The sequence below is a fragment of the Lygodium microphyllum genome, chromosome 6 (genome assembly GCF_053477565.2).
Source record: "Lygodium microphyllum isolate KBCC chromosome 6, Lygodium_microphyllum_v1.1.10, whole genome shotgun sequence".
In the NCBI taxonomy this organism is placed as follows: domain Eukaryota; kingdom Viridiplantae; phylum Streptophyta; class Polypodiopsida; order Schizaeales; family Lygodiaceae; genus Lygodium; species Lygodium microphyllum.
The window spans coordinates 31,055,839-31,344,196 of record NC_141140.1 but is presented as its reverse complement, the minus strand read 5'-3'; the positions used below and the strand labels follow the sequence as shown (position 1 = coordinate 31,344,196).

At 39.7% G+C, this 288,358-nt stretch overlaps 2 protein-coding genes across 2 annotated transcripts; both read left to right on the top strand.

Annotated features, from left to right (window-relative positions):
* The first annotated feature begins 34,982 nt into the window (after window positions 1–34,982).
* On the top strand, window positions 34,983–36,139 carry LOC148034432 (peroxidase 15-like). The gene is made up of 2 exons (XM_087680518.1): window positions 34,983–35,311; window positions 35,412–36,139. Exons 1-2 carry the CDS (start codon window positions 35,081–35,083, stop codon window positions 36,000–36,002), a joined length of 822 nt encoding a protein of 273 aa, XP_087536644.1. The 5' UTR covers window positions 34,983–35,080; the 3' UTR covers window positions 36,003–36,139.
* Window positions 36,140–244,248: 208,109 nt separating this feature from the next.
* Window positions 244,249–245,405, top strand: LOC148034431 (peroxidase 15-like). The gene is made up of 2 exons (XM_087680517.1): window positions 244,249–244,577; window positions 244,678–245,405. Exons 1-2 carry the CDS (start codon window positions 244,347–244,349, stop codon window positions 245,266–245,268), a joined length of 822 nt encoding a protein of 273 aa, XP_087536643.1. The 5' UTR covers window positions 244,249–244,346; the 3' UTR covers window positions 245,269–245,405.
* Window positions 245,406–288,358: the final 42,953 nt, after the last annotated feature.

Sequence of the window (288,358 nt, the reverse complement as noted above, 5' to 3'; positions counted from 1 at the left end):
GAATTGATGCCAGGAGACATATTCCAAGATGGATTCCTTAAGGTTTTTTAATTCCACGGTGGATTCTGTGAGGTTTTACAGTGGATTCTGTAAAAATATATTTATTTGCCAGGGCTCACACACAAGGTGGATTCCTTGTGCGAGAAGTTGACGGGGATGCTATCAAAGAGTTTACTGTCCATGATATAAATCATGGGATTCTTATAAACACAAAAGATTTTCACTTGAAGATTATATGAGATATTTTCATACAAAATTCAGGCATTATTATCCAATATCTACCTTAGTTATACAAGTTCTTTGGTATTTAGCATATAATTTGCTGATATACCATGCACATTTATGAAAAATAAGTCTATGCGAACCTAAAACTTGGACATCTGGAAGTAATTGACATTCTACTGGATAAATCACATTAATTTAGGTACAAAAATATGGACAAAACCCAAAAATGTTGCCAAAAAACTGTCAAAAGTCCACTAGGTCCACACGGGACCAAAAGTAACAAACTAAGGTGACCAGCAGGTGACCTAGGCTGGTCAAAAAGTAACCATGGGAAACTGGAGAAAGCTGGAGCTGAGATGCATGGAATGGAGCATGTAAACTGAAGATTAACAGACCAACAACTGAAGATGTTAACTTGGTGAGAGCTCCACTTCTCTACCTCTTTGGTTTGATGAAAATGCATACTGAAACTGTCTATAAAAGAGGGGAAATCTGAGAGAAGAGGATTGAGCCTGCTCTTATGCACGACTTCTCTCATCTTCTCTACCTTATTCTTGGTCCAATGAAGCCCGACTTGTGCCCAAGTACTTGACTGACTTTGGGGCAAGCAAAGGGTGAGGATATTGAAGACTTATGGACTGTTATGGGCTGGAATAACCAGTCATAAACAGGGCAGCCCACTATTTTGATCCATTTTTATGAGCAAACATGGGTTTTTTATGGTTGTAATAGAGGAAAATGACCTCTTTTCTTCAGGACATTGTTCATAGATGATCAAAAGTGCCTCTTCTTAAGTTTATGCACTCATTTTGAATTTGTTTATGGGCTGGAATTTTCTGTTTTAAAACAGGGCTGAAGCTAGAAATATTCTTTTTCAATCCATTTCATGCATCTTTGGCCCAAATCTTGGATGTATTTGATTCTAGCATCAATATACTTGACCCAAATGACTGAAATCCATCTTTGTAATAAATGCCATTAGAGCTTGCATTTGACATTCATAAATGAATTGAAAATCTGAAAATATCCTTTATGAAATGATGTATGTATCCTGAAGCATTTGATGTATTCAAGTTAGTCTTAATCCTTCTGATCATGTATGGTAAGCACAAAGTGAGAAGGCTTGAATTCCCCTTCCGTACCTAAATCATTTCTAAAGCCCGAATCTTATTAAAACCCAATCCATTTTTCCTTTCTGAATCTTGAATCCTAAACTCTTGTTTTGCACTAAAAGCCCCGGTGGTAGACCTTCAACTCTTAACACGACGACAATGCCTATGCTTTTCGGGCGTCATTTAAATTTAATGTGCACATGGGTGATTTCGTAAAAGACATATTAAATTAATGGAATTTTATGAGTTTAGAGTGCACTCATATTAAATTAAGGTTAGGACAAAGTTCCAACCTATTTATTGATTTTGTAATTGAAGACTACTAGGTATTCACTTTTTTCAGTCTAATAAAAGTGACCACAATAATTTCCAACTAATGGTAACTTTGGTACAAAGCATATCAATTCTAACTTTCAAAGATTCAATCAAAATTGCTTTGTTCCTTCTTATTTTCGTAAACCCTGAACTCTGACCTCCTGCTTTACCATTAAACACAAATTCAAACCCTAAGCCTTCTCTCCAGCCAAACTCAACGTACCTAAATTTCCATCCCTTACCAAGAACGTTTCCAAAGCAAAGTCTATAGTTTGCTACAAATATCAATGACTTGGATACTTAGCAGTAAACTATCAATCCAAGAAGCCAGCTATTCAAATAAACTACTTAGGAGCGACTAAAGACGAAGATCATGAAGATATGCAAGATTTTACTAAAGATGATGATGATATTAGTGATGCTTAAGATACTTTACCAAGTATGTCAAATCCTCATTCATTATTAACCATGAAATGTCTTGTGCATGGTCATGAAAATATTATTTTACATGATGATGGGAGCATACATTATTTTTTTCTACCAAGTTAGTGAAAGAATTGAACTTACCTACTGTTCCAACTCATTATCACATAAAGGCTGCATTCTTAGGTACTAGATACAATGATACACAAGAAGTTCATGATTTAGAAATTAAAATTGGTGATTATGTTGAGTGCAAAAATCTCTTGGTTGTGCCTTTGCAAGCTAGTGATATTATTTTAGGAATGCCTTGGTATCACAAATATAATCATGACATAGATTTTTTCACACATTCCATGAAAATTCATATTTACGGAAAACAAATTACATTACATGGAACGCACATCTTTGATAATTTTCCATTTCTTAGTCACACACATGCTAAATGTAGATTGAGAAAATGCAGCAAATCATACTTAGTATGGGTGAATGAAATTGAAGCTAAGGAAAATCAGATGCATCCTAGGCATGCACAGTTTCTTTCACAATTTAAAGATTGTTTTACTACTGATTTATCCCCTGATTTACTACCTACACGTCTTGAAGACCATAAAATAGACTTAATTGCAAGTTCTCAACCACCATGTAAAGCACCTTATAGACACAATCAGATTGAACGGAAAGAGATCCTAGCACAAGTTGAAGAATTGTTAACCGGAGGACTCATTAAGCCCAGTAGTTCTCCTTTTTGTGCACCTCTCCTATTAATCAATAAGAAAAATAATACCTATAGGATGTGCATTGAATATCGTGCCTTAAACAAGATCACTGTTAAGAATAGATATCTGATCTCTAGGGTAGAGGACCTCATGGACAAACTAGAAGGAACCACTATTTTTAGTAAGATAAATCTCAAATTTGGATATCATCAAGTACGATTGGATACATCTGACATTTTTAAGACTGCATTTAGAACTCAATTTGGTCATTATGGATTCGATTTGATGGTTTTTGGTTTGATTAATGCACTAGCTACATTCAATCATATGATGAATCGTATATTTTTGAAGTGTCAGCATTGTGTAATTGTTTTCTTTTATGACATATTGGTTTTCAGTAAGAATGAGAATGAGCATTATACACATTTGTCTTTGGTTTTCAAATTACTGAAAGATAATTAATTATATGCTAACCCTGACAAGAATAAATTTTTCAAACCCACATTGAATACTTAGACCAAAGTTATAAGAAATTTTGAATTGGCCAATCCCCAAAAATGTGCATGAGTAATGTTCTTTCTTAGGTCTTGCCAGCTTTTATAGAAAATTTATAAGAAATTTTTCATTGCTTGCATTACCTTTGATTAAATTATTAAAGAAAGGTGTTATATATCATTGGTCTGATAACCAACAAAATTCTTTTGATTTATTGAAACATACTTTAACACATGCACCTGTTTTACAATTACTTGATTTTAATCGATCATTCTTAGTCATTGATGCTAGCGGATCAGGAATAGGAGTTGTCCTCATGCAAGACTCACATCCCATAGCCTATTCTAGTTGCAAACTTAAACCCTTTGAACTAAAGTATTCTACCTATGATAAGGAATTGTTAGTTATAATACAAGCCTTACGTCAATGGAAACACTATATTGAGCTACTTTAAACCATTTCTTCAATTTGCACAAATGTAGCAATACTTTTGGGCTTTCTTTTACTAGTTTTTAATATCACAATACCACTTTTTGTAGAGCTTTACTTAAACTTAATCTCTCTACCCTTAGAACATGAAAAGGGTAACATATCAACACTTTCTAGTAGCAATGATTTTGTCATTTTCAATACAATGCAACACTACTTCGTAATTGAGAGAGAGAGGGAGAGAGAACTATACAAGATTGGATTTTTCTTCTTAGGAAAGTGATGAGAGAAGAATTTGGAAAATTGCCCTTGGTTTGGACCCCATTCTATGAAAAATGTAACTCTTTCTATGGTAGTATTAGGATACGTAGTGTAGAATGACTCATGGGCTTTCATTTTAAGAGCATTAAACATTTGCATATCTGCCGATTTGGTTTTGTAAAACAAGAGAGGCATCATAACCCTTTCCACTAACTTCAGTTGGGTAGGTAATAACATATTGCATCAACACATCATTATTTTGGAGTTAGAGCTTGATGATCTCAAGATCTCCATAATGGTTCTCCAATACCCTATTTTCTTGCATGTAATTGCCAAGAAAGAATATGCAAGTCTTGATAGAATGCATCACAAGATGTGTCACGAGGCCTATACTTGAAACTTGAACATTGGTCAACGTAATGGAAACAATTACTAGTGTACATTGTTACTTTGTGTATCTAAGGATCTTGACGGTTTAGGAAATGAACAACCGATAGGTTGATATTTCTCATTTTCTATTGAGGAGTGCTCACTAAAATCGAACCAATCTAACTTAATTCATGTTTTTGCAACAGTTAATCACATCTATGTATTTGTGAACATACATGTCCGTTTGGAAAGAAGTTGTTTCCTCACTTGTGTTTCTCTAGGGAGCTAAACTCAAAGAGATAACTTAATTAGATCACTGGGAGAAGAACAAGAAATATTTGGATGTATATAAGGGATTGGCTCCTTTAGAATGTGGGAGAACCTGGCTAGCTAGAATTGGGTTGACCGCGGTTGAGGCGAATCTGACCTGGTTTACCACCTACACCTCTTGGAGACCATAAAATAGACTTTATCGCAAGTTATCAACCACAATGTAAACAACCTTATAGACACAATCAAATTGCATAGAAAGAAATCCAAGCACAAGTTGAAGAATTGTTAACCTGAGGACTCATTCAGCCCAATAGTTCTCCTTTTGGTGCACTTGTTCTATTAGTCAAGAAGAAAAATAATACCTACAGGATGTGCATTGACTATCATTTCTTAAACAAGATCACTATTAAGAATAGATATCCGATTCCTAGGGTAGACGACCTCATGGACAAACTAGAAGGAGCCACTATTTTTAGTAAGATAGATCTCAAATTTGGATATCATCAAGTACAATTGGATACACTGACATTTTCAAGACTGCATTTAGAACTCAATTCAAGTACGATTGGATACACTTGACATTTTCAAGACTGCATTTAGAACTCAATTTAGTCATTATGAATTTATTGTTATGCCTTTCAGTTTGACTAATGCACCAGCTACATTCAATTGTATGATGAATCGTATATTTTTGAAATATCAACATTGTGTAATTGTTTTCTTTAATGCCATATTGGTTTTCAATATGAATGAGAATGAGCATTATGCACATTTATCTTTGGTTTTCAAATTTTTGAAAGAGAATCAATTATATGCTAACCCAGATAAGAGTGAATTTTTCCAAATCCACATTGAATACTTAGGTCACATTGTTTCTTCTTATCGTATTCAAGTTAATCCTAAAAAGATATAACGAATTTTGATTTGACCAATCCCTAAAAATGTACATGAGTTACGTTTTTTCTTAGGTCTTGCCAGCTTTTACAGAAAATTTGTAAGAATTTTTTCATTCCTTACATTACCTTTAACGAAATCATTAAAGAAAGATGTTGTATATCATTGGTATGATAACCAACAAAAGTCTTTTGATTTATTGAAACATGCTTTAATACATATACTTGTTTTATAATTACCTGATTTTAATCGACCATTCTTTCTAGGAGTCACTGATGCTAGCGGATCATGAATAGGAGCCCTCCTCATGCAAGACTCACATCCCATAGTATATTCTAGTTGTAAACTTAAACCCTCTGAACTGAAGTATAATACCTATGATAAGGAATTGTTAGCTGTAGTACAAGCCTTACATCAGTGGAAACACTATCTAATGGGATCCAAATTTATGATCAAAACTGACAAACAAAGTATCAAACATCTTCTTAGTCAGCCAAAAATTTCTGACCGTTATATCAAATGGGCTATTTTCATTCAAAGTTTTCTAGTTATCCAATATCAATCCAAAAGAGAGAATGTTGTTGCCGATACATTGAGTAGAAGACCAAGTATCCATAATATATACGTTATATATTTTGATTCCCTTATCCTTATGGAAGGATACCTATGACCATGACCCTAGTTCTCAAGCTGATTGGAATAAATTAGTTACTAATAACTGGATTCCAATTTATTCATTATCTTATTCTAATGAATTTATATTTTATGAGAAAATATTGTGTGTCACTATTCCATTTAGATTATTTATTTTGCACAAAATTCATTGTCCCCCATATCAAGGCCATAAAGGTATTATTTATACTTTAAGAACATTGGTTGAAGATTGTTACTGGCAACAAATGGAATTTGATGTCTCTAACTCTGTGTCTAAGTATTTAATTTGTCAAAGAGTCAAGCGACACCATGGTAAGTAATATGGTTTGTTAATGCCTTTACCAATTCGTGAACATCCATGGGAACATATTTCAATGGATTTTATAACTGGTTTTCCTAACACACAAGCTAATCATGATATGATTTGAGCTATAGTAGATCACTTTAGTAAACAAGAATATTTTCTACCATCCAAGAAAACATTAACTGCATCTCAAGCTACACAGTTGTTTTTTAAGACTATTTTCACTAACCATGGTTTGCCAAAGGTTATTATTTCTGGTCCCGTTTCTAGACTCTGTAACAATTTTTGCACTACTTTGTTTGCTAATTTAGGTACTATGATTGATTTCTCATCTTCATTTCATCTTGAAGAAACCAATGGGCAAACATAAGCTACTAAGAGTACAATTCTAGGTCTTTTGCATGCATACACAATTTCAAAACCACAAACATGGGATACACAGCTGCATCTACTTCAATTGGCATACAATAATACACCACATACAACTACACATAAAGCACATTTTAAAATCATTTATGGACATAGATTGCCTACACCTGTCACATCGTTGTCGAACATAGTTAAAGCTGCTGATGATATTGCCAGTACGTATGCTACTATTTTTGCTGAAGTTAAAGACATGATTGTGAAAGCCCAGCAATCATACACTAAACAAGCTAATAGAAAAAACAAGCCATGCGTTTCAATGTTGATGATTATGTTTGGTTACGTATTGAAAAGAGAAGATTTTCGTGTTAAAAAAATTCTAGAGTGTGGCTTCCTTTTAGATTTAGAGAGCCAATGCCACTTTATTAGTGTCCATGGTTCAAAATATTAGATTTTTTTGGACAAGTTTTAAGTCAATTTTTTATATTCTAGATATTTTCTCTTGTAAAAATCCATAAAACTATAGATAACTTTTAGATTAGAAGGACATGTAAAAGAAAGCATGTAGCTTTTAGCCAATTTGAGAGGATTTTATGTAAAAAAAAGATATTAGCAAAATCGTGCGATGTACGATCGTTGTTTTCAGGTAATGAATAGCACTCCAAAAGTGGGAGATGAAGAAGGAGTGATCTGGTAGGATTTTGGTCAAGTTTCCTGGTATTTAACCCCCCTTTCGGAGCCATTGGAAGCATCAGATTGGCAATCTGAACAACATAGAGGAAGGCATTATTTTGTATAAATTTTTATCTATTAGAGTTATATTTTCTCATAATGCTAAAAGAAATTGACAGGCTTAATCTCTATTAGTATTCTTCTATATTTTCTAATTCTTTTTTAGAATATTCTTCTACATCTTCAATCTCTTTAAACCCCTTCTCTTCCGTCTACTCCTCTCCTTGAATCTACTACACCCTGTTGTCTCTTATCTTCAAGAACTTGGCTTGAAACCTTCAACCCTTCTCTTATCTCTACCATCTCCGAAGTCTAAGCTCGTGAATCCCCATACATTCTTCTCTTGCCAAACCCCTATGGTGACCTTCAACCCTATGCCTTGCGACATTGGTGAACCCGACGTGATGAAGGTCAGTGTAAGAGAACTCTAAGATTCTTCAGGAGATACTCTACAACAATTGGTGCACATATTGCAACAGATTCAACAACAACAAATCCAAAAGTTACAACAATAACAACAAAGGCAAGATGAAGAGAAGATTGATTCCACAGCTATCAAGGCCTTAGAGGAAGTTGGGCGTGAATTAAAACAATTTAATGGTCAAAATGTCTCTGTTTTCATTCGCTTATATGTTGAAAAAATGCTCTTCTTTGGTATACCACAACATGCATGGAGCCGTTATTTTGCCAGACTAGCTAAGCATGGTCTTCAAGAAAGAATCCATGGTCTTTTTCAACAAGATGCAGATTTGGCTGCAATCAAAAAAGCCCTACGCGAAGAATTCTTCTTAGAAGACTCTAGCCTAATGACGAAGAAAAGTTTCACTGAATGGGTTGAAAAACCTAACAAAGGTTTGGTTGCAATAGCTCTATACCATGAGTTTGAAAGTAAATTTGGACAACTTGATGCTAAATACCAACAAAGTATGGAAGGTCAGAAGATTGAATTATTCCTTAAGGCTGTAGATCCCATTCTGCAAGAGAAGCTTGCCGATGGCCTAGAAGATGCTACCTCCAAATCAGGAGTCAAGACTGCATGGACAGATGTTACTGATACAGTTAACATGATTGCTTGAAGAGAGCGGATGCGCCTCTACTTCAACTTCAACAACTCCATTGATGGAGCTTGTTCAACCTTCAAAATTCCCTATTCCTTTGACTAATCAACTAACTCTTTCTTCTTCTGTTCCTTCTAAAAACGATGTAATGGATGAACTCATTAAAAGCATGTGTGACCTTCATCTAAATCTTACAGAAATTAGTTCCAAAGTAGAGAAGCTGGATGTCAAAGTCAAAGAGCGAGGACAAGCATCAACTCAAAGACCCACAAGAGAAGGCTTTATGGTGTGACAGCCAACAACATGACAAGAGGGAGTGTTCTGTCTTTCCTGAGGCTGAAGCATAGAAGCTGGTCTTTTGGAAAGACGAAAAAATTCATGCGGCTGAAACTGGTCTTCCACTGGAGCCAAATTTTGGCAATGGTGGAATGAAGACAAGATTAGAAGATTTTGCTATAAAGAATGCCAATGCAACAATTGATGTAGCTACCTATGGGCTCCAAATTGAGCCAATTAAATCAAGTTTGAAAGCATGTAAAGCTAATGTTGGTGCACAGATCGGATGCTGTACGCTTGCATAGTGAATGCCGGAAGGTCCCCAAGAACAATAGAACTCTACTTTTTGCACAAAATTCAATGTAAAAAGCATGAACGACATGAACAAGAGACCAGTTGGGTGCAATCTCCCCCCATGCCTTGTGTGAGCGCTCCACTAAGCATGTATTTTATGTATTAATCATCTTCAAGCTCAAATAATAGCCCAAATTACAAAATAGCAAGCTTTTAGCTTTTGAGTTTGCTTTAACCCAAAATAGGAATAAAGCTAGTGGGCGGTGCCCAAAGAGTCTAGCATGTCCATTACAATGTCCAAGTAGAAATAACATAATCGTGCGCCCATGCGCATACAAAATAATAATAAATATCCAACGCCTCAATAAATAAGCACAACAAAATATAGGCGTCATGCCTAAGGTATGCGCACATCAAAATATAAATGATAAATCGAATACTCGTTATCCTCCAATGCTTTCCTCCGCCACTGCTGCTATCTCTACACATCAACTGAAGCATTCACAATCGTTAGTAAAATAATACAATTAAATCGACAAAAGTGAATACCTAGCAGTCTTCAGCTACATAAATAAATCAACTGGTTAGAAATCAATCCTAACCTTAATTTATTACAAGTGCGCACTCTAAACTCATAAACGTTTATTAATTTAATATGCATTTTGCGAAATCACCCGCTATGGAATCACCCATGTACACACTAAATTAATGAAACGCCCGAAAAGGACAGGCATCCCCATCAACTTCTCGCACAAAGAATCCACTTTGTGTATGAGCCCCGGTCATCAAAGTTTACGGAATCCACCGTAAAACCTCACGGAATCCACCGTGAAATATGCCTCCTGGCATCAAATGTGCAATCTAAAGTATGGATGCAGGCACTAGATCAAATGGAATGTGGTAAAGCAGCCAAAGAAGATTTGGCTAACGCCAGTCAGTATATTCGAGGAATAACTGGTTGGAAAGAACCGATAGATTCTTTTTCTGCCTTTGCACATTTGGCTGACGTCAATCATAAAGAAGTCTTAATTGAAGAAAAGAGAAGAAGAAAAGATGAACCAGGGCCGTTAATTGGAATTATAGAGAAGAAGAGCTAGTTAATTGGAATTATAGAGCTTCATAAGCTTTATAATAAAGCTTAACTCTCCAAATTCTAGCATCGACTGTGAAAGGACGTACGACATCATCAAACACATGCCACCATCCTGTGGCCAGAAAAGCAATTGCCTTAAGCTTTTTGTCTAAATCTTAAGATTTTGAATTTTTTCTAAGGCTTAAAATTTTCAAGCTTAAATCTCTTCCTTAGGGGACATTCACACCGAGCTTACCCCGACTACCTCTAACAGAGCCAATTTCTAGTAAGCAAATTGTTATACACAGTCTACAGGGACAAAGTATTCGTTGGAAGAAGACCTTCATCAATTACCATACCCGCAAAAGAAAAAAGATTGTAAAAAGCCATATATCTATTTTTAAAGTAAACCTTGTAAACCCAAAACTTGAGCTTCACTCATCCCTCTAACAATATTTCGAGTGTGTGAGAATTGTTTGAGATTTTGCAGGATGTCCGATCAAACAATGGAAGATTTTATCGGCGAAAGTGATTTAGCGGAACCAACGATGGAGCAAAAATTGGACCTAATTATGATGCAACTTCAAGAGGAATGAAGAGCACATCAAACTTTACAAGCTTAACTAGCTACTCTTCAACGATACACCGTCGATCAAGATGGACCGCAACCCGAAGATGTTATATGACGTACGATTGATGCGACACTCGAAGCACAATCTATCAGGAAAGAAGCCAAGATAAGTAAAAGAAATTTCAAATTCTGTACTTTTAATGGGCTACGTGATGGAAAAATGTTCTCACTTTTATTAGTCAGTTTGATGATTACTTTCGTAAAGAACAATATGCCGAAAAAGATGAACTCAAATGTATTACTAACCATTTAGTTGATAGAGCATCGTTATGGTGGATTGTTGTCAATAGCAAGAGTATTGATTGTCCTACTACTTGGGAGGCCATTCAAAATAAATTTTTGCAGAATTTTATTCCACCTCAATTCCATGAAAAAGCAATCAAACAGTGGGATCTTCTGCAACAAAGAGATTGTGAGCCTATTCCTCAATAACTGAGCATTTCTAGAATGCCTTATTGCAACTTCGAATGCTTGAAGATGTACCTAAGGCGATCCACAAGTACAAGTATATGTTTGGTTTGATTGGTCACTTCTATGTGGAGGTGAACATGTTCAAGTCAACAACTATGGAGGATGCGATTTCTTTAGCCCATGATGATGAAGACAAAATTCATGGACGAGAGACAATTTCCAACAACGGTAACTTTGGCATAAAGCAATTCAATTCTAACTTTCAAAGATTCAATCAAAATCACTTTGTTCCTTTTTCTTTCTGTAAATCCTAGGCACAACCTCCTCCTTTACCATCAAACACAAATTCAAACCCTAAGCCTAACCAATAATGTTTTCAAAGCCAAGCCTATAGTTTGCTACAAGTGTCAACGACCTGGACACTTAGCAGTAAACTGTCAATCCAAGAAGCGGACGGTTCAAATCAACTACTTGTGAGTGACTAAAGATGAAGACCATGAAAGTATGCCCGATTTTACTAAAGATGATGATGATATCGATGATGCTTCAGATATTTTACCAGATATGTCGAATCCTCATTCATTCTTAACGATGAAATGTCTTGTGTATGGTAAAAAAAAATAAATTTGCATGATGATGGGAACACATATGATTTTATTTCTGTAAAATTGGTTAAAGAATTGAATTTACATACAGTTCCAACTCATTATTGCATAAAAGCTGCATTCTTAGGCACTAGATAGAACACTAGATACAATGCTACATAATAAGTTCATGATTTAGAAATTAAAATTGGTGATCTTGTTGAGCGTAGAAATTTCTTGGTTGTACCTTTGCAAGCTAGTATCATAATTTTAGGAATGCCTTGGCATCACAAATATAATCCCGATATAGATTATTCCACATATTCATTAAAAATTCATTCTAACGAAAAACAAATTACATACTATGGTACACACCTTTGATAATTTTTCATTGCTTAGTCACACACAGGCTAAACATGCATTAAGAAAAGGCAGCAAATCATACTTAGTATGGGTGAATGAAATTGAAGCTAAGGAAAATCATATGCATCCTAGGTACACACAATTTCTTTCACAATTTAAAGATTGTTTTGCTACTGATTTACCACTTGGTTTACCACCTACACGTCCTGAAGATTATAAAATAGATTTAATTCATAGTTCTCGACCACCATGTAAAGCACCCTGTAGACACAATCAAATTGAACAGAAAGAAATTCAAGCTCAAGTTGAAGAATTGCTAACCCAAGGACTCATTAGGCTCAATAGTTCTCCTTTTGGTGTACTTGTTCTATTAGTTAAGAAGAAAAATAATACCTATAGGATGTTTATTAACTATCGTGCCCTAAACAAGATCACTATTAAGAATAGATATCCGATCCCTAGGGTAGATGTCCTCATGGATAAACTACAAGATGCCACTATTTTTAGTAAAATAGATCTCAAATCTACATCTCATCAAGTACGATTGGATACATCTGACATTTTCAAAACTGCATTTAGAACTCAATTTGGTCATTATGAATTCCTTGTTATACCTTTTGGTTTGACTAATGCACCAGCCACATTCAGTTGTATGATACATCGTATATCTTTGAAGTATCAGCATTGTGTAATTGTTTTCTTTGATGATATATTCGTTTTCAATAAGAATGAAAATAAGCATTATGAACATTTATCTTTCACTACAAGATATAGACCTTATACCGACGTCTAAAGCGACGAAAATACAAACAACAAAATTTGCCCCCGTCGTCGCAAAAAGCATTGTTATTGATGACGCCATAGAAACGTCGCAATATGCGTCGCTACATAGATAGCGACGCATATAGCGACGCCGACGCAACCAATAAATTTGCGACGCTCATAACGAGGCCAATAGCGATGCGAGCAGTAAATTTGCGACGCAAATAGCGACGGTAACAAGGAAAAAAAAAATTGTGGCAGGGCAGTATAGCACTGTGTGCTGTATGAGAGCCATAAAAAATAGTTTCTGCACTACTGCATACAAAGCGCTTGCAAACAAAAAGAATGTATACTGAAATCATAAAACTGATACATGAAATAAATACATGATCGCATAAAATGCGATTGGTACAATCATGAAAGGATATCACTAATACATAGAAACTGTCTACATAGATCAGGCGACTAAAAACTAAAGGTGTGTGAGCTCCAAGGATCCAAGGGCGAGCTACAAATCCTCGTCCCCCGAAAGCTCATCCCGCCGCAAAGGAGCATCGAACGGATTCTGCAGAAAAAGAAACAACATATCAATCCACCATACAATAATGCATTCAAATATCTCATGGTAACTACGGACAAGACAGATGAGTGACTTACAGGGCCGTCGCGTCTATACAATCGGTCAATCAATGCATTGAGACCGTGCCTCTCTGCATATCGAGTCTCAAGGCCTTGCGGATCGCGATTTGTAATGGAGTGCTGCAAAGAAAACAAAATGCTAACTGTTAGAAACATGATTGTCAGTACAAAGAATATTTCAAAAAAACAAATAAGCAAAACAAAAGAGAAACTTACAAACTCCTCCAAATATGTCCTGTGGCCGCCACTCCCAAGATGATGCACAAACTCCGGCCTCGAGTCGTGCCCTCGCCGCCTCCCGCTCTGCTGACTCCAACGTCCTGGCGAATCTGTAGCCTCCTCCCTCAATCGGCGTCAATCATCTGCATCTAACCACTCGGGCTTTGCAGCCCCACTCTTGATTGCCTTGCGTGTGTCGGATCATCTATGTGACATGTATGCATGCATGCAATCCATCATCCAGCCCTTAGAGAATCTATCTACTACGGCTGGCACAGGAAACTCCTCATGCAAGGATGCTACTATCTAGTCCTTGCTCCCCTTCGGTATGTTCTTCCAATGATCCAGGACGTTGTGCCGAAAAACTTGTTGGCACAACTTCCTCATGCGAGCCATCACCCTCCTCCCCTCATCATTCATGATAACCGCTCCTAACCTACTATCAACTAGGTATCCATAACCTCTAGGAGTCTGCCTAAGATGGGTCCTCTCCCATCTCCATCCACGCTCCTGGGCATATCCAGGAGACCCCTGTACATCCGATGTACCGACGGGGGTACCCTCTCTCGGAGTGCCACTCAAAGGGGTGCCACCAAAGGGGGTGCCACCTGGCTGACGGTTACGCAAAAGCCAGAGTAACTGGAGTAGACGTCCCCACAGGTGTGACAAATCGTGGAGGTGACGCAGCTCCAGCTGAACGACGAGACGGAGACACAATGTTCGTGTCTCCACAGCAGCACCCCCCTGATCCCGATGCAGTCCCTCCCTCTGGCCCAAGTCGTGAGCGTCGAGATCGTCTGCTCGAAGCTGAAGCATCTGATCGTGCTGAAGCAGATCTAGCAGAGCGCCCTGACGAAGAACGAGACAGCTCCTGGTCTGCCATCTCTCTGAATCTCACGAGTTGATCTGGAGACATGCGTGCCATCATGTCCTGAATCTCCTCATCGCTCATCCCTCGACTCATCCTGAAAATGTCACCTGCACAGATAAAAAATGGTGTTAGAATAATCAATTTAAACTATACAAAGCACAGTAATATAAATCATTTTTTTAAAATCCCTCTTAAAATGCATATCTTATGTATCTTTATGGAAGATCTAAACAACGAATTGAGGAATACAATTCTCCAAGAATGAAATATTCTATGGTCCCATATTAATCTCCTGATACAACTCTGCATACACTAGAAGGTCGATAGACATGTCACCACAAAAGAACGAGTCTGCCTCGTTCTCAAAAAATTCTTGGACTTCTGTATTTCCATCATTGTTAGCCGATGCGGGCTCCAAACTTGCGGTGGCCTCCACCCCTTGTAATATTGACCCCTCTATTTGCGTATTTTCTTCATCTATGCCAAGAACATCGCTTTGATCATATACTCTCGCACTTCGAGGAGTTGAAGGTATAACATACCACCATCGAGGTTGTTGGGGGTTTGGATAGAAGATTACCTGTTCACAAACACATACAAAGCGAGTTCAAACCATTGTGACATAAACCATGTCATATTACAATTAGCAAGCAAATGACTCTTTGCACCTGTTCACAATGGGCCAGCAACACAAAGGTGTCGCGCAAATCTGTCCATTTTTTTTCAGAATCTATTTCGAGAAATCCAGATGGACCTCGTCGAACTGTTGCTCCAACTCCTCCAAGTACCACTTTGAACCACTGCACATCAAATAGTATCATGGAGAAGCTACGGTAATCCACCGTAATAATACTTTGCAAGTTCCGAAAATACTCCATCTCATCCACAACGTGTTCGGATCTGTTGCTTGTCGCCGGTTCTCTTGCTCAAACCTTGCCATGACACCACAGTCCATTGTGGAGCGCATTTTGTCAATATGCTCCACGCGAAACTGTCGTCCGCGCGACCACACTGCACTATATATTTTGTATTGCACATTTGAAACACTCAAATTAGATGTAGCAAGCAAATTTAGATACGACACATTCTAAACCCCTCATCACCTTTGGACTCCATCTCCTTGAGAACTCACACTTCTCCATTGAGACCTCTGTCCCTTCGCTGGATGCTGCGGTCAAGGCTCCATGCAACCATCGTGTTGATATAAACCGCGGCATCTCCTCCATGCCTTCGGGATATCGAATCGGTCGGTGATGCATACTGCGTTGAAATTCAGCTCGCGCTTCCTCTCAATCTTGCCTTGCAATCTGGTACTTGGCGAGCCACGTCTCCATGGAGGCATGGTGCAACATATAAAAGCGATTCACCTTCTCTTCCATTGAGGCATCCATTCTTTTTTCTACCCCATTTCCAACCACCACATCTCCAGTCAGTCTATCATCGTCCTTCAGCGTCCATAGCATTTCATTATCTGGTTCCACCGTTGGTAGCCATTTTGAGATATGCACTAACGCCTCTAACACCAACCAACCTTCCACCATGCTACCTTCTGGATGAGCTTGTTGTCACACAAAGCCTTTCAGGGTTTTCATGAAGTGCTCCAGGAAGAACATCCATCGTGTATGGACAGGTCCAACAATCTCCACTTCGTCCACAAGATGCACAAGAAGGTGAACTTGTATCGTGAGCATGCTAGTGGGCAGGTATTTCTCAAAGAGATAGACCATCTCAACTACTCCCTGCCTTGCGGATTCAATAGAGGACGTCTTAATCTCTTTCTGTGAGATCCATTGCACCAAAGTCGACAACTTGTAAATGGCCCCGCGAATTTCTGGAGTAAGGCATCCTACGATCGCGATCGGTAGGACAAACTGCCACAAATGAGAAAGCATTATGAATAATGGCCACTTTTCAAATTGCAAAATGCCCATGCTAATTACAATCCATTCTGTTCGCAAACCTGACATATCTTATGCCAGTCATGGGATTTTAGCCCAGACAATTGGTCATCTTTAGAAAATGGGGACCTAAGAGAACGCATCATACCCGTCGGAGTGCGAGTAGACTTGATTACTTGCTTCACAATGCACTCTTATTTGGTAGACAAAACCCAGGGAGCGCGAGGAAGCTACACTCCCCCTTCAGCACTCGACTACGGCCAAAGCGCCTCCATCTTACCTACCTCCTTCAAATCCATTCGTGACCCTATAGTGTCTCTCTTTCCTGTGATGACGTCCCATAGCAAGCTGCCCACATTCTTGAAAATATGCATGGGATCCAACAAGTGGTTGACCTGTAAGTGGGTCCAATATAGCAACTCGTAGAAAACTGAGAACCATCGCATTCCATTTGGATGCGATTCCGGGTTTACCATTTTCAGCTCATACCAGCTTGCAGCGTTCATACATGCTGAAGGTCGTCCAAGAAAACCTTCCCTGAGTTCATGATCCTCCGGCAAGAAAGCGGCGTGTCCTTGATATACCATCTTCTTCATGGTTTGTGACCTTTGGGAGTCTAACTGTGGCCCACACAATGGACATGCATGATAACCTGAGGTAACCAGACCTGTAAGGCGAGCCACAACCTAGTGAATACTTGATTGAATGAAATAAAATATAGATATTACCAGCGAGAACGGAGGTCTGCTCACCTGAGCACTCTCCCAATCCCGAAAAGTCATGCATCGTCCACATGAGAATGGCTCGAATGTTGGCTGATTACCGACTATCGCGCCTGCTCATATCTTGCACAGTGAACCCCTCCTCCCACAAAATATTAAGCTCATCGACTAATGGACAAAGATACACGTCTATATTTTTTACTTTGTAGCAGCCCGGGACGAGCAAGCTAAGGATGAGATGTCCTTTCTTTGTAGAAAGCCATGGAGGGATGTTGTAGTTGACAAGCACTATAGGCCACACACTGTAAGAAGTCGAGCGCAGACCGAATGGGTTCACACCATCCATGGCGAGACCAAGCCGAAGATTCCTTGGCTCTTGTGCAAAGCCTGGGAAGGTAGAGTCAATGTGGCTCCATGCGCGTGAATCCGCTAATATTCATTGAACTCCATCTGTGGACTTATTCTGCACATGCCACGTTGTCAAGCTTGCCATGCCAGACATGCGAAACATGTGGTTTATGCGGGGGATGAGCGGAAAGTGTCTGAGAACTTTTTGAGGGATGGTTTTCCCTTGCAAGTCCTACGATACTTGTGAGCACCACACTTTGGACATGTCTCCATAGTCTCGTATTCATCTCGAAACAGTATACAGTTGTTGATACATGCATGGATGTTATTGTAGTCCATGCCAAGCTTCCGTAAAACATGTCGTGCATCATCACGAGACTCAGGCATGGTATTTGCAGGTGGTAATATATGATATTTTAATAACCTGAAAAAAATCATAAAACACCTTGAAAAAGCACAAATGTTTGCAATAATACTGTAAAAAAAAAAATCAATGAAGTCTATGTGCAAGGTACTTGAATAACTCAGTCACACTCATATCGCTCCAACAGTATTTTGCTTGCACACTTAAGAGTGTAAGCAATGTCTTCAACCAAGATACTTGGCACCCATCATATAATGGTATGGATGTTTCCTCTCTAAGCGGGTCAGATGTCTCAACATCCATGGGAATCAATGCATGGATCATTGCCTCCATCTCAGGCTCCAAGATTGTAGGTAGATCGGGAAGGTTGTCTATCTCCTCTGGCATTGACGGTATAGATGGGCCTTGCGAGTGGTGGATTGGCTCCTGCAATCCATCCATCGCACGTCCACAAACTTTTCTAATTGGCCGCAAAGGGTGCACTCCCCCTTGGGTCGAGACATCACCCCCCGGATAGAAAATTTGCCAACAAGACCCAATCTTATTGTGTATGGTTTTCAATTAGCTTGCGAGTACAATGCATGATTAATATTAACTTCAAATTACCGTTTGCTGAAAATCTGCAATCGCCTGATCAATGATCTCAGATTGAAACTCGCCAAATCGTCGTACGTGTTCTATAGACAATCGACGTTTTCGTCTAATTGCCAACTTGCATTGAGAGCAAGGACATGGGACACGCTGATTAAGATACGTCACACGGTCTTGAACAATAAGACCTTCTTCATTTTCCATCTTATCTACATTACAGCAAACGAGGCTTAAATGGATAACTTTATGGAGATGTACGTCAAGTTGCAAGTTAACCATAAATCTTGCATTGTAAGTCAAGTTACATAGTAATTGAGAGATTTATGGAGATGTACGTCAAGTTGACCATAGCTTTATGGAGATGTACGTCAAGTTACATAGTAGTTGAGAGATTTTCCGATGTTATATCTTGGCCTTGTATCATACTCAAGGATTTGCTTGTCCCGGTAGATAATTATTCGTTATTGTAAAAAACTGCACTAGAGGGCTTTGAGTATAAGTAATCCATTTTGAGCATCATTGAGGATCTCTTAGACTAATAATAAATCAGTCTCAACAAAAAGCATCTTAGAAATGTGGTTTGTTTGTCCTAGGATCGCGTATTAAAATTAATGCCATCTATGAAATTTATCAACTATAGTAATAAAATTTATTTCAATCAATTCTACTCATAGTCATAAGACCTGAGAGAAAATAAACTATACTCAATTTAAGGGATTCTTCTTCTATAACAATACTTTTGGGTTCATTTTGATGAAGTACCGTAATGACCATTAGCTAGGGTATCATTTTCTTTTAGTCCTTCCGTTGACTAGTTGGCATGATTTCTAATTTGTTATGCCTATAAAGTTAATACAAAAACAATGAATTATGCATATCAAAATTAGATCCCCTACTTGGACATTATGAAGGACATGACCAATTTTAAGCCATCTTAAAGAGTCACCAATGTACGTGGCCCATGGCAAAGCACATTGCATACCATTATCGATAAGTCTATTATCTTAAATTTCCTTCCCCTCCCTCTCCCTCTCTTTCTCTCCCTCTCTCTCCCTCTCCCTCTCTTTCTCTCTTTCCCTCTTTCTCTCTCATTTCCTCTCCTAAACAAGCAAAAAAGAAAGTGATTCAAACATTAAGCAAGCAAGAGGGAGAGTGAGAGAGAGAATGCACTCTCCCTCCCTCTCCCTCTCCCTCTCCCTCTCTTTCTCTTTCTGTCCCTCTCTCATTTCCTTCCCCTCCCTCTCCCTCTCCCTCTCTTTCTCTCCCTCTCTATCTCTCTTTCTCTCTCATTTCCTAAACAAGCATAAAAATAAAGTGATTTAAACATTAAACAAGCAAAAGGGAGAGGGAGAGAGAGACAATGCACTCTCCCTCTCTTTCTCTTTCTCTCCCTCTCTCATTTCCTTCCCCTCCCTCTCCCTCTCCCTCTCTCTCTCTCTCTCTCTCTCTCTCTCATTTCCTCTCTTAAACAAGCAAAAATAAAGTGATTTAAACATTAAACAAGCAAAAGGGAGAGGGAGAGAGAGAATGCACTCTCCCTCCCTCTCCCTCTCTTTCTCTTTCTCTCCCTCTCTCATTTCTTCCCCCTCCCTCTCCCTCTCCCTCTCTTTCTCTTTCTCTCTCTCCCTCTCCCTCTCCCTCTCCCTCTCCCTCTCCCTCTCCCTCTCCCTCTCCCTCTCCCTCTCCCTCTCTTTCTCTCTTACTCTCTCGTTTCCTCTCCTAAACAAGCAAAAAAGAAAGTGATTTAAACATTAAACAAGCAAAAGGGAGAGGGAAAGAGAGAATGCACTCTCCCTCTCCCTCCCTCTCCCTCTCTTTCTCTTTCTCTCCCTCTCTCTCCCTCTCCCTCTCTTTCTCTTTCATTTCCTCTCCTAAACAAGCAAAAAGAGTGATTTAAACCTTGAACAAGCAAAAAAAAGAGAGAGGGAGACTCACCGATGAGATATGGCGAGCGTGGGGTGCCTCCTCTTTGCGATGAAGACTCCTTCGCGAACAACGGCGGCAGTGGCGGCGGCAAGTCTTCTTCCTCTCCTTCTCTCACGACGGTCGCTCTCTCCCTCGCTCTCGCTCTCAAAACTCACAATGGAGCAAACACAAAATGAAAACCGCGCTCGGTTTCGGCCGCATTTTTTCCCTACGGCTCGTTGCTATTTGCGTCGCAAATAGCGACGCCGCTATCCGCCATCGCTAATCGGCATCACTACTAGCTCAAATCCTTGTAGTGTTTGGCTTTCAAATTATTGAAAGAGAATCAATTGTATGTTAACCTTGAAAAGAGTGAAATTTTTCAAACCCACATTGAATACCACTACAAGATATAGACCTTATAGCGACGTTTAAAGCGACGAAAATACAAACAACAAAATTTGCCCCCGTCGTCGCAAAAAGCGTCGTTATTGACGACGCCATGGAATCGTCGCTATTTGCGTCGCTATATGCGACGCATATAGCGACGCAAATAGCGACGCATATAGCGACGATTACAGAGAATTTGCGACGCTGATAGCGACGACAATAGCGACACCTGCAGTAAATTTGCGACGCAAATAGCGACGGTAACAGAGGAAAAAAAAATTTTGTGGCAGGGCAGCAAGCTGCCCTGCCACATATAGCACTGTGTGCTGTATGAGAGCCATACAAAATAGTTTCTGCACTGCTGCATACAAAGCGTTTGCAAACAAAAAGAATCTATACTGAAATCATAAAACTGATAGATGAAATAAATACATGATATCGCATAAAATGCGATTGGTACAATCATAAAACAATATCACTAATACATAGAAAATGTCTACATAGATCGGGCGACTAAAAACTAAAGGTATGTGAGCGCTAAGGATCCGAGGGCGAGCTACAAATCGTCGTCCCCCGAAAGCTCGTCCCTCTGCAAAGGAGCATCAAACGGATTCTGCAGAAAAAGAAACAACATATCAATCCACCATACAATAATGCATTCAAATATCTCATGGTAACTACGGACATGAAAGATGAGAGACTTACTGGGCCGCCGCGTCTGTACAATCGGTCGATCAATGATCTGAGACCGTGCCTCTCTACATATTGAGTCTCAAGGCCTTGCGGATCACGATTTGTAATGGAGTGCTGCAAAGAAAACAAAATGCTAACTGTTAGAAATATGATTGTCAGTACAAATAATATCTCAAAAAAACAAATAAGCAAAACAAAAGAGAAACTTACAAAGTCCTCCAAATATGTCCTGTGGCCGCCACTCCCAAGATGATGTACCGATCCGGCCTCGATTCGTGCCCTCGCCGCCTCCCGCTGCTGACTCCAACGTCCTGGCGAATTTGTAGCCTCCTCCCTCAGTCGGCGCCAGTCCTCTACATCTAACCACTCGGGCTTTGGAGCCCCACTCTTGATTGCCTTGCGTGCGTCGGATCGTCTATGTGACATGTATGCACGCATGCAATCCATCATCCAGCCCGTAGAGAATCTATCCACTGCGGCTGGCACCGGGAACTCCTCATGCAAGGATGCTACTATGTACTCCTTGCTCCCCTCCGGTATGTTCCTCCAATGATCCAGGACGTTGTGCCGAAAAACTTGTTGGCACAACTCCCTCATGCGAGCTATCACCCTCCTCCCCTCATCATTCATGATGATAGCTCCTGACCTGCCATCCACTAGGTATCCATAATCCCTAGGAGTGTGCCTCGTATGGGCCCTCTCCCATCTCCGTCCACGCTCCTGGGCATATCCAGGAGACCCCTGAACATCCGGTGTACCGACGGGGGTACCCTCTCCCGGAGTGCCACTGAAAGGGGTGCCACCAGAGGGGGTGCCACCAAAAGGAGTGCCACCAGAGGGGGTGCCACCAAAAGGAGTGCCACCAAAAGGCGTGACATCTGCCGACGGCTGCGCAAAAGCCGGAGTAACTGGAGTGGACGTCCCCACAGGTGTGACAAATCCTGGAGGTGACCGAGCTCTAGCTGAACGACGAGACGGAGACACCGCGTCCGTGTCTCCACAGCAGCACCCCCCTGATCCTCCTGCAGTCGCAGTCCCTCCCTCTGGCCCAAGTCGCGAGCGTCGAGATCGTCTGCTCGAAGCTGAAGCATCTGATCGCACTGAAGCTGATCTAGCAGAGCGCCCTGACGAAGAACGAGACAGCTCCTGATCTGCTATCTCTCTGAATCTCGCGAGCTGATCTGGAGACATACGTGCCATCATCTCCTGAAACTCCTCATCGCTCATCCCTCGACTCATCCTGAAAATAAAGATACCTGCAGAGATAAAAAATAATGTTAGAATAATCAATTGAAACTATACAAAGCGCATTAATATAAATCATTTTTGAAAAATCCATCTTAAAATGCATATCTTATCTACCTTTATGGAAGATCTAAACAACGAATTGAGTAATACAATTCTCCAAGAATGAAGTATTCTATGGTCCCATGTTAATCTCCTGACATAACTCTGCATACACTAGAAGGTCGATAGACATGTCACCACAAAAGAACGAGTCTGCCTCGTTCTCAAAAAATTCTACGACTTCTGTATTTCCATCATTGTTAGCCGATGCGGGCTCCAAGCTTGCGGTGGCCTCCACCCCTTGTAATTTCGATCCCTCTATTTGCATATATTCTTCATCTATGCCTGGAACATCGCTTTGATCGTATACTCTCGCACCTCTAGGAGTTGAAGGTATAACATACCACCATCGAGGTTGTCGGGGATTTGGATAGAAGATTACCTGTTCACAAACACTTACAAACCGTCTTCAAATCATTGTGACATAAAGCATGTCGTATTACAATTAGCAAGCAAATGACTAGAAGATTACCTATTCACAATGTGCCGGCAACACAAAGGTGTCGCGCAAATCCATCCATTTTTTTTCGGAATCTATTTCGAGAAATCCAGATGGACCTCGTCGAACCGTTGCGCCAGCTCCTCCAAGTACCACTTTGAACCACTGCACATCGAATATTATCATGGAGAAGCTACGGTAATCCACCGTAATAATACTTTGCAAATTCCCAAAATACTCCATCTCATCCACAACCGTGTTCGGATCCATTGCTCGTCGCCGGCTCTCTTGCTCAAACCTTGCCATGATACCACAGTCCATTGTGGAGCGCATTTTGTCAATACGCTCCACCCGAAAATGCCGTCCGCGCGACCACGCTGCACTATATATTTTGTACTGCACATTGAAACACTCAAATTAGATGTAGCAAACAAATTCAGATACGACACATTCTAAACCCCTCATTACCTTTGGACTACATCCCCTTGAGAACTCCCACTCCTCCATTGAGACCTCTACCCCTTCGCTGGATGCTGCGATCAAGGCTCCATGCAACCATCGTGTTGACATAAACCGAGGCATCTCCTCCATGCCTTCGGGATATCGAATCGGTCGGTGACGCGTACTGCGTCGGAATTCAGCTCGCGCTTCCTCTCGATCTTGCCTTGCAATCTGGTACTTGGCGAGCCACGTCTCCATGGAGGCATGGTGCAACATACAAAAGCGATTCACTTTCTCTTCCATTGAGGCATCCATTCTTTTTTCTACCCCATTTCCAACCACCACATCTCCAGTCAGCCTGTCATCGTCCTTGAGCGTCCATAGCATTTCATTGTCTGGTTCCACCGTTGGTAGCCATTGTGAGATATGCACTAATGCCTCTGACACCAACCAACCCTCCGCCATGCTACCTTCCGGACGAGCTCGTTGTCGCACAAAGCCTTTCAGGGTTTTCATGAAGCGCTCCAGGAAGAACATCCATCGCGTATGGACAGGTCCGGCAATCTCCACTTCGTCCACAAGATGCACAAGAAGGTGAACTTGTATCGTGAGCATGCTAGTGGGCAGGTATTTCTCAAAGAGACAGACCGTCTCAACTGCTCCCCGCCTTGCGGATTCAATAGAGGACATCTTAATCTCTTTCTATGAGATCCATTGCACCAAAGTCGACAGCTTGTAAATGGCCCCGCGAATTTCTGGAGTTAGGCATCCCGCGATCGCGATCGGTAGGACAAACTGCCACAAATGAGAAAGCATTAAGAATAATGGTCACTTTTCAAATTTCAAAATGTCCACGCTTATTAAAATCCATTCTGTTCACAAACCTGACATATCTTATGCCAATCATGGGATTTTAGCCCAGACATTTGGTCATCTTTAGAAAATGCGGACCTGAGAGAACGCATCATACCTGTCGGAGTGCGGATAGACTTGATTACTTGCTTCACAATGCGCTCTTCTTTGGTAGACAAAACCCAGGGAGCGCGAGGAAGCTGCACTCCCCCTTCAGCACTCGACTGCGGCCAAAGCGCCTCCATCTTACCTACCTCCTTTAAATCCATTCGTGACCCTATAGTGTCTCTCTTTCCTGTGATGTGGTCCCATAGCAAGCTGCCCACATTTTTGAAAATATGCATGGGATCCAACAAGTGGTTGACCTGTAAGTGGGTCCAATATGGCAACTCGTAGAAAACTGAGAACCGTCGCATTCCATTTGGATGTGATTCCGGGTTTACCATTTTCAGCTCGTACCAGCTTGCAGCGTTCATACGTGCTGGAGGTCGTCCAAGAAAACCTTCCCTGAGTTCATGATCCTCCGGCAAGAAAGTGGCGTGTCCTTGATATACCATCTTCTTCATGGTTCGTGACCTTCGGGAGTCTAACTGTGGCCCACACAATGGACATGCATGATAACCTGAGGTAACGAGACCTGCAAGGCGATCCACGACCTAGTGAATACTTGATTGAATGAAATAAAATATAGATATTACCGGCGTGAACAAAGGTCTGCTCACCTGAGCACTCTCCCAATCCCGGAAAGTCATGCATCGTCCACATGAGAATGGCTCGAATGTTGGCTGACCGCCGACCATCGCGCCTGCTCATATCTTGCACCGTGACCCCCTCCTCCCACAAAATCTTAAGCTCATCGACTAATGGACGAAGATACACGTCCATATTTTTTACTTTGTAGCGGCCCGGGACGAGCAAGCTAAGGATGAGATGTCCTTTCTTCGTAGAAAGCCATGGAGGAATGTTGTAGTTGACAAGCACTATAGGCCACACACTGTAAGAAGTCGAGCGCAGACCGAATGGGTTCACACCATCCATGGCGAGACCGAGCCGAAGATTCCTTGGCTCTCGCGCAAAGCCTGGGAAGGTAGAGTCAATGTGGCTCCATGCGCGCGAATCTGCTGATATTCGTTGCACTCCATCCGTAGACCTATTCTGCACATGCCACGTTGTCAAGCTTGCCATGGCAGACGTGCGAAACATGTGGTTTATGCGGGGGATGAGCGGAAAGTGTCTGAGGACTTTTTGAGGGATGGTCTGCCCTTGCAAGTCCTGTCGATACCTGTGAGCACCACACTTTGGACATGTCTCCATAGTCTCGTATTCATCTCGAAACAATATGCAGTCGTTGATACATGCATGGATGTTATTGTAGTCCATGCCAAGCTTCCGTAAAACATGTCGTGCATCATCACGAGACTCAGGCATGGTGTTTGCAGGTGGCAATATATGATATTTCAATAACCTGAAAACATCATAAAACACCTTGAAAAATCCATCCATATTTACAATAATACTGTTTAAAAAAAAAACAATGAAGTCTGTATGCAAGGTACCTGAATAACTCAGTCACACTCGTATCGCTCCAACCGTATTTCGCTTGCACACTTAAGAGTGCAAGCAATGTCTTCAACCGAGATACTCGGCACCCATCATATAATGGTATGGATGCTTCCTCTCTAAGCGGGTCAGATGTCTCAACATCCATGGGAATCAATGCATCGATCATTGCCTCCATCTCAGGCTCCAAGATTGTAGGCAAGTCGGGAAGGTTGTCTGTCTCCTCTGGCATTGACGATATAGATGGGCCTTGCGAGTGGTCTATTGGCTCCTGCCATCCATCCATCTCACGTCCACGAACTCTTCTAATTGGCCGCAAAGGGTGCACTCCCCCTTGGGTCGAGACATCACCCCCCTGGACACAAAATTTGCCAACAAGACCCAATCTTATTGTGTATGGTTTTCAATTAGCTTGAGAGTACAATGCATGAAAAATGCTAACTTGAAAATACCGTTTGCTGAAAATCTGCAATCGCCTGATCAATAATCTCAGGTTGAAACTCGCCAAATCGTCGTACGTGTTCTATAGACAATCGGCGTTTTCGTCTAATTGCCAACTTGCATTGAGAGCAAGGACATGGGACACGCTGATTAAGATACGACTCGCGGTCTTGAACAATAGGACCTTCTTCGTTTGCCATCTTATCTACGTTACAGCAAACGAGGCTTAAATGGATAGCTTTTTGGAGATGTACGTCAACTTGCAAGTTGACCATAAACCTTGCATTGTATATAGTAGTCGAGAGATTTTCCGATGTTATATCTCGGCCTTGTATCATGCTCAACGATTTGTTTGTCCCGGTAGATAATTTTTTGTTATATCTCGGCTTTGAGTATAAGTAATCCATTTTAAAATTAATGCGCGCCATCTATGAAATTTTACAACTATAGTAATAAAATTTATTTCAATCAATTCTACTCATAGTCATAAGACCTGAGAGAAATTATCCTATACTCAATTTAAGGGATCTCCACTTCTATAACAATAATTTTGGGTTAATTTTGATGAAGTACGTGGCCGTATGCAAAGCACATTGCATACCATTATCGATACGTATATTATCTTAAATTTCATTCCCTTCCCTCTCCCTCTCCCTCTCCCTCACCCTCTCCCTCTCTTTCTCTCACCCTCACCCTCACCCTCTCGTTCTCTTTCTCTCCCTCTCTCATTTCCTCCCTCCTCCTCCCTCTCCCTCTTTCTCCCTCTTTCTCCCTCTCCCTCTCCCTCACTCCCTCGCTCCCTCTCCCTCCCCCTCCCTCTTTCTCTCCCTCTCTCATTTCCTTCCCCTCCCCCTCCCTCTCCCTCTCCCTCTCCCTCTCCCTCTCCCTCTCCCTCTCTATCTCTCTTTCTCTCTCATTTCCTAAACAAGCAAAAAATAAAGTGATTTAAACATCCTCCAAGCAAAAGGGAGAGGGAGAGATACAATGTACTCTCCCTCTCTTTCTCTTTCTATCCCTCTCTCATTTCCTTCCCCTTCCTATCCCTCTCACTCTCTTTCTCTCTCATTTCCTCTCCTAAACAAGAAAAAAATAAAGTGATTCAAACATTAAACAAGCAAAAGGGAGAGGGAGGGAGAGAGAGAATGCACTCTCCCTCCTTCTCCCTCTCTTTTTCTTTCTCTCCCTCTCCTATTTCCTCCCCCTCCCTCTCCCTCTCCCTCTATTTCTCTTTCTCTTTCTTTCCCTTTCCCTCTCCCTCTCCCTCTCTTTCTCTCTTACTCTCTCGTTTCCTCTCCTAAACAAGCAAAGAAGAAAGTAATTTAAACATTAAACAAGCAAAAGGGAGAGAGAGAGAGAGAGAATGCACTCTCACTCTCTTTCTCTCCCTCTCCCTCTCTTTCTCTCCCTCTCTCTCCCTCTCCCTCTCCTTCTCTTTCTTTTCCTATCCTAAATAAACAAAAGAGAACGATTTAAACCTTCAACAAGTAAAAGAAAGAGAGAGGGAGACTCACCAATGAGATATGGCGAGCGTGGGCGGCTTCTCTTTGCAACGAGGGCTCCTCCTCTCCTTCGCGAACAACGACGGTGGCGGTGGCGGTGGCGGCGGCGGCGGCGGCGGCAACAAGTCTCTTCCTCCTCTTCTTTCACAAAGCCTTGGCTCTCTCCCTCGCTCTCGCTCTCAAAAGGCGAAGAAAACAAAATGAAAACGGCGCTCTGGTTTCGGCCGCGCTTTTTTTCCCTGCGGCGTCGCTATATGCGTCGCTATTTGCGTCGCAAATGCGACGCAAATAGCGACGCATATAGCGACGCAAATAGCGACGCATATAGCGACGCCGATAAACGCCGTCGCTAATCGGCGTCGCTATTGCCCCAGTCCCTTGTAGTGATATTATTTCTACTTTATGTACATTGGTTGAATATTTTTAGTGGCCTTAAATGGAATCTGATGTTTCTAACTTTGTATCTGAGTGTTTAATTTGTCAAAGAGTCAAGTGACACAATGGTAAGAAATATGGTTTATTAATGCCTTTACCAATTCCTGAATGACAATGGGAACATATTTCAAGGGATCTTATAACTAGTTTGCCTAACACCCAAGCTGATCATGATATGATTTGGACTATTGTAGATCGATTTAGCAAATTTCATTCCATGCAAGAAAACATTAACTACATCTCAAGCTACACAATTGTTTTTAAAAACACTTTTCACTAACCATGGTTTGCCAAAAGTTTTATTTTAGATCGTGATTCTAGATTCTATAATAATTTTTGGACTACTTTGTTTACTAATTTAGATACCAAGATTGATTTCTCATCTGTATTTCATCCTCAAACCAATGGGCAAACAGAAGTTACTAACAATACAATATTAGATCTTTTGCGTGCATACACAATTTTAAAACCACAAACATGGGATACATACTTGCATTTACTTCAGTTTGCATACAATAATACACCACATATAGCTACACATAAAGCACCCTTTAAAATCATTTATGGACATAGATTGCCTTCATATGTTACATCATTGTCAAACAAAGCTAAAGCTGCTAATGATATTGCCAATATGCATGCTACTATTTTTGCTGAAGTTAAAGACATGATTGCGAAAGCCCAGCAATCATTTACTAAACAAGCTAATAAGAAAAGAAAAGCAATAAGTTTCAATGTTGATGAATATGTTCGGTTACGCATTACAAAGAGAAGATCGCAAAGTGTTGAGAGACACCTTGTTGTTAAGTTAGCCCGTAGATTTTAAGGACCTTTCAAAATCATTCAGACAATGCATTCAAATTAGAACTACCCCCATATTGGAAAATCCACAATACGTTTTCTATCAATTTGCCACAACCTTTTAGAGGCCAACTACCTGTCAATTCTGTCTATGAAAACCCTCCTTTGTTAGAAGAAGAAATTGAAATCCTTGAACTTGAAACTATTCTAGATACTAACTTTATGACCACTAGAAGTGGCCGTAGATACTCTGAATATTGAGCCCAATGGATGCATGCTCGCGACCTTAGTCCTTTCCCCTCACTGCTTGTTCCATATTGAGCTAATAGTAATTGAGGACAATTACTATCCCACCCCGGGGGTATGATGCCAGGAGGCATATTCCACGGTGGATTCAGTAAAACATATTTATTTGTTGGGGCCTGTATACAAGGTGGATTCCTTGTGTGAGAAGTTGACAGGGACGACTGCCCTTTTCGGGCATCATATTAATTTAATATGCACGTCAGTGATTTCGCAAAATACATATTTAAATTAATGGACATTTATGAGTTTAGATTGCACACATATTACATTAAGGTTAGGAAAAAGTTCCAATCTATTTATTTATTTTATAGCTGAAGACTACAAGGTATTCACTTTTGTCGATTTAATTTTATTATTTTTTAACAATTATGAATGCTTCAGTTAATGTATAGAGCAGGCAATGGTGACATTGGGAAGTAGTGGGCGATAGCATGTATTCAGATTAATTAAAAGAAATTATCATTTTTTATGGATGCATGCCTTATCATTAAAGGCGTGGTGATAATATTAAATTAGGCACGCTTATTTATTGAAGTGTTTGACAAATATTTATTATTTTGTATATGTGCGGGCACTCGGTTTAAATATTTCATGCAAGCATTGATCGAGACAAGCCTCTCTTACAACCCAATAAACGAGATGTTAAGGAGTATCGGTTAGGATGAACAACACGATCAAGTACAATATCACATAAACTTTGTGCAATTGTTCCAAAAACAAACACAAACTTTGAAGACAAAACCAATTGTACGATAATATCATACAAACTTTGAAGACAAAACCAATTGTATGATACACTTGAAGACAAAACCAATTGTACGATAATATCATACCTTGAAATAAGATTGGGTCAAGACTTCGACTTTACAACATCCGTGTTTTTTATCAATTTGATTAGCACGTCAAGTTTCCACTTGGACATGTGTGACCCTCCACTCTCCTCACAAGATATAAGTTTATACAAGAAGTAGGGTAGGGCCCCTAGCACCTTCTTCTCCACCTTTATATAGTTTTTCCTCACATAACTTGCTCTTGTGTTTTTTGAAAGCTTTTGGAATTTATTCATTTATAAAGCTGTAAAAGCTTTAAATGTTTTGAAAAAATCATAAGGTTTAAGTTTTTTAAGCCTTAAAAGCTTTTCATCAAGCCTTTTTGCTTTGAATTCATCCATGTCGCCACCTTCCACAAAAAATGCAGCCCTGTCTATGATTGAAACAGTTGCCCTCTTTGAATTTCGTTTGATATTTTGAAGCTATTAGCCATGATCTTCAATGCCAAAAGATTAAGCTGTGAAACATAACACCTCATGTTATCCTTAAATGACCCTCTAATATATAGCCTTGTGCAATAATCCAATGCATTTTCTAACCAATTTAATTTCCCAGTTAAACATAAAATTTTATTGGAAGACCTTTGCATTTTATAAGGGGTGCATGTGCCTTGTGTGTATGGTATGGATGGTATCTTGGTTTTTCATCTTGTCCTATTCAATCTTGATAGAGAGGTATGGATGGAGGTGATATATATATATATATATATATATATACCCATTGAGAAAAAGTATAAATCGAGAGGGGGAGGGAGGGGAATTTGTACTTATTGAGAATGTGTGAGGTGCCTTCTCCAACAGATCTGGAGGAGTCCTCTAGTAGTTGACTGAAAATCATATCCATGCACATCACCATCCCGTCTCCCCATGGGAAACCTTGGACTTAGTTCAACATGGGAATCTTAGTTCTACTTCACAGGGGGAGCATGGACAAGTCACCCCTAACAGCAATCTAATGCCCACTTAAGAAAGACCACTTTGTAATCAATTAAAGGCAAGAGTGAGGTTAACCTTGCACTTGGTTCAAAGAGAGCGAGAGATGGGGGAGAGTGTAACTCGATCCCTCTACCCATAAGGTAAAATCTCAGCTTCGTTCTCCAAAAATAGTGTTAAACCTGGTAACTAATCCTACCGGTATTGGGAGGGTCATGATTTAATCAGCTCTATCTAGTGTTGCCTGACTTATCGGGTCCACCTAGCCACAAGCATCCAATTGTTAGGATTGAAGTCTCCCACTTTTCTTGATGGATTTTCTTAGTTTTCTAGTTAGCAAAGCATACTACCATACTATCTAGAACATATAAAATCAACTTCCTTTTATTACCCCATTAAAGTGGGTTCGCTAAACTCGATCTTTAGCACATAACAAACAATTCGAAAATCAAATACTTTATTTCACCGTCACTTGGCAGAGTAATACAGAATTGTCTTTTCGCAGAAAGACATTGTCCAGCCTAGGACAGGACCTTCCAATCCCTCGGGATTGGGCTGTATGTGATCACATGCTATCCACGGTCAACAAGGAATACTAGCTCATAGCCCCTCTAAGCTTCCCTAAGCCTCTGGAGCCATCCTACATAAGAGGGAAACCTAACACTCGGTCCTTTGCCCTGTCAGGTGCTCGAGTGATCAAAAACCAAAAACGCCTACCTCCCTCGGGAGTGTAGAACCCCCACCTGCACGTGAGTTTTTCCACACTTCGCAAAGTGTTAGGGAGCATTGGGTTGGGGATCCCAATGTCCCGAACCACCACCATCCACAATTCGTCCAGCTATGCAAGCCCGGAATCATAAGAGCCATAACTCATCTTTCACAAATTCAAAAGCAATCATAACCATAAAACATTTTTAACACAGTTGTCAATGCAATGCATAGAATCTATCCCCTTCGTCAATTTCTGTGTTCCTTCCTAAAAAGCAATTGATAATACTAATATATTTTCCTAAGTTTAAGTACATTCTAACTTATTGTAATCTATATAACGGAATAACTTATCCCTCATTAGAAAATTTTAGAATTAATAGCTTAAAAAGTAATCATTTTCTTAATGCATTAAACATGATTATCTTCATTTAGCCATCCATCGGATTATGGATTATGGCCGCAACCTCGATTTGTTGTGGGATGGATGGTTCTTCAGTTTGAATGGGTTCAGGGTTAATTTCCGCTTATGCTTCACCATCGTCTTGAGTTCCCTCAGTAGAGCAGCGATGACTTCCTCGCGTTAGGGAGCTCTCTAAGCGTGATCTTGCTCAGCATCTCGACGTCTCTTAGGAGCCATGGAAGAAGCTTGATGGGTTCGGGCAATGCTTCCACGTAAGAGTGGGGAGAGAGAGAGAGAGAGAGAGAGAGAGAGAGAGAGAGAGAGAGGCTAATTGCAGCAAAGCTTCGTTGCATCAATAGCAACAGAGAGACTTCTGCATGGATCATTGTGTATCTTTGACGTGATGCTCTACCCCTGTTTATATAGTAATGAGGGAGGGGAGATAGGGGGTAAAGAGAGGGCACTTGCCTTTGAGCATTTTTGATGATGTCATCGATGTCAAAGAGAACGCTTTCTTTTAGCATTTTTTACGACGTCATTGATGATGTCAGAGAGGGGTTCAATTTTTGTAGCGTGAAGATAAAAATTGATGAATATGTGGGCAAGGATGCACTGCGCACCGCGATGGTTTCACTACAAGGCGGTGACCAAGGCAACAACCGAGGTATCTTGGCCTTGGCATACTTGGCAACGGGCTATGAGGGCTTCGTTGGCTGCATGTGAGAAGCTTCCACTAGCTTGTAGGAAAATCTTCCTGGGAGGCCACCCATCTCGGCAATGTCGTCACCCAACTGCACTTAATTGCCAAGTGACTATCCACCAGGCTAGTTCTTTTTGTTGCTTTATACTACAAACATAGTTTTAATAAGCTAATCTTGGGAGGGTTTCCCAAGTCTTTCTTCCATGAACTAGCATATAATATCTCATTAATAATAATAATTATCTTCTTAAGTAGAGTCAGTTTCATTTAAAAAATGTGCAACATAAATCAATTTTCTTTGGAATGTATACGTACATTGTTTATTAAAATAAACTAAGTAATGGGGACATTACAGAATGAACTTAAATTTTCTCTAATCTAGCTGCAATACCATGTAGAACAAGGATCTAAAAGACATTTGGATATATAATGTAAAGAGCAATAAGATGGAAGATAGGTTTTCTTTGAAGAAAATTTTGAAATGGAGACTATGAAGTTTGATGATGGAATATTTGTTTCCTTTTTCAAAGTTTTATCAAAGGCCATCCTTGACACACATAATCGCATTATGTTGCCCATTAAGCTCATTCCTATATTGGTCTTGCTATACATATTAAATCTCATGTTTACTCATTGAGGTTCATCACACCCTTCTATCAAAGATCAAAGGCCAATTATACAATTTCACAATGTCCTTTAATAACAAATTTTACATGTGGAATATAAAAGGCCCTTCTATAAATGAATTTATACATTTTAAAATATTTTATTATGTGAACATACATTTATAAGGTTATTTTTTTATATCCCATGTGACTTATTTTTATACATAGTGACGTCCCTAGGGGTGCGAGGAAGGGGCAAGGAGGGGGAGGGAGGAGGGCAAGGGAGAGAGGGGGTGAAACTAGGATAGTGATGGAGGGGAAGGGGGGGAAAGGCAAAGAGGGTGTAAGAGGAGTAGGGACCGAGGATACTCCTACTAGGGAGGAGGTTGCTATTACGAAGGTTGCACTAAGGAATGGCCCCTCCAACTCACTCGAACAACATTGTCCTCTTTCTAGTAACCAGGTCAAAGTTCTAGACAAAGTGCACACGTAAAAAGCTACATAATTGGCTATGGGGTGCACCGGTCCGTCAAACATCTTTCGCTGTCGATTCGAGGCACTCTTCTTCCTTGTAGGGCCGTCGACCACGTCGTTCGCATGACGGAGCTTAGCGACCGAGTCGCCAATCATCCCTATTTCACACTTGCATGCGGGGAGGCCGGCACTCGGCTATAAAATCCTGGAGACGACCTTGTTCAGCTTCACCTCGACGTCTCACAGATCACTGAGAGATAAACACAGAGAGAGAGAGAGAGAGAGAGAGAGAGAGAAGCATTACGAAAAAAAAAAAAAGAGAGAGAAGCAAACTTTAGTGTGAGCTAGGGAGACAAATCCTGCAATATTATCTAGCTGCAGCTTGAATTAGCGAGAATTATGGCCTGTTCTTATAACAAGGCTGCGCCTGCGATCAGGCGGCCGCATGTTTATGACCAGCGTAAGGCACTAGCTGTAGTGCAGGTGCTGCTATCATCAGCTGCAAACTGCTTCAGCTTCCTGCTTCTCTCTAGTTGCAAACAACCTGCCTCAGGCCAGCTCACGTCCGATTTCTATGCGCAGTCGTGCCCGGATGTTGAGCGCGTGGTGCAATCGGCTGTGCAGACGGCGGTGAACGCCGACAAAGGCATGGCGGCTTCCCTGCTGAGGCTGCACTTCCACGACTACTTAGTGCAGGGCTGTGATGCATCGCTGCTCCTCGACGGAGCTTCGGGGGAGCAGTTCGCGCGCCCCAACAACAACTCGCTGCGCGGTTTCGACGTAGTGGACAACATCAAGGCGGCGGTGGAGGGCGCATGTGCGGCCACGGTGTCGTGCGCTGACATTCTGGCGCTGGCAGCGCGGGACTCCGTTGTTCTGGTAAGAGAAGCATCTGTCCATACATATATACATTATTTAGCGATAGTAATCAAGATCTGACGTCGCAAATATATTCTAACGCTAGTGCTTTACTAAGCAGGCGGGCGGGCCCTCGTGGACGGTGCTGCTGGGACGAAGAGACAGTGGCAGCGCAGCCAGCCAAAGCGCAGTGACGGCAGCCCTACCGGCACCAAGCGACTCACTGTCCACAATCATCAGCAAGTTCGCGACGGTGGGGCTAAACGAGCAGGACGTAGCAGCGCTGTCAGGAGCCCACACCTTCGGGCGCGCCCGCTGCGTCAACTTCGTGGGCCGCCTCTACAACTTCAGCGGCACCGGCCAGCCCGACCCCACGCTGGACCCCACCTATCTCCAGTCACTCCAGGCCACGTGCCCTGAGGGCGGAAATGCGAATGTGGCGGCCCCGCTGGATCCGATGACACAGAACGCCTTCGACAACCAGTACTACCTGAACCTGCAGGGCAACCAGGGGCTGCTGCAGTCGGACCAGGAGCTGCTTTCCACCTCCGGCCAGGCCACCATCCAGAGCTACGTCAACAGCTTCGCCTCCGACCAGTCCGCCTTCTTCACCAGCTTCATGGCCTCTATGGTCAACATGGGCAACATCAGCCCCCTCACCGGTTCGGATGGGCAGATTCGCCTCAACTGCGGCCAGCCCAATTCAAGCTAGGCTGGAATAATCTCCATTAATTACATTCATACCGAAAGAAACCTTCACCTTCTATACAGGCATCATTTTTGGAATTGAAACCTGTGTGGCCGCCAATGCCCCATTGATATGAACATTGAAATCGTATGGCGCTAAGGAAAAACGCGGTGCAAAAACCAAAAAATTTGGACTTACTAACTCCTTTTACAACGAGAAAGATTCGATGAACACATATTCGCCACTATCTAAATATGTGACATAGAAAGTGCCACAAACATTAATGGTTGATCTATCATGTTTTTAGATAGTAGCCATATATTATTTGATAGTAACGTTCACAAGCCTTGAATTCTATAGCAAATGGAAAAACATTAATGGTTGATCTATCATGTGCTATGTGAAACATATGGAGTGGAACAAGTTGGGATGCTTTGGTGGATTTCTTTATAGCATTAGCACACTTGGCTAAAGTGTAGAATATTGATGTTATTATGAAGGAAAAGAGGAAAATAGATGATGAGGCTATAGGTACTTTGAAATGAATGACACAAAGTAAATCAAAACAACAAAAGGATTTTGAAAAAGCTAGTCCCGAGCGTTTCATGGAAGATGTAGTGTAGGAAAAGAGGCAAGATGAGAAAAAGAAAGGCAAATAGCCAATTAACTACAATTTGACATAGAAAGTGCCACAAACATAAAGAAAGTTCTTCAAGATAGAATCTTAAATAGCAGGGTTGAGTTTATAGGATGAATTTCTTGGAATTGGCATGTGTGAATTCCATGATGAAATAATAGACATCATTAAGACAAAAATACACTTTATTGGGGAAACCACTCAGGCTTTGTTGCAAGTTGATGTGAATTTGGATTTTGTAGAGAGCTCATGTTGAGTCTGCTAACAATCCCATTATTGTTTACAAGCAGGCTAAAGCTACAAATGGGATGATAATGGGTAAAAAAGAGGAAATATTGGCTGAAAATATCTTAATAAATTGCATTGCTCAAAGATAGGTTATGCAACACCAAACACATGATAATGATGACACTTGCTTTATTTCTAACATCCATTATTCTTATACACACAAGGCAAGGGCTATGATGGACACTATAGTAAATATTGGCAAGCAGAAAATGCCATGTGTTGCATTATTGGACCATGGTTTTGAGATTAATGTCATGTCATGAAGCTTCTATGTGGTTGGCCAATTGATGTTGATCCTAGATGGAGAATCTCATTTGGGCATTCATATGCTGCGTGCTCAAATGTTCAAGATAGCATAGGGGATGTCCAAGATTATCAACATTTCTTTGTGTAGGATACTGGTAGTTATCCAATGATTCTAGGGTAGCCATAGAATGTGAAAACTCGGATGGAAACAAAAGTACTTGATGATGGCTCATCATATGCGCGTGTAAGAAGTAGAGATGGAGGAAATGCAATTTAGTTTTTCTGACAATGAGTGCAATTGGTATATTCTTAGAGATCATCCTCCACCATCAAATGTCACAGAGTTCAAGGAGTTTTAGATGGCACTACCATAAGAGGACAATACGACACTACTACTTGTAGAAAGCTCTTGCCTCCTAATAAAGGGAAAATTGTTTCTATTGTTGTCTTTTATGTTTAGACAACAAGTATTTTTAGGCTATTTATAAGAGAATCGACAACATGAATAGGGCTAAAAAGAAATATGTGAAGAGGACTGAAAAAAAGCTAAAAAGGCATGAGGTTTTGGCTACTAGAGATAAGTGTATTACGACTTTTTTTGAGGGGCTAAATTTTATTGATAGCATGGCTAAAATTTCAACATCTATACATGTTGAAAATGAGGCTAAAAGCAAGGTGCTTATAGTATTTTCTTTGGAGATGTATGAGGGCATAACACTATTTTTTTAAAGCTTGAAGGGTTACAAGTAAACGAATGGACTAATGGGATTGTAGAAACAAATTTATAAGATAGTTGATAAGAAAGTTAAGCTAGTTGCTTTTCCATTGCCACATTGAGTACTGAGAGTATGCATGGGCAGGTGTCAAGGGCAGCTAAGTTTGCATGACTCAAAGAATAGGGGGCTTACATTTACAATTCAAATATTGAAGGAATTGAAAGTTGGTGAAGAGGCATTTCTCTTGCTTGTTGAAAGGGAATGCTTCATGCATATGTTCGCTAAACATGGGAAATGTTGTCTCTCCAATGGTGATTTTCACAGTGCTACATGTACCATAGAATTTGAGGCCCATTTCGGTACCTAAAGATTATTTGCCTAAGTTGATGGAACTCTTGAAAGAGAAGATACACATGAAGATATTGGAACCATCTTCAACTCCATACTCTAATTATTGGTTTACTGTATCCAACAAAAATGGAGCATTGAGGTTCATTCAAGATATACAACCTGTCAATAAAGTGACAATAAGAAATGTGGGTACAAGTCCTGTAGTAGATAAATTTTCAGAGACTTTTGTAGGTAGAGCAGTTTATTCTTTGGGTGACTTATACTCTAGCTATGATTAGTTCCAACTACCTATTGAAAGTAGGGACATCATGATAATGAAGACACCATTAGGATTGTTATGGATGTGTACTCTTCCATAGGGCACAATTGAGGCAAATGATGAACATAATGAACAAGGTTCATGGGGATTTTATTTCTAGCTTACTATGCCCTTCTTGGATGGTGTTTTGATAAAGAGATGTTTGGTGGATGAGATGAATCATGAGTTGAATCCTCAAGGGTGTAGATAGTTTGTTGCAAACCATATTAGTGATTATGAAAATATCTTGGCTCGTTCGGAAGAGTTACACTTAACTCTTTTAGGCCAAAAGTGAGTTTTTAGAGTTGAGGAGGTTTTGATTGTGGGCCATATGTGTGAGCCTTATGGGAGAAAACCATTGCCTTCTAAGATAATTAAGATTGGCAGAATGCAGAATGTGTGCATTAGTGTGTTAGAAGTTTGAAGGTTCTTGAGATCATGTGTATTCTACCTAATATGGATTCCTTATTTAGCACATATAGATGGTGCTCTTTATCAGTTATTGAGGAAAGGTTAGAGGGGCTATTGGGAGAAAAAACACACAAAGGCTATGAAAAAATTGAAGAGGCTCCTAAAATCTACACACCAACTTTAAGAAAAGTTGATTACTCAAAAGGAAAACCAATTATCATCACAATGGGTACAAGCCCAATTGGAATTAGATGGGAAATTGGGCATGATGATGACAACGGAAAGAGATGTGCTATTATGTTTGATGCTAAAGTGTTGAATGAATGGCAACCACGATATCCTCAAGTGAAAAGAGAGCTTTGGGGGGTTATTAACAGCCCTTAAATATGATAATGAATATTTTATGAGTGCTGATCATGTGGTCATTGAAACTGATTGCTTGCCAATATTGGGTATGATTTCTAACTATGCCACATTGGACATTGCCATATTATGGCAAATTTGCAGACATAAAATCATTAAACACTAAATTTCAATAATTTTTATGGAGAAATGATCTAGTGGTGGTGGCAGACATGTTGTAAAGAGCACATTATGAAGTCTATGAAAATGGCATGATGGATGAGAAAGGGGAAGATGAGTTTCTTGTTGAAAATGATAAAATTACTGCTAAAGTTGAATTGGCAACTACTGTAATTATGGGCACAACTATCATTAATGTAGGGAAAACATTAAATACAATAAGTATAATTGCTAAGCTAGGTGGAAAAATTGATGTAATAGTAAATTTAGTAGTGCATAATGTTGCTACAATAATGAATTTATCTTGGACAACAAAGAGGAGGCATTTTGGATGATTTGTAAGTACTGTAGAGATGTTTTTTTAAGACTCATATACAAGTAACTTGCTGAAAATTGGGCAATATCTCAGCAATCTAACAAAGATGGAAGAATGGATAGAAGATAAATTTAAGAGAGTAAAGAGGAAGGCACATGCTTTTTTCTTGAAAGGTGCTTATTTATGGAAACATGCTAAGAAGAAGCAAGGGTCTCCACAGTGGATTCTTGTGACAGAGCTACACAAATACATGTTATTTGGGAATTTCATGAAAGCTTATGAGTTGATCATAGGAGTGTGTGGGGTACATTTTAAAATATCAAAGAGAGATATTAGTGCTAGGGGATGTATAAGAGCATTGCTTACTTTGTGGAATCTTATACTACCTATCAAATGTATTCAGTTATGAGGCATCGACATGGATTATAGCCAACTTACCCATTGTCTCTTCACTTTAAATGGGTGGTAAACTTAGATACTATGCATGCATGTCTTTGGAAGATGAGGTACCTTATTCTAGCATGAGAGGATTTGATGAATCAAGTAGAAGCAAGAGATTTATGGACAAAGACTTCATAGGTAGTGTGTACGTTTCTCTTGAAAGAGATATTTTGTTGGTATGATTGTTTGGGAAAAACCACAATAGATAGAGAAGAGCTAGATGTTGATGAAGCTTGAGAGTTATTCTCTTGATTGGGGATTAAGTTTGCTCTAGTTTTAGCTTACAATTTGGAGGGAAATGGTAAAAGTGAGAGAAGTCAGTTGCCTATTATTAAGGCATTGGCAAAGTCATGTGGGGAAAAGTTAAAAGAGTGGCCAGGGTTGCTACCCTAGCTTTATGGGATAATGTTGTAACAAGTTACATGCTAGATGATTTAGTGTATGGTCAAAAGCCCATTATGCCCATAGAGGAGGTGGTAGCTACATGGAGTGTATTACTATGGAAAGAAGAGTTAAGTAGAGAAGAATTATTAGCATTGTATATCAAATATTTAGAAAGAATACCAAAGGACATTGAGGTAGCAATGGCAAAGGTGAGGGTAGCAAGTCTTAAGAATAAGAAAAGGTTTGACACGAGACATAGACTCAGACCAAGAGTCATACATGAGGGAGATTTGGTGCTAATTTATAATAGTAGTATGTAACGTGTCCACTAGCATCATCCAAGACACGTCTTAGCAGTCCATCGAAAAGGATGTCTAGAAAGCTCTGCCCGGCACTCCCATGGAATGTTACGGGATTTGCGATCTAGGGCTTCCCGCGTCTGCCATGTAGCGGAAGTATTCTGGCCGTTCCCACTTAGGATCGACCGGAATTAGGGTTTTCCTGATTGGTAATTACCTAACAGCAACTAGCGTCGGACCCAAGCGAGATACTTTACGTAGAAACGCCAGGTCCGAAGCAAATTCACACTGCACTTGGTTCAAGGAGAATGGAAAACGAGAGGGATGCAAAGCTCAACCTCTCTACCATAAGGCATAGTCCCATTCCGTTCCCCTAAAACAGCGTAAATTGAGTAAGACGTAACTCTAGATCATCGCTTTCATTGTTCATGTCCTTTGACGATCATCCCGCTGTTCTTCGAGATTTGAGAAAAGTTCCCGGCCAATCGGGACCACCTAATCGTAGGACAGACCCATGGCCCATCCTCCGCACTTTCCTCAATTTGTTTTAGTTAGGTAACTATCTAACACATTAATTGGACATGTAACAATTAGCTTATTTAATTAATCCATTAAGGCACTGGTTCCTTCACGTACTCTTATCACGTGATATAGAAAAACAATATCAAACAAGTTCTTTACTAACATATCATCATATTTATCTTTGAAATACAAGGAGTTCCGCCCGTCAGCTTGTCCATAATCCGCCTGAAGGCTATCCAGTAATCCACAGGGATCACTATTTCAAGCTTCCACCCGTAGACTAGTATGCGGGCCTCAAGATCCAATCCCGAGTCAGGTTAGCCTCTTGTGCAGGACCCGAAAGGCGAGGGATTTACAGCCAGAGCCCCCCCTGGCACCCAAGCGTCCTCTTGCTCCAAGTAGAGCTCAACGGAGAGACCTCTTGCGGCGGGTTTGGTCCACGTTCCCGGCGCAGTCAAGAACCCCCTTGGTTAGGGTCAGGCAGGCAGTCGGGGGTAACTGAAGCTGCCTCTCCCTTCAAGCCTTCAACCTGAAGTATAGATTATTCATTTAATTTGTAATTCATAAATCAAACAGTGCTTTAAAATCTCTAGCAAGCACAAACATTTCCATTAATCGACCTTGTTGCTGGCAAACTGCTAAGGAAGGAGTCTTTCCTTTTGAATGCATTCAGCATTCGACCCGGGGTACCTTGCAACTTGGCAAGATCTCTATATTCTGGGTTAGGGCGTACCCTATTAACCCAACTTTGTTGACCCTAAAGTTCATTGGATACTTTAGTTTCCGGTTTTTAACCTTCCTTACTTAGAAGGATATCAAAGAATACATCTTTTTGCAAGATAACTTGCGTAAGAATCCGCCATCCTTGTTGAGGGTATTTAACCTTTCTTCTTGTGAATCAATCACAAGACCATATGACTTCGTACTTGCTGCGCAAGTCCTGCATCGTACTATACGATGAAACAATCCATTTCAGTTTCTTTAAGTTGACGTTTGTTAGAACTAGGGTCTCCTTTTATTATTTTCTTTAAGAACTTCAGGGACAAACCCTAGTTCTTTTACATTATTGACCCTACAATCATGGAAGGTGGGCAAGTATTTAAGGTATAAACGTTTCTTGGATTTTAAATCATTCCCAATGCATATTTCGCGGCATAGGTATTTCTAAGTTTATTTTAATTCAGTTAACTTTTAGAAGGTAATATCGAGATCACCTCGGCACGATTTGTGATCTATGTGACAATTGATTTTTCAGTCTTAAACTTTATTGCTTTGAAGTTAGGTAAATTCAGTTAATCTTCCTTTTTTCCTTGCGAACAAAACTCATCCCAAATAAGCAATCTTTCCCTTGCTAAGATATGCAGTTAGCAAAGATAACTTCCTAGAGTTTAAGCTTGAATGTAAGAAACCTTTCATGAATTTCATCTTCTATGATGATTTGTTGTAAAAAAAATAGGGGTTAATGGTGCAAGATGTAGTTTTTATACCTTCAAGATTTAGCCAAAATATACTACTTTAGTGGGTAAATAATCTTGCTCATAATTCGTTTCAATGCATGATACTATTTGAAGGAAAACTATGTTTTATACATTATCCATTTTGCATGTTCAATTAAACTAAATTCCTTCTTCGTAAATAACTAGGAAAAAATATATCTTATCCCTAACAATTCATCTTGCATGATTGAATTAAAGCCGATATAAAACCAAGAAGGAAAAACCTAGTTTTGGGGTGAGATATCCACATGGATACCGGGAGATGACCCTCCCGCAGCTACTCCTTGGACTTTCTTAGGCGGCGTCGTAGTTGTAATCCTTCGAACATGAAGGCAGCTTTTACTCTCCTTTTCGGAATTCCACCGTCTCTCTTTCGAGGCAAGGAGTCGTTAAAGGATTGACCACGAGAAGGGGGGTAATAAGACCTTTAAGGTCTTAGCTTCTTCGGGAGGGAAAGGTTTACAAAGCCTAAAAAGGCCCTATAGGGCATATACACGGCAAAAAGGTTGTGTGTGAGTGTGGCTTCGCAACCATATGAACCTTGGGAGATCTTTGGGTACGGGAGTGAAAGGACTTAGGGGTTTTCAAACCCAGGGGGGAAATTTGAAGGTAACACAAGGGTTTATAGCACGGGGGAAAAAGGTGTGTAAGGAAAAAAAAGGGACACGGGGGTTTAAAAAAAGGGGCTTGGGGGGGTGTGATAAAAAGGAGTATGAGGGGGTGCAACACGGGGTTTCAAGGAAAACACAAGAAGGGACTTATAAATTTAAGCATGGGGGGGAAAATTTGTGGTTTATGAGGCCAATGAGAGTGGGGGTTTAATGGTCCCACGGAAAGGGTTAAGGGTTTAAGACCGGGAGGGGGGGTAAAAGGATTCTAAGGGGATAAAATCGGGAGGGGGGGTGAAAGGATTTATGAAAGTATGGGAAGGGGGGCTTAAGGAGCTCCCCCCCTTAGAAGCTTCAAGAAGTTTCTTGAAGCTTCTGTGGGTTTAAAGGCCCACGTGGGGAGAGGGAGTGGAGTCGCTTCACGACGGTAGATGTTTGATGGTGACAACGGCAGCAGCTGGTGGCAGGGCGGCTCCTCCTCAGCAGTTGCGGCGTTTTGGCATCAAGCGGTGTCCTCCTCGTCTTTTGTCCTTCCTCCTACAGCTCGCCAGCAACACGAGCAGGGCGATGGCTTCGTCCTCTTCTCTCACGGCCTACTCTCCCCACACCCTATAGCTAGCAGTGTCGTCCTGGGCTTAAATAGGAGGGGAGGGGAAAATCCTCTCTCTCATACTTGGCAGCACGCATGGCCCCAACACCTACATGGGTGCCAGCGTGCTGTATTCCGTGTCCTCCTTCCCCTCCAGCGCGACGTCGGCTGGGGGAAGAAGGAGGGGGGAAATTTTTTTTACTTTTATCTTATTTGATATATTACATTCTTTCCCCCTTAGAGGAATCGAGATGTCCTCATCTCGAGATAAACTGGGGATATTGATGGTTGAGTGTGCCTTCATCTATCCAAGTGGCATCCTCTTCGGGATAGTCTTTCCACTGGACGAGGTATTCTCTCAAGGTTCTAGATCTTAATTGTCTCTCCCTAACATCTAAGATCCTGTCAGGCCTTAGTTCAAGGACTCCTTGACTAGGCATTACAACTTGTTGGTCATCAAGTACATGGTTAGGGTTGGGTACATATTTTTTCAATAGGCTGATATGGAATACATTGTGAACCCTTAGGTTCTCAGGGAGTTGCAATCTATAAGCATTAGGTCCTAGGCATTTGAGGATTTTGTATGGCCCACAATACCTTGGACTTAGCTTCTTGCAATCGCCTAAGGATAGAGAACTCTTTTTAGGGCGTATGCGAATGAAGACCATGTCTCCTTCTTCGAAGACCATTTCATGACGCTTCAAATCTGCGTATGCCTTCTGTCTATCCTTGGCCGCTTGTATGTCCTTTCTTATTGACTTTATTTGATCATCCATGTCTTCCAACATTTGTCTTCAAGCTTCAACCCTTAAGGTTGGATCAGAAAAATTTAGGGAACTTCGACAGTCATGACCATACAATGCTTGGAAAGGGGTCATCTGAATGCTTTGTTGGTAAGAAGCATTGTAGGCAAATTCAACCAATGGCAAGTATTGAATCCACCTCTTCGGCTCTTGACAGCAGTATGCCCTAACCATATCCTCGATGGCTTGATCTACTCCCTCTGTTTGGCCATCCGTTTGGGGATGGTAGGCGGTGCTAAAACAGACTTGAGTCCCAATAGCTTCAAAGGTAGCTCTCCAAAAGTGTGATGTGAAGACAAAATCTCGGTCACTAATGATTCTTTTGGGTAACCCATGTAGCTTGAATATCTCTTTGATAAACAATCTTGCAATGTTAGAGGCTTTATAGTTTGTCTTTACTGGAATCAAGTGTGCAACCTTGGTAAGCATGTCAACCACAACCATGATGGAGTTGTATCCTCCCTGGACTTGGGGTAAGCCTACAACAAAATCCATACTGATGAATTCCCATTTCATTTGGGGGATGTCAAGTGGTTGCAGTTTCCCTGGCATCATGACATGTTCAACTTTCATACGTTGGCAAGACAAACACTCAGTGACATATTTGAGAACATCACCTTTGAGCCTCTCCCAATGGTAGCTCTTCCTAACTGCATTAAGAGTCTTAGCATAGCCAGGATGTCCTGCGAAAGGGGAATCATGAGCTTCCCACATTATCTTCTGCTTAAGTGACTGGCTTGCTGGTATACACAGCCTTGTTCTATAGTAGACAAGTCCATTATCAATGGAAAATTCCTGATACTTAGCTTGCAACTTTTGATTCTGCTCCTTGGTAGAGATCTCCTTTAGCATTGTTTGGTAGGCCAAATCATGGCATGCTTCCTCTCTAACTATCTCAAGTATAGGGTTGTTTGGCATAGATACTTTTGTAGCTAGAGATCTGGCCATTGATGGATTCTGCAAGATTAGGGAATTTAGAAATGCCCTGCGACTAAGTGCATCGGCAACTACATTCTCTTTCCCTGGTCGGTACTTGATTTCAAAGTCATATTCCTCCAACACTTCAATCCACCGGCGTTGCCTCATGTTGAGCTTGTTCTGCGTAAAGATAGATTTGAGGCTCTTATGGTCGGTAACTAGAGTAAACTTGTTACCCAATAGGTAGTGTCTCCAAAGCTTTAGAGCATGGATGATAGCTAGTAATTCCAGATCATACGTAGCATAATTCTTTTCATGGTTCTTCAGTTTCCTTGAAGAGTATGCTACTGGATGACCTTCCTGCATAAGTACACACCCCAAGGAAATAATGTTAGCATCAGTTACTACCTCGAATTCCTTATTGAGGTCTGGAAGTTTTAGAATAGGTGCTAATACCAAACTTTGCTTCAATCTATCGAAGCTATTTTGTTCGGGAGTTGACCATGTAATGGAAGTGTGCTTCTTTAGTAAATCCGTCAGAGGTGCTGCAATCAAAGCATAGTTTTTTATGAAGACCCTATACCATCCTGTCAATCCAAGAAAATTGCATATTTCTTTGACAGATACTGGTGTTGGCCATTCAAGTACATCTCTGACCTTAGGTGGGTCCACTGATATTCCTTCTGATGATACTATGAATCCCAGATATTCAATCTGACACTTGAAGAATGCACACTTCTTCATTTTTGCATATAGCTTATGTGACCTCATTGTCTCCAAGACAATCCGAAGTTGAGGTTCATGATCTTCTTCTTGTTTAGAATAGACTAAAGTGTCATCGAAGAAGACAAGCACGAAATCATCAAGATATGGCCTAAAGATATCCTGCATTAATCTATTGAAGGTGGCAGGTGCATTCGTAAGCTCGAATGACATAACCAAGAACTCAAAGTACCCATATCTTGTATTGAAGGCTGTCTTTGGGATATCTTCTTCCTTGATCCTAATCTGATAGTAACCTGACGTGAGATCAATCTTGGAGAAGTTATTTGCACCCTGAAGAAGATCAAGAAGCTCATCTATTCTAGGAATAGGATACTTGTTCTTGATTGTTGATTGATTCAACCCTCGGTAATCAATACATAGTCGAAGTGTCCCATCTTTCTTTTTCTGGAATAGTACTGGAGCTCCCCAGGGTGAATTGCTAGGCCGGATGTAACCCTGATCTAACAATTACTTGAGTTGTTCCTTCAGCTCAATTGCTTCTGGTATGGACATTTTATAAGGTCTCTTTGCAATTGGTGCAGCTCCAGGTACTAACCTAATCTCATGATCTACTTCTCTTTGAGGCGGAAGTTCGGTCAACTCTTCAGGGAATACGTCCGCGTATTCCTTTAGCCAAGAAGGTCCTTCATGAGACTCTTACTTTTGATCTAACTTGTTGAGTTTGATCAAGTAAACATGTAATCCTTTTCTCACTCCTTTTATGATCCGAGATACTTTGGCCAATTGGATTCTTGGCACTCCTGCCTCACCTTGAGTTGTGACTAATTCCCTTTCAGAGTTTCAAAAGGAACCTTGACCCTTTCCACAGTGAATGTGGGCGTCGTTGGGCTTAAGCCAATCCATTCCGAGCCCCCTTCCTATACCTTTTATTAACCTTCCCCCCCTCCCAGTTCTAATCCTTTTTAGGGCCTTTCACCCTCCCTCGTGTCCCCTTTTTACACACCCTTTCCCCCCCGTGCTATAAGCCCCTTTCACCCTTCACCTTTCTCCTTTTTTCCCTTTCACCCCCGGGTTTTTTCTTAAATCCTCCTAAGGCCCTTTCACCCCCCTTGTGTTACCCTTCATCTTTCCCCCCCTGGGTTTTAAACCCCTAAGCCTTTTTCACCCCGTGTCCACACACCCCACCCCCCCCCCCCCACCCCCCGTGTCCTAAAACCCCTCCAAGACCCCCTTCCTCTACCTTTCACTCGCGTGCCCAAAAATTTTCCAAGACCTCTTCTTATGCCTTTTGGAACCACACATACACACACCCTTTTTCCCGTGTATATACCCCTATAGGGCCTTTTCTTTAGGCTTTGTAAACCTTTCCCTCCCAAAGAAACTAAGACCTTAAAGGTCTTATTACGCCTTCTCGTGGATAAACCCTTAACTGTTCTGTTCCTTTCCAAAATACCCTTGGAACTTGGTTTTTTTTTCCCTACTTGAAAAAGAGAAGAAGAGTATTGACGTGCAAGGGAGTGACACTGAATTCCAAAAAAGAGTTTAAAGCTGCTTCCACATTTGAAGGACTACAATTGCAATGCCTCCTAAGAAAGTCCAAGGAGTAGCTGCGGGAGGGTCATCTCCCGATATCCATGTGGATATCTCACCCCAGACCCAGGTTTTTCCTTGTTAATTTTATATTGGTTTTAATTCAATCGTGCAAGATGAATTGTTAGGAATAAGATATACTTTATCCTAGTTATTTACGACGAAGGAATATAGTTTAATTGAACATGCAAAATAAATAAAGTATAAACATAGTTTTCCTTCAAATGGCATTATGCATTGAAACGAATTATGAGCAAGATTATTTACTCACTAAAGTAGTATACTTCGGTTAAGCCTAGAAGGTATAAAACTACATCTTGCACTATTAACCCCTATTCTTTTTACAATGAATCATCATGGAAGGTGTGAATCATGAAAGGTTTCTTACGATGCTTAAACTCTAGGAAGTTATCATTGCTAACTGCATAACTTAGCAAGGGAAAGATTGCTTACTTGGCATGAGTTTTGTTCGCAAGGAAAAAGGAAGATTAATTGAAATTTACCTAACCTCAAATCAATAAAGTTTAGGATTGAAAAATCAATTGACACATAGATAACAAATCGTGAGGAGATGATCTCGATATTACCTTCTAAAAGTTAACCAAATTAATAGAAATACCTATGCTGCGAAATATTCATTGGGAATGAATTCAAATCCAAGAAACGTTTATACCTTAAATACTTTCCCACATTCCCTGATTGTAGGGTCAGTAAATTGTAAACATAAAAGAAATTAGGGTTTGTCCCTGAGTTTCTTAAAAGAAAATAATAAAGCTAGGAAACCCTAGGTCTGATAAACGTCACCTTAAAGAAACTGAAAACGGATTGTTTCGTAACTCCATTATTGCATAGTACGATGCAGGGCTTGCGCGGCAAGTACGAAGTCATATGGTCTTGTGATTGATTCACAAGAAGAAAGGCTAAATTCTCGCAACAAGGATGGCGGATCCTTACGCAAGTTATCTTGCAAGAGGATGTATACTTTGATATCCTTCTAAGTAAGGAAGGTTTAAAAAAAACCAGAAACTGAAGTATCCAATGAACTTTAGGGTTTGACCAAGTTGGGTTAATAGGGTATGCCCTAACCCAGAATATAAGGGAACTTGCCAAGTTGCAAGACACCCCGGATCGAGGGCTGAATGCATTCAAAAGGAAGATTCCTTCCTTAGCAGTTTGCCAACAATAAAATCGATCAATGGAAATGTTGGTGCTTGCTACAGATTTTAGAGCACTGTTTGACTTGTTTGACCAATGAACTACACAATAAATAAGTATCTATACTTTAGGTTGAAGGCCTGAAGGGAGTGGCAGCTTCAGTTACCCCCGACTGCCTGCCTGACCCTAACCAAGGGGGTTGTTGACCGCGCCGGGAACGCGGACCGAACCCGCCGCGAAAGGTCTCTCCGTTGGGAACTACTTGGAGCAAGAGGACGCTTGGGTGCCAGGGGGGCTCTGGTCGTAAATCCCTTTCCTTCCAGGTCCTGCACAAGAGGCTAACGTGACTCGGGATTGGATCTCGAGGCTCGCATACTAGTCTACGGGCGGAAACTTGGAATAGTGATCCATGTGGATTGCTGGATAGCCTTTGGGCGGATTGTGGACAAGCCTACAGGCGGAACTCCTTGTATTTCAAAGATAAATATGATGATATGTTAATAAAGAACTTGTCTGATATTGTTTTTCTATGTCAAGTGATAAGATTCGGTGAAGGAACTAGTGCTTAATGGGTTAATTAAAGAAGCTGATTGTTACATGTCCAACTAATGTGTTAGTTAATTACATAATTAAAACAACTCGAGGAAAGTGCAAAGGATGGGCCATGGGTCTGTCCTACGGATGGGTGGTCCCGCTTGGCCGAGAAATTTTCTCAAATCACGAGGAACAGCAGGATGGTCGTCAAAAGACACGAATAACAAAAGCGTTGACCTAGAGTTATGTCTAACCCGATTTACGTTGTTTTAGGGGAATGGAATGAGATTATGCCTTATGGCAGAGAGGTTGAGCTTTGCATCCCTCTCGTTTCCCATTCTCCTTGAACCAAGTGCAGCGTGAATCCGCTTCGGACCTAGCGTTTCTGCGTAAAGTAGTTCGCTTGGGTCCGACGCTAGTTGCTGCTTGGAAATGACCAATTAGGAAAACCCTAATTTCGGTCGATCCTAAGTGGTAACGGCCAGAATACTTCCACTACATGGCAGACATGGAAAGCCCTAGATCGTCAATCCCATAACATTCCATGGGAGTGCAGGGCGGAGCTTTCTAGACATCCTTTCCGATGGACTGCTAAGACGTGTCCTGGATGATACTAGTGGACACGTTACAGTTGGTATCAGAGCAGACCAACAACAGAATTGTTTTTATGAAATTATAATAAAATGAAGCAAAGCAAATGCTGCTGTCTAAACATTTCTTTACCTTCAATGCTGTCTTGCAGAATTACAAAGCGTGGAACAAGTTCTTGGTATTTTGAGTCATGTTTATGACTGCAATGCATTCTCCGCTTTATAGACAAAGAATTGGGATGATGAACATCCTGGAGCAGATCTATAATCCATCACCTTTGTATATGGAACGAAGATGGATGGGTGCTTCAGGAATCTACTATACAACCGCCCACCGGTTTGCTTATCTACAGACCAACCTAAAGAGGATCAAGTGGTTGGAAGACCCGAAAGTCGTAAAGATGTTCATTTTTGTGGAAGCTCACGTAAATTTGACTTTACATATTCAAGGTCGGAGGGTTGAGATGAACTCATATGTATATGACGAAGTAACCCGTGTAATTCCTGCTGACAGGATTAAAGTGTTGGGCCGCCATGAGAAGTATGGATTCCAACGGAAAGGATATCCTGAACTTCCAATGACTTATCGATTCCTGAAGATCCATGACCCCCCTTACTATTACACAGTTCCTATAGATAAATGCAATACAACGTTGTTCTCCCCAAACTAAATGGAACAATTGGCTTATCATCGCATGAAACATTGTATTCGAAAGGGCTATGCCTATATAAATAAAAATAAAGACTTCTTTTTATCAATGTCTGGCTGTGTATAAGAGTTGATAAAAAGTTAAGTAGCTACATTGTTTACGAGATAGCTAAATTAAAGATGTAATATAAGCTAATGTCGATTATCGTATAATAACGTTAAGAAAACCTTTATTCAGGCACAACCCCAGGTACAGGTTCCTAATTCGCCTCCTACATCAAGTACTGTTGTAATCCAGAAGAATAAGTTTCTTCTTAAGCAGATTAAGCCACCCGAGTTTGACGGGAGAGGCAGATTCGTCCAAGCTGATGCTGAAATTTGGATTGAATCCATGGAGGATTACTTCAAAGCAGCCGGTACTGCACCCGCCAATCAAGCTATGCTCACCAAGTTAAAACTCACCAGCGAAGCCATACTTTGGTGGAAGCAATGGTGCAGGGATCAAGGGATCGCAGAGGGATCCGTTACCTGGGAGAAGCTGAAGAAAGCCATGCAGGGAAGATACTTACCACTTGCATATCGCACGCAGAAAATGAACAAGTTCTACGAGCTAAAACAGCTAGGACTCACTCTTGACGCATACTACTCTAAATTTGTCTCACTTTTAAAGTATGCGCCACAGATGGACATGACACAGCAGGTGTCCAAATTTTGTGCGGGTTTAAATCCACCAGTAAATACCCGTCTCGAATCTATGCGTCCATCAGATCTTCAGGATGCACTCATTCGAGTGGCACCTATAACTCAGGAGGTGCAAGCTAGACCAAGGGGTAACAAAACTTGGTCTTATAATGACCTGAACAGAGGAGCATTCAGACCTCAAATGAAGAGAGTTCAAGGTCATAATTAGGGACAAAGAAAGAAAGCAAGGACGAATAATGTCAATAACTTTGTTCCTACTCAAAGTAATGGCCGAAATCTCCGTTGTTTCCACTGCAACGAACCCATCACTTCAAGAGGCAATGCCCCAAGCTTAGTGGAGGACATCGCCAAGCGCCTTTTCAAGGAACAGGCCCTGGTCAAGGAGCCGCTACCCGAGGAAGAGGAAGAATCGCTTGCATTGCCAATAGGAAAATGTGCGAAGAAGGAGAAGAACAAGATCCGACCATGAAAGCAGAATTCGAAAGAGCGATAGTTCATGCCGCTTTACATAAAAAAGGGCCGAATCGCCAGTTCTCGGTGATTCAAACACCGTCGAACTATCAAGGTAAAAGTTTCAAGACCTTGATTGATTGTGGCAGTGCACATTCCTTTATCTCACCAGAATGTGCAAAAAGATTAGAAATAACCACAGTAGAAGCACCTACCCTGCTTGTGGAATTGGCAAATGGTCATGAGGTTACTTGCACTAGGCAAACTGCTAAGGTGAAATTCTTTCTGGGAGGAAAGAAGACTTCGGTTAAATTTAGAGTCATGAATCTAGGTATCCATGAGTGTCTACTCGGAATGGATTGGCTTAAGGCTTGGCTTAAGGCTAACGACGCCCACATTCACCGTGGAAAGGGTCAAGTTTCCTTTCGAAACTCTGAAAGGGAATTAGTCACAACTCAAGGTGAGGCAGGAGTGCCAAGAATCCAATTGGCCAAAGCATCTCGGATCATAAAAGGAGCCAGAAAAGGATTACCTGCTTACTTGATCAAACTCAACAAATTAGATCAAAATCAAGAGTCTCATGAAGGACCTTCTTGGCTAAAGGAATACGCGGATGTATTCCTTGAAGAGTTGACTAAACTTCCGCCTCAAAGAGAAGTGGATCATGAGATTAGGTTAGTACCTGGAGCTGCCCCAATTGCAAAGAGACCTTATAGAATGTCCATACCAGAAGCAATTGAGCTAAAGGAACAACTCAAGCAACTGTTAGATCAGGGCTACATCTGGCCTAGCAATTCACCGTGGGGAGCTCCAGTACTATTCGAGAAAAAGAAAGATGGGACACTTCGACTATGTATTGATTACCGAGGGTTGAATCAATCAACATTCAAGAACAAGTATCCTATTCCTAGAATAGATGAGCTTCTTGATCGTCTTCAAGGTGCGAAGATCTTCTCCAAGATTGATCTCAGGTCAGGTTACTATCAGATAAGGATCAAGGAAGAAGATATCCCAAAGACGGCCTTCAATACAAGATATGGGCACTTTGAGTTCCTGGTTATGTCATTCGGGCTTACGAATGCACCTGCCACCTTCAATAGGTTAATGTATTATATCTTTAGGCCATATATTGATGATTTCGTGCTTGTCTTCTTCGATGACACTTTAGTCTATTCTAAACAGGAAGAAGATCATGAACCTCAACTTCGGATTGTCCTTGAGACAATGAGGTCACATAAGCTATATGCAAAAATGAAGAAGTGTGCATTCTTCAAGCGTCAGATTGAATATCTGGGATTCATAGTATCATCAGAAGGAATATCAGTGGACCCAGCCAAGGTCAGAGATGTGCTTGAGTGGCCAACACCAGTATCCGTCAAAGAGATACGTAGCTTTCTTGGATTGACAGGATGGTATAGGGTCTTCATCAAAAACTATGCTTTGATTGCAGCACCTCTGACGGATTTACTGAAGAAGCAGACTTCCATTGCATGGTCAACTCACGAACAAAATAGCTTCGACAGATTGAAGCAAAGTTTGGTATCAGCATCTATTCTAAAACTTCTAGACCTCAATAAGGAGTTCGAGGTAGTAACAAATGCTAGCATTCTTGCCCTGGGGAGTGTACTTATGCAGGAAGGTCATCCAGTAGCATACTCTTCAAGGAAATTGAAGAGTCATGAAAGGAATTATGCTACGCATGATTTGGAATTGCTAGCTGTCATCCATGCTCTAAAGCTTTGGAGACACTACCTGTTGGGTAACAAGTTTACTCTAGTAACCGACCATAAGAGTCTCAAATGGATCTTTACCCAGAACGAGCTCGACATGAGGCAACGTCGGTGGATTGAAGTGTTGGAGGAATATGACTTTGAAATCAAGTACTGACGAGGGAAAGAGAATGTAGTTGCCGATGCACTTAGTCGCAAGGCATTCCTAAATTCCCTAATCTTGCAGAATCCATCAACGACCAGATATCTAGATACAAAAGTATCTATGCCAAGCAACCCTATACTTGAGTTAGCTAGAGAGGAAGCATGCCATGATTTGACCTACCAATCAATGCTAAAGGAGATCTCTATCAAGGATCAGAATGAAAAGTTGTAGGCTAAGTATCAGGAATTTTCCATTAATGGTGGATTTTTCTACTATAGAACAAGGCTGTGTATTCCAGCAAGCAAGTAACTTAAGCAGAAGATATTGTGGGAAGCCCATGATTCTCCTTTTGCAGGACATTCTGGCTATACTAAGACTCTTAATGCAGTTAGGAAGAGCTACCATTGGGAGAGGCTCAAAGGTGACGTTCTCAAATATATCACTGAGTGTTTTTCTTGCCAACGTATCAAAGCTGAACATGTCAAGATGCCAGGAAACTGCAACCGCTTGACATCCCCCAAATGAAATGGGAATTCATCAATATGGATTTTGTTATAGGCCTACCCAAAGTCCAGGGAGGATACAACTCCATCATGGTTGTGGTTGACATGCTTACTAAGGTTGTACACCTTATTCCAGTAAAGACAAACTATAAAGCCTCAGACATTGCAAGATTGTTTATCAAGGAGATATTCAAGCTACATGGTTTACCCAGAAGAATCATTAGTGACCGAGATTCTCTCTTCACATCACACTTCTGGAGAGCTATCTTTGAAGCTATTGGGACTCAACTCTGTTTTAGCATCGCCTACCATCCCCAAATGGATGGCCAAATAGAGTGAGTAAATCAAGTCATTGAGGATATGCTTAGGGCATACTGCTGTCGAGAGCCAAAGAGGTGGATTCAATACCTGCCTTTGGTTGAATTTGCATACAATGCTTCTTACCAGCAAAGTATTCAAATGACCCCTTTCCAAGCATTGTATGGTTATGACTGTCGAAGTCCCCTAAACTTTTCTAATCCAACCTTAAGGGTTGAAGCTTCAAGACAGATGTTGGAAGACATGGATGATTAAATGAAGTCAATAAGACAGGACATACAAGCTGCCAAGGATAGACAAAAGGCATACACGGATTTGAAGCGTCAAGATAGAATCTTCGAAGAAGGAGACATGGTCTTCATTCGCGTACGCCCTAAAAAGAGTTCTCTATCCTTAGGAGATTGCAAGAAGCTAATTCCAAGGTATTGTGGGCCATACAAGATCCTCAAATGCCTAGGACCTAATGCTTATAAATTGCAACTTCTTGAGAACCTAAAGGTTCACAATGTATTCCACATTAGCCTATTGAAAAAGTATGTACCTAATCCTAACCATGTACTTGATGATCAACAAATTGTAATGCCTAGTCAAGGAGTCCTTGAACTAAGGCCTGATAGGATCTTGGATGTTAGGGAGAGAAAATTAAGATCCAGAAACCTGAGAGAATGCCTCATCCAATGGAAGGATTATCCTGAAGAGGATGCCACTTGGATAGATGAAGGCACACTCAATCGTCAATATTCCCAGTTTATCTCGAGATGAGGACATCTCGATTCCTCTAAGGAGGAGAGAATGTAATATTTCTGCTAAAGATATATTACGAAGCCATGAGAATTCCTGGGCAAAAGACAAAGCTGGCATTGGGTCACAGATGGTGCGAATTTAAAACACGATGTATCATAATCTCCATTTGTAGAACCAAAACTATGGTTTATTGTAACCGCATATTTCCGTGTGGACCTCCTCTTGGGAGGAGGTCAAGAGGAAATTGAGAGAATTTATGGAAAAAAATTTCTTTTAATCTTTTTATTCCTCCCCAACTGAAGGTTGTGCTGGAGGAGGGAGAGTAAAGCATGGCCACGTAAGCTTGTGAAGGAGGTCATGGATGAGTGAATGTGGTTGATTTAGCATCACGTTGGATGCCAAGGAGGAAGGTGAATGCCATTCAAATGGCGCGTGGAGGGAGGGAGGTACCTCTCCCTATCCCTATAAAACCCTTCACCATGGGAGCTGGAAGGGGAGAGCCATGAGCCATGAGGCCGCCAGTTTCAGGGAGAAATCAGACACCGCCAGGATTAAATGAGAGAGGGGGTGGAGTCGACGCTGAACGCCGTCTACCAAAAGGGAGGGAGAGCTCGACGACCTCACACACCCACATGGCCGCTGCCTGCAGTTGTTGCTGGTTGAGGAAGGAGCGCCGCCAAGACCCATCACGGCCACCAAATTGGCCCTGCCCACCAGCAAGCCGCCATCAAAAACATCCTCTTTCTCCTCCACGTGTTATAAACCCACTTACAGAAGCTTCCAGGAAGCTTCTTGGAAGCTTCTAAGGGGAGGGATCGAAGCCCGCCTTCCTATACCTTTTATTAACCTCCCCGCCTCCCAGTTTTTATCCTTTTTAGGGCCTTTCACCCTCCCTCGTGTCCCCTTTTTACACCCCCTTCCCCCCCCCCCCCCCCCATGCTATAAGCCCCTTTCACCCTTCACCTTTCCCCTTTTTTCCCTTTCACCCCCGGGTTTTTTCTTAAATCATCCTAAGGCCTTTTCACCCCCCCCTTGTGTTACCCTTCATCTTTCCCCCCCTGGGTTTTAAACCCCTAAGCCTTTTTCACCCTGTTTCCACACACCCCACCCCCCCACCCCCATGTCCTAAAACCCCTCCAAGACCCCCTTCCTATACCTTTCACTTCCGTGCCCAAAAATCTCCCAAGACCTCTTCTTATGCCTTTTGGAACCACACACACACACCCTTTTTCCCGTGTATATACCCCTATAGGGCCTTTTCTTTAGGCTTTGTAAACCTTTCCCTCCCAAAGAAACTAAGACCTTAAAGGTCTTATTAACCCCTCCTCGTGGATAAACCCTTAACTGTTCCGTGCCTTTCCAAAATACCCTTGGAACTTGGTTTTTTTTTTTCCCTACTCGAAAAACAGAAGAAGAGTATTGACGTGCAAGGGAGTGACGCTGAATTCCGAAAAAGAGTGTAAAGCTACTTCCACATTTGAAGGACTACAATCGCGATGCCTCCTAAGAAAGTCCAAGGAGTAGCTGCGGGAGGGTCATCTCCCGGTATCCATGTGGATATCTCACCCCAGACCCAGGTTTTTCCTTCTTAATTTTATATCGGTTTTAATTCAATCGTGCAAGATGAATTGTTAGGAATAAGATATACTTTATCCTAGTTATTTACGACGAAGGAATATAGTTTAATTGAACATGCAAAATAAATAAAGTATAAACATAGTTTTCCTTCAAATGGCATTATGCATTGAAACAAATTATGAGCAAGATTATTTACTCACTAAAGTAGTATACTTCGATTAAGCCTAGAAGGTATAAAACTACATCTTGCACTATTAACCCCTATTCTTTTTACAACAAATCATCATGGAAGGTGCGAATCATGAAAGGTTTCTTACGATGCTTAAACTCTAGGAAGTTATCATTGCTAACTGCATAACTTAGCAAGGGAAAGATTGCTTACTTGGCATGAGTTTTGTTCGCAAGGAAAAAGGAAGATTAATTGAATTTACCTAACCTCAAATCAATAAAGTTTAGGATTGAAAAATCAATTGACACATAGATAACAAATCGTGCGGAGGTGATCTCAATATTACCTTCTAAAAGTTAACCAAATTAATAGAAATACCTACGCTGCGAAATATTCATTGCGAATGAATTAAAATCCAAGAAACGTTTATACCTTAAATACTTGCCCACATTCCCCGATTGTAGGATCAGTAAATTGTAACCGTAAAAGAAATTAGGGTTTGTCCCTGAGTTTCTTAAAAGAAAATAATAAAGCTAGGAAACCCTAGGTCTGACAAACGTCAGCTTAAAGAAACTGAAAACGGATTGTTTCGTAACTCCATTATCGCATAGTATGATGCAGGGCTTGTGCGGCAAGTACGAAGTCATATGGTCTTGTGATTGATTCACAAGAAGAAAGGCTAAATTCTCGCAACAAGGATGGCGGATCCTTACGCAAGTTATCTTGCAAGAGGATGTATACTTTGATATCCTTCTAAGTAAGGAAGGTTAAAAAAAAACCGAAAACTGAAGTATCCAATGAACTTTAGGGTTTGACCAAGTTGGGTTAATAGGGTACGCCCTAACCCAGAATATAAGGGATCTTGCCAAGTTGCAAGACACCCCGGATCGAGGGCTAGATGCATTCAAAAGGAAGATTCCTTCCTTAGCAGTTTGCCAACAACAAAATCGATCAATGGAAATGTTTGTGCTTGCTAGAGATTTTAAAGCACTGTTTGACTTGTTTGACCAATGAACTACAAAATAAATAAGTATCTATACGTCAGGTTGAAGGCCTGAAGGGAGTGGGAGCTTCAGTTACCCCCGACTGCCTGCCTGACCCTAACCAAGGGGGTTGTTGACCGCACCGGGAACGTGGACCGAACCCGCCGCAAGAGGTCTATCCGTTGGGCACTACTTGGAGCAGGAGGATGCTTGGGTGCCAGGGGGGGCTCTGGTCGTAAATCCCTCACCTTCTGGGTCCTGCACAAGAGGCTAATGTGACTTGGGATTGGATCTCGAGGCCCGCATACTAGTCTGCGGGCGAAAACTTGGAATAGTGATCCCTGTGGATTGCTGGATAGCCTTCGGGCGGATTGTGGACAAGTCTAAGGGCAGAACTCCTTGTATTTCAAAGATAAATATGATGATATGTTAATAAAGAACTTGTTTGATATTATTTTTCTATGTCAAGTGATAAGATTACATGAAGAAACCAGTGCTTAACGGGTTAATTAAAGAAGCTGATTGTTACATGTCCAACTAATGTGTTAGTTAATTACATAATTAAAACAACTGGAGGAAAGTGCAGAGGATGGGCCATGGGTCCATCCTACAGATGGGTGGTCCCGGTTGGCCGAGAACTTTTCTCAAATCACGAGGAACAACAGGATGGTTGTCAAAAGACACGAATAACAAAAGCGTTGACCTAGAGTTATGTCTTACTCGATTTACGTTGTTTTAGGGGAACGGAATGGGACTATGCCTTATGGCAGAGAGGTTGAGCTTTGCATCCCTCTCGTTTCCCATTCTCCTTGAACCAAGTGCAGCATGAATCTGCTTCGGACCTGGCGTTTCTGCGTAAAGTAGTTCGCTTGGGTCCGACGCTAGTTGCTATTAGGAAATGACCAATCAGGAAAACCCTAATTCAGGTCGATCCTAAGTGGGAACGGCTAGAATACTTCCACTACGTAGCAGACACGGAAAGCCCTAGATCGCCAATTCTGTAACATTCCATGGGAGTGCCAGGCGGAGCTTTCTAGACATCCTTTCTGATGGACTGCTGAGACGTGTCCTGGATGATACTAGTGGATACGCTACATTTTTGAAGGTGAGGAGTGTTATAGATGCTTTAACAACATCGATTGATGCAATGTTTGATGATAATGATTTAGTTTCATCTACTTTGGGTGGCCCTAATAATGAGAAGGCTTGAAAATCATTTGTCACTTCTATATATGTATGGAATCCATTTCCAAATTTTGATGAGTTAGTCTATCTCATGATTACCGAAGAGATCAATATGTAGGGTGACTCATTTGAAAAAAATGGTAAATAGATCCAAGCATTTTACTCAAGTTCAAGAAGGAGAAATGGTAGATCCTCTTCAAGTGGCTATGGTATGGAATGTACTGGTGATAACCAACAAAACAAGTTAAATAAGTAAATTAGTGAAATGTAGATTTCAAAAGGTTGTGGAAACTTTAGAGATAAGGGTATCTCTAGAGAAAGAGATGGATGGCAAAATAGAGGTTCTAGAAATTCTACTATTTTTTGTCATTGTTGTGGCAAAACAAGTCATATTGTAGCCCATTGTTATGCTAAGAATGATGATATTCGTAGTGGTAAATTGCAGCAAGGAAACTATGCATCATCTTCACAACAGAATCAAGACAAAAATACGAATTTCTTTGTTATGCAGCATATGATGAATGATGTTATAGAAAAGGGGACACATGATGATGTATGGTATGTCAATTCAAATGAATCTAATTATATGACCAATCATGTTAAATGGTTTGGAGAGATGTAAGGCTTACATAATATAGATTATATATAGATGGGTGATGATTCATACCACCTAATTTCACACATTGAAAAACTCCCCTTATCCTTCCATGATGGCCAGATGAAGAGTTTGACAAATGTATTACGCGTGCCATCAATCACTTAGAATTTAGTATTTGTTAGCCAAATGGTAGAGCAAGGGTTATAGGTTTAATTTAATGTAAAAGATTATTTCGTAGAAGACTTTAATGATAAGTGTAAGTTGGTCGCAAAAGGAAGTAGATTTGGCCACATGTTCACTTTAGATACTAAAATTCCCACACTAAATGTTAATATATGTATGCTAAAGAAAAAGAAGTGGTTGTAGATATTGAAATATGGCATAAATGTATTGAACATGAAAATGTGCAAAGGCTGAAATTAATGCAATCCAAAGGATTGGTTACAGGTTTGGCTACCTTTTTTCATGTGACAGAGATGTGAGCAGAAATATACTTGATGTTGTACATACAGATGTTTGGGGGCCTAGACAGAATGTATCTCTTGGTGGCAGCAAATACTTTATCATGTTTATTGATGATTGTCCAAAGAAGCTATGGATATACTTTATGAAGGAAAAGAGTGATGTATTTGAGCACTTCAAATCTTTCAAGGAGGTGGATGTATTTGAGCACTTCAAAGAAGATATGGATATACTTTATGCAAGAAAAGAATGATGTATTTGAGCACTTCAAATCTTTCAAGGAGGTGGATGTTGAAATAGGAACAAGCTTGAAAGTTACATTCTTGAGATCAGATGGAGGGGAAGAGTATATCTCTAATGAGTTTAGTCACTTCTTAAGGTCTTATGGGATAAAGAGACAATTTACTTGATATTCCACATCAAAATGGGGTTTCTAAAAGAAAAAATATGCATATTGCAGAATTTGCACAGGCATTGATGGCTAAAAAGAATATGCCAAAACATTTTTGGTCTGAAGCTGTTCATACTGCTACCTATATTATGAACCAAACTCCCAGCATCTACCTATATTCATGGGATAACCCCTTGAAGAATTCTTTATAGGTAAGAAGCCTGATGTGTCACACTAAAAAATGTTTGGTTGTATTGCATATGTTCATATGTCAGATGAGCTATGAGAGAAGCTTGGTTCAAAGGCTAAAAAAATGTATTTTTATTGGAAACTCCTTAGAGTAAAAAGTGTATCATTGTTATGACCCTATCATAAGTGAGTTTAGAGTGAGCAGATACATTGTTTTTAATGAGACGTGCAGTTGGAATGCATCTACTAGTGATGCAATAAATGATGATAATGATCATGATAGCTATGTGCAAAAAGAAAAGCAAGAATCACAGAGCCTTAGTAGACCACAAACATCATCTGGTACTACATCTATAGTTAGCCCTTGGTCTGCGAGACTAAGGAGTAGCCCCATGTCTTCAAGTGGATTTACAAGTGTTGCACGTAAAGATAGAGGAAAGAAAAAAGTGTTGGATGGTAATAATGCATCTACTAGTCATTTGGGATTTGATGGAGATTCTACTGGTTCAAAGAGTTTAGATGATGAGCTTGCCATTCCTTCAGTCAGGGCACCAGGTTTACAGAGAGTACATAGTAACGTCTAGTAGGGTCAGATGCCCTATTAAAAGATTTGGTTTTGAAGGCTATGTAGCTTAGCATTATGCTTATATGGTGAAGAAAGTTGAGAATTTTGAGGCCACTTATTTTGAGGATATTGTTGGTCATGCTCATTGGGATGCAGCAATGGATGAGAAGATGCTTGCATTAGAAGCCAATAAGACTTGGGATTTTATACACTTGCCTAAGTGCAAGAAAGACATGGGCTATAAGTGGATTTACAAAATCAAGCATAATGGAGATGGTTCAATTCGTAGGTATAAGACTAGGCTGGTTATAAAAGACTATGCTCAAACATATGGCATAGATTATGAAGAGATATTTAGTCTAATTGCTAGGATGGCAACTGTTAGATGCGTGATTGCTTTGGAAGTAGCCAAAGGTTAGATTTTACAACAAATGGATGTTAAGAATGCCTTGTTGCATGGTGAATTGCAAGAAGAGGTGTATATGGAGCAACCATAGGTTATGAGGATTCAGAGCATCCCACATATGTGTGCAAGTTTAAAAAAGGCACTTTATGGGGCGAAGCAAGTATTAAGAGGATGGTATGACAAGATCGGAGAGTATCTTGTCAATATTGGCTCGGTGGTCAACACAGTACTCTATGTGGATGGTTTGATTATTACAAGTGATAGTGACAATGGGATTGTTAAAGTTAAGGTCTTTTTTATCAAGAAGTTTGAGATGAAGGATTTGGGTGAGCTGAGATACTTTCTTAGTATTGAGGTGATGAGATGTGGTGATGGTATATGGCTATCCCAATGACAATATACTTGGATATGTTATCCAAGTATGATTTAACAACATGTGAGTCTCTCTCAGTACCATTGGAGCAAAATGTAAAGTTGAGTGTTGACATTGGGAATGAGATAGAAGATCCTACTATGTTCATGAGAATAGTAGGGAATTTGATTTACATGACTATCACAAGGCCAAATTTGAGCTCTATTGTTGGCCTTATGAGTCAATTTATGCAGATGTATAGAATGCCTCATTTGGATGTAGCTAGACGCATATTGAGATATGTGAAATCCACTTTTGCATTATGGACTTTTTTATGAGGCACATAAGGATCTACAGGTATTTTGATACATAGATGCATATTGGGCTAGTAGCATATCAAATAGAAGATCTACCAGTGGATTAATGTTTTCCCACGGAATTAAGTATTTAGATCAAGTGAAAGACGATGATAGATGTGTAATTTGATGATTTTATTTAATGTATGGTCTAGTAGTACAAGTCAATACAACTAAATAAGATGCCCAGATCCTATGCATGGAAATATACTTTGGACGATTGCTCAACACAATTTGAGACTATAGCTGAAAAAACCTCTAACATGCATCAAGATCTCTATTGTATGTAGACCAAAATCAAAGATAGGCACCTCATATATCCATACATATAACCAAACATTTGTAGTAGATGATGGCTATTAATGCCATGAAGTGATATCAAATATCAAAATCCATCTAGGACCACTGTTTGTCCATTATGGGCCTTCAATAACCACTTCATCCCTTCTACAAAACTTGATTATTGTAGCAATAAATCATACATATGCTGCCCCTAAATCAATCTCGTTGATGCTTTCCTTCAATTCTTAGAGATGTGTGGTCACTATATGAGTGCTCTTGCCCTGTTTCTCCTATGATAGATGAGCTATAAAAACTCCCAAGGCATGCAAAAAAACTAATGTTTTTAGCAAAAAAAAAATTCCTTTAAGTTGTGCTTCCTATCCATGCTATTCCATCCCATGCCATCCTTGATGTCAAAAATATCCTAAAGCTCCCAAAAGTAAGGTACTTAGGTTTCTTAATAATCCTTCAAACCATGTCTTATTCCTATAAACTTGGATCTCCTAACTACCTCAACTTGGAGGTGACTTACCTTGGAATTCCCCATCATGGCATGTGATGCCAGGAGGCATATGCCACGGTGGATTCCGTGAGGTTTTACGGTGGATTCCGTAAACTTTGATGACCGGGGCTCATACACAAAGTGGATTCTTTGTGCGAGAAGTTGATGGGGACACCTGTCCTTTTTGAGCGTTTCATTAATTTAGTGTGTACATGGGCGATTCCATAGCGGGTGATTCCGCAAAATGCATATTAAATTAATAAACGTTTATGAGTTTAGAGTGCGCACTCGTAATAAATTAAGGTTAGGATTTATTTCTAACCAGTTGATTTATTTATGTAGCTAAAGACTGCTAAGTATTCACTTTTGTCGGTTTAATTGTATTATTTTACTAACAATTGTGAATGCTTCAGTTAATGTGTAGAGATAGCAGCAGTGGCGGAGGAAAGCATTGGAGGATAGCGAGTATTCGAATTATGGATTATATTTTGATAGCCGCCACATCTATATTTTTTCACGCCTATTTATTGAGGCGTCGGATATTTATTATTATTTTGTATGCGCATGGGCGCACGATTATGTTATTTCTATTTGGACATTGTATTGGGCGTGCCAGACTCTTTGGGCACCATCCATTAGCTTTATTTCTATTTTTGTGTTAAAGCAAACTCAAAAGCTAAAAGCTTGCTATTTTGTAATTTGGGCTATTATTTGAGCATGAAGATGAATAATACATAAAATACATGCTTTGTGGAGCACTCACACAAGGCATGGGGGGAGATTGCACCCAATTAGTCTCTTGCTCTTGTTGTTCATGCTTTTTACCTTGTAATTTGTGCAAAAAGTAGAGTTCTATTGTTCTTGGGGACCTTCCAGCATTCACTACGCGAGCGTACAGCATACGATCTGCACACCAGTGGTATCAGAGCGAAGCTGAGATCAAGAGCTTCCAATCGCTACCCATCTCGTGCGAAGGCGGAGCTCCTAGAACGATCGGGCTCTACGGTCAATCTCATCGCGAACCGTCGATACAGGCAGACTTCTGGCAATCAAGAACCCCTGTTTCCATCATTGGATCGCGAAGGACCGATCTACAGAGGCGGAGGACCACTCCTACATCTCCTTCATCAAGTCGTGGTTACACAGAGATAAGCTCTATATTTTCAAAAAGCTTAAAAGCTTAAATCTTCAAAGCTTTAAAGCTTAGTTAATTGGAAGCTTTACTTAAGCTTCAAAGAAAATCGTGATGAAGGACGGCGGGCTGAACTGAGCGTCGAAAATTGCACCGAGTGCATACTCTTGTCCTCAAAATTGGCGATTGCTTAGAAGCATTAAGCTTCTTACTCCCATAAGTCCTCTAAAGCTAATCAATCATTCAAGTCTTCAAAGTTTCTTCAAGTCAAGTTCTGCAAGTTCTCTAAATCGACTAAGTTCTACAAGTCTGCAACTCTGCAAGTCACATAAGTCAGCAACTCTGCAAGTCAGACAAGTCAATTGGAGTTAGAACTGATTTGTGCTTAAAACTCCTAGAAGGGCTGTTTCTGCGCAAAAACTCCGAACTACAAAGTTGTTCATTGGAAGGTACTCTACCCATACGCAGGTTTGCTGAAGATTTTCAGCATATGAAGATGGATAAAACACAGATTTTTCGAAGATTGTGAAAGACATACCCAAAAATACATAAGCCTTGTATTCCCGAACTTGAGCTATGCTCATCCCGCTAACTTGATTTTGAGTGAGAAAGGTCTTTTGAGTTTTGCAAGATGACGGAACCACATATGGATGATCTTATGGCTGAACGAGACCTACTGAGCCTACGATGGAGCAAAAGGTGGACTTAATCATGATGCAATTGGATGAAGAACAAAAGGCTAGGCAAGCATTGCAAGTTCAACTGGCAAATTTACAAAGAGCGTCTACCGACAAAGAAGAACCTCAAGCTGAAGATCTTATTCGACGTACCATCGACGCAACTCTCAAAGCTCAAACCATCCGCACGGAATCAAAGATAAGTAAAAGAAGTTTCAAATTTCGTACTTTCAATGGCATACGAGAAGGAAAAACTGTTCTAGCATTCATTAGTCAGTTTGACGACTGTTTCCATGAGGAAACCTATGCAGAAAAAGATAAAATCAAGTGTGTCACTAATCATTTAGTAGATAGATCATCTCTTTGGTGGACTGTTGTACGCAAGAGTATAGATTGTCCTACTACTTGGGAGAATTTCAAGAAGAAGTTCATGCAGAATTTCCTTCCTCCACAATTTCATGAGAAAGCTATTAAGCAATGGGATCTTCTTCAGCAACGGGATCGTGAGCCTATTCCTCAGTATACAGAGCGTTTTTGGAATGCACTACTCCAGCTACGCATGCTTGAAGACGTGCCTGAAGCGACACACAAGCGCAAGTATATGTCTAGACTCCTTGGGCATTACTACGCTGAAGTTAACATGTTCAAGCCTGCTACTCTTGAAGACGCAATTTCATTAGCTCACGACATTGAAGACAAGTTGCGAGGTAGAGACAGATGTCCACAGCAATTCCAAGCCAATGGTAACTATGGATCTAAGTAATTCAATTCCAATTTTAGAAGATTTAATCTAGGTCGTTTCTCTTCATCATCTTTCCGTAAAAATTGGGCAAAACCACTTGCACTACCATCTAATGTCAATCCAAACCCTAAGCCTATTCCACAACCAAATCCTAATGTACATAGACTTCCCGCCATTGCAAACAATGTAACCAAAGCCAAGCCAATAGTATGCTATAAATGCCACCAGTCTGGATATTTAGCAGCAAATTGTCATTCAAAGAAGCCACCTGCTCATATCAACTACCTTGGAGAAATGGATGAAGACGAACATGAAGATATGCCTAATTTCACTGAAGATGAGGATGACACTACTACACCTTCGGATACTTTACCAGGTATGCCAACTCCACATTCTTTATTGACTATGAAATGTTTGGTGCATGGAAAGGAAAATATTATTTTGCATGATGACGGTAGCACTCATGATTTTATTTCAGCAAAATTAGTAAAAGAATTGAAGTTACAGACTGTATCTACGCATTATCGCATCAAAGCAGCATTCTTAGGCACTAGGTATAATGGTACACAGGAAGTGCATGACTTAGAGATTCAAATTGGTCAATACACTGAAAGAAGAAATTTCCTAGTTGTTCCATTACAGTCGAGTGACATTATTTTAGGTATGCCTTGGCGTCACCAACATAACCTAGATATAGACTATTCCACACATTCAATGAATATTAATTTCCAAGGAAAATCTATTACATTATATGGTATGCATGCATCTAATGTTTTTCCACTGCTTTCGCATACTCAATCTAAACGTGCATTATGCAAGAGTAGTAAATCCTATCTCATTTGGGTGAATGAACTGCAAGTAAAAGATAATCATATGCATCCTAGGCATAAAGAATTTCTTGCACATTTTAAAGACTGTTTTTCCGAAGACCTACCACCTGGTTTACCTCCTTCACGTCCAGAAGACCATAAAATAGATTTGATTCCTAGCACACAACCACCTTGCAAAGCACCATATAGGCATAACCAGATAGAGCAAAAAGAAATTCAGAGTCAAGTTGAGGAATTACTAAATAGAGGATTGATTAGACTTAGTAGTTCTCCATTTGATGCACCTGTTCTGTTAGTCAAGAAAAAGAATAATACCTATCGTATGTGCATTGACTATCGAGCTTTAAAAAAGATCACTGTAAAGAATAGGTATCCCATTCCTAGAGTTGATGACCTTATGGACAAACTGCAAGGATCTGCTATATTTAGTAAAATAGACCTTAAGTCTGGTTATCATCAGGTGAGACTAGATACGTCAGACATATTCAAGATTGCATTTAGGACACAGTTTGGTCATTACGAATTTTTAGTGATGCCATTTGGATTGACTAATGCACCTGCTACGTTTAGTAGAATGATGAACCGTATATTTTTAAAATATCAGTATTGTGTAATTGTCTTCTTTGATGATATTTTGGTGTTTAGTCAAAATGAGAAGGAACATTATGAGCATTTTCATTGGTTTTCCAATTACTAAAAGATAATCAACTGTATGCAAGTCCTGAAAAGACTGAATTCTTTAAAACAGAAATTGAGTATTTAGGTCATATTGTATCATCTGATGGCATTAAAGTTGATCCTAAGAAAATAGATGCAATATTGAATTGGCCTGTACCTAAAAATGCGCATGAGTTACGCTCATTCCTTGGTCTTGCTAGTTTCTATAGGAAGTTTGTACGTAATTTTTCATTACTTGCTTTACCACTGACTAAACTTCTGAAGAAAGGAATTGTCTATCATTGGTCTGAAAATCAACAGAAATCCTTTGACTTATTGAAACATGCATTAACCCATGCCCCTGTCCTATAGTTTCCTCCTTTTAATAAACCATTCTTTCTAGTAGTGACTGATGCTAGTGGATCAGGAATAGGAGCTGTACTTATGCAAGACAACCATCCCATAGCCTACTCTAGTTGTAAGCTGAAACCCTCTGAACTGAAATATTCCACATATGACAAATAACTATTAGCAGTTGTACAAGCATTAAGACAGTGGAAACACTACTTAATGGGTTCAGAATTTATGATTAAGACCGATCAACAAAGTATTAGACATTTACTTAGACAACCCCAAATCTCTGACCGACATATCAAATGGGCATCTTTTATCCAAAGTTTTCATCCTATCATTCAATACCAACCCGGAAAAGAAAATGTAGTGGCTGATGCATTAAGTAGAAGACTTGCCATTCATAATATATCTGTTATATCTTTTGATTCTTTGATTGCTATGAAAGATACTTATCATCATGATATTACTTTTCATGTTGATTGGAATAAATTAGTTCAAAATAACTTGATTCCTATTGATTCATTGTCATATAATGATGGATTTATGTTTTATGAAAAGAGATTGTGTGTTACGATTCCATTCCGATCTTTTGTTTTGAATGAGATTCATTGTCCCCCATATCAAGGTCATAGAGGTATCATATCTACTTTACGTACATTAACTGAAGATTTTTATTGGTCGCATATGGACACTGATGTATCTAACTTTGTTTCTGAATGTTTGATTTGTCAAAGAGTTAAGAGACATCATGGTAAACAATATGGATTACTTATGCCGTTGTCTATTCCATCTAAACCTTGGGAACAAATATCTATGGATTTCATTACTCGTTTACCTAATACTAGATCTAACTATCATATGATTTGGACAGTCGTAGATAGATTTAGTAAACAAGCATATTTCATTCCATGTAAGAAAACTTTAACAGCATCACAAGCAGCACAATTGTTTTTGAAAATTGTTTTCACTAACCATGGATTGCCAAAAGTTATTATTTTAGATCGTGATTCTAGATTTTGTAACAACTTTTAGATTACTCTGTTTGCTAACCTAGGCACAAAGATTGATTTCTCATCTGCATTTCATCCTGAAACTAATGGACAAACCGAAGCCACTAATAGCACTATTCTAGATCTTTTACGTGCATATACTATTTCTAAACCTCAGACATGGGACACACATTTGCATTTATTACAGTTTGCATATAACAATACACCATACATCTACAAAGAAAGCACCGTTTGAAGTGATTTATGGATATAGATTATCTACACTTGTTGCATCTTTGTCAAATAGAATTCAAAGTGCTGATGATATTGCTAGTATGCATAATACTATTTTTTATGAGGTTAAAGATATGATTGCTAAAGCCCAGCAATCATATACCAAGCAAGCCAATAAGAAAAGACAAGCAATGAATTTCAAAGTTGATGACTATGTTTGGTTGAGAATAGAAAAACGTAGATTACAAAGTGTAGATAGACAACCAATTGTTAAATTAGCCCCTAGATTATATGGACCATTTAGGATCATTCATAAAATTAACGACAATGCATTCAAGTTAGAATTACCACCTCACTAGAAAATTCACAACACATTTCACATTAGTTTATTAAGACCCTTTAGAGGCCAATTACCTGTACACCCTGTTTATGAAAACCCACCTTTGTTAGAGGAAGAGACTGAAATACTTGAACTTGAAGCTATCATAGACACTGACTTTATGACCACTAGAACTGGCCGAAGATATTCTAGATATCTAGTTAAATTTAAGAACCATCCTGTAGAGGAAGCACAATGGATGCACGCTAGAGACTTAAATGCTTTCCCCACTCTGTTAGCTTCACATTGAGCTAATAGCAATTGAGGTCAATTGCTATCCCACCGCGGGGGTATGATGCCAGGAGGCATATGCCACGGTGGATTTCGTGAGGTTTTACGGTGGATTCCGTAAACTTTGATGACCGGGGCTCATACATAAAGCGGATTCTTTGTGCGAGAAGTTGATGGGGACGCCTATCCTTTTCGGGCATTTCATTAATTTAGTGTGTACATGGGTGATTCCATAGCGGGTGATTCCGCAAAATGCATATTAAATTAATAAACGTTTATGAGTTTAGAGTGCGCACTCGTAATAAATTAAGGTTAGGATTTATTTCTAACCAGTTGATTTATTTATGTAGCTAAAGACTGCTAGGGATTCACTTTTGTCGGCTTAATTGTATTATTTTACTAACGATTGTGAATGCTTCAGTTGATGTGTAGAGATAGCAGCAGTGGCAGAGGAAAGCATTGGAGAATAGCGAGTATTCGAATTATGGATTATATTTTGATAGGCGCCACGTCTATATTTTGTCATGTCTATTTATTGAGGCGTCGGATATTTATTATTATTTTGTATGCGCATGGGCGCACGATTATGTTATTTCTATTTGGACATTGTATTGGACGTGCCAGACTCTTTGGGCACCGTCCATTAGCTTTATTCCTATTTTTGTGTTAAAGCAAACTCAAAAGCTAAAAGCTTGCTATTTTGTAATTTGGGCTATTATTTGAGCATGAAGATGAATAATACATAAAATACATGCTTTGTGGAGCGCTCACACAAGGCATGGGGGGAGATTGCACCCAATTGGTCTCTTGCTCTTGTCGTTCATGCTTTTTACCTTGTAATTTGTGCAAAAAGTAGAGTTCTATTGTTCTTGGGGACCTTTTGGCATTCACTACGTGAACGTACAACATCTGATCTGTGCACCAGCATGATTAACACCTATCACTTCATGTATGGGCAAGCTTTTGCAGTGGTATAGTATCCCATGGAACCAACCTTTCATGCACCTATATGCATACCACGAAGATACTCAAATTATAGCCCCGACTTCTAGTTTCCTTCCATAGACATAAAATCATTTGACAATGTGTCTATATAATTAGGAATTGAATCAATATGGTTATTGGAGATATTTAGCCCACACAATCAACTAGAAGAAAACATGTGTCTATATAATTAGGAATTGAATCAATATGGTTATTGGAGATATTTCGCCCACACAATTAACTAGAAGAAAACATGTATGTGAATGCATAAAGTACAAAATCTAAGAGGCTACATAAGGATTCTTAAATAACCAAGGAAGAATAATAGTCAATAACATAATCAAGGATATCTAAACTTTGTTTAATCCACCATTTGTATAAGGCCTTTGTGACTTGGTAAGAATACATCAATAATAATACAAGACAACATAACAAACAATTATAAGTCAATAGTAAAAAAGGCTGTGCATATCTAGTGCAAGGGATTAGGCCTGTAGATGGAAACGTAAGCATGTTATAAAAGTGAAAAGGAACTTAAAGGTGCATCTATAACTAAGCCTAAGTGCACCTCAATTTACCTACATCTAAATTTACATGTATTTTCCAAATGAGCGTAAGTTAAAATACCTTTAAACGCATTATGACTACAAAATTATAATGTCTTTAAACACAATATTAAACACACTCTATCCATAATTTTTTTTAAAATTTAGATATGAATTCAAGTACTTAAAATTTATAATTATTGGCTCCTATATATGTGCTAGCACATGTTATGCTTCTATATCTGCACCCATCTCTATGAAAATGCCAATGTCAGTACCTATGGCTATACAACTATGGCTCCGCAACTCTAGAATGAAGGAATGGATAAGATACTTAAAGGTATAAGAGATCTAAATCTTCCTTTTCCTAGTTTTGCAAGGCTATCTACTATACTGGAAAGAGTAGGTCCTTCACAAGTGCCTTTGATGAGGGACTGTTAGGGCTTGGATTACACCATTAGTTTAGTACTTTTACCTTAGTTTTTTTGTAGGAATCTAGGTAGTTGGGATCAATATATATCATGCGAATTCACCTAAAAGGTAGCAACTTCCTTGATTATTTCAATTGTATCTTTTCATATCTATCATAGTCTAAGTACAAATATCTTTAGGATCGAATCTACCAAGGGTTTCTGATGTCTTCTTCTATCATTTTGTTTTTTGTTTCCTGAAATTCAATGTTTTCTATGATGAGTTATCTATTCAAGAATAATCTACATGATATTTTTCAAGAGAGTGGTGTTTTGTGAATGATTCTAATATATATTGTATGTTTCCGTATCAATACTAAAAATTAAAAGTTAATTATGACTGTAAATCAATTTAAGAAATCATATACTATAGAAATTTATTGTGATGTACAATATTGTAATGGCAATGATCATGATAGAAGTACTTTAGGCTTGCAGTGTTTATGTCGGGAACATATGCTTATATAAGCAAGGGGATTGGATTGTAACAAAATCAAGAGCCCTTGAATTTAGGGATTACTTGAGAAGGTAAACTCAATGAATTTTTTTAGGAGGTAGAAGTTGAAGTACTGGTAGATGAAGGATTGCAGGTAGAAGGAGAGACGCAAGCCAATTGTGAAGTGGAACTAGATGTCCAAAAACCCCCTAATGATTTTAGAAGGAGAGTATGGGATGTCCTCTTTGTAGGAACCGCTCTTTTGGATCCACCTTCACAAAGACAATCGATGTTTAATCCATTAGGACTTCAAACTAAAACAATGAAAAATATGCCAACTCAAGTACTATCACCACAAAACCCTGAGATTTGGACATCAAAGTTTTCAAGTAAAAATAAGGAAGATCTTGTTTTCCATGTTACCCAATTTGAAAGAAGGTGGACAACTAATGGTTTCAATCAATTGTATGGAGATTAGGTTAAGAAACAATAGTTTATAACAACATTTTAGGGTAAATCCGTGGACTAGTCTAACTATTACATAATGACTACTTTCAATGCATATACCAAACTAAAGGTGGCATTTTTGGAAAGGTTTAGGAAAGATAAAACTCCAAGGTATATATTAAGGAAGATTAAGGATATCAAATAGAAGAATATGCTAGTTGAAGACTATTCTCAAATGTTTAGATATCTACTAAATTAGCTGACTCAAGCAAATACACCATCAATAGTAAATGTAGATTTATTATCTCATGAAGGGATTGAAGAGCAATATCAAAGGCCCTATAGCTAATGTGTGGAGTTATCATCTAATGACACATTGGATACCATGATGAGAGACTGCTATGAGGGTTGAGAGAAGGCTTGGTATTTCTCATTCAAGGAATAGGAAGGATGAAGATTCTTTATATTCAGACACAAATGCAAACATGAGGATGAACACATTGATTTAGATTTCAAATCAGAAGTCGAGTCCAATGATTTGATTGATGAAGAGACTAATAGGAAAAGGCATAAAAAGAAGAAGAAGAAAACAAGCTAGGGAAAGAGCAAGGAGAAGAAGAAGGAAAATGAGAGAACTAGGACAAAGTCAAAGGACAATATATTGGATAAGAAGATTAAGTAGAAGTTACAAGACTTAAGTATTTCTAACATTAAGACGAAGGAAAAGTACTGTGAAATATACTAGAGGAATGGCCATCAAACCAAAACTTGTCAGTACAACCCTAATGCTCCTACAACACATTAGGTGCCACTAATGTAGCCTAGGCTAAGAATCATGTAGCTCACTACAATTAATCAGGTAATTATTAGCGCAACGCCTTAGAAACCCTTCAAGGGACCTAAAAGAAATTTTGCAAGATAGCCCTTGGAAAATCTTTCAAGAATATCAACAAACTTCCCAAATAGAAGTATGTGGAGGTCATGGACACTTTATAGGGCCAAATAGTGAGCTATGGACAAGTTATAGGACTGAAAGAGAAATGCCTGTACCAAGGATCCAGAATGACAGAAGACTTGCATGAGCACCTCATCAACAACATCCACTTGCCCCAATAGTAGCAGTCATCATAGAGCTACTTGACCAAGATGAACAAAGGAAATCTCTTGAAGGTACAAGGACTACTAGTTATGGGAATATTCCTTAAGAGCAAGATTGAAGAAAGGTAGATAAGGTGTCATGTAGCCTAAGTGCAATAAGTATGCATTTTTAATGTGAGTGTTCTAATTGCATTAAAGTGGAAAACTATCCTAAAGATGCTATGGTATTAGCTATTATTAGAAGTCGAGTTGGTTTGAAACTTGAGTCGTAAGAGTAAGAGAAAGCCAAGAAAAGGGCTACTAAGCAAGCTAGGAAGTTGCAAAAAGTGGCGAGACAATTAGTACTTGAGGAGCGTGATGGGATCAATAGTGGTAAGATACCCTAAATCCTGATTAGAAGGATCACCATCATGAAGATAGGACTTCAGAAAAGTTTCACGAAGGAGATTTAGAAGAGTTATTCTAGGCACTAGCAAGATGTTCTTTGCAGTTGACTCTAGATGAGATCTTAGAATTGATACCTGGGTGGTAAAGAAAAGTTGCTCCTAGAACTCTGACAAAAGCAATAGGAGGTTCTTGAAGGAAAATGAGTTCAAGATCAAGTAGTTCATGAAAGTCAAGTAGTAATAGCCACAAAAAAATTTGAAGATGTATTTCATAGAGTAGTCAATTAATATGGCACTAACTATAGCGCTGGTGCACTGAATATATCTTGATGTGCTATATTTGTACTATAGTGAGTGCAATATATATTGAGCACCAATACACTAACTATTGTACAAATATATTGCACTGAATATTTTGGTTTGCACTAACTATTGCACTAAATATATCCCCATGCAATGAGTACTATGTTAGGAGATGTATTTGATGTGACAATCCTAGGCACACGAGTGCAAGGATTATGATTTTTTCAAGGATGCATAGAGAAAGAATTTGGCATTTTGGGGTCTGAAAATAAAAAATATGCTTGGAATATACTAGAATGCATATGACTCCAGGGCAAAATTGGAATGAAATAGAGTCTTAAGGATATGGCCACTCAAATCTCTTATACCGCTAGAGGTGATGCATATGCCTATGGTCTGCAAATTGAGACAGAACCATAGAGTAAGTCAAAATTATGGACTTTTGCATTGAATACAGTTCACATGGATAAAATGCAGCAATCAAAGTTGTCTCAGAGAATGCGAAGAGAGACTAGATGGGATACACTAGTGGATACTTATGGATAGCTACCAAAGACCCAAGGGACTAAGATACTTGTTGAGAAGAAGAGCAGACAAGATGATGATGCTCCTATTATGTCAAAAAATACTAGAGGGGGTAAGTCTGTTCAAACAACTCCTCAATTTAGATACCCAATCCCTCTATAATATTTAGCGCTACTTACCTCTCTTCCTCTATATGATGTTTATGATCTACACATGAAATTCCCTCGTAGCGATTCCCAAGATCTCACCAAGAGTGAACTCTACTTAAATGTTTAAAAGTGGATCTTCAAGTAATCTCTTGAGGTCCATAGCATTCTCAATGTTTGAAAATATTATGGATGATGATTCACCTATCCTAGTATCTTGTAGTCACTTTTTTAGGTCTCATTAGGCTTGTGCCACTACTATGGAGACACTAGTCAAAATAGGTGATAAGGCAACTTCATGTATTATATTGCTTGACCATGGGTTTGAGATTAATGTCATTGTGTGAAAATTCTATGAGAGTGAAAAGTAGCCAATTGATGTGAATTATGGTTGGTAGATGAGAGCTGCCAATAATACAACAAGTATTTATATGTTGCATATCTGAATATTAGGATATTTATAGATGATGTGCAAAAGGATTTTCATTTCTTTCTGAAAGAAACTTGCTCATACATGTAGTGGGGTGGAAGTTTTGGATGTGTCAAGTGTTGGAAACTGCGAGGAAGACGAGAGACGAAAGGAAGAGAGGAGAGAAGAGAGATATGAGACACCGGAAGTGGAACCCGAGAAGTGTGTCAACTGAGCACACATGATAGGAATATATAGAGGGGACCTAGGGCGCTATATATAGACAGACTATATATAGCTAACACCCCTGCTCAAATAAAGGTCCCTTGCTATGGATGAAAAAATCCTTGGGGGCTCAAGGGAAAAACCCACAGCTCTATATAGGCCTACCGTTATATTAATACTCAAAATATAAAATTACAAAGTTGAACTTACAAGAGCCTATTCATAGGCATTAGAGGAGCTACATCACTCGTGAATTATAACGGAGCTACACTACTCCTAAATTACAACAGCCTATTCAGAGGCATCTAGAGAGCTTTATCACTCCTAAATATACAACATGTAAAATAAGGATAAGAAACATCACTACAAAAGATAAAATCTCCAAGAAATTCCTTCAACTGAACTTGGGATGTAAGCAGTATATCTGTCACATTAAAACTTAAAGAAAAACATTACAGTGACATTAGAACAACACAAGGTCTATAGAGATGGTTCGTGATGCCGCTCTATAGACAACATAACACATGTGGGGCCCCATGAACAGAATATAAATAAAACAATTTGTCATCAGCTCGAGTATAGACGCTCATCAGCTGGAAAGAATATAAACAAAATAATGTGTCATCAGATGGAATATAGACCCTCATCAGCTGGAAAGAATATAAATGAAATAATGTGTCATCAGCTGGAATATATACCCTCATCAGCTGGAAAGAATATAAACGAAACAATGTATCATCAGCTAGAATATAGACACTCATCAATGGAATAATGAACGAGGACGAGAGAGAGAGAGAGAGAGAGAGGAATCTTATGTGCTAAGTGGCTCTCGTAAGCTACCAGGTTTCTAAACAACCTCTCTGTATCATCTCCCACTCTTATTTTGGGCAAATACAGAATGGCCTTCTTAGCATCGAAACTGACTGAGTTCATATAACTAGTCTGCTTATACTCAGTGAGTGGCTTGCTGTTAAAAATGTGGGTAAATGTAGGACCCAAAAGCATTGCTTGGATGAAACTCCAAGAAGCAAGAAAGCCCACTCTGGAAGTGATTCTAAACAGCAACTAGCTGAAGAATTTTTCAGAGGACTCCTAATAATGATCTGATTGTGCATCACCATCCATGGCCAACAAATAGAACTGTATTGCATCATTAATATAGGACTCCAGAATTGGATATGTAATATCTATTTTCTCGAAAAACAGATCTGACTGTTCATTTGAAGACTTCCAAGAGCTCTACAAAAGCAGCTCCAAAAGAAACTTCTTGTATCACATGACTCAACAACTTGGTTTTTGAAAGATTAACTTTGTCATCTTCATCCTGAACAATCAGGATAAGCATCAAAGCCTTCTTTCTCAACTTTTGAACTATGTCCTATCAATGCAATTTGCTTATAGCCACTATGAACACCACAAACATCTTGAAGGATTACTTTCCTCCAGACTGAGGTGTTTAATCCTGCTGGATCCCTCTCACTTGTTTGTGTTCTAGATACATTGACTTCGAGCAACTCCATTGAGGGGATTATAGCCACTTTATAGCTGAGATCCCAATATTTTGAGCAAAAGAAATCCAAGCAAATCGCAGCACATTCTGGATAGATTGATATCACAAATCTTGATAGGTGCTTCAAGTTCCAATAGATTGGGCTGCTGGAGAAATGTTGAGATGACAAGCTCAATACATGCAGACATTGATGATGGACCGCCTGGTTAGATGGGTCCACATGTCTACACTTAGCGCGTTAGTGGTCATTATGACTCTCACATGGCTACTAACTCATTACTTATTATATTCAAGTTGTTACACCTATTTACAACTGGCATAGTTATAGCGCCAGTTGACTAGTGTAGTCGGTTATGCATTGTTTGACTTAGTAGGCCATTTTCCTTTATGTTGTATCTTATCTATACTTTGTGTACATTGTAAAGAGTGTGGAAGAAGAAGAAGAGACTAGCAAGAAAACGTTTTGGCCTCCATCTCTCTTCTTGTCTCTTGAGTGAGCTTCTCCTTGTGCATTCTGTGTGTGTTCGGCGCAGCATCTTAAGCAAGTCTCCCTACCACGTGATTCTTGACATGGTATCAGAGCCGCACCATTGAGAGAGACTAATTTCAAAGGTTGAAGTGAAGGAGAAGAAGCAAGGTTCGAGCAAGCAAGCCACGGGTAAGAAGCTCTCCCATCCTTCCACTCTTTCTCTTGGATAGTGCCTGTGGAGGCACCGGAAGCAAGGCAGAGCAAAAATCTCAGATTGTAGTGAGATTTGGTGTGCACAAAGAGCCCTGTGTATTGTGCCATTTCAAGCTCCGTTTTAGAGCCGCAAGGTTGCAGACAACAGTTTCAGGGTACATTGTGATTTTGGCTATTTTGATCGAAAGTGGGTGCGCAGATTATAGATTGCGAATCTGTAATTCTTTAGATGTTTGAAGGAAGCAAACATAAGGTTTATCTACAAATAGGTTGCAGATTGCATGTATTGTTGAGCAGACAATGAAAAAGGCTGTCTGATGTATTGCTGTGCACTACAAGTCGAGGGTTACAGAAGATTTGCTTGCTATTTGGTATTAGTTTTGTGATAATGGTAGAGAATAGTGGAAGCCCCATCATTGAGAAGCTCGATAAGAACAACTACCCTTCACGGAAGTTCCGTGTCACGAACTTCCTTATTGGAAAAGGCGTCTACGAGTTTGTTTCAGGTGGAGAAAAAGAGTCAACTCCAACTATAGAAGAGACAAAGGCACGGAAGGAATGGAATGCAAAAGACAAGAAGGTCATGTATTGCCTGTCTGCAGTAATTGACAATAATATGCTGGGACATATTAGAAATGGAGAGAATTCATATGGTGCTTGGACCATACTTAAAAGTATGTTTTCCGTAAATACAAAGGCACGAAAGATTTAACTCAAGCAAGAGTTGAATACATTGAAGAAAGGGAAGATATCTATCAATGAGTATGCATTGAAGGAGCATTCCAGATGCATTGGCAGCGATTGATGCAATGCCTGATGATGATGATTTGGTGTCGTATACCTTAGGTGGACTTAACAATGAAAAGGCTTGGAAGTCTTTTGTAACTTCCATATATGTCAGAAAGCCATTTCCAGATTTCGATGAGTTGGTATCCCTTATGATCACTGAAGAGATCAACATGCACAGTGAGACATCTGAAAGAAGTGGTGAACAGGTCCAAGCTTTCTACTCCAGTTCAAGAAGGGGACGTGGCAGGTTTTCTTCAAGAGGCGGTGGTACAGGATGTGGTAGTGACAACTAGCAAAACAGATTGAATCAGCAATTTGGCGATATGCAGGTTTCAGGAGGTCGTGGTAACTTTAGAGGCAGGGGGAGATTTAGAGGAAGAGGTGGATGGCAGAATAGAGGCTCTAACAACTCTAGTATTGTGTGTCACTACTACTGTGGCAAAACAGGTCATATTGTAGCCCAATGTTATGCCAAGAAAGATGATATTCACAGTGGTAAGTTGCAGCAAGGAAACTATGCATCGTCTTCACGACAGAATGAAGACAAAAATGAACGTCTGTTTGTTATGCAGCATATGTTGAATGCTGTTACAGGAAAGGGAACACATGATGATGTTTGGTATGTTGATTCAGGTGCATCCAATCATATGACCAGCCATGCAGAATGGTTTGGAGAGATGCAGGATTTGCAAATGCAGGTTATGTGCAGACGGGTGATGATTCATGGCACCCAATTTCACACATTGGAAAAGTTCCCTTGTCCTTGCATGATGGTAAGACAAAGAGTCTTTGAGATGTATTACATGTGCCATCTATTACAAAGAACTTGGTGTCAGTCGGTCAAATGGTAGAGCAAGGGCTGCAAGTCAGATTTAATGCAAAGGGCTGCTTTGTAGAAGACTTCAATGACAAGTGCAAGTTGGTAGCAAAGGGAAGTAGAGTTGGACGTATGTTTACTCTTGATGCTGGAATTCCTACTATGAATGCTGCTATGTATGCGAAAGGAGAAGGTGTTGTTGCAGATATTGAAATTTGGCACAAGCACATTGGACATGCAAATGTACAAAGGCTGAAATTAATGCAGTCCAAAGGGTTGGTTACAGGTTTGCCTACATTTAGAATTATAGAATATCATAAGGTATGTGAAGCATGTCAGTTTGGTAAGCAAGACAACCCTTTTCACATGATAGAGATGTAAGCAGAAATATCCTTGATGTTGTGCATACAGACATTTGGGGGCCTACACAAAATGTATCTCTTGGAGGCAGTTCATACTTTGTCACATTCATTGATGATTGTTCTAGAAAGCTATGGGTATATTTTATGAAGGAAAAGAGTGAAGCGTTTGAGCACTTTAGAACTTTCAAGGCTACAATTGAAGGAAAAATAGGCTTGAAAATAAAGTGCTTGAGGCCAGATGGAGGGGGAGAGTACCTCTTGAATGAGTTCAGTGATTTTTTGAGGCCTCATGGGATAAAGAAACAGTTCACATGCAGACATACCCCACAGCAAAAAGGGGTTGCAGAAAGGAAAAACAGGCATATTGCAGAAGTTGCACATGCCTTGATGTGGCTGAAAAGAATATGCCTAAGCATTTTTTGTCTGAGGCTGTTTATACTATTGTTTATATTATGAACAGAACTCCCACAGCTGCAGTTCATGGGATGACTCCTGAAGAATGCTTTACTGCTGTTTATATTATGAACAGAACTCCCACAGCTGCAGTTCATGGGATGACTCCTGAAGAATGCTTTACTGGAAAGAAGCCTGATGTATCGCACTTGAAGGTATTTGGCTGTGTTGCATATGTTTATGTGCCAGATGAGCTACGGAAGAAGCTTGATCCAAAGGCCAAAAAATGTGTTTTTATTGGATACTCTTTAGAGCAAAAAGGGTATCGCTGTTATAACACTGTCACATGTAAGTTCAGAGTGAGCAGGGATGTCATCTTTGATGAAATGAGCACTTGGTATGCATCTAGTGGTGATGCATTGGATGATGATGATGATCATGACACTCATGTGTAGGCTGAAAAGCAAGGATCACAGACTCTTAGTGGACCAGAGATATCATCCGGTAGTCCTTGGTCTGGGAGACTAAGGAGTACCTCTACATCTTCAAGTGCATCTAGTAGCACTACAGGTAAAGACAAAGGAAAGAATAAAGTGTCAAATGGCATTGATGCAATTCTTGATGGAGACTCTAGTGGCTTAGAGAGCTTGGATGATGAGCTTGGTATTCCTTCTTTCAAGACACCAGGTGTACAGAGAGCTCATAGTAATGTAAAGGCTCCATTGAGTGATCCGATGGTACGCAGATCTAGGAGGGTCAGATACCCTGTTAAAAGATTTGGTTTTGAAGGTTATGTAGCTCACCATTATGATTATATGGTGAAACTAATTGAGGATGTTGAGCCCACATATTTTAAGGAGGTTGTTGGTCATGCTCATTGGGATGCAGCAATGGATGAGGAGATGGCTGCATTAGAGGCCAATAAGACTTGGGATCTAGTATTCTTGCCGAAGGGCAAGAAAGCTATTGGATGTAAGTGGGTTTATAAGATTCAGCACAATGCTGATGGTCCTATTAGTAGGTACGAGGTTGCAAAAGGCTATGCCCAGATATATGGCATAGATTATGAAGAAACCTTCAGTCCAGTTGCTAGGATGGCAACTGTCAGATGTGTGATTTCTTTGGCAGCAGCCAAAGGTTAGAGGTTGCAGCAAATGGATGTGAAGAATGCCTTCTTGCATGGTGATTTGCAGGAAGAAGTGTATATGGATCAACCAGCAGGTTATGAAGATTTAGAGCATCCCACGTATGTCTGCAGGTTGAAAAAGGTGCTCTATGGGCTCAAGTAAGCACCTAGAGCATGGTCTGACAAGATCAGAGAGTATATTTTTAATATTGGCTTTTATGTTTCTGATGCTGATCAATCACTTTATGTAAGAAAGGGAGATGCAGGTTTGGTCATCATAGTCATCTATGTGGATGACTTGATTATTACAGGTGATAGTGATAGTGGGATTGTTGAAGTCAATGATTTTTTGAAGAAAAAGTTTGAGATGAAGGATTTAGGTGAGCTAAGGTACTTCCTTGGCATTGAGGTGATCAGATGTGATGATGGTATATGGCTGTCCCAAAGACAGTATGGCTTGGATATGTTGTCTAAGTATGGTATAACAGCATGCAAACCACTTTCAGTCCCGTTGGAGCAGAATGTAAAGTTGAGTGCTAATGTTGGGGATGAGATAGAAGTGTTGAGAGGGAGAGAGAGAGTAGGAGAGAGATACACAAGACATGCTCCCAAAGAATGATTCATATTGATGTAGAGTTAGTATATATAGGTGAGACCCAAGTCAAGTGAGAGATGATATATATAGTTGTAACATCCCCACTCAAACAAAGGTCTCTGGCTGTGAGTGAAAAAACCCTTGGGGAGAACAAGGGAAAAACCCGAGCCCCTACACATACCTATGATACAAAAATGATTTACTATAAAGTTTTCTTGAATACAATAATACATGCCTCAATTAGTGAGACAAGAACTTGGAACAATACCAAGTGCATGTCTTAATGAGCTAAAGCGAGCTTCACTAAGAACTTTTGTGAAGATGTCTGCAACCATTTGATCACTAGGACAATGCTCCACCATAATGGAACCTTTCTTGACTTCATGTCAAACATAATGATAATGAATAGCAATATGCTTTGATTTACTATGTTGTATATAGTCTTTGGTAAGACTAATAGCACTTTGGTTATCGCATCGAAGAGGTGTACTAGATGATGAAGGATGTCCCAAATCTGCAAGTAGTTGTCGAAGCCAAACTAGCTTGCAAGCTGCTAATGATGCGGCAACATATTCAGCTTCAGTTGTAGAAACCGCAACACATCGTTGTTTCTTGCTAGACCAAGAAACCAAACATCCATTTACAAAGAAACAATTCCCACTTATAGATCGCATGGATAAGTGTGAACTTGCCCAATCAGCGTTTGTATATCCAATAAGGTCAAGAGAAGTTGAAGAAGATAAAGAAGAATCCTCTCGACGACGATAAATAAGACCAAATTCTTAGTACCCTTGAGGTACTTAAGAATACGTTTTGCAGCACACCAATGAATAGTGGAAGGGGAATAAAGATACTGTCCCAAAAAGTTAGCTGCAAATAAAATATCTGGTCTTGTGTTTAAACCAATAAATTGAAGACAACCAACAAGATTAGCAAAAGGTTGATGAATGGCTGATTCTTCATTGCGTGTTGTAGATGTACCCTTGGTAGAGATTGAAAGAATGGGAGTGTTGGCAGAGTGCGCATTTGTCAACCCAAACTTCTTAACAATATCATTAATAAACTTTGTCTGGCGAAGAAGAAGAATGCCTTGTTGTCGGTGTCATTGAACTTGAATACCCAAACAAGAATGTATCTCACCAAGATCCACCATTTCAAATGCAGTCGATAAAAGCTTCTTCATAGCATCCAAGAAAGCAATATTATTTGACACAATAATAGTATCATCAACATATAGAGCAAGAATAATAAAATATTTGTCTTCCCTTTTGATGTAAAGATTTGGGTAAGCAAAACATGCAATAAAACCTTTAGATGTGAGGAACTGATCAATCTTAATATACCAAGCACGAGAGGCTTGCTTCAATCCATATAATGCACGATGAAGCTGGCATACTAGATGCTCCTTTCTTGCAATCATAAAACCTTCAGGTTGCTCCATATAGATTTCTTCTTCAAGATCTCCATTGAGAAAAGCCGTTTTAACATCCATTTGGTGAATTTCTAGATCAAATAGTGTCGCAAAAGCCAAAATCATACGAACAGTTGTGGAGCGCACAACGGGAGAAAATGTTTCTTGATAATCTACTCCTGCAATATGTGAGTAACCTTTTGCAACAAGTCGTACTTTGAACTTATCAAACGAGCCATCAGCTTTGGTCTTGGTTTTATAAACCCATTTACATTTGATAGGAACACGATTTGGGGGGAGTTCAGTAAGAATCCATGTACCTTTGGAGATTAAAGAATCGTACTCAGCTTGCATAGCTTCTTGCCATTGATCCCTTTGAGACGAATTGATAGCTTCCATATATGATATTGGATCCTCTTGGACATACATAGCATCATCAAAGACATCATATTCAATAGAATAGAATCCATGCTCTATCTCAATAGGAAGATCGACATAGATCTCCAAATTGTCATCAATCTTCTTTGGAGGTGAAGGAGGTTTATGATCATCAGAATTAGTAGAATCACAAAGCAAGTAAGGAAATGCACTAAGCAAAGACTGTGTATCATCTGAAACATCTGACGACCATGTGCCACCCATAGTCTTCTCATCAAATATAGCATCACGACTAATGATAACCTTTTGAGAAGAAGGATCATAAAATTTGTAACCTTTGGAATGATCTGAATAACCAAGAAAAATAACCTTCAAACCTGGAGGATCCAACTTATGTCGAGTGTCCTTGGGCACATGAATATAAGCAATGCAGCCAAATGTGCGAAAGTGAGAGACTGAAGGTGTCTTCCCTGTCCAAATTGTTATAGGAATTTTACCAACAGGTGCAGTAGTTGGAAGATGATTTTGAATAAAAACAGCTGTTAGAAGTGCTTCAGTCCAAAACTTTTGAGACAAACTAGAGTGTATAAGCATGCAACGTATAGCATTAAGAATCGTGCGATTTTTGCGCTCAGCAACACCATTTTGCTGACGAGAATAAGAAGTTGTAAACTCATGATGAATACCTTGATCCTTACATAAGTCACCAAATAGATTGGATACATATTCACTGCCATTGTCACTGCGAAGCGTTTTTATGGAGAATCCAGTTTGAAGCTCCACACTTATCTTGTATTGTTTAAATATAGGTAAAGCCTCAGACTTATGTCGAAGAAGATAGACATGTGTGTAGCGTGAGAAATCATCAATGAAAGTTATAAAATATCGATATTGAGACTTTGAGGCAAGAAAAGGACCGCAAATATCGGTATGAATCAAATCCAAGAGAGCACAGGAATGTGATGAAGTAGAAGTGTGGAAAGGCGAACGATGGTGTTTTCCAAGTGCACAGTACTCACATATTCCCATACGTGGATGAGATTTAAGATCCATACCTTGCACAAGACCATAACGATGAAGATCAAGAATTTTGGCAAAATCGGAGTGTGCAAATCGTTGATGCCATAATTTGCAATCTGCATCTCCAGGGGTAGTAACAACATTTGCAACTGTATCGTTCAATGATAGCTCAAATAGATTACCATGTCGAGGAGCCACTGCTATAGTATGCCTGTCTTTCTCTATACGACATTGATTATGATCAAAGCCAACAAACAAACCAAGATCAACTAGACGAGCAACAGAAAGAAGATTTCTTTGCAAATCTGGAACATGAAGAACTCCTCTTAATATTCTGGTGGATGAAACAGTCCCCAAATATAAATCACCCACTCCTTTAACTTGACAAGTCGTATCATCTGCAAGGTAAACAAACTTCTTGACAGGAAGAGAATGATAATTGTGAAGCCACTACAATTGGTATGTCATGTTTCCAGTGGCACCTGAATCAACGATGAATAGAGAACCATCATGAACATGAAGTACCTTTTCTGGAGAGATATCATAATGGACGAAATTGAGCTCCTGATGAGTATGATCATCATCAGTTGTAGTTTGTTGAACAATATAAGCTCGAGAACGTTCTTCATCATATCTGCGTTTATAACAACGACGAGATGGATGATCTGTATATGCACAATAATCACAAGGAGGAAAACTTTTGGACGAGCGAGGTTGCTTTATAGTAACTCCATGCTCCTCATCATATTGACATGCCTAGCAAATCAAAAGCCACATGACCTTTCTTATCACAATAAGAACAATGTTTGTTAGGATAAGCAAGACGAGAAGATTTACTACCTGGATTAGGGCGTCCACCCTGCTGAAAACGTGAAGCAGGACGCTTGCGAGCAATAAAAGCAGCATCAAAATCCCTTTGTTCACGAGTGACCAAAACAGCATCAGATTTTTCCAAATGATGCTCATGACGTTGAGAATATTCAATAAGAGATATACATACTTTGTCAAAGTGGATATCATCCTTGTTAGACAAAATAGTGATGATATTGTCATATAAAGGATCTTTGATGGTATGAAGAAGTTGAGTAACAATCTGATTTTTAGCAACAGGAGCGCCGGCAGCACCAAGCTGATTGATAATGTCTTTAAAAGCCTCGATATGAGAGTGCATAGAAGTACCAACCTTATATTGAGGATTATTCAAACAAGTTTGGAGATATAAAATTTCGGTGACCGATTTCTTCTCAAACGTTGAGACAAGATACTCCCAAAAAGAATAAGAGGTTTCCAGATGAAAGACATTCAACATGAGTGAGTCAAGAAGTGCAGACAATATATAACGACGAGCCGCTTTGTCACGATGAATCCAATCAATATGATCAATTTTCCATTGTTCAAATAATGGACCATCAGTAATCACAGAATTGTTATTCATCACATCAATAGGTTGAACTGGGCAAGACAGGTCGCCCAAAACAATATCAAATAATTCGTCACCTTCAAGAATTAGCATCATCTTTGCTTTCCACCTAGAAAAGCCTTGTCCTTGGAAGAAGGCAACCGAACGTTGGCCAGACGGATATCCGTTAACAATTACGCAATTGTCCATGCCTGTATGTCAAGAGAAAACAAATAAGATGAGATCGCAGAATATGCAAACCATGATCAAGACGAGCGTAGTTGAGACGCATGACAATCAAAATAGGGATATGCACGTAAGAACGACGAAAAGTATTGAGTGACTAAAAAGAAAGCCCGAAATAGAGAGGCGTAACGTGCAAGACGAGATGACGCATATAAGAAAAGTGCTATTTCAGTCGAGCAAAGAACGCGAACGATAATAAAACATTGCTAAAAATAGCAAGATGTTTGCTTGTCGTAATCAACATCATTAACGAAGACGAGCGATTAATAAACTGTAATTGGGAATTAACGAACTGTAATTAGAAATACAGTTTTAAATAAAGAATCGCAGTCGAGCAGAATTGCTGTCTTGAATCCTGAACTGTCATAACTTTTGATCCAGAACTCTCATTGACAAGCGGTTTTGACAGGATTCGAGAGCACGACGAGAGCTACACATCTGGACCTGGTTTTGTTTTTAAAGATAAAATTAACTAATACTTCTGCATCAAATCATCACTTGTGCAAAGAATACAATCACTTGTCAAAACCAGGTCCATGTATCAAATCATCACTTGTGCAAAGAATTCAATCAAGGATAAACAATGAAACAACTTATCTTCCTTGTTGTTGATACGCATCCATAGCTCTGATACCATGTTGAGAGAGAGAGAGAGTACGAGAGAGATGCACAAGACATGCTCCCAAAGAATGATTCATATTAATGTAGAGTTAGTATATATAGGTGAGACCCAAGTCAAGTGAGAGATGATATATATAGTTGTAACAAGAAGACCCTACTATGTTCAAGAGGATAGTGGAGAGTTTGATCTACATGACCATTACAAGGCTAGACTTGAACTACGTTGTTGGTCTCGTGAGTCAGTTTATGCAAGTACCTAGAAAGCCACATTTGGATGCAGTCAGACGCATATTGAGATATGTGAAGTCCACATTACATTATGGACTTTTCTATGAGGCAGGTACAGATGTACAAGTGTTTGGATACACAATGTAATATATTAAAAGGGAAATATTATTCCGAAGAGGATGCCACCTGGGTAGATGAAGGCACTCTCATCCATCAGTATCCCCAGTTTATCTCGAGATGAGGACATCTCGAGATAAAATGGAAATTTTTTTAAAAAAATTCGCCTTCACGGCGGCGTGTCGAGCAGGAGCTTGTCAGGTGGAATGGAGGAGCCAGCAAGCTCCTCGCTGGAGCTTGCTTGGCTCCCTTGCCATGCATGATGATAGGTAAGGAGGGAGGGATTCTCTCCCCCCCTATTAAAAAAAAGAGGAGGATGTAAGGCCACCAGAACGCGGGCAGTGCTGCCACCATAAGGAGAGAAGCTTGCTTGTGCTGTTGGCGGGAGGGCTCATATACAGGAGGACGAGGGGACCAGGCTACTACCGTGAGAGGGAGGAATTCCACCTGTGAAGGAAGGAGAGGGGGACACACTTGCCACGCTGGCCAACTGGGGCGGAGGATCACGATGCCATGGAGGGAGGGAGGAGCCGCTGCCGTTCCGCCATCGACTAATGGTCCTCTCACCCCCCCTTTGACTTTCGGGAAGCTTGGAAGCTTCCAAAGGGGGGGTCATCTTAGCCCCCATTCCCCTTGGCCTTTAAACCCCTTTTCACCCTTTGGGTTTTAAAACCCCTTAAGCCCCCTTTTCACCCCCCTTCTTGTGCCTCACCAAATTCTCCCTACTACCCTCCCCCCCCCCTCCCCCCCCCCCCCCCCCCCCCCGTTTTAAAGGGTCATAAGCCCCTTTTTCCCCTATAAAGGGTGGCTTAAAGGTCCTACTATTACACCCCCCCCCCCCCCGTGTTTTTTTTTTAAAAGCCACTTAGCCCCTTTCCTTAAGCTTTTTTTTTTTGTATTTTATAAATCCTCGATCACACCCCCTGTGTATTAACCCTTAAACCCCTAATCCTTGGCTTGGGAACCACCCCTCTTTCCTCCGTATTTATACCTTCCCTAGTCCTCCCCCTTGTGGCGTATTGAAACCCCCTTTTAAGTTTGACTTAAGGGTCCTTCGACCTTATTTATAACCTTTATGGTTACGATATCCCCTTAGAAGTTCTCTCCTGCACCTTGTGTTTTTTCCATCCCTTTTCGTTCCTCACTTGAGCGAGTCATTAAAAGACCATTAAGCATTCCCCATGGCTTCAATGGGTCTTAATCGTAGAAGACTCTGAAACACCCTTTCGAATTTCCTTGACTTCCAAGGAGGGAGCCTTCCAAAAACTACTATCGACAAGCGGTGCAAGGAAGTGACGGTGGAATTCCTAGGAGGAGTTGTAGAGCTCCTTCCACGTTCGAAAAACTACAATTGCGATGCCTCCTAAGAAAGTCCAAGGCATAGCCGTGGGAGGGTCATCTCCCGGTATCCATGTGGATATCTCACCCCAAAACCAGGTTTTTCTTCCTAGCTTTAATTCGGTTTTAAGTCGATCATGCAAAGAGAAATTGTTAGGGATAGGATATATTTGTCCAAGTTATTTGTAATGAAGGAGTTTAGCTTATTTGAATGAATGATAATGTATAGAACTTATTTTCCTTCGAATTGCATCAAGCATTATAAATTACGAGCAAGATTATCCATTTACTATAGTAGTATATTTTAGTTAAATCCTAAAGGTATAGAAATTATATCTTGCACCATTAGTCTTGTTCCTTTCGCAGCAAATCATTGTAAATGATTAAATTCATGAAAGGTTTCTTTTGTTGCTCAAATTACTAGGAAGTTATCATTGCTAATTGCACATCTTAGCAAGGGAAATGTTTGTTATTTGGCATGAGTTCATCTGCAAGGAAAAAGGAAGTTTAAATTGAACTGTATTGACTGAAAAGTAAATTGTCACAAGGATAGCAAAACCGTGACAAGACGATTAATATTACCTTCCAAAAGATATCCAAACAAATCTAAACATAGAAATATTCATACCCTAAGCACTTGACTACTTTCCTTATTGTAGGGTCAAAAAAATTCCTAAAGATAAAGAACTAGGGCTGTCCCCGAGATCCTTAAAAAGAAACCCTAGGCCCGACATACGTCAACTTAAAGGATCTTAAACGGATTATTCCATCGTAGGATTTGCGCAGAAAGTACGAAATCATTTAGTCTTGTGATTGATTCACAAGGAGAAAGGGTAAAAAAAAACCTCAACAAGGATGGCAGATCTCTACGCAAGTTATCTTGCAAAGGGACGTGTTTTTCGATATCCTTCTAAATAAGGAAAGTTGTAAACCGGAAACTAGCATATCTAAGGAACTTTAGGGTTGACCAAGTTGGGTTAATAAGGTACGCCCTACACCAGAATGTAAAGGATCTTGCCAATTTACAAGACACCTTGGAAACGAGTGCTGATACACTCAAAAGGAAAGAACACTTCCTTAGCAGTTTGCCAAACAACACGATTGATTAATGGAAATGTTTGTGCTTGCTAGAGATTTTAGGGCTCTGTTTGAATTATGAATTACAAATTAAATAAGTACTTATACTTCAGGTTAAAGGCCTGAAGGAAGAGGCAGTTCCAGTTACCCCCAACTACCTGCCTAACCCTAACCAAGGGGGTTGTTCACCGCGCCGGGAACGTGGACCAAACCCGCCGTGAGAGGTCTCTCCGTTGAGCTCTACTTGGAGTAGGAGGACGCTTGGGTGCCAGGGGGAGCTCTGACCGTAAATCCCTTGCCTTTCGGGTCCTACACAAGAGACTAACGTGACTCGGGATTGGATCTGGAAGCCCGCATACTAGTCTACGCGGGCAAAAGCTTGGAATAGTGATCACTATGGATTACTGGATAGCCTTCAAGCAGATTATGGACAAGCCTACAGGCGGAACTCCTTGTATTTCAAAGATAAAAATGATGATATGTTAATAAAGAACTTGTTTGATATTGTTTTTTTTTCTATGTCATGCGATAAGATTACGTGAAGGAACCTGTGTTTAACGGATTAATTAAAGAAGCTGGTTGTTACATGTCAAACTAATTTGTTAGATAATCACATAATTAAAACAAACCGAGGAAAGTGCGGAGGATGGGCCATAGGTTCGTCCTGCGGTTGGATGGTCCCGGTTAGCCGAGAAATTTTCTCAAGGAAGAACGGGATGATCGTCAAAGAAAACGAATAACGAAAGTGATGACCTAGAGTTACGTCTTACCCGATTTACGTTGTTTTAAGGGAACGGAATGGGACTATGCCTTATGGCAGAGAGGTTGAGCCTTGCATCCCTCTCGTTTCCCATTCTCCTTGAACCAAGTGCAGCGTGAATCCGCTTCGGACCTGGCGTTTCTGCGTAAAGTAGTTCACTCAGGTCTGACGCTAGTTGCTGTTAGCTAATGACCAATCAGAAAAACCCTAATTTCGGTCGATCCTAAGTGGGAACGGCCAGGATACTTCCGTTATGTGGCAGACGTGGGAAGACCTAGATCGCAAAACCCGTAACATTCCATGGGAGTGCCGGGCGGAGTTTTCTAGACATCCTTTCCGATGGACTGCTAAGACGTGTCCTCGATGATACTAGTGGACACGTTACAGTTGGTATTAGAGCCGACCAACAACGGAATTGTTTTTATGAGATCTCAATAAAATGAAGTAAAGAAATTGTTGCTGTCCAAACATTTTCTCACCTTCAATGCTGTCTTGCAGAATTATGAAGCATGGAAGAAGTTTTTGGTATTTCGGGTCATGTTTATGACTGCAATGCATTCTCCCCTTTATAGACAAAGAATTGGGATGATGAACATCCTGGAGTAGATTTATAATCCATCACCTTTATACATAGAACGAAGATGGACGGGGACTTCAGGAATCTACTATATAGCCGCCCACCGGTTTGCTTATCTACAGACCAACCTAAAGAGGATCAAGTGGTTGGAAGACTTGAAAGTCGTGAAGCTATTCATTTTTGTGGAAGCTCACGTAAATTCGACTTTACATATTCAAGGTCGGAGGGTTGAAATGAACTCATATGTATATAAGGAAGTAACCCATGTAATCCCAACCGACAGGATTAAAGTGTTGGGCTGCCATGAGAAGTATGGATTCCAACGGAAAGGGTATCCTGAACTTCCAATGAACTATCGATTCCTAAAGATCCATGACCCAAAACCCTACTATTACATAGTTCCTATAGACAAATACAATACAACGTTGTTCTCCCCAAACTGAATGTAATGATTGGCTTATCATCACACGAAACGTTGTATAAGGCTATGCCCATGTAAATACAAATAAAGACTTATTTTTATCAATATCTGGCTGTGCATAAGAGTTGTTAAAAGGTTAAGTAGCTACATTGTTTACGAGATAGCTGAACTAAAATGAAAGATAAGCTAACGTCGATTATCATATAATAACGTTAGGAAAACTTTTATCTAGGCACAACCCCAGGTGTAGGTTCCAAATTCGCCTCCTACATCAAGTACTATTATGACCCAGGAGAAGAAGTTCCTCCTCAAGCAGATAAAGCCACCCGAGTTTGATGGGAGAGGTAGATTCGTCCAGGCTGATGCTGAAATTTAGATTGAATCCATGGAGGATTACTTTGAAGCAGCTGGTACTGCACCTACCAATCAGGCCATGCTTGCCAAGTTAAAGCTCACCGGCAAAGCCAGACTTTGGTGGAAGCAATGGTGCAGGGATCAAGGGATTTCAGAGGGGTCCGTTACCTGGGAGAAGTTGAAGAAAGCCGTGCAGGGAAGATATTTACACCTGCATATCGTACGTAGAAAATGAATGAGTTCTATGAGCTAAAACAGCTAGGACTCACTCTTGACGCATACTACTCTAAATTTGTCTCACTTTTAAAGTATGCGCCACAGATGGACATGACACAATAGGTGTCCAAATTTTGTGCGGGTATAAATCCACCCGTAAATACCCGTCTTGAATCTATGCGTCCATCAGATCTTCAGGATGCACTCATTCGAGCGGCACCTATAATTTAGGAGGTGCAAGCTAGACCAAGGGGTAACAAAACTTGGTCCTATAGTGACCCGAACAGAGGAGCATTCAGACCGCAAATGAAGAGAGTTCAAGGTCATAATCAGGGACAAAGGAAGAAAGAAAGGACAAACAACGTCAACAACTTTGTTCCTACTCAAAGTAATCGCCGAAACCTCCGTTGTTTCCACTGCAACGAACCCGGTCACTTCAAGAGGCAATGTCCCAAGCTCAGCGAAGGACATCGTCAAACGCCTTTCCAAGGTGCAGGCTGTGGTCAAGGAGCCATTACCCGTGGAAGAGGAAGAACCGCTTGCATTGCCAAAAGGCAAAGATGTGAAGAAGAAGAAGAGGAAGATCTGACTATGGAAGCTGAATTCTAAAAAGCGATAGTCCATGCCGCTTTACACAAGAAAGGGCCGAATCGCCAGTTCTCGGTGATTCAGAAACCGTCGGACTCTCAAGGTAAATGTTTCAAAACCTTAATTGATGGTGGCAGTACACATTCCTTTATCTCACCAGCATGTGCAAAAAGTTTAGGAATAACCACAGTAGAAGCACCTACCCTGCTTGTGGAGTTGGCAAACGGTCGTGAGGTAACTTGTACCAGGCAAACTGCTAAGGTGGAATTCTTTCTGGGAGGAAAGAAGACTTCAATCAAATTCAGAGTCATGAATTTAGGTATCCATGAGTGTCTACTTGGGATGGATTGGCTTAAGCCCAATGACGCCCACATCCACTGTGGAAAGGGTCAAGTTTTCTTTCGAAACTCTGAAAGAGAATTTGTCACAACTCAAGGTGAGGCAGGAGTGCCAAGAATCCAATTAGCCAAAGTATCTCGGATCATAAAAGGAGTCAGAGAAGGATTTCCCGTTTACCTGATCAAACTCAACAAGTTAGATCAAAAGCAAGAGTCTCATGAAGGACCTTCTTGGCTAAAGGAATATGCTGACGTATTCCCTGAGGAATTGATTGAACTTCCGCCTCAAAGAGAAGTAGATCATGAGATTAGGCTAGTGCCTGGAGTTGCACCAATTGCAAAGAGACCTTATAGAATGTCCATACCGGAAGCAATTGATTTGAAGAAACAACTCAAGCAACTGTTAGATCAGGGTTACATCCGGTCTAGTAACTCACCGTGGGGAGCTCTAGTACTATTCCAGAAAAAGAAAGATGGGACACTTCGACTATGTATTGATTACCGAGGGTTGAATCAATCAACAATCAAGAACAACTATCCTATTCCTAGAATAGATGAGCTTCTTGATCGTCTTCAAGGTGCAAAGATCTTCTCCAAGATTGATCTCAGGTCAGGTTACTATCAGATAAGGATCAAGGAAGAAGATATTCCAAAGACGGCCTTCAATACAAGATATGGGCACTTTGAGTTCCTGGTTATGTCATTTGGGCTTACAAATGCACCTGCCACCTTCAATAGATTAATGCAAGATATCTTTAGACCATATCTTGATGATTTCGTGCTTGTCTTCTTCGATGACACTTTAGTCTATTCTAAACAAGAAGAAGATCATGAACCTCAACTTCGGATTTTCCTTGAGACAATGAGGTTTCATAAGCTATATGCAAAAATGAAGAAGTGTGCATTCTTCAAGCGTCAGATTGAATATCTGGGATTCATAGTATCATCAGAAGGAATATTAGTAGACCCAGCCAAGGTCAGAGATGTGCTTGAATGGCCAATACCAGTATCCGTCAAAGAGATACGTAGCTTTCTTGGATTGACAGGATGGTATAGGGTCTTCATCAAAAACTATGCTTTGATTGCAGCACCTCTTATAGACTTACTAAAGAAGCAGACTTCCATTACATGGTCAACTTTCGAACAAAATAGCTTCGACAAATTGAAGCAAAGTTTGGTATCAACACCTATTCTAAAACTTCCTGACCTCAATAAGGAGTTCGAGGTAGTAACAAATGCTAGCATTCTTGCCTTGGGGTGTGTACTTATGCAAGAAGGTCATCTAGTAGCATAGTCTTCAAGGAAATTGAAGAGTCATGAAAAGAATTATGCCACGCATGATCTGGAATTAGTAGCTGTCATCCATGCTCTAAAGCTTTGGAGACACTACCTGTTGGGTAACAAGTTTACTCTAGTAACCGATCATAAGAGTCTCAAATGGATTTTTACCTAGAACAAGCTCAACATGAGACAACGTCGGTGGATTGAAGTATTGGAGGAATATGATTTTGAAATCAAGTACCGACCAGGGAAGGAGAATGTAGTTGCCGATGCACTCAGTCGCAAGGCATTCCTAAATTCCCTAATCTTGCAGAATCCATCAACGACCAGATCTCTAGCTACAAAAGTATCTATGCCAAACAACCTTATACTTGAGCTAGCTAGAGAGGAAGCATGCCATGATTTGGCCTACCAAACAATGATAAAGGAAATATCTACCAAGGAGCAGAATCAGAAGTGGCAAGCTAAGTATCAAGAATTTTCCATTGATAATGGACTTGTCTACTATAGAACAAGATTGTGTATACTAGCAAGCCAGTCACTTAAGCAGAATATATTATGGGAAGCTCATGATTCTCCTTTCGCAGGAAATCCTGGCTATGCTAAGACTCTTAATGCAGTTAGAAAATGCTACCATTGGGAGAGGATTAAAGGTGACATTCTCAAATATGTCACTGAGTGTTTGTCTTGCCAACGTATCAAAGCCGAACATGTCATGATGCCAGGGAAACTGCAACCCCTTGACATTCCCCAAATGAAATGGGAATTCATCAGTATGGATTTTGTTGTGGGCTTACCCCAAGTCCAAGGAGGATACAATTCCATTATGGTTGTGGTTGACATGCTTACCAAGGTTGCACACCTGATTCCAGTAAAGACAAACTATAAAGCCTCTGACATTGCAAGATTGTTTATCAAGGAGATATTCAAGCTACATGGGTTACCTAGAAGAATCATTAGTGATCGATATTCTCTCTTCACATCACACTTCTAGAGAGCTATCTTTGAAGCTATTGGGACTCAACTCTATTTTAGCACCGCTTACAATCCCCAAACAGATGGCCAAACAGAGTGAGTAAATCAAATCATCAAAGATATGCTTAGGGCATACTGCTGTCGAGAGCCGAAGAGGTGCATTCAATACTTGCCATTAGTTGAATTTGCCTACAATGCTTTTTACCAGCAGAGCATTCTGATGATTCCTTTCCAGGCATTGTATGGTCATGACTGTCGAAGTCCCCTAAACTTTTCTGATCCAACCCTAAGAGTTAAAGCGTCAAGACAGATGTTGGAAGACATGGATGATCAAATAAAGTCAATAAGACAAGACGCACAAGCGGCCAAGGATAGACAAAAGGCATACGCAGATTTGAAACGTCAAGAAAGAGTCTTCGAAGAAGGAGACATGGTCTTCATTCGTGTACGCCCTAAAAAGAGTTCTCTATCCCTAGGAGAATGCAAGAAGCTAAGTCCAAGGTATTGTAGGCTGTACAAAATCCTCAAATGCCTAGGACCCAATGCTTATAGATTGCAACTCCTTGAGAACCTAAAGGTTCACAATGTATTCCATATCAGCCTATTGAAAAAATATGTACCCAACCCTAATCATGTACTTGATGACCAACAAATTGTAATGCCTAGTTAAGGAGTCCTTGAACTAAGGCCAGATAGGATCTTAGATGTTAGGGAGAGACAGTTAAGATCTAGAACCTTAAGAGAATGCCTCGTCCAGTGGAAAGATTATTCCGAAGAGAATGCCACCTGGGTAGATGAATGCACTCTCATCCATCAGTATCCCCAGTTTATCTCGAGATGAGGATATCTCGATTCTTCTAAGGGGGAGAGAATGTAATATATTAAAAGGGAAAATTTAAAAAAAAAATCACCTTCACGGCGGCGTGTCGAGCAGGAGCTTGTGAGGTGGAATGGAGGAGCCAGCAAGCTCCTCGCGAGGAGCTTGCTTGGCTCCCTTGCCATGCATGATGATAGGTAAGGAGGGAGGGATTCTCTCCCCCCTTATTAAAAAAAAGAGGAGGGTGTAAAGCTGCAAGAATGCGGGCAGTCCTGCCGCCATAAGGAGAGAAGCTTGCTTGTGCTGCTGGAGGGAGGGCTCATATACAGGAGGACAAGGGGAGCAGGCTGTTGCCGTGAGAGGGAGGAATTCCGCCTGTGAAGGAAGGAGAGGGGGATGCACTCGCTGTGCTCGCTGACTGGGGCGGAGGATCACGACGCCATGGAGGGAGGGAGGAGCCACTGCCGTTCCGCCGTCGACTAATGGTCCTCTCACCCCCCCCTTTGATTTTCTGGAAGCTTGGAAGCTTCCAAAGGGGGGGTCATCTTAGCCCCCATTCCCCTTGGCCTTTAAACCCCTTTTCACCCTTCGAGTTTTAAAACCCCTTAAGCCCCCCTTTCACCCTCCTTCTTGTGCCTCACCAACTTCTCCCTACTACCCCCCCCCCCCCCCCCCCGTTTTAAAGGGTCATAAGCCCCTTTTTCCGCTATAAAGGGTGGCTTAAAGGTCCTACTATTACACCCCCCCGTGTTTTTAAAAAAAAAGCCACTTAGCCCCTTTCCTTAAGCGCTTTTTTTTCGTATTTTATAAATCCTCGACCACACCCCCTGTGTATTAACCCTTAAACCCCTAACCCTTGTCTTGGAAACTACCCCTCTTTCCTCCGTATTTATACCTTCCCTAGCCCTCCCCCTTGTGGCGTATTGAAACCCCCTTTTAAGTTTGACTTAAGGGTCCTTCGACCTTATTTATAACCTTTACGGTTACTATATCCCCTTAGAAGTTCTCTCCTGTACCTTGTTTTTTTTCCATTCCTTTTCGTTCCTCATTTGAGCGAGTCATTAAAAGACCATTAAGCCTTCCCCATGGCTTCAATGGGTCTTAATCGTAGAAGACTCTGAAACACCCTTTGGAATTTCCCTGACTTCCAAGGAGGGAGCCTTCCAAAAACTACTATCGACAAGCGGTGCAAGGAAGCAACGGTGGAATTCCTAGGAGGAGTTGTAGAGCTCCTTCCACGTTCGAAAAACTACAATTGCGATGCCTCCTAAGAAAGTCCAAGGCGTAGCCGCGGGAGGGTCATCTCCCGGTATCCATGTGGATATCTCACCCCAAAACCAGGTTTTTCTTCTTGGCTTTAATTCGTTTTTAAGTCGATCTGACATGCAAAGAGAAATTGTTAGGGATAGGATATATTTGTCCGAGTTATTTGTAATGAAGGAGTTTAGCTTATTTGAATGAATGATAATGTATAGAACTTAGTTTCCTTCGAATTGTATCAAGCATTATAAATTACGAGCAAGATTATCCATTTACTATAGTAGTATATTTTAGTTAAATCCTAAAGGTATAGAAATTATATCTTGCACCATTAGTCTTATTCCTTTTGCAACAAATCATTGTAAATGATTAAATTCATGAAGGGTTTCTTTCGTTGCTCAAATTACTAGGAAGTTATCATTGCTAATTGCACATCTTAGCAAGGGAAATGTTTGTTATTTGGCATGAGTTCATCTGCAAGGAAAAAGGAAGTTTAAATTGAACTGTATTGACTGAAAACTAAATTATCACAAGGATAGCAAAACCGTGACAAGACGATTAATATTACCTTCCAAAAGATATCCAAACCAATCTAAACATAGAACTATTCATACCCTAAGCACTTGACTACTTTCCTTATTGTAGGGTCAAAAAAATTCGTAAAGATAAAGAACTAGGGCTGTCCGCGAGATCTTTAAAAAGAAACCCTAGGTCCGATATATGTCAACTTAAAGGATCTAAAACGGATTATTCCATCGCAGGACTTGTGCAGCAAGTACGAAATCATTTAGTCTTGTGATTGATTCACAAGGAGAAAGGGTTTAAAAAAACCTCAACAAGGATGGTAGATCCCTACGCAAGTTATCTTGCAAAAGGACGTATTTTTGGATATCCTTCTAAATAAGGAAAGTTGTAAACTGGAAACTAGCATATCTAAGGAACTTTAGGGTTGACCAAGTTGGGTTAATAAGGTACGCCCTACACCAGAATGTAAAGGATCTTGCCAATTTACAAGACACCTTGGAAACGAGTACTGATACACTCAAAAGGAAAGAACACTTCCTTAGCAGTTTGCCAAACAACACGGTTTATTAATGGAAATGTTTGTGCTTGCTAGAGATTTTAGGGCTCTGTTTGAATTATGAATTACAAATTAAATAAGTACCTATACTTCAGGTTAAAGGCCTGAAGGAAGAGGCAGTTCCAGTTACCCCCGACTACCTGCCTAACCCTAACCAAGGGGGTTGTTCACCGCGCCGGGAATGTGGACCAAACCCGCCATGAGAGGTCTCTCCGTTGAGCTCTACTTGGAGTAGGAGGATGCTTGGGTGCTGGGGGGGCTCTGGCCATAAATCCCTCGCCTTTCAGGTCCTACACAAGAGACTAACGTGACTCGCGATTGGATCTGGAAGCCCGCATACTAGTCTACAGGCAAAAGCTTGGAATAGTGATCACTATGGATTACTGGATAGCCTTCGGGCAGATTATGGACAAGCCTACAGGTGGAACTCCTTGTATTTCAAAGATAAAAATGATGATATGTTAATAAAGAACTTGTTTGATATTGTTTTTTTTTCTATGTCATGTGATAAGATTACGTGAAGGAACCTGTGTTTAACGGATTAATTAAAGAAGCTGGTTGTTACATGTCAAACTAATGTATTAGATAATTACATAATTAAAACAAACCGAGGAAAGTGCGGAGGATGGTCCATAGGTCCGTCCTGCGATTGGGTGGTCCCGGTTAGCCGATAACTTTTCTCAAGGAACAACGGGATGATCGTCAAAGAAAACTAATAACGAAAGCGATGACCTAGAGTTACGGCTTACCCGATTTACACTATTTTAGGGAAACGGAATGGGACTATGCCTTATGGCAGAGAGGTTGAGCCTTTCATCCCTCTCGTTTCCCATTCTCCTTGAACCAAGTGCAGCGTGAATCCGCTTCGGACGTGGCATTTCTGCGTAAAGTAGTTTGCTCGGGTCTGACGCTAGTTGCTGTTAGCTAATGACCAATCAGTAAAACCCTAATTCCGATCGATCCTAAGTGGGATCGGCCAGGATACTTCCATTACGTGGCAGACGCGGGAAGACCTAGATCGCAAAACCTGTAACATTCCATGGGAGTGCCGAGCAGAGTTTTCTAGACATTCTTTCCGATGGACTGCTAAGATGTGTCCTGGATGATACTAGTGGACACGTTACACACAGATGCAGATTGGGCTGGTAGTATGTCTGATTGAAGATCTACCAGCGAGTACATGTTCTCTCTTGGTAGTGCAGCAGTTGCTTGGAGCAGCAAAAAGCAATCTACAGTTGCTTTGTCGAGTACAGAGACTAAGTATAGAGGTGCTGCTGTTGTAGCATGTGAGGTAGTATGGCTACAAAAGTTAATGGCTGATTTGGATGTGTAGGTGGAAGGTCTTGCTGTCATTTATTGTGACAACGTGAGCAGTATACAGTTGGCTAGGAACCCTCTGTTGCATGCTAGGAAAAAACATATTGAGGTACACTACCACTTTGTGAGAGAGAAGGTACTAGCAGGTGAGACTGACTTGGTGTATGTCAGTATAAAGGATCAGATAGTTGACATATTCACAAAGGCATTGGGTACAGAGGAGCTACAAAAGTTTTAAAGCTTACTTGGAGTTGCAGAGATGCAATTGAGCTTGAGGGGGAGTGTTGAGATGACAAGCTCAACACATGCGGACATTGATGATGGACCGCCTGGTTAGATGGGTCCATACGTCTACAGTTAGCACGTCGGTGGTCATTATGACTCTCACATGGCCACTAACTCATTACTTATTATATTCAGGTTGTTACACCTATTTATAGCTGACATAGTTATGGCGCCAGTCAACTAGTGTAGTCGATTATGCATTGTTTGACTTAGTAGGCCATTTTTCTTTATGTTGTATCTTATCTATACTTTGTGTACATTGTAAAGAGTGTGGAAGAAGAAGAAGAAACCAACAAGAAAACGTTTTGGCCTCCATCTCTCTTCTTGTCTCTTGAGTGAGCTTCTCCTTGTGCATTCTATGTGTGTTCGGTGCAGCATCTTGAGCAAGTCCCCCACCACACAAATCTTGATAAGAAAGATGTCTCTGGAATATTGGCAAAGCTGCTTAATCTCTCCCTCAGAAAGTTGAACCTGTTTTCCAGGCCTGGTAGGGCTGCTGGAGAAAGATGTCTCTGGAATAGTGGCAAAGCTACTTAATCTCTTCCTCAGAAAGTTGAACCTGTTTTCCAAGCCTGGTAAACCTGACCTCAAGGACCTCAAGGAGAAAGGCCATCATACCTTAGACAAGTTACTGGGTGCAAACATCACCAGCAACATGCCCCCCAAGCTGATGGCTGAGCCGATGCCGTTCCATATGTCAGGCATGGTGCCATTTAGAGCCCAGTCCCACAGGTATGAGACCAAGATAAAGAAGCCCTCATAGACAGCATATGTGCGGGAAAACTCCTAGTTCTAGAAGGTGGGGAGGACGCTCAAGGTGACGACCAGAAAACCGCCGAGAACGAGGAACAGCCAGTGCCAGCCCTCACGGTGCTACTTCCAGATGTAGACGGCATAGATGCGGGCGAACTCCTGCTTTTGGAGGGTGGGGAGGACGCCCGAGGTGACGACCAAAAAATTTTCAAGGATGAGAAACAGCCAGTGCCAGCCCTCACAGCACCACTTCCAGATGGCCCAGCCGCCGGACTTCTCGCAGATGGCATGACGAGGAGGAGGGCGAGGGTGATGTGATGGCACCGACGAGGAGGAGGGTGAGTGTGATGGCGGTGTCAGTGCTGGATTTTGCAAACATGGTGGTGCTCGAAAGTGGAGACTGCTATGTTGTGCAATCCGATAGCTACTCTTAGGTTATCAGAGGCACATAGAGAAGCTGGTGGCTATGGAGGGTAAGAGGATAGCTATTATTAGGATATCATAGAGCTTACACAGAGACATGGAAAGGCCCTTGCTTTTCTTTCTTTCGTTCTTTCTGTGTGTTGTGTGTGGATGGATGACTGACGCTCCCACAACTTCCCTGTAGATAATGAATAATTTTCAGCATGCTCCTCCTCCAGCTCGGGCGTATTTGTGTGCTCTGATACCATGTTGGAAACTGCGAGGAAGATGAGAGACGAAAGGAAGAGAGGAGAGAAGAGAGATATGAGACACCGGAAGTGGAACCCCAGAAGTGTGTCAATTGAGCACACATGATAGAAATATATAGAGGGGACCTGGGGCGCTATATATAGACAGACTATATATAGCTAGCATAAAGTGCTCATACTAGCTCTCCAAAATAGCAAAGCCTTACCATACTCAAACTTGATACAGGGGTATGTTAGCATTGTAGACTTAACAACGAAGCATACTGATAGAGTTAACTACCATTTTGCACTATTGATATTAACAATTAATCAAGAAAAGAGAATACTTATTGTTAACCCTCAAACAAACAAGGTGGAAAATCCAAAAAATCTAAAGCATAAGACAAGGCTAAGGCAAAAGTGAAATGGAAGACAAAGGCATGCCAAAGAAGAATCCGAAAACACAAGAAGTAAAAACTAGTCCCAAATCAAGGAGAAAGGCGCATAAGAAAAAGCACAAGTCAATAATTTTGTAAAAGAGCACAAGGCGCACCATGATTTATTTTAAGAGCGTTGTCTCTTAACCGTGTAAATTATAAAGGTAGATGGATGGTGGGAAGGAAGCTAGGAAGATAGGAGGACGATGGAAAAAAGAACCTAGGCCATGGCCGGCCATGTAAAAAAGGAGATAAGGGGATGACCGTCCAAAAGGGATTTAGGGTTTTGTAGATAAAGTTGAAAAGTGAATGGGAAGCTCATTCTTGTATGTGGCCAAAAGTAGCTCTCCTCTTATTATTATTATTATTATTATTATTATTCTTCTTCTTCTTCTTCTTCTTCTTCTTCTTCTTCTTCTTCTTCTTTTTCTTCTTGATTTCTTGCTTGCTTGCTTACTTGAGCTTGTGCTTGAGAGAGGGAGTGTGAGAGTGTAAGGGTGAGGAACTGTGGTGGAAAAGCTCTCCGTCTTCTCCTCTCTTCTTCTATTCTCTTCTCTCCTCTTATCTTGCTTGTGGAAATGGAGCTTGGAGCGTGGAGCTTAAGGATGGAGCTCGCTTGAAGCTTGCACTTGGATCGTGAATCTATCGAAGTGCTTGGGAGAGGAGGAAACTTGATCAAGCATGGAGGTAAGGTCATTACACTCATAGAGATGGATAGCGCATCAACTATGTGAGAGGTAGCCATTAGTACTTGACTTGGAATGCTTGATACAATAAGCATTCCATGGGTCTGATCGCCTCTACATTTTGGTTTCGTTATCGGGACCAACAAATTCAAGTCTTGAGCGCTTGCATGCTCTGAATCGAGCATTGAAGTAGGGTTTTCCTCAAACGGATGCTTGAGGTAGATAGGTAGGAAGAAAGGGAGTTTGAAGAGGTATTTGATCTCCTTAGCAAGTAATTTTTTGGTTTTTGGGATTTGGAAAAGCATATTGAAGTAGTGTAGGTATTTGCTTTGTAATTTGGATACATTAAGGTAGGAAAAAACAAAGAAAAAAGAAGGAAAACAAGCATTAGGATTTATGCTATCATAACAAGGCAAGAGGGTTTGATTTGTTTGCTGATTTTCATTTTGGGGTTTATTTGCTATTCCATGTATATACAACTCTTCCCCTCTACTCATAGTTTTGATCTAGAGGTGCGTGCGATATGACATGACTTGAATCATGTGATTCGAGTGATTTATCATTGCATCGGCCAAAATCGCGCCGTGTTTGGCCCCTCTGAGTGACAGAGATTCTGGGTCAAGTCTTAGAATAAACCCTCGGCACCCCACTTTGTATTCGGCCACTCGACCAAACACATTTGAAAAAACCACTCGACCCTCGGTTGTTCGGCCATTCAGCCCACTTGACTTGGACACTCAAAATTCGGTCCTCGACCCTCTAAACTTGGCCAACCCCACTCGGAAAAGTTGACACTCATCCATCAAAATCAACACTCGGACCAACTTTGCATTTAGCCCACCTAACTTGGCCCTCGGCCATTCCACCCAAATCTCCCATTCGGAAAAATCACTGGGCTCTTGGCCTGGTCGATTTGGCCCACTATCATTCGGCTATTCCGCCCTCAGACAACCACATTTAGACTATCTGAATTTGACATTCGGACCAGTTGCATTCGGCCCTTTCCTCATTTTTCCCTTGATCACTTGGACGGGCCAAGTCAGACATTCGGCCCCTGCAATTCAAACCTATTGGGCCGAGTTTGGATTTTTCCAAATTTTAACCCACAGACCCTGAAACTAACCCAAAGACCATACAGAGCCAGAAGAACACCATAGCTCTATCATTAGATTGAAATCTAGAGCAAGTAGTTCAAAACTTGGCTATAGATGGCCCTTCAAATCATGTAGGGCATTTCAGCGTAACAGCCCTACGGGCCTAAGGCTCTGCCCCCTCTGCACCTCCCCCAAGTAGGATGGAGAGAAAACGTATACCCTGATAGTTCTTCCAAATTAGATTCTTGTGTAGTAATGACTTTGCACAAGTATAGATTCTCACTTGTAAAACAACAACCAAAAGCCCATAACCAAACAAAGAGAAACAAAGACCCTAGAACCTCAATGGGCCGATCTAGCCAACAAGGGAAAAAAGGCCATACCACAAAAATATGTATAGGTTGCATCCGGATTGTATCTAGTCAAAAAATAATGTAACAATATCAAGCTACTGCGAGGATGACTAGACATGACAGTCGTGAAGATAGATGCACCTTGAACGGCACTGCACAAACAACCCGACATCAATGGAGAATCCACATCTAGTTGTGCGGTTGGGGACTAAAAGGCATGTATTAGAAGGCTTAAATTTATAAGTCAAGACCTAGAAGATGAAGACATAGTACCGCTTGCTTATATTAGGGTCAAACTCACTGCAAAAAGAGAGCATAGTGTTGATTCTCTCATCGATGAAGGAGAAGATTTTAACATCTTGACCTATGAAGCATGGAATCTAGTAGACAACCCAGAGCATGCACCAACTGATGCAACTGTTAATCCTTATGCGGGATACCCACAAGCACATGTAGGGAAGTGCAAAATCCTTGTAACTATTGAAACTGAAAGCTTGCCTATCCTATTCCATGTTCCTCCAAATAGTGCTAATTGTGGAAAGGAAACCCTCCTAGGACGACCCTTCAAAAGGGCAACGAAGTGTGAGGCCAATTACATAGCACAGAGGATACACTTGACACTACCGGGTGGGAGGATAATCACAACCTTTAGTAAGGGTGACCTCATCAAACCTCGAGGAAAGGACAAGGAACATTCTGACATACTAGGCAAGTCTAGTGATGAGAGCAAGGACTTGTTGAAAGAGTTTATTCAAGCGTATGTTGAACAAAGAGAACTAGTGAGCGAGGACATGCTTGAAATAAGAAGGTCAAGAGACAATGCCAAGGATATAGGCTTTGGACTTACAAATATTCTAGAAGACCACAAAAGAAGCCCAAGCCTTATAGATGAAGGTATCGATGGAGAGCTAGCACAAAGCCACGATGGATATCCAAAGTGTTGCTATGTGCTCAAGGGTATTACACAGGTAACCGATGGATTTTGGTACCAAAATCCCCTTCTAAACCACCTCTGTCAACTGAAGGTTAGGATGTATCAAAAGCAAAGAAGTGCAAGAGGAAATCAAAACGAAAAAAAAAAGTCTCGATTCAAAAACATTAGAGTGACCGAGCCCCTCACGATTGAACTTAAGAAACCAAATGGAACTATTTGAAGGGTAGATCCTCAGCCTAGCGTGCTTAACAAGCAGATATCAGATGTAATCGTTGAGGGTACACAAAAGCCACTAGTGCCCTAGGAGCCTTTGATTTCCCAAGAGGATAATGAGCACCACACGCACAATGTTACTCATGATAAGGCTAATTTCTCAATAAAGAAAATGGTAGAGTCATCTAATAGCTATGAGAAAATCTTTTAGCGAGTGCTAAGTCCACCTAGGAGTCCCAAATCTCCTACACCCTATTTCCCTAAACAGACATAGGAAGCACAATAGTAGTCATTAAGTGGAGCTGCTCAATCCCAATCTCTATCTCCATCTAAGCGTCCAAACGTCCAAGAGGTGGGATATGACACCACCCTTAGCTCTCAGACTAAGAATATGCATGTGCAACCCTAAACCCTAAACCTATGTGGCACCAACTTCCTTTCGAAAACTAATTGCCAGTTGAGGTATACACTTAGCTAGAACTAGCCAAGAGAGCTCTCTATTTGATAAGATTCTCATTGAGGAGGAGTTACATGTTGCGAGTAGACTCGGACAAGGTACCATGCCACTCGATATTGCAAAATATCTGTTGTTATTGAGTAGGTTGCCACGAGTACTGGATGCGTGTGCCACACTCTAGTACAATCCCGAGTTCTACAATTTGTTTTTATCCTCACGAAGTGACATGGATTTATAATTGTGTATATAAATAAATAATGTGTTTTGTGACTGTGTATAGATAATACAAAAAAAAAGTAAAGACAACATACACGCAAGCAATGATAATCAAGCGTAGGTGATATGCATCCAAGTCAACACTATGGGATTCAGATAAATGATGTCTTTTTGAGTTGCACTTGCTCATTATGATTGAAGCATATGACTTGCATGTACTCTCACGAGTTATCAAGTGGATGCAGGATGACACAAGTCTTTGTACGAAAGCGTTCAATGTCCAAGTTACCACAAGACCACCAACCCCACAAAGAGCCATTACAAAAAAAGCAACAAAATACCAAGAACAAAGAGCCATGACGAAAGCCCCACTGCTCGAAGAGAAAATCACCCTTGCATAAAGGCCACATTGCATTTGAGCATGGCCCAAAGCATAGTCATTGGCTACTCTCCCTTTCTTGGCCAAACTCTAAACTTGGCTCACTGAAGTTGCTACCTCAATTGTACCGATATCTCACATGTTACAAAGAGGTTTATAAAATCTCAAGTGTATCTCTCCATCTCAATAATTGTTCCTCTAGCATCAAGGTTAATAACAAAATCATCGTTGTAATATCCATTTTCACAACCTTTGGATCTCAACATTTCCCAATCCAAATGAAAGGCTGATAACCTCAACGTATTGCAATGGTTGTATTCATGTTATCCAAAAAAAAACAAAAAACAAAAGCAAATAAAATAAAAGAAGAAAGACACCCACGATCACAACACAACACCTAGGGATCCTCAAATTAGGTATATCCAGTGACCTTGGTCGGCTGGCCCCATCCCTAGTCCCCTAGCCCTTTACACATCCCCCACAATTGTTCAGGGCACATCAAGGGCAAGACATACCTAGAGAGCTTGTCTCATTAGACTTGTCACCCTAAACCATTTACACTATCCTTTTTTGCACTCCATCTCAGTAGAACCATTGCAATCAATAGTGGTAAGCAAGGCACGAAAGACCATGGAAAGTACACCTACTCTTCGAACACTACAAGTAGCCACCACCAACTACCAAAAGTTAAGTCATCAATGAGCTTAATTATGCTACATTGTGTTGTCAAAATCACAAATGATGTCTCAATAAGCCTTCATGTGTACTTCTCCTCAATATTGACAATTTTTTCCACCCTATTGAGCCCTCGCTTCATCCACACATTGCTATGAGGAACCAAACTACTAGTCTTCGAACTATGTAATATCTAAGTATGCACGTGCACTCACACAATATATGCACTACAATCTATACATAGTTTGGGTCCTCAAGTGCAGGACATTACTCTCAGCTTTCTTAGAGTTCGACATGTCTCCCAAACTAATCAAACTATGTCTTGTGGACACAATAAGAAGACTAGCACTAACCCCTAGTGAGAGACCACACATGAGAGGTTTTCAATTGCATGTATTGAAGACTCCTATGAAAGTATCGCTAGCTCTTCATAAACACTCAACTCTACATTCTTATAATTTATCATCATGCAAGTCCTCCAAAGACTTGTCATGCACAGAATCCCCAGAACACCAACACCTATGCCAGCAAAGAGTGCACCTCCTAACAAAGAACAACCCTTTCACCAATTACAACAACCCTATCACCAGTCAATCAAGCCAAAAAAGTGCCACCAATGTCCCTTACACCCACGTCTTCGGTGCATGCCAAAGCTTGCTATCTATGACCGTGAGTGCCATGAGACTAGCACTCGTCTAGGAGGGGGTAATGTTAACCCTCAAATGAAAAAGGTGGAAAATCTAGAAAATCTAAAAAGCAGAAGACAAGGCTAATGAAAAAGTGAAATGGAAGATGAAGGCACACCAAAAAATAAGCCAAAAATACAAAAAGTACAAAATAGTCCCAAATCAAGGAGAAAGGCACATAAGAAAAAACACAAGTCAATACTTTTGTAAAAGAGTGCAAGGTGCACCATGATTTATTTTAAGACCATTGGGCTCTCACCTCTGCAAATTGTAAAGGTAGATGGGTGGTGGGAAGGAAGCGAAGAAGATAGGAGGGCAATGGAAAAAATGGCCTAGGCCATGGCTAACCATGTAAAAAGGGGATAAGGGGATAATCGCCCAAAAGGGATTTAGGTTTTTGTTTATAAAGTTGAAATGTGAATGGGAAGCTCATGCTTGTGTGTGGCCAAAAGTAGCTCTCTTCTTCTTCTTCTTCTTCTTCTTCTTCTTCTTCTTCTTCTTCTTGCTTGCTTGAGCTTGTGCTTGAGAGAGGGAGTCTGAGAGTGTGAGGGAGTGAGCGTATGAGGGTGAGGGACCGTGCTGGAGAAGCTCTCCATCTTCTCCTCTCTTCTTCTCTTCTCTTCTCTCCTCTCCTCTTGTCTTGCTCGCGGCAATGGAGCTTGGAGTGTGGAGCTTGAGGATGGAGCTTGCTTGAAGCTTGCACTTGGATCATGGAGCTACAGGAGTGCTCGCGGGAGAGGAGGTAAGTTGATGAGGCATGGAAGTAAGCTCACTACACTCGTAGAGATGGATAGCATGTCAGCTATGTGAGAGGTATCCATTAGTGCTCGGCTTGGAACGCTTGAAAAAATAAGTGGTCTGTGGGTCTCAGTGGTTGATCGCCTCTACACTTATATATTCCATCAAATGTGTGTAAGGCCTAATAATAGACATTAGAACACATAATACATCATAGAAGGAAATTACTTAGAGGAAATATATGACAATGGACTAGATCAACTCGATTTCCCTCATAGTTTGCTTCATCTAAGTACTTCTTTCTTCATCCTTTTATAGCTTTTGTTACCCATGCTATCATGAAGCCCTGCCATAATCCTCAACTAATCCACTACCTTGTATTACTGCACCATTGTGGTTAGAATTGATGGCCTCTTTTAGAACCTATGTCCATGAATGTTATTTCGGGTCACCAAATCAAGTTGACTTTCACTTAACACATGCAATGCATGGAGGACTCAAACTCACATGAGTTTCTCTTCAATGGAACCTTCATCTTCCGAGTGGGCGTATCTCTCGGGGAAGTTACTATATGTATATCCTCTACATCACGTGCATTTAAGGCCTATTTATAAATATCCGTTTCTGTGATTTTTTCACGAATAAAACACAACCCTTTTCTATTCAATCTATAAATAACCCCTTTATATTACATCCTTTTTGTATGTATAAAAATGTATAAAAATGCTATTTAAAAAAAACCTTATTTTGAACCCATGTGATGCACACATATATTCATGAGTAACTTACCCAAGGTGTATCGTGTGATCTTTATACATAATTTCTATGGTTAGGTTTTCCCCATCCCTCTTGGACATCCATCCCACTTTAAAACCTCAAGACCAATCATTTCTCATTGATAATTTTCCTATGGTGAGAACAAGCTAGAACCTTTGCAATTTTTCCATGGGATCATATGCTATCATTACCAACTACATGATATCTTACCTAGCTTGCAAATTTACATGATTAATTAATATATTAAGGTGGAATTCGTGCTGGGAGGAAAGTCGACTTTGGTCAGATTCAAGGTTATGAACCTAGGTATCCATGAGTGTTTGCTCAAAATGGATTGGCTTAAACCTAATGATGCCCACATTCACTATGGAAAGGGCCAAGTTGCCTTTTGAAACTCTGAAGGGGAATTGGTTACAACTCAAGGAGAGGCTGAAAAGCCGAAAATTCAATTGGCCAAAGCATCTCGGATAATAAAGGGAGTTAGAAAGGGACTACCTGTCTATTTGATTAAGCTTCATAAGCTAGATCAGGATCAGGAGTCTATTGAAGAACCTTCATGGCTAAAGGAGTACACAGACGTGTTTCTTGAAGAGTTGACAGAACTTTCTCCTCAAAGGGAAGTTGATCATGAAATCAAGGTAGTGCCAGGAGCTGCACCAATTGCAAAGAGGCCATATAGAATGCCCATCCCGAAAGTGATTGAGTTGAAGGAGCAACTCAAGCAACTGTTAGACCAAGGTTACATCCATCCTAGCAGTTCACCATGGGGAGCTCCAGTGCTATTCGAGAAGAAGAAATATGGAATGCTTCAGCTGTGTATTGATTACAGAGGGTTGAATCAATCAACCATTAAGAACAAATATCCTATTTCAAGAATAGATGAACTTCTTAACCGTCTTCAAGGTGTGAAGATCTTCTCCAAGATTTAGGTATGGATATTATCAAGTTAGGATCAAGGAAGAAGACATCCCAAAGATGGCATTCAGCACAAGATATGGGCACTTTGAGTTCCTAGTCATGTCATTCGGGCTGACGAATGCACCTACCACCTTCAATAGGTTAATGCAGGATATCTTTAGGCCATATCTTGATGACTTTGTACTCATCTTCTTCGATGATACCTTAGTCTACTCCAAACAGGAAGAAGATCATGAACCCCAGCTTCACATTGTCCTTGAGACAATGAGGGCACACAAACTTTATGCCAAGAAGAAGAAGTGTGCATTCTTCAAAATGACAGATTGAATATCTAGGATTCATTGTATTAGCGAAAGGGATTTCAGTAGACCCAGCCAAGGTCAGAGATGTTCTAGAATGGCCAATACCAACAACTGTCAAAGAAATACGTAGTTTTCTTGGATTGACAGGATGGTACAGGGTCTTTATAAAAAGCAATGCTTTGATTGCAGCACCACTGACCAATCCACTGAAGAAGCAAACATCGATTGTATGGTCAATTGCTGAAAAATCTAGTTTTGATAAACTAAAGCAAATCTTGGTATCAACACCTATCCTAAAACTTTTGGATCTTGGTAAGGAGTTTGAATTAATAACTGACACTAACACACTTGCCTTAGGATGTGTGCTTATGCAAGAAGGTCATCCTGTAGCATACTCTTCAAGGAAACTGAAGAGCCATGAGAAGAATTATGCTACCCACGATCTGGAGTTGTTAGCTATCATCCATGCTCTCAAGCTTTGGAGACACTATCTGCTGGGTAACAACTTTACCCTAGTGACAGATCATAAAAGTCTTAAGTGGATCTTTACCTAGAATGAGCTTAACATGAGGCAACGTCGATGGATTGAGTGCTGGAGGAGTATGATTTTGAAATCAAATACTGGCCGGGAAAGGAGAATGTAGTTGTCAATGCACTTAGTCGCAAGGAATTTCTAAATTCTCTAATCTTGCAAGATCCATCAACAGCTAGATCTCTAGCCACAAAGGTATCCATGCCAAACAACCAATACTTGAGCTAGCTAGAGAAGAGGCATGCCATGATCCAGCCTATCAGAAGATGCTAAGGGCTCTCCCTATCAAGGATCAAGACCCAAAGCTACAGGAAAAGTATCAAGAATTCTCTATCAATAGTGGACTTGTCTACTATAGAACGAGATTATGTATACCGGCAATCCAGTCACTCAAGTAAAAGATACTCTGGGAAGCTCATGACTCCCCTTTTTCAGGACATCCTGGCTATGCCAAGACCCTCAATGCAGTCGGAAAGAGCTATTATTGGGAGAGGCTTAAAGGTGACGTTCTCAAATATGTCATAGAGTGTTTGTCTTGTCAACGCATTAAGGCCGAACATGTCAAAATGCTAGGGAAATTGCAACCACTTGACATTCCCCAAGTGAAATGGGAATTCATCAGTATGGACTTTGTTGTTGGCCTACCCCAAGTTCAGGGAGGATACAACTCCATTATGGTTGTGGTGGATATGATCACCAAGGTTGCACATCTTATTCTTGTTAAGACAAACTCTAAAGCCTCAGATATTGTAAGATTATTTATCAGGGAGATATTCAAACTGCATGGATTACCTAGAAGAATCATCAGTGATCGTGACTCTCTCTTCACATCACATTTCTGGAGGGCTATCTTCAAAGACATTGGGACTCAACTCTGTTTTAGTATAGCTTACTGTCCCCAAACCGATGGTCAAATGGAGTGAGTCAACCAAGTCATCGAGGATATGCTAAGGGCACACTGTTACCGTGAACCCAAGAAGTGGATTCAATACTTGCCACTGGTTGAGTTTGCCTACAATGCTTCTTATCAACAAAGCATTCAGATGATCCCTTTTCAAGCATTGTATGGGCATGACTATCGAAGTCCTTTAAACTTCTCGGATCCAACCTTGAGGCTTGAAGCTTCAAAGCAAATGCTGGAAGATATGGATGACCAAATGAATTCAATAAGACAGGACATCCAAGCAACCAAGGATAGACAGAAGGCATACGCGGATTTGAAACGTCAAGATAGATCCTTCACTGAAGGAGATATGGTCTTCATTCGTGTACGCCCCAAGAAGAGTTCCCTATCCTTAAGTGAATGCAAGAAGATAAGTCCAAGGTATTGTGGACCTTACAAGATCCTCAAGTGCCTAGGACCTAATGCTTACAGACTTCAACTCCCCGAGAACCTAAAGGTTCATAATGTATTCCATATCAGTCTACTGAAGAAGTATTTATCTAACCCTAGTCATATACTTGATGATCAACAAGTTGTAATGCCTAGCCAAGGAGTCCTTGAGCTATGCCCTCATAGGATCTTAGATATTAGGGAGAGAAAATTGAGATCCAGAACCTTGAGAGAATATCTTATCCAGTGGAAGAATTATCCCAAAGAGGATGCCACTTGGATGGATGAAAGTATTCTCAACCAACAATACCCTCAGTTCTTCTGGAGATGAGGACATCTTGATTCCTCTAAGGGGGAGAGAATGTAATATTTCCACAAGAAATATTAATGAATTTTAACCTCTACACGCCCGCGCGAAAGAAACTTAAAATATTCTCCCCGCAACTAGAAGAACCCTGGGCTAAATACCCCACCTTAATGCATTAATAAACTCCACCCGCAGGGTGCATAAGGGGCCGCGGCTTGAAGACCACAAAGCCGCGTGAGAACACCATTCTTGGAAAAAGGGAAAATTGGATAATGGGTAAGATTAAGGAAAAAAAATTAATTTACCCCTCCCCTCAGTCGATGCATGGCAGGAGGAGAGGAAGTGTGAGAAGGAGTGAGTTAAGTGGAGAAACATGTGGAGGAGAGGGCATGCAATCATGCCACGGGGGTGGCTATTCTCCCCCCCCTTAACCGATATAACCTCCCCCTTAAAGCTTGCAGGGAGGCACGATAGGAAGAAGGGAGAAGGTAGCCGTGCTGCCGCTGTCCGCCACGCCAGGGAGCTGTCGCCCCAAGAGCTCCTACCTCCAGTGCCACGCCGTGCTGCTGGCCACCTCGACACCTCCATCATCATCAATCATCATCCTCATATCCTTCTTTATCATTCTCTCCTCCAATCATTACCCCCCCCCTCCACATCATTTTGCTGAGAGCAAAAGCTTCTTGGAAGCTTCTTTAGAAGCTTCTATAGTTAGGCTTCTATAAGCTTCGTTTCCACGAGATTCCCCATTTCAGAAACCAGGCTCATAAGCCCAATTCCTACGCAAGTGGAAAAGTAGTCAAATCTTGAAGCTGATTGCCAAGGGCTAGAGAAAGTTCGTAGCCTGGTTAAGGCAAAAAAAATGAGTTTGCGGAGTCGATGGCCCCCAAACAAAAGATGCAAGGCGCTCACGCGGGAGTTTCTTCCCCGAGCATACGCATGGACATCCCTACTAGCCCTCAAGCCCAGGTTCTTAAAAGAATGATTCCACATTAAAGCAATGCATTAGGCACATTAAAATTTCATGGGAAGATTGCACTTACGCATGTTTCTAATTCACGTAGTCTAGTTAAAATACATTTGGGAAATTATCTCCTTGAGTGATTTACAAGGGTTAGTGCATGTCATACAATTGGGTTTCTTGCATTTCCAAGTTGAAATTCCTAAGAGCATATTGCTTAGGTCTAAAAGATGAAATTGTTTAAATGCATCTTCGATTGACCACGGAAAACAAAAGAGCATAAGGCATTTAAGTAGTAATTTTCTACTTGTAGATTCGAATGACATAATCGTTGTCGATGTTGTCCAAGTAGTTGCATTGCACGGAAATGAAACCATGGACTTACATGTTGCATGCCAAGATGCTTGTATTTTAAGATGGGTTAAGTGCCATATAATGGATTAAATCAACAATAATCTTATGATATTCGTCATGCATGAACTTCATCTATCGAAGTTGTATCTAGAAAAGGCTGCATGTTACATGAAAGCTTGAAATTCAATTGCATTAAAATGAAAGGTTGTAGGCAAAGTTCTTAGTGTAAATCTAAGTAGGTTTTACGCAGGTTACCCCCAAATTGTTAATCATTACGATTCTAGCAGGGAAGAGAAATTGTCAATTGCAAACCCTATAGTTGCATTGAAGGAAAAGTCTACGATTTGCATACTTACATGGAATGTTGCATCTTGAATTTAGTTAATTGCATCCCTTAGGAAAAGTATTCACATCTCTTCTAAGCAAAGATCATTCTCGACGCGAGAAAATTAGGAAAAGTATTCGCATCTCTTCGAAGCAAAGATCATTCTCGACGCGAGAAAATTAGATCGTTTTAGGTAGATCACTTGTAAGGGTATAACCCTCAAGGGATTCGTAAAAGCCTAACTAGTCAATACGATGAACACTTCAAAGTCGAGACTTTCAAACCCAAAGGTCCTACCCACATTCACGGAATTTGGGTTAATTGGACGCCCATACAATAACGATCTAGGGTTTTACCCTAAGGATCGACCAACCTAATACTAAACTTGCAATTAAGTTTAGAATTCCTAGGGCCAAACATTATTGGCCTAGTAAGGATAGGGATTGGGTTGGGTAAGAAGACACCCCAAACCCTACATCTTGACTAAACATACTTCTTGAGCAAGGAACGTCATTGATGGGAGATTGATCCCACAAGTTAGATGCGACTCCTATGCAACAAGTTGCAACGTTGCATGGCTTTCTATTTAAGTCACAAGATGGATTTTCCACTCCTTAGAACAAGGTTAGCAGGTTCTAGTGCAAGTCTAACTTGCAAGAGGACAAGTAATCCTACTACTGAGTTGCCAAGTTAGGGTAACGAGCATTTGATAAACCAAGTTAGGGCGACGAAAATTGCCTAGAATTTAGTGTCTTAATTTAAGGAACCTAAGGTGTTTGAGTTAACAAGGTATAACCCTAACCCAAGGATACAAGGGTACACAAACAACAAAACCCTTGGGGATCTTGCCAACTCGCAACCAATCTCGGATCAAATGCTGGACGCATTCGGAGAAGGATTCACTCCTTAGCAGTTGGCCAAACAAACAACCACTAGATTGATTGTGTTTGTACAATTTAGAAGTACTATTTATATTGCTTTGCTCAAGGAACTAAAGATGGAAAGATAATTAATGCTTCAGGTTGAAGGCCTGGAGGGAGAGGTAGCGTCAGTTACCCCTGACTGTCTGCCTGACCCTAACCAAGGGGGTTGTTAGCCGTGCCGGGAATGTGGACCGAACCCGCCGTGAGAGGTCTCTTCGTTGGGTGCTACTTGGAGCAGGAGGACGTTTGGCTGCCAGGGGGGACTCTAGCTATAAATCTCTTGCCTTTCGGGTCCTACACAAGAGGCCAACGTGACTTGGGATTGGATCTGGAGGCCCGCATACTAGTCTATGGGCGAAATCTTGGATTAGTAATCCCTATGGATCGCTGGATTGCCTTTGGGCAGGATTATGGATTAGCCTACCGGCTGGATTATTATGATGTATTCGAAAGACTAATTAATAAGATAACTTGTTGAAAAGGAACTTGTTTGACACTGTTTTTATGTGTCAGTGCTAAGATTACGTGAAGGAACCGGTGACTAAGTGGGTAATTAAGGAAGCTGTTTTATGCATGTCCAACTAAATGTGGTAGGTAATTAGACAACTAAAGCAACCCCCCCGAGGAAAGTGCGGTGGATGTAGCCATGGGTCCGTCCTACGGATGGGTAGTCCCGGTTAGCCAGGAACTTTTCTCAAATGAAATCGACAGCAAGGAACGATGACTTAGAATCTAGGGTACTAGAGTCTCGATTTATGATGTTTTAGGGGAACGGAATGGGAATATGCCTTATGGGCAGAGAGGTCGAGCTTTGCATCCCTTTCGTTTTCCATTCTCCTTGAACCAAGTGCAGCATGAATCCGCTTCGACCCTGATGTTTCTGCGTAAAGTAGTTCACCTGGGGTTCGATGCTAGTTACTCTCTAGGAAATTGACCATTAGGACAAACCCTGATTCAGATTGGTCCTAAGTGGGAACAGCCGGAATACTTCCGCTTCGTGGCATACTCGAGAGGACCTAGATCGCAAACCCCATGACATTCCGTGGGTGTAATATTCCACGTTAACAAAATCAATGGGATTTATGGATTTTTTTTTCCCCCCCCCCCCTTATCCCTCCAGCCGACTGACGAGCTGGAGGGGGAGGGGAATAGAAGGAACTATAAGTTCCTTGGTGGAGCCTTAGGAGGGAGGGGGACCATGCATGTTGACACGCAGTGAGGAAAGATCCCCCTCCCTTCCACTATTTAAACGAGGTAGGGGGAGGGGCTGCTGTACAGGGAAAAAGGCAGAGCCGTGAGAGAAGAGGCCGTGAGAGAAGACTCCGAGCCGAGGGAAGAAGACGAGAGGCCGCTGCCATCTGCTGCCGTTCAGCCACCATTTCGCCACACAACCCCTTTCACCCCCCCCCCCTCCACGTGCCTTTGTAAGGCTCCCAGATGGTTTGGAAGCTTCCAAAGGGGCTCTTTAAGCCCTTGTTCCCCCCCCCCTCCCGGGGTTTTAAATCCCCCTTAAGGCCTTGTTTCCCCCCCCTCCCGGGTTTTTAATTCCCCCCTAAGGCCTTGTTTCCCCCCCCTCCCGGTATAATCCCCCCCTAAGCCTTGTTTTTCCCCCTCCGGATTTTAATCCCCCCAAAGCCCTTATTACCCCCCCCCCCCTCGGGTTTAAATTTTCCCCCCTAAGCCCCCTTGTTTCCCCTCCCGGTTTTAATTTTCCCCCCTAAGCCATTTCCCTTTTCCCCTCCTCGTAGCTCTTTAGACTATTCAAGTCACACCCATAGGCCTACTTTGTCCTTAAGCTACCTTGCAGACTTCCATTCTCTTGCATTAATTCCTTCACTCACTTTTTAGATCTTCTTGTGCAAGTGCTCTCTTAATTGAGCTTTGTGTTCTTAGTTTTATCAAACAATCCGGTCTCCACACACTCCCATGTCCTAAAAATCCAATTCTTCATTATGGCCTCGTATGGTATTCCGTAAGGGAGAAATAGCCGTGAGATAAAAGATAGGGAGGGAAGTAGAGGGAGTGAAAAGAGGGAGTGAAGGAGGAAGAGTGGGGAAAAGGTAAAAGAAAAGGAAGGAGAAGACGATGGAATTCCAAGAAGAAAAAGGAAAAGGCTATCTCACATTCGAACTACGATGCTGCCGAAGAAAGTCCAAGGTGTAGCTGCGGGAGGGTCATCTCCCGGTATCCATGTGGATATCTCACCTCAAAGCCAGGTTTTTCTTCTTGGTGTTAATTTGGTTTTAAGTCAATCATGCAAAGAAAAATTGTTAAGGATAGGATATATTTGTTCGAGTTATTTTTAACGAAGGAGTTAGCTTATGAATGACAATGTATACAATTAGCTTTCTTCAAATTGCATCAAGCATTATAAAATTATAGGCAAGATTAACCATTTACTATAGTAATATATTCCTAAAGTGTAGAAATTATATCTTGCACCATTAGTCTTATTCCTTTCGCAACGAATCATGGTAAAATGGCTAAATTCATGAAAGGTTTCTTTCGATGCTCAAAATACTAGGGAGTTATCTTTGCTAGTTGCACATCTTAGCAAGGCAACTGTTGTTATTTGGCATGAGTTCATCTTTAAAGAAAACATAAGTTAAATGTTAGGAATTAACAAGTATAAAAATTAGATATACGAACTCATTTGGAAAGAAAATGTAATGGGGAATTTCTAGATGACACTCTATTAACACTTTTCCCCTACTATTTGAGGACTTGGGACTAATAAAGTGTGTATACACCAATTTCTCAGCTAGGCCTTTTTGTCCCAAGGAGTATTGTCGCTCTTTGTATCATCTTGGCATTATGCTATATGCCAAATTAAACTGTATTGATTGGGAAAGTTAATTGTCACAAGGATAGTAAAACCGTGACAAGACGAGTAAGATTACCTTCCAAAAGCTAACCGAACCAATCTAAACATAGAAACATTCATACCCTAAACACTTGACTACTTTCCTTACCGTAAGGACAATAATTTCATAAAGATAAGAAACTAGGGTTTGTCCCTAAATGAAGAAACCCTAGGCCTGACATACGTCAGCTTAAAGAATCTAAACAGATTATTCCATCACAGGACTTGCGCAACATGTATGAAATCATTTTGTGATTGATTCACAAGGAGAAAAGGGAAAAAAAAACCCTCATCAAGAACGGCATATCCTTACGCAAGTTATCGTGCAGAAAGACGTAGTTTTGGATATCCTTCTAAATAAGGAAAGTTGTAAAATAGAAACTAGCATATCTAAGGTACCTTAGGGTTAACCAAGTTGGGTATGCCGTACACCGGAATATAAGGGATCTTGCCAAGTTACAAGACATCTTGAGAACGACTGCTGATACACTCAAAAAGGAAAGAACACTTCCTTAGCAGTTTGCCATACAACTGGGTTGATTAATGAAAATGTTTGTGCTTGCTAGAGATTTTAGAGCTCTGTTTGAATTATGAATTACAAATTAAATAAGTACCTATACTTCAGGTTAAAGGCCTGAAGGGAGAGCCAGCTTCAGTTACCCCCGACTGCCTGCCTGACCCTAATCAAGGGGGTTGTTGACCGCGCCGGGAACGTGGACCGAACCCGCCGCGAGAGGTCTTTCCGTTAAGCTCTACTTGGAGTAGGAGGACGCTTGGGTGCCAGGGGGGGCTCTGGCCGTAAATCCCTCGCCTTCCGGGTCCTACACAAGAGGCTAACGTGACTCGGGATTGGATCTCGAGGCTCGCATACTAGTTGACGGGCAGAAGCTTGGAATAGTGATCCCTAGAGATTACTGGTTAGCCTTCGGGCAGATTATGGACAAGCCTACGGGCGGAACTTCTTGTATTTCAAAGATAAAATGATGAGATGTTAAAAGAACTTGCTTGATGTTGTTTTTATATGTCACGTGATAAGATTACGTGAAGGAACCAATGCTTAACAAGATTAATTAAAGAATCTGATTGTTATATGTCAAATTAATGTGTTAGATAATTACATAACTAAAACAAACCGAGGAAAGTGCGGAGGATGGGCCATGGGTTCGTCCTACGGTTGGGTGGTCTCGGTTAGCCGGGAACTTTTCTCAAAAATCTCAAAGAACAGCGGAATGATCATCATCATCAAAAAGAATAACGAGAACGATGACCTAGAGTCACGTCTTACCCGAGTTACGTTGTTTTAGGGGAACGGAATGGGACTATGCCTTATGGCAGAGAGGTTGAGCTTTGCATCCCTCTCGTTTCCCATTCTCCTTGAACCAAGTGCAGCATGAATCCGCTTCGGAGCTGGCGTTTCTGCGTAAAGTAGTTCGCTCGGGTCTGACGCTAGTTGCTGTTAGCTAATGACCCATTAGGAAAACCCTAATTCCGGTCGATCCTAAGTGGGAACGGCCAGGATACTTCTGCTACGTGGCAGACGCGGGAAGAACTAGATCGAAAAACCCATAACATTCCATGGGAGTGCCGAGCGGAGCTTTCTAGACATCCTTTGCGATGGACTGCTAAGACGTGTCCTAGATGATACTAGGGGACACGTTACAGTGGGAGTGCCGGGCGGCGCTTTTTAGACTCTCTTCCTAATGGGTTGCTAAGACGTGTCCTGCAAGTGAACAGGTGGACACGTTACATAGTCGTAGTCATGGTCGTGGTCGTGGTTGTGGTCGTGGTCGTAGTCGTAGTCTTAGTCGTGGGTGCGATCGTGGTCATGGTCATGGTCATGGTCGTGATCATTAAAGAAAATGAAAGAGGGAGAGGAAGAGAAAAAAGAAGAAGGAATGAGAGAGAGGGAATAAATATACAACATAATAAAGAAAGAGAAAAAGAGAGAGAGATGGAAGAAGAGGAGATAATGAATGGATTAAAAACAAAGAGAGAGTGGTGGCGAGGTCTGGTGCAACACCACGAGACGGAAAACACTCCAACATATATAGTTAATTTGTGGATGGGTGGGTGGAGACTTTACATACGTTAGTTTTTGCTTCGTTACAAGAGAAGAAATCCCTTCTCAAACAATTTAAGAAAGAAAAAAAGAATGATAACAAAAACAAATTGTTTGCCATAATGTAGACAAAATGGAAAATGATAAAGGTCTTGTTGTTCAAGATTAGGAGGCATATCTTAATCAGCATGTCCCATGTCCTTGCTCTTAATGCAAGCTGGCAATTAGATGAAAATGTCGATTGTCTATAGAACACATACGATGCTTTAGCGAGTCTCAATTTGAGATCATTGATACGACGATCTTGGATTTTCAACAAATGGTAAGAAAAGTTAATATCAATCATGCATTGTACTCGCAAGCTAATTGAATACCATATACAAGAAGATTGGGTGTGCCTGGCAAATTTTCTATCCAGGGAGGTGACGTCTTGTCCCAAGGAGGAGTGCACCCTTTGCGGCCAATTAGAAGAGTTTGTGGGCATGCGATGGATGGAGTGCCTGAGCCAATCCACCACTTGGAACGTACTACCCAATCTATAGCGTCAATACCAGAGGAGATAGGCAGCCTTCCACACCTATCTACAATCTTGGAGCCTAAGATAGAGGCAATGATCGATGCATTGATTTCCATGGATGTCGAGACTTATGATCCGCTTAGAGAGGAAGCATCCATACCACTATATGATAGGTGCTGAGCATCTCGCCTTAAGACACTTCTTCCACTCCTAAGTGTGCAAGAAAAATACAGGTGGAGTGATGCGAGTGTGATTGAGTTGTTTAGGTACCTTGTACGTACGATGAGTTGATTTCTTTTTTGCACTATCATTGAAAACATTTGTACTTTTTCAAGGTGTTTTATTATTTTTTTCAGGTTACTGAAATACCATATATTACCACCTACAAATACCATGCCAGAGTCTCGTGATGATGCACGACATGTTTTACGAAAGCTTTGCATGGACTACAATAGCATCCATGCATGTATCAATAATTGCATACTGTTTCGAGGAGAATACGAGACTATGGAGACATGTTCAAAGTGTGGTGCTCACAGGTATTGACAGGACTTGCAAAGGCAAACCATCCCTCAAAAAGTTCTTAGACACTTTTTGCTTATCCCCCGCATAAACCACATGTTTTGTACATCCGACATGGTGAGCTTGACAACGTGGCATGCACAGAATAGGTCCATAGATGCAGTTCAACGAATATCAACGGATTCACGCGCATGGAGCCACATTGACTCTACCTTTCCAGGCTTTGCCCGAGAGCCAAGGAATCTTCGGCTTGGTCTTGCAATGGATGGCGTGAACCCATTTGGTCTGCGCTCAACTTCTTATAGTGTGTGGCCTATAGTCCTTCTCAACTACAATATCCCTCCATGGCTTTCTATGAAGAAAGGACATCTCATCCTTAGCTTACTCGTCCCCGGCCGCTACAAAGTCAAAAATATGGATGTGTATCTTCCTCCATTAGTTGATGAGCTTAATATTTTGTGGGAGGATGGGGTCAATGTGCAAGATATGAGCAAGCACGATGGTCAACGGTCTGCCAATATTCGAGCCATTCTCATATAGATGATGCATGAATTTTTGGGATTCAGAGAGTGCCAGGTAAATAGGCTTCTGCTCTCATTGGTAATATCTAACATAGCTCATTCAAGTTTGTATTCACTGGATAGAGATGTGCAAACAAGTCTGGTTACCTCAGGTTATCATGCATGTCCATTGTGCGGGCCACAGTTAGACTCGTGAAGGTCACGATCCATGAAGAAGATGGTATATCAAGGACACGCCGCTTTCTTGCTAGAGGGTCATGAACTCAAGGAAGGTTTTCTTGGATGATCTCCAACACGTATGAATGCCGCAAGCTAGTAGGAGCTAAAAATGGTCCACACGGAGTCACATCCAAATGGAATGCGACGGTTGTCAGTTTTCTATGAGTTGCCATATTGGACCCACTTATAGATCAACCACTTGTTGGATTCCATCCATATTTTCAAGAATGTGGGCATGAATGGATTTAAAGGAGGTAGGCAAGATGGAGGCGCTTTGGCCGCAGTCGAGTAATGATGGTCGCATGCAGCTACCTCGCACTCCTTGGGTTTTGTCCACTAAAGATGGAGGCACTTTGGCCGCAGTCGAGTAATGATGGTCGCATGCAGCTACCTTGCGCTCCTTGGGTTTTGTCCACTAAAGAAGAGTGCATTGTGAGGAAAATAGTCAAGTCTATCCTCACTCCGATGGGTATGATGTATTCTCTTAGGTCTGCATTTTATAAAGACGACCAATTATCAGGGCTAAAATCCCATGAATAACATAAGATATGTCAGGTTTGTACTACGAATGGATAGTAATTGGCATGCGCATTTTGCTATTTGGAGTGTAGCCATTGTTCATAATGCTTTCTCATTTATGGCAGTTTGTATATCGATTGCGATCGCAGGATGTCTTACTCCAAAAATACCCGGGGCCATTTACAGGTTGTTGACTTTAGTGCAATGGATCTCACAGAAGGAGATTAAGACATCCTTTATTAGATCTGCGAGGCGGGGAGCAGTGGAGATGGTCTGTCTCTTTGAAAAATACATGCCTACCAACATGCTCATGATACAAATCCACCTTCTTGTGCATCTTGTAGATGAAGTGGAGATTGCTGGACCTGTCCATATGTGATGGATGTTCTTCTTGGAGCACTTCATGAAAACCCTGAAAGGCTTTGTGCGACAATGAGCTTGGCCAGAAGGTAGCATGGCTGAAGGTTGGTTGGTGTCTGAGGTGCTAGTGTATATTTCACAATGGCTACCAATAGTGGATCTAGACAACAAAATGCTATGGTTGCTGAAGGACGATGATAGAATGACTAGAGATGTGGTGGTTGGAAATGGGGTAGAAAAAAGAATAGATGCTGCAATGGAGGAGAAGGTGAATCACTTTTGTATCTTGAACCATGCCTCTATCGAGACGTGGCTTGCCAGGTACCAGCAAGCTAGGCAAGATCGAGAGGAAGAGGGATCTCAATTTCAACGTAGTATGCGCCATCAACCGATTAGATATCTTGAGAGCATGGAGAAGATGTCGCGGTTCATGTCAACGTGATGGTTGCATGGAGCCTTGACCGGAGCATCTCGCGAAGGGGCGGAGGTCTCAATAGAGGAGTGGGAATTCTCGAGGGGATGTAGTCCAAAGGTGATGACATGTTTAGGATTTGTCATATCTATATTTTGTATATGACAACTAATTTGAGTGTTTCAATGTATAGTACAAAATATATAGTGCAGCGTGGTTATGCGGATGGTATTTTCGCATGGAGCGTATTGACAAAATGCGCTCCACAATGGACTGTGGTATCATGGCAAGGTTCGAGCAACAGAGCCGACGACGAGCAACGGATCCAAACACGGTTATAGATGAGATGGAGTATTTTGGGAACTTGCAAAGTATTGTTACGGCGGATTACCATAGCTTCTCCATGATATTATTCGATGTGCAATGGTTCAAAGTGTACTTGAAGGAGCTGGAGCAACAGTTTAACGAGGTCCATCTAGATTTCTTGAAATAGATTCCGAAAAAAATGGTCAGATTTGTGCGACACCTTTGTGTTCCCGGCCCATTGTGAACAGGTGCATGAACTCATTTGTTCGTTAATTGTATTACGACATGGTACATGTCACAATAGTTTAATCTCTCTTGTACTTATTTGTGAACAGGTAATCTTCTATCCAAATCCCCGACAACCTCAATGGTGGTATGTTATACCTTCAGCTCCCCGAAGTGCAAGAGTATATGATCAAAGCAATGTTCCGAGCATAGATGAGGATAATATGCAAATAGAGGGGTCGATATGGCCACCAAAAGCTTGGAGCATGTAGAGAAGCGAGCATCGGGTAACAATGATGGAAATACATGAGTCTTGAGAATGAGGTGGACTCATCCTTTTGTGGTGACATGTATATCGACCTTCCAGTGTATGTGGAGTTGTGTCAGGAGATTAACATAGGACCATAGGATACTTCATATTTGGAGCATCCACTTACTCAATTTGTTGACTAATCACTTATAAGGGTACATAAGATATGCATTTTAAATGAGATCATTTTTTTAAAATTTATATTATCGTACTTTGTATGATTTAAATTGATTATGCTAACATCATTTTTTGTCTGTGTAGGTGATCTTTTTGGATACTAAGATCATCAGGATGAGTTGAGGGATGAGCGATGAGGAGTTGCAGGATATCTTCACGTGCATGTTTCCAGATGAGATAGCGAGATTCAGAGACATGGCAGACCAGGAGATGTCTCGGACATCGTTAAGCCGCTCTATTAGATCTACTTCGACACGATTAGATGCTTTAGCTTCGAGCAGATGAGGTCGATGCTCCAGACTTGGGCAAGAGGAAGAGAGTGCTTCAGGGTCAAGGGGATGCTGCAGAGATACGGAGGCAGTGAGCCCGTAGTCGACATGGGATACATGTGCTACTTCTTGCTCTCGTGGCGGTTCCAGGGAGCGTGGCTCAAGTGGTTGCTATGGAGGCACGGATGCGGTGTCTCCGTCTTGTCGTTCTGCTGGAGTTGTGTCACCTCTAGGATTTGTCGTACCTGTGGGGACGTCTACTCCAGTTACTCTAGCTTTTGCTCAGCCATCTGCAGGTGGCACCCCTATGGATGCTACAGTGATAGATACTACCCTGGTCGGTATACCATATGTACAAGGGTCTCTTAGATTTATCCACGAGCATGGTCGCAGGTGGGAGAGGGCCCATCTTAGGCATACCCTAGAGGGATATGCCTATCTTGTCGATGATAAGTCAGGAGCCATCATTATGAATGATGAGGGGAGGAGAGTGATGGCTCGCATGAGAGAGTTGTGCCAACAATTTTTTCAGCACGTCTTAGATCATTGGAAAAACATACTGAAGGGGAGCAAGGACTACATAGTGGCATCCTTGCATGAGGAGTTTCCGGTTCCAGCCAGCAGATAGATTTTCTATGGGGGATGATGGACTGCATGTGTGCATATATATCACACAAACGATCGGACACACGCAAGGCACTCAAGAGTGGGGTTGCAAAGTCCGAGTGGCTAGATGTGGATGAGTGGCACCAAATGAGGGAGGAGGGTACAGATTCTCCAGGACGTTGGAGTCAATAGCATGAGGCGGCGAGGGCACGACTATAGGCTAGAGTGGTCCATCATCTTGGGAGTGGTGGTCACAGGACATATCTGGAGGACTGTATAAGTTTTTCTTTTGTTTTGCTTGCTTATTTTTTTGCAATATCCTTTGTACTGACAATCATATTTCTAACATTTAGTATTTTATTTTCTTTGCAGCACTCCATTACAAATCACTTTTGACCGGCCTTGAGACTCGATATGCAGAGAGGCACGGTCTCACTGCATTGATCGACCGATTGTATAGACACGGCGGCCCTGTAAGTCACTTATCTTTCTTGTCCGTAGTTACCATGTTTAATTAGAATGCATTATTGTATGGTGGACTGATGTGTAGTTGTTTCTTTTTTTGCAGAGTCCGTTCGAGGCTCCTTTGTGACGGGACAAGCTTTCGGATAGCGAGGATATATAGCTCGCCCTTGGATCCCTGGAGCTCACACACCCTTCTTTTTTGGTCGCCTAATCTATGTAGACATTTTTTATGTAGTAGTGATATCTTGCCATGATTGTATCAGTCACTTTCATTATGCGATCATGTATTTATTTCATGTATCAGTGTTATGATTTAAGTACACTTTTTTTTTATTTACACGAGCATTGTACACAATGTAGAAACTATTTTGTATGGACAAATAAAGTACACAGTGCTATATGTGGCAGGGCAAATTTTTTTTCATGTTTACCGTCACTATTAGCGTCACAAAATTACATGTACGTGCCGTTATTAGTGTCATGGAGCATCGTAATCAGCGTTATTATTTGTGTCGGTAACAGCGTCGCATTTGCAATGGATGCAAATAGTGACGTTGATAAGGACGCTAATACCAACTGCTCTATGCCGTCGCCAATAACGACACTTTTTGCGATGATGGGGGAAATTTTCTTTATTTACATTTTTGTCGCCTTTAATGTCTGTATAAGGCCTATATATTGTAGTGAGTCTTCTTTCAAAGACAGTATCTTGCATGAGATGCACTCTTCACCCTTAGTAGAACACCATGGGTTGTTCAAAACATTTGACAATACCCATAAGAGTTTCTATTGGAAGGGCATTTGGAGGGATGTTAAGGATTATGTTATGCAATCGCTTTCGTGTCAACAAAATAAAGATTCCTCTCTTCTACCCATTGGTTTACTTCAGCCTCTTTCTATTCCTCAAGGAATATGGATTGATAGTATAATGGATTTTATTGTGGGATTACCTATAACAAAGCATGGATGGAATAGCATTTATGTGGTGGTGGACTGGTTGACTAAATCAACTCATTTTATCCCTAGCAAGGCTCAATTTATAGCAAAGCAAGTGGCTGAACAGTTCATGGAATGTGTTTTTAAGCTTCATGGTATGCCATTGAAGATAGTATCCGATCATGATAGTAAGTTTATGGGAAGCTTTTGGAGGATTTTATTCAATTCTATGGGAGCAGTTTTGACTCCTAGCACAACATATCATCCCCAAACGGATGGCGAAACGGAGCATGTCAATAAATGGTTGGAAGTCTATCTTTGTCATTTTTGCCATATTACTCAAGCTTTGTTGGATCATTGGTTACATCTTGCTGAATTCTGTTATAATAATACTCATAATATAAGCATTGGCATGTCACCATTTGAAGCGCTTTATGGATACAAAGTACAAATACCTTCAGCCCTTTTTCATGAATACATGAATCCACAAGCCAAGGCTGAAGTTGAGAAAATGAAAAGTAATTTTGCATCAATGCAAGGAAAACATTCGAAAGGTACAAGATGTTATGAAGACTTATGCTGATGAAAAGCAGAGACCTTTGGAGTTTGAATAAGGGGATTGGGTATTCCTCAAAGTGTCTAAATCTAGGTATGCTTCTCTCAAAGGCAATCATAATAAGTTGGCTCGTTGTTACTATGGGCCTTATCAAATCCTCAAAAGAGTTGATGAGCTTGCATACAAGCTTGATTTGCCTTCTTCAACAATGATTCATTGTACCTTCCATGTTACCCAACTTAAGAAATATGTAGGTCCATCCATAAAGGTTTTAGAAGAGTTACCTCCCATGGATGAAGATGGTCTTATCATTTATGAGCTTGAAAAGGTTATTGGCAAAAGAGAAAAGGTTTTAAGGATGTAATATTTCTGCTGAAAAATATTACGAGCCCATGTGAGTCTCAGGCAAATGACAATGCCGGCATTGTGGTTACAGACAGTGCGGTCTTTAAATAGTACACTCTCCACTGGCCAATCGAGACTAAGGACTAAGAAACCCGCATATCTTCATATGAACCTCCTCTTGGGAGGAGGACAAGGGGATAATGATATAATTATTGCAAAATTTTTTAATCCTCTTCTCCCAAGCCAAAGCATGGCCGAGGGAAGAGGATGGGGCTATGTTGGGAAATAGGAGAGGTGGAAGAAGAGGAGCCATGCAGGCACCACATGGAGGAGGGAGGCCTTACCCCCTCTTCCTATAAATACCCCCCCTCAAAGGGGTGGAGGAGGAAGGAAGAAGAGGGTCGTGAGGCTGACAAAAGAAGGGAGTCGTGAAGACTGCGCCAGGTCATGGAGGAGAGGAGATGAAGGGCATTGAAGTACTATGCCAACTGTGCCGCCGAAGGAGGAGTCGTGAGGAGGAGTCGTGAAGCTGCCGTCTGAATCAGGACGCCGCCAGCCTTCCTCTTCGTCCACGTGGTTTCACCACGCCTATAGAAGCTTCTTGAAAGCTTCTAAGGGGGCTTTCATAAGCCCCCTTCCCAAGCGATCTTTACACCCCCTTTCCCTTGGAATTTAAGCCCCCTTTTCCCCCTTGCCCCTCCCAAAAACCCACCTTAGGCCTGGTTTATAGACCCCTTCCCGTGGGGTTCCATCCAAGTCTCCTTTCCCTTGTATCCCCCACAACTCACATTAGCCCGGGGTTTTAAACCCCCTTCCTATGGACCCTTTTCTATTGGCCTTCCCACACGGTTTTTATAACTCCCCCAGGATTCAAACACCCCTTCCTGTGAAATTTCCCATACAAGTCCCTTTTGGGGCCATTTGCCCCTGGGATTCTTCAAAACCCCTTTTTCCTTGCATCCTCGGGAATTAACCCTTTCCCTTGCATCCCCCATAAAGCTCATACTAGCCGGGTTTTTAAGACCCATTTCATAGCATTTCCATAAAGCCATTTTTGTCGGTTGTAAAATTCCTACCCGTGGTGTCCCTATTAAAAGTCCATTGCAACCCGAAATTTAAAGGTCTTTCTCATTGCATGTGTCACAAGGCCAAATCTCCTTGCAGGGTTTAAGGGCTTTCCCATTGAACCCTCCTAAAGATAACTTCACGTTCCTCCAAGCTTTGAGGAGGAAGCCTATAAGGCATTCCAAAGCCCAATTCCACAAGACGATGCATCGGTCAAGGAAGCCGAATCTCAAAGGGAATTGCACGTGGGAGGGAGATGGGCGAAGATCATAAGTCTGCGGCCAAGGCAAGGAGGTCGAATTCGCGATGGCCCCTAAAAAGGCACAAGCTGCAACCGCAGGAGGATCATCTCCTAAAACTCATGTGGACATTTCACAGAACCCACAAGTCCAGGTTTTTCTTCCTATTTCTTGATTTATGTCGAAGTATTACAAACATGCATGGTTAATTCATGGAATTAGGTTGCGCTTATGCTTGTCAAATCTGCCGATTTTGATAAAGATGCACTTTTGTGCTTGAAATACATTGGCTAATTTAAGGAAATAACTCACAATGGAAGAATTGGTCATTTGTATTTTTCAACGAAACCAATGAAAGAAGGACATAAGACGTCTATGCATTCTTAGCAAGTTGTTTTTATGCATTGTAAAGTTACGAATTTAGATCAACTAATGATCATCTTTACAAAGACGAAATTATTGTTGTACACTTCGATTATGCATGTAAAGATAAAAATCGCATGTTGTATTATTAGACATCTCTTTCTTCGCAAGGATTCATTAAAGAAGATTGCTAACAACCGTAGGAATTTGCAAGGCATGGAAATGATTCTAGGACTGCATGAAGAAGATTAAACTCTAGGCAATTGGCATAAATCTCGTTTCAACTGCGTAGTTGTTAGAAAAAGCTACATGATTCATTTTACACATAAAACCCTAAAGATTAGTAGCATGAATCTTGAATGCATGTTCTAGAAGGATCAATAGAAATTATGCCGTAACTTAGCAAATGCTTTGATCTTAACCAGAAAAGCTAAGGTTTGTAAATCTAATCATATGTAGGCAATGAATCATGTGATTACGAGAAATATCTTCAAGAATAGAAAAGTAAATTGGTTTACCCTAAATACCTAAAAACCGCGAAGGAATCGCTTAAGAATGGTTAAATCGATGCAACATATTCCAAGTGCTAACTAGGGTTTAGCATGTTGAGGACATGACCTAGACGCACTTATTGCCAAGATGAAACTCTCATACCCTAAAGACCTGTCCACATTCACGGAATGTAGGGACAATAGGACATACTTGTGAGAAACGATCTAAGGTTTCTATCCTAAGGATCGCTCGTTAAAAATATGAAACTCATTTTAAGTAGAACCCTAGGACCGACAATGTCGGCCTAGTGCAATCAGGAACGGATTAGATATAAAGACACCCTAACCCTGTTTTCTATCTAATCGTGATTTCGTGATTAGAATATACCATTCGATGGGTAAAATAGTCCCATGGATTAGATGCGACACTTGTGCAACAAGTTGCAAAGTCGCATGATCCTGTGGTTTGATCACAAGGGAATGGCCAATTCCTTGGAATGAGATTGGCAGATTCTTGCACAATTTTATCTTGCAAGAGGATGAGTAGTCATCTTGATATAGTACCTTTCTTGGGAAAGATGACCAAGATAAAGGGATTAGATAATTACTTGGAAGCAAAAGACCAATCAGTAATTTGGAGCAACATATTTTCTGTTAATAGAACTTAAGGTATTGGTTAAGTTGGGTTAATAGGGTACGGCCCTAACCCAAGGATGTATGGGTTATCAAACAAAACCTTGGGGATTTTGCAAAGTCGCATTTGATTCCGGATCGAATGCTAGATGAATTTGGAGAGAAGGATTCACGCCTTAGCAGTTGGCCAAATAACGACCACTGGAAATGATTGTGCTTGTAACAGTTTAGAGAGCACTGTTTGCTTTGTTTGCTCAACGAATTAAAGGATGAAAAGATATCTAATGCTTTAGGTTGAAGGCCTGAAGGGAGAGGTAGCCTTAGTTACCCCTGATTGTCTGCCTGACCCTAACCAAGGGGCTTGTTAACCGTGCCGGGAAGGTGGACCGAACCTGCTGCGAGAGGTCTCTCTGTTGAGCGCTACTTGGAGCAAGAGGATGCTTGGGTGCCAGAGGGGGCTCTGGCCATAAATCCCTCGCCTTCCGGGCCCTGTACAAGAGGCTAACGTGACTCGGGATTGGATCTCAAGGCCCGCATACTAGTCTACGGGTGAAAGGTAGAGTTAATGTGGCTCCATGCAAGTGAATCTGTTGATATTCATTGGACTCCATCTGTGCATCTCTTCTATGCATGCCATATTGTCAAACTTGCCATACCGGACGTACGAAACATGTGATGCATACGAGGGATAAGCAAAAAGTGTCTAAGAACTTTTTGAGGGATGGTTTGCCCTTGTAAGTCCTATCGATACCTGTGAGCACGACACTTTGGACATGTCTCCATAGTCTCGTATTCTGGTCAAAACAGTACGCAATCGTTGACACATGCATGGATACTGTTGTAGTCCATACCAAGCTTTCATAAGACATGTCGTGCATCATCACGAGACTCGGGCATGGTATTTGCAAGTGATAATATATAATACTTTAGTAACCTAAAAATAAATCATAAAACATATTGAAAAAGCACAATTGTTTTTTATGATGGTGCCGAAAACAAATCAGCGAAGCATACGTGGAAGGTACCTAAACAACTCAGTCACACTCACATTGCTCCATCTGTATTTTGCTTGCACACTTAGGAGTGCAAGTAGTGTATTTAGGTGAGATACTTGACATCATATAATGGTATGGATGCTTCCTCTCTAAGCGGATCAAATGTCTCAACATCCATGGGCATCAATGCATCGATCATTGCCTCCATCTCAGGCTCCAAGATTGTATGAAAGTCTAGAAGGCTATTTGTCTCCTCTGGTATTGACAATATAGATTGGGTAGTGCCTTCCAAGTGGTGGATTGGCCCACGAACTCCATTCATGAAATGCCCACAAACTCTTCTAATTGCTTGCAAATGGTGCACTCCTCCCTCAAATGAGACGTCACCTCCCTGTAATAAATTTTACGGCCATATCCAATATTTTTGTATAAGATATTCAATTAGTTTGCAAATACAATGCATTATTGATATATGCTTTTCTTACTGTTTGCTCAAAATCTGAGATCGCCTAATCAATGATCTGTGATTGAAACTCACTGAAGCGTCGTACGAGTTCTATAGACAATCGATGTTTTCGTCTAATTGCCAACTTACATTGAGAGCAATGACATGGGACATGTTGATTAAGATACACCTAGTGATCTTGAACATCGCAACTTCATTGTTTTCCATTTGGTCTATGTTATGACAAACAATTTATTTTTGTTATCATTCTTTTTTTATTTCTTAAATTGTTTGAGAAGGGAATTCTTCTCTTGTAACTCAACAAAATGAATGTACGTGAAGTCTCCACCCACCTACAGACGGGCCTATAGTATGTAAAGTCTAATATGGACCCATGGCCACGTCCACCGCACTTTCCTCAAGTTGTTTTAGTTGTTTAATTACGTACCACATTTAGGTGGACATGCATCAAGTAGCTTCCTTAATTAGTCCGTTAGGCACTGGTTCCTTCACGTAATCATAGCACTTGACATAGAAAAATAGTGTCAAACAAGTTCTTTTTCAAGAGTTTATCATATTTATCTTTGGAATACATTTACCCTCCATGTCTTTCTAGAAAGAAAGGACACCTCATCCTTAGCTTGCTCGTTCCTGGCCGCTATAAAGTCAAGACTATAGGCGTGTATCTTCGTCCACTAGTCGATAAGCTTAAGATTTTGTGGGAGGAGGGGGTCGCCATGGAAGATATGAGCAAGCGCAATGGTTGACAGTCTCTGTCAATATACGAGTCATTCTCATGTGGACCATGCATGGCTTTCTGGGATTTGGGGAGTATTCACATAAGTACGCTTCCATTCTCATTGGTAATATCTATCATAGCTTGTTCAAGTTTGTTTTCACTGGGGATAGAGGTGTTGGGACAGGTTTGGTTACCTGAGGTTATCATGCATGTCCATTGTGTGGGCCACAGCTAGACCCTCGAAGGTCACAAACCATGAAAAGAAGATGGTGTATCAAGGACACGCCGCTTTCTTATCGGAGGGTCATGAACTGAGGGAAGGTTTTCTTGGATGACCTCCAACACGAATGAACACCCAAAGCTAGTATGAGCTGAAAATGGTCCACATAGAGTCACATCCAAATGGAATGCAACGGTTCTTAGTTTTCTAGGAGTTTTCGTATTTGACCCACTTACAGATCAACCACTTGTTGGATCCCATGGATATTTTCAAGAATGTGGGCAGCTTACTATGGGACCACATCACATAAAAGAGAGACATTACAGGGGCACAAATGGATTTGAAGGAGGTAGACAAGATGGAGGCACTTTGGCGGCAGTCGAGTGCTGATGGTTGCTTGCAGCTACCTCACACTCCTTAGGTTTTGTCAACTAAATAAGAGTACATTATGAAGAAAACTATCAAGTCTATATGTACTCTAATGGGTATGATGCGTTCTCTCAAGTCCGTGTTTTCTAAAGATGACCAATTATCGGGGATAAAAGCCCATGATTGGCATAAGATATGTCAGGTTTGTAGTACCAATGGATTGTAAGTGGCCTGTGTATTTTGCTATTTGGAGTCTAGTCAATGTTCGTAATGCTTCTTCATTTGTGGCAGTTTGTACTACCGATCACGATCGCGAGATGCCTTACTCCAGAAATATGCGGGGTGATTTACAGGCTGTTAAATTTAAGGCAATGGTTCTCACAAAAGGAGATAAAGACAGCCTCTATTGAATCTACCAGGCGAGGAGTAGTAAAAACTGTCAGTCTCTTTGAGAAGTACTTTCCCACCAGCATGATGACGATACAAACCCACCTCCTGGTGCTTCTTATAGAGGAAGTGGAGATTGGAGGACCTGTCCATACATGATGGATGTTCTTCTTGGAGCACTTCATGAAAACCCTGAAAAGCTTTGTGCGACAACGAGCTCAGCCAAAAGGTAGTATGGCTGAAGGTTGGTTGGTGTATGAGAGGTGTTAGTGCATATTTCACAGTGGCTACCAACAATGGATTCAAACAATAGTATGCTATAGTCGCTCAAGGATAATGAAAGATTGATCGGAGATGTGGTGGTTGGAAATGGGGTAGAAAAAATGATGGATACTGCAATGGAAGAAAAAGTGAATCGTTTTTGTATGCTATGGTCACTCAAGGATAATGAAAGATTGATCGGAGATGTGGTGGTTGGAATTGGGGTAGAAAAAAGGATGGATACCGCAATGGAAGAAAAAGTGAATCGTTTTTGTATGCTATGGTCACTCAAGGATAATGAAAGATTGATCGAAGATGTGGTGGTTGGAAATGGGGTAGAAAAAAGGATGGATATCATAATGGAAGAAAAAGTGAATCGTTTTTGTATGTTGAACCATTCTTCCATGGAGACATGGCTCACTACATATGAGCAAGCCATGAAAGATCAAGAAGCACAATCTGAATTTCGACGTAGTACATGCCATCGACCAATTCAATATCTCAAAGGCATGGGGAGAGGCCGCAGTTTATGTCAACGTGATGGTTGCATGGAGCTTTGATCACAGTATCTCGCGAATGGGCAGAGGTCTCAAAACTGAGGAGTCGGAATTCTCGAGGGGATGTAGTACAAAGGTGATGATGTGTTTAGGGTTTTTCGTATCTAGATTTTATATGTGGCAACTAATTAATTGTTTCAATGTACAGTGCAGTGGGGTCGCGCGGACGGCATTTCCACGTGGAGCGTATCGACAAAATGCACTCCACAATAAATTTATCATGACAAAGTTCGAGCAAGAGAGTGGATGACGAGCAACGGATTTAAACACCGTTATAGAGGAGATGGAGTATTTTTGGAAACTTGCAAAGTATTATCACGGTGGATTACCATAGCTTCTCCATGATCTTGTTCGATGTGTAGTGGCTCAAAGTGGTACTTGAAGGAGCTGGGACAATAAATCAACAAGGTCCATCTGAATTTCTCGAAATAGATTTCAAAAAAAGATGGAAGGATTTGCACGACATGTTTGTATTGCTGGCCCATTGTGAGCAGATGCATGAACTCAAGTTTTTTTAAATTTTATTACGACATGGTACATGTCACAAAAGCTAAATCTCTCTTGTACGTGATTTTGAACATGAAATTTTCTATCCAAACCCCTGACAACCCTGGTAGTGGTATGTTGTACCTTCGTCTCCCCGAAGTGACAGAGTATATGATGAAAGCAATGTTCTCAGCGTAGATGAGGACATTATGCAACAATGATGGAAATAAAGGAGTCCAAGAATCCTTTGAGAACAAGGAGGACTCATCCTTTTGTGGTGACCTATCTATCGACCTTCCAGTGTATGTAGAGTTATGTTAAGAGATTGACATGGGCCCATATGGTACTTCATACTTGGAGCATCCACTTACTCAATTTGTTGATGAATTGCTTATAAAAGGGTACATAAGATATGTGTTTTAAGTAATATCATTTTTAAAAGATTTATATTACCATGCTTTGCTTGATTTATATTAATTATGCTAACATCAATTTTTGTTTGTGCAGGTGACCTTTGTGGATATTTGGATCCACATGATGAGAGAGGTGATGAGCGACAAGGAGCTACAAGAGATCTTCACACGTATGTCTCCAGATTAGATAGCTTGATTCAGAGATATGACGGACTAGCAGTTGTCTCAGACACAATCAGGTCATTTTTTTTAGATTTACTTCCGTGTGCTCTAGTGCTTTGGTTTCTAGTAGACGAGGTCGATGCTCCCCTAGACTTGGGCCGGACGGAGGGAGTGGTTTTGGAGGATGCTGTGGAGACATGGATGCAATGAGCCCAGAGTCAGCTTAGGATACAGGTGCTACTCCTTGCTCTCGTGCAAGTTTGAGAGAGTGTGACTTAGGTGATTGTTGTGGAGGTACCGACGCAGTGTCTCCGTTTCATCCTTCTGCTGGAGCTACATCACCTATGGGATTTGTCATACCTGTGGGGATGTCTACTCTAGTCACTCCACCATCCACAGGTGGCACCCCTATGGGTGCTACTCCAAGAGATACTACCCTTATAGGTACAACATATGTACAGGGGTCTCCTGAATATTCCCAAGAGCATGGTTGCAGGTCGAAGAGGACACATCTTAGGCATATCCCAGAGGGGTATGGATACCTTTTAGATGATATGACATGAGCCATCATCATGAATGATAAGGAGAGGAGGGTGATGGCTCGTATGAGAGAGTTGTGCCAATAAGTTTTTCGGCACAACGTCTTGGATCATTGGAAGAACAAACTACAGGGGAGCAAGGAGTACATAGTAGCATCCTTGCATGAGGATTTTCTGGTACCCACCGCAGCAGATAGGTTTTCCACAACATGGATGATGGAGTGCATGCGTGTGTACATGTCACACAGACGATTGGACACACGCAAGGCACTTAAGAGTGAGGCCTCAAAGCCCGAGTGGATAGACACAAGTGACTAGCGGTGACTCAGGGAGGAGGCTATAGATTCTCTAGGGTGTTGGAGACAGTAGCGTGAGGCGACGAGGGCATGGCTGGAGACAAGAGCGATCCATCATCTTGGGATTGGCAGCCACAGGACTTATCTGCATGAATTTGTAAGTTTTTCTTTTGTTCTGCTTGCTTTTTTTTTTGCAATATCCCTTGTACTGAAAATCGTATTTCTAACAACTGTATTTTGTTTTCTTTGCAGCACTCCATTATAAACCACGATCCCACCGGCCTAGAGACTCGATATGCAGAGAAACACAGTCTCACTATATTGATCGACCGATTATATGGATGCGGTGGCCAAGTAAGTCACTTGTGTTTCTTGTCCATAGTCCATTCAATACTCCTTTGCGATGTGACAAGCTTTCGGATGGCAAGGATCTATAGCTTGCCCTCTTGGATCTGTGGAGCACACATCCTCTTCTTTTTTGGTCATGTGATTTATGTAGACATTTTCTATGCACTATGTTATTATCATCCTTTGAATCTTGCCATGATTCTACCCTCACTTTCATTACGCGATCTTGTATTTATTCTATGTATCAATCTTATGGATTCAAGTATACTTTGCCTTCATTTTGATGAGCATAGTACACTTTACAGTAACTCTTTTGTATGGGCCAAATAAAGCACATAGTGCTATTTGTGCACAATTTTATTTTGTTTCCCTAAAAGCGTCACTATTAGCATCGCAAATTAGCAGCCCCCCCTCCCGCTTCAAGCTTGCAAGAAAGACCTCTACCAAGCCCATAAGGTATTAACGTAGGCCAAAAAACTAGACTTTTTTAAATGGTCCTATTTTCTAAGGTTTGTCCCTAAGGCTACACTCACTCACTAATCTACTTCAAATTTGAATTTTGAATCCTTAACTCATCTAATCTCTCCTATTCCATTAGTCCTACTCTATCATAGAGTTTTTTTTAGCTCTCTAATATATTTTGGAGTCCATGCTTCTATTTCATTTTGTAGTAGTGATTCTATTCTAAAGCATGATGAAAAGAATATATACCATCACGGCAAATGATTCCATTGTTGAGAATCTGCCAATCACACCCTATGTATGCCCCTTTGTATGAAAAAACTAGGCTAGAGAGATGCAGTTCATTCTAGGAAGAGAGACAGATCCCATAGGCACAGTGGATGTAGTGTGCTACCAAGCAATCCTATATAATGATGTACTTGACTATCACTTTCATATGATGATAATGAAATAGTACTTGTCTCTTTCTGTCAAGTGTCTGTGTCATTGTCAATCCTACACAAGATTGTGTTTATGAGTTTACGTCTCAATCTTGAAACCTAATTCACTTGTGTAATAATTGTCTACATTGTCATGTCAACATGAGTAGTATCTTTATCTTCCATCCTCCATAGCTTCCGCCTTTGCCATGCTCTAGATCTTGCATCTTTCACATGGTATCAGAGCGCAGCTGAGCATGGCTTATCTCTCCTCTACTCTCTCTTAGGTCATCTTAAACTCAAGTCAGCTCAAGTCCAGCTTATGGTTCCATTTCTCACCTCCATCTCTACTTGACCTTCCTTGGCAGCCATAGTCAGCCTGTACCCTACCTGCTTCAAGCTCTTGTATCTCACTCCATAGGTCATATCTCTTGGAGCTTCCTTCTGAAGAAGTGTTTTCCTACTTCCAAAGGTTCTTCTTGACACCTCAATCAGTGAAATTGGGCTCCTATAGCTCCAGCATTTTCATTCTTCTTTGCTTCTGTTGTGTGGCTGCCATAGCCAGCCTGGACATACCTCTGATATAGGGCTGAGATCTCCCTCTACACGTAAAATTAGCTTATGACCTCTTCTTGGAAGATGTTCCCCAACACTAGGCACAACTCCCTATCACATTAATTGATGGCATTTTTGCTCTCTGGCCTCGACATTGGAGAAATCGATTGCGCATGTCCTGATCTGCGCCTGATCTGATTTTGTCACTCTGACTGCCTGCACGCGACGCAATCATGACGAGTACTATAGGGCTTTGATAGCTGATGAAGTAAGCTATCTTTCTATAAAAAAAGTTTTGAAAATCATCAAGTACAGCTCCTGCAATCTGCAAAAAACCAGGCCCCTGTCTGAAACCCTAAACTATCAACCATATCCATTCTCATCAAAGCTCAAAAATCTCATCATTTTCTCTCTCGTGCCATTTGGAGCAACCCACTGCCACTCTGATCTACTGTCCCAGCACCAAATCAACGAGGGGAAGGGCCTAGAAAGATTGAAGGACGACCGAACGACCCCGAACAAGAAGATTCAAGCTCAACATCAACATAGACATAGTGTGTTTTCACACTCTCATTACTTGTGTCTCTTGACACATTGTAATCTGCTCTTCCACTGATAAAATCTCAGAATTCTAGAGTTGATTTTCTGCTCATCCTTGGTCATGACAATGAATAAAAAGAAGATCTTAATGCAAAGCAACATAGAAGTCTTGTTTGCATCACTTGCAGGTAATGATGGAGCTGCCTACACTCAAGTGCAATCAATGATTCCATCTGAAGACTTTGAGGACACTCCAGCTACCTTGGTCATCATACAAATCCTAAACAAGAATGAGATGTCTTTGCTTGAGGGTGACATAGACATAGACATAGACATGAAGACTGAAGTAGCAAGCAAAGTCCATGAGGAACCAGACCAAGAAGACCATAAGATCAAAAGGAAGAAGGACAAGAAGAAGACCAGCCATGAAGACCAAAAGACCACTTCATTCAAAGCTGAAGAACCAAAGATTAAAGACATGAAGATTTTCCATGATGACAAAGAAATAGTAGATGCTGAAAAAGACCACAAGGGCCTATCGGTCCTTGTCTCTCATTTTCTGTTTTAAAAGCATTGTTCCTACCTTAATGTTCCTTTCATAAGCTTGTAAAAACTCCTCATGTAGCCTTGTACTACAGCCTCTATACACTTTTTGAGGCCCTTGTTTACAGCCTCTGGATGTCCACCATGTTTATGGTACCCACACTTAGCATTTTCTGCGACAGCCTCTGGTGTTTCGCCATGTTTGTGGTATGCCCACACTTTGCAGGTGTTGCTCTCACTAAAGCCTCTACACACTTTGTACTTTCACGTTGTGATTGAGGAGGGGTGTTGAGAATCTGCCAATCACACCCTATGTATACCTCTTTGTATGGAACAGCTAGGCTAGGGAGATGTAGTTCATTCTAGGAAGAGAGACAGATCCCATAGGCACCGTGGATGTAGTGTGCTACCAAACAATCCTATATAATGATGTACTTGACTATCACTTTCATATGATGATAATGCAATAGTACTTGTATCTTTTTGTCAAGTGTCTGTGTCATTGTCAGTCCTACACAAGATTGTGTTTATGAGTTCAAGTCTCAATCTTGAAACCTAATTCACTTGTGTAATAGTTGTCTACATTGTCATGTCAACATGAGTAGTATCTCTATCTTCCATCCTCCATAGCTTCCGCCTTTGCCATGCTCTAGATCCCGCATCTTTCACATCCATTGTGTTCTAGTAAATTGAACCAAAATGAATACACTTACTCTTGCAAGCCCTTAATTTGATTTGGCAATGAATACATGTCACATAGCCTATACATCTTGTGTGCTCATCAGCCTATCCACCCTTCTCCTAAACCACACAAAAGCAACAACAAAGTAACCAACAAGGATGTAATGAACTCACAACCTTACCTTGTCCTCACTACCGTGCAAAACAAAAAGGCTTGATGGTGACTCCATAATCCATGCAATGCTACTCAATTCATAGTGTTTACTCCATGGCTCTTGATATGATCACTGAGTAGCTAATTCATGAGAGGTATTTCAAAGATGAAGAAATAAAGCATGATCCGTCGTTGAATCCACCTCTTTTCGAAGAAGGGGAAGAAGAGAAGAGCATATGCAATGAAGAAGCTCTACCTCTCAAGTCTCTCACTCTCTTCCTCACTTTCATACTCTTAGTCCCACTCACTCCTAAGATGAAACACAAGTAGATAGAAAAGAAGCAAGAAGAAGCATGCTCTCAATTGTGCACACCATAAGATGAGCTTATCCATTCACTTTCCAGTTCTTATACATGGGGTTTGGAGTTTGGGCTTCCACTTGAGTTGGGTGTCCCTCTCTCCTATTTGACTCTTAGTCGGTCTTTCTTATTTATGCATAGATATTTAAATTATGTTGAGCATCATGAAAGGGAATGAAAGCTAGTTCCCATGGCCTTTTCGAGCTACAAGTCTTCTCGATAGAAAAATATTACAATTTGCACGTGCTATGACCTTCTCTCAAAACAATATTACAAAAAAATAAATGTAAAAATAGACAAAAAATATTATGTTTCCACATTTTACTTTATTTTCACTTCTCTTTTATTTTTCCATCTTTGTCTCTATTTGCTGATTTACATGGTCATTTTGTTACATTTCAACTTTTGCATTTTATGGTTAATACTTAGACATGATAGTACATGTCATCTAGCCCCTCTAGATCTACACATCCTCTAACATGTGCTACACTACTAAATCTTAGGATCGGTCCTTTTCACACATCATGGTTAATCACTCTCTAATCATAAAGTTTCTCAGAATTTCGTCCATTGTGATTAGTCACACTCAAAAACTTGTAAATGAGGATAGCCTCACATAAAATTGCTCATAAATTTCCAATCATAGCTCATATCAATGAACCTTTTGAAAAGATAATGTAGCTTAAGTTCTAATATAAAACTTACTCAAAGACATCAAAGGAAAATTGTAGAAGCTCCTAGCCCAATGGCCCAATAAGACTTTGCACAACCTAGTGTTCTATTTTTTTGTCCATGCAGTCTACTACAAACATCAACATTCTAAAGCATGTATGTCCTACATACTTACTCAGTTGGCTACAAAACTTGGTATAAATCTTCCTTAGCTGGAAAACTACACCTTATTGTTGTGCATCATCACATGCTTCTCAATTAACACCATATTTTAGAACATTGAAGTTTTCCAAAATTGAAAACTACAACAACCTACTTTGCAATATGTATGTACAATACTTGCAGCACCCTTACTAAAGATACTCTAAATTTTATCCTTCTCCAACATGTGCAAGGCTTCTTAATCTTCATCAAGCTTAAAGGCTTCATCATCTTCTTTATTTTTCCGATGTTCATTTCCTATTGTGTCACCCATAAGCTCAATCTCTTGTCCATCCTCTTCATATGTGCCTAATTTGTTCTCTAAAATCGTTTGATTCTCTTTCATGCACAACTATAATCCTCAAAACACAATTCCTTCAAAAGTGAGATTAGTAGAGCATGAAGCCTTAAGTTTTAACAAAGAGCCCCAATCAGTGATTTTTTATGCTCCCCTTTGGAAGACGTTTTGTGACATATGAATAATATCGTAGCCACAAAGTCTCACATAAGGAATGAGTCTTCTAGGAAAATTCCATGATGTGGTTGTCATGATAGTACATGCATGCAAATATTATTTTGCAAAAGAATCAACCAATGATCATCTTTTTGTCATTCCATCACATAAATCTCATCTAACATGCAAGTTAGGACCCAGTGTTGTGTGCTCATACATGGCTTCTCCTCATAATGGATGTCCTACAACTTAGAGCACCATGGATCATTGGTGGCAATAATTATTGTATATTAGAATGGAAGTTGATCATATTACTATCCATTTTTTGCTAGAACTAGACATTGGCAGATCCATAAGCTCAAATAAGTATTGTATAGCTTTTTTATACATGCCTTTGCTGCAACTCCACTTATTAAATGACCACCATAAAATTTAAATCGAGTTGCATAGAAAATAGTATTTTGATAACTCAATTTCCTTGTTTTGTGGGTCAATTTCAATAAGTTTAGTTGTTCTGTAGTTTGTAGTAGTGGCATCCCAAACATAGATGTGAGCACTAGATCCTTGCTTCTTAAGTCCACTTCTTTCTTCCTTTCTCTTGCTTGATCATAATCCATCATGTTATCATACATTGGTAAATGTGAAGGCACACAAGATGAGCTTTCCACTTCATTTGAGTTTTTGTTAAGCTCTTCTCGTAGAAATTAGGAGGTAAACTGATTCAATTCTTCCATTAGGTCTTGAAAATATAAAGATAGGCCATGATTTTATGGGACTACAGAATTTTTAAGATGATTGAAAGAAATAATAGACCTAATGTCATCCACATTATTTAGATTTAAAAGTTAGGATAGAAGGTCATTGCACAATACATTGTGAGACCTCGCCTTAAAACTTTTGGGATATAGACACTTATCTCTTAAATTAATACATGCCTTGAAAGGGCTATAATCAATAAGCAACAAATTATTCCTATTGCAAATACTTTTGCATTGAGGGTCTCAACAAAGGCTTAAACATAGGTTTAATGTTAGGCTTATCTAGCCTATAAAATTTTCAAGGGTTATTAATGTAGCAATCCTCTATCCCTACACCATAAAGAAAGGATATTGTCTATATGCATGCTTTTTGAGAGTATTCATATAAGTGGAAACATTCTTATGTAGCATGGTTGACCAAATTCTAACAAAAAAATGCTGACAAATTTCATCCAAAAATACAAAACACATTGGGTAAATAATAACTTTGGTGCTACTAATGTCAATTCAAGCACAATATGTGCATGGATGCCTCTTGTCTTCTTTGCAAAGTAAAACTCCATTAAGATTAAGAATAGTGTATCTTTCTTTATGATGATTGCATGAGGAATATTCTTTGCATATGGTACAAAAGAGATACTTCAATTTTTCTCTTCTTAATAATATCAACAATGAATACAATCAAAAGTATCACAAGTTATTGGGTTGTAGTCTAATGGTTTGTGTGTGCGTCTAGCCTAGTTGTAGCCTAGGTTCCACTTCTCGAAAGGCACAATAATTAAGCATCTAAATGTATCAAATCACAAGTTTGACTATTTTCCTATTTTTAGTGTATTAAAAAAGAAGTATCAATTTTGCAAAGTAGTCTTTAATAAGATACTTGGAAAGGTTTTAAGTGTTCATGGATTTAGGCCTAGCTTCTGAGGCTAGGGGAAGAGTGGAGTTACTGATTTCTTTAAGGAGGGAAGAGGTTCTAGAAAGGGCTCTAAACATAATCAATGAACCTTTTGTGCATGAATGCATTGAATACAAAGCACTAGTTAGGCTAGGCATGAGTTTTTTAATGTATTTATGTTTCCTTACGTGAACATTGATTGTTTGATGCACATGGCATAATTTCCAAGTGCATTAACAAGAACACATGAGTGCAATGGGCCAAATTAAGTTTATCAATGGCATAAAGCATGTAGTCTTGATAGGTGCGCAAGGATAGTAAAAGTACCCCTATACTAGGTCCTTGTGTGAAGATATGGTTTTCTTCCTCCAACATCATACAAGGAAATTGTGAGGGATGCCAGATTGAGTGTAGGCCTTTAAACTCAATGTGAGATTGAGCAGAGTGGAAATTATTGTTTTTGGGGATACCCAAGTACTTATGGCCTTGTATGCATTTGAGCTTATTTAAATATTATTTTCTTTTCATATGTGCATGTCATGGACCTACTACGTGTGTTAAATGCCTATAGTACACATGAAATTGGTGGATTGTTTCTTTTTGTTTTATAGGTATGATATATAATGGAAGAATGTATTCAAAAGTGTATTGAGTGACTCTAGATAAGTATGTTGGGCTACTTACATACATATTTCTATAAGGATTATGCATTATGGTGTGCTTTTTTTGTCTTAGATAGTGCTTAATCCACATGAACAAGGGTCAAAGAGACTTTAGCTTAAAATTTTCCCAAGACAAGGAAGAGGAGGGGTTCACATGAGGAGAAGTAGGAGGAGGAGGGGGAAAAGAGCAGATGGTTTTCTTTCATTGGAGGGATCACAAATGATGGTTTTCTTTCATTGGAGGGGTTCACATGAGGAGGGTAGAGGAGGCAAAGAACAGATGGTTTTCTTTCATTGGGGGATCACGAATGATGAATGTGAGTAGGCCAATCAATTGGAAGGCTTGTATGGCAGAGAAAATTCCTTGATTCCTCCCCAGGTGATGTGAAGGGGGTAGGTGACATATGCACAAAGGTATTGTCAAGAATGCTTCTTTATTCTGTAGAATTGTATTTGAGATATACATGTACCTACATCATCGAACCTCAATGATTTGAGGAATAAGATGTTCTCTCTACAAAGAGATTTGGACAGAGGAATAGAAAAATCGTGGCACATGGATCCACATGATTTTTGAATTGTCAAGGGATTGTTTTTGAGAAACAAGGGAAGTCCACATAAGTAAGTCCACTAGTGGAGTAAGGGGAGGAGAAAGAGTTGAATTGGGCAATTTCCTATAGGAAGTAGCTCTTTTTTAAAAAGAAGGGCCTCTATTTCTTCTCATGGGAGCTCCATGAGACTATGGTGGATCCAAAGTACACAAAGTTGATAGGGTTAATCCAATCACCATCATCTTTTTATTCAATTTCTGGTCACCACTTATGCCATAGTCCAATGCGATAAAGTTTTGGGTGCATCAAGGGGACATGATTTGGTGGGGGAACTGATGAACATTGGCTGATAATAACCACTACCTGGCAAATCTAATTGATTAAAGATTCAAAGTGATGCCCTATCTTGGGAGTCAAGAAGAAGAATCAATTTGTTATATGTAGTTGGCTATCTTCTATCACATGATGGATGTAGAAGCAAGGACGAGTAGAGCTATAATACAATAACTGATGAAAATTGTTGGGTCTTCTTAGGTGTGCTTTGAGCGTAGATACACCAAGGTTACCATTTCTAAAGCAAGTGGTAACTTGTTTCAAGGAGAAAACTATATTCTACACTTGTTTATCATTAAAATAAATGTTTCTTGAGGGTAGGTATTCATACTAGAATGCTAGAATTTTTTGGGTATAGTTGGGCATGCTTTGAGCTTAGCTACACTATAATTATCATTCCCAAAGTGGATGATAGCTTTTGGGAGAGAAAACTATTAGATATGATCAATGCCCCACCCTCATTAGGTGCCACTAATGATCCATGGTGCTCAAAGTTGTAAGGCCCCCATTATGAGGAGAAGCCAAATGTGAGCCCGGACATTGGTTGAGTCCTGACTTGTATATCAGATGAGGTCTATGTGACTGGATGGCAAAAAGGTGACCATTGTGGGTCTAATCTTTGGGTTAGATGGATTTCAATTGACTGAAGATGGATGAGTGTGTAGAGTGTGCAATAAGACTAGAGGCTTAAGTGGGTCATTAACTAGACTACACTATTAAGTTGTGCATGGGGGAGTGGCAAGACTCCCAATGGCAACAATGCTAGTTCAAGTCATAGAAGGGACTTTCTTTTCTAAGAGTGTGAGATCAAATTCAAGTATGTACAGGCTTTGGAGAAGGCACAATAAGTATGCTACTAGTGGATCATTGAATGTAGTAGATAGTGTCAATTGTTACTCAGATTTGGAGTTGACTTAAATGTTTTGGATATGTATGGAAGATGCGCTATAAATATTCTATGAAGTATGTCCTCAATTTGTATGCTTGTGTGGGAGAAAACATTAATCAGAAGTATGGAAGTGATGGAAACACCACCCTTTATTGTACAGTTGCTGGTGGATCCATAGCTAGAAAAAACTCATAAATGCTTATGATATGGCAAGATGGTCCCCTAACTTCAAGCACAAGCTCGTGAATCAACAACTAGATATACCTCAGGTTTGAGAGGAGTTGAGAAGAGGTATCCTAGTGAAAGTGATAAAGATAGAGTTGTACACACTGTATGGTGAGCAAACCATAACTCTCACTTTGCTAAATTTTGAATCTCTTATGGTAGCATATGGGTTGGATAAGGTGGTTGTGTGAGCTACTAAATTAAGCTTTCCTAGCATGCTATTCATGGCCTCAAATCTCTGTGGATGGATTGCTATTGATGCAAGCTTAAAAGATCACCATGTGGGAAAGTTGAATGATCCTGAATGTATGTAGATAGTAGAAAGGTGTTGCACAAGGTGGGTGGAGAGAGGGCATCTTAGTAATGATAACATTGAATACTCTACATGCTTGCATGGCTTGCTAATAGAGACTGATGACTTATAAAATCACATTATCATTTGTGGATTTGGATGGGTGAGATAGATTATCACTACAAGATACATTCCTTAAAGTGATATTCAAAGCAATGCAAACGTTCATTAAAAAAATTTCCCCCATTATTGCTAAAGGCGTCCGTATAAACGTCTCTAAAAAATCATTGCTGGAACCATCGTTATATGTGTCACTATTTGCATCACTATTTGCAATGTAGATAATGATGGCAATAGTGACACATGTAGAGCAATCAGCGACGCAAATAACGATGGTTACAGATGAATAAAAATTATGGCGAGGGAGCAAGTTGCCTTGCCACATATAGCACCATGTGTTGTATAATATTATACCAAGAAATTACATGTTGGGTACGCGATGGTCATCAAGACGAGGGAAAAAACTATTTAAATCCACAACAATGACAACTCATAGAATAAGTATAAGACTAGTGATGACAACTGATGACATTACATGGAACCATGGAGAGAGAGGAGAGCCAAAACAAACATGAAAATCTATATGTAATTATCGCAATATGTGATTTTATACAAAGGATGATAAGTACATCTAAGGAATTCTATACAGAAGATTCCTACAAAGATCACATGACCAAAAAAGAAGAGGGTATAGGCTCCACAAATCCAAGTGCGTGTTATACGTCCTCGCCATCTGAAAGCTTGCCCCAGTGCAAAAGAGCATCGAACAGACTCTACAAAATGAACAACTAGACATTAGTCCACCACCATACATAATGCATTAAAAAAAACTAGTGACTACAGACAAGAAAGATGATTGACTTACAAGGTCACTGCATGGGTATAATCTATCAATTGAGTGCAGTGAGATTGTGTCTCTCTGCATATCAAGTCTCCAAACCTGTGGGATCGTGGTTTGTGATGGAGTGCTGCAAAGAAAACATAATACAATTGTTGAAAACATGATTATTAGTACAAGTGATATTGCAAATAAGATAGCAAGAAGAACCAAAAGAAACTTATAAAGTCCTCCAAATAAGTCCTATGGCTGCCCAGATGATGCACGATCCCTACCTCCTATCATGCCCTCGCTACCTCCCGTTACTGTGGCTATCATCCAAGATAATCGATGGCCTCCTCCTTGAGTCTTCACCAATCCTCTACGTCTGTCTCCAATCATGACCTCGCTGCCTCCCGCTATTGTTACCATCATCATGGAGAATCTATGGCCTCCTCCCTGAGTCTTCACCAATCCTTTGTGTTTAGCCACTCGGGCTTTGAAGCGCCACTCTTGAATGCCTTACATACGTTCAATCATCTATGTGACATGTATTCACACATACACTCTAGCATCCACCCAATGAAAAATCTCTCTGCCCTTATAGGTACCAAAAACTTCTCATGCAAAGATGTCACTATACAGTCCTTGCTCCCCTCCGGGATATTCTTTCAATGGTCTAAAACATTGTGCCTAAATACTTGTTGGCACAACTCTCTCATGTGAGACATCACCCTCCTCTCTTCATTGTTCATGATCATAGCACCTGTCTTGTCATCTACGAGGTATTCATACCCTGCTAGGGTATGTCTAAGGTATGTCCTCTCCCACTTGCAACCACGTTCCTGGGCATAACCATGAGACATGTGTATATCTAGCATACCCTCTATATCTCTTGGAGTAGCACCCATATGGATGCCCGGCTAAGCAAAAATTGGAGTCACTACTTATCCCTATAGGTGTGACAAATCTTGGAGGTGACAAGTATCCACAAGATTGACGAGATGAAGACACTGCATCAGTGCCTCCACAATACCCACCTGAGCCACCCTCTCTAAAACATATATGAGAGTAATGAGTAGCACCCCTCTCTAGAACTGATGGTAGACTCACGGCATCCACATCTCTAAAGCATCCCCAAAACCACTCAATCCATTCGGGGTGAGTCTAGAGTGTCGACCTTGTCTACTAGAAATTGAAGCATCAAAGCGTGCCAATGTAGATCTCACAGAGAACAGCCCGATGATGTCTGAGATAGCTCTTGGTCTACCATATCTCTAAATTGGGACATCTGATCCAAATAAGTATGAATATCTCCTGCGACTCCTCATTGCTCATCCCTGAACTCATTGTGCTCTCCAAGTATCATCAAATATAACTTGCACATACAAAAAATGATGTTAGTATATTCAATATAAAGATTTAGGTAAACTATGACAATATAACTCTAAAAAAAAGAACGTGAATTAAACTGCATATTCTAAGGTATCCTTTAAAAAAATCATCAATGAATTCAGTAGGCGGATGCAAATATGTCCCAGCCTATGGCCCCATATCAATCTCTGAGCACAACTCCACATATACTGGAAGGTCTATAGATAGGGCACCATAGAAGGAGGAGTCCACTTTATTCTTAACAAATTCATGGCCTTTTGTCTCTTCGTCTATGTTACTCATGTATGTCTTCTCTAAATGCTTCAAGCCCTCTTCAGCCTCCAATGTTTGCAATATCAACCCCTCCACCCATATACTCTCCTCGTCTACACTGGGAACATTGCTTTCATCATACATTCTTGCACTTTGAGGAGCTGATGGCACAACATACCACCATTGAGGTTGTCAGGGATTTGGATAGAAGATTACATGTTTAATATCACATATAATAAGATTAAATCAATATTTGTGACTATTTCATGTCGTGAAAAATTTAAAAAAAAGCTCATGTACTGGTTCACAATGGGTCAATAGGACAAACCTATTGCACAGATCCATCCATCTTTTCTCAGAATCTATTTTCAGAAATCCAGATAGACTCCAACGAACAGTTATTCTAGCTCCTTCCAAAACCACTCTAAACCAATGTACATCGATTATGATCATAGTGGAGAAGCTATGGTGATCCACTGAGATGACACTTTGCAAGTTTTCAAAATATTTCATCTCATCTACAATGGTATTCAAATCTGTGGCCTGCCATGAGCTCTCTTGCTCAAACTTTTCCATAACACCACAATTTGTTGTGAAGCGCATTTTGTTGATGCACTCAATACAAAAATATCACCCGTGCGACTACGTGGCATTGTAGGTTTTGCATTATACAGTGAAACAGTTAGATGAGATGTCACATTTAAAATCTAGATATGATAACTTATAAAATTGTATGCGATCACCTTCAGACTATATCCCCTCAAGAATTCCCACTCCTTGGTAGAGACATCTACCCCTTTGTGAGAAGCTATGATCAAAGCTCCATATAACCACCACATAGACATAAACTATGGTATCTTCTCCATGTCCTTAGGATATCAAATTGGTTGATGGCGTTTATTGCATCCAAATTTTAATCATGCTTTTTCTTGATTTTTTCTGTCTTGCTCATACCTAGCGAGCCACTTCTCCATGGGTACATGATGTAACATACAAATAATTCACTTTCTCCTCTATGACAACATCTATCATTTTTTTCTACTTCATTTCCAACCACCACATGTCTAGTTGATCTATCATCGTCCCTCAGTGACCATAGCATACTATTGTCTGAATCGAGCATTGGTATCCACTTTGAAATATGCACTAATGCCTCCTCGACACCAGCCAACGTTCAACCATGCTACCTTTTTGCCAAGCTCGTTGTCGCACAAAGCTCTTCATGGTTTTCATGAAGTGCTCCAAGAAGAACATCCATCGCGTATGGATGGGTTTCGCAATCTCCACTTCATCTATGAGATACTTGCCATGCTCAACGTACAAAACATGTGACATATATACGGTATAATTGGAAAGTGTCTAAGAACTTTTTAAGGGATGGTTTTCCCTTGCAATGCATGTCGATACCTGTGAGCACCACACTTTTTACATATCTCCATAGTCTCATAGTATCGTCGAAACAATACACAATCATTGAATCGCATGCATGGATGCTATTGTAGTGGATGCCAAGCTTTTGTAACACCAATCGTACATTATCACGCGACTCAAATATCCTATTTTTAGGTTGTAATATATGATACTTTAGCAACCTTTTAAAAAATCAAAAGATGCATTCAAAAGCACATTGGTGTTTTTTATAATAGAGTTAGAAAAATCAACAGAATGCAGAATGTACTTGAAAAACTCCGCTACACTCGCATTGCTCCATTTGTACTTTGCTTACATACTTAGGAGCGCAAGCAGCATCTTGAGGCAAGATACTCGGCACCCATCATATAATGGTATTGACGCTTCCTCATGACTCAGCATCCATGGGCATTATGCATCAATTATTTCCTCCATCCCAAGTTTCAAGATTGGAGGAAGGTGTGAAAGGCCGATTGTCTCATCCGATATCGAGGGTATAGACTGAGTTGTGCCCTCCAATTGGTATATCAGCTTAGGCACTCCATCCATTGCATGCCCACATGAAATCTTCTAACGGGCAACAATAGGTGCATTCCTTAGGATGAGGTGTCACCTCCCTATATACATTTCATGGACATGTCTAATATTTTTTATATGATATTCAATTACTCTACAAATATAAAGCATAATGGATACATACTTTTCTTACCATTTGCTCAAAATCTGAGATCGCCTAATCAATTATCTCCAATTGAAACTCGCCAAAGCATCGTACGTGTTCTATGGACAAGGACGCTTTCTTCTGATTTCCGGTTTCCATTGATATAAAGACATGGGACACGTTGATTAAGATACGCCTTAAGATCTTGGACATCGTGACTATCATGGTTCTTCATTTGGTCTATGTTATAGCAAATAATAGGTTTTTATTCCCTATATTGATGATCTTCCTTCATTTTAATCTCTACTCCTCTTTCTCTCCCTTTCCCTTTATTTATTTCTCTCCCTCCATCTCTCTTTGTCCGTTTCTTTTCTCTCTATGTCTCTCTATCTTTATCTATCCCCCTCTCTATTTCTCTCCCTTGTCTCTCTCTTTTCCTTTTTTTATTTGCCTCCCTTCATCCTTCTTTGTTTCTCCCCCCATCCCTCTTTCTCTCACTCTTTCTCCTTTTCTATTTGCCTCCTTCATCCCTTTTTGTTTCTCCCTCTCCCTCCCTCTCTCTCTCTCTCAACGTTTCTTTTTCTCCCCCATCTTCCCTCCCCATTCTCACTTTTCTTTCTTTTCATTTCCCTCCCTTCTTCTCTCTATGTATTTCTCTATTTTCCTTTCCACTCGCACTCAATGCATCTAGTTACAATCAAAATTAAATATAGAAAATAAAAAACTCATAAAATAAGACATTGAAAGACCCTCTCTCCCCACCCCACTTTCTATCTCTCTTCCCCCTCTCCCTTTATTTTTCAATCATTTTGTTCTCTCTAATTCTCTCATTGATTCCGTTTTTCTCTCTCCTGCTCTCTCGCTCTCTATTTGTTGTTCTCTCTATCTCTCTTTTTCTCCCTCTTTTCGTCCCTTTTTCTCCCCCTCTTTCTAGCTCTCTTTTTTTCCACTCTCCTTCATCTCTTTACCTCACCCTTTTATCCACCTCTTCCTTCACTCTACTTTTTTTTTCTCCCCCCTCTCTTTCTCTTTAATCTTTGTTCCCTCTCTTTGTTTCTCTCACTCATTCTTCTCTCTCCCTCCCTTCCTCTCTCTATTTCTCTCTTTCTCTCTTTCTTTGTTACCTTTCCTCTTTTTCTCTCTCTCATTCTCTCTTCCTCTTCTTTCCTTATTCTTCCTCTCTCCTTTCCTCTTTTTCAATGCAACTCATTGCAAAGAAAAAATAAAAAAATAAAATGCAAGAACAAAGCAAGAAGAGGCAATGTACTTATCACAAAGGCCCGAGGATGGATTCTTTGCCTCCTCTTCGCCACCTTCTTTCTCCCATGCACACTTCTCCCTCTTCTTCGAATATAATGACGGTGGTGGTAGTGGAAGTAGTTGGTGAGAAGCTCTCATTCTCTCACTTTCCCTCTTCCTCTCCCTCTCCCTCTCAAGGTGACAATCTCTTTCACTCTCTCTTTTACTCTCTCTTGAAAATGTTTATGACAAATGCCATGCTTGGGTTTACGGCCCTTTTGTTTTCTCAGACCGGCATTGCTATTTGCATCGCTATTTGCATCTTTTGCAATGCTAATAGCAATGCTATTTGTGACATAAATAGCATCTTTTTCGATGCTAATAGCAACGCTATTTGTGACACAAATAGCGATGCTGCTATTTTATGTCGCAAACCACCGTCATTGTTTACCCATTCCTTTGTAGTGTATTGCTCACTTTTTTGTTCAATTTCATGATATCATTGGTCACTTCAAATTTGAGAAGAGAACATTGGTATAAACTAGTATTAGTTATTGAAAATTACAAAGAGTAAACATGCATTATCGAAGGGAAGGGGACAAAAATACAGATGGGAAAAAGAGGAGTCCAAGTGAAGATACAAGTGTCTTTCTCAACCAGTTTCTGAGATCTCATGCAAAAGGAAGGGCTTCGGGAATCGCGTGTCCCGCGATTGCAATTTACAAGAGAAATAAAATAGTACTCCGAAGAATGGGGAGAAGAAGAAGGAGTGATCTGGGAGAATTTATGTAGGTGTCCTAAAGTTGTACCCCCCTTTCCAAGCCGACAAAACCATCAGATTTGTGATCTCAGTAGTAGAGAAGAAGATAGTATTTGGTCTAAATTTTTGGTCTACCACAAAGCTCCAAGAGATCTAATGCTTGGAGGTTACTTCTGAGTAATACTAGAAAATGATTTTTTTTATCTTTTCAGGTTCTATCAATACATAGTGCTTTGATTCATTGAGCTTTGTCTTTATCTTGTGTAGCTCTTGTCTATTCTTTTTATTGTCTTCTATTTCCTATTCTCTAATTCCTTCTCTCTCTGATCCCGGATGGATACAACCTCAACTAAAACCCCTCCGACAATATATTTCTCAATTGCGATTCTAACATGTTCTTAGAATTGTATGATCTAATTAGTCCATGATTACTATGGGGACTCCCTAGTAGCCCACAACTACTGACATGTCTTATTATGTGGCCATTGTTTGATGGTTAGTATGGGTGATAAGGTAGGTAGTGATTGACCATATTCATATTCTTTCATGGATGCAAAAGATCATTCAATGACATATTTGTTGGATCCCTCTTATCATTTATGCAGGGGACTAGCTAATAATTTGGTACATTTAGTGTAGGGCGTGAGTGGTCCATCCCTTGGTCTGGTTTTGTGCTTCAATAAAGTTTATGTGGGAACCAAGGGTTTGTTTTGAGCAGTAGGTTTCTTAATGGTGTGTTGGATGGTTATATTTCATAAGGCCAAAAGGGCCATTTCTTTTATAGGAAAATAATTTATTTTGCTAGGCCAAGAGGGCCATGTGTCCGTTTGTGGAAAATTTTCTTCTTTTGGGGACTGACAGATCAAGGCATGAAGTCCCAAGGTTCGATTCTCTATATTTGGGGGAGATCTGAGTTTTTGTCCACCTCCTCTAAAGGAATTGTCAAGCATTTAAAAGAAAGTCCTTCTTAGTGACCCTGTTCTACTAGCTTACTAGGTAGCTCTTTCTAGGAGCTTTTGTTAGTTCTGAGACAACTAGGGAAGCTTACCGCCAAAAATAAAGACTAAAAATGATAAACATATTTAGAAAACCTACTATATGGATTTGTGTCAAAAGGGGTTCTAACCCCAAATAAGAAAATAAAGACAAAGAAGAGAAAATTCCAAGAGCATATGCTCATTGCCTTGCGGTGGCCTAATAGGTTCCTAGGGATGCCTGGGGCTGATACCTTGCCCTTCACATTTAGCAATCGGAGAAAAAATAAAAGTGGGTGGGAAAAAATTTATTTAGTGTCACCTTGCAAGTACTTGGTAGGTTCTTGGATGCTGAGACATGACCTAAGGCTGATGCCCTGTTATCCTTGGATCACAATATACTCAACTTTCTCCTTTTAACATCCCCAAGTATCATGTCCTCAAGTGTAAAAAGGTGATACATTAAACATATCTAAAAAATCAAAGACTAGGCTATAGGAGTCATCGCCTAGTAAGAGTTCTTAGTCCATTTATCCTAGTAAGTCCAGTTGGTAGGTTAGACCACTACTTAGGATGACTCCTTTGATAGTTCTTTAGCCAGTCTGTGTTGGAGCAATTGGTTAGCAACTAGCTCTAGATCTTTGTCTAATTATGTTTGGCCTATTCCTAGTGGATCTTCATGCCTTGATTTTGTTAGGAGGTAGGATGTGAGTTGTGTTTATGCTCTATTGTGTATTTTCCTCATAGTTGCTTGATTCTCTTTAAGGTTTATTTATGTGTAGAATAGTTTGTGGATTCGACAGGCCGAGTCGTCTTGTCCCATGGTTGCCGATGAGAGTGGAGTTTTGAAGCCAATTTTAAAGCATAAAAAGTAACCGTTAGACATAAGAGAGCAAAATTTCATGGAAAATGAAATGGCGGCAAATCAAGGAGTTGGAGTTTCTCTAGATGCATTTCAATGCTAAGAATCCAATCTAAGTATCCATTCATCAATCACAGTCTGTTTGACCTCCTATTTAATGACTGCAAGGTTTGGCGTTATAAAGCAGCTATTGGGTTTCTAAAGCCAGAAAGCATGTGGTGAATGCTAGGCTAATAGATTTTGATGTCAAAAACCTCTCCTCTAGTCAAAGACCACAATTATTAACTTGTTTGCCTCTCATCCAAGCCGAAACAACTTGCAATCAAGTATGAACACTCCAAATTGAACTAGTTATTTTAAAGCTTAGGCTTAAAAGAAGCTTAAGAGGAGAAAAGCTCTAAAAATGAAATGAGATAGGGGGGAAGGGGGAGTGCCATTTTTTCAATGCCTCCTTAAATCCTCCTCAAATAGAAAATTTTGACTAGCAACTATTCTCTTCTTTCCCTTGGGCATTGGCTAGATAAATTTTTTGCTCTACATTGCTCCAATTCTCATGAGGAATGATATAGTATTCATGAAGATAAAAAATCAATAGTTCTCTCTTCTCTTTCTCTCTCACCATAAACATGGTTCATATGGGCTAAGAGAATGAGAGGGAATGGGTACTGATTCACAATGGAATGTAAGGGGTAGATCAAGAAAGTGCCAAGAAACCATGAACAGGCTGTAAATGAGTATCAACGGCTTCTCGTTTCTGAATTACGAGGTGTGCATATGTGATTTTATAAGTAAGTGAACATCCTCTTCATTTTATGATGTATATTGGTTTCCGATGGTTGAAATTGGTTTCTAGTGTTTGAAAATAGTTCATTCTATCAGAAATATCAACTATACTAGCAAGCCTTACTCACGAACATTTTATTTGAAACATACAAAACAAGTAAAACTGCGGTTTGTGCTAAATCATGATTTTTATGAGTTCCATCATGGCAAATTGTGTTTCCATGGAGGAAAATGGAGATTAATAATGAATCTCAATATTATTAAGTACTTCACATTAGAAAATGTAGAAAAACAAGAATTTTAATCACAAATATTTGTGAAAAATAGAGAAATTTGAGTTTTAATTTAGAAAAAATTAGACATCACCCGTGGAATATTATGAAGAATTAGGTATATGTTTATACAAGTATAATGGAGATATATCATGATGATTTTCCTCTGCTTAATCCCATTTATATATTTTAGTGCATATTTATTGCTTGTATTATGAAGAAATATGCATGGAAACACCTCTAAACTTACGGATTGCAAGAAAAACCCTAAACGGTAGGGAGAGGAGATTTTTATATGTTGAGTATGGTTCAAAATCTAAATTTTTTGCTGCATAATTCATATAGGTTTTGATATTAGTTTAAGCATTAAGAGGTATAGTGGCATGGAGTAGTCCGTCATTGCCTTATCATCACAAAAAAGTTAGTAGTGCAAGAAAATCATGGAAATGGTATTTGAGTATATTCACAATGAGAATTTTTTAAAGTAAAATATTTGTGCACTCAAAGTCATCCACTTTGCATTGCATTGCATCGACATGGTATAAAGAGAACTATCTTCTGGATGCATAGTACTTGGTTTCAATTGAGTGTGAGGCTCCTTATGTTGTAGGTTTAGTATAATTGTTTCCTTGGGGACTCATTTGGTAAGAAATATATTATCTCCTAGAACCAATATTGTGAAGATTGAACTTTGTGTGTATGTGTTATATCTTTAGACAATGCATACTCACGTCAATCCCTAGGATGTAGGAGAGCCATACTATCGAGGCCACAATGATAAGCTAGGGAATAGTTACTTTGTGTGTATTACAAGGTACTAGCCACCTATATGATTGGGTACTCCCTCTGCTTGGAGTCGAGAAGCGCATCATGTTGGATTCTTTTGACAAATCGGTTCATAGTGTCTATATGTTCCTAGCCATGTGGCTATGAGACTGTTTGAGTGAGTATATGAGACCTTTCTAGAGCCTTAGAGCTAGTGTTGAACCCATTTTTAGCTCGATAATCACCTATCTTAAAAGGGGATTACTACTTGTATCATCTGGTAACATGCAACATGCTTTGGTCCACTAGTGTAGCACAGAATCTTTTGGGGTTGGGGTCATCATGAGGCTACAGCCTTGTATTGAGAAAATATGGTTTATATGTCTTGGGGACATGTTGAGAATGCTACATTTTTTAGAATCTCATTGTTGTGCAAGAGAGAGGTGCTTCAATTATGGAGTGGCAGTAAGATTGGGGGCTCTAAGACTTCATTTACATGACTCTTAGTGCATTTTTGAGCAGGTTAACCTACTTGCATTTCTTAGAGATTGTAGAGTGAGAGTTAGATCCTATTTTAATGAAGAGAATCCAGAATGAGTCACAATAGGTGTTTTTAGAGACTAGGTTGTACTGAGTTGTCATGGGAAAGCGAGTGTCTACAACAACACTGAGAAAGCCTATATATTGATAAGAAGCAGGTCATTGTCAGATTTTGAGATTGCTTGTTAGTGTCTATTGATGCCAAGGAGTGTGGTTTGTATTGTGATATGAAGGTGGATGTGGACTCTCAACTAGTAGACAACATCATCTATTTCAGGTATACTTCTATTAGAGAGGACATGTTGAGGGAGGTGGTACTAGCTACAATATTAGCAGGTCAAGTTACTTGATGTGATAGAGCTAATATGATTGTGAAGGCTTGTAATGCCAGTGTAATGTCCTGTCTCCAAGGCTAGAGGTTCTTCTTTGCATCAAGTGTGGGTGGCAGAGAAGTATGCCAAAGCATTGTGATTAGGAGACTACTACTAAATTGGCTTGGCTTGAGAAGGAAAAAATGGTCTACAATGATAATTTCTTGAGAGGATAATTATAACAGAAATCTTATCATAAGAAGTATATGTTTCATCCTCAACATAGTTTAGAACAAAACTTGAAGAATTGCTAATCCAAAGGTCTAGTTTTCATGTAGATGCTCAATATTTAGTGAGATCCCAACATGTTTGTGGTAATAACAGTATTCATAGTTCACTTGTGGATTGGATGTGCTAGTGTTTTTGGGCCTTAAATTGTCAAAGTTTCTCGTCAAGTTTCCTATTCACACAAAGTCAATTACTTTACTAACACTCCTTGTGTTCTCATTTTTGGATTGTGTGAGAGGATTATCTTCAAACATCGCATATGAAACATCTTTTTTGGTGTCCCTGCTAACGAGTGCCAAAAAATTTGACTCTATTTAAGATTTGTGACTTTTTGCTAAATACTTTTTTTTTTTTGCTATTTCTTTTCCGGAATTTCATGGTAGAAAAGGAGAGGATCCTCAATGATTCCTCGAAAAGCTTGAGCTTCAATACATAGTCCATCAAATTATTGACTTAACTTTGAAACTTCAAAATTTAAATTTTAAATTGTTAGATGAAGGTAGAAATTGATTTGAAGATTATGAAAAAAAACTTAGATTGGGAAATTCTCTTGTTCCTATGGAATATAAAACTATCAAACATGCATTTCTCGATCGATTTAAAGAAATTGAAACTTCTGACGACCTTTGTCAAAAAATAAAAACAGGCCAAAAAAGAGAAGGCCAAACCATAGAATTTACTGCCCTAGAATACACCCCACTTTGGGATTGTTGGAACACATCCTTAAGTCCAGAATAGAGAACACCTAAAATGCTAAAAATAAAAGATTTTGTTGAGAAATTACATGGAGATGTGAGAGATAAATTAGAAATTAAGAAACTAATTAGCTTTGAGAGGAAGTACTGATGATCACCATAGAAAAAGAAAGAAATTTTGAGAAAATGAAAAAGCAAGAACCATATAGAACACATAACATTAAAAGCAAAGACCGAAACTCACAAGGGGATAGACAAAATTTCCAAACTTTAGTGAGATAGAGTGCATAATTAGCTCTAAAGTTTGAAGACCAATTGACTGGGCAAATGCAAAACACAAGGTTAGGAGCATTGGAGAGATAGACCTTGGGGAAAACAAAGTGGGGGACCTATAGGAAAAACCCGCCATTAAAATTTAGGAAGTGGAAGGATATTACACAAGGCCTATGGTGACTTTTCTTTCTTATGGAGAGATAGGTCATAGAAGTACAAATTGTCCTTATCCACCCAAAACAAAAGGAGATATGTATCATTTGCCTCAAAATCTTCCAAATAAACAAAATGATTTTGGGATTAAATTAAATGATCATACCACGTCCCAAGCACCAAGACCAATGGAAGAAGAGAAATTAAAATGTGACATTAATTATATTCTTCTAGAAAAATAGAGTGAGGAAAATAAGATAGTTGATGTGATGTTTGCTACCAAAAGAAGGAGAGATGAAGAGAGAGATGAATGTGAGACTAGTGAGATTGGTGAGGAAAGAGAAAGAAAGATAAAAAAAGGAGACAAGAGAGAGAATAAAGAAAAAAAAGAAATCGAGCGCACCTAGGAAACATTATCATGCTTCTAGTATTGCACTAGGGGAAGGGGAAAATGATTATGGCCTAAAAAGAGATATGATGGGAAAGAAGCTGGATATATCTTTTGCTCAATTAATGGAGTTCTGAACTAGGATAAGAGGACTATGGAAAAAACTAGGAAATACAAATTCCAAGGAAAGAAATAGAGGAATAGTGAGAATTTTGAGTATAGAGGAGTTACGTTATATTTTTCCTAGTATTGTTGATGCTCGGTATAAGAATCAGAATATAGGAGAGGCATCTATTGATGGAGGAGCACAACTAGTGTGATTACTTAGGCTTATGTAGAGCAATTTAGACTTTGAGTTATCCAAGGATCAAAGTTTCAAATTAGACTTGCTCATCATCCTAAAGTGACGTGCTTAGGCATAATTCAAAATTTGGAGGTCAAAGTTTACGGTGTATCTATGAAGATTAGTTGTCATGTTATGCATGTAGGATTAGGGGCTTTTCTACTTATCCTTGGTAGACCATGGCTAAGAAAGGAAAGTGCAATACAAGATCATGATAAAGGGATCATCAATTTATGATCACAGAGGAATAGCAAGAAAATTTGATATGCCTTTGAGAAAAGAATTGATAATTGAGGATGGTAGTTAAGAAGAGGAGGAGGAGAAAGATAAATTTGAGGAAGATGAAAGTTTTGGAAGTGGTTCTGATTGTGAAGTATCATCCATTGCGCTAGAGTTAGTAAATCTTGAGATAGATGGGGAGAGTCAATAGAGTCAAGAATTTCTTGATGTTAGATATCAATGTTTGAGAGATGTAGAGAGAAGTGAGGAGGATTTTCTAAGTTTAATAGAAGATCAAGATCATGAGGGGGAGAGCTTAGAAATTGAAAGATTTAGTGATGAAGTTGAGGATTCACCATTGTTGCCAAAAGAGATTGATAAAGTTGAGTGTGGGTGTGAGGTTCTAGATGTAGGGGCTGATTGAGACAATACTAAGGTTATGGATTTTAACTCTTATTATTATGGTGTTGTTGTCTGTGACTCTCATGAGTCTTGTGAGTTTGTTAATGATGGTTTGAGTATCCCTAGAGAGGCTTTTGATTATGAAATTGCTCATGTTTCTTTAAGTAATCCTAACCTCACACTTCTTGATTTATGTGTGGATGCTTGTATGATTGATTTGGGTAATAATCAAGAATATAAAACTTCATCTGAAAGCCTTGTAGTCTCTCTTTAAGTAATCCTAACCTCACACTTCTTGATTTATGTGTGGATGCAATAATCAAGAATATAAAACTTCATCTGATTTTCTCATGTTTCTTTAAGTAATCCTAACCTCACACTTCTTGATTTATGTGTGGATGCTTGTATGATTGATTTGGGCAATAATCAAGAATATAAAACTTCATCTGAAAGCCTTGTAGTCTCTCTAAGCTCTCCTAGAATTTTTGATAATGATTGTGATGATTTTGATTGGGGTTTTGAGGATCTTGAGAGTGACATAGATGAAAATATGAAATGAAACTTGAGAAATGCAATGAGAAGATTTGAAACATTGAGGAAACAGAGCTCTAAAATAGAAAGAAAAGAGATGAATGTAATTGTCAAGTGGACATTGAAGAGGACTAGAGATTTGAGTATTTAAATGAGGTCAATGGCTCTAATTTGTTGCATAGTGTTTATGTTTGTGATGTTATTGAAACTTCTTGTAAGATTTATCATATGATTATTAGTGAGGGTATTATGGAAGGGGTTAAACATTTTTTAAGTGATGCTGATGAATTGGAGTCATGTTTTGTTGAAGAGGTGAGTAGTATGAATGGGTGTTTTACACAAGCCCCATGTTTTGATGAGCTTGGTCAAGAGAGGAATCATTTTGACAAGAATGATAGTATGATGGGTGCTTTTTATAATGGGAGACCCTTTTCTAGAAAATTTCAATGATTTTTTTTATTGTTTGGATGTTTTGGAAGATGAAATTTAATTTGGCAACAAAGAAAGAGTTGAAGCCTTGATTTAAAAAATTAGAAGTGTCATGCTTTCCTTTAGGGCAGATGGGAGGGATACATGGATTGTTGTAGATGACGTGTTTTTCATTGACAATGTGGGTTGTTTTGAGGATCTTGGATTGGAAAACTTTGCCGATTTTAAAAAGAATTTTATGGATGGTTTTTATGTGCTCACCAAGAAGTTGCTTGTGAGAGAGATGTGACATTGATTTTTTTGGATCTTGAATTTTTTGACAAGCTTGGGGATAGATCCTTGGATTTTATTTTTTATTGACTTGTAAATTTTTCATCGTTTTATGAAAGGAACTATTGCACATAAATGCTTATGGGCTAAGGGGAGAGCTAAATATGTCAAGCACTTTTGCTTAAATTGAAAATCTTTAAAGAAAAATTAAATAGGTAGGGCTTTTTAAGTTTAGTTGTTTGTATAAATATTTGTTATGTTGTTTTATAGTCGGAATATTTGGATTTGTCTAGAGAAAGAATGATATATGTCCTCATTTTTTATTCGTTGAGCTTGAAAACGTGATGGCCTTGGCCGAGATTGGTGTTCTTTGGATAGATTGAAGTAGAACTTTGATGGTAGCTATAGGATATCATGAAACATGTATATTTTCTTACTGATATCTTTGCACATCATAGGGATTATGGGCTCATCAACACTTCATGTTTCACTTGTTGGATACATTGCACTCAAGGGTCGTCTCTTGATTCTATCAAATATTTCCATGCAACGGGTTGGGCTGATACAATCCTTGCACCATTGTTGAACACTAGCATGGCATGTTGCTTGCTATAGCTATATGTGGAAATTCTAGATGCACACGTTGTCGCTGTGCATAAGGTTGAAGGTCACCACATGGGTTTGGCAAGAGAAGAATGTATGGGGGTTCAAGAGCTTTTACTTCGGAGATGGTAGAGATAAGAGAATGGTTGAAGGTTTCAAGCCAAGTTCTTAAAGATAAGAGACAATAGGGTGTAGATTCAAGAAGAGGAGTAGACAGAAGAGAAGGGGTTCGAAGAAATTGAAGACATAGAGGAATACTCCCAAAAAGAAATAGAAAATGAAGAAGAATACTAACAGATATGAAGCCTGTCAATTTCTTTCAGCATTATGAGAAAATATAACTCTAATAGACAAAAACATATACAAAATAATACATTCCTCTATACTGCTCAGATCGCCAATTTGATGCCTCCATTAGCTCCAAAAGGGGGGTTAAATATCAAGACACTTGCCCAAAATTCAGCCAGATCACTCCTTCATCTCCCACTTTGGAGTGCAGTTCAGTGCCTGAAAACAGCAATCTCACGTCACACAATTTCGTCGATCTCTCTTTTTACATAAAATCCTCTCAAATTCGCTAAACGCTACATGCTTTCTTTTACATATCATCCTAATCTAGAAGTTGTCTTTAGTTTTATGGATTTTTACAAGAGATAATATCTAGAATATCAAAAATTGACTAAAAACTTGTCCAAAAAAATCTAATATTTTGAGCCATGGATACTAACACTAATGCCTAAAGTGGCATTGGCTCTCTAAATCTAAAAGGAAGCCACATTCTAGATTTTTTTACACAATGTGCGCGTAACAGCACGGCATCCACCCTCTCCTAACCTGCACATCCTCTAGCATGTGTTAAAGTCTTACAGATTTGCAGTGTCAGAAGAAGTATCTTCTGCCATGTCAATGTCTTCATCTTGTGCCTCTTCTTCTTCCTCTATGTCTTCATGCTCTTGAATTATATTCAAGTGTTCTAGCTCATATATTGAACTTTCTCTTCGTTTGAAGAGCTTGATTCTTTTTCCAGCTATGGGTATCTTCATGCTTGTTCCATCCAATTCAGCCAATGAATATGTGGCATTGTTTGAAGGACCTTTATCACATATGGGCCAAACCAACGCTTTACCATCTTCCTAAAAGCATTGTATTGATTGTCTAGGCTACTATCATAGATAAGCATCCACTCATTTTCTCGAGTTTCTCTTGTCCGAAGTCGAGGTCGCTTATCAAATCTTCTTTTGTTCTTTAGTCTTGCTGTCTTTAGCTTCTCAATAGCTGCTTGAACATCTTCAGACCTTCTTTCTAGCTGCCATGTGTGCAAAGTCACCAACTCTTCTCTATTGATGCCTTCCTCCCAAGGTAGAAGATTCCATGTGAGAATAGATTCTACAATTGGCATAATTGGTGGTTGTCCATGCATAAGTTCGACTGGCATATAGCTAGTCACTAAACTGTGAATAGTCTGGTCAGCCCATAATGCAAAAACTGGCATTTTAGGCCATTCTTTGATCTTTCCTCTACAAGACTTCGCTAGAGCTTTGAGAATAGGTTGATGACCTCTCTCACTCTTTCCATTGCCTTCAAGATTGTAGGATGATGTCAAAGACAACTTGATACCCAATTGAGCAAAGAAGTTGCGTGCCTCATCAGCATCCAATTCTCCTCTATCTACAGTTACTTTTCCCACACAACCATATCTGCAAAACACATCTTCAAGCAAAAAATGACAAACAACTTGAGTGGATTTGGTTGTTAAGGCTTTTCCTTCAACTTAATTGGTTAGATCCTATCTTGCAAGCACTAAATACCGCATATTCCATATTCATGTAGGCATGGTTACAAGATCAATAACCCATCTATAATGTATAGACAAGGGATAAGTCGGTTGTAACCCATCTTGATGCTTGACCATAGAGTATATGGCTTTTCCTTCAACTTAATTGGTTAGATCCTCTCTTGCAAGCACTAAATACCGCATATTCCATATTCCTGTAGACATGGTTACAAGATCAATAACCCATCTATAATGTATAGAAAAGGGATAAGTCGGTTGTAACCCATCTTGATGCTTGACCATAGAATACATCTCACACTCATAACATGTTTCAACAAAATGTGCTATGTCCCGATACATGTTTTTCCACCAATATTTTTCTTTGACTTTAATACAGGTTCCCCATATGCCTCTATGGCTAGCCCATAGGCTTTCATGAAATTCCTTCATTACTTGTTGATGCAATCTTTTCTTACCGAAAACTCGGACAAGCGCACCTTTCTTATTCTTTGTGTGCTTCCATAGATGTCCTTCTTTAAGAAAAAAATCCATAAGCTTTCGTCTTGATTTGCTTGAACTCCTCATCAGTCCAAGTCTCCTTATTCTTCATTGTGCTCAAATATTGGCCGATCTTCAGCCAATCTTCTTCATAATCTTCTTCAAGGAAATGAACTAGAACTTGAGCAATGCAATGAGCATGCTGGATTCTAGTTGACCACCCTATTGTTTTCAGCTTTGGACTAGTATATATTGTAATTAAAAATGTATTTTCAGCAACCATGGAATGAAATTCAACAAGTATAAATTCTTCAACTTCATCTTCTTCCATCAGCTCTTCTTCATTGTCATATCTTGCACGTGATAGCATGTTAGTAACTAGATTGCCCTTTCCTGCAATATGCTTTAATTCGGGGTTGAGAGATGTAATATATGCAATCCATCTTAGCATAGCAATGCAGTTGGCAATCATTTCCAAGAGTGGAAGACAATTAGTTTCTACCACTACGAAAGCACCTATAAAGTATTCACGATTAAAGTGGAGCAGTTGGCAATCATGCCCAAGAGTGGAAGACAATCAGTTTCTACCACTACAAAAGCACCTATAAAGTATTCACGATCACACTTTAATGCTATTACAAGTCCCCACAATTCCCTTTTTGCTTGTGCATACCTTCTTTGACGTTCATTGAGAAATTTTGCTCCAAAAAAATTTGTGTATCTGTTACCTTCAAGATCCTCTTGGCCAACAGCCCATCCTATCCCAATGGGACTTGTATCCACAGTAAGAATGATGGGTTGATCATTTGAAAAATCAGCCCTTTTGAGAGTGGAAGCTAAAATTAATAGCTTTTTTAATTTACACATAGTAAGAGTATGCGCATTACCCCAAGAGAATCTTTGGCCTTTTCTTAATAATTGATAAAGATTTTTGGCTACATGAGCAAAACGTGGTATTCATATGAGATAGAATACGCATGCACCAAGAAATCTTCTTACTTCTAAAGCATTTGTACATTTTTCTTGCATTTTGCTGATGGCACCTATCTTGATTAGCGAAGGTTTGCATCCATTGGGGCCACATAGATGACCGACCACTATGACTTCTTCTACTCCAAAAATTGACTTAGCTCTAGAAAGGGTAAGAAATACCTCTTCTAGCTTTGTCAAAATCCTATCACAATCATAAATATGGTTAACTACAAATGCCCTACAACCATGTTCGTCAAGCTCCTCATTCTTTTTATTGACTTCACATCCCTTGATAGGTACATCATCAAGAAATGGAAGAGTAAGTTGTGGAATAAAGTCCCTTAAGACTTTGTGCATTGCATTCATCATATGGACCTATTTCACTTGGCTGAAATGCAAAAGCTTTTCCATGTTTCATTAGCATTTGCATAAAAGTGTGTTTTTCAGCCGGTGAAAGGAAAGAATTATCACCTATTTTGAGCTCTTTTATACTTTCAAATGTGAACTTGTGACTAATGTTGGAAGGATCATGAAGACTTGACTGATTTGTTAACCTATTAGCCAGCCCTTCACTTTCACGAGGCAGTGGGACTGCCACAGGCTTGACTTTCTTATCTACTGTCTTGTATTTTGTCTCCACTTGCGCTTCAGTCTTGTTGAGTAAACCAATGTCTTCCTACTCAACAAATTCTTGAATTGTATGATAAAAATCCAATGTACATACTTCTATGGACTGAATTTTAGCTTGATTTTCTATATGAGCAACTACATCTATTTCAGCCAATGTGTCAGTACTAATCAATTTTTTAAAAATGCCTAAAATATCTTCATTTTCAGCCATCATGTCATAAGTTTTTAGCTCCCTTTTTATATAACATAAGTATTTTCTTTCAACTTTAGTCATGGCTGGAAGAGACTTATAACAACCCATACTATTGGTTGTACATACACATAGATTTGCTAGAGAAAATTTTCTGTAGCATAAGGAGGTTTAATCTTTTTTACATGACGCACTACCATAGCCTCCTTTTATAGTAGAGCAGTCCGAAAACCCTTGAAATCTCAGGCATTAGGAGGCACATGATAATCACGCAATCAATCTCTGTTTTGATGATGGTTAACACACACAGTAAGAAATTGGACAACTCGTTCATTATCCTTGCTTCGAATTCGAGCATAGGAAGAACCATCATCAAGAGCTTTTTTTTCCAAGCGGGCTTCAGAAATGTAAGGTAGCCCAAGTATGATAGGGTAACTACAAGAGTCTTGAACAAGAAAGTGAAAATTGTCTTTTATGTCTCCAATAGTTACTTGTACATTAGGACATGCAGCATATAACTCTTCAGAAGAGTTGTTTGCAGCTCTCATTCACCATCCTAGATCAACATCTATGGGCCATCCGCCACTTTTATAGAGACTCCTTTCCATGACGTTTATCTCCGAGCCATGGTCTAAGAGTGCAATACATGGTGTTTCTTTTTCTCCAATTTTGATGATTGTCTTCGTTGTTGCTCTTGCCCAATGCATATGGGAGTAGTGACTCCTTGGAATGAAGTGAGCCTCTGCCTCCTCATGCATGTGCTGTAGACAGTCTTCTTTTTAAGAGGTGGGCTACCCAACTGGTTTATACCAACCGACCATTACATTTTCAACTTTCACTTCTTTAATTTTTGCATTCATGCTTTCTTTATCTTCACCTTCAATTGCTGCAATTAATTCTTTAACTTCTTCAAGATGAATTCCTTGTAAAGTCAGCTTCTCTTCATCCTGCACAAAAATTCAAAGAACTTGCAAAAAAGCATGCACTATTTCTTTAGCTTCATCACCAACATATTGTCTTTTCCTTTTGATTACATTAATAATTATATCATGGAATTCACATTTGGCAATTCCAAGAATTTCACCTAAGGTGAATTCAATTTTTCTTCCTAGAATTTGTTCTTCAAGGACTCGTTCGAGATCGGTTGCAGATTCTATGTCAGATTGCAATTTGTAGCCTGGTTTCTTGCCTTTCTTCTTTCCTTCAGTCTTCCTTTGTTTGTGGCGCATCTTCAATCTCTTGATTTGGGGTTATATTCTCAGCAAGCTTTGGTTGTTCAAGCGTTCTTCTAGTTAACCGTTTTGGAGGGCCAGAAGAGGAAGGCCCTGTGGTTCATCTTCTCTTCTTCTCTTTTCTTTAATCAATACTTCTTTATGATTGACGTCAGTTGAATGTGCAAAGGCAAAAAAAGAATCTACCAATTCTTTCTAGCCAGTTATTCCTTGAATGCACTGACTGGCCTTAGCCAGATCTTCTTTGGCTTATTTACTACGTTCCATTTTATCTAGTACATGCATCCATACTTTAGATTGCACATTAGCTTTATATGCTTTCAAATTTGATTTAATTGGCTTAATTTGCAGTCCATAGGTAGCTTCATCAATTGCTGCATAGGCATTTGTTACAGCTAAATCTTCTAATATTTTCTTCATTCCACCATTGTCAAAATTTGGCTCCAGTGGAAGACCAGTTTCAGCTGCATGAATTTTTCCGTCTTTCCAAAAGATGAGCTTCTGTGCTTCAGCCTCACAGAAGGTAGAACACTACCTCTTGTCATGTTGTTGGATGTTGCACCAAATACAACGCCTCTTAAAGCCTTCTCTCATGCGTCTTTGAGTTGATGATCATCCTCGTTCTTCAACTTTGGCATCTTACTTCTCCACCTTGGAACTCATTTCTGTAAGATTCAGATGAAGGTCACGCGTGCTTTTAATGATTTCATCCATTACATCATTTTTAGAAGGAATAGAAGAAGAAAGAGTTGATTGATTAGTCAAAGGAATAGGGGATTTTGAAGGTGGAACAAGCTCCATCAATGGAGTTGTTGAAGTTGAAGTAGAGCCCAATCTTAGTCGCATCCTCTCTCTTCAAACAATCATGTTAACTACATTAATAACATATGTCCATGCAGTCTTGACTCCTAATTTGGAGGTAGCATCTTCCAGCCGATCAACAAGCTTTTCTTGTAGAATGGGATTTGTAGCCTTAAAGGAATAATTCAATCTTTTAACCTTCCATACTTTGTTGGTCTTCAGTATCAAGTTGTCCAAATTTACTTTCAAACTCATGGTATAGAGCTGTTGCGGCTAAACCTTTGTTGGGTTTTTCAACCCATTTAGTGAAACTTTTCTTCTTCATAAGGCTAGAGTCTTCTGAGAATAATTCTTCGTGTAGGGATTTTTTGAATGCAGCCCAATCTGCATCTTACTGAAAAAGACCATGGATTCTTTCTTGAAGACCATGCTTGGCTAGTCTAGCAAAATAACGACTCCATGCATGTTGTGGTACACCAAGGAAGAGCATTTTTTCAACATACAAGTGAATAAAAATAGAGACATTTTGACCATTAAATTATTTTAATTCCCGCTCAACTTTCTCTAGGGCCTTAATAGCTCTGCAGAATCAATCTTCTCTTTGTCTTGTCTTTGTTGTTGTTGTTTTAACATTTGTATTTGTTGTTGTTGAGTCTGCTATAGTATGTGCACCAATTATTGTAGAGTATCTCTTGAAGAATCCTCCATCTTGGAGTTCTCTTACACTGACCTTCACGTCGGGTTCACCAATGTTGTAGCGTGTAGGGATGAAGGTCACCACAGGGATTTGGCAAGAGAAGAATGTATGGGGGCTCAAGAGCTTTTACTTCAGAGATGGTAGAGATAAGAGAAGGGTTGAAGGTTTCAAGCCAAGTTCTTGAAGATAAGAGACATCAGGGTGTAGATTCAGGGAGAGGAGTAGACGGAAGAGAAGGGGTTTGAAGAAATTGAAGAAATTGAAGAATACTCCCAAAAAGAAATAGAAAATGAAGAAAAATATTAACAGAGATGAAGCATGTCAGTTTCTTTCAACATTATGAGAAAATATAACTCTAATAGACAAAAATGTGTATAAAATAATACCTTCCTCTATGCTGCTCAGATCACCAATTTGATGCCTCCATTAGCTCTGAAATGGGGGTTAAATACCAAGACACCTACCCAAAATTTAGCTAGATCACTCCTTCTTCATCTCTCACTTCGGAGTGCTGTTCAATGCCTAAAAACAGCAATCGTGCGTCGCGTGATTTTGTCAATCTCTCTTTTTACATAAAATCCTCTCAAATTGGCTGAAAGCTACATGCTTTCTTTTAGATGTCATCTTAATCTAGAAGTTATCTATAGTTTTATGGATTTTTACAAGAGATAATATCTAGAATATCAAAAATTGACTAGAAACTTATCCAAAAAAATCTAATATTTTGAACCATGGACACTAACACTAATGCCTAAAGTGGCATTGGCTCTCTAAATCTAAAAGAAAGCCACATTCTAGATTTTTTTACACAGTGTGCACATAACAACATGACAACATAGTGAGATTTTTCATGAGATTATTAGTGAGGATCTTATGGAAGTGGTTAAATATTCTTTAAGTGATGTTACGAGTTGGAGTGATGTAGTGTTGAATATAGGAGTAGTTTGAATGGGTAATTTCTAGAGGCCCCATGTCTTGATGAGTACTATAAGGAGATGACTCCTTTTAGTAGGAATGATAGTATGATTGGGTGTTTTCTAGTAATAGCTGATCCTTTTCTAGCATTTTCAAATGTTTTTTAATATTCTTTGGATGTTTTTGTGGATGAGACTAAATTTAACCATTAAGAAAGGGTTGAACCTTGTCCAAAAATCTTAGAACTATCATGCTTTCTGTTAGGGCGGATGGGAGGGATGGATGGACTGTTGTAGATTATGCATTTTTCATTCACAATGTGGGTTTTTTAAAAGGATTTTGGATTGGGAAACTTTACTAATTTTAAAGAGAATTCTATGGATGCTTTTTGTGTGCTCGCCAAAAGAAGTTGCTTGAAAGAGAGATGTGACCTTGATTTTTTTGGATTTTTAATTTGTTGAGGATCTTAGGGATAAATCATTGGATTTGAATTTTGATTGGCTGGTAAATGTTTCATCATTTTATGAAAGCAACATCTGTGAATAAGTGCTTGCAAACTAAGGGGAGGGCTAAATATGTGAAGTGCTTCCTTATAAACTGAAAACCCCTAGAGAAACATTAGACAGGTAGGATTTTTAATTTTAGTTATTTATGTAACTGTTTGTTTTGTTATTTTGTAGCTGGATTATTTGTATTTCTCTAGATTAGAATTATTATTTCATTATTTTGTATTTGTTGAGCTTGAAAACTTGATGACCTTGGTTGAGATTAGTGTTCTTTGGATAGATTAGAGTAGGATTTTGATGGTAGTGAGGGTTGAAATGATGAATGGGTTGCCCCTTACCCATCCAACTTTCAATCCTCACGAAGAGAACTAAAGAGGGGCACCACCTAGCCAAAGGGAGGATGGGCTAGGACATCCCTTTTCTCAAAGATAATCAAAATAACCAAGACACAACTTCACAAGAGAGAATATATGTACTAGACACCATATTAGAGTATGAGAGAGAGAGAGATGAGAAGAGAGGGAGACAAGAGGAGAAGAAGTAGAGGAAGCTTGCCATTATGCATTCATGGAATGAGAAGATGAGAAGAGAGGGAGACAAGAGGTGAAGAGGTAGAGGAAGCTTGCCATTATGCTACATAATAAAATAACTCACTCATATCTTATCTCAAAGAGATGGACTAGAATGAGGGTATTCTAGAGTGCTCTGATGTGCTTGTCATTGTCCTTCGCCTTCTTTACATCTCCATGGGCTCCTTATATAGCCTCCATGAGGGATTATATTAAGCTAATCTTCTTAATTAACATAATCCTAGATGATGTATTGCATCTTTGGAAATATGGAGAATAGTGGATGGGACAAATCCCCACCTTGGTCATCATGCAAGAAGCCAAAGGTGGTGGTAGACAAAATAAAGGAAGGGAGCAAGATTACAAGAGGTGGATGCCCAAAGCACATTATTATAATATATTTACAAGAAGGATAGAATGGAAAGTTAATGTGGTGAAAGAGAGAAGAAAATTGCATGTAGCTAGTAGTCTGTGCCTTCATAACTTCAAATCGGTGAAGAATCTAAATAAAGTTTCTTGTGCATTTTTGTAGAACAAGTCGAAATCAATCGGGTTTCATGGGAATTTTCTTGAAATTCACTTTCCCTTGGGAGTTATTGAGATTATAAAAAATGGCTTCCAAAAGCTGCTTTGATTTTAGTTCCTTATATATATATATAAATGCATATAAGCATGTGATAGAAGGGGTCATTGCTTGTAAGCTTTTGTGTAAGATCCAAAAGACACCATGATGTGGATATTGACTTATGTACTAGGGCGAGATGTCCTCTAATGATGGTGATAGATTCCAAATCTTAGTGATGGAGGCGGAACCCACGTGCAGTTGGAGGCTAGTCCTTTGCAAAATCTATGCACTTACTCAACTCCTAGGTGTAATCCATTTCCATCTTCACTGAGATAACCATCCCTTTTACCCTTTACATTGACATCCCTCTTAAGAACTTGTTCCCTCCATTTACTATAGTTATCATAATCGAGAAGAAATGTAGCATACATAGTGCTTGAAGAGTAAACCTAAAGTGATATGGTAAGCTCTTGATAGGGGTTTTGGCCAAATTTTATGGTAGAAATCCAGTTTGTAAAAAAACTAGATCATTAGCCCCCCCCCTTAGGCTAGAGGCATTGATGTCTCTAGATTGCTAATGATGGTCCAATAGATCAGGGAGGACTGCACCCCCTCATTGGTGGCTCTTCATTAAATGACTACTCCAAAGTGTCCATGTCTCTTTGAAAATAAGGCTTGAGTCGCCATCCATTTACCCTTGTCTTGTGAACTCTCCCATCCATGTATCCTAGCTTATAGCTGCCATTTGGATATCTCCTTATGACCATGAATGGCCCTTCCCACTTGAACACAAGTTTAGCATCCTTTCTGTTATCAAAGAGGTTTTCATAGCGTAGCACAAGTGATCCTTACCTTATGTGTTTGCTAGCCAACTTCTTATTAAATGTATTTCTCCTCTCTTCAGCCTGCATGGAATAGTGTTGGACTTCTACTTCTCTGTCTAACTCCAGCCTCTCTAGATCCAAGATCCTTTCCTCTAACTTCTTATCTTGATTCTTCTCTCGACCGGCTACTAAAACACGTAAGCTGGCGAGTTCCACCTCTATAGGAAGCAAAGCTTCTTGGCCATAGACGAGGTGAAATCCAGTATAGCCAAGTGAGGTTCTGAATGAAGTCCTATAGGCCGAAAGATCCGCACTCAATTTTTTATCCCGGTGCTTGGGGTGCATGTGTACTTGCTTGGTAATTATCTTACAAATCAGCCCATTCACTTTTTTGACCAAACCATTACACTGTGGGTAGTAGGGAGTAGAATGCCTACGCTTGATTTTTAGCATTTCCATTAGCTCCCCCACTAGATTGGCCCTAAGACATGGCCCTAAGACCAGACCCTGGTCAGAGATAATTTCCAAAGGTGTGCCAAACCTGGAATAAATGTTTTCAAACACAAATATTCCCACTTCTTGGGTTGTGATCATACTAGTTGCTCAAGCTTCTACCCACCTCGTCATGTAGTCCACACCCATTATTATGTATTTCTTGCAAGACCAAGTCAAATGGGCCTTATGTAGTTATGGGATTTTATTCCTCATGTACTAGCTTCCTTGGTCCGCTACCTTTTGGAAATCATCACAAGTGCGGCACCAATGTTGTACATCTCGATGTAGACTAGGCCACACAAAATCGGCTCGGAGAATCTTTTTGTGTGTTATTTCTTGAGCAAAATGTATGCCACAAACCCCCTCATGACAGCTCTTAATCACATCCATAATCTCCTTTGTTGTTGGCACCCTTCTAAGCATTGCATCCTTTCCTTTGTAATACAACACATCATTTATCAAGTGGTATTTAGTGGCCTTAGTAGCCAGCCACCTTTTCTCACTCTTACTCATATGTGTAGGTGTCTCACCATGCTCAAGAAAATAAAGCACATATTGTAGTTGAAACTTACCCTGAAACAAGGGAAGCTTTACTGCAATGATGCCCACCATTACCGCTTTCAATTTTTCAGTTGCTAGAGCATTTGCATCGCCATTTGTGCGCCTTGGCACAAAATATATTTGGGATTTCTGTAGCTTCCTCATGAGAGTTTTAGCTTCTCTCATTTTCATTGCTAAGTTATCATTTTTACAAGCCCAAATTCCTTTCATTTGCTTAACAATTAGCATAGAATCCCCAAAAACATTAAGTCGAGTGACACCATGTGAGAGACACCACCTCAAACCTAAAATTAAGGCTTGATATTCTGCCTCATTGTTAGAATAGACATCGTCCAAGCTGATACCTTCTCCATAAATTTTGTCACCTTCAGGACTGAACACCACTATTCCTGTTGCCGCTCTATCTTTAATATGCTTGTAGGCCCCATCGAAGTAGAGGGCATGGGAATTCTCCACACGTGGCGGGTCCTCAAGAGGAGGTGTCAAAAATTCTTAGTGGATCAAAGTGGCAAAGGTTTGGTTAAAGTGGCAAGCGAGAGAAAATGAAGGGAAAAATGAGCTTGAAGGTAAGTGGCTGTGGCAGCCAATTACGCTTTGAGGACAACAGCTTGATATTTTGGCTATACTAGCTCGCCTAGTGGACTAATTGAATTGAAATTCTTTTAGGAGGTAGCCCATATGATAAAATTAAAAATACCTATGGTAGCCCTTGACATTGTGAGGCGTGATGATGGCGCCATCAGTTGAACAACAGCAGGTTCAAGCAATACCACCTTTGAGTAATCTTCTAATATCTCTCTGGTAGAGTGGAATTTTCTCAAGCCCTCTTAGCTGAAGATAGTCACATATATGAGGAACAAGTTCCTTATAATAACTTGTGGAATAATTCTCATAGAAGGGAGAGAGACCATGTTCAAGTTACAACAGTGAAATTTGTTTCAGATCTATGTTTTTCAGCAATGTCAGCATGTATGTTGCACTATGTCATGGAATTTTGAGCTAGAAAGATGTGCCTTGACCTGAGAAAAAATCATGAGAAAAAAGCTCAAAGAGATATGACTTGATTGAAGAGATATGGTTGCTTCAACAGAGGTAGGTAGGTGTTGTCTATAGTAGCCAAGAGAGATAGTGTGAAGATGGAGGTGGAAGATGAAGGGTTTATGTCAAGCTGAGCTAACCAAAGTTTGAGAGGAAAAAGAGTGATTTTTAGAGCTGAGCCATGCCCAACTGGGCTCTAATACCATGTAAGAAATGTCAGATCTAGAGCATGGCTATGGAGGTTGAAAGAGGAAGAGTGAGCTCATGAGGTAACAGACATCAAGACCAAATGTCAAATAAGTGAATCAGGTTCCAAGATGGAAGCTTTTACTCATAAACACAATCTTTTGTGTTGATAATGACATAGAAACTTTGTGAGAAGTATAGAAGTACTATGAAATTGTATTCAAAATGAGGTCAAGTACAATGCCTTATAGGAATAGACTAGGCTACACTTTTCACCACTATGCATATGGGATTTTGCATCCTAAGCCCACACTACTCTATACAAAGAGGCTAAGCTAGGTGTGATTGCCAATACCTCAACAAGATGCTTGTTCCAAGAATGTCCTAAGGATACATAGAGCATGAACATGGTGAGGAAACATTGAGATGCTATGAATGGATGCAACTGAAGGGTGTCTTCCTAGATGTTGTAACACTTAGTTGCAGCTTGAAACACCATATTGGGGAATATGGGAATTTCCCATAAGTTTGGGACACGTGGTCAAATATTTGTATTTGTCATAACTTGAACACTATAACTCCAAATCGAGCACTCTATAGCTCAATAGATTCCATTTTTCAAGCGCTTTCCAATGATAGGTTACATCATATGGTTTTGAGAAACTTATGGGCATGTTATCCGAGTGCCACCTTTTTAGTATTCAAAAAATGGAAATTGGGAGATTCCCAAACTCACTAATATTGTGTTTTGAAAGCATGTGGTAGCATAGGGGATTTAAAAGGAGGCCTAGAGTTACATGTTGAGGCTAATGAAATGATTTTGGAAATATATCATTCTATTGCTGCCACTATGGTAGATATGTCCTATAAGTATGGTTCAGTTTGTTGAAGCTGAGAAAGTGTTTGAGAACCTTCCAAATCTAGGTGTTTGTACATGGAATTCTCTAATTACAACTTTTAATGAACAAAGGCTTATTGAGAAGTTAGTGAGTCATTTTTGGTGGATGAAGCTTGATGGTGCAGCTCCAAATGATGCCACTTTCCTATGCATCTTCAAAACTTGCACTAGTACAAGAGCTTTAGAGATAGCTCAAGTAATACACACTGGATAGTAAAGATCAAATTGGAAATAAAGTTTTTTTGGAAACATGTTGGTAGACATGTATGTTGAATGTGGTTAACTTATGAATGTGCAAAACATGTTTACTAAGCTCCCTACTCAAGACATTGACTCAAGAAAGGAAGTGGTTGTAGCATATGGTGAACATTGACTTGGTGAGGACACTTTGCACTATTGTAAACAGATGCAAGTAGAAGGTGTACCTTTGATTTCCATGACCTATAGTTGTTGTACGAAAACTTGTGGGTTCATGAGAGAGTCAAAACGTGGACAAGAATTACATATTGAGGTAGCCAAAAGAGGATTGGAAAGTGATTTCTTTGTGGACAACACATTGGTAGACATGTACAATGCCTCCTGATGTTAGTCTAGGTCTATTATAGGTATTTCTTACTAATATATCTTGTTTTGGCACCAATTGATTAGTATAGGTTATGAGCCATGTAGTGATTGACTATCTTCCTATTTTGTCATGGATGCATCCAATCATTCAATGATATATTTATTGAATATCCCTCGCCATTTAGGAAGGGATATTAGCTAATAATTTGGTACATTTAGTATAGGGCCTCAATAACCATCCCCTTGGTCTAGTTTTGTGCTTCAATATGGTTTATGTTGGGACCAAGGGTTTGCCTTTAGCAATAGTTTGCTAAAGTGTACACTTTATGGTTATATTTCATTAAGCCAAGAGGACCATTCATGTTGCATTTAAATATTTGATTTCGTTAGGCCAATGGACTATTTATTTTATAATGAAATGGTTTATCTCATTGGGATGAGAGGGCCATTTATTTGTTTGGTGCGAGTGTGGTCAATATATTTCTTTTAGTGCTACACTAAACAAATTCAATGGAGCACATGGAGGGGCCTCTTTCTCCACAGAAGCTTCTACTGGCCAAGTCCATGTGATATCCTTTATGAGTTATCTTCCTTTATGATGTATATTTATATGTATGTGAGATATTTTTCATTTGTTGGGGACCAACATTCAGGGCATGAAGTGTGAGAGTTAGATTAGGGATGTGTGGGGAGGTTTGAGCATTTTTCTACCTCCTATAAACACATTGTCAAGTACTCTAAGAGCTATTTTTTAGGGTAGTCCTAGTGACCCTATTCTAGTAGCCTGCTAGGTAACTCTTTCTAAGAATCCTTGTCAATTGTGAGGAAGATAGGAAAGCCTAACAAATAAAAGAGGGAAATAACAATTAAACTATATAATACAGAGATGTATAAAAAGGGGTTCTAACCCCTAGATAAATATAAATAAATGAATAAATTTTCCATGAGTAGATGTTCATTAGTATGCGAAGGCGTGGTAGATTCATGGGAACAAGTTTGACCCAAGAGTCTCTAACCCAAGGCCGATGCCTTGTCCTCGTGGAGGTGGCATTTAGAAAAAAATAAATAAGGATGGTTAGAGAAAAAATAGAAGTGAGCTGAAGAAAAAAAGTAATGTCCCCTTGTGAGAGCTTGGTAAGTTCTTAGATACCAAGACTAGACCTAAGATCGATGCCATGTTTTCATTGGGTCTCACGATAAGCTTAGCTCCATTCTTTTTACATGCCCACATTCCAAGTACTGGAGAAAATTTGATAATATGAAAATTCAATAGCTCAGACCATAGGAGTCCTGGCCTAGTAGGAGCTCCTAGTCTAGTTGTCATGGGTGAGGTAGGAAAGTAAGACCACCACTTAGGATAACTTCTTTGATAGCTCTTTTAGCTAGTCTATGTTGGAGCAATTGGTTAGCAACTAGTTTTGACTATATGTCAAACTCTGCTTGGCCTATCCCTTGTGGACTTCATGCCTTGATTTTGTTAGGGGATAGGGTGAGAGTTGTGTTTTATGCTTTGTTGAGTATTTTTATTTATAGTAGCTTAGTACTCTTTATGGTTTATATTTGTGAAGATTAGTTTATGGATTCAATGAGATAAGTTGCTCTATTTCATGCTCGCCAATGAGACTGAACTTTCGAGCTAAATTTAAAGCACAAAATTGGTCTGAGATTCATAAAAAATGTGTTTTTGGTGAAAAATGTGATGATCAAATATCAAGGAGATGGATTTTTTCTAGATGAATTTTGAATTTGGAAATCCAATGCAAGTGTTCATTCATCAATCAGAGTCTGCTCGACCCCCTTTTAAATGGTTACAAGGTTTGGCACTATGAAGCAACTAGTACTAGATTTGGAAGTGGAAAAGAAAGTGACAAAGACTAGGATAATAGATTTTAATGCCTAAAAGCTACCTATCTAGACGGATCTTGATTCGGAGATCCTTACCCCTTTTTTTGGATAGAAATCATAAGATTAGATATAGGGGAAGAATATATTTCCTATGATTTTTTTGATTTTTTATAGAAAAATGGTATATAGAGATATTATACATGAAGATAAACTATGTAACAAAATGGAGTTGTTGAGAAAAATAACATACATATGTGCAGAGGCGGCTCATGCATTGCTATCAAAATGAAACTTGCCTCATTACTATTGGGTTAAAATAGGTGCTATTGTTGTATGTCAAAAAGAAACTTGCATTTGAAAGTATTTGGATATATTTCTTATGTGCATATTTTTTAGGAGTTGTGTAGTAAATTGGATCCCAAAGTAGAAAAATTATATTCATTGGATATTCTCTTGAGAAGAAGAGATATAGATGTTATAGCCCTATTACATATGAGCTGAGAATTAGCAAGGATGTTGTGTTTTGTGAAATAAGTAGTTGGTTCAATAATGTGCAGAATGCAGTTGGAATTGGTGAGTATGAGAGTGTGGTTGTGCAGAAAATAGGTTAGCAGTCATAAGAGATATTAAGTATACTATAAGAGTCTTCTAGTCATGGTTCTACTGATAGACCTTGGAGTGGCAGATTGAGGTCACATGTAACACCACCAAGTACATCATAGATATCAAGAAAAGGTAAAGAGAAAGTTGGAAACTTACTTATTGTGATAGATGCATCATCATGTTTCTCTCATGTTGATATTAATTGAAATGGCTCTAAGCACAGCTTAGATGAGGATTTTGGGATTCCATCCATTAGAACACCTAGTGTGCAGAAGGTACAAGAGGATATTAAAGCACTTCATAGTAATCCAGTTTCACATAGGTCAAGTAAAGTGAGAAGGCCAACACAGTGATTGACATATGATAGCTATGTAGCTTATCAATATGTATACATGGCTAAGGTTGTGCAAGATGTGGAACCCAATTGTTTTAAGGATGCAATGGGTAATGAGTATTGGGATCATGTTATGGATTAAAAAATGGATGCACTTATGGATAATGTTATCAGGGATTTAGTACCCTTACGTTAAGGCAAGAAATTTGTTGGCTACAAATGGTTTGCAAGGTCAATGGATCTATTGAGCACTATAATGCATGGTTGGTTGTGAAATGGTATGTGTAGACTCATGGTATTGATTATGAGGAGACATTTTCTTCATTGGCTAAGATGGCCACTATAAGGGGCTATCACAATAGTGGCTACATCAAAAGGTTTGATAGCACATCCAATGGATATTAAGAATGCCTTCTTAAAAGGGGAGTTGTAGAAAGAACATTATTTGGAGTAGTCACCTGGTTATGTGAGTAAGACTCATCCAGACTATGTATGCAAGCTTTGTAAGGCATTGTATGGAAGCTGGTGCAAGCACCTAGGGCATGGCATGTTTAGATGTAGAGAGAGAAGATACGTAGAGGCCCTGGTAGGTGAATTGGGTAGTCAGCCTCTAACAACCCCAAGACAACACCACAGGATAAAGACCGAGGATCTCACCTCAACAAAACCTACGAGATGGCATCACTAAACACATGATAAAAAATTATTGATCACTCACTCCTTAGTGAGACTTCAACTCAACAACTTGAGTAGTTTAAACCTTCAATCTCAGAATTACCATTTTTACAGAGAATCTGATGGTGAAACAACCATGATAGAGACTGTGACAACATGAGCTTTCAGATTCATACAACCCCTATTTTTAGGGATGACAACCCCACATAGCAAACTGCACCATAAATCATGATTGCTTCAAGCAATACAAAATCAGTTTTAGACCCTCTCTATTCCTCTTTCCTCAGAGTACACATAAATACAAACCAAATCTAATATAGGCACTCAAAGCTTTATACGGCCAAATTTCATGCCAACTCAACTGTTATAAGTATTTCACTGCTATGAACATTCCATTACTACATCAAAACTAATCTGCAAACTCAGAGTCAAATTTCTTGATTTGTTGTCCTAAACAGCAGCACAGTCTGCACTCCTAAATTCATGCATGCTCTATATAGCAAACATAACTTCTCTATTTCAAAATCACAATCTTGCATTGATGAAGAGTTGCGGGAGATTTGAACTTTACAAACTCTAATCCATTATTTTCATGGCTGCAAATCCTTTTAGATTTCTAGTAACTTGAGTCCGTGCATTGAACACATGACCATAATACATATTCCCTGCTAGATACCCAATTTCAGATGTAGAGATCCTTCACTTCCATTCTTCTCTACTGACGAGAAGCCTCACTCAACAACTAACATGCATCACTCTCAACAAAATGAAGAACAGCCCTCTGTTGTCTTTCACTCATACCCATACATCAAAACTAATCTGCAAACTCTCTGTCCCATGTAACAGTAGAAGAAAACAAGACAAAAAGAAAACTCTTATTATCATCATCTAAAAACTGAGAACTCGCATCAGCCCATTGACTTCAGTAGCCCTGCCATCCTACTACACAGCTTCAATAACTTCAACTTTACAATCTCTTTCTTTTGACAAATTGTTCTTCTTCTTCTTCTGAGCTTCATATTTCTCCCTTCTTCAGCCTGTAAGATTCTTCTCCCTCCCTCCCTCCCTCCCTCCCTCCCTCTCTCTCTCTCTCTCTCTCTCTCTCTCTCTCTCTCTCTCTCTCTCTCTCTCTCTCTCTCTCTCTCAAGCTTGTTGTGTTGTGTCGAACACTTCTCTTTTCTTTTTCCCAAAAAAAACTACTCGTGTTTTTTCTTTTTCCCTTAATTTTTCAAGTTGCCCCTTGCTTCCCCTTAATTGCTAGATGGCAAACATGCCCCTTGCCCAGTAAAATTCCACTCAGGTACTCAAAATCAAAAGCAAGAATACATTTTATTCTCTTCCTGCATAAGGCGCATGTCTCAAAAGTGAAATATCACAGCCATGTGTCGAACATGCATGGTAGCACTTGGGACTTCCATCTATAAACCCGACTCTCGCTATGGGTAAGTGTTATAAAGACAAAAAAATGATATTTGCATGTCTTACCCCACTTGACTTCATGCACCATCATGTCCCCGGTCGCTCATTTTCACTTACCAATGCGATAGAGAGAGAAGAGACACACCATATAGACTCCCAAAGACTATATCATATTGACCACAATCTACTTATATATAAGTGAGACCTAGTCTAAGTAGGGGGAGCTATATATAGCTCCAATGCCGCTACTCAAACAAAGGATGTGGATGAAAAAACCTTGGGAAAACACAAGGGAAAAACCCGAGCTCCTATATTAAATGTACAAACATGATCAAGAAGGATTATTATGTGCATGTAGAGTGAATTCGTGCATGTGAAGGGAAATTGAATATGTATGTACAAAAATGACCAAGAGGTTTGAGGTGTATGTGCATATGTGAAGTGTATAGTGCCTACAAGGAGTATGTACAATGGCACTACAACGTTAGTAGATTGATTTTCAAAGATTGAATTTGAGACAACTCCAAGTTTTGAGTGTAGCAATAACATAGTGAAGCATGCTTCATTGAGTTCCTTGCTGAATATATCTGCAGCCATTTGATCACTTGAATAATGTTTAATCATGATTGTGCCTTTCTTTACTTTATATTGAGCATAATGATAAATGCACTATAATATGTTTAGAACTTTTATGTTGAACATAGTCTTTAGCATGACTAATAGCACTTTGGCTATCACATCAATGTGGTGTGGTGGAGAGAGGAGGATGGCCAATATCTAATAGAACTTTTCAAAGCCATACTAACTCTCGAGCCATTAAATATGGAGCTACGTATTTAGCCTCTCTAGTGGAAAAAACAACACAATGTTGTTTCTTTGCTAGTCCAAGAAACAAGACAACCATTGATAAATAAATAATGTCCACTTGTAGAAAGCATAGATAAGTGAGAGCTTGCCCAATTTGCATCTATAAACCAAAACTTTGAATTGAATGCAAAGAATCAGAGTTTTGTTGGCACTGATAAACCAACCCAAAACCTTTAGTGCCTTTCAAATACGTTGAAACTCGTTTAGCTACAGTCCAATGTTTAAGCCATGGAGGACTAAGATGTTGTTCAAGAAAATTTGCAGCAAAAAGAATGTCAGGGTGAGAATTTAAGCCAACAAATTGAAGACATCCAACAAGATTAGCATAAGGTTGGTGTAATGATAATTGTCCATCATTCTACAGAAAGTGAGAATTTTTGGCAGGGCTCACAAGACAAGGATCTAAAGAATAAGAGATAAACCTTGTTTTTTAAGGAAGAGATCAATCTCTTAATACCAAGCTCATGAAAATTGTTAGAGACCATAGAGTATCTAATGAAGTCTACAAGCAAGATTTTCCTTATGTTTGACTACAAATCTCTCTGGTTGCTCCATGTATATCTCCTCCTTTAAATCACCATTAATAAAATTAGTTCTCACATCCATTTATTAAACCTCCAAATCAAACTCAACAACAAAAACTAACAAGACCCAAATACTAGTAATACGAACAACAGGTGAGAAATTTTCTTGATAATCATCTCCTGAAATATGTGAGAAACCTTTGGCAATTAGCCTTGCTTTGAATTTATCAAATATTCCATCGGATCTTGTTGTATTATTATAAACCCACTTGCATTTAATAGCACTACGTCAAAGTGGTAACTTAGTTAGAATCCATGTACCTTTAGAGAAAAGAGATTCATACTCAACTTCCATGGACTCTTGCCATTATTCATTTTGTGGGGATAATATGGCATCACTATAAGAGACATGATCTTCACAAATATTAAGAGCATTCTCAAGAATATCAACATCATAAATATGACAAGTACCATGCTCATTATCAATTGGAAGATCAACATAAAGATTAATGCCAAGGTCATCATCAGTAATTATAGGTGCAGGTTGTGAATCCTCATTTGAAGAGTCAATATATATCCCATGAAGGAGGTCTATAATCATATAGAAATGGAAAAAAGAGTGAGCAATGAGTTGTATCATCAACGTCCTCTAGTGACCACATCCGCTCAGCATCCTCCTGAGACCATGTGCTACCCATAAGTTGCTCATTGAAAATAACATCACAACTTATGATTAACTTCTTGAAAGATGGATCATAAAACTTGTATCCCTTAGAAAAAGTTAAATATCCAATGAAAATAACTTTCAAACCGAGAGGATCAAGTTTTCTACAAGTCTTTTTGGGTACATGAATATAACAAATACATCCAAAAGTCTGAAAAATATGAAATAAAAGGAGTTTTACCTATCCAAGTAGTAATCTGTATTTTACCAGAAGAAGTAGTTGTAGGAAGATGTTTTTGCACAAATATTGTTGCTAAGATTGCTTCAACCCAGAAAACATTGAGATAAGCCATAATGAATGAGCATGCATTGCATGGCATTGAGAATAGTCCAATTTTTACATTTAGAAATATCATTCTATTGAGGAGAGTAGGGAACCATATATTCATGATGAATACCCTGATTACTACATTAATCATCAAAATCATTTGAAATGTATTCTCCACCATTATCACTGTGAAGTTTCTTGATGTGATGACCATAATAAAGTTCTTAGCTTTTTTATCTTGCTTAAAAGTTAATAAAGCTTTTGATTTGTATCACAAGAGAAAAACTATGGTGTATATTAAAAAGTCATCGATGAAAGTCTTGAAATACCGATATTGAGGTTTTGATGGAGAAAAAGGTCCATAAATATCAGTGTGAATACCATCATGTAAATACCTAGAATGAGTTGTGGTGGAAATGAAAAAGGGTTTGCAAAAATGCTTTCCAAGTGCACAATATTCACAAATACCCATATGAGTACAAGCTTTGAATTCTATATCTTGAACAAGGTCGCACCGATAAAGATCGACAAGCTTAGAAAAATCAGAGTGAACAAATTGATATTTTGTTGTTAAATTTCCCAGAAGCTCTAACAACATTTGCAACATCTTCATTTAATGATAACTCAAAAAGATTACCATTTCGAGGAGAAACAACTATGGTTTGCCATCTTTCTCAATGTGGCACTTGGTATGGTCAAAACCAACAAAGAGACCAAGATCCAAGTTTTATAGAAATAGGATTCCTTTGTAGATCTAAGACATGTAGAGCTCCATGCAGAATTCTTATTGAAGAAAGAGTATAGAGATATAAATAATGTATACCTTTGACTTGTTAGTCAAGTAATCAATAAGATGATGATTATATAGCCATTGGAACTAATATGTCATGTTTCTCATAGCACCAAAATCAATGATAAAAAGAGATCCATCACGAACATGAAGTATCCTTTCCATTGAGATCTAATAACTCACACAATTTACTTCTTTAGTAGTATTATCATGTTGTGTAGTAGCATATGCTCTATTATGATCTGAATCAAAATGCCACTTGAAACATAGATAGGTTGGATGATCACTCTTTTTATAGTAGTCACAAGGAGAATAATCTCTGGATAAACATGGTTGTTTATTTGTAATACGATGTTCTTCATCATATTGTTTTGCACAGCAATCATCTATAGTGTGACCATTTCTATTGCACTAAGAACAATGTCTGTTAGGAAACTTGAGATGAAAGAAGTTACCACCAAGATGACTCCTACGTGTAGGGTGTGGAAAGGGATGCCATCGAGCAAGTAAAGTTTTTTTAATTTGTTTTAATTGTGTGTCCTCTTGTGGGATCATAATTTTCTCTTGATTTTTGTGTCGTTGTTCATTTCATTGTGAATATTCAATCAAAGATATACAAGCTTGATCAAAATTTATCCCATCTTTGTTAGATAATATGGTAATAATATTATCATAAGGAGGATTCGTTATAGTATGAAGAAGTTATGTTACCGATTTCTTTGATGGAATAGCGTCACGAGTAGTAGAAAGCTCATTAATAATGTTGTTCAATGATTTGATATGTGTTGTCATAGAAGTTCCAATGTTGTATTGTAGCTTAGTGAGCTGATTATGAAGGTAAAGTATTAATGTAATAGATTCCTTCTCAAAAATTGCTATCAAAGGCTCCCATATAGCTTGTGCGGTTGAGAGATTACATACATCAAGCATAAGAGATTCTTGAAGAGTAGAAAGAATATATCAACGAGTTTCTTTATTGCGTACAACCCACTCATTACAAATAGTTTGTCATTCTTCAAAGACAAGTCCTTCAGCTCTACAAGGGTATTATCATGTGCCTGATCAATTGGTAAAGGTAAACATTCATAATTACCAAGAATAATATCATGCAAGTCATTGCCTTTAAGAATTAGCAGTATCTTTACTTTCCACCCAAAGAATCCGTGTTCTTGAAAGTGAGAAATGGAACGTTGTCTAGAAAGAAATCCATTGATGATTATAGAATTTGACATAGCTGGCTAAAGAATGCATACAATATGAGATCACATAATCTGCATAACATATATGAAATGATGAGATGAAACTGTAGCATAACAAATCGTACACAGAAGCTATGTTGTAAGGAAATAAGTTTAGTATAAAAAGCATACTCCAAAAGAAAGATACCCAAGATAGACAAAATGTGGGCAAGAATAAAGCAATCCAAAATAGACAAAACATTTGAGATAAGAAATCGGTCGAACATAGACAAGAAATATAAACAACGCTCAAAATGTTATCACTTTACTTTTTTTCCAAGAATGGATGATGATCTGGCTAATTTTGGTAGAAATGCAGAAATGCAAGAGTGAGTAATCATAACAACACTTGTTTCATAGAAGTCTCCACAAAAAGCTATTGTTCTACTTGTTTTCTTATTTCAAGTCCAGTTTACCTGAACTGACATAACTTTTGACACAAAACTCCAAACTGAGCACACATTTGATACAAAGAGTTTTCTTGAGAAAGGTGTTTCCTTAAGAGTTTCCCAAATAGAAACGTTTAGGGTGTTCAGACAAGACATATCTACAATTCAACATATCGGCAATCTAAATGATGATCAGTGATGATCGAGTGAACTTTTTTGATGCTTTAAATTCAAACATAAGATGCTCATAATATGCAAAATACATCAAATTTAATCATGAGAAGAATATATATGAATCAAGAATTGAAGAGATACTACATAGGTATACTTTGTGATTGTCTTCTTCATCGAATTGGTTGTAGTCGATCCTGATAGCTTTGATACCATGTTGAGATGTAGAGAGAGCAGATATCTAGATATGCGATAGAGAGAGAAGAGACACACCATATATACTTCCAAAGATTATATCATATTGATAAATGTCTACATATATATAGGTGAGACCTAGTCTAGATAGGATGAGCTATATATAGCTCCAACATGGCATAATAGGATTGTAGAATACCTTGTCAACATTGAATTTCCTAGAGCATAGGTTAATCACTCACCCTATGTATGTGAGAGTGGTACACATATTCTATATTTGTGGATAAATTGATTATCGTGGAAGATACTAAGATAAAGATTGGCAATGTGAAGGGTCTTTTTAAGGCTAAATTTGAGATGAAGGATTTGAGAGAGCTATGGTATTTTCTTAGCATACAAATAATCAGGACTCCAAAGGGTATCTGGGTATCAAAGGGATAGTAGCATTGGATATGTTGAAGAAATATGGTATGGCTAATTGAAAGCCTATTTCTATACCTTTGGATATTCATGCTAAGCTTAATACACATGAAGGTAACTTGAGTGAGGATGTCACTATGTATTAGAAGATCTTCGGCAGTCTTATCTATTTGAGGATTATTAGGCCAAACCTAAACTATACGGTTGGTTTGGAGATTCAGTTTATACAGCTTCCACATCATCCATATTTAGATGTAGTGCAGCACATAGTGCACTATGTAAGTTCACATTGGACTATGCTTTATTTTATGGTTGTGCAAGTGTACCATTAGACTTATAGAGATGCATATTGGTCTCATAGTATTTTGGACAAGAGATCCACCATTGATTTTATATATACATGCCACATCACCAAGGCATGTATATAGATTCTCTGCCTTGGTGATGTGGCATGATATTATTCACTAGTGTGTTAGGTGACTGATGTGAGGATACACCAATGATTCCACAATTAGACTACACCCACATAGTCCATCATTGGTTATGACACTTTCATTGTGCCACCTCTTCTTTCCTAGTGGATTCACACTTAGTGACCACATGTATATATGTTGTGGTACTTTCATATTATTATTTTAGCATGTTATAGACTTAGTCCTTTTGGATTGAAGAAGAAGATAAAAGAAGATTTTAGCCATATCTCTCTATATGCTCAAGTCTCCATTACCTTTGTGGGTGTGCTCTTGGATAATTCACCTGTCTTCCCTCTTGTATACTTTAAAATATTGGAAATTTGTGATACTTATAAAAAAAAAATTTCATTGCATGCCATAATTTTAGCATAAAATGAGCCCATATTGTTTCCTTGTTCATTCCATATCTAGATGTTTTAATTAAAGGAAGAAAAAGACATTGAATAAATTTTCTCATTTCATTCTTAGAAATAATGTTGAAACATTTCAAAACATATGTAAGTTTTGTTTAAAATATCTCTAAAAGGACCCACCAATACCTCAAATATTCATGAACAAGTAATGGTGACTAGTATGATATTTCGTTTTGCTCACATATTTTTTAATTCCTTTGATGAATATTACCTTGCAAAACAAAATAACAATAAATACAAGACTTGGTTAAGGGACTCAATTATTTTTTTATTTTACGAATATTGTATTATAAATTTATGAGAACATAAAATTACATTAAAACACACAACTATGTTATTTAAATATCATTAGAAGAGCTAGTACAAGTCTCTTTGTTTTTTTTAAATTATAAGGGAAGATGCAATTACCCAATATGAATTTCAATAAGTATATCTAATGTTCTATACTATTTTATCCTCTAAAATATTTTCAAGAATAAGTTTTTGTCTTTAGTTTTAAAAAGATGAAATAGACTAATCTAAAGTTCAACCATGAATGATTTGACAACATCCTAGCATCATAAATCTCTAGACCAAGTAAGTCCGATGGGGATGGACAACACAAAAGTAAAATAGTTGATGTAAAGAGTGGATTAGCAGTATAAATTGTTGAAACTCTTGAAGTACTAGTCTCTAAGCTTGGAGTCAAGTTCTTGCACACTCAATACATCTAGGAAGTTGGAACCAATCCAACTACACCATTGAGCCATGAGGAGACTGATATTTAAGAATATGGTATAGGCACTATATCTAAATTACTAGTGATATCTATTGGTATATTATTTTTGGACAACCATGTGAGGTGTCTTAAGCATAATATACCACTATGTTAGTGGTTTGTGAAAGTCACCAATAGAAATAAAATATGATCACAAACATGACTAGTCCTTAAACACATTGCTAGAACTTAACTCTTTAGCAAATATAGACAAAACTCCTCTAGACATAGAGACTCCTGCAATTACAGTCCAAGAAGAAGTAAGAGTGTAGCTAGACATGAAGGCCCCTAAGAACTGTACTATTGTGCGAGAAGCACAATATTAGAACTTCTTGAATTCAAATGCATTCATGAATCTAATGCCTTGGATCAAAACTTGGAAAACATGGAAGAGGTAGAAGAGCTTGAAGTTTGAATATGTGCCAAATATGTAGACAATCTTAGAAGTAGTAGAAAGGTTTTAGGGTGGAGACGATGTATTTGACACTACTATCATGCAGTGAGCACTGATTTTTTATCAAGAGCTTTTAGGTGATTCCTCTACAAAAATAGCCATTTCAGGTAATGAAAACTCAAATTTTATGCTAGAATTTTCAATTTTAGGAAATCATTATGATTTTAGCTCTAAAAAATGACCCTACTTTTGAGTTAGTTTGTCCATGGAGCCATATTTTTAGCCTAAAAAGTGAAAATTTCCCTAAAAGAAAAAAAACTAGCAATGAGATTCTAAAGCTCTTGAGCTAACATACTCCAACATAAAAAATCTCCAAACCAAGTAACTTTGATGGATGGACTCGAATAGCACAATAGGCTACTTAGCTACTTGAAGGTGTTACCTAGTTCTTAGGAGTGGTAATTTGTATGAAAGACAAGCTTCTACGGTTTCCAATAAGGTCAAATAGAAAATTTGAGAGGGTCTAGTAGTTGGATAGGTCTTATAGGTTGACTCATTGCTACTCAATGCTTTGTGGTACCAACCAATATTTACATGGCCATGGTATTCTTATTTCTTTCAGCTTACTAATATCTAAGAGTAGAAAATCTTATTAGGGACTTCATTAAGCACAGTACTTAAAGGTCTTAATAAGTCGTCTAGATTTGGCACAATGTCTCCTAGAAGGAGATATTATCAGTATTAGTAGATTGGGGATGTTCCACTGGTTCAAAAGAGGATTCCTCTCTCATGCTATCAATGTAGGCTTGCATGGATGTTATCAAGATAGCTTCATTGTTGTGGAAATTTGACTTAGTGTTGGCAAGGCAATTGCACAAAAAATGCATTAAGTATTAGGCCAATATATAGGTTATTGTAGAACATGTGACTATCAAATCTATCCAATTGTCTAAATGTGTAGAAAATGTGGAGATCAAACCTCAATACTGCGAAGAACAAGATCAACATGTGATTGTAACTCATTCATTGGTGGGCCAAAGATTGCTCCATTATGGTGAGCCATTTGCATGATGACATAGGAGCCATTTTTGAATATGCTTTATATATTCCTATATTGAATTCCTATGCCATAAATTATCCATTCATAGCAATAGTGTGTCAGATTAATCAGGTTTCCTGACTTATACATTTGTCATTAATCTATGTAGTTCAAAAGTGAAGCGGTTGATCTGTTCTGAGCAACAAACAACCGCCATCATTGTCATTATTTGCTAATTCTATTACATAATGCTATGGATGTACCTTATAAGGTTACTGTTGAGTGGTAGAGAATAGGTCATGGCTATGGAGCTTGAAGAGAGAGAACTACATGTACAACCCTACATAGAGAGTCTTTGTCATCAACAAGAACAATGTGTCAAATTAAGCAAGTTGCAGATTTATAGGTTCATCATTCACAAGTGCAGTTCAAGCTCTTTTGAGAAACAAAGAACTACCATCATTGCTAGTCTACTAAACCTATTGGGTAATGGTATGGATGTAGCCTATAAGAGGCAGCTAGTTAATGATCTCAAGGATAGGTAGAGGTTACAAAGGATCACATCAATCTGTTTAAAACAACTTCAAATTGGAAAAGCTCATGTTGGCAAGAAGTGATTGAGATTTCAATTCCTAGAAGGCCGCTAGACTTGTACAAATTAGTCTAGTGATAGCCACTTTGAATATAATATTGTTGAATGTGTAAGTTATACATTTTTCTCTTAGATTCATATTCGTCTATGTCCTCGTCAATATATCCAATGATGTATTAGGATTTGGAGAGTCCTCTATCCCTTTGTCTTAGTAGAGGAAAGGAGAGTTATAGCCAAACTTGAATATCATGGACTTAATGGTAAGTTAAACAACGCCTATCAATGCATGAAAGGTCTTAATTTAGTACAACATTCTTGGGAGTGCATAAATTGATCAAGAGCCATTACATAGAAGTTCTTGGATTTTTTATAGCTTTGAGATAAGGTTAGTATCTCATATTTTGAGTAGTCAAGGTGACAAGTACCAAGATTTGAACAATTATATAAATCTCTATTTTACCAAAGGAAAACAAGAGCTACACCAAATCTTGAATATCATGGATTTAATGGTAAATTCTATTGTCCCATCAATGCATAACAACAATCATGAATTCTTGAAAATATAGAAATGACATTTTATGTTTGTGCAATGGCAAAATAAGCATCACGAGATCACTTGAACCTTGTTTTCTCTAGTCATATTCAACTTTGAAAATGACTAAAATATTTGTGTGTCCTTGTTGGGATGTCAAGCTCTACATGAGTTATCATCCACTACACACCTTGGTAATGTGGCATGATATTACTTATTAGCATGTAAGGTGAATGACATGTAGATACACGAGTGATTCCATAGCTGGACCAAACCCATGTAGTCCACCCTTAGTTATGGTTGTTAAGAGAGAGAGAGAGTACAAGAGAGATACACAAGACATGCTCCCAAAAGAATGATTCATATTGATGTAGAGTTAGTATATATGGGTGAGACCCAAGTCAAGTGAGAGATGATATATATAGTTGTAACATCCCCACTCAAACAAAGGTCTCTGGCTGCGAGTGAAAAAACCCTTGGGGAGAACAAGGGAAAAACTCGAGCCCCTATACATACCTACGATACAAAAATGATTTACTATAAAGTTTTCTTGAATACAATGATACATGCCTCAATCACTGAGACAAGAACTTGGAACAATACCAAGTGCATGTCTTAATGAACTAAAGCGAGCTTCACTAAGAGCTTTTGTGAAGATGTCTGCAACCATTTGATCACTGGGACAATGCTCCACCATAATGGAACCTTTCTTGACTTCATGTCAAACATAATGATAATGAATAGCAATATGCTTTGATTTACTATGTTGTATGTAGTATTTGGTAAGACTAATAGCACTTTGGTTGTCGCATTGAAGAGGTGTACTAGATGATGACGGATGTCCCAAATCTGCAAGTAGTTGTCGAAGCCAAACTAGCTTGTGGGCTGCTAATGTTGGAGCAACATATTCGGCCTCAGTTGTAGAAACCGCAACACATCGTTGTTTCTTGCTAGACCAAGAAACCAAACATCCATTTACAAAGAAACAATTCCCACTTGTAGATCGCATGGATAAATGTGAACTTGCCCAATCAGCATATGTATATCCAATAAGGTCAAGAGAAGTTGAAGAAGATAAAGAAGAATCCTCTCGACGACGATAAATAAGACCAAACTCCTTAGTACCCTTGAGGTACCTAAGAATACGTTTTGCAGCACTCCAATGAATAGTGGAAGGGGAAGAAAGATATTGTCCCAAAAAGTTAGCTACAAATAAAATATCTAGTCTTGTGTTTAAACCAATAAATTCAAGACAACCAAGAGGATTAGAAAAAGGTTGATGAATGGCTGATTCTTCATTGCGTGTTGTAGATATACCCTTGGTAGAGCTTGAAAGAATGGGAGTGTTGGCAGAGTGCGCATTTGTCAACCCAAACTTCTCAACAATATCATTAATAAACTTTGTCTGGCAAAGAAGAAGAATGCCTTGTTGTCGGTGTCGTTGAACTTGAATACCCAAACAAGAATGTATCTCACCAAGATCCACCATTTCAAATGCAGTCGATAAAAGCTTCTTCATAGCATCCAAGAAAGAAATATTATTTGACACAAGAATAGTATCATCAACATATAGAGAAAGAATAATAAAACATTTTTCCTCCCTTTTGATGTAAAGATTTGGGTTAGCAAAACATGCAACAAAACCTTTAGATGTGAGGAACTGATCAATCTTAATATACCAGGCACGAGAGGCTTGCTTCAATCCATATAATGCACGATGAAGCTGGCATACAAGATGCTCCTTTCCTGCAATCATAAAACCTTCAGGTTGCTCCATATAGATTTCTTCTTTAAGATCTCCATTGAGAAAAGCCGTTTTAACATCCATTTGGTGAATTTCTAGATCAAATAGTGTTGCAAAAGCCAAAAGCATACGAACAGTTGTGGAGCGCACAACGGGAGAAAATGTTTCTTGATAATCTACTCTTGCAATCTGCAAGTAACCTTTTGCAACAAGTCGTGCTTTGAACTTATCAAACGAGCCATCAGCTTTGGTCTTGGTTTTATAAACCCATTTACATTTGATAGGAACACGATTTGGGGGGAGTTCAGTAAGAATCCATGTACCTTTGGAGATTAAAGAATCGTACTCAGCTTACATAGTTTCTTGCCATTGATCCCTTTGAGACAAATTGATAGCTTCCATATACGATATTGGATCCTCTTGAACAGACATAGCATCATCAAAGACATCATATTCAATAGAATAGAATCCATGCTCTATCTCAATAGAAAGATCGACATATATCTCCAAATTTTCATCAATCTTCTTTGGAGGTGAAGGAGGTTTATGATCATCAGAATTAGTAGACTCATAAAGCAAGTAAGAAAATGCACTAAGCAAAGATTGTGTATCATCTGAAACATCTGACGACCATGTGCCACCCATAGTCTTCTCATCAAATATAGCATCACGACTAATGATAACCTTTTGAGTAGAAGGATCATAAAATTTGTAACCTTTGGAATGATCTGAATAACCAAGAAAAATAACCTTCAAACCTGGAGGATCCAACTTATGTCGAGTGTCCTTGGGCACATGAATATAAGAAAATGCAGCCAAATGTGCGAAAGTGAGAGACTGAAGGTGTCTTCCCTGTCCAGATTGTTATAGGAATTTTACCAGCAGGTGCAGTTGTTGGAAGATGATTTTAAATAAAAACGGCTGTTACAAGTGCTTCAGTCCAAAACTTTCGAGACAAACCAGAGTGTATAAGCATGCAACGTATAGCATTAAGAATAGTGTGATTTTTGCGCTCAGCAACACCATTTTGCTGAGGAGAATAAGGAACTGTAAACTCATGATAAATACCTTGATCCGTATAGAAGTCATCAAATAGATTGGATACATATTCACCGTCATTGTCACTGCGAAGAGTCTTATAGAGAATCCAGTTTGAAGCTCCACACTTATCTTGTATTGTTTAAATATAGATAAAGCCTCAAACTTATGTCGAAGAAGATAGACATGTGTGTACCGTGAGAAATCATCAATGAAAGTTATAAAATATCGATATTGAGACTTTGAGGTAGGAAAAGGACCGCAAATATCGGTATGAATCAAATCCAAGAGAGCACAGGAATGTGATGAAGTAGAAGTGTGGAAAGGCGAACGATGGTGTTTTCCAAGTGCACAATACTCACATATTCCCATATGTGGATGAGATTTAAGATCCATACATTGCACAAGACCATGACGATGAAGATCAAGAATTTTGGCAAAATCAGAGTGTGCAAATCGTTGATGCCATAATTTGCAATCTACATCTCTAGGGGTAGTAACAACATTTGCAACCGTATCGTTCAATGATAGCTCAAATAGATTACCATGTCGAGGAGCCACTGCTATAGTATGTCCGTCTTTCTTTATACGACATTGATTATGATCAAAGCCAACAAAAAAACCAAGATCAACTAGACGAGCAACAGAAAGAAGATTTCTTTGCAAATCTGGAATATGCAGAACTCCTCTTAATATTCTAGTGGAAGAAACATTCCCCAGATATAAATCATGCACTCCTTTGACTTGACAAGTCGTATCATCCGCAAGGTAAACAAACTTCTTAACAGGAAGAGAATTATAATTGTGAAGCCACTTCGATTGGTATGTCATGTTTCCAGTGGCACCTGAATCAATGATGAATGAGAACCATCATGAACATGAGGTACCTTTTCTAGAGAGATATCATGATGGACGAAATTGAGCTCTTGATGAGTATGATCATCATCAATTGTAGTTTGTTGAACAATATAAGCTCGAGAACGTTCTTCATCATATCTGCGTTTATAACAACGACAAGATGGATGATCTGTATGTGCACAATAATCACGAGGAAAACTTTTGGATGAGCGAGGTTGCTTTGTAGTAACTCCATGCTCCTCATCATATTGATGTGCCTAGCAATCAAAAGCCACATGGCCTTTCTTATCACAATAAGAACAATGTTTGTTAGGATAAGCAAGACGAGAAGATTTACCACCTTGATTAGGGCGTCCACCTTGCTGAAAACGTGAAGCGGGACGCTTGTGAGCAACAAAAGCAGCATCAAAATCCCTTTGTTTGTGAGTGACCAAAACAGCATCAGATTTTTCCAAATGATGCTCACGACGTTGAGAATATTCAATAAGAGATATACATGCTTTGTCAAAGTGGATATAATCCTTGTTAGACAAAATAGTGATGATATTGTCATATAAAGGATCTTTGATGGTATGAAGAAGTTGAGTAATAATCTGATTTTTAGCAACAGGAGCGCCAGTAGCACCAAGCTGATTGATAATGTCTTTAAAAGCCTCGATATGAGAATGCATAGAAGTACCAACCTTATATTGAAGATTCTTCAAACAAGTTTGGAGATATAAAATTTTGGTGACCGATTTATTCTCAAATGTTGAGATAAGATACTCCCAAACAGCATGGGAGGTTTCCAAATGAAAGACATCCATCATAAGTGAGTCAGGAAGTGCAGACAATATATAACGCCAAGTTGCTTTGTCATGACGAATCCAATCAGTATGATCAATTTTCCATTGTTCAAATAACAGGCCATCAGTAATCAGAGAATTGTCATTCATCACATCAATAGGTTGAACTGGGCAAGACAGGTCGCCCAAAACAATATCAAATAATTCGTCACCTTCAAGAATGAGCATCATCTTTGCTTTCCACCCAGGAAAGCCTTGTCCTTAGAAGAAGGGAACCGAACATTGGCCAGACGAATATCCGTTAACAATTACGCAATTGGTCATGCATGTATCTCGAGAGAAAACAAATAAGATGAGATCGCAGAATCTACAAACCATGAACAAGAGGAGCGTAGTTGAGACGCGTGACAATCAAAATAGGGAGATGCACTTAAGAATGACGAAAAGTATTGAGTGACTAAAAAGAAAGCCTGAAATAGAGAGACGTAACGTGCAAGACGAGATGATGCGTATAAGAAAAGTGCTATTTCGGTCGAAAAAAGAACGTGAACAAGAATAAAACATCGCTAAATATAGCAAAATGTTTGCTTGTCATAATCAACGTCATTAACGAAGATGAGCAATTAACAAACTGTAATTGGGGATTAACAAACTGTAATTAGAATTACAGTTTTAAATAAAGAATCGCATATTTGAGCAGAATTGTTGTCTTGAATCCTGAATTGTCATAACTTTTGATCCAGAACTCCGATTGACAAGCTGTTTTTAAAGACAAAATTAACTAATACTTCTAATTTGAACAAGTTCATGTATCAAATCATCACTTGTGCAAAGAATTCAATCAAATATAAACAATGAAACAACTTATCTTCCTTGTTGTTGCGACACATCCATAGCTCTAATACCATGTTAAGAGAGAGAGAGAGAGAGAGAGAGAGAGAGAGAGAGTACGAGAGAGATACACAAGACATGCTCCCAAAAGAATGATTCATATTGATGTAGAGTTAGTATATATAGGTGAGACCCAAGTCAAGTGATAGATAATATATATAGTTGTAACAATGGCACATTCATTGTGCCACCTCTTCTTTCCTTAGTAGGTTCAAACTTAGGAACTACATGTACATACATTTTGATACTTTTCATATTAGGCTTTTCTCATGTTGTAAACTTATTTCTTTTTTATAGAAGAAGAAGAAAAAGAAGATTTCATCCCTATCTCTTTGTGTGCTCAAGTCTCCATTGCTTATGTGTGTGCACTCTTGGTTTCACACTTAGTAGGTTCACACTTAGTAACTACATGTACATACGTTGTGATACTTTTCATATTAGTCTTTTCTCGTATTGTAAACTTAATTTTTTTTGTAGAAGAAGAAGAAGAAGAAGAAGATCTCATCACTATCTCTATGTGCTTAAGTTTCCATAGCTTATGTGTGTGTACTATTTGTTTCTTCACCTCTCTCCTCTCTTATCTATTTTCATGGTATCAAAGTCATCCTGCAACTGCACAGAGCTCAATTGAAGGTTGAGGTGAAGGTGTTGGAGTATAAAAGAAAGAAAGCAAGCTATGGGTAAGAAGCTCTTCCACCTTGCTTGATTTGTCTTGGCTTATGGCCAGAAGAAGCTCGTGAGGCTACAAGGCTACAGTCTCCATTTGCAATGAAACTTGGTAGGTTAGAAGAAAAGTATATATACTATAGATATGCCCTTTGGAGTATCTTTCTATAATTTTTGGCATTTGAGGTCATTTCGACATCCATTTTAGACCTATAATTGGTCGCAACAAGAGCAACTTTTGGATACTACAGTTTTGGCTATATTGGCCATTTACATGTGCATAGGCTACAGATTTCAAATTTATAAGGATTCGAGTATTGGTTGGGTTGCAGACATGGAGGGTATCTATATAAAAATTATAGATTATGATTACTAGTTTATACTGAGTGAAAAACACTACATGTGTAAATGGAGTACATTTGATATTAGCTTGCTTTTGCAGATTGGAGTTTTTTCTAGGTTGTCTATTTTATCAAAATGTTTGACAAATTTTACCAGATTGACAGTGGATGACAAGCTTGATAAAAATAATTATCTTGCATGAAAGTTCAAGATGACAAATTTCTTGAAGGAAAAACGTGTTTGGTAATTACATTGAAGACATCATAGCAATAGCACCAAAAGTTTCACACAGTAAAGTTATGTATTAACTATTTGTTAGTGTCATAGATAGTATAATGAACTATTTGTAGGAAACCTTGCTATTACGTGGAGAATCTAATAAGTTTTTTGAGGTAAAAACAATGGCCAAAAATCTCTAGTTCAAGTTAGAGTTGAATCAAGTGAAAAGAGGAAACCTATCCATTAATGATTATGCCTTGAAGATCAAGAGTATTGTGAAAGCTCTTGGATCTATAAATATAATAGTTGATTATGATGGTGTTATACATGTATGCTTAGATGGAATTAGAGATGAATACAAGAGATTCATGTTATCTATGAATACAAGGGATAATATCCCTAATTTTGAAAACTTAATTTCTGTATTGATACTTGAGGAGAAGAACCTTGGCATGGAGTCCTCTTCTTCTCAAAGCAAGAACAATTTTGAATAGGTATTTTAATCTACTAATAGAGGTAGAGGTCATAGCAAAGGCCAAGGTCGTGGTCATGGTCAAGGTTATGATGCACAGAAAAATAGAGGAGGATAATCTCGAGGAAGTGGGAGCCAAAGAGGACAAGCTGTAGATTCTAATAGGTTACAAAATTTTGGTGATAAGAGGGAGTGTTAGCAATGTGGTAAAAAAGGACAAATTTCTAAAATTTTCTTCTAAAAGATGACTGATATAAGAAACGGAAAATTTTAATAAGACAATTGTGCATCTAATAGCAAAAAACAATGATGACAAAAGTAAATAGTTGTTTACCATGTAGCACTTTATAAATACTATGACTAGTGGTGGTTTATGAAAGAATGATGTATGATATGTAGACTCATGTGCTTCTAACCACATTAATTCACATAGAGAGTGATTTAGAGAGATACGAAGTCCAGGCTATGTGGAGATATGGGATGGTACAACTTATCCCATTACTCATGTTGTAAATGTTCTTTTGAGCATGCAAGATTGTAAAACTAAGTACTTGGTTGATATATTTCATGTACCACATATTACAAAAAAGTTGGCTTTTGTTAGTCAAAATGGTAGAAGAAGGATTTCATGTTTGGTTCACATCTAATGGTTGTTGGATGAAAGATCCAAAAAATGATTGCATATTGATTGCAAAAGAAAAACATGCTGGAAAATTGTTTACTCTTGATATAAGTTTCCTCAAAATCAATGCTACCATGTTTACTCAAGGTTAAGCTTTTGTAGTTGATATTGAAATTTAGTAAAAGAGAATTTTTCAAGTGAATATGTAATGGTTGAAGGACATGTAGTCAAAACACATTGTGGATGATTTGCCTAAATTTACAGTTGATGGGATAGATAAAGTATGTGAATCATGTCAACTTGGAATGCAAGAATGGCATGCATTTCCACATGAAAAGAATGTATGGAAGAAGCCATCTAAATTGATACATTCTAATGTGTGGGATCCTAAAAATACTACAAATTTAAGTGATATGCATGAAGCCACCTAAATTGATACATTCTAATGTGTGGAATCCTACAAACATTATAGCTTTAAATCGTTGCAAGTATTATGTTTTCTTCATTGATGATCACACTCACAAAATATGGGTTTACTTTATACATGAGAAAAGTGAGGTGTTCACTCACTTTAAAAGCTTTAAGGCTTTGGTTGAGAAGGAGACAATGTTGCATATTAAATACCTAAGGTTAGATGAAGGGGGGGAAAATCTCTCTAATGAGTTTTCTAATTTCTTAGATAAAATTGGTATATAGAGGTAGTATACATGTAGACATACTCCATAGCAAAATGGATTTGTTGAGAGGAAAAATAGGCACATTAAATAGGTGGCTCTTGCATTGACGTCAAAAAGAAACCTGCCTCATTAGTATTAGCTTGAAGCAGTTGCTACTACTGTATATGTTATGAATAGGACACCCACTGCTAATGTACATGGTTTGAGACACGAAGAGAAGTTTATAGGTAGAAAGCCAAATCTATCCCATTTGAAAGTATTTAGATATATTTCTTATGTGCATATTCCTAATGAGTTGCACACTAAATTGGATCCCAAAGCTAAAAAAATATGTATTTCTTGGATATTCTGTTGAGTAAAAGTGATATAGACATTATAACCCTATTACCTGTGAGCTAAGAGTTAGTAAGGATGGGGAGCCATCTACATGGTTTATGGAGAAAAAGCTTGATGGTATGACAGTACTTTATACAGTTGCAAGAGCTGCACAAGAGATTGCAGGCTTACGCTTATATCCAATGACTTCTATGTTAGGGAAATCTAAGAGGGTGTTTGTGGTACTCAAACATCTTCTACAATCTCGCTCTTGGTATACATCTATCTCTCCTCAATGTATAAAGCAAGGCTAACACTCTCACACAAGTCCAGCATATTGATCAAAGCATTTTTAGACATTGTGAGAGCATTGATATCATCAATGAAGGAGGAGTTAGGCTCTTTGACTTACCTCGATGAAGGATTGACCTATAATTACCCTGTCATTGATCCTCTTGCTTTTGTAATAAGTAATATTTTTTCTACTCAATATTCACATTTCAGGATAGTAGTAGTCTTTTAACCTGCATATTGATTTTGATTATGCAATTTATAGGTAAGAATGTTTCTTATTGATAAAATATTTCCATTTTGTTATTAGCTAAGTATATTTTTTATAGTTTCTTAAATGGGGCATTTTGTATGATAACTACAATCATTGTACTAAGAATGAATGCTGAAATGAATAGTTTCTCTGTTCATGTGTAATTGCAGAACTACACTACAATAGAAACGAGGCATAGACGCGCATGTTAGACGCGCAAAGTCGGGCGCGTCTATCACAGCGTCTATAAGTGCGTGTAAATAGACGCGCATTTTGCGTCTATATATCCACGCAAATAGACGCTAATATAGACGTGCCAGCAGACGTACAATTATTTAACCACCTAAAATTAGCAATTCACATAATTTAAAAACCAAAGTTAATAATTATTTAACCACCTGAAATTGATTCTTGAGCATGCACATGTGCGCATGATAAAAACCATAGAATTAAGAATACACATTGAATCATTGAATTAAAAAAATAGAGTTAATAATTACTTTTTCATTGCTCTCTAATGAATGGCAGTTCCTCCAGTTGACAAGCCTCATATAAGTAATTAGCGGCAAGTGACAGAAACCTTACAATTAGTAGCAAGCATTGCAATATGTATCTCGTAATTTCTCTACGTACTTGAAGATGATAAAAGATACTTCCTTTTTATTATGGAAAATTCAATTTAGCTTTAAAATTGACTATTGATTCTTGAGTATGCACGTGTGCGCATGATAAAAACCATAGAATTAGGAATACATATTGAATCAATAAGCAAATTATCTCATCGCTCTCTCTTTTTCTCTCTCCTCTCTCTCTCTCATTTCCTTTTCTCTCTCCTCTCCCTCTCATTCCTCTCCCTCCCTCCCTCTTTTTCTCTCTCCTCTCTCTCTCATTCCTCTCCCTCCCTTGCCCTCTCTCATTCCTTTTTCTCTCTCCTCTCTCTCATTCCTTTTTCTCTCTCCTCTCCCTCTCTCATTTCCTTTTCTCTCTCCTCTCCCTCTCATTCCTCTCCTTCCCTCTCTCTTTTTTCTCTCTCATTCCTCTCCCTTCCTTGCCCTCTCTCATTCTTTTTTCTCTCTCCTCTCTCTCATTCCTTTTTCTCTCTCCTCTCTCTCTCTCATTGGCATGGGAGGTTGGAATACACAAGGAGGGAGGCTGGAATACACAAGGCTTACAATGCAAAGTCAGAACACTACAGGGTAGAGGAGTCTGTAAAAAGACAGCTATCAATCAGGTGACACTTTTTGGGTACTGGCATGGGCTAATAATATAAGCAACTTGGACCAAGACCATTTCACAAGTGAGCTATTGCCTTATTAATGTTAAGTATCACTTTATTGGCTCCTTTACCCTAAATATACTAAAGAAATATGGACAACCGGACTGGCATTAGGTCCAAGGATAATTATTAAAATGCAGATCATTCATTAGTTTTGAAGCCACAATAAGGTCACATCTAACGTTGCAGCATTAGCCTCAGATTTTTGCAAATCCTCACCCACCAGCAAATCAATAGTGGGTCCGCCCACATCAACCACAACAAATTTTTATCCTTCTCTGATGGATAGGAATCTAGCATTTTGGAGACAATGCAAAGATGCAACCTCTGGCTCTAGAACTACTCTTAATAGATGAGGGCTAGCATCCTCTGAACATGTTCTGCTTGACACTCACTTTACCATACCAGCTTCCTGAGCACATTTCCTCAACTTTTGCTTGGCAGCTTTTGCCCATATTGCTAGCGCGAAAAGACACCATTGAATATCCTTCATCATCAATTGCCCACCATACCTGTCCCTCAGGTAATGCAAGATAAATTGTGATAGTACTTTCTTGAGGTAGTCGATGATGAGAGACTCAATTGAAAGGCCTTGAGGAAGAGCCTTCGATTTGGATTGACCTTTGTAAGGAGCTTGTTCTGCTAGATATAACTTGAAACCACTCATGAAAGTACTTCCGCAAGGAAGCGATTGCGTGCATGCAACAATCGTCTTGATGGCAATCTGGTTTGTGTTTTGCAGTAGGGCACAGAGGAGGCCTCATGCTGCAGGGGCCAGTCGCGGTTGATGTCGTACACAGATGTGGATGTCGTGCAGGGGCCATACCCTCTCTTGCTCTATTTACCTATTATGTTTAACATCTTATCTCTTTTTCTCTCTCCTCTCATTCTCTCTTTTTTTCTCTCTCCTCTTCCCCTCTCATTTCCTTTGGCTCTCTTCCTCTCCTTCTCTCATTTCTTCTCCCTCCCTCTCTCTCTCTCATTTCCCTATTATGTTTTCTTCTCTCCCCCTCTCCCTTTCCCTCTCCCTCTCTCATTCCGTGTCTATTTCCGTGTCTATGTTTGCGTCTATACTCGCGTCTACTTGAACAATAGACGCGCATATACACGCCAAAATAGACGCACACGTCAAAATTCAAATCATACTTAAATCATTTCTTTTCAAACTATGCCTTTCCTTTCTTGCGTTTTTTGCGGTTGTGAAGCTTGAGTTTAGCCGACATGCAGTCTCTTCATGCCTCACCTAGTCTCTTCATGCCTCACCTCCTCATGACTCACCTCTTCTTTCATTTCAAACACACAAGAAGGGAAAAAGGAAAGCCAAGGAGAGGAAGAAAGAGAGAACAAGAGAGAGGAGAACAAGAAGAAGCAGCAAGCAAGCATCAAGGGAGGGTAACTTACCAAGGAGAGGAAAAAGGAGAAGAAAGAAGCGCCACCACCCGCCACACCAAACACCCAAGGTGAGTCTCTCTCTCTCTCTCTCTCTCTCTCTCTCTCTCTCTCTCTCTCTCTCTCTCTCTCTCTCTCTCTCTGTGTCTCTCTCTCTCTCTTTGTTTCTCTCTTCCTCTCTCTGCTCTGTCTGTGTATTTAGGATTTGTGATTCCATTATGTATTGCATTTTGTAAATCATCAATGGCAGTCGTCGACCTAAAATCAACCGACCGAGCGCATCTGATAGCGCGTCTACATCTCAGTGTAGACGCAGATATAGACGCAAAAAATGTTTCTTTGAGGGCACGTCTTAGAGCATGTGTGCTGGCGTGTGTGCTCTGCAATGTACACGTGATGATACACGCGTTGCACAGAAGGTTGACATGCAGTCTACACGCGATTATACACGCGCATTGACCTGGAATGCGCGTCTTACAACGCGTCTGTACTGCATCTTAGATGCGTAGATAGACACGCTGGACAGAAGGTTCACTCTGGAGCGCGTTTGAGGGCGTGTCTAACTTGCAATTTAGACACGGGGATACACGCGCCAGGTCTCCCAGTTCTGATAGTAAACAATATATTTTTGCAATGATGAATGTGACCAATCCCATGTTTGTGTTTATCAGTTTTCTTGTTTAAGAGAAGCATTAACACTTAAGTGTTATGCTCAATGTCTAAAGAAAGCTCTTTGAAAATGCAGGTAATATATGATTTTTTGTATGCAAATAAATTTGTCTTTTTCTTGTGTTTTTTTTGCAGATGTCGTATCCTGGTTCATCTAGCAATGACCCGGATGTGAATCGCATGAATGATACATTGGCCTCCCTTGGCAGGGGGGTCAATGCATTTTTTGGAGGTTTTCCTAGTAGGGAAGACTTCATGGGAGAGATGACTAGACACCTTGGCCGCTCTCCCACAGCGGACGAGGTGTTCAGTGTCATGTCTGGGACGCCTCTGATGTCTTTGCCTGGCACTACTTCCTAGACTCCACATGCAGGTACTCCACATGCAGATACTCCATATACAGGTACTCCACGTGCTCCACGTGCATCGACTGAAGCACAAGCATCTGCAGAAGCAGGTGCATCTGCAGAAGCTCGTGCATCCAACGAGGCAAAGGGTAGTCGACAGAGAGGGAGGAGGGAGAGTCGAGGGGGAGGATGAGGCTTGTGTGGGGGTTTCCTAGGAGGTGGCGAGCGATTACCCTCACCAGTAGATCACGTAGAGGAGGTTGTATGCCAGTACTATAGAGTTACAGATGCTGGTGGCATCTTTTATGATGATGAGGAAAGGGATGTAATGGCGTACATGAGGAGCGTCGTGCATGTGACATATAAAGATTGTTTCATTGCCTTCAAAAATCAGAAAAGCGGCTTGTGGCAGGAGGTGTTGGGGGCAGTCCATAGGAGGTACCCAAATCCTGAGGGTCAGCGATTCTCGGATAATTGGGGACGTACAAAAGTGAGGGATATGCTTCACAACAAAAGATCCCACCTCATGACACGTGCCAACTCTTAGTGCGGAGGCTGGAGGAGGGGCATGGAGACTATAGCCAACCACCTATCTGCCACCGCATAGAGTGGAAGAAAGCCAAGAAGAAAGCAGCAGAGAAAGTGAAGAGTCGCCAGCACGCAGAGGCGCGACGGATCCAAATGGAAACAATGGGATCGTCGCATTACGGATCGGGCGGCAGAGAGTCGTGGGAGGCAGAGGTTGTAAGTATATTTTGATTTCTAGTTTTTTTAAATTTATATTTCTTTCAATTCTTTATATATTTTAGTCTAATATATTGTGACTCATAATTGTTTGTATATCTCTAAATTTTTTGCAGAGTACCATCGTTGGTAGGACACCTACTCCTAGAGAGGTAGGTTACCATCGAGGCCATAACCATGCAGCGACATGGCTTCACTTTTATGAGGAGGGTCTCATCACTGAGGACTAATACAACCGGGCCATGAGGATTCAACAGCCAGAGGAGGTATGTTTTTCTTACTTTCCTATTAAAAGTATAGCTTATTATAACTTTTTCTCCACCTTGTCTATGTAAGCAACCCTGATCCTTTGTATGTGTAGACGAGCCCGGATGTGGAGCATAGCAAGGAGGGGGATAGCGACGCTAGTAGCCATGGTGGTACTAGTGAAGATGTTTCCTCTTCAGATTTGTAGAGGAACACCATACCTCCTCATGAGGCCCTCTTTTTTTTATATGTATGATATCTCTTTGAGCCTACTGCTTGCGGCCACGCTTTAGGTCGCAAGCACTTAAACTTCCCTTGTAAATGCTTTTGATATTTAATGAATACATGGACTTTTATTTTCAATTCTCGTGCTCGTAAGATACATTGTATTTTTCCCAAATACACAATCTGATGTATGGGAGGTGGAAAAAAAAAACAGAGAGCATGTGGTTGCTAATTCGCGTTTATACGTGCGTCTATAATGTAGACTACACGCGCTTATACACGCGCTTCATAATTCAAATTTTAAAAAGAAATTAAATATATATTTTTTTAAATGACATTTTTTGTTTTCTGTTCGCGTCTACCAGTGCTTGTAAAAGTGCGTCTACCAGTGTGTCTATATGCGCGTGTATGTGTGCGTCTATTGCGCATCTATTTGTGCGTGTAAATTCGTTGATACATGCGATTATAGACGCGAAATGGTAGACGCACAAATAGACGGGCGGATAGATGCGCCTATAAGAATTTCTCTATATTTAAAATTCGCGTCTAAATGTGCGTCTATGAGGCCTTTTTGTTGTATTTTCCACATACCATTCTCCACAATGTTCAATAGCCTAGTATTTTCTCCATACTAGACATGATTGTGGAAAATACTTTGTTCAATAGCCTAGTATTTTCCACATACCATTCTCCACCCAATGCACAATGTGAGAGTAGAATGTCTATTTTCTATAAAAATTGTGTGCGCGAGCTCTTCTTACTTTCTGTTTGCTACAAGGTTAGCATTGTCAGTAAAATTTGGTCCCTATTTACTCCAAGGTTAGTGAGGTTAGTAGAGTTGTGAATGTAATTTCTAGAGGTTTTGGGGTTCAGTTACCAAATTTTTAGTACAATTGGTTTATGTTCATGGCATTATTCTCTCTCTCTCTCTCTCTCTCTCTCTCTCTCTCTCTCTCTCTCTCTCTCTCTCTCTCTCTCTCCACCTTGCTTGTCTTCCTATTCCCTTCTATGTGTTTTGGTCCATCGGCCGCAATGCACCCTCAACTTTCCTAGACACAAAAATTAAACTTCTTATCTCCTCCTCACTGTCAGCTTGTGATTAAGAAAACCTTGTTTGTTAGTCTATTTTCTCATTTTCCATGCGTTTTCCACTTGATGCTTGATGAATCTAGTCAATGATGAGTGTCAAGAGTTGGGCATTTTTGGACATTAACATACTTCAACACAGTTTTGAAGCTTAATCACTTTTTGGATTTAGACAATCAAAACAAGCAGTGCTGGAATGAGTAGTATAAATAATCAATGATCATATACATTAGATTCAAAGAGTAATGCATTGATACAACCTACAGTTTCACCTCATAATTTGACACTATTGCAAGAATTGACAAAAAATTTACTAAGCAACCTTGAAAAGCTATTTGTATCCTTAACATAAATATGGAAGAGAGAGAGAAGACTTGGACCATGCACTAAGACAAGGAAAAGGAGGCATCTCTCTCTCTCTCTCTCTCTCTCTCCCCCATCTTGGCTATCTTTGTATTCCCTTCTATGTGCTTTGGTCCATTAGCCTCAATGCACCTTCAACTTTCCCAAACATAAAAATCAAACTTCTTATCTCCTCCTCACTGTCAACTTGCCACTAAGACAACCTTTTTTGTTAGTCTATTTTCTCATTTTCCATGTGATTGCCACTTGATGCTTGATTACTCTAGTCAATGATGAGTTCAAGAGTTGGGCATTTTTTGACATTAACTTTACTTCAACACAGTTTTGAAGCTTAATCACTTTTTGGATTCAAATAGTCCAATCAAGCAATGGTGGAATGAGCCACACAAAGAAACAATGATCATATCCATTAGGATCAAACAATAATGCATTGATACAAGCTATAGTTTCACCTCATAGTTTGATGCATATTGCTAGCATCGATCAAAGGATTAGTAGGTAACCTTGAAATTTATTTATATCATTCAGATAAATATGGAAGGGAGAGAGAAGTCATCAGTCCACCTAAGACATGGGAAAGGAGGGAAGAAAAATGATCAAATTTGGTAGCCCATATTTTTCATATATATATATATATATATATATATATATATATATATAGAGAGAGAGAGAGAGAGAGAGAGAGGGAGAGAGAGAGAGTCCTTGGTCCTTTGTCCACCTAAGACATGGAAAAGGAGGGAAGCAAAATGATCAAATTTAGTATCCCATGTTTTTCACAGAGAGAGAGAGAGAGAGAAAGAGAGAGAGGGAGAGAGGGAGAGAGAGAGAGAGGGAGGGAGGGAGGGAGATGTACCTGCTCTAGTTGCACACATCGAATCTGGAGCACTAAGTAGGCAAGACTACATGGACGTGAGAAGAAAAAGTAGAAGAAGAAGAGGAGGAGGAGGAGGAAACAATAAAATGAGAAGATAGAAACAAAAATGCTTTCTCTACCTCTTCCTCCCCTTCTCACCCTGTTTTTTCCTCCCCCCTCTCTCTCTATTCCTAAATTTAAAAAAATTTATTGTAAAAAAAGGAGAAAATTCATAGCAAAAAATTAATCTATAACTATATGTGTAATAAGATGTTCTAAAAATGTAGAAAGACTAGAAAGCTTAGTCACTTGTGCAACCATCTAAACCACTTTCAATCTTTACTCTAAAAATGTAGAAAGACTAGAAAGCTTAGTCACTTTTGCAACCATCTAAACCACTTTCAATCTTTACGCTAGCAAAGAAATACCAAGGCTAGGTGAGTTTATGTTTGAGAATGAGTATCATGGTTTTCTTCTCTTGCAATACAATTGTCTACTAGTTTGCATGTCTCTTGTGAGTTCCTTCTCTTACAACATAAAAGGGTGAGGGAAAGATAATAATTTGGCTTTGTAGATTATGAATATGCATTCTCTGTTGTTTTTCGCTCTTCTTTATTTCTTAATTTATCCAAGATTTATTGATTGCCCATGCAAGATATCTAACTTTGAGTTATTCTTCTCAAGCTTAGATCAAGTATGCCACTTGCCTCTCATTATAGTTTTCTTTCTTATTAAAGTATGTACAATGAAATATTTATTTAATGTTTAATTTGAAAAGTTATGTTCAATTCTTGCATGCAAGTACATAATATTAAAGCTAAAAATTATAAATTTAATTTATATGAAAGGAATATTTGAAATGTACAAATTATATGAAGATTTTTTAGCTTAGTAGTAGGCATGTTTAAGGGTAAGCTTGAACATCCATAACACAAACTTAAGAGTAAGCATAGAGAGGAGAGGGAGTTAGAAGAGCAAGAAAGGGAGAAGGATGGAGGAAGAGAGACGGGGAGAGATGAAGAAATAGAGAGAGAGAGAGAGAGAGAGAGAGAGAGAGAGAGAGGTTGGAGGGAGCAAGAAATAACACAATGTAGTGGTTTATTTGTTTATTGTATATTGCTACAATACTTGTTGACATGTCCCAACTCCACGCATAGCATGAGATACAACACTTCTTAGCCCAAGCTCCAAGGATTGAATCATCGTCGCAACTTGGGGATGGTGGCTAGATGCCTTCAAGAGATATAATTTTGTAGATTTTATGCTCGAGATTAGATTCAATTGGTTGTTTTGAAATTCTATCTATTTCATTTAATATTCAAGATTTTTTTCTAGCATAGATACACTAGCCATTTACCAATCCAACTAGAGAAAAGGTATATGAATCACCATGAGCGAGTGGCTTCTAGAGAAGATATATTCTCACAAAGAAGAGGTATTACTAGCAAGCTTGTATACTTTGGTTTATTCTCAAGAGTTATGATAATATGTGTTTCTTGATTGTGGTTGAATTGAGCCAAAGAGGGATTGCATGACAATGAGATTTCTGATTAGGGATCTCATCACTCTCTATTGTTTAGATAATTATTCTTAATTAGGAATAGGAGTTAGAGATCTATAGAGGTAGCTTCTTGTGGTTTTTGGTAGCTGTAATGTCTGGGATCTCTACTTTCATTTTCTTTTGTATTATGAGGACATCATTATATTAGTGTTCTACTTTCAAGTACCTTGTAGTATCTTTGTTTTAGTAACATTCAAGTGTTATACCTTTCCTTGTAGTATATTTATTCTATCAATGCTTTGGGTTTTATATAAGCTACAATAACAGTGTATGTCTAACAAGATAGAAGACATGGATACTAAGGATATGGCCCCTAAGGAGACCTAGACCCCTACATTTTCATGTCAATACAAATGTCCATAAAAGCAGTGGTATAATTTTTTTGTAACTATCGGCATTATCATAAGAACAAGGGTCACAAACTTTAAATATTTATTGACGCATATCATGAGACTTTATATAGATGTATTTTCAGGCACAAATACCATCATACCTAGACCGATGTTTGTTCCATTGCTTATTTTGATGGTAGGAGCTAGTATTCTGAAACACTTTTGCACATATTCTCATCTTGAATTTTGTCAATATTCTATTGTAGTGGAGAAAAATTTAGTCAACAATCGATTATGAGAATAAACGAATTGAAGGATACCTCAAATCTTTCAAGAATAGTGTTCTCTTACTATTGTAAAGGATCCTCCAATAGGGCTTTTGACTTTGGCATCTTGTGCTCTATGTGTGTGTGTACTAATGTGATTCAATTTTGCTTTCTTGAAAAAAGAAAGTAAAAATATAAGTACTTATAATTTCAAATTTAACCATACTTAAAGGCATGTTTAAGAAAGTGAAAAATCATAAATTTCTTTATGCATGTAAAACTTTGTTTTAATTTGAGTTAGCATTCCTTCCGGTCTGGCATGTTTACAAGTAACTTCACATGGGTGGAATTGATGCCAGGAGACATATTCCAAGATGGATTCCTTAAGGTTTTTTAATTCCACGGTGGATTGTGTGAGGTTTTACAGTGGATTCTGTAAAAATATATTTATTTGCCAGGGCTCACACACAAGGTGGATTCCTTGTGCGAGAAGTTGACGGGGATGCTATCAAAGAGTTTACTGTCCATGATATAAATCATGGGATTCTTATAAACACAAAAGATTTTCACTTGAAGATTATATGAGATATTTTCATACAAAATTCAGGCATTATTATCCAATATCTACCTTAGTTATACAAGTTCTTTGGTATTTAGCATATAATTTGCTGATATACCATGCACATTTATGAAAAATAAGTCTATGCGAACCTAAAACTTGGACATCTGGAAGTAATTGACATTCTACTGGATAAATCACATTAATTTAGGTACAAAAATATGGACAAAACCCAAAAATGTTGCCAAAAAACTGTCAAAAGTCCACTAGGTCCACACGGGACCAAAAGTAACAAACTAAGGTGACCAGCAGGTGACCTAGGCTGGTCAAAAAGTAACCATGGGAAACTGGAGAAAGCTGGAGCTGAGATGCATGGAATGGAGCATGTAAACTGAAGATTAACAGACCAACAACTGAAGATGTTAACTTGGTGAGAGCTCCACTTCTCTACCTCTTTGGTTTGACGAAAATGCATACTGAAACTGTCTATAAAAGAGGGGAAATCTGAGAGAAGAGGATTGAGCCTGCTCTTATGCACGACTTCTCTCATCTTCTCTACCTTATTCTTGGTCCAATGAAGCCCGACTTGTGCCCAAGTACTTGACTGACTTTGGGGCAAGCAAAGGGTGAGGATATTGAAGACTTATGGACTGTTATGGGCTGGAATAACCAGTCATAAACAGGGCAGCCCACTATTTTGATCCATTTTTATGAGCAAACATGGGTTTTTTATGGTTGTAATAGAGGAAAATGACCTCTTTTCTTCAGGACATTGTTCATAGATGATCAAAAGTGCCTCTTCTTAAGTTTATGCACTCATTTTGAATTTGTTTATGGGCTGGAATTTTCTGTTTTAAAACAGGGCTGAAGCTAGAAATATTCTTTTTCAATCCATTTCATGCATCTTTGGCCCAAATCTTGGATGTATTTGATTCTAGCATCAATATACTTGACCCAAATGACTGAAATCCATCTTTGTAATAAATGCCATTAGAGCTTGCATTTGACATTCATAAATGAATTGAAAATCTGAAAATATCCTTTATGAAATGATGTATGTATCCTGAAGCATTTGATGTATTCAAGTTAGTCTTAATCCTTCTGATCATGTATGGTAAGCACAAAGTGAGAAGGCTTGAATTCCCCTTCCGTACCTAAATCATTTCTAAAGCCCGAATCTTATTAAAACCCAATCCATTTTTCCTTTCTGAATCTTGAATCCTAAACTCTTGTTTTGCACTAAAAGCCCCGGTGGTAGACCTTCAACTCTTAACGCGACGACAATGCCTATGCTTTTCGGGCGTCATTTAAATTTAATGTGCACATGGGTGATTTCGTAAAAGACATATTAAATTAATGGAATTTTATGAGTTTAGAGTGCACTCATATTAAATTAAGGTTAGGACAAAGTTCCAACCTATTTATTGATTTTGTAATTGAAGACTACTAGGTATTCACTTTTTTCAGTCTAATAAAAGTGACCACAATAATTTCCAACTAATGGTAACTTTGGTACAAAGCATATCAATTCTAACTTTCAAAGATTCAATCAAAATTGCTTTGTTCCTTCTTATTTTCGTAAACCCTGAACTCTGACCTCCTGCTTTACCATTAAACACAAATTCAAACCCTAAGCCTTCTCTCCAGCCAAACTCAACGTACCTAAATTTCCATCCCTTACCAAGAACGTTTCCAAAGCAAAGTCTATAGTTTGCTACAAATATCAATGACTTGGATACTTAGCAGTAAACTATCAATCCAAGAAGCCAGCTATTCAAATAAACTACTTAGGAGCGACTAAAGACGAAGATCATGAAGATATGCAAGATTTTACTAAAGATGATGATGATATTAGTGATGCTTAAGATACTTTACCAAGTATGTCAAATCCTCATTCATTATTAACCATGAAATGTCTTGTGCATGGTCATGAAAAGATTATTTTACATGATGATGGGAGCATACATTATTTTTTTCTACCAAGTTAGTGAAAGAATTGAACTTACCTACTGTTCCAACTCATTATCACATAAAGGCTGCATTCTTAGGTACTAGATACAATGATACACAAGAAGTTCATGATTTAGAAATTAAAATTGGTGATTATGTTGAGTGCAAAAATCTCTTGGTTGTGCCTTTGCAAGCTAGTGATATTATTTTAGGAATGCCTTGGTATCACAAATATAATCATGACATAGATTTTTTCACACATTCCATGAAAATTCATATTTACGGAAAACAAATTACATTACATGGAACGCACATCTTTGATAATTTTCCATTTCTTAGTCACACACATGCTAAATGTAGATTGAGAAAATGCAGCAAATCATACTTAGTATGGGTGAATGAAATTGAAGCTAAGGAAAATCAGATGCATCCTAGGCATGCACAGTTTCTTTCACAATTTAAAGATTGTTTTACTACTGATTTATCCCCTGATTTACTACCTACACGTCTTGAAGACCATAAAATAGACTTAATTGCAAGTTCTCAACCACCATGTAAAGCACCTTATAGACACAATCAGATTGAACGGAAAGAGATCCTAGCACAAGTTGAAGAATTGTTAACCGGAGGACTCATTAAGCCCAGTAGTTCTCCTTTTTGTGCACCTCTCCTATTAATCAATAAGAAAAATAATACCTATAGGATGTGCATTGAATATCGTGCCTTAAACAAGATCACTGTTAAGAATAGATATCTGATCTCTAGGGTAGAGGACCTCATGGACAAACTAGAAGGAACCACTATTTTTAGTAAGATAAATCTCAAATTTGGATATCATCAAGTACGATTGGATACATCTGACATTTTTAAGACTGCATTTAGAACTCAATTTGGTCATTATGGATTCGATTTGATGGTTTTTGGTTTGATTAATGCACTAGCTACATTCAATCATATGATGAATCGTATATTTTTGAAGTGTCAGCATTGTGTAATTGTTTTCTTTTATGACATATTGGTTTTCAGTAAGAATGAGAATGAGCATTATACACATTTGTCTTTGGTTTTCAAATTACTGAAAGAGAATTAATTATATGCTAACCCTGACAAGAATAAATTTTTCAAACCCACATTGAATACTTAGACCAAAGTTATAAGAAATTTTGAATTGGCCAATCCCCAAAAATGTGCATGAGTAATGTTCTTTCTTAGGTCTTGCCAGCTTTTATAGAAAATTTATAAGAAATTTTTCATTGCTTGCATTACCTTTGATTAAATTATTAAAGAAAGGTGTTATATATCATTGGTCTGATAACCAACAAAATTCTTTTGATTTATTGAAACATACTTTAACACATGCACCTGTTTTACAATTACTTGATTTTAATCGATCATTCTTAGTCATTGATGCTAGCGGATCAGGAATAGGAGTTGTCCTCATGCAAGACTCACATCCCATAGCCTATTCTAGTTGCAAACTTAAACCCTTTGAACTAAAGTATTCTACCTATGATAAGGAATTGTTAGTTATAATACAAGCCTTACGTCAATGGAAACACTATATTGAGCTACTTTAAACCATTTCTTCAATTTGCACAAATGTAGCAATACTTTTGGGCTTTCTTTTACTAGTTTTTAATATCACAATACCACTTTTTGTAGAGCTTTACTTAAACTTAATCTCTCTACCCTTAGAACATGAAAAGGGTAACATATCAACACTTTCTAGTAGCAATGATTTTGTCATTTTCAATACAATGCAACACTACTTCGTAATTGAGAGAGAGAGGGAGAGAGAACTATACAAGATTGGATTTTTCTTCTTAGGAAAGTGATGAGAGAAGAATTTGGAAAATTGCCCTTGGTTTGGACCCCATTCTATGAAAAATGTAACTCTTTCTATGGTAGTATTAGGATACGTAGTGTAGAATGACTCATGGGCTTTCATTTTAAGAGCATTAAACATTTGCATATCTGCCGATTTGGTTTTGTAAAACAAGAGAGGCATCATAACCCTTTCCACTAACTTCAGTTGGGTAGGTAATAACATATTGCATCAACACATCATTATTTTGGAGTTAGAGCTTGATGATCTCAAGATCTCCATAATGGTTCTCCAATACCCTATTTTCTTGCATGTAATTGCCAAGAAAGAATATGCAAGTCTTGATAGAATGCATCACAAGATGTGTCACGAGGCCTATACTTGAAACTTGAACATTGGTCAACGTAATGGAAACAATTACTAGTGTACATTGTTACTTTGTGTATCTAAGGATCTTGACGGTTTAGGAAATGAACAACCGATAGGTTGATATTTCTCATTTTCTATTGAGGAGTGCTCACTAAAATCGAACCAATCTAACTTAATTCATGTTTTTGCAACAGTTAATCACATCTATGTATTTGTGAACATACATGTCCGTTTGGAAAGAAGTTGTTTCCTCACTTGTGTTTCTCTAGGGAGCTAAACTCAAAGAGATAACTTAATTAGATCACTGGGAGAAGAACAAGAAATATTTGGATGTATATAAGGGATTGGCTCCTTTAGAATGTGGGAGAACCTGGCTAGCTAGAATTGGGTTGACCGCGGTTGAGGCGAATCTGACCTGGTTTACCACCTACACCTCTTGGAGACCATAAAATAGACTTTATCGCAAGTTATCAACCACAATGTAAACAACCTTATAGACACAATCAAATTGCATAGAAAGAAATCCAAGCACAAGTTGAAGAATTGTTAACCTAAGGACTCATTCAGCCCAATAGTTCTCCTTTTGGTGCACTTGTTCTATTAGTCAAGAAGAAAAATAATACCTACAGGATGTGCATTGACTATCATTTCTTAAACAAGATCACTATTAAGAATAGATATCCGATTCCTAGGGTAGACGACCTCATGGACAAACTAGAAGGAGCCACTATTTTTAGTAAGATAGATCTCAAATTTGGATATCATCAAGTACAATTGGATACACTGACATTTTCAAGACTGCATTTAGAACTCAATTCAAGTACGATTGGATACACTTGACATTTTCAAGACTGCATTTAGAACTCAATTTAGTCATTATGAATTTATTGTTATGCCTTTCAGTTTGACTAATGCACCAGCTACATTCAATTGTATGATGAATCGTATATTTTTGAAATATCAACATTGTGTAATTGTTTTCTTTAATGCCATATTGGTTTTCAATATGAATGAGAATGAGCATTATGCACATTTATCTTTGGTTTTCAAATTTTTGAAAGAGAATCAATTATATGCTAACCCAGATAAGAGTGAATTTTTCCAAATCCACATTGAATACTTAGGTCACATTGTTTCTTCTTATCGTATTCAAGTTAATCCTAAAAAGATATAACGAATTTTGATTTGACCAATCCCTAAAAATGTACATGAGTTACGTTTTTTCTTAGGTCTTGCCAGCTTTTACAGAAAATTTGTAAGAATTTTTTCATTCCTTACATTACCTTTAACGAAATCATTAAAGAAAGATGTTGTATATCATTGGTATGATAACCAACAAAAGTCTTTTGATTTATTGAAACATGCTTTAATACATATACTTGTTTTATAATTACCTGATTTTAATCGACCATTCTTTCTAGGAGTCACTGATGCTAGGGGATCATGAATAGGAGCCCTCCTCATGCAAGACTCACATCCCATAGTATATTCTAGTTGTAAACTTAAACCCTCTGAACTGAAGTATAATACCTATGATAAGGAATTGTTAGCTGTAGTACAAGCCTTACATCAGTGGAAACACTATCTAATGGGATCCAAATTTATGATCAAAACTGACAAACAAAGTATCAAACATCTTCTTAGTCAGCCAAAAATTTCTGACCGTTATATCAAATGGGCTATTTTCATTCAAAGTTTTCTAGTTATCCAATATCAATCCAAAAGAGAGAATGTTGTTGCCGATACATTGAGTAGAAGACCAAGTATCCATAATATATACGTTATATATTTTGATTCCCTTATCCTTATGGAAGGATACCTATGACCATGACCCTAGTTCTCAAGCTGATTGGAATAAATTAGTTACTAATAACTGGATTCCAATTTATTCATTATCTTATTCTAATGAATTTATATTTTATGAGAAAATATTGTGTGTCACTATTCCATTTAGATTATTTATTTTGCACAAAATTCATTGTCCCCCATATCAAGGCCATAAAGGTATTATTTATACTTTAAGAACATTGGTTGAAGATTGTTACTGGCAACAAATGGAATTTGATGTCTCTAACTCTGTGTCTAAGTATTTAATTTGTCAAAGAGTCAAGCGACACCATGGTAAGTAATATGGTTTGTTAATGCCTTTACCAATTCGTGAACATCCATGGGAACATATTTCAATGGATTTTATAACTGGTTTTCCTAACACACAAGCTAATCATGATATGATTTGAGCTATAGTAGATCACTTTAGTAAACAAGAATATTTTCTACCATCCAAGAAAACATTAACTGCATCTCAAGCTACACAGTTGTTTTTTAAGACTATTTTCACTAACCATGGTTTGCCAAAGGTTATTATTTCTGGTCCCGTTTCTAGACTCTGTAACAATTTTTGAACTACTTTGTTTGCTAATTTAGGTACTATGATTGATTTCTCATCTTCATTTCATCTTGAAGAAACCAATGGGCAAACATAAGCTACTAAGAGTACAATTCTAGGTCTTTTGCATGCATACACAATTTCAAAGCCACAAACATGGGATACACAGCTGCATCTACTTCAATTGGCATACAATAATACACCACATACAACTACACATAAAGCACATTTTAAAATCATTTATGGACATAGATTGCCTACACCTGTCACATCGTTGTCGAACATAGTTAAAGCTGCTGATGATATTGCCAGTACGTATGCTACTATTTTTGCTGAAGTTAAAGACATGATTGTGAAAGCCCAGCAATCATACACTAAACAAGCTAATAGAAAAAACAAGCCATGCGTTTCAATGTTGATGATTATGTTTGGTTACGTATTGAAAAGAGAAGATTTTCGTGTTAAAAAAATTCTAGAGTGTGGCTTCCTTTTAGATTTAGAGAGCCAATGCCACTTTATTAGTGTCCATGGTTCAAAATATTAGATTTTTTTGGACAAGTTTTAAGTCAATTTTTTATATTCTAGATATTTTCTCTTGTAAAAATCCATAAAACTATAGATAACTTTTAGATTAGAAGGACATGTAAAAGAAAGCATGTAGCTTTTAGCCAATTTGAGAGGATTTTATGTAAAAAAAAGATATTAGCAAAATCGTGCGATGTACGATCGTTGTTTTCAGGTAATGAATAGCACTCCGAAAGTGGGAGATGAAGAAGGAGTGATCTGGTAGGATTTTGGTCAAGTTTCCTGGTATTTAACCCCCCTTTCGGAGCCATTGGAAGCATCAGATTGGCAATCTGAACAACATAGAGGAAGGCATTATTTTGTATAAATTTTTATCTATTAGAGTTATATTTTCTCATAATGCTAAAAGAAATTGACAGGCTTAATCTCTATTAGTATTCTTCTATATTTTCTAATTCTTTTTTAGAATATTCTTCTACATCTTCAATCTCTTTAAACCCCTTCTCTTCCGTCTACTCCTCTCCTTGAATCTACTACACCCTGTTGTCTCTTATCTTCAAGAACTTGGCTTGAAACCTTCAACCCTTCTCTTATCTCTACCATCTCCGAAGTCTAAGCTCGTGAATCCCCATACATTCTTCTCTTGCCAAACCCCTATGGTGACCTTCAACCCTATGCCTTGCGACATTGGTGAACCCGACGTGATGAAGGTCAGTGTAAGAGAACTCTAAGATTCTTCAGGAGATACTCTACAACAATTGGTGCACATATTGCAACAGATTCAACAACAACAAATCCAAAAGTTACAACAATAACAACAAAGGCAAGATGAAGAGAAGATTGATTCCACAGCTATCAAGGCCTTAGAGGAAGTTGGGCGTGAATTAAAACAATTTAATGGTCAAAATGTCTCTGTTTTCATTCGCTTATATGTTGAAAAAATGCTCTTCTTTGGTATACCACAACATGCATGGAGCCGTTATTTTGCCAGACTAGCTAAGCATGGTCTTCAAGAAAGAATCCATGGTCTTTTTCAACAAGATGCAGATTTGGCTGCAATCAAAAAAGCCCTACGCGAAGAATTCTTCTTAGAAGACTCTAGCCTAATGACGAAGAAAAGTTTCACTGAATGGGTTGAAAAACCTAACAAAGGTTTGGTTGCAATAGCTCTATACCATGAGTTTGAAAGTAAATTTGGACAACTTGATGCTAAATACCAACAAAGTATGGAAGGTCAGAAGATTGAATTATTCCTTAAGGCTGTAGATCCCATTCTGCAAGAGAAGCTTGCCGATGGCCTAGAAGATGCTACCTCCAAATCAGGAGTCAAGACTGCATGGACAGATGTTACTGATACAGTTAACATGATTGCTTGAAGAGAGCGGATGCGCCTCTACTTCAACTTCAACAACTCCATTGATGGAGCTTGTTCAACCTTCAAAATTCCCTATTCCTTTGACTAATCAACTAACTCTTTCTTCTTCTGTTCCTTCTAAAAATGATGTAATGGATGAACTCATTAAAAGCATGTGTGACCTTCATCTAAATCTTACAGAAATTAGTTCCAAAGTAGAGAAGCTGGATGTCAAAGTCAAAGAGCGAGGACAAGCATCAACTCAAAGACCCACAAGAGAAGGCTTTATGGTGTGACAGCCAACAACATGACAAGAGGGAGTGTTCTGTCTTTCCTGAGGCTGAAGCATAGAAGCTGGTCTTTTGGAAAGACGAAAAAATTCATGCGGCTGAAACTGGTCTTCCACTGGAGCCAAATTTTGGCAATGGTGGAATGAAGACAAGATTAGAAGATTTTGCTATAAAGAATGCCAATGCAACAATTGATGTAGCTACCTATGGGCTCCAAATTGAGCCAATTAAATCAAGTTTGAAAGCATGTAAAGCTAATGTTGGTGCACAGATCGGATGCTGTACGCTTGCATAGTGAATGCCGGAAGGTCCCCAAGAACAATAGAACTCTACTTTTTGCACAAAATTCAATGTAAAAAGCATGAACGACATGAACAAGAGACCAGTTGGGTGCAATCTCCCCCCATGCCTTGTGTGAGCGCTCCACTAAGCATGTATTTTATGTATTAATCATCTTCAAGCTCAAATAATAGCCCAAATTACAAAATAGCAAGCTTTTAGCTTTTGAGTTTGCTTTAACCCAAAATAGGAATAAAGCTAGTGGGCGGTGCCCAAAGAGTCTAGCATGTCCATTACAATGTCCAAGTAGAAATAACATAATCGTGCGCCCATGTGCATACAAAATAATAGTAAATATCCAACGCCTCAATAAATAAGCACGACAAAATATAGGCGTCATGCCTAAGGTATGCGCACATCAAAATATAAATGATAAATCGAATACTCGTTATCCTCCAATGCTTTCCTCCGCCACTGCTGCTATCTCTACACATCAACTGAAGCATTCACAATCGTTAGTAAAATAATACAATTAAATCGACAAAAGTGAATACCTAGCAGTCTTCAGCTACATAAATAAATCAACTGGTTAGAAATCAATCCTAACCTTAATTTATTACAAGTGCGCACTCTAAACTCATAAACGTTTATTAATTTAATATGCATTTTGCGAAATCACCCGCTATGGAATCACCCATGTACACACTAAATTAATGAAACGCCCGAAAAGGACAGGCATCCCCATCAACTTCTCGCACAAAGAATCCACTTTGTGTATGAGCCCCGGTCATCAAAGTTTACGGAATCCACCGTAAAACCTCACGGAATCCACCGTGAAATATGCCTCCTGGCATCAAATGTGCAATCTAAAGTATGGATGCAGGCACTAGATCAAATGGAATGTGGTAAAGCAGCCAAAGAAGATTTGGCTAACGCCAGTCAGTATATTCGAGGAATAACTGGTTGGAAAGAACCGATAGATTCTTTTTCTGCCTTTGCACATTTGGCTGACGTCAATCATAAAGAAGTCTTAATTGAAGAAAAGAGAAGAAGAAAAGATGAACCAGGGCCGTTAATTGGAATTATAGAGAAGAAGAGCTAGTTAATTGGAATTATAGAGCTTCATAAGCTTTATAATAAAGCTTAACTCTCCAAATTCTAGCATCGACTGTGAAAGGACGTACGACATCATCAAACACATGCCACCATCCTGTGGCCAGAAAAGCAATTGCCTTAAGCTTTTTGTCTAAATCTTAAGATTTTGAATTTTTTCTAAGGCTTAAAATTTTCAAGCTTAAATCTCTTCCTTAGGGGACATTCACACCGAGCTTACCCCGACTACCTCTAACAGAGCCAATTTCTAGTAAGCAAATTGTTATACACAGTCTACAGGGACAAAGTATTCGTTGGAAGAAGACCTTCATCAATTACCATACCCGCAAAAGAAAAAAGATTGTAAAAAGCCATATATCTATTTTTAAAGTAAACCTTGTAAACCCAAAACTTGAGCTTCACTCATCCCTCTAACAATATTTCGAGTGTGTGAGAATTGTTTGAGATTTTGCAGGATGTCCGATCAAACAATGGAAGATTTTATCGGCGAAAGTGATTTAGCGGAACCAACGATGGAGCAAAAATTGGACCTAATTATGATGCAACTTCAAGAGGAATGAAGAGCACATCAAACTTTACAAGCTTAACTAGCTACTCTTCAACGATACACCGTCGATCAAGATGGACCGCAACCCGAAGATGTTATATGACGTACGATTGATGCGACACTCGAAGCACAATCTATCAGGAAAGAAGCCAAGATAAGTAAAAGAAATTTCAAATTCTGTACTTTTAATGGGCTACGTGATGGAAAAATGTTCTCACTTTTATTAGTCAGTTTGATGATTACTTTCGTAAAGAACAATATGCCGAAAAAGATGAACTCAAATGTATTACTAACCATTTAGTTGATAGAGCATCGTTATGGTGGATTGTTGTCAATAGCAAGAGTATTGATTGTCCTACTACTTGGGAGGCCATTCAAAATAAATTTTTGCAGAATTTTATTCCACCTCAATTCCATGAAAAAGCAATCAAACAGTGGGATCTTCTGCAACAAAGAGATTGTGAGCCTATTCCTCAATAACTGAGCATTTCTAGAATGCCTTATTGCAACTTCGAATGCTTGAAGATGTACCTAAGGCGATCCACAAGTACAAGTATATGTTTGGTTTGATTGGTCACTTCTATGTGGAGGTGAACATGTTCAAGTCAACAACTATGGAGGATGCGATTTCTTTAGCCCATGATGATGAAGACAAAATTCATGGACGAGAGACAATTTCCAACAACGGTAACTTTGGCATAAAGCAATTCAATTCTAACTTTCAAAGATTCAATCAAAATCACTTTGTTCCTTTTTCTTTCTGTAAATCCTAGGCACAACCTCCTCCTTTACCATCAAACACAAATTCAAACCCTAAGCCTAACCAATAATGTTTTCAAAGCCAAGCCTATAGTTTGCTACAAGTGTCAACGACCTGGACACTTAGCAGTAAACTGTCAATCCAAGAAGCGGACGGTTCAAATCAACTACTTGTGAGTGACTAAAGATGAAGACCATGAAAGTATGCCCGATTTTACTAAAGATGATGATGATATCGATGATGCTTCAGATATTTTACCAGATATGTCGAATCCTCATTCATTCTTAACGATGAAATGTCTTGTGTATGGTAAAAAAAAAAAATTTGCATGATGATGGGAACACACATGATTTTATTTCTGTAAAATTGGTTAAAGAATTGAATTTACATACAGTTCCAACTCATTATTGCATAAAAGCTGCATTCTTAGGCACTAGATAGAACACTAGATACAATGCTACATAATAAGTTCATGATTTAGAAATTAAAATTGGTGATCTTGTTGAGCGTAGAAATTTCTTGGTTGTACCTTTGCAAGCTAGTATCATAATTTTAGGAATGCCTTGGCATCACAAATATAATCCCGATATAGATTATTCCACATATTCATTAAAAATTCATTCTAACGAAAAACAAATTACATACTATGGTACACACCTTTGATAATTTTTCATTGCTTAGTCACACACAGGCTAAACATGCATTAAGAAAAGGCAGCAAATCATACTTAGTATGGGTGAATGAAATTGAAGCTAAGGAAAATCATATGCATCCTAGGTACACACAATTTCTTTCACAATTTAAAGATTGTTTTGCTACTGATTTACCACTTGGTTTACCACCTACACGTCCTGAAGATTATAAAATAGATTTAATTCATAGTTCTCGACCACCATGTAAAGCACCCTGTAGACACAATCAAATTGAACAGAAAGAAATTCAAGCTCAAGTTGAAGAATTGCTAACCCAAGGACTCATTAGGCTCAATAGTTCTCCTTTTGGTGTACTTGTTCTATTAGTTAAGAAGAAAAATAATACCTATAGGATGTTTATTAACTATCGTGCCCTAAACAAGATCACTATTAAGAATAGATATCCGATCCCTAGGGTAGATGTCCTCATGGATAAACTACAAGATGCCACTATTTTTAGTAAAATAGATCTCAAATCTACATCTCATCAAGTACGATTGGATACATCTGACATTTTCAAAACTGCATTTAGAACTCAATTTGGTCATTATGAATTCCTTGTTATACCTTTTGGTTTGACTAATGCACCAGCCACATTCAGTTGTATGATACATCGTATATCTTTGAAGTATCAGCATTGTGTAATTGTTTTCTTTGATGATATATTCGTTTTCAATAAGAATGAAAATAAGCATTATGAACATTTATCTTTCACTACAAGATATAGACCTTATACCGACGTCTAAAGCGACGAAAATACAAACAACAAAATTTGCCCCCGTCGTCGCAAAAAGCATTGTTATTGATGACGCCATAGAAACATCGCAATATGCGTCGCTACATAGATAGCGACGCATATAGCGACGCCGACGCAACCAATAAATTTGCGACGCTCATAACGAGGCCAATAGCGTTGTGAGCAGTAAATTTGCGACGCAAATAGCGACGGTAACAAGGAAAAAAAAAATTGTGGCAGGGCAGTATAGCACTGTGTGCTGTATGAGAGCCATAAAAAATAGTTTCTGCACTACTGCATACAAAGCGCTTGCAAACAAAAAGAATGTATACTGAAATCATAAAACTGATACATGAAATAAATACATGATCGCATAAAATGCGATTGGTACAATCATGAAAGGATATCACTAATACATAGAAACTGTCTACATAGATCAGGCGACTAAAAACTAAAGGTGTGTGAGCTCCAAGGATCCAAGGGCGAGCTACAAATCCTCATCCCCCGAAAGCTCGTCCCGCCGCAAAGGAGCATCGAACGGATTCTGCAGAAAAAGAAACAACATATCAATCCACCATACAATAATGCATTCAAATATCTCATGGTAACTACGGACAAGACAGATGAGTGACTTACAGGGCCGTCGCGTCTATACAATCGGTCAATCAATGCATTGAGACCGTGCCTCTCTGCATATCGAGTCTCAAGGCCTTGCGGATCGCGATTTGTAATGGAGTGCTGCAAAGAAAACAAAATGCTAACTGTTAGAAACATGATTGTCAGTACAAAGAATATTTCAAAAAAACAAATAAGCAAAACAAAAGAGAAACTTACAAACTCCTCCAAATATGTCCTGTGGCCGCCACTCCCAAGATGATGCACAAACTCCGGCCTCGAGTCGTGCCCTCGCCGCCTCCCGCTCTGCTGACTCCAACGTCCTAGCGAATCTGTAGCCTCCTCCCTCAATCGGCGTCAATCATCTGCATCTAACCACTCGGGCTTTGCAGCCCCACTCTTGATTGCCTTGCGTGTGTCGGATCATCTATGTGACATGTATGCATGCATGTAATCCATCATCCAGCCCTTAGAGAATCTATCTACTACGGCTGGCACAGGAAACTCCTCATGCAAGGATGCTACTATCTAGTCCTTGCTCCCCTTCGGTATGTTCTTCCAATGATCCAGGACGTTGTGCCGAAAAACTTGTTGGCACAACTTCCTCATGCGAGCCATCACCCTCCTCCCCTCATCATTCATGATAACCGCTCCTAACCTACTATCAACTAGGTATCCATAACCTCTAGGAGTCTGCCTAAGATGGGTCCTCTCCCATCTCCATCCACGCTCCTGGGCATATCCAGGAGACCCCTGTACATCCGATGTACCGACGGGGGTACCCTCTCTCGGAGTGCCACTCAAAGGGGTGCCACCAAAGGGGGTGCCACCTGGCTGACGGTTACGCAAAAGCCAGAGTAACTGGAGTAGACGTCCCCACAGGTGTGACAAATCGTGGAGGTGACGCAGCTCCAGCTGAACGACGAGACGGAGACACAATGTTCGTGTCTCCACAGCAGCACCCCCCTGATCCCGATGCACTCCCTCCCTCTGGCCCAAGTCGTGAGCGTCGAGATCGTCTGCTCGAAGCTGAAGCATCTGATCGTGCTGAAGCAGATCTAGCAGAGCGCCCTGACGAAGAACGAGACAGCTCCTGGTCTGCCATCTCTCTGAATCTCACGAGTTGATCTGGAGACATGCGTGCCATCATGTCCTGAATCTCCTCATCGCTCATCCCTCGACTCATCCTGAAAATGTCACCTGCACAGATAAAAAATGGTGTTAGAATAATCAATTTAAACTATACAAAGCACAGTAATATAAATCATTTTTTTAAAATCCCTCTTAAAATGCATATCTTATGTATCTTTATGGAAGATCTAAACAACGAATTGAGGAATACAATTCTCCAAGAATGAAATATTCTATGGTCCCATATTAATCTCCTGATACAACTCTGCATACACTAGAAGGTCGATAGACATGTCACCACAAAAGAACGAGTCTGCCTCGTTCTCAAAAAATTCTTGGACTTCTGTATTTCCATCATTGTTAGCCGATGCGGGCTCCAAACTTGCGGTGGCCTCCACCCCTTGTAATATTGACCCCTCTATTTGCGTATTTTCTTCATCTATGCCAAGAACATCGCTTTGATCATATACTCTCGCACTTCGAGGAGTTGAAGGTATAACATACCACCATCGAGGTTGTTGGGGGTTTGGATAGAAGATTACCTGTTCACAAACACGTACAAAGCGAGTTCAAACCATTGTGACATAAACCATGTCATATTACAATTAGCAAGCAAATGACTCTTTGCACCTGTTCACAATGGGCCAGCAACACAAAGGTGTCGCGCAAATCTGTCCATTTTTTTTCAGAATCTATTTCGAGAAATCCAGATGGACCTCGTCGAACTGTTGCTCCAACTCCTCCAAGTACCACTTTGAACCACTGCACATCAAATAGTATCATGGAGAAGCTACGGTAATCCACCGTAATAATACTTTGCAAGTTCCGAAAATACTCCATCTCATCCACAACGTGTTCGGATCTGTTGCTTGTCGCCGGTTCTCTTGCTCAAACCTTGCCATGACACCACAGTCCATTGTGGAGCGCATTTTGTCAATATGCTCCACGCGAAACTGTCGTCCGCGCGACCACACTGCACTATATATTTTGTATTGCACATTTGAAACACTCAAATTAGATGTAGCAAGCAAATTTAGATACGACACATTCTAAACCCCTCATCACCTTTGGACTCCATCTCCTTGAGAACTCACACTTCTCCATTGAGACCTCTGTCCCTTCGCTGGATGCTGCGGTCAAGGCTCCATGCAACCATCGTGTTGATATAAACCGCGGCATCTCCTCCATGCCTTCGGGATATCGAATCGGTCGGTGATGCATACTGCGTTGAAATTCAGCTCGCGCTTCCTCTCAATCTTGCCTTGCAATCTGGTACTTGGCGAGCCACGTCTCCATGGAGGCATGGTGCAACATATAAAAGCGATTCACCTTCTCTTCCATTGAGGCATCCATTCTTTTTTCTACCCCATTTCCAACCACCACATCTCCAGTCAGTCTATCATCGTCCTTCAGCGTCCATAGCATTTCATTATCTGGTTCCACCGTTGGTAGCCATTTTGAGATATGCACTAACGCCTCTAACACCAACCAACCTTCCACCATGCTACCTTCTGGATGAGCTTGTTGTCACACAAAGCCTTTCAGGGTTTTCATGAAGTGCTCCAGGAAGAACATCCATCGTGTATGGACAGGTCCAACAATCTCCACTTCGTCCACAAGATGCACAAGAAGGTGAACTTGTATCGTGAGCATGCTAGTGGGCAGGTATTTCTCAAAGAGATAGACCATCTCAACTACTCCCTGCCTTGCGGATTCAATAGAGGACGTCTTAATCTCTTTCTGTGAGATCCATTGCACCAAAGTCGACAACTTGTAAATGGCCCCGCGAATTTCTGGAGTAAGGCATCCTACGATCGCGATCGGTAGGACAAACTGCCACAAATGAGAAAGCATTATGAATAATGGCCACTTTTCAAATTGCAAAATGCCCATGCTAATTACAATCCATTCTGTTCGCAAACCTGACATATCTTATGCCAGTCATGGGATTTTAGCCCAGACAATTGGTCATCTTTAGAAAATGGGGACCTAAGAGAACGCATCATACCCGTCGGAGTGCGAGTAGACTTGATTACTTGCTTCACAATGCACTCTTATTTGGTAGACAAAACCCAGGGAGCGCGAGGAAGCTACACTCCCCCTTCAGCACTCGACTACGGCCAAAGCGCCTCCATCTTACCTACCTCCTTCAAATCCATTCGTGACCCTATAGTGTTTCTCTTTCCTGTGATGACGTCCCATAGCAAGCTGCCCACATTCTTGAAAATATGCATGGGATCCAACAAGTGGTTGACCTGTAAGTGGGTCCAATATAGCAACTCGTAGAAAACTGAGAACCATCGCATTCCATTTGGATGCGATTCCGGGTTTACCATTTTCAGCTCATACCAGCTTGCAGCGTTCATACATGCTGAAGGTCGTCCAAGAAAACCTTCCCTGAGTTCATGATCCTCCGGCAAGAAAGCGGCGTGTCCTTGATATACCATCTTCTTCATGGTTTGTGACCTTTGGGAGTCTAACTGTGGCCCACACAATGGACATGCATGATAACCTGAGGTAACCAGACCTGTAAGGCGAGCCACAACCTAGTGAATACTTGATTGAATGAAATAAAATATAGATATTACCAGCGAGAACGGAGGTCTGCTCACCTGAGCACTCTCCCAATCCCGAAAAGTCATGCATCGTCCACATGAGAATGGCTCGAATGTTGGCTGATTGCCGACTATCGCGCCTGCTCATATCTTGCACAGTGAACCCCTCCTCCCACAAAATATTAAGCTCATCGACTAATGGACAAAGATACACGTCTATATTTTTTACTTTGTAGCAGCCCGGGACGAGCAAGCTAAGGATGAGATGTCCTTTCTTTGTAGAAAGCCATGGAGGGATGTTGTAGTTGACAAGCACTATAGGCCACACACTGTAAGAAGTCGAGCGCAGACCGAATGGGTTCACACCATCCATGGCCAGACCAAGCCGAAGATTCCTTGGCTCTTGTGCAAAGCCTGGGAAGGTAGAGTCAATGTGGCTCCATGCGCGTGAATCCGCTAATATTCATTGAACTCCATCTGTGGACTTATTCTGCACATGCCACGTTGTCAAGCTTGCCATGCCAGACATGCGAAACATGTGGTTTATGCGGGGGATGAGCGGAAAGTGTCTGAGAACTTTTTGAGGGATGGTTTTCCCTTGCAAGTCCTACGATACTTGTGAGCACCACACTTTGGACATGTCTCCATAGTCTCGTATTCATCTCGAAACAGTATACAGTTGTTGATACATGCATGGATGTTATTGTAGTCCATGCCAAGCTTCCGTAAAACATGTCGTGCATCATCACGAGACTCAGGCATGGTATTTGCAGGTGGTAATATATGATATTTTAATAACCTGAAAAAAATCATAAAACACCTTGAAAAAGCACAAATGTTTGCAATAATACTGTAAAAAAAAAATCAATGAAGTCTATGTGCAAGGTACTTGAATAACTCAGTCACACTCATATCGCTCCAACAGTATTTTGCTTGCACACTTAAGAGTGTAAGCAATGTCTTCAACCAAGATACTTGGCACCCATCATATAATGGTATGGATGTTTCCTCTCTAAGCGGGTCAGATGTCTCAACATCCATGGGAATCAATGCATCGATCATTGCCTCCATCTCAGGCTCCAAGATTGTAGGTAGATCGGGAAGGTTGTCTATCTCCTCTGGCATTGACGGTATAGATGGGCCTTGCGAGTGGTGGATTGGCTCCTGCAATCCATCCATCGCACGTCCACAAACTTTTCTAATTGGCCGCAAAGGGTGCACTCCCCCTTGGGTCGAGACATCACCCCCCGGATAGAAAATTTGCCAACAAGACCCAATCTTATTGTGTATGGTTTTCAATTAGCTTGCGAGTACAATGCATGATTAATATTAACTTCAAATTACCGTTTGCTGAAAATCTGCAATCGCCTGATCAATGATCTCAGATTGAAACTCGCCAAATCGTCGTACGTGTTCTATAGACAATCGACGTTTTCGTCTAATTGCCAACTTGCATTGAGAGCAAGGACATGGGACACGCTGATTAAGATACGTCACACGGTCTTGAACAATAAGACCTTCTTCATTTTCCATCTTATCTACATTACAGCAAACGAGGCTTAAATGGATAACTTTATGGAGATGTACGTCAAGTTGCAAGTTAACCATAAATCTTGCATTGTAAGTCAAGTTACATAGTAATTGAGAGATTTATGGAGATGTACGTCAAGTTGACCATAGCTTTATGGAGATGTACGTCAAGTTACATAGTAGTTGAGAGATTTTCCGATGTTATATCTCGGCCTTGTATCATACTCAAGGATTTGCTTGTCCCGGTAGATAATTATTCGTTATTGTAAAAAACTGCACTAGAGGGCTTTGAGTATAAGTAATCCATTTTGAGCATCATTGAGGATCTCTTAGACTAATAATAAATCAGTCTCAACAAAAAGCATCTTAGAAATGTGGTTTGTTTGTCCTAGGATCGCGTATTAAAATTAATGCCATCTATGAAATTTATCAACTATAGTAATAAAATTTATTTCAATCAATTCTACTCATAGTCATAAGACCTGAGAGAAAATAAACTATACTCAATTTAAGGGATTCTTCTTCTATAACAATACTTTTGGGTTCATTTTGATGAAGTACCGTAATGACCATTAGCTAGGGTATCATTTTCTTTTAGTCCTTCCGTTGACTAGTTGGCATGATTTCTAATTTGTTATGCCTATAAAGTTAATACAAAAACAATGAATTATGCATATCAAAATTAGATCCCCTACTTGGACATTATGAAGGACATGACCAATTTTAAGCCATCTTAAAGAGTCACCAATGTACGTGGCCCATGGCAAAGCACATTGCATACCATTATCGATAAGTCTATTATCTTAAATTTCCTTCCCCTCCCTCTCCCTCTCTTTCTCTCCCTCTCTCTCCCTCTCCCTCTCTTTCTCTCTTTCCCTCTTTCTCTCTCATTTCCTCTCCTAAACAAGCAAAAAAGAAAGTGATTCAAACATTAAGCAAGCAAGAGGGAGAGTGAGAGAGAGAATGCACTCTCCCTCCCTCTCCCTCTCCCTCTCCCTCTCTTTCTCTTTCTGTCCCTCTCTCATTTCCTTCCCCTCCCTCTCCCTCTCCCTCTCTTTCTCTCCCTCTCTATCTCTCTTTCTCTCTCATTTCCTAAACAAGCATAAAAATAAAGTGATTTAAACATTAAACAAGCAAAAGGGAGAGGGAGAGAGAGACAATGCACTCTCCCTCTCTTTCTCTTTCTCTCCCTCTCTCATTTCCTTCCCCTCCCTCTCCCTCTCCCTCTCTCTCTCTCTCTCTCTCTCTCTCATTTCCTCTCTTAAACAAGCAAAAATAAAGTGATTTAAACATTAAACAAGCAAAAGGGAGAGGGAGAGAGAGAATGCACTCTCCCTCCCTCTCCCTCTCTTTCTCTTTCTCTCCCTCTCTCATTTCTTCCCCCTCCCTCTCCCTCTCCCTCTCTTTCTCTTTCTCTCTCTCCCTCTCCCTCTCCCTCTCCCTCTCCCTCTCCCTCTCCCTCTCCCTCTCCCTCTCTTTCTCTCTTACTCTCTCGTTTCCTCTCCTAAACAAGCAAAAAAGAAAGTGATTTAAACATTAAACAAGCAAAAGGGAGAGGGAAAGAGAGAATGCACTCTCCCTCTCCCTCCCTCTCCCTCTCTTTCTCTTTCTCTCCCTCTCTCTCCCTCTCCCTCTCTTTCTCTTTCATTTCCTCTCCTAAACAAGCAAAAAGAGTGATTTAAACCTTGAACAAGCAAAAAAAAGAGAGAGGGAGACTCACCGATGAGATATGGCGAGCGTGGGGTGCCTCCTCTTTGCGATGAAGACTCCTTCGCGAACAACGGCGGCAGTGGCGGCGGCAAGTCTTCTTCCTCTCCTTCTCTCACGACGGTCGCTCTCTCCCTCGCTCTCGCTCTCAAAACTCACAATGGAGCAAACACAAAATGAAAACCGCGCTCGGTTTCGGCCGCATTTTTTCCCTACGGCTCGTTGCTATTTGCGTCGCAAATAGCGACGCCGCTATCCGCCATCGCTAATCGGCATCACTACTAGCTCAAATCCTTGTAGTGTTTGGCTTTCAAATTATTGAAAGAGAATCAATTGTATGTTAACCTTGAAAAGAGTGAAATTTTTCAAACCCACATTGAATACCACTACAAGATATAGACCTTATAGCGACGTTTAAAGCGACGAAAATACAAACAACAAAATTTGCCCCCGTCGTCGCAAAAAGCGTCGTTATTGACGACGCCATGGAATCGTCGCTATTTGCGTCGCTATATGCGTCGCTATTTGCGTCGCTATATGCGTCGCAAAATGCGACGCATATAGCGACGCAAATAGCGACGCATATAGCGACGATTACAGAGAATTTGCGACGCTGATAGCGACGACAATAGCGACGCCTGCAGTAAATTTGCGACGCAAATAGCGACGGTAACAGAGGAAAAAAAAAATTTGTGGCAGGGCAGCAAGCTGCCCTGCCACATATAGCACTGTGTGCTGTATGAGAGCCATACAAAATAGTTTCTGCACTGCTGCATACAAAGCGTTTGCAAACAAAAAGAATCTATACTGAAATCATAAAACTGATAGATGAAATAAATACATGATATCGCATAAAATGCGATTGGTACAATCATAAAACAATATCACTAATACATAGAAAATGTCTACATAGATCGGGCGACTAAAAACTAAAGGTATGTGAGCGCTAAGGATCCGAGGGCGAGCTACAAATCGTCGTCCCCCGAAAGCTCGTCCCTCTGCAAAGGAGCATCAAACGGATTCTGCAGAAAAAGAAACAACATATCAATCCACCATACAATAATGCATTCAAATATCTCATGGTAACTACGGACATGAAAGATGAGAGACTTACTGGGCCGCCGCGTCTGTACAATCGGTCGATCAATGATCTGAGACCGTGCCTCTCTGCATATTGAGTCTCAAGGCCTTGCGGATCACGATTTGTAATGGAGTGCTGCAAAGAAAACAAAATGCTAACTGTTAGAAATATGATTGTCAGTACAAATAATATCTCAAAAAAACAAATAAGCAAAACAAAAGAGAAACTTACAAAGTCCTCCAAATATGTCCTGTGGCCGCCACTCCCAAGATGATGTACCGATCCGGCCTCGATTCGTGCCCTCGCCGCCTCCCGCTGCTGACTCCAACGTCCTGGCGAATTTGTAGCCTCCTCCCTCAGTCGGCGCCAGTCCTCTACATCTAACCACTCGGGCTTTGGAGCCCCACTCTTGATTGCCTTGCGTGCGTCGGATCGTCTATGTGACATGTATGCACGCATGCAATCCATCATCCAGCCCGTAGAGAATCTATCCACTGTGGCTGGCACCGGGAACTCCTCATGCAAGGATGCTACTATGTACTCCTTGCTCCCCTCCGGTATGTTCCTCCAATGATCCAGGACGTTGTGCCGAAAAACTTGTTGGCACAACTCCCTCATGCGAGCTATCACCCTCCTCCCCTCATCATTCATGATGATAGCTCCTGACCTGCCATCCACTAGGTATCCATAATCCCTAGGAGTGTGCCTCGTATGGGCCCTCTCCCATCTCCGTCCACGCTCCTGGGCATATCCAGGAGACCCCTGAACATCCGGTGTACCGACGGGGGTACCCTCTCCCGGAGTGCCACTGAAAGGGGTGCCACCAGAGGGGGTGCCACCAAAAGGAGTGCCACCAGAGGGGGTGCCACCAAAAGGAGTGCCACCAAAAGGCGTGACATCTGCCGACGGCTGCGCAAAAGCCGGAGTAACTGGAGTGGACGTCCCCACAGGTGTGACAAATCCTGGAGGTGACCGAGCTCTAGCTGAACGACGAGACGGAGACACCGCGTCCGTGTCTCCACAGCAGCACCCCCCTGATCCTCCTGCAGTCGCAGTCCCTCCCTCTGGCCCAAGTCGCGAGCGTCGAGATCGTCTGCTCGAAGCTGAAGCATCTGATCGCACTAAAGCTGATCTAGCAGAGCGCCCTGACGAAGAACGAGACAGCTCCTGATCTGCTATCTCTCTGAATCTCGCGAGCTGATCTGGAGACATACGTGCCATCATCTCCTGAAACTCCTCATCGCTCATCCCTCGACTCATCCTGAAAATAAAGATACCTGCAGAGATAAAAAATAATGTTAGAATAATCAATTGAAACTATACAAAGCGCATTAATATAAATCATTTTTGAAAAATCCATCTTAAAATGCATATCTTATCTACCTTTATGGAAGATCTAAACAACGAATTGAGTAATACAATTCTCCAAGAATGAAGTATTCTATGGTCCCATGTTAATCTCCTGACATAACTCTGCATACACTGGAAGGTCGATAGACATGTCACCACAAAAGAACGAGTCTGCCTCGTTCTCAAAAAATTCTACGACTTCTGTATTTCCATCATTGTTAGCCGATGCGGGCTCCAAGCTTGCGGTGGCCTCCACCCCTTGTAATTTCGATCCCTCTATTTGCATATATTCTTCATCTATGCCTGGAACATCGCTTTGATCGTATACTCTCGCACCTCTAGGAGTTGAAGGTATAACATACCACCATCGAGGTTGTCGGGGATTTGGATAGAAGATTACCTGTTCACAAACACTTACAAACCGTCTTCAAATCATTGTGACATAAAGCATGTCGTATTACAATTAGCAAGCAAATGACTAGAAGATTACCTATTCACAATGTGCCGGCAACACAAAGGTGTCGCGCAAATCCATCCATTTTTTTTCGGAATCTATTTCGAGAAATCCAGATGGACCTCGTCGAACCGTTGCGCCAGCTCCTCCAAGTACCACTTTGAACCACTGCACATCGAATATTATCATGGAGAAGCTACGGTAATCCACCGTAATAATACTTTGCAAATTCCCAAAATACTCCATCTCATCCACAACCGTGTTCGGATCCATTGCTCGTCGCCGGCTCTCTTGCTCAAACCTTGCCATGATACCACAGTCCATTGTGGAGCGCATTTTGTCAATACGCTCCACCCGAAAATGCCGTCCGCGCGACCACGCTGCACTATATATTTTGTACTGCACATTGAAACACTCAAATTAGATGTAGCAAACAAATTCAGATACGACACATTCTAAACCCCTCATTACCTTTGGACTACATCCCCTCGAGAACTCCCACTCCTCCATTGAGACCTCTACCCCTTCGCTGGATGCTGCGATCAAGGCTCCATGCAACCATCGTGTTGACATAAACCGCGGCATCTCCTCCATGCCTTCGGGATATCGAATCGGTCGGTGACGCGTACTGCGTCGGAATTCAGCTCGCGCTTCCTCTCGATCTTGCCTTGCAATCTGGTACTTGGCGAGCCACGTCTCCATGGAGGCATGGTGCAACATACAAAAGCGATTCACTTTCTCTTCCATTGAGGCATCCATTCTTTTTTCTACCCCATTTCCAACCACCACATCTCCAGTCAGCCTGTCATCGTCCTTGAGCGTCCATAGCATTTCATTGTCTGGTTCCACCGTTGGTAGCCATTGTGAGATATGCACTAATGCCTCTGACACCAACCAACCCTCCGCCATGCTACCTTCCGGACGAGCTCGTTGTCGCACAAAGCCTTTCAGGGTTTTCATGAAGCGCTCCAGGAAGAACATCCATCGCGTATGGACAGGTCCGGCAATCTCCACTTCGTCCACAAGATGCACAAGAAGGTGAACTTGTATCGTGAGCATGCTAGTGGGCAGGTATTTCTCAAAGAGACAGACCGTCTCAACTGCTCCCCGCCTTGCGGATTCAATAGAGGACATCTTAATCTCTTTCTATGAGATCCATTGCACCAAAGTCGACAGCTTGTAAATGGCCCCGCGAATTTCTGGAGTTAGGCATCCCGCGATCGCGATCGGTAGGACAAACTGCCACAAATGAGAAAGCATTAAGAATAATGGTCACTTTTCAAATTTCAAAATGTCCACGCTTATTAAAATCCATTCTGTTCACAAACCTGACATATCTTATGCCAATCATGGGATTTTAGCCCAGACATTTGGTCATCTTTAGAAAATGCGGACCTGAGAGAACGCATCATACCTGTCGGAGTGCGGATAGACTTGATTACTTGCTTCACAATGCGCTCTTCTTTGGTAGACAAAACCCAGGGAGCGCGAGGAAGCTGCACTCCCCCTTCAGCACTCGACTGCGGCCAAAGCGCCTCCATCTTACCTACCTCCTTTAAATCCATTCGTGACCCTATAGTGTCTCTCTTTCCTGTGATGTGGTCCCATAGCAAGCTGCCCACATTTTTGAAAATATGCATGGGATCCAACAAGTGGTTGACCTGTAAGTGGGTCCAATATGGCAACTCGTAGAAAACTGAGAACCGTCGCATTCCATTTGGATGTGATTCCGGGTTTACCATTTTCAGCTCGTACCAGCTTGCAGCGTTCATACGTGCTGGAGGTCGTCCAAGAAAACCTTCCCTGAGTTCATGATCCTCCGGCAAGAAAGTGGCGTGTCCTTGATATACCATCTTCTTCATGGTTCGTGACCTTCGGGAGTCTAACTGTGGCCCACACAATGGACATGCATGATAACCTGAGGTAACGAGACCTGCAAGGCGATCCACGACCTAGTGAATACTTGATTGAATGAAATAAAATATAGATATTACCGGCGTGAACAAAGGTCTGCTCACCTGAGCACTCTCCCAATCCCGGAAAGTCATGCATCGTCCACATGAGAATGGCTCGAATGTTGGCTGACCGCCGACCATCGCGCCTGCTCATATCTTGCACCGTGACCCCCTCCTCCCACAAAATCTTAAGCTCATCGACTAATGGACGAAGATACACGTCCATATTTTTTACTTTGTAGCGGCCCGGGACGAGCAAGCTAAGGATGAGATGTCCTTTCTTCGTAGAAAGCCATGGAGGAATGTTGTAGTTGACAAGCACTATAGGCCACACACTGTAAGAAGTCGAGCGCAGACCGAATGGGTTCACACCATCCATGGCGAGACCGAGCCGAAGATTCCTTGGCTCTCGCGCAAAGCCTGGGAAGGTAGAGTCAATGTGGCTCCATGCGCGCGAATCTGCTGATATTCGTTGCACTCCATCCGTAGACCTATTCTGCACATGCCACGTTGTCAAGCTTGCCATGGCAGACGTGCGAAACATGTGGTTTATGCGGGGGATGAGCGGAAAGTGTCTGAGGACTTTTTGAGGGATGGTCTGCCCTTGCAAGTCCTGTCGATACCTGTGAGCACCACACTTTGGACATGTCTCCATAGTCTCGTATTCATCTCGAAACAATATGCAGTCGTTGATACATGCATGGATGTTATTGTAGTCCATGCCAAGCTTCCGTAAAACATGTCGTGCATCATCACGAGACTCAGGCATGGTGTTTGCAGGTGGCAATATATGATATTTCAATAACCTGAAAACATCATAAAACACCTTGAAAAATCCATCCATATTTACAATAATACTGTTTAAAAAAAAAACAATGAAGTCTGTATGCAAGGTACCTGAATAACTCAGTCACACTCGTATCGCTCCAACCGTATTTCGCTTGCACACTTAAGAGTGCAAGCAATGTCTTCAACCGAGATACTCGGCACCCATCATATAATGGTATGGATGCTTCCTCTCTAAGCGGGTCAGATGTCTCAACATCCATGGGAATCAATGCATCGATCATTGCCTCCATCTCAGGCTCCAAGATTGTAGGCAAGTCGGGAAGGTTGTCTGTCTCCTCTGGCATTGACGATATAGATGGGCCTTGCGAGTGGTCTATTGGCTCCTGCCATCCATCCATCTCACGTCCACGAACTCTTCTAATTGGCCGCAAAGGGGGTGCACTCCCCCTTGGGTCGAGACATCACCCCCCTGGACACAAAATTTGCCAACAAGACCCAATCTTATTGTGTATGGTTTTCAATTAGCTTGAGAGTACAATGCATGAAAAATGCTAACTTGAAAATACCGTTTGCTGAAAATCTGCAATCGCCTGATCAATAATCTCAGGTTGAAACTCGCCAAATCGTCGTACGTGTTCTATAGACAATCGGCGTTTTCGTCTAATTGCCAACTTGCATTGAGAGCAAGGACATGGGACACGCTGATTAAGATACGACTCGCGGTCTTGAACAATAGGACCTTCTTCGTTTGCCATCTTATCTACATTACAGCAAACGAGGCTTAAATGGATAGCTTTTTGGAGATGTACGTCAACTTGCAAGTTGACCATAAACCTTGCATTGTATATAGTAGTCGAGAGATTTTCCGATGTTATATCTCGGCCTTGTATCATGCTCAACGATTTGTTTGTCCCGGTAGATAATTTTTTGTTATATCTCGGCTTTGAGTATAAGTAATCCATTTTAAAATTAATGCGCGCCATCTATGAAATTTTACAACTATAGTAATAAAATTTATTTCAATCAATTCTACTCATAGTCATAAGACCTGAGAGAAATTATCCTATACTCAATTTAAGGGATCTCCACTTCTATAACAATAATTTTGGGTTAATTTTGATGAAGTACGTGGCCGTATGCAAAGCACATTGCATACCATTATCGATACGTATATTATCTTAAATTTCATTCCCTTCCCTCTCCCTCTCCCTCTCCCTCACCCTCTCCCTCTCTTTCTCTCACCCTCTCTCTCACCCTCTCGTTCTCTTTCTCTCCCTCTCTCATTTCCTCCCTCCTCCTCCCTCTCCCTCTTTCTCCCTCTTTCTCCCTCTCCCTCTCCCTCACTCCCTCGCTCCCTCTCCCTCCCCCTCCCTCTTTCTCTCCCTCTCTCATTTCCTTCCCCTCCCCCTCCCTCTCCCTCTCCCTCTCCCTCTCCCTCTCCCTCTCTATCTCTCTTTCTCTCTCATTTCCTAAACAAGCAAAAAATAAAGTGATTTAAACATCCTCCAAGCAAAAGGGAGAGGGAGAGATACAATGCACTCTCCCTCTCTTTCTCTTTCTATCCCTCTCTCATTTCCTTCCCCTTCCTATCCCTCTCACTCTCTTTCTCTCTCATTTCCTCTCCTAAACAAGAAAAAAATAAAGTGATTCAAACATTAAACAAGCAAAAGGGAGAGGGAGGGAGAGAGAGAATGCACTCTCCCTCCTTCTCCCTCTCTTTTTCTTTCTCTCCCTCTCCTATTTCCTCCCCCTCCCTCTCCCTCTCCCTCTATTTCTCTTTCTCTTTCTTTCCCTTTCCCTCTCCCTCTCCCTCTCTTTCTCTCTTACTCTCTCGTTTCCTCTCCTAAACAAGCAAAGAAGAAAGTAATTTAAACATTAAACAAGCAAAAGGGAGAGAGAGAGAGAGAGAATGCACTCTCACTCTCTTTCTCTCCCTCTCCCTCTCTTTCTCTCCCTCTCTCTCCCTCTCCCTCTCCTTCTCTTTCTTTTCCTATCCTAAATAAACAAAAGAGAACGATTTAAACCTTCAACAAGTAAAAGAAAGAGAGAGGGAGACTCACCAATGAGATATGGCGAGCGTGGGCGGCTTCTCTTTGCAACGAGGGCTCCTCCTCTCCTTCGCGAACAACGACGGTGGCGGTGGCGGTGGCGGCGGCGGCGGCGGCGGCAACAAGTCTCTTCCTCCTCTTCTTTCACAAAGCCTTGGCTCTCTCCCTCGCTCTCGCTCTCAAAAGGCGAAGAAAACAAAATGAAAACGGCGCTCTGGTTTCGGCCGCGCTTTTTTTCCCTGCGGCGTCGCTATATGCGTCGCTATTTGCGTCGCAAATGCGACGCAAATAGCGACGCATATAGCGACGCAAATAGCGACGCATATAGCGACGCCGATAAACGCCGTCGCTAATCGGCGTCGCTATTGCCCCAGTCCCTTGTAGTGATATTATTTCTACTTTATGTACATTGGTTGAATATTTTTAGTGGCCTTAAATGGAATCTGATGTTTCTAACTTTGTATCTGAGTGTTTAATTTGTCAAAGAGTCAAGTGACACAATGGTAAGAAATATGGTTTATTAATGCCTTTATCAATTCCTGAATGACAATGGGAACATATTTCAAGGGATCTTATAACTAGTTTGCCTAACACCCAAGCTGATCATGATATGATTTGGACTATTGTAGATCGATTTAGCAAATTTCATTCCATGCAAGAAAACATTAACTACATCTCAAGCTACACAATTGTTTTTAAAAACACTTTTCACTAACCATGGTTTGCCAAAAGTTTTATTTTAGATCGTGATTCTAGATTCTATAATAATTTTTGGACTACTTTGTTTACTAATTTAGATACCAAGATTGATTTCTCATCTGTATTTCATCCTCAAACCAATGGGCAAACAGAAGTTACTAACAATACAATATTAGATCTTTTGCGTGCATACACAATTTTAAAACCACAAACATGGGATACATACTTGCATTTACTTCAGTTTGCATACAATAATACACCACATATAGCTACACATAAAGCACCCTTTAAAATCATTTATGGACATAGATTGCCTTCATATGTTACATCATTGTCAAACAAAGCTAAAGCTGCTAATGATATTGCCAATATGCATGCTACTATTTTTGCTGAAGTTAAAGACATGATTGCGAAAGCCCAGCAATCATTTACTAAACAAGCTAATAAGAAAAGAAAAGCAATAAGTTTCAATGTTGATGAATATGTTCGGTTACGCATTACAAAGAGAAGATCGCAAAGTGTTGAGAGACACCTTGTTGTTAAGTTAGCCCGTAGATTTTAAGGACCTTTCAAAATCATTCAGACAATGCATTCAAATTAGAACTACCCCCATATTGGAAAATCCACAATACGTTTTCTATCAATTTGCCACAACCTTTTAGAGGCCAACTACCTGTCAATTCTGTCTATGAAAACCCTCCTTTGTTAGAAGAAGAAATTGAAATCCTTGAACTTGAAACTATTCTAGATACTAACTTTATGACCACTAGAAGTGGCCGTAGATACTCTGAATATTGAGCCCAATGGATGCATGCTCGCGACCTTAGTCCTTTCCCCTCACTGCTTGTTCCATATTGAGCTAATAGTAATTGAGGACAATTACTATCCCACCCCGGGGGTATGATGCCAGGAGGCATATTCCACGGTGGATTCAGTAAAACATATTTATTTGTTGGGGCCTGTATACAAGGTGGATTCCTTGTGTGAGAAGTTGACAGGGACGACTGCCCTTTTCGGGCATCATATTAATTTAATATGCACGTCAGTGATTTCGCAAAATACATATTTAAATTAATGGACATTTATGAGTTTAGATTGCACACATATTACATTAAGGTTAGGAAAAAGTTCCAATCTATTTATTTATTTTATAGCTGAAGACTACAAGGTATTCACTTTTGTCGATTTAATTTTATTATTTTTTAACAATTATGAATGCTTCAGTTAATGTATAGAGCAGGCAATGGTGACATTGGGAAGTAGTGGGCGATAGCATGTATTCAGATTAATTAAAAGAAATTATCATTTTTTATGGATGCATGCCTTATCATTAAAGGCGTGGTGATAATATTAAATTAGGCACGCTTATTTATTGAAGTGTTTGACAAATATTTATTATTTTGTATATGTGCGGGCACTCGGTTTAAATATTTCATGCAAGCATTGATCGAGACAAGCCTCTCTTACAACCCAATAAACGAGATGTTAAGGAGTATCGGTTAGGATGAACAACACGATCAAGTACAATATCACATAAACTTTGTGCAATTGTTCCAAAAACAAACACAAACTTTGAAGACAAAACCAATTGTACGATAATATCATACAAACTTTGAAGACAAAACCAATTGTATGATACACTTGAAGACAAAACCAATTGTACGATAATATCATACCTTGAAATAAGATTGGGTCAAGACTTCGACTTTACAACATCCGTGTTTTTTATCAATTTGATTAGCACGTCAAGTTTCCACTTGGACATGTGTGACCCTCCACTCTCCTCACAAGATATAAGTTTATACAAGAAGTAGGGTAGGGCCCCTAGCACCTTCTTCTCCACCTTTATATAGTTTTTCCTCACATAACTTGCTCTTGTGTTTTTTGAAAGCTTTTGGAATTTATTCATTTATAAAGCTGTAAAAGCTTTAAATGTTTTGAAAAAATCATAAGGTTTAAGTTTTTTAAGCCTTAAAAGCTTTTCATCAAGCCTTTTTGCTTTGAATTCATCCATGTCGCCACCTTCCACAAAAAATGCAGCCCTGTCTATGATTGAAACAGTTGCCCTCTTTGAATTTCGTTTGATATTTTGAAGTTATTAGCCATGATCTTCAATGCCAAAAGATTAAGCTGTGAAACATAACACCTCATGTTATCCTTAAATGACCCTCTAATATATAGCCTTGTGCAATAATCCAATGCATTTTCTAACCAATTTAATTTCCCAGTTAAACATAAAATTTTATTGGAAGACCTTTGCATTTTATAAGGGGTGCATGTGCCTTGTGTGTATGGTATGGATGGTATCTTGGTTTTTCATCTTGTCCTATTCAATCTTGATAGAGAGGTATGGATGGAGGTGATATATATATATATATATATATATATATACCCATTGAGAAAAAGTATAAATCGAGAGGGGGAGGGAGGGGAATTTGTACTTATTGAGAATGTGTGAGGTGCCTTCTCCAACAGATCTGGAGGAGTCCTCTAGTAGTTGACTGAAAATCATATCCATGCACATCACCATCCCGTCTCCCCATGGGAAACCTTGGACTTAGTTCAACATGGGAATCTTAGTTCTACTTCACAGGGGGAGCATGGACAAGTCACCCCTAACAGCAATCTAATGCCCACTTAAGAAAGACCACTTTGTAATCAATTAAAGGCAAGAGTGAGGTTAACCTTGCACTTGGTTCAAAGAGAGCGAGAGATGGGGGAGAGTGTAACTCGATCCCTCTACCCATAAGGTAAAATCTCAGCTTCGTTCTCCAAAAATAGTGTTAAACCTGGTAACTAATCCTACCGGTATTGGGAGGGTCATGATTTAATCAGCTCTATCTAGTGTTGCCTGACTTATCGGGTCCACCTAGCCACAAGCATCCAATTGTTAGGATTGAAGTCTCCCACTTTTCTTGATGGATTTTCTTAGTTTTCTAGTTAGCAAAGCATACTACCATACTATCTAGAACATATAAAATCAACTTCCTTTTATTACCCCATTAAAGTGGGTTCGCTAAACTCGATCTTTAGCACATAACAAACAATTCGAAAATCAAATACTTTATTTCACCGTCACTTGGCAGAGTAATACAGAATTGTCTTTTCGCAGAAAGACATTGTCCAGCCTAGGACAGGACCTTCCAATCCCTCGGGATTGGGCTGTATGTGATCACATGCTATCCACGGTCAACAAGGAATACTAGCTCATAGCCCCTCTAAGCTTCCCTAAGCCTCTGGAGCCATCCTACATAAGAGGGAAACCTAACACTCGGTCCTTTGCCCTGTCAGGTGCTCGAGTGATCAAAAACCAAAAACGCCTACCTCCCTCGGGAGTGTAGAACCCCCACCTGCACGTGAGTTTTTCCACACTTCGCAAAGTGTTAGGGAGCATTGGGTTGGGGATCCCAATGTCCCGAACCACCACCATCCACAATTCGTCCAGCTATGCAAGCCCGGAATCATAAGAGCCATAACTCATCTTTCACAAATTCAAAAGCAATCATAACCATAAAACATTTTTAACACAGTTGTCAATGCAATGCATAGAATCTATCCCCTTCGTCAATTTCTGTGTTCCTTCCTAAAAAGCAATTGATAATACTAATATATTTTCCTAAGTTTAAGTACATTCTAACTTATTGTAATCTATATAACGGAATAACTTATCCCTCATTAGAAAATTTTAGAATTAATAGCTTAAAAAGTAATCATTTTCTTAATGCATTAAACATGATTATCTTCATTTAGCCATCCATCGGATTATGGATTATGGCCGCAACCTCGATTTGTTGTGGGATGGATGGTTCTTCAGTTTGAATGGGTTCAGGGTTAATTTCCGCTTATGCTTCACCATCGTCTTGAGTTCCCTTAGTAGAGCAGCGATGACTTCCTCGCGTTAGGGAGCTCTCTAAGCGTGATCTTGCTCAGCATCTCGACGTCTCTTAGGAGCCATGGAAGAAGCTTGATGGGTTCGGGCAATGCTTCCACGTAAGAGTGGGGAGAGAGAGAGAGAGAGAGAGAGAGAGAGAGAGAGAGAGAGAGAGGCTAATTGCAGCAAAGCTTCGTTGCATCAATAGCAACAGAGAGACTTCTGCATGGATCATTGTGTATCTTTGACGTGATGCTCTACCCCTGTTTATATAGTAATGAGGGAGGGGAGATAGGGGGTAAAGAGAGGGCACTTGCCTTTGAGCATTTTTGATGATGTCATCGATGTCAAAGAGAACGCTTTCTTTTAGCATTTTTTACGACGTCATTGATGATGTCAGAGAGGGGTTCAATTTTTGTAGCGTGAAGATAAAAATTGATGAATATGTGGGCAAGGATGCACTGCGCACCGCGATGGTTTCACTACAAGGCGGTGACCAAGGCAACAACCGAGGTATCTTGGCCTTGGCATACTTGGCAACGGGCTATGAGGGCTTCGTTGGCTGCATGTGAGAAGCTTCCACTAGCTTGTAGGAAAATCTTCCTGGGAGGCCACCCATCTCGGCAATGTCGTCACCCAACTGCACTTAATTGCCAAGTGACTATCCACCAGGCTAGTTCTTTTTGTTGCTTTATACTACAAACATAGTTTTAATAAGCTAATCTTGGGAGGGTTTCCCAAGTCTTTCTTCCATGAACTAGCATATAATATCTCATTAATAATAATAATTATCTTCTTAAGTAGAGTCAGTTTCATTTAAAAAATGTGCAACATAAATCAATTTTCTTTGGAATGTATACGTACATTGTTTATTAAAATAAACTAAGTAATGGGGACATTACAGAATGAACTTAAATTTTCTCTAATCTAGCTGCAATACCATGTAGAACAAGGATCTAAAAGACATTTGGATATATAATGTAAAGAGCAATAAGATGGAAGATAGGTTTTCTTTGAAGAAAATTTTGAAATGGAGACTATGAAGTTTGATGATGGAATATTTGTTTCCTTTTTCAAAGTTTTATCAAAGGCCATCCTTGACACACATAATCGCATTATGTTGCCCATTAAGCTCATTCCTATATTGGTCTTGCTATACATATTAAATCTCATGTTTACTCATTGAGGTTCATCACACCCTTCTATCAAAGATCAAAGGCCAATTATACAATTTCACAATGTCCTTTAATAACAAATTTTACATGTGGAATATAAAAGGCCCTTCTATAAATGAATTTATACATTTTAAAATATTTTATTATGTGAACATACATTTATAAGGTTATTTTTTTATATCCCATGTGACTTATTTTTATACATAGTGACGTCCCTAGGGGTGGGAGGAAGGGGCAAGGAGGGGGAGGGAGGAGGGCAAGGGAGAGAGGGGGTGAAACTAGGATAGTGATGGAGGGGAACGGGGGGAAAGGCAAAGAGGGTGTAAGAGGAGTAGGGACCGAGGATACTCCTACTAGGGAGGAGGTTGCTATTACGAAGGTTGCACTAAGGAATGGCCCCTCCAACTCACTCGAACAACATTGTCCTCTTTCTAGTAACCAGGTCAAAGTTCTAGACAAAGTGCACACGTAAAAAGCTACATAATTGGCTATGGGGTGCACCGGTCCGTCAAACATCTTTCGCTGTCGATTCGAGGCACTCTTCTTCCTTGTAGGGCCGTCGACCACGTCGTTCGCATGACGGAGCTTAGCGACCGAGTCGCCAATCATCCCTATTTCACACTTGCATGCGGGGAGGCCGGCACTCGGCTATAAAATCCTGGAGACGACCTTGTTCAGCTTCACCTCGACGTCTCACAGATCACTGAGAGATAAACACAGAGAGAGAGAGAGAGAGAGAGAGAGAGAGAAGCATTACGAAAAAAAAAAAAAGAGAGAGAAGCAAACTTTAGTGTGAGCTAGGGAGACAAATCCTGCAATATTATCTAGCTGCAGCTTGAATTAGCGAGAATTATGGCCTGTTCTTATAACAAGGCTGCGCCTGCGATCAGGCGGCCGCATGTTTATGACCAGCGTAAGGCACTAGCTGTAGTGCAGGTGCTGCTATCATCAGCTGCAAACTGCTTCAGCTTCCTGCTTCTCTCTAGTTGCAAACAACCTGCCTCAGGCCAGCTCACGTCCGATTTCTATGCGCAGTCGTGCCCGGATGTTGAGCGCGTGGTGCAATCGGCTGTGCAGACGGCGGTGAACGCCGACAAAGGCATGGCGGCTTCCCTGCTGAGGCTGCACTTCCACGACTACTTAGTGCAGGGCTGTGATGCATCGCTGCTCCTCGACGGAGCTTCGGGGGAGCAGTTCGCGCGCCCCAACAACAACTCGCTGCGCGGTTTCGACGTAGTGGACAACATCAAGGCGGCGGTGGAGGGCGCATGTGCGGCCACGGTGTCGTGCGCTGACATTCTGGCGCTGGCAGCGCGGGACTCCGTTGTTCTGGTAAGAGAAGCATCTGTCCATACATATATACATTATTTAGCGATAGTAATCAAGATCTGACGTCGCAAATATATTCTAACGCTAGTGCTTTACTAAGCAGGCGGGCGGGCCCTCGTGGACGGTGCTGCTGGGACGAAGAGACAGTGGCAGCGCAGCCAGCCAAAGCGCAGTGACGGCAGCCCTACCGGCACCAAGCGACTCACTGTCCACAATCATCAGCAAGTTCGCGACGGTGGGGCTAAACGAGCAGGACGTAGCAGCGCTGTCAGGAGCCCACACCTTCGGGCGCGCCCGCTGCGTCAACTTCGTGGGCCGCCTCTACAACTTCAGCGGCACCGGCCAGCCCGACCCCACGCTGGACCCCACCTATCTCCAGTCACTCCAGGCCACGTGCCCTGAGGGCGGAAATGCGAATGTGGCGGCCCCGCTGGATCCGATGACACAGAACGCCTTCGACAACCAGTACTACCTGAACCTGCAGGGCAACCAGGGGCTGCTGCAGTCGGACCAGGAGCTGCTTTCCACCTCCGGCCAGGCCACCATCCAGAGCTACGTCAACAGCTTCGCCTCCGACCAGTCCGCCTTCTTCACCAGCTTCATGGCCTCTATGGTCAACATGGGCAACATCAGCCCCCTCACCGGTTCGGATGGGCAGATTCGCCTCAACTGCGGCCAGCCCAATTCAAGCTAGGCTGGAATAATCTCCATTAATTACATTCATACCGAAAGAAACCTTCACCTTCTATACAGGCATCATTTTTGGAATTGAAACCTGTGTGGCCGCCAATGCCCCATTGATATGAACATTGAAATCGTATGGCGCTAAGGAAAAACGCGGTGCAAAAACCAAAAAATTTGGACTTACTAACTCCTTTTACAACGAGAAAGATTCGATGAACACATATTCGCCACTATCTAAATATGTGACATAGAAAGTGCCACAAACATTAATGGTTGATCTATCATGTTTTTAGATAGTAGCCATATATTATTTGATAGTAACGTTCACAAGCCTTGAATTCTATAGCAAATGGAAAAACATTAATGGTTGATCTATCATGTGCTATGTGAAACATATGGAGTGGAACAAGTTGGGATGCTTTGGTGGATTTCTTTATAGCATTAGCACACTTGGCTAAAGTGTAGAATATTGATGTTATTATGAAGGAAAAGAGGAAAATAGATGATGAGGCTATAGGTACTTTGAAATGAATGACACAAAGTAAATCAAAACAACAAAAGGATTTTGAAAAAGCTAGTCCCGAGCGTTTCATGGAAGATGTAGTGTAGGAAAAGAGGCAAGATGAGAAAAAGAAAGGCAAATAGCCAATTAACTACAATTTGACATAGAAAGTGCCACAAACATAAAGAAAGTTCTTCAAGATAGAATCTTAAATAGCAGGGTTGAGTTTATAGGATGAATTTCTTGGAATTGGCATGTGTGAATTCCATGATGAAATAATAGACATCATTAAGACAAAAATACACTTTATTGGGGAAACCACTCAGGCTTTGTTGCAAGTTGATGTGAATTTGGATTTTGTAGAGAGCTCATGTTGAGTCTGCTAACAATCCCATTATTGTTTACAAGCAGGCTAAAGCTACAAATGGGATGATAATGGGTAAAAAAGAGGAAATATTGGCTGAAAATATCTTAATAAATTGCATTGCTCAAAGATAGGTTATGCAACACCAAACACATGATAATGATGACACTTGCTTTATTTCTAACATCCATTATTCTTATACACACAAGGCAAGGGCTATGATGGACACTATAGTAAATATTGGCAAGCAGAAAATGCCATGTGTTGCATTATTGGACCATGGTTTTGAGATTAATGTCATGTCATGAAGCTTCTATGTGGTTGGCCAATTGATGTTGATCCTAGATGGAGAATCTCATTTGGGCATTCATATGCTGCGTGCTCAAATGTTCAAGATAGCATAGGGGATGTCCAAGATTATCAACATTTCTTTGTGTAGGATACTCGTAGTTATCCAATGATTCTAGGGTAGCCATAGAATGTGAAAACTCGGATGGAAACAAAAGTACTTGATGATGGCTCATCATATGCGCGTGTAAGAAGTAGAGATGGAGGAAATGCAATTTAGTTTTTCTGACAATGAGTGCAATTGGTATATTCTTAGAGATCATCCTCCACCATCAAATGTCACAGAGTTCAAGGAGTTTTAGATGGCACTACCATAAGAGGACAATACGACACTACTACTTGTAGAAAGCTCTTGCCTCCTAATAAAGGGAAAATTGTTTCTATTGTTGTCTTTTATGTTTAGACAACAAGTATTTTTAGGCTATTTATAAGAGAATCGACAACATGAATAGGGCTAAAAAGAAATATGTGAAGAGGACTGAAAAAAAGCTAAAAAGGCATGAGGTTTTGGCTACTAGAGATAAGTGTATTACGACTTTTTTTGAGGGGCTAAATTTTATTGATAGCATGGCTAAAATTTCAACATCTATACATGTTGAAAATGAGGCTAAAAGCAAGGTGCTTATAGTATTTTCTTTGGAGATGTATGAGGGCATAACACTATTTTTTTAAAGCTTGAAGGGTTACAAGTAAACGAATGGACTAATGGGATTGTAGAAACAAATTTATAAGATAGTTGATAAGAAAGTTAAGCTAGTTGCTTTTCCATTGCCACATTGAGTACTGAGAGTATGCATGGGCAGGTGTCAAGGGCAGCTAAGTTTGCATGACTCAAAGAATAGGGGGCTTACATTTACAATTCAAATATTGAAGGAATTGAAAGTTGGTGAAGAGGCATTTCTCTTGCTTGTTGAAAGGGAATGCTTCATGCATATGTTCGCTAAACATGGGAAATGTTGTCTCTCCAATGGTGATTTTCACAGTGCTACATGTACCATAGAATTTGAGGCCCATTTCGGTACCTAAAGATTATTTGCCTAAGTTGATGGAACTCTTGAAAGAGAAGATACACATGAAGATATTGGAACCATCTTCAACTCCATACTCTAATTATTGGTTTACTGTATCCAACAAAAATGGAGCATTGAGGTTCATTCAAGATATACAACCTGTCAATAAAGTGACAATAAGAAATGTGGGTACAAGTCCTGTAGTAGATAAATTTTCAGAGACTTTTGTAGGTAGAGCAGTTTATTCTTTGGGTGACTTATACTCTAGCTATGATTAGTTCCAACTACCTATTGAAAGTAGGGACATCATGATAATGAAGACACCATTAGGATTGTTATGGATGTGTACTCTTCCATAGGGCACAATTGAGGCAAATGATGAACATAATGAACAAGGTTCATGGGGATTTTATTTCTAGCTTACTATGCCCTTCTTGGATGGTGTTTTGATAAAGAGATGTTTGGTGGATGAGATGAATCATGAGTTGAATCCTCAAGGGTGTAGATAGTTTGTTGCAAACCATATTAGTGATTATGAAAATATCTTGGCTCGTTCGGAAGAGTTACACTTAACTCTTTTAGGCCAAAAGTGAGTTTTTAGAGTTGAGGAGGTTTTGATTGTGGGCCATATGTGTGAGCCTTATGGGAGAAAACCATTGCCTTCTAAGATAATTAAGATTGGCAGAATGCAGAATGTGTGCATTAGTGTGTTAGAAGTTTGAAGGTTCTTGAGATCATGTGTATTCTACCTAATATGGATTCCTTATTTAGCACATATAGATGGTGCTCTTTATCAGTTATTGAGGAAAGGTTAGAGGGGCTATTGGGAGAAAAAACACACAAAGGCTATGAAAAAATTGAAGAGGCTCCTAAAATCTACACACCAACTTTAAGAAAAGTTGATTACTCAAAAGGAAAACCAATTATCATCACAATGGGTACAAGCCCAATTGGAATTAGATGGGAAATTGGGCATGATGATGACAACGGAAAGAGATGTGCTATTATGTTTGATGCTAAAGTGTTGAATGAATGGCAACCACGATATCCTCAAGTGAAAAGAGAGCTTTGGGGGGTTATTAACAGCCCTTAAATATGATAATGAATATTTTATGAGTGCTGATCATGTGGTCATTGAAACTGATTGCTTGCCAATATTGGGTATGATTTCTAACTATGCCACATTGGACATTGCCATATTATGGCAAATTTGCAGACATAAAATCATTAAACACTAAATTTCAATAATTTTTATGGAGAAATGATCTAGTGGTGGTGGCAGACATGTTGTAAAGAGCACATTATGAAGTCTATGAAAATGGCATGATGGATGAGAAAGGGGAAGATGAGTTTCTTGTTGAAAATGATAAAATTACTGCTAAAGTTGAATTGGCAACTACTGTAATTATGGGCACAACTATCATTAATGTAGGGAAAACATTAAATACAATAAGTATAATTGCTAAGCTAGGTGGAAAAATTGATGTAATAGTAAATTTAGTAGTGCATAATGTTGCTACAATAATGAATTTATCTTGGACAACAAAGAGGAGGCATTTTGGATGATTTGTAAGTACTGTAGAGATGTTTTTTTAAGACTCATATACAAGTAACTTGCTGAAAATTGGGCAATATCTCAGCAATCTAACAAAGATGGAAGAATGGATAGAAGATAAATTTAAGAGAGTAAAGAGGAAGGCACATGCTTTTTTCTTGAAAGGTGCTTATTTATGGAAACATGCTAAGAAGAAGCAAGGGTCTCCACAGTGGATTCTTGTGACAGAGCTACACAAATACATGTTATTTGGGAATTTCATGAAAGCTTATGAGTTGATCATAGGAGTGTGTGGGGTACATTTTAAAATATCAAAGAGAGATATTAGTGCTAGGGGATGTATAAGAGCATTGCTCACTTTGTGGAATCTTATACTACCTATCAAATGTATTCAGTTATGAGGCATCGACATGGATTATAGCCAACTTACCCATTGTCTCTTCACTTTAAATGGGTGGTAAACTTAGATACTATGCATGCATGTCTTTGGAAGATGAGGTACCTTATTCTAGCATGAGAGGATTTGATGAATCAAGTAGAAGCAAGAGATTTATGGACAAAGACTTCATAGGTAGTGTGTACGTTTCTCTTGAAAGAGATATTTTGTTGGTATGATTGTTTGGGAAAAACCACAATAGATAGAGAAGAGCTAGATGTTGATGAAGCTTGAGAGTTATTCTCTTGATTGGGGATTAAGTTTGCTCTAGTTTTAGCTTACAATTTGGAGGGAAATGGTAAAAGTGAGAGAAGTCAGTTGCCTATTATTAAGGCATTGGCAAAGTCATGTGGGGAAAAGTTAAAAGAGTGGCCAGGGTTGCTACCCTAGCTTTATGGGATAATGTTGTAACAAGTTACATGCTAGATGATTTAGTGTATGGTCAAAAGCCCATTATGCCCATAGAGGAGGTGGTAGCTACATGGAGTGTATTACTATGGAAAGAAGAGTTAAGTAGAGAAGAATTATTAGCATTGTATATCAAATATTTAGAAAGAATACCAAAGGACATTGAGGTAGCAATGGCAAAGGTGAGGGTAGCAAGTCTTAAGAATAAGAAAAGGTTTGACACGAGACATAGACTCAGACCAAGAGTCATACATGAGGGAGATTTGGTGCTAATTTATAATAGTAGTATGTAACGTGTCCACTAGCATCATCCAAGACACGTCTTAGCAGTCCATCGAAAAGGATGTCTAGAAAGCTCTGCCCGGCACTCCCATGGAATGTTACGGGATTTGCGATCTAGGGCTTCCCGCGTCTGCCATGTAGCGGAAGTATTCTGGCCGTTCCCACTTAGGATCGACCGGAATTAGGGTTTTCCTGATTGGTAATTACCTAACAGCAACTAGCGTCGGACCCAAGCGAGATACTTTACGTAGAAACGCCAGGTCCGAAGCAAATTCACACTGCACTTGGTTCAAGGAGAATGGAAAACGAGAGGGATGCAAAGCTCAACCTCTCTACCATAAGGCATAGTCCCATTCCGTTCCCCTAAAACAGCGTAAATTGAGTAAGACGTAACTCTAGATCATCGCTTTCATTGTTCATGTCCTTTGACGATCATCCCGCTGTTCTTCGAGATTTGAGAAAAGTTCCCGGCCAATCGGGACCACCTAATCGTAGGACAGACCCATGGCCCATCCTCCGCACTTTCCTCAATTTGTTTTAGTTAGGTAACTATCTAACACATTAATTGGACATGTAACAATTAGCTTATTTAATTAATCCATTAAGGCACTGGTTCCTTCACGTACTCTTATCACGTGATATAGAAAAACAATATCAAACAAGTTCTTTACTAACATATCATCATATTTATCTTTGAAATACAAGGAGTTCCGCCCGTCAGCTTGTCCATAATCCGCCTGAAGGCTATCCAGTAATCCACAGGGATCACTATTTCAAGCTTCCACCCGTAGACTAGTATGCGGGCCTCAAGATCCAATCCCGAGTCAGGTTAGCCTCTTGTGCAGGACCCGAAAGGCGAGGGATTTACAGCCAGAGCCCCCCCTGGCACCCAAGCGTCCTCTTGCTCCAAGTAGAGCTCAACGGAGAGACCTCTTGCGGCGGGTTTGGTCCACGTTCCCGGCGCAGTCAAGAACCCCCTTGGTTAGGGTCAGGTAGGCAGTCGGGGGTAACTGAAGCTGCCTCTCCCTTCAAGCCTTCAACCTGAAGTATAGATTATTCATTTAATTTGTAATTCATAAATCAAACAGTGCTTTAAAATCTCTAGCAAGCACAAACATTTCCATTAATCGACCTTGTTGCTGGCAAACTGCTAAGGAAGGAGTCTTTCCTTTTGAATGCATTCAGCATTCGACCCGGGGTACCTTGCAACTTGGCAAGATCTCTATATTCTGGGTTAGGGCGTACCCTATTAACCCAACTTTGTTGACCCTAAAGTTCATTGGATACTTTAGTTTCCGGTTTTTAACCTTCCTTACTTAGAAGGATATCAAAGAATACATCTTTTTGCAAGATAACTTGCGTAAGAATCCGCCATCCTTGTTGAGGGTATTTAACCTTTCTTCTTGTGAATCAATCACAAGACCATATGACTTCGTACTTGCTGCGCAAGTCCTGCATCGTACTATACGATGAAACAATCCATTTCAGTTTCTTTAAGTTGACGTTTGTTAGAACTAGGGTCTCCTTTTATTATTTTCTTTAAGAACTTCAGGGACAAACCCTAGTTCTTTTACATTATTGACCCTACAATCATGGAAGGTGGGCAAGTATTTAAGGTATAAACGTTTCTTGGATTTTAAATCATTCCCAATGCATATTTCGCGGCATAGGTATTTCTAAGTTTATTTTAATTCAGTTAACTTTTAGAAGGTAATATCGAGATCACCTCGGCACGATTTGTGATCTATGTGACAATTGATTTTTCAGTCTTAAACTTTATTGCTTTGAAGTTAGGTAAATTCAGTTAATCTTCCTTTTTTCCTTGCGAACAAAACTCATCCCAAATAAGCAATCTTTCCCTTGCTAAGATATGCAGTTAGCAAAGATAACTTCCTAGAGTTTAAGCTTGAATGTAAGAAACCTTTCATGAATTTCATCTTCTATGATGATTTGTTGTAAAAAAAATAGGGGTTAATGGTGCAAGATGTAGTTTTTATACCTTCAAGATTTAGCCAAAATATACTACTTTAGTGGGTAAATAATCTTGCTCATAATTCGTTTCAATGCATGATACTATTTGAAGGAAAACTATGTTTTATACATTATCCATTTTGCATGTTCAATTAAACTAAATTCCTTCTTCGTAAATAACTAGGAAAAAATATATCTTATCCCTAACAATTCATCTTGCATGATTGAATTAAAGCCGATATAAAACCAAGAAGGAAAAACCTAGTTTTGGGGTGAGATATCCACATGGATACCGGGAGATGACCCTCCCGCAGCTACTCCTTGGACTTTCTTAGGCGGCGTCGTAGTTGTAATCCTTCGAACATGAAGGCAGCTTTTACTCTCCTTTTCGGAATTCCACCGTCTCTCTTTCAAGGCAAGGAGTCGTTAAAGGATTGACCACGAGAAGGGGGGTAATAAGACCTTTAAGGTCTTAGCTTCTTCGGGAGGGAAAGGTTTACAAAGCCTAAAAAGGCCCTATAGGGCATATACACGGCAAAAAGGTTGTGTGTGAGTGTGGCTTCGCAACCATATGAACCTTGGGAGATCTTTGGGTACGGGAGTGAAAGGACTTAGGGGTTTTCAAACCCAGGGGGGAAATTTGAAGGTAACACAAGGGTTTATAGCACGGGGGAAAAAGGTGTGTAAGGAAAAAAAAGGGACACGGGGGTTTAAAAAAAGGGGCTTGGGGGGGTGTGATAAAAAGGAGTATGAGGGGGTGCAACACGGGGTTTCAAGGAAAACACAAGAAGGGACTTATAAATTTAAGCATGGGGGGGAAAATTTGTGGTTTATGAGGCCAATGAGAGTGGGGGTTTAATGGTCCCACGGAAAGGGTTAAGGGTTTAAGACCGGGAGGGGGGGTAAAAGGATTCTAAGGGGATAAAATCGGGAGGGTGGGTGAAAGGATTTATGAAAGTATGGGAAGGGGGGCTTAAGGAGCTCCCCCCCTTAGAAGCTTCAAGAAGTTTCTTGAAGCTTCTGTGGGTTTAAAGGCCCACATGGGGAGAGGGAGTGGAGTCGCTTCACGACGGTAGATGTTTGATGGTGACAACGGCAGCAGCTGGTGGCAGGGCGGCTCCTCCTCAGCAGTTGCGGCGTTTTGGCATCAAGCGGCGTCCTCCTCGTCTTTTGTCCTTCCTCCTACAGCTCGCCAGCAACACGAGCAGGGCGATGGCTTCGTCCTCTTCTCTCACGGCCTACTCTCCCCACACCCTATAGCTAGCAGTGTCGTCCTGGGCTTAAATAGGAGGGGAGGGGAAAATCCTCTCTCTCATACTTGGCAGCACGCATGGCCCCAACACCTACATGGGTGCCAGCGTGCTGTATTCCGTGTCCTCCTTCCCCTCCAGCGCGACGTCGGCTGGGGGAAGAAGGAGGGGGGAAATTTTTTTTACTTTTATCTTATTTGATATATTACATTCTTTCCCCCTTAGAGGAATCGAGATGTCCTCATCTCGAGATAAACTGGGGATATTGATGGTTGAGTGTGCCTTCATCTATCCAAGTGGCATCCTCTTCGGGATAGTCTTTCCACTGGACGAGGTATTCTCTCAAGGTTCTAGATCTTAATTGTCTCTCCCTAACATCTAAGATCCTGTCAGGCCTTAGTTCAAGGACTCCTTGACTAGGCATTACAACTTGTTGGTCATCAAGTACATGGTTAGGGTTGGGTACATATTTTTTCAATAGGCTGATATGGAATACATTGTGAACCCTTAGGTTCTCAGGGAGTTGCAATCTATAAGCATTAGGTCCTAGGCATTTGAGGATTTTGTATGGCCCACAATACCTTGGACTTAGCTTCTTGCAATCGCCTAAGGATAGAGAACTCTTTTTAGGGCGTATGCGAATGAAGACCATGTCTCCTTCTTCGAAGACCATTTCATGACGCTTCAAATCTGCGTATGCCTTCTGTCTATCCTTGGCCGCTTGTATGTCCTTTCTTATTGACTTTATTTGATCATCCATGTCTTCCAACATTTGTCTTCAAGCTTCAACCCTTAAGGTTGGATCAGAAAAATTTAGGGAACTTCGACAGTCATGACCATACAATGCTTGGAAAGGGGTCATCTGAATGCTTTGTTGGTAAGAAGCATTGTAGGCAAATTCAACCAATGGCAAGTATTGAATCCACCTCTTCGGCTCTTGACAGCAGTATGCCCTAACCATATCCTCGATGGCTTGATCTACTCCCTCTGTTTGGCCATCCGTTTGGGGATGGTAGGCGGTGCTAAAACAGACTTGAGTCCCAATAGCTTCAAAGGTAGCTCTCCAAAAGTGTGATGTGAAGACAAAATCTCGGTCACTAATGATTCTTTTGGGTAACCCATGTAGCTTGAATATCTCTTTGATAAACAATCTTGCAATGTTAGAGGCTTTATAGTTTGTCTTTACTGGAATCAAGTGTGCAACCTTGGTAAGCATGTCAACCACAACCATGATGGAGTTGTATCCTCCCTGGACTTGGGGTAAGCCTACAACAAAATCCATACTGATGAATTCCCATTTCATTTGGGGGATGTCAAGTGGTTGCAGTTTCCCTGGCATCATGACATGTTCAACTTTCATACGTTGGCAAGACAAACACTCAGTGACATATTTGAGAACATCACCTTTGAGCCTCTCCCAATGGTAGCTCTTCCTAACTGCATTAAGAGTCTTAGCATAGCCAGGATGTCCTGCGAAAGGGGAATCATGAGCTTCCCACATTATCTTCTGCTTAAGTGACTGGCTTGCTGGTATACACAGCCTTGTTCTATAGTAGACAAGTCCATTATCAATGGAAAATTCCTGATACTTAGCTTGCAACTTTTGATTCTGCTCCTTGGTAGAGATCTCCTTTAGCATTGTTTGGTAGGCCAAATCATGGCATGCTTCCTCTCTAACTATCTCAAGTATAGGGTTGTTTGGCATAGATACTTTTGTAGCTAGAGATCTGGCCATTGATGGATTCTGCAAGATTAGGGAATTTAGAAATGCCCTGCGACTAAGTGCATCGGCAACTACATTCTCTTTCCCTGGTCGGTACTTGATTTCAAAGTCATATTCCTCCAACACTTCAATCCACCGGCGTTGCCTCATGTTGAGCTTGTTCTGCGTAAAGATACATTTGAGGCTCTTATGGTCGGTAACTAGAGTAAACTTGTTACCCAATAGGTAGTGTCTCCAAAGCTTTAGAGCATGGATGATAGCTAGTAATTCCAGATCATACGTAGCATAATTCTTTTCATGGTTCTTCAGTTTCCTTGAAGAGTATGCTACTGGATGACCTTCCTGCATAAGTACACACCCCAAGGAAATAATGTTAGCATCAGTTACTACCTCGAATTCCTTATTGAGGTCTGGAAGTTTTAGAATAGGTGCTAATACCAAACTTTGCTTCAATCTATCGAAGCTATTTTGTTCGGGAGTTGACCATGTAATGGAAGTGTGCTTCTTTAGTAAATCCGTCAGAGGTGCTGCAATCAAAGCATAGTTTTTTATGAAGACCCTATACCATCCTGTCAATCCAAGAAAATTGCATATTTCTTTGACAGATACTGGTGTTGGCCATTCAAGTACATCTCTGACCTTAGGTGGGTCCACTGATATTCCTTCTGATGATACTATGAATCCCAGATATTCAATCTGACACTTGAAGAATGCACACTTCTTCATTTTTGCATATAGCTTATGTGACCTCATTGTCTCCAAGACAATCCGAAGTTGAGGTTCATGATCTTCTTCTTGTTTAGAATAGACTAAAGTGTCATCGAAGAAGACAAGCACGAAATCATCAAGATATGGCCTAAAGATATCCTGCATTAATCTATTGAAGGTGGCAGGTGCATTCGTAAGCTCGAATGACATAACCAAGAACTCAAAGTACCCATATCTTGTATTGAAGGCTGTCTTTGGGATATCTTCTTCCTTGATCCTAATCTGATAGTAACCTGACGTGAGATCAATCTTGGAGAAGTTATTTGCACCCTGAAGAAGATCAAGAAGCTCATCTATTCTAGGAATAGGATACTTGTTCTTGATTGTTGATTGATTCAACCCTCGGTAATCAATACATAGTCGAAGTGTCCCATCTTTCTTTTTCTGGAATAGTACTGGAGCTCCCTAGGGTGAATTGCTAGGCCGGATGTAACCCTGATCTAACAATTACTTGAGTTGTTCCTTCAGCTCAATTGCTTCTGGTATGGACATTTTATAAGGTCTCTTTGCAATTGGTGCAGCTCCAGGTACTAACCTAATCTCATGATCTACTTCTCTTTGAGGCGGAAGTTCGGTCAACTCTTCAGGGAATACGTCCGCGTATTCCTTTAGCCAAGAAGGTCCTTCATGAGACTCTTACTTTTGATCTAACTTGTTGAGTTTGATCAAGTAAACATGTAATCCTTTTCTCACTCCTTTTATGATCCGAGATACTTTGGCCAATTGGATTCTTGGCACTCCTGCCTCACCTTGAGTTGTGACTAATTCCCTTTCAGAGTTTCAAAAGGAACCTTGACCCTTTCCACAGTGAATGTGGGCGTCGTTGGGCTTAAGCCAATCCATTCCGAGCCCCCTTCCTATACCTTTTATTAACCTTCCCCCCCTCCCAGTTCTAATCCTTTTTAGGGCCTTTCACCCTCCCTCGTGTCCCCTTTTTACACACCCTTTCCCCCCCGTGCTATAAGCCCCTTTCACCCTTCACCTTTCTCCTTTTTTCCCTTTCACCCCCGGGTTTTTTCTTAAATCCTCCTAAGGCCCTTTCACCCCCCTTGTGTTACCCTTCATCTTTCCCCCCCTGGGTTTTAAACCCCTAAGCCTTTTTCACCCCGTGTCCACACACCCCACCCCCCCCCCCCACCCCCCGTGTCCTAAAACCCCTCCAAGACCCCCTTCCTCTACCTTTCACTCGCGTGCCCAAAAATTTTCCAAGACCTCTTCTTATGCCTTTTGGAACCACACATACACACACCCTTTTTCCCGTGTATATACCCCTATAGGGCCTTTTCTTTAGGCTTTGTAAACCTTTCCCTCCCAAAGAAACTAAGACCTTAAAGGTCTTATTACGCCTTCTCGTGGATAAACCCTTAACTGTTCTGTTCCTTTCCAAAATACCCTTGGAACTTGGTTTTTTTTTCCCTACTTGAAAAAGAGAAGAAGAGTATTGACGTGCAAGGGAGTGACACTGAATTCCAAAAAAGAGTTTAAAGCTGCTTCCACATTTGAAGGACTACAATTGCAATGCCTCCTAAGAAAGTCCAAGGAGTAGCTGCGGGAGGGTCATCTCCCGATATCCATGTGGATATCTCACCCCAGACCCAGGTTTTTCCTTGTTAATTTTATATTGGTTTTAATTCAATCGTGCAAGATGAATTGTTAGGAATAAGATATACTTTATCCTAGTTATTTACGACGAAGGAATATAGTTTAATTGAACATGCAAAATAAATAAAGTATAAACATAGTTTTCCTTCAAATGGCATTATGCATTGAAACGAATTATATATGAGCAAGATTATTTACTCACTAAAGTAGTATACTTCGGTTAAGCCTAGAAGGTATAAAACTACATCTTGCACTATTAACCCCTATTCTTTTTACAATGAATCATCATGGAAGGTGCGAATCATGAAAGGTTTCTTACGATGCTTAAACTCTAGGAAGTTATCATTGCTAACTGCATAACTTAGCAAGGGAAAGATTGCTTACTTGGCATGAGTTTTGTTCGCAAGGAAAAAGGAAGATTAATTGAAATTTACCTAACCTCAAATCAATAAAGTTTAGGATTGAAAAATCAATTGACACATAGATAACAAATCGTGAGGAGATGATCTCGATATTACCTTCTAAAAGTTAACCAAATTAATAGAAATACCTATGCTGCGAAATATTCATTGGGAATGAATTCAAATCCAAGAAACGTTTATACCTTAAATACTTTCCCACATTCCCTGATTGTAGGGTCAGTAAATTGTAAACATAAAAGAAATTAGGGTTTGTCCCTGAGTTTCTTAAAAGAAAATAATAAAGCTAGGAAACCCTAGGTCTGATAAACGTCACCTTAAAGAAACTGAAAACGGATTGTTTCGTAACTCCATTATTGCATAGTACGATGCAGGGCTTGCGCGGCAAGTACGAAGTCATATGGTCTTGTGATTGATTCACAAGAAGAAAGGCTAAATTCTCGCAACAAGGATGGCGGATCCTTACGCAAGTTATCTTGCAAGAGGATGTATACTTTGATATCCTTCTAAGTAAGGAAGGTTTAAAAAAAACCAGAAACTGAAGTATCCAATGAACTTTAGGGTTTGACCAAGTTGGGTTAATAGGGTATGCCCTAACCCAGAATATAAGGGAACTTGCCAAGTTGCAAGACACCCCGGATCAAGGGCTGAATGCATTCAAAAGGAAGATTCCTTCCTTAGCAGTTTGCCAACAATAAAATCGATCAATGGAAATGTTGGTGCTTGCTACAGATTTTAGAGCACTGTTTGACTTGTTTGACCAATGAACTACACAATAAATAAGTATCTATACTTTAGGTTGAAGGCCTGAAGGGAGTGGCAGCTTCAGCTACCCCCGACTGCCTGCCTGACCCTAACCAAGGGGGTTGTTGACCGCGCCGGGAACGCGGACCGAACCCGCCGCGAAAGGTCTCTCCGTTGGGAACTACTTGGAGCAAGAGGACGCTTGGGTGCCAGGGGGGCTCTGGTCGTAAATCCCTTTCCTTCCAGGTCCTGCACAAGAGGCTAACGTGACTCGGGATTGGATCTCGAGGCTCGCATACTAGTCTACGGGCGGAAACTTGGAATAGTGATCCATGTGGATTGCTGGATAGCCTTTGGGCGGATTGTGGACAAGCCTACAGGCGGAACTCCTTGTATTTCAAAGATAAATATGATGATATGTTAATAAAGAACTTGTCTGATATTGTTTTTCTATGTCAAGTGATAAGATTCGGTGAAGGAACTAGTGCTTAATGGGTTAATTAAAGAAGCTGATTGTTACATGTCCAACTAATGTGTTAGTTAATTACATAATTAAAACAACTCGAGGAAAGTGCAAAGGATGGGCCATGGGTCTGTCCTACGGATGGGTGGTCCCGCTTGGCCGAGAAATTTTCTCAAATCACGAGGAACAGCAGGATGGTCGTCAAAAGACACGAATAACAAAAGCGTTGACCTAGAGTTATGTCTAACCCGATTTACGTTGTTTTAGGGGAATGGAATGAGATTATGCCTTATGGCAGAGAGGTTGAGCTTTGCATCCCTCTCGTTTCCCATTCTCCTTGAACCAAGTGCAGCGTGAATCCGCTTCGGACCTAGCGTTTCTGCGTAAAGTAGTTCGCTTGGGTCCGACGCTAGTTGCTGCTTGGAAATGACCAATTAGGAAAACCCTAATTTCGATCGATCCTAAGTGGTAACGGCCAGAATACTTCCACTACATGGCAGACATGGAAAGCCCTAGATCGTCAATCCCATAACATTCCATGGGAGTGCAGGGCGGAGCTTTCTAGACATCCTTTCCGATGGACTGCTAAGACGTGTCCTGGATGATACTAGTGGACACGTTACAGTTGGTATCAGAGCAGACCAACAACAGAATTGTTTTTATGAAATTATAATAAAATGAAGCAAAGCAAATGCTGCTGTCTAAACATTTCTTTACCTTCAATGCTGTCTTGCAGAATTACAAAGCGTGGAACAAGTTCTTGGTATTTCGAGTCATGTTTATGACTGCAATGCATTCTCCGCTTTATAGACAAAGAATTGGGATGATGAACATCCTGGAGCAGATCTATAATCCATCACCTTTGTATATGGAACGAAGATGGATGGGTGCTTCAGGAATCTACTATACAGCCGCCCATCGGTTTGCTTATCTACAGACCAACCTAAAGAGGATCAAGTGGTTGGAAGACCCGAAAGTCGTAAAGATGTTCATTTTTGTGGAAGCTCACGTAAATTTGACTTTACATATTCAAGGTCGGAGGGTTGAGATGAACTCATATGTATATGACGAAGTAACCCGTGTAATTCCTGCTGACAGGATTAAAGTGTTGGGCCGCCATGAGAAGTATGGATTCCAACGGAAAGGATATCCTGAACTTCCAATGACTTATCGATTCCTGAAGATCCATGACCCCCCTTACTATTACACAGTTCCTATAGATAAATGCAATACAACGTTGTTCTCCCCAAACTAAATGGAACAATTGGCTTATCATCGCATGAAACATTGTATTCGAAAGGGCTATGCCTATATAAATAAAAATAAAGACTTCTTTTTATCAATGTCTGGCTGTGTATAAGAGTTGATAAAAAGTTAAGTAGCTACATTGTTTACGAGATAGCTAAATTAAAGATGTAATATAAGCTAATGTCGATTATCGTATAATAACGTTAAGAAAACCTTTATTCAGGCACAACCCCAGGTACAGGTTCCTAATTCGCCTCCTACATCAAGTACTGTTGTAATCCAGAAGAATAAGTTTCTTCTTAAGCAGATTAAGCCACCCGAGTTTGACGGGAGAGGCAGATTCGTCCAAGCTGATGCTGAAATTTGGATTGAATCCATGGAGGATTACTTCAAAGCAGCCGGTACTGCACCCGCCAATCAGGCTATGCTCACCAAGTTAAAACTCACCAGCGAAGCCATACTTTGGTGGAAGCAATGGTGCAGGGATCAAGGGATCGCAGAGGGATCCGTTACCTGGGAGAAGCTGAAGAAAGCCATGCAGGGAAGATACTTACCACTTGCATATCGCACGCAGAAAATGAACGAGTTCTACGAGCTAAAACAGCTAGGACTCACTCTTGACGCATACTACTCTAAATTTGTCTCACTTTTAAAGTATGCGCCACAGATGGACATGACACAGCAGGTGTCCAAATTTTGTGCGGGTTTAAATCCACCAGTAAATACCCGTCTCGAATCTATGCGTCCATCAGATCTTCAGGATGCACTCATTCGAGTGGCACCTATAACTCAGGAGGTGCAAGCTAGACCAAGGGGTAACAAAACTTGGTCTTATAATGACCTGAACAGAGGAGCATTCAGACCTCAAATGAAGAGAGTTCAAGGTCATAATTAGGGACAAAGAAAGAAAGCAAGGACGAATAATGTCAATAACTTTGTTCCTACTCAAAGTAATGGCCGAAATCTCCGTTGTTTCCACTGCAACGAACCCATCACTTCAAGAGGCAATGCCCCAAGCTTAGTGGAGGACATCGCCAAGCGCCTTTTCAAGGAACAGGCCCTGGTCAAGGAGCCGCTACCCGAGGAAGAGGAAGAATCGCTTGCATTGCCAATAGGAAAATGTGCGAAGAAGGAGAAGAACAAGATCCGACCATGAAAGCAGAATTCGAAAGAGCGATAGTTCATGCCGCTTTACACAAAAAAGGGCCGAATCGCCAGTTCTCGGTGATTCAAACACCGTCGAACTATCAAGGTAAAAGTTTCAAGACCTTGATTGATTGTGGCAGTGCACATTCCTTTATCTCACCAGAATGTGCAAAAAGATTAGAAATAACCACAGTAGAAGCACCTACCCTGCTTGTGGAATTGGCAAATGGTCATGAGGTTACTTGCACTAGGCAAACTGCTAAGGTGAAATTCTTTCTGGGAGGAAAGAAGACTTCGGTTAAATTTAGAGTCATGAATCTAGGTATCCATGAGTGTCTACTCGGAATGGATTGGCTTAAGGCTTGGCTTAAGGCTAACGACGCCCACATTCACCGTGGAAAGGGTCAAGTTTCCTTTCGAAACTCTGAAAGGGAATTAGTCACAACTCAAGGTGAGGCAGGAGTGCCAAGAATCCAATTGGCCAAAGCATCTCGGATCATAAAAGGAGCCAGAAAAGGATTACCTGCTTACTTGATCAAACTCAACAAATTAGATCAAAATCAAGAGTCTCATGAAGGACCTTCTTGGCTAAAGGAATACGCGGATGTATTCCTTGAAGAGTTGACTAAACTTCCGCCTCAAAGAGAAGTGGATCATGAGATTAGGTTAGTACCTGGAGCTGCCCCAATTGCAAAGAGACCTTATAGAATGTCCATACCAGAAGCAATTGAGCTAAAGGAACAACTCAAGCAACTGTTAGATCAGGGCTACATCTGGCCTAGCAATTCACCGTGGGGAGCTCCAGTACTATTCGAGAAAAAGAAAGATGGGACACTTCGACTATGTATTGATTACCGAGGGTTGAATCAATCAACATTCAAGAACAAGTATCCTATTCCTAGAATAGATGAGCTTCTTGATCGTCTTCAAGGTGCGAAGATCTTCTCCAAGATTGATCTCAGGTCAGGTTACTATCAGATAAGGATCAAGGAAGAAGATATCCCAAAGACGGCCTTCAATACAAGATATGGGCACTTTGAGTTCCTGGTTATGTCATTCGGGCTTACGAATGCACCTGCCACCTTCAATAGGTTAATGTATTATATCTTTAGGCCATATATTGATGATTTCGTGCTTGTCTTCTTCGATGACACTTTAGTCTATTCTAAACAGGAAGAAGATCATGAACCTCAACTTCGGATTGTCCTTGAGACAATGAGGTCACATAAGCTATATGCAAAAATGAAGAAGTGTGCATTCTTCAAGCGTCAGATTGAATATCTGGGATTCATAGTATCATCAGAAGGAATATCAGTGGACCCAGCCAAGGTCAGAGATGTGCTTGAGTGGCCAACACCAGTATCCGTCAAAGAGATACGTAGCTTTCTTGGATTGACAGGATGGTATAGGGTCTTCATCAAAAACTATGCTTTGATTGCAGCACCTCTGACGGATTTACTGAAGAAGCAGACTTCCATTGCATGGTCAACTCACGAACAAAATAGCTTCGACAGATTGAAGCAAAGTTTGGTATCAGCATCTATTCTAAAACTTCTAGACCTCAATAAGGAGTTCGAGGTAGTAACAAATGCTAGCATTCTTGCCCTGGGGTGTGTACTTATGCAGGAAGGTCATCCAGTAGCATACTCTTCAAGGAAATTGAAGAGTCATGAAAGGAATTATGCTACGCATGATTTGGAATTGCTAGGTGTCATCCATGCTCTAAAGCTTTGGAGACACTACCTGTTGGGTAACAAGTTTACTCTAGTAACCGACCATAAGAGTCTCAAATGGATCTTTACCCAGAACGAGCTCGACATGAGGCAACGTCGGTGGATTGAAGTGTTGGAGGAATATGACTTTGAAATCAAGTACTGACGAGGGAAAGAGAATGTAGTTGCCGATGCACTTAGTCGCAAGGCATTCCTAAATTCCCTAATCTTGCAGAATCCATCAACGACCAGATATCTAGATACAAAAGTATCTATGCCAAGCAACCCTATACTTGAGTTAGCTAGAGAGGAAGCATGCCATGATTTGACCTACCAATCAATGCTAAAGGAGATCTCTATCAAGGATCAGAATGAAAAGTTGTAGGCTAAGTATCAGGAATTTTCCATTAATGGTGGATTTTTCTACTATAGAACAAGGCTGTGTATTCCAGCAAGCAAGTAACTTAAGCAGAAGATATTGTGGGAAGCCCATGATTCTCCTTTTGCAGGACATTCTGGCTATACTAAGACTCTTAATGCAGTTAGGAAGAGCTACCATTAGGAGAGGCTCAAAGGTGACGTTCTCAAATATATCACTGAGTGTTTTTCTTGCCAACGTATCAAAGCTGAACATGTCAAGATGCCAGGAAACTGCAACCGCTTGACATCCCCCAAATGAAATGGGAATTCATCAATATGGATTTTGTTATAGGCCTACCCAAAGTCCAGGGAGGATACAACTCCATCATGGTTGTGGTTGACATGCTTACTAAGGTTGTACACCTTATTCCAGTAAAGACAAACTATAAAGCCTCAGACATTGCAAGATTGTTTATCAAGGAGATATTCAAGCTACATGGTTTACCCAGAAGAATCATTAGTGACCGAGATTCTCTCTTCACATCACACTTCTGGAGAGCTATCTTTGAAGCTATTGGGACTCAACTCTGTTTTAGCATCGCCTACCATCCCCAAATGGATGGCCAAATAGAGTGAGTAAATCAAGTCATTGAGGATATTCTTAGGGCATACTGCTGTCGAGAGCCAAAGAGGTGGATTCAATACCTGCCTTTGGTTGAATTTGCATACAATGCTTCTTACCAGCAAAGTATTCAAATGACCCCTTTCCAAGCATTGTATGGTTATGACTGTCGAAGTCCCCTAAACTTTTCTAATCCAACCTTAAGGGTTGAAGCTTCAAGACAGATGTTGGAAGACATGGATGATTAAATGAAGTCAATAAGACAGGACATACAAGCTGCCAAGGATAGACAAAAGGCATACACGGATTTGAAGCGTCAAGATAGAATCTTCGAAGAAGGAGACATGGTCTTCATTCGCGTACGCCCTAAAAAGAGTTCTCTATCCTTAGGAGATTGCAAGAAGCTAATTCCAAGGTATTGTGGGCCATACAAGATCCTCAAATGCCTAGGACCTAATGCTTATAAATTGCAACTTCTTGAGAACCTAAAGGTTCACAATGTATTCCACATTAGCCTATTGAAAAAGTATGTACCTAATCCTAACCATGTACTTGATGATCAACAAATTGTAATGCCTAGTCAAGGAGTCCTTGAACTAAGGCCTGATAGGATCTTGGATGTTAGGGAGAGAAAATTAAGATCCAGAAACCTGAGAGAATGCCTCATCCAATGGAAGGATTATCCTGAAGAGGATGCCACTTGGATAGATGAAGGCACACTCAATCGTCAATATTCCCAGTTTATCTCGAGATGAGGACATCTCGATTCCTCTAAGGAGGAGAGAATGTAATATTTCTGCTAAAGATATATTACGAAGCCATGAGAATTCCTGGGCAAAAGACAAAGCTGGCATTGGGTCACGGATGGTGCGAATTTAAAACACGATGTATCATAATCTCCATTTGTAGAACCAAAACTATGGTTTATTGTAACCGCATATTTCCGTGTGGACCTCCTCTTGGGAGGAGGTCAAGAGGAAATTGAGAGAATTTATGGAAAAAAATTTCTTTTAATCTTTTTATTCCTCCCCAACTGAAGGTTGTGCTGGAGGAGGGAGAGTAAAGCATGGCCACGTAAGCTTGTGAAGGAGGTCATGGATGAGTGAATGTGGTTGATTTAGCATCACGTTGGATGCCAAGGAGGAAGGTGAATGCCATGCAAATGGCGCGTGGAGGGAGGGAGGTACCTCTCCCTATCCCTATAAAACCCTTCACCATGGGAGCTGGAAGGGGAGAGCCATGAGCCATGAGGCCGCCAGTTTCAGGGAGAAATCAGACACCGCCAGGATTAAATGAGAGAGGGGGTGGAGTCGACGCTGAACGCCGTCTACCAAAAGGGAGGGAGAGCTCGACGACCTCACACACCCACATGGCCGCTGCCTGCAGTTGTTGCTGGTTGAGGGAGGAGCGCCGCCAAGACCCATCACGGCCACCAAATTGGCCCTGCCCACCAGCAAGCCGCCATCAAAAACATCCTCTTTCTCCTCCACGTGTTATAAACCCACTTACAGAAGCTTCCAGGAAGCTTCTTGGAAGCTTCTAAGGGGAGGGATCGAAGCCCGCCTTCCTATACCTTTTATTAACCTCCCCGCCTCCCAGTTTTTATCCTTTTTAGGGCCTTTCACCCTCCCTCGTGTCCCCTTTTTACACCCCCTTCCCCCCCCCCCCCCCCCATGCTATAAGCCCCTTTCACCCTTCACCTTTCCCCTTTTTTCCCTTTCACCCCCGGGTTTTTTCTTAAATCATCCTAAGGCCTTTTCACCCCCCCCTTGTGTTACCCTTCATCTTTCCCCCCCTGGGTTTTAAACCCCTAAGCCTTTTTCACCCTGTTTCCACACACCCCACCCCCATGTCCTAAAACCCCTCCAAGACCCCCTTCCTATACCTTTCACTTCCGTGCCCAAAAATCTCCCAAGACCTCTTCTTATGCCTTTTGGAACCACACACACACACCCTTTTTCCCGTGTATATACCCCTATAGGGCCTTTTCTTTAGGCTTTGTAAACCTTTCCCTCCCAAAGAAACTAAGACCTTAAAGGTCTTATTAACCCCTCCTCGTGGATAAACCCTTAACTGTTCCGTGCCTTTCCAAAATACCCTTGGAACTTGGTTTTTTTTTTCCCTACTCGAAAAACAGAAGAAGAGTATTGACGTGCAAGGGAGTGACGCTGAATTCCGAAAAAGAGTGTAAAGCTACTTCCACATTTGAAGGACTACAATCGCGATGCCTCCTAAGAAAGTCCAAGGAGTAGCTGCGGGAGGGTCATCTCCCGGTATCCATGTGGATATCTCACCCCAGACCCAGGTTTTTCCTTCTTAATTTTATATCGGTTTTAATTCAATCGTGCAAGATGAATTGTTAGGAATAAGATATACTTTATCCTAGTTATTTACGACGAAGGAATATAGTTTAATTGAACATGCAAAATAAATAAAGTATAAACATAGTTTTCCTTCAAATGGCATTATGCATTGAAACAAATTATGAGCAAGATTATTTACTCACTAAAGTAGTATACTTCGATTAAGCCTAGAAGGTATAAAACTACATCTTGCACTATTAACCCCTATTCTTTTTACAACAAATCATCATGGAAGGTGCGAATCATGAAAGGTTTCTTACGATGCTTAAACTCTAGGAAGTTATCATTGCTAACTGCATAACTTAGCAAGGGAAAGATTGCTTACTTGGCATGAGTTTTGTTCGCAAGGAAAAAGGAAGATTAATTGAATTTACCTAACCTCAAATCAATAAAGTTTAGGATTGAAAAATCAATTGACACATAGATAACAAATCGTGCGGAGGTGATCTCAATATTACCTTCTAAAAGTTAACCAAATTAATAGAAATACCTACGCTGCGAAATATTCATTGCGAATGAATTAAAATCCAAGAAACGTTTATACCTTAAATACTTGCCCACATTCCCCGATTGTAGGATCAGTAAATTGTAACCGTAAAAGAAATTAGGGTTTGTCCCTGAGTTTCTTAAAAGAAAATAATAAAGCTAGGAAACCCTAGGTCTGACAAACGTCAGCTTAAAGAAACTGAAAACGGATTGTTTCGTAACTCCATTATCGCATAGTATGATGCAGGGCTTGTGCGGCAAGTACGAAGTCATATGGTCTTGTGATTGATTCACAAGAAGAAAGGCTAAATTCTCGCAACAAGGATGGCGGATCCTTACGCAAGTTATCTTGCAAGAGGATGTATACTTTGATATCCTTCTAAGTAAGGAAGGTTAAAAAAAAACCGAAAATTGAAGTATCCAATGAACTTTAGGGTTTGACCAAATTGGGTTAATAGGGTACGCCCTAACCCAGAATATAAGGGATCTTGCCAAGTTGCAAGACACCCCGGATCGAGGGCTAGATGCATTCAAAAGGAAGATTCCTTCCTTAGCAGTTTGCCAACAACAAAATCGATCAATGGAAATGTTTGTGCTTGCTAGAGATTTTAAAGCACTGTTTGACTTGTTTGACCAATGAACTACAAAATAAATAAGTATCTATACGTCAGGTTGAAGGCCTGAAGGGAGTGGGAGCTTCAGTTACCCCCGACTGCCTGCCTGACCCTAACCAAGGGGGTTGTTGACCGCACCGGGAACGTGGACCGAACCCGCCGCAAGAGGTCTATCCGTTGGGCACTACTTGGAGCAGGAGGATGCTTGGGTGCCAGGGGGGGCTCTGGTCGTAAATCCCTCACCTTCTGGGTCCTGCACAAGAGGCTAATGTGACTTGGGATTGGATCTCGAGGCCCGCATACTAGTCTGCGGGCGAAAACTTGGAATAGTGATCCATGTGGATTGCTGGATAGCCTTCGGGCGGATTGTGGACAAGTCTAAGGGCAGAACTCCTTGTATTTCAAAGATAAATATGATGATATGTTAATAAAGAACTTGTTTGATATTATTTTTCTATGTCAAGTGATAAGATTACATGAAGAAACCAGTGCTTAACGGGTTAATTAAAGAAGCTGATTGTTACATGTCCAACTAATGTGTTAGTTAATTACATAATTAAAACAACTGGAGGAAAGTGCAGAGGATGGGCCATGGGTCCATCCTACAGATGGGTGGTCCCGGTTGGCCGAGAACTTTTCTCAAATCACGAGGAACAACAGGATGGTTGTCAAAAGACACGAATAACAAAAGCGTTGACCTAGAGTTATGTCTTACTCGATTTACGTTGTTTTAGGGGAACGGAATGGGACTATGCCTTATGGCAGAGAGGTTGAGCTTTGCATCCCTCTCGTTTCCCATTCTCCTTGAACCAAGTGCAGCATGAATCTGCTTCGGACCTGGCGTTTCTGCGTAAAGTAGTTCGCTTGGGTCCGACGCTAGTTGCTATTAGGAAATGACCAATCAGGAAAACCCTAATTCAGGTCGATCCTAAGTGGGAACGGCTAGAATACTTCCACTACGTAGCAGACACGGAAAGCCCTAGATCGCCAATCCTGTAACATTCCATGGGAGTGCCAGGCGGAGCTTTCTAGACATCCTTTCTGATGGACTGCTGAGACGTGTCCTGGATGATACTAGTGGATACGCTACATTTTTGAAGGTGAGGAGTGTTATAGATGCTTTAACAACATCGATTGATGCAATGTTTGATGATAATGATTTAGTTTCATCTACTTTGGGTGGCCCTAATAATGAGAAGGCTTGAAAATCATTTGTCACTTCTATATATGTATGGAATCCATTTCCAAATTTTGATGAGTTAGTCTATCTCATGATTACCGAAGAGATCAATATGTAGGGTGACTCATTTGAAAAAAATGGTAAATAGATCCAAGCATTTTACTCAAGTTCAAGAAGGAGAAATGGTAGATCCTCTTCAAGTGGCTATGGTATGGAATGTACTGGTGATAACCAACAAAACAAGTTAAATAAGTAAATTAGTGAAATGTAGATTTCAAAAGGTTGTGGAAACTTTAGAGATAAGGGTATCTCTAGAGAAAGAGATGGATGGCAAAATAGAGGTTCTAGAAATTCTACTATTTTTTGTCATTGTTGTGGCAAAACAAGTCATATTGTAGCCCATTGTTATGCTAAGAATGATGATATTCGTAGTGGTAAATTGCAGCAAGGAAACTATGCATCATCTTCACAACAGAATCAAGACAAAAATACGAATTTCTTTGTTATGCAGCATATGATGAATGATGTTATAGAAAAGGGGACACATGATGATGTATGGTATGTCAATTCAAATGAATCTAATTATATGACCAATCATGTTAAATGGTTTGGAGAGATGTAAGGCTTACATAATATAGATTATATATAGATGGGTGATGATTCATACCACCTAATTTCACACATTGAAAAACTCCCCTTATCCTTCCATGATGGCCAGATGAAGAGTTTGACAAATGTATTACGCGTGCCATCAATCACTTAGAATTTAGTATTTGTTAGCCAAATGGTAGAGCAAGGGTTATAGGTTTAATTTAATGTAAAAGATTATTTCGTAGAAGACTTTAATGATAAGTGTAAGTTGGTCGCAAAAGGAAGTAGATTTGGCCACATGTTCACTTTAGATACTAAAATTCCCACACTAAATGTTAATATATGTATGCTAAAGAAAAAGAAGTGGTTGTAGATATTGAAATATGGCATAAATGTATTGAACATGAAAATGTGCAAAGGCTGAAATTAATGCAATCCAAAGGATTGGTTACAGGTTTGGCTACCTTTTTTCATGTGACAGAGATGTGAGCAGAAATATACTTGATGTTGTACATACAGATGTTTGGGGGCCTAGACAGAATGTATCTCTTGGTGGCAGCAAATACTTTATCATGTTTATTGATGATTGTCCAAAGAAGCTATGGATATACTTTATGAAGGAAAAGAGTGATGTATTTGAGCACTTCAAATCTTTCAAGGAGGTGGATGTATTTGAGCACTTCAAAGAAGATATGGATATACTTTATGCAAGAAAAGAATGATGTATTTGAGCACTTCAAATCTTTCAAGGAGGTGGATGTTGAAATAGGAACAAGCTTGAAAGTTACATTCTTGAGATCAGATGGAGGGGAAGAGTATATCTCTAATGAGTTTAGTCACTTCTTAAGGTCTTATGGGATAAAGAGACAATTTACTTGATATTCCACATCAAAATGGGGTTTCTAAAAGAAAAAATATGCATATTGCAGAATTTGCACAGGCATTGATGGCTAAAAAGAATATGCCAAAACATTTTTGGTCTGAAGCTGTTCATACTGCTACCTATATTATGAACCAAACTCCCAGCATCTACCTATATTCATGGGATAACCCCTTGAAGAATTCTTTATAGGTAAGAAGCCTGATGTGTCACACTAAAAAATGTTTGGTTGTATTGCATATGTTCATATGTCAGATGAGCTATGAGAGAAGCTTGGTTCAAAGGCTAAAAAAATGTATTTTTATTGGAAACTCCTTAGAGTAAAAAGTGTATCATTGTTATGACCCTATCATAAGTGAGTTTAGAGTGAGCAGATACATTGTTTTTAATGAGACGTGCAGTTGGAATGCATCTACTAGTGATGCAATAAATGATGATAATGATCATGATAGCTATGTGCAAAAAGAAAAGCAAGAATCACAGAGCCTTAGTAGACCACAAACATCATCTGGTACTACATCTATAGTTAGCCCTTGGTCTGCGAGACTAAGGAGTAGCCCCATGTCTTCAAGTGGATTTACAAGTGTTGCACGTAAAGATAGAGGAAAGAAAAAAGTGTTGGATGGTAATAATGCATCTACTAGTCATTTGGGATTTGATGGAGATTCTACTGGTTCAAAGAGTTTAGATGATGAGCTTGCCATTCCTTCAGTCAGGGCACCAGGTTTACAGAGAGTACATAGTAACGTCTAGTAGGGTCAGATGCCCTATTAAAAGATTTGGTTTTGAAGGCTATGTAGCTTAGCATTATGCTTATATGGTGAAGAAAGTTGAGAATTTTGAGGCCACTTATTTTGAGGATATTGTTGGTCATGCTCATTGGGATGCAGCAATGGATGAGAAGATGCTTGCATTAGAAGCCAATAAGACTTGGGATTTTATACACTTGCCTAAGTGCAAGAAAGACATGGGCTATAAGTGGATTTACAAAATCAAGCATAATGGAGATGGTTCAATTCGTAGGTATAAGACTAGGCTGGTTATAAAAGACTATGCTCAAACATATGGCATAGATTATGAAGAGATATTTAGTCTAATTGCTAGGATGGCAACTGTTAGATGCGTGATTGCTTTGGAAGTAGCCAAAGGTTAGATTTTACAACAAATGGATGTTAAGAATGCCTTGTTGCATGGTGAATTGCAAGAAGAGGTGTATATGGAGCAACCATAGGTTATGAGGATTCAGAGCATCCCACATATGTGTGCAAGTTTAAAAAAGGCACTTTATGGGGCGAAGCAAGTATTAAGAGGATGGTATGACAAGATCGGAGAGTATCTTGTCAATATTGGCTCGGTGGTCAACACAGTACTCTATGTGGATGGTTTGATTATTACAAGTGATAGTGACAATGGGATTGTTAAAGTTAAGGTCTTTTTTATCAAGAAGTTTGAGATGAAGGATTTGGGTGAGCTGAGATACTTTCTTAGTATTGAGGTGATGAGATGTGGTGATGGTATATGGCTATCCCAATGACAATATACTTGGATATGTTATCCAAGTATGATTTAACAACATGTGAGTCTCTCTCAGTACCATTGGAGCAAAATGTAAAGTTGAGTGTTGACATTGGGAATGAGATAGAAGATCCTACTATGTTCATGAGAATAGTAGGGAATTTGATTTACATGACTATCACAAGGCCAAATTTGAGCTCTATTGTTGGCCTTATCAGTCAATTTATGCAGATGTATAGAATGCCTCATTTGGATGTAGCTAGACGCATATTGAGATATGTGAAATCCACTTTTGCATTATGGACTTTTTTATGAGGCACATAAGGATCTACAGGTATTTTGATACATAGATGCATATTGGGCTAGTAGCATATCAAATAGAAGATCTACCAGTGGATTAATGTTTTCCCACGGAATTAAGTATTTAGATCAAGTGAAAGACGATGATAGATGTGTAATTTGATGATTTTATTTAATGTATGGTCTAGTAGTACAAGTCAATACAACTAAATAAGATGCCCAGATCCTATGCATGGAAATATACTTTGGACGATTGCTCAACACAATTTGAGACTATAGCTGAAAAAACCTCTAACATGCATCAAGATCTCTATTGTATGTAGACCAAAATCAAAGATAGGCACCTCATATATCCATACATATAACCAAACATTTGTAGTAGATGATGGCTATTAATGCCATGAAGTGATATCAAATATCAAAATCCATCTAGGACCACTGTTTGTCCATTATGGGCCTTCAATAACCACTTCATCCCTTCTACAAAACTTGATTATTGTAGCAATAAATCATACATATGCTGCCCCTAAATCAATCTCGTTGATGCTTTCCTTCAATTCTTAGAGATGTGTGGTCACTATATGAGTGCTCTTGCCCTGTTTCTCCTATGATAGATGAGCTATAAAAACTCCCAAGGCATGCAAAAAAACTAATGTTTTTAGCAAAAAAAAAATTCCTTTAAGTTGTGCTTCCTATCCATGCTATTCCAGCCCATGCCATCCTTGATGTCAAAAATATCCTAAAGCTCCCAAAAGTAAGGTACTTAGGTTTCTTAATAATCCTTCAAACCATGTCTTATTCCTATAAACTTGGATCTCCTAACTACCTCAACTTGGAGGTGACTTACCTTGGAATTCCCCATCATGGCATGTGATGCCAGGAGGCATATGCCACGGTGGATTCCGTGAGGTTTTACGGTGGATTCCGTAAACTTTGATGACCGGGGCTCATACACAAAGTGGATTCTTTGTGCGAGAAGTTGATGGGGACACCTGTCCTTTTTGAGCGTTTCATTAATTTAGTGTGTACATGGGCGATTCCATAGCGGGTGATTCCGCAAAATGCATATTAAATTAATAAACGTTTATGAGTTTAGAGTGCGCACTCGTAATAAATTAAGGTTAGGATTTATTTCTAACCAGTTGATTTATTTATGTAGCTAAAGACTGCTAAGTATTCACTTTTGTCGGTTTAATTGTATTATTTTACTAACAATTGTGAATGCTTCAGTTAATGTGTAGAGATAGCAGCAGTGGCGGAGGAAAGCATTGGAGGATAGCGAGTATTCGAATTATGGATTATATTTTGATAGCCGCCACATCTATATTTTTTCACGCCTATTTATTGAGGCGTCGGATATTTATTATTATTTTGTATGCGCATGGGCGCACGATTATGTTATTTCTATTTGGACATTGTATTGGGCGTGCCAGACTCTTTGGGCACCATCCATTAGCTTTATTTCTATTTTTGTGTTAAAGCAAACTCAAAAGCTAAAAGCTTGCTATTTTGTAATTTGGGCTATTATTTGAGCATGAAGATGAATAATACATAAAATACATGCTTTGTGGAGCACTCACACAAGGCATGGGGGGAGATTGCACCCAATTAGTCTCTTGCTCTTGTTGTTCATGCTTTTTACCTTGTAATTTGTGCAAAAAGTAGAGTTCTATTGTTCTTGGGGACCTTCCAGCATTCACTACGCGAGCGTACAGCATACGATCTGCACACCAGTGGTATCAGAGCGAAGCTGAGATCAAGAGCTTCCAATCGCTACCCATCTCGTGCGAAGGCGGAGCTCCTAGAACGATCGGGCTCTACGGTCAATCTCATCGCGAACCGTCGATACAGGCAGACTTCTGGCAATCAAGAACCCCTGTTTCCATCATTGGATCGCGAAGGACCGATCTACAGAGGCGGAGGACCACTCCTACATCTCCTTCATCAAGTCGTGGTTACACAGAGATAAGCTCTATATTTTCAAAAAGCTTAAAAGCTTAAATCTTCAAAGCTTTAAAGCTTAGTTAATTGGAAGCTTTACTTAAGCTTCAAAGAAAATCGTGATGAAGGACGGCGGGCTGAACTGAGCGTCGAAAATTGCACCGAGTGCATACTCTTGTCCTCAAAATTGGCGATTGCTTAGAAGCATTAAGCTTCTTACTCCCATAAGTCCTCTAAAGCTAATCAATCATTCAAGTCTTCAAAGTTTCTTCAAGTCAAGTTCTGCAAGTTCTCTAAATCGACTAAGTTCTACAAGTCTGCAACTCTGCAAGTCACATAAGTCAGCAACTCTGCAAGTCAGACAAGTCAATTGGAGTTAGAACTGATTTGTGCTTAAAACTCCTAGAAGGGCTGTTTCTGCGCAAAAACTCCGAACTACAAAGTTGTTCATTGGAAGGTACTCTACCCATACGCAGGTTTGCTGAAGATTTTCAGCATATGAAGATGGATAAAACACAGATTTTTCGAAGATTGTGAAAGACATACCCAAAAATACATAAGCCTTGTATTCCCGAACTTGAGCTATGCTCATCCCGCTAACTTGATTTTGAGTGAGAAAGGTCTTTTGAGTTTTGCAAGATGACGGAACCACATATGGATGATCTTATGGCTGAACGAGACCTACTGAGCCTACGATGGAGCAAAAGGTGGACTTAATCATGATGCAATTGGATGAAGAACAAAAGGCTAGGCAAGCATTGCAAGTTCAACTGGCAAATTTACAAAGAGCGTCTACCGACAAAGAAGAACCTCAAGCTGAAGATCTTATTCGACGTACCATCGACGCAACTCTCAAAGCTCAAACCATCCGCACGGAATCAAAGATAAGTAAAAGAAGTTTCAAATTTCGTACTTTCAATGGCATACGAGAAGGAAAAACTGTTCTAGCATTCATTAGTCAGTTTGACGACTGTTTCCATGAGGAAACCTATGCAGAAAAAGATAAAATCAAGTGTGTCACTAATCATTTAGTAGATAGATCATCTCTTTGGTGGACTGTTGTACGCAAGAGTATAGATTGTCCTACTACTTGGGAGAATTTCAAGAAGAAGTTCATGCAGAATTTCCTTCCTCCACAATTTCATGAGAAAGCTATTAAGCAATGGGATCTTCTTCAGCAACGGGATCGTGAGCCTATTCCTCAGTATACAGAGCGTTTTTGGAATGCACTACTCCAGCTACGCATGCTTGAAGACGTGCCTAAAGCGACACACAAGCGCAAGTATATGTCTAGACTCCTTGGGCATTACTACGCTGAAGTTAACATGTTCAAGCCTGCTACTCTTGAAGACGCAATTTCATTAGCTCACGACATTGAAGACAAGTTGCGAGGTAGAGACAGATGTCCACAGCAATTCCAAGCCAATGGTAACTATGGATCTAAGTAATTCAATTCCAATTTTAGAAGATTTAATCTAGGTCGTTTCTCTTTATCATCTTTCCGTAAAAATTGGGCAAAACCACTTGCACTACCATCTAATGTCAATCCAAACCCTAAGCCTATTCCACAACCAAATCCTAATGTACATAGACTTCCCGCCATTGCAAACAATGTAACCAAAGCCAAGCCAATAGTATGCTATAAATGCCACCAGTCTGGATATTTAGCAGCAAATTGTCATTCAAAGAAGCCACCTGCTCATATCAACTACCTTGGAGAAATGGATGAAGACGAACATGAAGATATGCCTAATTTCACTGAAGATGAGGATGACACTACTACACCTTCGGATACTTTACCAGGTATGCCAACTCCACATTCTTTATTGACTATGAAATGTTTGGTGCATGGAAAGGAAAATATTATTTTGCATGATGACGGTAGCACTCATGATTTTATTTCAGCAAAATTAGTAAAAGAATTGAAGTTACAGACTGTATCTACGCATTATCGCATCAAAGCAGCATTCTTAGGCACTAGGTATAATGGTACACAGGAAGTGCATGACTTAGAGATTCAAATTGGTCAATACACTGAAAGAAGAAATTTCCTAGTTGTTCCATTACAGTCGAGTGACATTATTTTAGGTATGCCTTGGCGTCACCAACATAACCTAGATATAGACTATTCCACACATTCAATGAATATTAATTTCCAAGGAAAATCTATTACATTATATGGTATGCATGCATCTAATGTTTTTCCACTGCTTTCGCATACTCAATCTAAACGTGCATTATGCAAGAGTAGTAAATCCTATCTCATTTGGGTGAATGAACTGCAAGTAAAAGATAATCATATGCATCCTAGGCATAAAGAATTTCTTGCACATTTTAAAGACTGTTTTTCCGAAGACCTACCACCTGGTTTACCTCCTTCACGTCCAGAAGACCATAAAATAGATTTGATTCCTAGCACACAACCACCTTGCAAAGCACCATATAGGCATAACCAGATAGAGCAAAAAGAAATTCAGAGTCAAGTTGAGGAATTACTAAATAGAGGATTGATTAGACTTAGTAGTTCTCCATTTGATGCACCTGTTCTGTTAGTCAAGAAAAAGAATAATACCTATCGTATGTGCATTGACTATCGAGCTTTAAAAAAGATCACTGTAAAGAATAGGTATCCCATTCCTAGAGTTGATGACCTTATGGACAAACTGCAAGGATCTGCTATATTTAGTAAAATAGACCTTAAGTCTGGTTATCATCAGGTGAGACTAGATACGTCAGACATATTCAAGATTGCATTTAGGACACAGTTTGGTCATTACGAATTTTTAGTGATGCCATTTGGATTGACTAATGCACCTGCTACGTTTAGTAGAATGATGAACCGTATATTTTTAAAATATCAGTATTGTGTAATTGTCTTCTTTGATGATATTTTGGTGTTTAGTCAAAATGAGAAGGAACATTATGAGCATTTTCATTGGTTTTCCAATTACTAAAAGATAATCAACTGTATGCAAGTCCTGAAAAGACTGAATTCTTTAAAACAGAAATTGAGTATTTAGGTCATATTGTATCATCTGATGGCATTAAAGTTGATCCTAAGAAAATAGATGCAATATTGAATTGGCCTGTACCTAAAAATGCGCATGAGTTACGCTCATTCCTTGGTCTTGCTAGTTTCTATAGGAAGTTTGTACGTAATTTTTCATTACTTGCTTTACCACTGACTAAACTTCTGAAGAAAGGAATTGTCTATCATTGGTCTGAAAATCAACAGAAATCCTTTGACTTATTGAAACATGCATTAACCCATGCCCCTGTCCTACAGTTGCCTCCTTTTAATAAACCATTCTTTCTAGTAGTGACTGATGCTAGTGGATCAGGAATAGGAGCTGTACTTATGCAAGACAACCATCCCATAGCCTACTCTAGTTGTAAGCTGAAACCCTCTGAACTGAAATATTCCACATATGACAAATAACTATTAGCAGTTGTACAAGCATTAAGACAGTGGAAACACTACTTAATGGGTTCAGAATTTATGATTAAGACCGATCAACAAAGTATTAGACATTTACTTAGACAACCCCAAATCTCTGACCGACATATCAAATGGGCATCTTTTATCCAAAGTTTTCATCCTATCATTCAATACCAACCCGGAAAAGAAAATGTAGTGGCTGATGCATTAAGTAGAAGACTTGCCATTCATAATATATCTGTTATATCTTTTGATTCTTTGATTGCTATGAAAGATACTTATCATCATGATATTACTTTTCATGTTGATTGGAATAAATTAGTTCAAAATAACTTGATTCCTATTGATTCATTGTCATATAATGATGGATTTATGTTTTATGAAAAGAGATTGTGTGTTACGATTCCATTCCGATCTTTTGTTTTGAATGAGATTCATTGTCCCCCATATCAAGGTCATAGAGGTATCATATCTACTTTACGTACATTAACTGAAGATTTTTATTGGCCGCATATGGACACTGATGTATCTAACTTTGTTTCTGAATGTTTGATTTGTCAAAGAGTTAAGAGACATCATGGTAAACAATATGGATTACTTATGCCGTTGTCTATTCCATCTAAACCTTGGGAACAAATATCTATGGATTTCATTACTCGTTTACCTAATACTAGATCTAACTATCATATGATTTGGACAGTCGTAGATAGATTTAGTAAACAAGCATATTTCATTCCATGTAAGAAAACTTTAACAGCATCACAAGCAGCACAATTGTTTTTGAAAATTGTTTTCACTAACCATGGATTGCCAAAAGTTATTATTTTAGATCGTGATTCTAGATTTTGTAACAACTTTTAGATTACTCTGTTTGCTAACCTAGGCACAAAGATTGATTTCTCATCTGCATTTCATCCTGAAACTAATGGACAAACCGAAGCCACTAATAGCACTATTCTAGATCTTTTACGTGCATATACTATTTCTAAACCTCAGACATGGGACACACATTTGCATTTATTACAGTTTGCATATAACAATACACCATACATCTACAAAGAAAGCACCGTTTGAAGTGATTTATGGATATAGATTATCTACACTTGTTGCATCTTTGTCAAATAGAATTCAAAGTGCTGATGATATTGCTAGTATGCATAATACTATTTTTTATGAGGTTAAAGATATGATTGCTAAAGCCCAGCAATCATATACCAAGCAAGCCAATAAGAAAAGACAAGCAATGAATTTCAAAGTTGATGACTATGTTTGGTTGAGAATAGAAAAACGTAGATTACAAAGTGTAGATAGACAACCAATTGTTAAATTAGCCCCTAGATTATATGGACCATTTAGGATCATTCATAAAATTAACGACAATGCATTCAAGTTAGAATTACCACCTCACTAGAAAATTCACAACACATTTCACATTAGTTTATTAAGACCCTTTAGAGGCCAATTACCTGTACACCCTGTTTATGAAAACCCACCTTTGTTAGAGGAAGAGACTGAAATACTTGAACTTGAAGCTATCATAGACACTGACTTTATGACCACTAGAACTGGCCGAAGATATTCTAGATATCTAGTTAAATTTAAGAACCATCCTGTAGAGGAAGCACAATGGATGCACGCTAGAGACTTAAATGCTTTCCCCACTCTGTTAGCTTCACATTGAGCTAATAGCAATTGAGGTCAATTGCTATCCCACCGCGGGGGTATGATGCCAGGAGGCATATGCCACGGTGGATTTCGTGAGGTTTTACGGTGGATTCCGTAAACTTTGATGACCGGGGCTCATACATAAAGCGGATTCTTTGTGCGAGAAGTTGATGGGGACGCCTATCCTTTTCGGGCATTTCATTAATTTAGTGTGTACATGGGTGATTCCATAGCGGGTGATTCCGCAAAATGCATATTAAATTAATAAACGTTTATGAGTTTAGAGTGCGCACTCGTAATAAATTAAGGTTAGGATTTATTTCTAACCAGTTGATTTATTTATGTAGCTAAAGACTGCTAGGGATTCACTTTTGTCGGCTTAATTGTATTATTTTACTAACGATTGTGAATGCTTCAGTTGATGTGTAGAGATAGCAGCAGTGGCAGAGGAAAGCATTGGAGAATAGCGAGTATTCGAATTATGGATTATATTTTGATAGGCGCCACGTCTATATTTTGTCATGTCTATTTATTGAGGCGTCGGATATTTATTATTATTTTGTATGCGCATGGGCGCACGATTATGTTATTTCTATTTGGACATTGTATTGGACGTGCCAGACTCTTTGGGCACCGTCCATTAGCTTTATTCCTATTTTTGTGTTAAAGCAAACTCAAAAGCTAAAAGCTTGCTATTTTGTAATTTGGGCTATTATTTGAGCATGAAGATGAATAATACATAAAATACATGCTTTGTGGAGCGCTCACACAAGGCATGGGGGGAGATTGCACCCAATTGGTCTCTTGCTCTTGTCGTTCATGCTTTTTACCTTGTAATTTGTGCAAAAAGTAGAGTTCTATTGTTCTTGGGGACCTTTTGGCATTCACTACGTGAACGTACAACATCTGATCTGTGCACCAGCATGATTAACACCTATCACTTCATGTATGGGCAAGCTTTTGCAGTGGTATAGTATCCCATGGAACCAACCTTTCATGCACCTATATGCATACCACGAAGATACTCAAATTATAGCCCCGACTTCTAGTTTCCTTCCATAGACATAAAATCATTTGACAATGTGTCTATATAATTAGGAATTGAATCAATATGGTTATTGGAGATATTTAGCCCACACAATCAACTAGAAGAAAACATGTGTCTATATAATTAGGAATTGAATCAATATGGTTATTGGAGATATTTCGCCCACACAATTAACTAGAAGAAAACATGTATGTGAATGCATAAAGTACAAAATCTAAGAGGCTACATAAGGATTCTTAAATAACCAAGGAAGAATAATAGTCAATAACATAATCAAGGATATCTAAACTTTGTTTAATCCACCATTTGTATAAGGCCTTTGTGACTTGGTAAGAATACATCAATAATAATACAAGACAACATAACAAACAATTATAAGTCAATAGTAAAAAAGGCTGTGCATATCTAGTGCAAGGGATTAGGCCTGTAGATGGAAACGTAAGCATGTTATAAAAGTGAAAAGGAACTTAAAGGTGCATCTATAACTAAGCCTAAGTGCACCTCAATTTACCTACATCTAAATTTACATGTATTTTCCAAATGAGCGTAAGTTAAAATACCTTTAAACGCATTATGACTACAAAATTATAATGTCTTTAAACACAATATTAAACACACTCTATCCATAATTTTTTTTAAAATTTAGATATGAATTCAAGTACTTAAAATTTATAATTATTGGCTCCTATATATGTGCTAGCACATGTTATGCTTCTATATCTGCACCCATCTCTATGAAAATGCCAATGTCAGTACCTATGGCTATACAACTATGGCTCCGCAACTCTAGAATGAAGGAATGGATAAGATACTTAAAGGTATAAGAGATCTAAATCTTCCTTTTCCTAGTTTTGCAAGGCTATCTACTATACTGGAAAGAGTAAGTCCTTCACAAGTGCCTTTGATGAGGGACTGTTAGGGCTTGGATTACACCATTAGTTTAGTACTTTTACCTTAGTTTTTTTGTAGGAATCTAGGTAGTTGGGATCAATATATATCATGCGAATTCACCTAAAAGGTAGCAACTTCCTTGATTATTTCAATTGTATCTTTTCATATCTATCATAGTCTAAGTACAAATATCTTTAGGATCGAATCTACCAAGGGTTTCTGATGTCTTCTTCTATCATTTTGTTTTTTGTTTCCTGAAATTCAATGTTTTCTATGATGAGTTATCTATTCAAGAATAATCTACATGATATTTTTCAAGAGAGTGGTGTTTTGTGAATGATTCTAATATATATTGTATGTTTCCGTATCAATACTAAAAATTAAAAGTTAATTATGACTGTAAATCAATTTAAGAAATCATATACTATAGAAATTTATTGTGATGTACAATATTGTAATGGCAATGATCATGATAGAAGTACTTTAGGCTTGCAGTGTTTATGTCGGGAACATATGCTTATATAAGCAAGGGGATTGGATTGTAACAAAATCAAGAGCCCTTGAATTTAGGGATTACTTGAGAAGGTAAACTCAATGAATTTTTTTAGGAGGTAGAAGTTGAAGTACTGGTAGATGAAGGATTGCAGGTAGAAGGAGAGACGCAAGCCAATTGTGAAGTGGAACTAGATGTCCAAAAACCCCCTAATGATTTTAGAAGGAGAGTATGGGATGTCCTCTTTGTAGGAACCGCTCTTTTGGATCCACCTTCACAAAGACAATCGATGTTTAATCCATTAGGACTTCAAACTAAAACAATGAAAAATATGCCAACTCAAGTACTATCACCACAAAACCCTGAGATTTGGACATCAAAGTTTTCAAGTAAAAATAAGGAAGATCTTGTTTTCCATGTTACCCAATTTGAAAGAAGGTGGACAACTAATGGTTTCAATCAATTGTATGGAGATTAGGTTAAGAAACAATAGTTTATAACAACATTTTAGGGTAAATCCGTGGACTAGTCTAACTATTACATAATGACTACTTTCAATGCATATACCAAACTAAAGGTGGCATTTTTGGAAAGGTTTAGGAAAGATAAAACTCCAAGGTATATATTAAGGAAGATTAAGGATATCAAATAGAAGAATATGCTAGTTGAAGACTATTCTCAAATGTTTAGATATCTACTAAATTAGCTGACTCAAGCAAATACACCATCAATAGTAAATGTAGATTTATTATCTCATGAAGGGATTGAAGAGCAATATCAAAGGCCCTATAGCTAATGTGTGGAGTTATCATCTAATGACACATTGGATACCATGATGAGAGACTGCTATGAGGGTTGAGAGAAGGCTTGGTATTTCTCATTCAAGGAATAGGAAGGATGAAGATTCTTTATATTCAGACACAAATGCAAACATGAGGATGAACACATTGATTTAGATTTCAAATCAGAAGTCGAGTCCAATGATTTGATTGATGAAGAGACTAATAGGAAAAGGCATAAAAAGAAGAAGAAGAAAACAAGCTAGGGAAAGAGCAAGGAGAAGAAGAAGGAAAATGAGAGAACTAGGACAAAGTCAAAGGACAATATATTGGATAAGAAGATTAAGTAGAAGTTACAAGACTTAAGTATTTCTAACATTAAGACGAAGGAAAAGTACTGTGAAATATACTAGAGGAATGGCCATCAAACCAAAACTTGTCAGTACAACCCTAATGCTCCTACAACACATTAGGTGCCACTAATGTAGCCTAGGCTAAGAATCATGTAGCTCACTACAATTAATCAGGTAATTATTAGCGCAACGCCTTAGAAACCCTTCAAGGGACCTAAAAGAAATTTTGCAAGATAGCCCTTGGAAAATCTTTCAAGAATATCAACAAACTTCCCAAATAGAAGTATGTGGAGGTCATGGACACTTTATAGGGCCAAATAGTGAGCTATGGACAAGTTATAGGACTGAAAGAGAAATGCCTGTACCAAGGATCCAGAATGACAGAAGACTTGCATGAGCACCTCATCAACAACATCCACTTGCCCCAATAGTAGCAGTCATCATAGAGCTACTTGACCAAGATGAACAAAGGAAATCTCTTGAAGGTACAAGGACTACTAGTTATGGGAATATTCCTTAAGAGCAAGATTGAAGAAAGGTAGATAAGGTGTCATGTAGCCTAAGTGCAATAAGTATGCATTTTTAATGTGAGTGTTCTAATTGCATTAAAGTGGAAAACTATCCTAAAGATGCTATGGTATTAGCTATTATTAGAAGTCGAGTTGGTTTGAAACTTGAGTCGTAAGAGTAAGAGAAAGCCAAGAAAAGGGCTACTAAGCAAGCTAGGAAGTTGCAAAAAGTGGCGAGACAATTAGTACTTGAGGAGCGTGATGGGATCAATAGTGGTAAGATACCCTAAATCCTGATTAGAAGGATCACCATCATGAAGATAGGACTTCAGAAAAGTTTCACGAAGGAGATTTAGAAGAGTTATTCTAGGCACTAGCAAGATGTTCTTTGCAGTTGACTCTAGATGAGATCTTAGAATTGATACCTGGGTGGTAAAGAAAAGTTGCTCCTAGAACTCTGACAAAAGCAATAGGAGGTTCTTGAAGGAAAATGAGTTCAAGATCAAGTAGTTCATGAAAGTCAAGTAGTAATAGCCACAAAAAAATTTGAAGATGTATTTCATAGAGTAGTCAATTAATATGGCACTAACTATAGCGCTGGTGCACTGAATATATCTTGATGTGCTATATTTGTACTATAGTGAGTGCAATATATATTGAGCACCAATACACTAACTATTGTACAAATATATTGCACTGAATATTTTGGTTTGCACTAACTATTGCACTAAATATATCCCCATGCAATGAGTACTATGTTAGGAGATGTATTTGATGTGACAATCCTAGGCACACGAGTGCAAGGATTATGATTTTTTCAAGGATGCATAGAGAAAGAATTTGGCATTTTGGGGTCTGAAAATAAAAAATATGCTTGGAATATACTAGAATGCATATGACTCCAGGGCAAAATTGGAATGAAATAGAGTCTTAAGGATATGGCCACTCAAATCTCTTATACCGCTAGAGGTGATGCATATGCCTATGGTCTGCAAATTGAGACAGAACCATAGAGTAAGTCAAAATTATGGACTTTTGCATTGAATACAGTTCACATGGATAAAATGCAGCAATCAAAGTTGTCTCAGAGAATGCGAAGAGAGACTAGATGGGATACACTAGTGGATACTTATGGATAGCTACCAAAGACCCAAGGGACTAAGATACTTGTTGAGAAGAAGAGCAGACAAGATGATGATGCTCCTATTATGTCAAAAAATACTAGAGGGGGTAAGTCTGTTCAAACAACTCCTCAATTTAGATACCCAATCCCTCTATAATATTTAGCGCTACTTACCTCTCTTCCTCTATATGATGTTTATGATCTACACATGAAATTCCCTCGTAGCGATTCCCAAGATCTCACCAAGAGTGAACTCTACTTAAATGTTTAAAAGTGGATCTTCAAGTAATCTCTTGAGGTCCATAGCATTCTCAATGTTTGAAAATATTATGGATGATGATTCACCTATCCTAGTATCTTGTAGTCACTTTTTTAGGTCTCATTAGGCTTGTGCCACTACTATGGAGACACTAGTCAAAATAGGTGATAAGGCAACTTCATGTATTATATTGCTTGACCATGGGTTTGAGATTAATGTCATTGTGTGAAAATTCTATGAGAGTGAAAAGTAGCCAATTGATGTGAATTATGGTTGGTAGATGAGAGCTGCCAATAATACAACAAGTATTTATATGTTGCATATCTGAATATTAGGATATTTATAGATGATGTGCAAAAGGATTTTCATTTCTTTCTGAAAGAAACTTGCTCATACATGTAGTGGGGTGGAAGTTTTGGATGTGTCAAGTGTTGGAAACTGCGAGGAAGACGAGAGACGAAAGGAAGAGAGGAGAGAAGAGAGATATGAGACACCGGAAGTGGAACCCGAGAAGTGTGTCAACTGAGCACACATGATAGGAATATATAGAGGGGACCTAGGGCGCTATATATAGACAGACTATATATAGCTAACACCCCTGCTCAAATAAAGGTCCCTTGCTATGGATGAAAAAATCCTTGGGGGCTCAAGGGAAAAACCCACAGCTCTATATAGGCCTACCGTTATATTAATACTCAAAATATAAAATTACAAAGTTGAACTTACAAGAGCCTATTCATAGGCATTAGAGGAGCTACATCACTCGTGAATTATAACGGAGCTACACTACTCCTAAATTACAACAGCCTATTCAGAGGCATCAAGAGAGCTTTATCACTCCTAAATATACAACATGTAAAATAAGGATAAGAAACATCACTACAAAAGATAAAATCTCCAAGAAATTCCTTCAACTGAACTTGGGATGTAAGCAGTATATCTGTCACATTAAAACTTAAAGAAAAACATTACAGTGACATTAGAACAACACAAGGTCTATAGAGATGGTTCGTGATGCCGCTCTATAGACAACATAACACATGTGGGGCCCCATGAACAGAATATAAATAAAACAATTTGTCATCAGCTGGAGTATAGACGCTCATCAGCTGGAAAGAATATAAACAAAATAATGTGTCATCAGATGGAATATAGACCCTCATCAGCTGGAAAGAATATAAATGAAATAATGTGTCATCAGCTGGAATATATACCCTCATCAGCTGGAAAGAATATAAACGAAACAATGTATCATCAGCTAGAATATAGACACTCATCAATGGAATAATGAACGAGGACGAGAGAGAGAGAGAGAGAGAGAGGAATCTTATGTGCTAAGTGGCTCTCGTAAGCTACCAGGTTTCTAAACAACCTCTCTATATCATCTCCCACTCTTATTTTGGGCAAATACAAAATGGCCTTCTTAGCATCGAAACTGACTGAGTTCATATAACTAGTCTGCTTATACTCAGTGAGTGGCTTGCTGTTAAAAATGTGGGTAAATGTAGGACCCAAAAGCATTGCTTGGATGAAACTCCAAGAAGCAAGAAAGCCCACTCTGGAAGTGATTCTAAACAGCAACTAGCTGAAGAATTTTTCAGAGGACTCCTAATAATGATCTGATTGTGCATCACCATCCATGACCAACAAATAGAACTGTATTGCATCATTAATATAGGACTCCAAAATTGGATATGTAATATCTATTTTCTCGAAAAACAGATCTGACTGTTCATTTGAAGACTTCCAAGAGCTCTACAAAAGCAGCTCCAAAAGAAACTTCTTGTATCACATGACTCAACAACTTGGTTTTTGAAAGATTAACTTTGTCATCTTCATCCTGAACAATCAGGATAAGCATCAAAGCCTTCTTTCTCAACTTTTGAACTATGTCCTATCAATGCAATTTGCTTATAGCCACTATGAACACTACAAACATCTTGAAGGATTACTTTCCTCCAGACTGAGGTGTTTAATCCTGCTGGATCCCTCTCACTTGTTTGTGTTCTAGATACATTGACTTCGAGCAACTCCATTGAGGGGATTATAGCCACTTTATAGCTGAGATCCCAATATTTTGAGCAAAAGAAATCCAAGCAAATCGCAGCACATTCTGGATAGATTGATATCACAAATCTTGATAGGTGCTTCAAGTTCCAATAGATTGGGCTGCTGGAGAAATGTTGAGATGACAAGCTCAACACATGCAGACATTGATGATGGACCGCCTGGTTAGATGGGTCCACATGTCTACACTTAGCGCGTTAGTGGTCATTATGACTCTCACATGGCTACTAACTCATTACTTATTATATTCAAGTTGTTACACCTATTTACAACTGGCATAGTTATAGCGCCAGTTGACTAGTGTAGTCGGTTATGCATTGTTTGACTTAGTAGGCCATTTTCCTTTATGTTGTATCTTATCTATACTTTGTGTACATTGTAAAGAGTGTGGAAGAAGAAGAAGAGACTAGCAAGAAAACGTTTTGGCCTCCATCTCTCTTCTTGTCTCTTGAGTGAGCTTCTCCTTGTGCATTCTGTGTGTGTTCGGCGCAGCATCTTAAGCAAGTCTCCCTACCACGTGATTCTTGACATGGTATCAGAGCCGCACCATTGAGAGAGACTAATTTCAAAGGTTGAAGTGAAGGAGAAGAAGCAAGGTTCGAGCAAGCAAGCCACGGGTAAGAAGCTCTCCCATCCTTCCACTCTTTCTCTTGGATAGTGCCTGTGGAGGCACCGGAAGCAAGGCAGAGCAAAAATCTCAGATTGTAGTGAGATTTGGTGTGCACAAAGAGCGCTGTGTATTGTGCCATTTCAAGCTCCGTTTTAGAGCCGCAAGGTTGCAGACAACAGTTTCAGGGTACATTGTGATTTTGGCTATTTTGATCGAAAGTGGGTGCGCAGATTATAGATTGCGAATCTGTAATTCTTTAGATGTTTGAAGGAAGCAAACATAAGGTTTATCTACAAATAGGTTGCAGATTGCATGTATTGTTGAGCAGACAATGAAAAAGGCTGTCTGATGTATTGCTGTGCACTACAAGTCGAGGGTTACAGAAGATTTGCTTGCTATTTGGTATTAGTTTTGTGATAATGGTAGAGAACAGTGGAAGCCCCATCATTGAGAAGCTCGATAAGAACAACTACCCTTCACGGAAGTTCCGTGTCACGAACTTCCTTATTGGAAAAGGCGTCTACGAGTTTGTTTCAGGTGGAGAAAAAGAGTCAACTCCAACTATAGAAGAGACAAAGGCACGGAAGGAATGGAATGCAAAAGACAAGAAGGTCATGTATTGCCTGTCTGCAGTAATTGACAATAATATGCTGGGACATATTAGAAATGGAGAGAATTCATATGGTGCTTGGACCATACTTAAAAGTATGTTTTCCGTAAATACAAAGGCACGAAAGATTTAACTCAAGCAAGAGTTGAATACATTGAAGAAAGGGAAGATATCTATCAATGAGTATGCATTGAAGGAGCATTCCAGATGCATTGGCAGCGATTGATGCAATGCCTGATGATGATGATTTGGTGTCGTATACCTTAGGTGGACTTAACAATGAAAAGGCTTGGAAGTCTTTTGTAACTTCCATATATGTCAGAAAGCCATTTACAGATTTCGATGAGTTGGTATCCCTTATGATCACTGAAGAGATCAACATGCACAGTGAGACATCTGAAAGAAGTGGTGAACAGGTCCAAGCTTTCTACTCCAGTTCAAGAAGGGGACG

What these genes read in the sequence shown, in the direction of transcription:
- LOC148034431 (XM_087680517.1), top strand. Translation starts at nt 244,347, where the DNA reads ATGGCGGCTTCCCTGCTGAGGCTGCACTTCCACGACTACTTAGTGCAG. An exon ending in CGCGGGACTCCGTTGTTCTG is followed by an intron (nt 244,578 to 244,677) that starts GTAAGAGAAGCA and finishes TTTACTAAGCAG; the next exon opens with GCGGGCGGGCCCTCGTGGAC.
- LOC148034432 (XM_087680518.1), top strand. Translation starts at nt 35,081, where the DNA reads ATGGCGGCTTCCCTGCTGAGGCTGCACTTCCACGACTACTTAGTGCAG. An exon ending in CGCGGGACTCCGTTGTTCTG is followed by an intron (nt 35,312 to 35,411) that starts GTAAGAGAAGCA and finishes TTTACTAAGCAG; the next exon opens with GCGGGCGGGCCCTCGTGGAC.